Here is a 262,015-nt window from a genome sequence, read left to right as displayed (position 1 = left end):
GTAAAAAGTACATAAAAGTGCTTTTTGGGAATTTCGTTTTTAAAAGCTTTTAAGGGTGCAACTGACGTTTTTAAAAAGTGCTTTTTTTCCCGAATAATTTTTTTTTTTACCTTCAGTGATATCTGGTGGATCCCATGCATTTCACGAAAAATGGGGTGTTTACTTCGTAATCATTCACGCGGACTTCATGTCGTACCCACGTTATGACTTGCGCATGCACGCACACTTGAAACCGAAACCCGAGTGCTCCAATTCGGATGGAGAATATCAGATCCTTATGAAATGTTTTTCTTTTTAATTTTATTATTGTTTATTTTATTTTACTTCTAACACTTTTTTGACGTAGGGGGTTCGGGTACTTTTGTTCTGAGTTCCAGGGTCAAGTTGAATTCACTCGATGATTTGGGAAAGTAATGATTGTTTCGATTTACGTCTGTTTCTTTTTGGGTTTTTTTTAAAGCTAAAACTGTTTATAAAAAGTTTCTGTTTTTCAATGATATCACTGATTGAATATAAATTTTTTGAGTGCTTGAAAATTTTTGTAAAGTGCTTGAAAATTTTTTAAATGTGCTTATTTTTCATTCAAAGATTTGGCTACGCACCCTGTGTAAGCGACACGTGTGGGTGGAATTTGATTGGCTTCTGAATCGACTAAAACCACGATTTACTTACGATGGCGATACTTGTGGTTATCCAATCAAGTTCAGTGGTGATTCACAATAGATTTTGATAACTATTTTTTATTTTTCCTTAAATTTCTTTTGAGATCACTTAAGTATTTTATTTGTATTACTCATTTTCGGCAAGAATTCTAGTAATCCTGGAAAACAGAAATAATTTTTTTTATTGATTGTTGCGAAATAAAATAATGCTAAATATTTAATTTTTTTCCATGATATTATCTTTGATGATTCATGATTTTTTTTAATCAATGATTTAGAGATATAAAACAAAATGCACAGAGAGTCAGATTGATATTTAAGAGGTCAAACTATCTGCCTCTTATCAATAAATTATTACAACAATAATGTACAAAATTGTATCACCCTCCTTCTCTATACGTGCGTTTTTGTATTTTATATCTGTGTTTAAATTTTCGACTATACTAGTTAATTAATAAACGTTTTGCGTCTGCATCTTAATTCTAGAGCATTAGATTGGGTAGGGTGTTTCTTTTTGATGTTGTAAAATCTTGACTAAATATCAGTGTTACCTTTATATAAAATGTTCCAGTTTAAATAAAAGAAGTAAAAACATGAAATTGATTTGTTTTAACACGTTGATTGCCACGGCACCCATATTCGGGTGACAGCAAAGTTCCGCGTCATCAGTATTGAGGTGACGCTTATTTGACCACTTGCTAAGGATATTCGTAAGTATTTAAAAAGATGTTTCACAGGATTGTTGTAGTTAATTTACGTCGCACTGGAGCGGCACAATGGGCTATTGGCGACGGTCTGAGAAACATCCCTGAGGATGATCCGAAGACATGCCATCACAATTTTGATCCTCTGCAGAGGAGATGGCACCCCCGCTTCGGTAGCATGACGACCTGCACGCGAAGTCGAGCACTTTACGGTAGAACAGTTTAACGAGAACCAATACCGCACACCCTCAGTCCCTACGCAGACTAATCCAAGTGGTCACCCACCCGCACACAGACCGCAACCAGTGATGCTTGACTTCGGTGATCTGCTAGGAACCGTGTCTTAACGATCAATCCACTGCTGGGCATGTTTCACAGGAAGTAACAAAACTATTGAATTGTTATAAAAATATACAAAAATGATTTATTAAGAAAATTATTGTGAGCCTCGTAAAAGCTTTCTTGTTCACTGTTATTTGATTCAGTAAGAAATAAGTTTTCTTCCATTTTTCTTTTCTTAATTCAACGAATTAGGGTAAAGAGTTTTAGTTACACTTATCTTTACTCGTCAAAGATTCAAACTGACCGTGTAAAGGGGCGAGGTGAGAAGCAACGGACACAGATAAACAGACATGATACCACGGAAACAAAACGGAGCGAAAAATTATTCTTGTGGCCACCCTAAAGACTCGCATTATTAAAATATCGGTCGGAGTACTTAGACGACCGGCCTGTGTAGGGCGCAGGGAACTGTCCTTGCATCAGAAAGGTTCTGGGTTCGAATCCCGGGCAAGGCATGGATGTTCTTTCCTTCTCTGTACTATCTGTCCTCACTGTGGAAGCGACATATTGGCTCACCTAATATGGTGCCCCTGAAAGAGAGGCCAACAAAATCGCCCTGTATATGCCTGAATTGACGGATGTTAACACAGGTCGGCATTGGAAATTTTAAAAAAAGAAAGAAAAGAAAACCTTAGCAGAATACGCTTCGTACAGCGGTACTCGTGGCCTGAAAGAGATTTTGTAAACGCGTGCGGCAGTTAGCGTATTAAAACTGTTATTAATTGCATGTAACCTATTATACTCGGATGTACCATTCTGAATTTAAGTTTACCAAGCAAAAATTTAATCACTTCTACCGATAGTATTCAATGCCAGGTTCTAGCTGGAAGTCGATCAGTGTTTGTTTTGAGGTATTTTTTGTATTATCAATTGAGAGTGCTTACTAAAATGATCACTAATATGAACCTGAATACTTCAGCACTCGGAATAATTAGGTTTTGATTTTCAACCTAAGTTTGAGTATGCTGCAAGTACTACAATTTTTCAAGATGACAGTAGCCAAGTTTACCGAGATGGAAGAATATGTGACTAGCTTTATGAATATTTACACATATCTGGAATAACCTGCAAAATCACCTAACTTGAATCGCGTAGAAAATCTGTGGACCTTATTTGAACACCAGGTTAAACACCGAAATCTGAATTCCTGCATGTGCTGGGTTAGCGCAATCGAATTCTCAGAAAGTGGCTGGATGCGATACACCGGTAGATCTTGTCGGCGTTTACTTCCTGAAAAATTAAGTCCTAATCCGGAGTTGCAGGTATGTATTAAATTACGGTTTTCGTAATTTCTCTAGAGATGAATGATTTTTTTTCCCGGGGCGGAGGGCGTTAAGCTAAATCAGAAATATTCTATGATCATTAGCTATTGAAAAATAAATTGTCCCGCAGTGGACTGGTTGTAAAGACACGATTCCCAGTAGGACACCGAAGTCAAGCATCACTGGCTGCGGTCAATGTGCGGGTGGCTGACCGCTTCGATCAGCCTGCGTAGGGACCGAGGGTGTACGGTATCGGTCCTCGTTAAACTGTTCTTTAGTGCTTACATTTCTTTCAATAGTGTTTCGAACTCCATGTGCAGAAGCTATAAAAAAGTCAAATTTTCATCAATTCTTAAGTTATGTGTGAGCAAATAGTAAACTCCCTGAATAACTTTTGATCTAATGATAGGATTTTCACATAATAAGACTCAATCTTAATGGTCAGAGAGACTTACTATATAATAAGCTAATTAAGTGGTGGAGACAATATTTTAAGTTAAGAAATCAGACACAAAAGGTTATTCACTCTGAATCACCCTGTCTTTTTTTCCGACTGATTTTGATTTATGACACTCAAAATAGGGAATGGGGGGCGAAATCTGGAATGTATGGTCCTGATAATTTATGCAGGAAAGCCATCGAAACTTTGGTTTCCTTGATGTTAATTTCACTTTAAGATAATTCCATATAAAAATAATTTTTCGTAGCAATTTATTATTTTTGAGATTGAGTCTTAGTACTTAGTCATTAGATCAAAAATTATTCAATGTTTGTTTGTTTTCGCGCACAGTTCTATATATGTTTTTTTTTTTAATTATTGTGATACTTTGCGTTTCAAGTTTGTATTATTTTGGTGGAAATTAATAAAATAATTTTTATTTTGTGCTTGAAATTGCGACAAATGTCTCTACAAAACAAAATCGTTATCTTTAACTCAAAAATCGCTTTATTAGTACTTAAGTTAAAACTCATAACTTTTTTAATCTATTTTTGTAAAAGTTATTTTATTTAATTGCATAATTCGAAATTTCGTCAATAATTTTTCGTCAGAGTGCTAGTTAATGCAAGTTTCAGATTGTCGCATTGAATAAAATGTATAGCGTTCTTCCAAGTTTTTTGATTTCTAATATTTTCAATAAATCATAAAATATTTAAAAATAATTAGAATATTTTTATGTACATTTCAAATATATATGCAATTACTAGAATGTATACGGATTTTCCTTTTATTTATTCATTTATCTTATTTATTTTTTGAAATGATACGTTTTTATAAACTGGGTTAAAGTAAAGGACTAAATTTTTTTAAAAAAAATATTTTTATTTTTCACTTTCCATGTTCTTATAAAGAATTTTATCTATTCAGTTTTACTACTGTATTTGAAATAATGAAATTCTTATAATCTAAATTATGTAAAACTGAAATATACAGCATATAAGCAGTTAGAAATTGTGAATTACTTGCATTTATTCATCATATATCTTTGGCTCTCATTCATAGCGATGATGTAAACAAAATAATTTAAAGCACCAATACTTGTTTCTTTAATAATGACTAACAAAGCGGCTACCTTTATAATGGTTTGGTGCATGCACAATTTCAGACGCATAAGATAAAGATGGAGCTCCGTGTCTAATTTCTGTGGCATAGGCATGTCCTTTGAGTGATGGGGCAGCGGCTGCAAAAACTCTAGGAGCTGCTACTACTGGAGCTGCGTGATGAACTTCGGAGGAATACGCATAGCCTTTGACAGCAGGGGCTGCTACTGCAACTGCTGGGGCTCCGTGATGAATTTCAGATGAATATGCATAACCTTTAGCTGCTGGAGCTGCTACTGCAAGAGCTGGTACTGCAACTGCGGGGGCTCCGTGATGAATTTCAGATGAATACGCATAGCCTTTGACAGCAGGGGCTGCTACTGCAACTGCTGGGGCTCCGTGATGAATTTCAGATGAATATGCATAACCTTTAGCTGCTGGAGCTGCCACTGTAAGAGCTGGTGCTGGTACTGCAACTGCGGGGGCCCCGTGATGAATTTCAGAAGAATAAGCATATCCTTTAACAGCCGGGGCAGCTACAGCAACAGCTGGAGATGCATAGTAATTATGGACTGGTGCTGGAATAGCTACAGCTGCGGGTGCTGTGGCGATAGCGGCTACTGGTGCTGAATGGTGAACATCAGATGAATAAGCAAATCCTTTTACTGGTGCAGCTGGTACAGCAGCATATGCTGGGGCTGAGTGATGAACCTCGGAAGAATAGGCGTAACCTTTCACAGAAGGAATTGGTGCGGCAACTGCAACTGCTGGTTGAGCTGCGTGATGAACTTCGGAAGAATAAGCATATCCTTTAATTGCAGGAGCTGGTACTGCAACAGCGGCTGGTATTGGAGCAGCATGGTGAACTTCAGAGGAGTAAGCATAGCCCTTGGAAGGAGCTGGTACCGCAATTGGAGCTGGAGCAGCTGCTACTGCAAATGTCGGGGCTGAATGATGTACCTCAGAAGAATAGGCATAACCTTTCAGTGGTGCGGGGACTACTGGAGCAGCGCGATGAACTTCTGAAGAATAAGCATAGCCCTTAACTGCGGGTGCTGCTACAGCGATTGGAGCAGGAGCTACTGGGAATGCTGGGGCTGAATGGTGGACTTCAGATGAATAAGCATAACGTCTCAATTCAGGAGCTGGGGCTACTGCAGCATGTGAAACTTGAGAGCCGTATGAATATCCTTTAATATTAGGCGAATCATCAGATTGAGTATCAGCAGCAATTTCTTGCTGAGTAATTTCTTTTTCATCAGATGCGTATGATACGGCCGATGAAGGAGCTGCTGGTTCATTTCTGTTTGGTTCTTCAGGGGCAGCAGGAGCTTCTTCATTTAGATCGGTAGAATATGTGTCAAGTTTGGAGTCATCAATACTCTGCTGAGCGTCTTGAGGGGCATATTCTTTGACAGATGGATTTTCATTTGGTGCTTCTGCAGAATAAGCGGATGCTTCGGCATTTGGTGCAGGACCAGATTCATCTGAATATTCAGCACCCTTTGCTGGGGTTGCAAATGCTACTGGTGCTACAGGATAAGCATATTTAAGAGGTGCGGTGCGTATTCCAAATACAGCAGTGTCTCCCATCGGTGTTGCCACTGCAATTGCTGCAAAGAGTAGTGCGGCTACCTACAAAATAATAGTAGATTCCATTGTTAGTATTTTTTTAGCAAATGGAATACAAATAAATTTATAATAAGTTGATACTGTTGAAATAAATAATTTGAAAAAGAGTACGGTTTACTCGTAGGAGGAAACACGCGTAATATTGGATACAAATAGTAATAACTATTTGAATGATAAGAAATATAATTGTAATAATTATCCGAATATAAAAGCCTAATAGTCAAATAATAATAACTATCTGAATCTAATAGTAGTAATTTTCTGAATCTAATAGCAATAATTATCTGAATATGAATGTCTAATAGTAATACATAATTATCTGAATGTTTAGAAATCTGACAGTAAAAACTAGTAATAATTATTGCATAATCATTTTCATCCAACTTTTTAAACAAATAAGTTTTCACACTCTAATTTTGTTATTCTAATTAATATTTTTTTAAATTCTAATTAATAATCTAAATAAAAAAATGATGATTTCCTAAATTTTCAAATTACTTTGCTGTGCATGAAACTAATTCTTACTGATTTTTATCATAAATGAACTGAGGAATACTGTGCATTTTATCATTTTTGTACTTTTTATCATTTTTAGATAATTTTATGGCCATGAATTTGTTAAAGAGAGAGGGGAAAGGATTATCCTAATCGTTTTCTGCTGTGGTGCTAGAAAGGTGAAAAATTCTAAACGTGAGCAGTGATAGCAGCGAGGAGATAGATTTTAGATAGATTAACCACTGAAAATTTTTAAAAAAATGAAAAAAATTTTATTATTATTATTTTGGTAATTATTTCACTTATTGCCAGCAAATTAAAGCTTAAATCTCCCTAACACCCCTAAATACTAAAAATATTTTTCCACAATTCTGACCAAAAGCAGATGAGTAGGAGAGGTCCTAAAACTTTAACAAGAAATTGTACAAGGGCTTTCTGACTCTCCCACTCACCACCAGAAAAATGGAAGAAACGATCACTTATCTATTTCTTTTTTCACAATTTGAGGCCCAAATCCCCATAGAATATTCCTCGTTCCTATAGCTATTTATATTTTAAAACTTTTCCTCTCTCTATGCCATCAGAAAAAGTTTAACGATTAAAATAATCTTCCCTTCAAATCAAACTTATGGCTATAAAACTATCGAATAGCTAGAAAACTCCCATAAGAAATCCTTAAAAAATAAAATAAGAAAACAATAAGTTCTGAGGAGAAAGATGATCATATTCAGATTCAGGAGGTCATTTCACCCCGAAATCAGCTGAAAAGTTGCTAGTTTTCACAAATAAATTTTCGTTAGTCGAGTGGTGTTACTAATGTTTCTAGTCTGTAAATATAAAAGGTAAAGTCCTTATTCATTCATTTTTAATACTTCCACTTCTCATTAAGTTAAGTTAGAAAGCTAAAATTTGGAACATGTGTTCTTTATGAAATAGAAAAACTAAATTAGTTTAATTTTCACATTTTGTAATTATCCAGGTAATTATCCTAATTGTCTGTCATTGTAATTGACATCTTTCACCAGAACAAGTCTAAAATTTGACCATATATTTCTAATCAGATATTAAGAAAAACAAAAAAAGTTTCATTATTAAAAGTTCATTGGTTTCATTATTATATTTTGTAATTATCGGGATCATTAGCTTAATTAACACTAATACTAAATAACTTATTTTTATCGCATCAAATTAGAAGTCAAAGAAGAATTTTTTTACACGTTAAAGGTTAAGATTAAGCTTTTTGAGGTATTATGTAGTTATTTAAATCCCTTTTTCGTTTATTATTTATCATTCATATTTGAAATATTTTTCAAAATTATTAAAACTTCATTTAATTTATTGTATTTAAAAGTTTCAGTTTACTAATTTCAATTCATAGTATATTTACACCAATCTCTTTATAAGGAAATTAAATAGCGTGAGAATGCTAAATAATAAAACTATTTAAGATAACAGAAGCTACGAAAAAAATTCACAAACTGAATTTTAATTAAAGCGACATTTGAGTCTAGTTGCAATTTATAAACTATTATTATTATATTTATCACAATTTACTTGATTTAAATGTATTAGCAAAGAAATAATAATATTTCTCATTTATGCATACTTTCAGATTATAATTCATCACATTTTTTCAATGATTTCAAAAAATACTTTATGTTAATATTATCTTCAATCAAATTTACAATTTTCAATTTCTCAATGTTTTGCTGCTTATATTAATTTTTTTAAATTAAACCAACGAAGTAAGTTTTGAATTTTTAATAGCATAATAATTTTTAAAATTAAAATAATTTTTTAAATTAAAATAATTTTTAAAATTAAAATAATTTTTGAAATTAATGAAATTGTAAAAGTTTTTGAAATTATTAAAGTTATAATATTTTTTTAATTTATTAATATTATTATAGTTTATAAAAATTAGAATTAAATATAATTAATTTTTATATTAAATTCAAATTTTATGAAATTCAAAATTAATTAAATGAGAAAATTTAAATAATTTTGTGAAGGTGCTTACAAGTCAAATTATGTTTGTTTATTGCAAACAAATCCGAATCAACGATTAGAATGCAGACTTTTTTTTTCTTTTGTTTTAAACATATTTAAGGTACGGATAACATCAAGTTCGAAAATATTTTATTAGTGAATATAGTATTAATTAGGTAAAATACAAATATCATTTTAAAATTTTTTTAAATATTATAATTTTCAAAATTAAAAATATATATAAGTTAAACCAACGAAGTAAGTTTTGATTTTTTAATAACATAATTTTTAAAATTAAAATAATTTTCAAAATTAATAAAATCGTAAAAGTTTTTGAAAGTATCAAATTTATAAAATTTTTTAAATTTATTAAAATTGTTATAATTTATAAAAATTAAAATTAAATATAATTAATTTTTATATTAAATTCAAATTTCATAAAATTTAAATAATTTTGTGAAGGTACTTGCGAGTCAAATTAGGTTTGTTTATTGCAAACAAATCAAATCAAACAATCCGAATCAACGATTAGAATGCAGACTTTTTTTTCTTCATTTTTTTAAACATATTTATGGTACGGATAATATCAAGTTCGAAAATATTTTATTAGTGAAGATAGTATTAATTAGGTAAAATACAAATATCATTTTTAATTTTTTTTTAAATATTATAATTTTCAAAATTAAAAATACATAATTTTCAAAATTAATAAATTTACAATAATTTAAAAAATTTATAATTTTAATAATAGTTTTTAAATTGGGCTAACTTTAAAAATTAAAACTGCAACATTTTTACACATCTTATTTTAAATAATGACGATACAATGTTAAACGATATAAAAAGTACTTACGAATCCAATCATGATTGTTGTTCGCATTCGAATCCAGACAAACGAATTGAATACAGACATTTTTTTCTCGCTCTTTAAATACCCACAATCAATCCCATGGTACGGTTGACACCACGTTCGAAAATATTTTATTGGCGAAGATATTATAAATTAGGTCAAGTACAAATAACATTTTTTTATCACATCGAAAATCCCATCCTCGCTAGCCTCCTGAAAGTCCATCAAGAAGATTCTTCCTCACCCTGCCCTAAGGCTATTGAAAAACCGCGCCCACCATTGCCAGATTCACTTATGACCATCAAAACTCCTGTTTCAAAGCAAATCCTCAATGTTTCCCCTCCCATCACAATCATTTACAATGTTTGTATTGTTACTTCTTTCTATTAATTTTTTATTTACACGTGAAGACAGTAGGCAGATTTTGATAAGAACAAAAAGAACCACCAGAAAGTCCTCTAACTACGTGGTTGGAATTCAGCCAGGTTGGCTATTTTATTCCAAGATAGGTGTGAATTAGAAGATTGTAGTTCTGGTGCGTAATTATTCGTCATTAATAAGTAATTTTTGGTGTGATTAATAGTATTGTACCAGTGAAAAGGTTGTGTGGTGTAGTGATTTTTTAAGTTTGATAATAACTTAATTAGCTAATTATACTATGCCAGGTGCTGAACGCGATAATTGAAACGCAATTAACTGAAACTATGTAAGGAAGCTTTCATTTTCGACTAAAATATCGATTTATTTGATAAATCATCGTAGCGTGGATTAATCGTGATAAACTTTAGGAATAAATGTTGTGTGTTTTGTATTGTTTAATCACTGGTTGTTTTTAAATACTGTTTAAAAATGCGAAACAGTTTTAAAATACAGTGCATAAAGCATTTTTTGCCTATTTTCGACCAACTATAGAAATTTTAGAAAATGTGATAGTATTTTCATTGAAATATGCTTAAATTAGATTCATCCAGACACACAAGTAGTTTCGTGTATAAAAAATAATATTTTATATCAGAAAAAAAAGGTGTGTATATGCACCATTGGCCAAATCAATGGACAAACTGTTATTCAAACACTAGAACACTTATATGAAATTTGCTTCATTTTTATTTAATTTACAGAGCTTTCAACTTTAATCCATCATAAAAACGTATGATTAATCTCAAAGGAATAATTATGCGCTTTCAAAAAGTCAAATTCGTCAATAACCGTTTCAAGTTAAGAAACTAAAATAGTTTAAAAATTTCTCAACAGATTACTATCATTTTATAGATATCTTCAGAACATTGACAATAGCAGAAAAATAAAATTAGTGAAAAATATAAGTCGCAGTGTAAATACTAAATATTTATTGAAATTGTACATTTACGCACCTTTGGTTCAAAATGGGTTAACACTTGTAAATAAAAAGCAGTTTAGTGTTTAAAAGAGCAGGTTTTAAATTTAATTTACTTAGACATTTACCTAACATTTTATTTTATATTATATCCCACGTCGAACAATCAACCCAATTCTGAGTTTACAACTACCAATGTTCAACTCTATAGCCTTGTAATTTTGAACCTAATCCAGAAGACAAGAGAAGTTTGCCAAGTATTGGGAGAAACTGGGTTTCGTGGAAGGTTTTTCAATAGAACTAATCAGCATTTGCGTTAGAGAGAAAAACCACGAAAACCTCCATAGTTAGCCTGACTCCAAGGGGACTCATGATCCGTCTGAGGATATTTTACGTCAGCGCTGTGGTCGATGCGAGCCTGGGACAGAATTTGTATCCATCAGCCACCGCTGCGATTCGAACCTGGGTCACCTCATTCTGAGCCTTCTCTATCTCTTTAAGCCAGTGGTTCTTAACCTTTTTAAGCCGCGACCCAAATTTGAGCAATATGTTCATGTCGCGACCCCAAAAAAAGTCAAAATTAGGCTGAGTAAACCACAATGATTTCTTCTAGGAGGTGTTGGTATTACTTATTATTTGGTGTATTAACTAACTTTTTTGGTTCGACTCAGCGCGACCCAAGAAATATGCTTCGCGACCCAATTTTGGGTCGCGACCCATAGGTTAAGAACCGCTGCTTTAAGCCACCTCTGCTCCCGTAACTTTTATTGATCATTTCTCATAAATGTGATTTCGAGACAAACAACTGTTTTTCACACAAATGTTATATTGATGGTGCACGTGAAAGGAATATCGCGATATCGATTAATCGTGATATCGATAAATTGATTCGTGGTATCGATATCAATTATGCCTTGCAACCATTCTTCGCACACATAAGTTTCGAGTAAAAAAAATGTCTTGAAAGCATTATTTAAATCTGTTTATTTAAAAAAATTTTAAATAAAAAATTTAACATTTATATTTTTTTATAAAAAGAATTATGTTAAAATTACGGCTTTTAACATTTTGTAAAACATCTATTCGAAAACATCTTAGTATTAAAAAGCGTCTTAATGTATTTATTGTATCGTACTCAAAATATTTCAAAGAAAGAAAAATGACACAAATTTAAACAAACGAATCTAAATTTAAATGACGCTTGTTTTAGAAAAAGTTTGAATAGCAGCTCTAATTTGAATTTCTAAATCTCAGGGGTGTTTGATTCTGGCATATGTGCCTTGACAAGTTGCAGTGTTTTTTTTTTTTTTTTTTTTTTTTTTTTTAAGTGAGGTCTTTTTTTGAAGAAAAAAGGAAATGTTTGTATTTGAAATATTTAAAAAGGAAAAAATCTAACTTTTTAATACGAAATTTAGGAATTAAAAACTCTTGCATCTTAAAATTCGTGGATATATTTTCTCTTTACCTAAGTAATAATAATTGGAAAAATACTAACGAACTAATTGTACATTTTGCCAAATACGAAATTTGAATTAAAATCTATTCCAAATATTCTGATATCACTGTGCCAAATTTTATGTTTTATTCATGGATTAGCAGGAAATTAACAACATGTTGAGTTCGTTGGTGTGAAACAAGAATGATTCATTAAAATTGCGAAACTGTAAGAAAAATAATAATAAAATAATAATAATAACAATTAATTAAATAAATTTTTAAAAAAAATCATTGATTTTGAAAGAAATTATCATTGCACATAGATGAAATGCACATAGTATTATTAGTGAAATCGAAGATAAATACTTATAAAAGATAAAATGCGCAAACAATTGAAATTGAAATCTACGGTAAACGGTTGGGAGGGAATGGGAAAAAAAGGCAATACTCCCGGAGGCATAGATAGGGAAGCATGTGCCCCTCAAACAATATTTCAAAAACTAAAAAATAATTCGAAATCATTTCAGTTTTCAGACTTTAAAAAAGTTAAATTTTGTGCATCAATTTTTTCTAGATATAAGTTCTTGACTATCAATAAAAAAAGTAATAAATCGAAAACTTTCGTCGAACTAAAAAAATTTTTATAGAAAGAAATACAATGTGAAAATTTTAGTTGTTATGTAAATGATTTTACAGAGAAAAATTAATTTTTTTTACCATTTTACCATTTTGAAATCTTTTACCTTTAAAATACAATAATTTAATGAAACGGAAATTAAGTGTTATTACTAGTTTAAAAGTGTAGTTAGTAGCTGTTTAATGTAGTTTATAGTTCGATATTTTTAAAGCAAAAATATTTTTTCTCAACAAAATGTAATTACTTTCATATGCATTTTTTCCTTCCTAACACAAGTTTTTTATTGTGTCTCTGTGTTTAAATCGGTAGTATCCAGACTGTGGCTCACAAACCACTGCTTGTCCACAAAAGAATTGCTTACGTTCACGAAAAAGCTGTTAACGAACGAGGACTTTTGGTTTGCGCTGCAAAAAATTCCGGAACAGATCACGGTAAAAGTTCCGTCACTTAGGATGCCGGTACTTTTTACCGTAAAATCCTTCGGAACAAAAAATCTGATATCCAGTAATTTTTACAATTATAATTAACGTAAAATCATTGAATCACTCTACTTAAATGAATATTGCTGTAAAAATTATGTTAAAATATTTTACGATGTAAATGAATTTAACGGAAAAATGTATTTTACAGATAAGACATCCAAAGTGCCGATATTATACCGTAATTTGATATGGACTTTTTTTACTGTGTGGTAACGCCTGTTAAATTTTTCGTCTTCCCACTCATGTGAGGTCGTTAAGTCATAGTTATTGAATACTTACTTTCATTATAAACATTATCAAAAAAAAACTTTAATTATTCCATGTCATCACTCGAATTTTCTTTGTTCCCGTAGCTTTGCAAAGGTGATTATCAGTTTGTCTTTGCAGTGAAGGTGGCTGACCACATTGTGGCCATTATACCGTTGGTCTCGAAATTGTGGAGTCATAACCTCCATGACCCCTTCGCGAAAAACTGCTTTTACTCTTACTTTTTGAATGCTTAATTTTGTGTGTCTCTTATAGTATTTATATTTCATACAATCTGGTACTTATCGCATAAAATATATGGTATGTTGTCTAACTTGAAACGAAAATATTTTCAAAAAATAAAAAGTAACTCCTCACAAAATGTTTTTTATACAACAGAACGCCTAAAAACTACAGTGTCAGGGATTCGATGCCTACTTAATTGGTTTTATGAACATATATATTAGAAGCTAGTTTAAAGATTTACTTTCTTAGACGTCTTAATTCGAGAGACGAAAGCTCAAGGGCTCAAGAAACGCGTTGCGTGAAACTTAGAAGGAAAAAATTACTTTTCCTTGTTTTTTGTTTCAATCGTGATCAGAATGATAACACAAGGAATCAGTTTCAATTATTTGCATTTTTTTACGAGTCATCTATTTAGCAGTTACAATAGGCATTCATTTAATTCAAATTCTGACGTAAGTATTATAATTATAAAGGCACCGTCGCAGATAATTTTTATTGCATTATTTATTTCTTTGCAAATGTTTGATTTTTTGCATTTTGTCTGGTGCCACATAAATATTTAAGCTATATATAGATAATTAGACTGTTAATAAAATGAGGAAGAACTCTAAAGCCTTTTTTTTTCTTATCAAACATTTTAGTATTAAAAAAATAAGAAAATGTAAAAAATTCCGGATTAAATTACATCCTACCCTGTAAAAAATTCCGGATTAAATTACGGTATAAAATACCGGTACTTTTGGAGCATCATCCGTAAAAATCATTTCACCATAAATCACATTTTAACCGCAAAATATTAAAATGTAATTTATACCTTAATAATTACATAATTACAGTGATTCAGTGATTTTATGGTAAATATTTATTTAAAAATTATGGCAGATCAAATTTTTTCGATCCGTAACATATTCCGGTAAAAATTTTGACACCCTAAGTGCCGGTACTTTTTACCATATCTTGATCTCGATCTTTCTGGCAGCGTAATTCACATAATTAAAAAATTTAAGTTGAAATGAGAGAATCACATTTTTAATTGTACTAAATTTAGTTGCATCAAGTTAACTATAAAAAGTTTATTAAGAGTCGTGGTGGCTCAGGGGATAGAGCGTTCGACTGGTCGAGACGAATTTAACACACGACTCACACCGACCACAATGCTGACATAAAATATCCTCAGTGGTAGACGGATCATGGGTTAGAGTCCCCTTGCCGTCAGGTTAACCGTGGATTGTTTTCGTGGTTTTCCTTTCCATGTAACGCAAATGCGGGTTAGTTATATCACAAATCACTCCATGAAGGCAAATTTCTTCCAATACTCAATCCAGAAGTTCCGTTATCTTCTAAATTGGGTTTTAAATTATCAGGCTACGGAGTTGAACCTTAGTAGCAAACCCAAAAATTTGGGTCGGCTGTTCAACGGCGGTTATAAAATGAAAAAATTTTTATTTCGTGTTGTTAAAATATATTAAGAACGGAGGTAAAACTGAATTAAAAATGTTGAAGTTCAACCTTTAACAGTTTTTGATTCAGTGAAAGGATTTTTATTGACTTTTTAGAAAAGAGTTTTACTGTTCAACAATTTTTTTCTTTTTACTTCTTATCATTTATTTTAATCGTCAATTTTTTTCACACTTTCTCGAAACTCTTGGATGTTTTCAACTTCAATTAAATAATGCATGTAAAATGTTTGCTGTTTTCATGGGTGCTTTTATAATGTTTGCTGTTTTCAAGGGTGCTTTTATTTAATTTTAAAGTCAAGAACAGTCTGCATTCACATTTAAGAGGACGCCATACTACAGGAGAAACTATTCGTTACAAATTTTCTCTTTCACCTCCAGATCTAATTAAAAATTCGAAATATAGAAAAAATGAGTTCAGTCAAACCTGGAGTAAGCCATGAAGTTTCAAATACTGAAAATAAATTTTAAAAATATTAAAATGAAAATAGATTATGAAAATATAACTTAGGATTACGCAATGGAGAAGTTCTCTTTCAATAATTTATTTGCATTTTGATATTGTGAAATTTTTATTTCAGCAATTAAAACTTCAAGGCTTACTCTAGGCTTGCCTGAACTCACTTCTTCTATACTTCGAATTTTAAATTTGTTTTGGAGGTCATGAAAGAGAATTTGCGATAAAAAGTTTCTCTCATGGCATGGCGTCTTCTTAATAAGAATATGCTCAGTTATCTAACTTTAAAAGAATGAAATGCTAATTTGATGTTTGAAATAAGCTTTCAAATTCTGTACCATTTTTGAATAATTCTAGTAGCGTATTTCAGTTTCTGTTTTTTTTTCTTTTTTCGTTATTTGGAAAGCAATGCAACTTCGTTTTAATTTTGAAATTTCTACTTTTCTTCGTAATAACGTATAATATATTTTTATATCTTTGAGTTATAAATTGTTGTACAACAATTTATAAATCAATAATAGATTAAAAAAATATCAGAATAAAAAAATCACCTGATTTGAATATCGATTTAGCTTATATTAGAAATCAATTGATATAAAACAAAATGGATGCGATGAGGTTCACAAGCGTCTAAGTTCGCAAATGTTTAATTTATGGAAGATTAAGAATATTCCTTTAACAAATACTATACACATTTTCAGATCAAAAACATTTTGTAAGCTCTCAATTAATTAATCCATTTGCTTTAAATTGATCAATAAGGAGCCGTGAAGCGGTGAGAGAGTGAGGGAGAACTGGTAAACCAACAATTCAGAGCGATGCCATTGGTAACAATATTATTTCTTATTCGCATTCTAGTTTATGTAAACTAAAACAACTTCTCGTTGAAACCTGAAAGATTTTTAATTTTCACAATTTTCTGTGTCTCGGTGTTAATGATTGAGCTTGCTAATAGCATTAAAACAATCGTACATCTTTCAATCATTTTAGACTTATTGCGTTACTTTCTCCATTTGTTGATAGTAGACAACTTATGTCAAACTGCTGGAGCACTCATACGTTAACAGTTTCCTTTTCATTAGAAATTCTAAACTCAATTATGAGTTATACTGAAACCAGATGTAATGATATTGGTTAAACATTAACTTAATTGCATCTACTTTCTTTATATTACTTTCTTTTTTTTTAAAAAAATTCTCAGAAGTTAACTTTATTTTGGGATCAAGTATCCAATGCTTTGTTGACTGAAGTGTACACAATTGCAAAGTCTTCTTTTTTAAGATTAAAGTTTCTGCAGTAATATTTTTATGTATTTAATTCATTTCAACAGCTTCGCTCCAGTTTGAAATATAAAAAAGCTGTACTTTTATTTCCCTGCTAAAAGCTGTACTTTTATAGGTAAAAACATACAGTGAGTTATAAAGATATAAACACAGAATCCAACCATAGAACTAAGAAAAAGAAGATCGAAGTCATTGCCTAATAAGTGATCTTCTCCCCCAGCCCTCGACTCCTCTCCAGAACCACGAAGTATCCCTTAACGGAGTGGATAGTCCCTGTTCATTATCCATCGAGCTGTGTCTCAAGGTTTGGAACAGCCTTTTAATTTTAATTAAAAAAACGAAATTAACAATTTAATTAATAAGTAATTTAGTTAGTAAGCAAAACATAAATAAGGCTTATCCTTTAAGTTAAAACTTAATTATAGGATGAGCCTCACTTTTTCTAACTGTAACATTTTCACATCAAACTGTTTCCAAGAATTCTTTCCAGATATGTATGTAACCACTTTCTGGAATATCCACTAAGTAAAAACTTAAAACACAGAAACGTCTTAGTGCCTGGGAAGATTTCCGTATCATAATCTGCAGCAGAATAAATCGCCAAGTCTCAGTAACTTCAGGTTAGCAGTTTACAAGAAACTACAAAATAAATAAATAAATAAATAAAGGAAGAAGAAAGCACCGCAGAACCACATCTTTTCCTTTTTTTTAATGGCGGGATTTTAGGGGTTGTCCCATTTGCCACAGGAATGCCAGAACTGCTACTCTCTTCTCGTTACCCAGTGGGCACCTGTGGCGAAGCCACGGCAGTGGAGCAGCGTCGCTCATGTCACACAACCACAAACCCGTTTATAGGGCGGGTCACATTCACACACACAAAGGAGAAAGAACATAGAACGCAGAGAGAAAGAAACATTCATGCCCTGAGCAGGATTCGAACCCGCGACCAGCTGCTCCGCGGTCAGGCACGCTGACCACTCGGCCACCAGGTCGGCGCAGAGCCATATCTAAAAATATAATTTCTGCATGCTTTTTTTAAAAAATAATAATTGCAAGTCTTAAAATCTATTTGGCGCCTTGGCAATTGTAGTTGGCGCAACGGACCACGATACGGAAATATCTTCCAGTGTCTACACGGTGATTTTTATGAAAAACGCTCTGAACGTGGCTTATTATTAGTTAGTTAACTTATCAATGAAGTTTCAGAACAACAGGTGTTTTCCCTAACCAGATAAGAAAAAAAAATATTGTTGATGAATTGGTCAGAAATATGTCACCTCAAATTCTTAAAACATTTTCAGTGTTACAGTTTCATAATTCTGATGCAACTCATCACTGTTTTTTTTTTTCTTTCTTTTTTGTCTCGATAGACAAGAAACCAACAGTTTTACTATCGAAAAAAAAAAGAAAAAGAAATTGGTATTGGAACAAAGAGAAAATTCCATTCAGCCTAGAAGATTTTGTGGGTAATTCCCGTTATTCATGTTGTAAATCAAAGCCCCACCTATCGGCGGCGTCAATGAACAAGAAATGAAATAATTCCAAAAGAAAAAACAGACGCGAATGCCATCTCATCTGGTGCGTCCTTCAAGGTCGAAAAAGTTCGAATCTAATTACGAGCAACCGAAAGTGAGATCAAAATCAACAAAATTACTAAGTTTGCGTAAGTTTTTGTCCTTTTTGTTTGTCAGTTCATAGACAAGAAAAAGAAAACCAGGAAGAAAAGGGAAGAAAAGATTTGATACCTGGAGGCGTTGTAAGTTTTGTAAGTTGAAATTCTCCAAAACAAAGCTTTTGGCTTTCAGACAAACAAGGAAAAACATTATCCCATTTTTTCCTTTCAAATAAAGTTTTTTTATTATACCTTGCAATACCTAGTTGTTATAACTATTTGGAAAAATTTTATTTTGCGATCACAAAGAATAAAATTCTAGTAAAATTACTACACTGAATAATTTAGAAATTTCTAATAAATAAATAAATAAAAAAAAAGAGAGAAACACAATACGGGTCATTTGTTAATTTTTTCATTCATATAGTAACTGGTAGCGATTTATCGAAAATTCTGGTTTTTAAAATTATAGTTTTTATCATCGCACATATAATAAAATACAAAACTTAAAAGTAAATTTTACCGAATGATGAAATATCATGATTAAATTACCTAATTTTACCACACTTACCAAATTTTATCAGGCATTATAAGAACCACATTTTATCTTTAATTTTATCAAAATTATTACCAAAGTGATCCGATGAAAATTACAGATCTTTTTGGAATTCCCATAGAGCCAGAAACGCGGTAAATTTTATCATATTCTGATAGTTTTGATCTTACTTTTTTCTCAGTAATTAATCCGATTCATATGTAAAATGCTGTACCGGTATGCTCTAGCTCACCATTCTTATATTTACCAAAGGTAAGGATTGGTAATTCTTATATTTACCAAAATAAATTCCAATTTTATAGAATCAAAATATATTCATATTTAAATAATAGTAGCATTAAACTGTTTAATCTTTTATATTAATTCCTTATTTATATTATTTCATGATCCCCAAATTAAGCGATATGGTGTAATGAAATTTCTAGGTATTTTATAATAATTCATAAATTGAATGGTTTTATAGTTGATATTTTCATGCGAAATTTTTTTTATTTCTTCTATAAAATTTTAAATTTCATCAATTTGTTTTGTGTTAACAGCTTCATATTATTTAAAAAAAAAAATAAAAAGCTGAAAAAATTGCACAAAAATATAAAACTTTCTTAACTACAAACGGAACGAACCTTTCATTCCTTGAAACGATTAAAATGGTTCATTTTTCATAGAAAACATTCCTTTTTACTGCCATTTTTACAATTTAGAAACAAATTGTAGGGTACAACTGTATGCGTACGGTTATATGAACTCCGGAAGAAAACATTTACCTCGAAAAGTTCTGTGGTGTAAATTATTTTAATAATTTTTTTGTCATGACATCCTTTGTGCCATTACATATCAGGCCGAATTTCCTTAGAAAACACTTTTTTCTACTGTCAATTTAAGTAATATTTACAAATCAAAATTAAAGTGTAATGTACTGTAGTAAAAATGAACATAAATTGAGCATATTTAACTCATAAAGATCAAAGTTGAGAATTGTTTTAATAAATTTTTTAAATGTTGATCGAATCATTAGATATTATGCCACCTTTTAACGGAAATAAAAATTTCTTTTGGAATAAAAATAAAAATAAAATTTCTTGTACTACAAAAGATAATTTATTTATCCTTTTAATTTATTTTTCAGAAGTTTTTTTTAACAAAAATTTATAAAAAGCAAACTAAACATTTGCCCTATTTTAACACTGTTGGTGCACATCAAGAAAGATAAATATCTTTAAAATTGTATTATATTAATTTTAATGAGTATTGTTTACATCTATTGTTGTTAGTAATAGCATGTTAATAGGGAGGAAAAATCAATCAAATTCTATCAATAAATTAGAGATTGCTTGTGAAACGCTTTTTATCCTTTGATGTTTTCACCTGCCACTTTTGTTTGTTTTTCTTTCACTATGGTAAGCACTTCTTTTTGACTGCTAATTTTAGAAACATTTGTCACTCAGAAGCTAACAAGGGAAACTAGGGAAGTGTGACTTACCAATTTTAAAATAAACTAGTGGGATGTATGCCTTATGAGAAATAATTTTAAGGGGCAACATTCGTTTCGGCCCATAGAAGGTCCTCTGAGAGATAAAAAATAATTCAATATATGGAAAAATCGATATTTTATTACTTCAATGCAGACTATTAGTTATTGTAATTGTCTCATACTCCAATTAATTTGTAATTAATTGGTTAATTAATTAATTTTCTGATTAATAAATCAATTAGTAAATTAATTAATTATTAATCAAGGCGTCGACGTGAAAATTTCTTTCTGCCTGCCATTTTTAAAAATTTACAATTCAGAAGCAAAGTGCAATGTACTTTTTCAGAGATGGACACGATTAAAAAACATTTATTCCAAAAAATCACAAACACGAATTTTGGTTCTGAATGTTTAAATAAATGTTTTAATTCTTCATCCAATCATTAACTATCAAAGCACTTTTTTAGCAAAAAGGATATTTCGTTTGAAAGTTATTTTGAAAGATTTACCATTCGAAAGTAAAGTGTAAAATACATATTAAAAATTGAAAAATTAAATATGCTTGTTTATAAAAATTGTCTACTACATCATCACACTTTTTCATCGAAGTTACTTCCTTTTGATAGACAATTTCAAACATTATGGAGCAAAGGCAAAGTTTAATATGACATTTTAAAGATAGATAAAAAATAAAAAAATATTTTTTTCAAAGAAAATTAAAAGTTACACAGTGCAAATTTTTTAATCAATTATTTATATCTTTATTACAACATTACATATCAGTGCATTGTTTTACCGATGTAAACAATTCATTTTGACAAACGCTTTCAAAAATTTTCGATCCAGAGGCAAAATATAATGGACCATTTTAAATAAAAGCACAAGCAAAAATTATACATCTGAAAAATTAAAAGTTTTACTTTACAAATTTTTTGAATCAATTGCATAAATGTCTAATTTATCATTACATATCAGTGCACTTTTTCACCGAAGTAAAAACTTCATTTTGACAGACATTTTCAAAATTTACTGTCAAGAGGCAAAGTGAAGCTCTGTGGTGCTGCCATCTAAGCTTGAATGAGTGTTTCTTATTTCATTAATTCAGGGTGCTGGAATTTGGAAACTCCTCGCATGTTGAAGGAATGGAGGAAATATTGTGATGCCAACGCTTGGATTCAAATCCCCGTTCAGACGGTCACTAGATTTACAGTTTAGCCAGCATTACTAAAGTATGTATCCAGCTGTAGAGAACTAGGTTTCTTCATAAGGGTTCACCACACACTTATTACTATAATAGCATTAGCCATCCGATGAAGGAAAAAAAAATGAGTTCGCAATCTTTATCATGTTGGTTAGCAACCAGCTTGTAAAAAAATGTGGTCTAGATTCTCGTTGGCTGTAGCCTAGTAGGCGCGGGAAAAATCCTGTTTGCTTGACTGTATTAGATAAAAAACAATAAATGAACGATTTTTTTCTCACTTAATAGTTTGAATATCATATTTTTTTATGGTTATTTGACTGTTGAATATGGTAAAATACCAATTAAAAATATTTTGTTTTCATTTTTTTCTAGAAGTACATAACAGTGAAGTATTTTTGAATCTCAATACATTGTTCGAATATAAAAAGTGCTATTTCTAGTTTTGTCTAAAAGTAAATAAAATATATTCTTTTCTAATTGGTGAATAAAATGTATTTGCGAAATTTATGGATATTGAAACAATTGCATTTCTTCTATTTGAAAATTAGAGGTTTGCAAAATAAATAAAAAAAATTCGAAATAAAATTACAACGATCTTGAAGCAAAACTATGATATTCATGCCTAAATTATTGCCACGATTCTTAAAAACGTTACATTTTCTTGATGTTCTCTGTTTTTAATCTAAAATCAAAAAGTATTATTATTACTATTATCACATCAATAACATTTATTTAACAATTGTTATTGTTTTGTAGAATAATAGCTTTTGAAACAGAATCACTTTGAAAGGCTAATTTAAGCACCTAATGTATAATTTTATTAAGTATGAAATATTTAATTCAATTCTCATTGTATGTAAACAACTGCATAACAAAAAGATTAAAAAATTGTTGGGAGGATTCTATTTACATTTATAGATGATCTCTTTGATTCTTAATAATTTGCTCTTGACCCACATTTTCGAACTGATGTCTGTCTTTTCCGATCAGTTTGAAAGGCGTGGTTTCATTTTGCTACAGTCAGAAATGGTCCAAGTCTTGCTAAACGATGCAACTCGGAGCCTCTAATAATGAAGCAATTTTTCAAGTTTTTAGATCTCTTAATAAAGAATGTCTTTCATAATCTAAGTTTTAATTTTATTTTTACTGAGTAAATATGGTTGGCAATGAATGGGTGAAAGATGTACTTAATGAGTTTCATGAACTTTTGTCTTTTAAGTGAATATTCACTCAACTGTGATTTCGAAACATTCTTATTGTTAAGAACTTCTGTAAATATGATTAAGAGCACTTAAGGAGAAATGCGTGTGCGTGCGTTTTATTATTTTTTTTTCAGATAAAATTTTTGTCATTGGTTTATAGAAGCACACAGTTATATAAAGAGTCTGTTACTACATTGTAAAAAGCTTCGAATCAAATTACGGTATAAAGTACCGGCACTTTGAGTGCATATCATTCGTAAAATCCATTTTACTGTAAAATCAATCTCGAGCGTAAAATATAATGCAGTAATTTTTACAGTAATATTTATTTAATTAGAGTGATTCAGCGTTTTTACGGTAATTATTACTGTAAAAATTATGGTTTATCAGATTTTTTTTGTTCCGTAACATGTTCCGGTAAAAATGGATTTTACCGTCAAAAATGCCGACACCGGTACTTTTAACCGTAATTTTGCAGCGTATGCATTAATTTTTAGTTTAGTATAAAATCTTTGTACTGTAAATATTGAAAGAAAATTTAAGCATGCTTTTTAACAAATTGGAAAGTTACAAATTGAAAGTTCACAAATAATTTATATATCGATTCAAATTTTCCTTTCAGAGGAGATTAAAAAGAAAAAAAACTTAGCTTTTTAGTCAGAAATCAGCAGGAAAATTGTCTATTGCCTAGAACCTTCTATTAACTATATTTTCTATTAACTATGAATAAATAAACCTTTCTGAGCAATCACAGAACATTATTTATTTATTTATTTATTTATATTTTTTTATTGTCTGAACATAGTTGCTTAGCAACGAAGTAAAATTAGCCATTCCTCTTTTGAATTAGCCTATGGATTACCTTAAAATATTCATTTGCGACTTTGCTTGGATCTTTTGTAGGACTATCGCTAAATATATATACCTTATTAGCCCACCTATTTATGATCCAATCTTTTTGAAATTTTGATGGTCAGGAACACAAATATGGAAAAAAAGTTATATTTTTATTTAAGAAAAGTACGTTTTTGTGTCAGATTTCATAACTTAATTTATAGTTAGCATTAATTAATTAGCATGTTTGAAGTTATCCCCAGAAACTATTAAGATTGACTCCTAGTACGTGAAAATTCAATCATTATAACGAACGTTATTCTGGGTTAAATCCTTTTTTTTCCCGTGCACTATACATGACAATAGCTATAGAAAATTTTCACTTTTAAGTCCCTTCGACATTACGAGCAACTATAAATAAGGAAATGTTTATAAAAGACTAATTTGTAATAAATATTTTAGTTTTATACATTTATGTACGTAAATAAATATATAATTATTTGCTGTAACATAATTATTTTTCATAGACCTTTTTTTTAAAAGAAAAATAAGAGAGACTGAAGCAAAAAGAAATGTTTTTATAAGGAATAAACTTGTATCCGAATCGTAATGTATTTTGTTCTGTATTGTTTTAATGTATTTCGGTTTGCTGAAAATTATGTGATTCGAAATTTGAATTTTTGGAAATGGTTTTTAAATGTCATAGATGTAACATACCTGCAATTTTATCATTTCTCTTCCAATTAAAGAAATATATACATATTTAAAGCTTTACACGAAGAGACGTTTTTTAAGCTTTGTACGATATTGTAAATAAATATTTAAAAAATTATCATCTTGAAATTATTTAAAAGCGTACATAATACTAAAAGACATATAAAATACATCGAAAAATTTTAAAAATAAATGATATCAAGAAAAATGTTTCGAAAAATGTATTTAAAATTAAAAGACTTAAAAATAATGCATAGAAATGTCTCCAGTAAGATAAATAAGCCTTTTTTTTTTTTTTTTTTTTTTTTTTTTTTTTTTTTAACAATTTTGCATTGTATTATTTATTTCAATTAAATGAGCAATTTCTTCCTTTAATGCAAAACTATATTTTTATTACATATTAATGTTACTTCACAAGCAAATTCTTATTTTTGAGAAAAATTAATATTGAATTAAATAAATATTAGTTTGTTTTATGAAGAAAAAAAAGAGTTTTTTAAATACAGATTAGTATTTTTTTTTCATTATAAATTAATTCTTTACTTTTTTGCTGTTTTTATTTACTTTTAGTAAAAAATACGAAGCAAATAAGCCTATATATATTTAAAAGAGTAAATACGGTATTTTACATCGGCTATGTTGATTTTAAATTTTGATTTTATTGCTCTGGTCTGATGATTTTAAACTAACTCGGTGGTCTATCACCAATTATTATCATGTTTTATCACGATTAATAATAGTAATAGTAAAAGTATGACTTTCTACTGTTGATGTAACAAAAAATCTCCAATTTCTAATATTTAATTTTATGCAACAACATTTAAAGACTTAGGACATATATCTAAATTCTATATAATTATGCGACGTTTTAGCCAATAATATTATCCCAAATGAAAGTTTGATACGATGAAACTGTGACTAGAAGAATTATTTGTATAAATTAAATGAAAAAATAATTTAAAAACATAGTAGACAATGTAATAAATTGCGAAAAATATTTCGTGCTGCCATCTATTAGTAAATTAGTTTAATATTAGACTTAATAATTTAAGAATCTAATTCAAATTGAAATTATTAAACTTTCTATTTAGTCAAAAATTTCTTTAAAAATCTTTTTAATGATATTTTTAAAAAATAAAAAGTTATTTTGTTGATCAAACAATGTTGAAAACGACAAATAAGAACAATATAATTTTTAGTCAATCTTCTTTATCTTCCATTAAACAATCTCATATTAAAAATTTAATTTTGGATAATTTTTGCTACATATAATGTAAATAGATAGTCATTATTGTCAAGAATAATAAAATTTTTCGATGTTCATAAAAATAAATAAATAAACGTCTTATATTAAAAACTTTTGTGTTATATACTACATGCTACTACTTGTTATATAGCACATACGGCATAAGGATTACATAGTTTTGTTCTGTTTCTCAATCTAAATTCAATACAAAATTATCGGAAATTGTCTTTTTCCTTTCATTTATAATCAATCATATCAAACATGGCAGAAAGAAATGCTAAAATATGCATTTTGTACTCACTCTTAATCAAATTTAAAATAATGATAATAATAAAATAATAATTTGGTGAAAACTTAAGAAAAATTTAGAATCATAAAATGTAACTTTCAATTATTTTAAATTTTAAGGGTTTTTCGACATTAGCATTAAAAGAACTTAACTTAAACATCAAAAAATAACATACATAAAAAAGAGAATAAAATAATGAAGTTCTGAAAATAAAAATGTCTTACAAAATTGTGCTTGTAGCTGAATACTTGTCAAGCGGATTTTTCTTAGGAGAATAATATAATTTTTCAAAAATTATTTGAAATAAAACCTTTATGAAATTCGAATTAAATCGAAGAAATAAATTTCAAAGTAAAAAAAGAGCAATTTGAAAATTGTAAAAACCTACGTCACCCTAGATAATTAAATCACTTTATTTTTCACAGGTTTACTTTTTATCTGCTTTTAGTCAACTCGCAATTATTTATCTTCCGATAGTGAAACTAACGTTTGTCCAGTTGGACAGCGTATAGTCTTAGTCTTTAATCTTAATTAAATCCACTTTCCCGTGAGGCAGCAGTTTCTTCGACTAACTTTCTTTTTTTACGTCTGTAAAAGTGCTTTCTTTGCAGAAAGAGCATCATTGCGGAAAAGTCAACTTTTCTCGTAACTTCTTGTCAATGCAAGATTTGTTGAGCAATCGATAAGTGCAAAATAAATGTTTCGTTTAAGTTTAACAATCCAATGTGGGTATTTAGTTTCTTGAAGAAGTAATTCTGAAACAATAGATTATGCATTGCATTCAAAATTAAAATTAAATAAACTTGTGCGAAAAACTATTAATTATTGTTATTCCATCATCACGATATTTTTGTTTTTTGAAACTTGTTTACTTTATGTGAAAAAGAATCAGCTCAACTTTCTTAGAATATGCGTTAGAATCGGAGAAGTATCATCTGCTACAGTGCTTTCGATTGCCTAACAAGACCTTTCTTTACTTAGAAACTTGTCAGTATGATTTGATTTATTGTTTTTAGAAATTTTTTCAACGTTAATTTAAAATAAAATCTAACTATTCTCATTATTAAATTAAACTATTCTCTTTTAAAACTTTACATACCGTCAGTAATTGTATTTCCTTTGTGCCCTTCAATAATTTAATAAATTTATATGGCGATTATTCAAATATAAAGGGAAAAAAATCTTGGTTTCACATAAGCAAATTATATAAATAAAATAAAAAATAGGAGCGGTAAATTAATGAAGTATATCACAGAGCAGATGATGAATCACTCAGCTTGCGACAGCTATATTTTAAGTTTAGGGACAAATGTTATCAATATGAAATACATGCTGCCATAAATATGAAACACCTTTTGAAACAACTTGAATTGATGTTGACATCTCAATAAATATTAGTGTAGAGCTTCTGTAACACTCAATGCTAATAGGCAATAGCATCAACGCCCATTCATTGATTTTTAATAAATGCATGACAACGAACTAAGCTATTCTCTCAGTTTCGATTCGGAAACTGTGACACACCTGATTGATCACAAGATTTGTGTTAAGTGGGAGTATTGCGAATTTCTTTTCTTTTTTATCGTCTGCATAATTTACACGTGAAATATCGTCGTCTTTTGTTCGAATGCTGATTTCTTGAAAGCGATTAAGGTTCTAATAATTCTTTCTTGCATGTAGGAAGAAAAGTAAGGGTTATTTTATTGTTTGAACTAAAAAAATCAAACATATTTTCTGAATTTTAAAGAGTTCTTTTCTCATCATTTTGTAGATTTTTTATTTAATATCACAAGCCAATTCGCCAATCGAAATGAATTTTAGTATATAAGTTCTTTCAAGCAAATAATCTTTGCATGGAAAAGGTATATGTTCTAATTATGTTCTAGATATGGTAACATTAGAGATAAAGAACATTTAAATACAACTAATTGGCAGTAATTATTTGTCATTTGAACCTGGTTATAATGTGAGTATGTAATGATCTGGAATAAATTGTCTCTGGTATTGATCAAATAAATTTAAAGTAAGTACTTACCAATCAGAAGTAAAATTTACTTGAATGTCATGATAAAGAAGTCAAAAATCTTTTTAGTAAAAATAGAAGTAAGTTTTTAAGAGTTAAATTAAATGTTGGAATGTTATATTCATGTGATATCTTAATTTCAAGCCCAAATTTGAACTCAATATAAAATATAAACTTAAATTCAATTGTGAAAATTTCTTTCTTAAGAAATAAGATAACCTGTACGCGTGCAATTGGTGTGTACGGAACATGACACGCAACGAGTCGCAAGGAATTGTGTTTTACGTGTGGCATAAAGCCATATTTTAAATTTCAACGAAGCACAACAAAAGAAAAAAGAAAGAATCAAATAACGGAATGATTTTTTTTTATTTGTGCTGAAAATGGAACACTCCGAGCCAAATCGGATAACAAAAACTAACAAACAGTGTTATTTTCAACAGTTCCAAGCTCTGAATTCCAAGTTACCATCTGAACATTTTTCTCCTTATGCCTTCTTGTGGGCCAAGAGGGTGGAGTGGTGAATGGAATGGTGGGCTACTACTGGTGCGTGGAGCAGAGGGGCGGCGTGGACAAGTGGTGCAGCATGGTGTACTACTGGGGCTGCGTGTACAATGGGTGCGTGCAATAATGGGGCAGCATGAACAACTGGAGCATGTACAAGTGGAGCAGCATGATGGACAACGCTCTTGTGAGCATAGGATACAACTGGTGCGTGGTGCACTGCGGGGACCACGTAGCTGACTGGTTTATGTTCCCATTCGACTTTGGTTATTTTGGCTGCAGAGTGTGGAGCCACGTAGTGGAGAGCTGGATGAAGAATAGCTGTTGCTGAGCAGACAGCCAAGATAGTTGCGAAGATTGCCTGGAAAAAAGGAAACGAACTGTAAGTAAAGATTTAATCGAAAAGATTGATACATTTTTTTTAAGAAGACAATTTCAATGGCGGACTGTAACTTTACGAACAAAACTCAGTGACCTAAAGATGCAGAAAGTGGTGACGCACAAAAAGTGGTAATCCGTCATAAAAGTTTAAAACTAGCAAAATATTCTTTTTTTTATTATTATTATTAAAGGGGAATGCTCAAATTATTTTAGATTAAAGTACATATTCATGATATTTTTAGTATATGGTAGAAGTAAGGAATGATTAGTTAACTTGATAAATTCGCTAATAAGGAGCACAATTTCTATCTTTTTTTTTTTTTTTGTAACTTTTCTTGGTGCACTCTCCATTATTTAAGAAAATATTTCTTGACACTCAATACGAGACAAATAAATTAATCTAATAATTTCCAACAAGCATTTGAAATGTTCCTACAAATGTTTTTCGAACTGTAGACCGTGCTAAAGATAGTTGTAAAAAATATTGTTTAAATAGTTTCAAGCAAACAGTAGCTATATTAAACTGAACAATTAGAATTTTATTTTTTTTACTAATATTTTCTTCTTCATGAACACTTTTTTTTTTCGAATTTACCACGAACAATTTTATTTTATATTTACTGTCGCCATTTATTCCATATTTTTAACTATGTAATATGATCATTCTTAAATTATGAAATGATTTATATAAAGTGATATATTAAATAAAAGCTTAATATTAAATATGAATGGTTTGAATTAATAATTTTGTTAATAACTTCTTCAAAATTTCGTATATTCTTAACAAGTTGTAAATAACTGGAAAAAAGCGACAAAAAGAAAAATAACGCAATTTAATTTTCTGCTTTTTTTCTGAATTCAAGTTGCATGCTTTGAAATTTAATGTATATCTTAAATTAATTTTTATAGGTTGATCATAACTTTTTAATACAAAAATAATACCCCTTATAATTTTGTATACTAAAGTTATGCTCTGAAAATAGCAATTTTTCTAAAATTTAATCAAAAAATGAAATAATTTATAAAAGAATGCATAAAATATTCTTTAGAAACGCAAGACACTTTCATAACACATACACATTTTCTGACCTATTTTTAATGGTTTAAACTCAGTAAATTAATAAAAAAGGTAATTTTTGAATAGGTTATTTCAATTAATGTATTAATATCTATTGATTTCTGGCATGTAATATCATTAAAATTTTTTCGAAGTACCATTTAAAATTTAAAAAAAAAAAAAAAAAAAAAAAAAGAATTGCTGTCTTGCATAATAAAAATTTCCATTTATTTTCAGTCGAATGGAAAATATATCCAACTACGAGCAAATATTCGATGGCATATTAAGCAAATATATTTTGCGTAATTCTGAAAAACTAGGCTGATTTGTATAATTTCTGAACTTAACCAGTTTATGTATTGGTCACTTTTTCCTCTTAGAGATTAATTTTTTTATACGTATAATAAAGAGATATAAAAGCACTTTCAGGAGGACATGTTATTATAGAGTAGGAAATTGTAAGTCATTTAAAATTGCGTGATAGTTTTATTTCCCAGCGAAAATATAAATATTGGGTTTGCATTTTAATATTAATGAACCAAAGTTTTTCTAATATTTTTAGTATTCATCTCGATCTTTTTAATTTGAAAAAGAGATAAGCAAGGAATGGTCATAAAAATGCTTTTAAATAAAAGTGTTTTTAACTGTAACCCCGGCAAGATTTATAAATTAAAAAAATGAATTTTAAAAATTGAGAATATGAACTTAATTCAAATGAGAAATGTATACGTTTTATACAGAATATTTACATTTTATGCAGAAGAAAATATTAAATTTAAAATATAAAGTATTCTAACCATCAATTTGGGATAAGACACAATATTTTTTCTGCGAGTATTATGTAATACTCCGCATTTACTTGTAGTTTAGTCATGGTGAAATTTTAAAGGAAAAATAGACAAGCATCAGCTTAATTTTTGCACATAAAAATAAAAATTGGTCTAATTTGATTAATTTATATTCCCTTTACAAAAAATTAACTTTGAGTTTAAAATGCAAAACGAGATAAATATACAAATAAAAACGAATATAAGTAAGCCTTAGTCTTAAATATATGAGTACACACTTCACTAAATGATTCTAAATTTTCGGTAGCATAATTGGAAAAAAATTATAAATTTTGACACATTTTTTGTAACATTTCAGATTCAATTGAAAAATGCGGCCATATTATTAAAAAAAAAAATTGAATAAACTTATTGGATTGATTTTTTTATCGTCAAATTTTTATTCATTTGAAAATTCATGATATATTTTTTTTAATTTTTATCACAAAAATTCTATGATATTTCAGTTTTAAAAGAAAATCAAATCATATATTTAATACATTTAAACAGTTCGCAATTTTAACTTTATTCCTACCAGTTGAACTGAACTTTTTACATTACATGTTAAAATACATTGTATTTAAGCACAGTTATTAAAAGAAGTAATGAAGTAATGTTCTCACCAATTTGTACATGTTGAGGTTTGTAAGACAAGTCTTAGGACTGGACAATGATAAAGATTGAGAAGCTGGAGTGAGCTGTGTCTGTGATCGTGGTTTGATCCCCTTATATAGTCGAATCCCGCAGATGAAGATACAGCCCTGGGGCTGACCAATGTATAATCCGTCCCATCTACACGAAGGTCAAATTTGCAGGGCGTTGAATTTGTTGGAGATGTGAGACATTAAAATTAGACGAAAAGATGTAATGCAAGGACGCTAAGAAGAATGAGGTCAAGTACACGATTAAGGTGGGGAAGTGGAAAAATGCTTGTGTTTAGAAAACCCCCTTACCTTTCACTCTCGCTATTGGTCATTATTATTTGTTCTTTTTTACTCTCACTTATCTTCCAGATTGAACGGGTTTTTCCCAGCTTTTTCCAATCAAACAGTTTCAACATTTCACTCTTGTTTTCAGTTTTTTTTTCTGTTCGTAGTGCATCATTTTTTTTTAGTAGTAAAAAATTGCCTTTTATTCATTTTGCCTTTATACAGATCGTGGTACGTATCGAAATTGTACACTGTTAGAAATTTTTCTGAGTAAAGAACCATAATATCGTTCTAATTACTTTCAACCTTAATATGTCACTATATTGGACCATGTTATCGTATTCATTAACTTGAACGGCAACATTGTTCTATATGACACCTTAATAAGGTTCTTGAAACCTTAATTTACCACTTTCGCTGATTTTGCTACAGCTTTAACCTATCACTCGCTTTTGCTGCGGATTTAATCTTTGCTGCAGCTTTAACCTATAATTAAATTTCTTTAACTTCAACACAGATGCTAAAGGTGCAACTTAACACTCAAGATTAAGGTTGAGGTTCAACTTAAAACGAAAGCATTGTTCAAATTAACACCTTATTAAGGTTGATGAAACCTTAATTTGCCACATTAGCCAATTTTGCTGCAAACGATTATAGCAACAAACAACTTGCGACATGTTTTAAAATCAAAATATTCTGATTTGTTTCAAGCATAAATATTTAGGAACGATTTGAGAGACTATCTATGTTTTATATTCTGATTATTAACTTATTTCGTACGTAATGTCGTTTTCCTTTATCAATTAATTTTATATGTAAAGTACAATCTTTTGGTATCAAAAATTCGGTTCCAACTTAAAAAAAAAAAAAAAAAATAGATCGCACCAAATGCATAGAAATACTAAAAAATGGCAGACATATTTAAAGTATCTTGCATGTTACGCCTATGGCTGGCAAAGTGGAACTCTAATTTTATGTTTTTTTATTTTTTTAATACGTGTTACTAACTACCTACTACGTAATTCAATTTAAGCGAAAACATGGTTCAAATCTGTATGTACCTTATTAAGATGGCTAAAACCTTATTTTACCACTTTCGCTGAATTTCCGACAGCCTTAACCTTTAATAGAACCAAATTATCAAATTAAGCTTTAATACATATGGAGAAAAAAATTCTGGTGAAATTACCGTACTGTATGGGAATGACATTTCTGATCGGAAAAACAAACAATCAACCTATTTTCGTCAATAAAGGCAAAATATAGGGTATCTAAATCATTCATTTGCTAATTTTTCTGTTCAAATTTTGGTTTTCGAAATTATAGTTCTTATTACCACATATTTAGTAAAAAATACGAAATTGAAAAGTAAATTTAGCCGAATAAATTATTTCTATTCCAAGCTCTAAGGCAGTGGTTTCCAATTTCTATCGGCTATGGTGAATTCTTACCCCGACTTCATAAATAAAATTTATCGGCAGCTAAAAATAAACTGACCAAAAAGATACTACTAATTACTTTGGAAATATTTAATGTGAAGAAAGAAATATTGTCATCCTTTTATCAATAATAGTCTTATATTATAATTTGGTTTTACATTAGGTAGTTAAATTCATAGGTCTAGAGCGGTATTTGAATTTGTTTTTGTTGTATGTATAATACAAAAATGGTAGAAGTAAACTGAATTAACAAACGTTGAGAATGGTTATCAGAGAAAAAAAATTTTTATTCTTAAATTTGGTTAATTTTAAGTTAAATATTTCGATGAGAAATACTGACTAAATTGTTTATAAAGGCAAACCCTATTTATAATTTATTCTGTATAATGTTATTAAATTGTTTTTTTTTTTAATTTTGCTATTTCTTATTTCATTTGAATTGTAAATTATTTCTTAAAATTTAAAGAAGTATTAAATTATGAACTATTTATTGGATATAAATATAATAACAGGTTGAAAAAATCATTGCCGTTTAACAAATATATAATTTTCGGTATCCCTGTGATTCTTTCCTGGAACCCTAAAGTTCCATGGAATACCTTTTGGGATCCACTGCTTTATGGTATTTTGGGTAAATTATTACCACAATTATTATTACCAAATTTTACCACATTTTACAAATTTTATTACACATTATAAAAACCATATTTTATTGTTGATTTTACCAAAGTTTTTACCAAAACACTTCGGTAAAAATTTCGAGCTTTTTTGTATTCCCATCGAGCTAGAAACACGGTAAATTTTACCATATTCTGGTAGTTTTGTGCATACTTTTTTCTCTGTGTTCTAGTTTAATTCCAAGAAGATACTTATTTACAAAGTTTATTATTCTCAGCATTGCCATTTCGTTCATCGTTCTTCGTTGTATATATTTTTTTATTTTCTTTCTTGCAATCATATTTTATGAATCAGACAAAACAACATTATACTTTTATTGCAATTCTTTGAATTATTCAGTGTATTATGAATCTCATAAAAGAAATTTAAGAAACCTTTGAAACATATCCCAAAATTATTAATAAAAAAGAACTTCTGAACACTAATAATTAAAGAAAAACCAGAAAAACATTCATAAATATTTGGTATCATTGCAAAAACTTAAATTCTAAACTAACTACTGTCCTGTTAAAATTGCTTTAATCTCTTTGCGATATCCGTAGTTTCTAAGTATCAATTTTATGACAATTTTCTTTTTGATAACAGAAATGCAATCTACTTAAACATCTATATTTTTCTCGAATACAGGGAAAAACTTTTTCTTCTAACTTGATCACTTTTGGCAGGCATTTTTTGCATACAAAACACGAAGTACTTTAGTAAATGGAATACTTAATACCATCTAATTAAGATCCAATGGCTACTTAGAAATAAATCTTCGCTGAAACAAACTGTGAGAGGGAAAAAAAAGACACTTTTTTGGGGAAAAGATTAATTTTCCCCATTTGTTTCTGTGCTTATAATAGATTTTTAAAGTCTGTAAAAAATTTCTAAAAGAAAAAAAATGCGAATTTGACATTGGCTAAAACCACAATTTAAAGAACATTTTAATATTAATATATTTTTTATTTAGATTTATTTATTGATTAATATTTTCGAAAAGAGAGAACTTTTTTTCTCGAGTTGATAAGTTTTTTCATTTAATGATCCATGAACAGTTTTTGAATTAATCTTTTTCTTTCAAATGCAAAGTGAGCAAAATAAAAAGCGGACCGCCCTAAATAACTTTTAATCTAATGATCGGATCTTCACGTTCTAGAACTCAATCTTAATGGCTCGAAGGAGTGACCTCAAATATGCTAACTAATTTATGTAGACGATATTTTAAGTTAAGAAATCAGACACAAAAACGTTCTTTCTCTGAATAAACATGCATTTTATTCAACGGATTCCGATTTCTGACCCCCAAAATGCAGGGGGTAGCAGTACTCGGGGTCTTTGGTCCTAATAGTTTGGTCAAGAAAGCGGTTCAAAGTTTGAACCTCTTAATGTTAATTTTATTTTTTGCGTATTTCACCATGTCCTAAGAACTTTTTTGGGAATCGAAAAAATTTTTCCACGAAATTATTATGATCCGTTTATTTCTTTATAATGGTCCATTTTTTTTAAATGTTTTTAAATTTTTTTTTTTGCACTCTGTACACTAATTTCCTGAGTTTTTGCACCGCTGTGATACAGTCAAGAAAAAAGACTAAATATGGAATTGTTGATTTTTATATATTGCTTTTTTAATGATAACTTGACTTGAAACTTATACAGAGTGTTTTTTTACGACCACCTTTAAGTCATATTGTCCCAAGTCAATCGTACGACCAACAGGATATGAAACCTGCCTTTTGGATGGCGCCAACAGTTGCTGCTGAAGCCAGGAAACCAACGATCTTCCGGGGTACTCCAGGACAAGATCCGACAAAATGGCTGAAGGAATACCAGAGAGTGTCATCGTACAATCATTGGGATGACACTATGCAATTAGCTAATGCCTACTTCTTCCTGGACGGCACCGCAAGACAATGGTACGAAAACAATGAGGACTCACTGACGTCTTGGACTTTATTCGAAAATGGTTTGAAAGTGACCTTTGGAGACACACAATCCTACCTCAGACGAGCGAAAGACCACCTCAAGTCTCGCGCACAAAAATCCGGCGAAAGCATCCAGTCTTACATTCAAGACGTTCTCGGACTTTGCATTCAGGTTGACCCGACCATGTCCGAAGGAGATAAGGTTTCCCACCTCATGAAGGGCGTCGCAGAAGATGTGTTCCAAGCCCTTCTTACGAGAGAAATCCTAACAACAGCCGATTTTACAAAATGGTGCCTGTACATAGAAGAAATGAGACAAAAGAGAGTGGGACGGTACAAGTTTGCCCGATTACCTAATGTTGTCCCTATGGCCGCAGTGGACGAAGCACCTGACTTGGCTGTGCTAATTCGTCAGATTGTCAGAGACGAAATTCAACATGTAAACGCGCAGCCCTTCGAAGTCCATCCCCGTGAACTGCAAACTACTGAGGCTTCTATTCGAAACGAGATGGACCGATCCATAGCAGCCCTTACAACCAACCGACCTCCCTTTATCACGACAGGACGCCCGATTGCAAGACCTCCTAGACGTTTGACCACATACGCCGCAAAGCCACAAAATAATGTTCCTTGGAGTGAACCCCAACGAAAGACCGACCTGTGGCGTACCACGGATAACCGTCCAGTGTGCTTTCATTGCGGACGACCGGGACATGTCGTTCGCTATTGTCGGGAACGCCGAACCATATTTAACGACTACCGATCCAACAACCCGAGAAGATATCCGTCAGCTGACTATGAAGACGATACTACTTACGACGCACCTCCCAGACGAAGGTCCCCTAGTCCTGCCCGGGGACGGTCACCGATACGTCGTATGAGATCTCCATCGCCGATGCTGCACCGCCGTTCCAGCCAGTCGCCAACCCGAGAGGAAAACTAAGCCTTGCGCCCTCAGTGGGAGGTGAGGCTGCAATTTTTCGAAATCCTCCATTGGCCGCTAAATTGCAGGGAAACCACATCGACATTCTCATGGACGACGAACCAGTAAGAGCCCTTGTGGACTCTGGAGCATCCTTTTCCGTTATCTCCGAATCATACAGACAAAAACGACGAAAAGTCATGTTCCAAGCCTCAAAGGACACTATCCTTAAGGTCGCCGACGGCCATTTTGTGAGACCACTGGGTACTTGTGTATTGCAACTGACCATAGATGATCGAACACAGCCCTACCAATTTACCGTGATGCCGAAGTGCAGCCATAGCGTTATTCTTGGTTTTGACTTTTTGAAAGCATCACAAGCCGTAATTGATTGTGGCCGAGCTGAACTTACCTTTGACGAACTTTTACAAGATCAACCAACGAAGCCTTGCACCTTTAACCTTCATGCTGTGTCTGACTTTGTAATCCCTGGCCGTTCCTTCAAACGCATTACAGTAAAAACCCCAGAAAAACAAGAAGACATTGATTTAATAGTCGAAGGAAATAAAATTCTGTGCATTAATCAAGGAACTGCTATCCCCTCCACTATAGCCTCCTTTATCAATGGCGAAACTTCAATATGGGTGGCTAATGGACATGCACAAGCACGTCACATCCCGAAAGGTATGTGCATTGGTTACGCTGAGCCTGCCAACTCCGACTACTTGAACACGTTGACGGAAGTACCTTCATACGCTGATATTGAAGACTCAAAGCGCACTGACCTAGTCGACTACTCTCAAATGATGGCCGCAACCCTGAGCACGGAGCAGCGAATGCAATTGCAAAACCTGCTGAGAAGCTTTCAAGACGCATTCTACTACGGACTATCGCGCCAAGAATACAAAATAAAAGTGAAACACAAAATAGACACCGGAAGCCACCCAGCAATCAGCCAAAGACCATATCGAGTATCTCCTACAGAGCGACGCATAATCAATGACGAAGTTGACAAAATGCTGAAGCGGGACATCATTCGACCATCAGAGAGTCCGTGGTCGTCTCCGGTTGTGCTAGTTTGTAAGAAAGATGGAAGCTGGCGATTTTGCGTTGATTATCGTCGCCTCAACAAGGTCACCAAAAAAGACGTTTATCCTTTGCCCAGAATAGACGATTCCAGGTAATGCCTTTCGGATTATGTAATGCTCCTGCAACGTTCGAGAGAACTATGGATAACTTATTACGTCACCTAAAATGGAAAATGTGCCTTTGTTATTTAGACGATATAGTTGTATTTTCGCACACATTTCCCGAACACCTTCGGCGGTTACGCTGCGTGCTATCCTGCATTCAAGAAGCCGGACTTACTTTAAATCCCAAAAAGTGCCAATTTGGCGCTAACGAAATCAAAATACTTGGGCATCTTGTATCCGGACGAGGAGTAAAACCTGATCCAGATAAAGTCACAGCTGTACAAAATTTCCCTACACCGAAGACTGTGCATGATGTCAGAAGTTTTCTGGGTCTGTGTTCTTACTACAGACGATTCATCCCAAAATTTTGTTTCCGCGCTAAACCCCTTCAAGAGCTTTTAAAGGGAGACTCAAGATTCTGCTGGGATCAGGCCCACATAGATTCATTTAATGACCTCAAATCGGCGCTGACTTCACGACCTGTTTTGGCATTATTCGATGAAAACGCACCCACCGAACTGCATACCGACGCCAGTGGATACGGTATAGGAGCCGTGTTGGTCCAGCAACAAGACGAAGAAGAAAGAGTCATCGCATATGCTTCGAGGACCCTATCTAAAGCCGAGAGAAATTATTCGACCACTGAACGCGAATGTCTGGCAGCTATATGGGCAATAGGGAAATTCCGCCCATACCTCTTTGGGAAGTTCTTCAAAATTATTACGGATCACCACTCTCTATGTTGGTTAGCCAATTTACGAGATCCATCTGGTCGACTAGCAAGATGGGCTTTGAGGCTTCAAGAATACGACGTCTCTATTATTTATAAAAGTGGAAGGAAGCATGCTGATGCAGATTGCCTATCACGAAATCCTGTCTCTGACGAAACCATTTCAGGAGTTGAGTCCCTTGCTGCGGTGACTGACTTGGCTTCGGAGCAACGTAACGACCCGCAGCTTGCCAAGCACATCAGAGTCTGCAAAAATTCAGCCGACTTGTCAAGCGCAGGGTTCTCCATGGTGAATGACATCCTTTGCAAGAAGAATTTTGACCCATCTGGAAAACAGTGGCTACCAGTCATTCCTAAGAAAATGCGGTTAGAAATTCTCCGCCATTTTCATGATGAACCTACTGCTGGACACCTGGGACTGACAAGAACATATGATCGTCTCCGAAAGAGATTCTTCTGACCGGGGATTTTCCGAAGCGTGCGCCACTACGTAACACATTGCAAAGAGTGCCAGCGTCGAAAAGCTGTCCCACTGAAGCCGCCCGGCTATCTGATCCCCATACCTCCAGCCGAAGTCCCATTTCAGCGTATTGGTATGGACTTGCTAGGACGTTTTCCAAAATCACAGGATGGAAATAAATGGGTAATCGTATGCACCGACTATCTTACACGATACGCTGTGACAAAAGCTATTCCCAATGCAGAAGCTCCAGAAGTAGCAAAATTCTTTGTTGAAGAGATTCTTCTAAAACACGGAGCTCCGAGAACCATCATCACGGATCGTGGTCAAGTTTTTCAGTCGAGACTTATTGCCGAGATCAACCATCAGTGCAGCGTAGTTCATAGGATGACGACCGCATACCACCCTCAGACGAATGGACTCACAGAGCGCTTCAACAAAACTTTGGCAGACATGCTATCCATGTACGTAGACGTTGAACACAAGACCTGGGATCTGATTTTGCCGTTCGTCACGTTTGCTTATAACACAGCTAAGCAAGATACCACTAAGCATACGCCATTCTTCTTGACGTTTGGACGAGAGGCTGAAACAACATTGGATACCATGTTCCAGTACCCCATCGAGGATTCGGAAACAGACTTCATTGCGAGGTTGAAGATCCGTGCAGAGGAATCTCGCCAGTTAGCTCGGATCCGCACTTTGGAAGCGCAAGAGAAAGACCGACGTCGCTATGATTCCAAGCATCGCGCAGTGTTCTATCAGCCTGGTGACTTGGTGTGGATTTTTATTCCTGTGCGCAAGGTAGGTCGCTCCGAAAAACTTCTCAAAAAGTATTTCGGTCCGTATCAAGTTTTGCGTCGCATTTCGGAGGTCACATATGAGGTTCAAGATTTTGACCCTACATCCAGGAGACGTAAACCAAAGGACATCGTTCATGTACTCAGGATGAAACCCTACTATGCACCTGAGGCACAAGAGGACTTGTTTCCAGGCACCCCGAGTACAGACCAAAACATGCGGGTCGCCAGAGTTCAGAATCAAAATGCAAGAACTGATGTCTCCAAGGCGACCACGGCCTATTCCGGACCAATAACAAGATCACGCAGGAACCTATAACAGCGAGACGCTGTACTTTTAAGACGGGAGTAATGTCGAGTCTCAGTAGCTCAGGGGTAGAGTTCGCTTCTATAAAGTCGAAGGTCCTCGGTTCGATCCGGGAAGCGGTCGCTAATTTTTCTATTTCGTTTATGAGCATTCCAGAAGCTTCTGGAATGTTCAGTCTTCGTCATTTCCTCTTTCGTTCTTCCTAGAAAGCTTCTAGAACATTCTGTGATACTATAAAAGCGATCCCGTGATTGTAAAGAGGAGTTCATCCAAAGTGCTTATTATTAAAAAGCCAAGAAGCCAAATTATTACAAATACACTAAACTTTTATGAAAACCAAATTCCAATTGTTAACCAAGCTACATATTTAGGTCTCACAATTAATAATAAATTAAACTGGGACGATCATATTAATAATATTCTTGGTAAAGCCCATGGCATTAATAATAAACTGAAATGTATCCTTGGACCCTTTTCAAAAATGTCCCTTAAAAACAAAAAATTCATATACACAACATATATTCGACCGATCTTAACTTATGCATCCCCAGCCTGGTGCAACTTGAATAAAAAGCAAACAAAGAAATTAAATACTTTCCAAAATAAAATTCTAAGAAAAATGAGTGGAATGCCATACTTCATAAGAAATAGTGCCATCCATAGAGATTTCCACATTAAAACCTTAACTGAAACAATTGTTGATCTAAATTCCAAATTTTTTAAAAATGCGATGAAATGTAATGCAGCAAATTTTTATAAAATTTTTGAGGCGGATATGTTAATAGAGGACTCTAAAATCAGACCTATTGCATACTTTCTAACTAGTGATGCAATACTTTCGAAAAATTTTAATTAATTTTAAAAAAAAATTTAATATTAAAAAAAGGCTTTTAAAAGGGCCAATTTAGTTGCAACATTTACCGCTAAACTTTATTGGCGCTGATTGCATTATCTCAATATTATTTACTTGATATTTCTCCGCTAGCCATAACTGGCGCTAATTTTCAACTTCAAATGTAGGCGTGGCTTTGGGCGCTGCAGTCGCGCACATCTAATATTAAACTAATATTACATTAGTTTCCTTCTTTTCTCTCTCTCTCCTTCTCTTTTATCTCAGATACAACCAAGTCAGATCTCACTAGTACCAGATGCAAGGGTAAAAGGCCCCTACGGGGCCTAAAGGCCCTGAGCAATCCCAAATGATGATGATGAAAGAGGAGTTCTTCTGGGCGCAGACTGGTTGCCGGTCTTTGTAAATTCCTGATGTTAATAAATTATCAAATTCTCATCTTGTAATCTTCACTGAATCTAAACACTTTAACGTGACAATATTTTTAGAATCCTAGTCAAATGGGAAGTTGAATTCATTAACTTCAAACGAACAGTAAATAAAATAAGAATAAAGCAAAAACGTTCTAAAGATCTGTCAAATTACTTGTGATAGTGGCGGAGAAACAAAACAAGCTTTGTTGCCTGATAAATAATCTGAAAACTTAAAACATATAAGGAGTCCTTATAATTGCTTTTCTGTAACTTTTCGCTTCATCCATTAGTCAAACAGATTTTGATAATTTCAGTTCCACCTTTCTCTATAGTGATTCGCCAGATTTCGATAAAATTTTGTTTTTCTTCTTTTTAAACATGTATTTGAAACCTTTTATGTGAATTTTTTTTTTATAAAATCACAAATATTTTGCACAGAAATTATGAATATGAAGCACATATAAATGTACAAAACGTACAATGCTAAATATACAATAATTGAAAAGTTTGTACTATAATTTTAAATCCATTTTTGAGCAATGGTTTTTAAGAATTTTTTATATTGTATTCATTTGTTACAACTTTTAAATGATATATTGTGTTCAAAATGCTTCAGATTTCCCTAATATTTATATTTTAATATTTAGACAATTAAAATGTTTATCCTTTTATGTTTTTTAAATGAATTATTCGCAAACAAAGAAAGATCTATTCTCAATTTCAAACAATGCATTTTTTTCACTTTAATTCTCAAAGGGAAAGGTGCTTATTGATGAAATGGAACTATTTAAAAAAAATTCAAACTTTCATTGCCAATTTTAGAATTATTTTTTAAAAGTGTTTAGACACATGCCATAATGAATTTTGTTTATAGTCTTATAAATAAGTTTGAAATGCTTCCATTCATTTAGTTTATAATGGAAAAAAACCCATTTTTAATAGACGATGTACAAAGAAAAAAAAAGCACGTATTCACACAATTGAAATCTTTTAAATCCCACATCAATTATATTAAGTTTGTATTGTTTTTATTAAATTATTTACGTATCTTATTAATAACATTAAAACAAATAACTGTTTATTTACCAAAAATATTTAAGTCTAATAAAATTTTAACAACCTGAATACATTATAAAAATCACTTATTAAAATAGTGAACAAAGTCTTCATCAACAAAATGAAACTTTATTTTCAATGTATTTTTTTCAAAAAATAATAGATTAGGAATAAATTAAAAAACAAGTTAATTTAATGTTATTTACAGATAAATATTTAAGAGACAAAATGATTTACATTTTAAGATTGTATTATTTCCTTTTTTTGGTCCCTTCTACAACTAGCAATAGTTCAGAAATAAAATATTTTATCCATGCATTTACTTCTTTTTTCTGGAAATTTTCTTTTGTTTTTCGTTTGATTCTTCAGAAAATTTCTATACTCGCAAAAACTACAACCGTGAATAGAACCTGTTCTGAAATTCAATGTAAGATGAGATTCATAAGAAATCGCGTAAAAAACCTTTTTCTTAGAATCTATAAGTATTCAAAGAAACTGAAAACCAATCTATCGGAAGGAAAGGAATATTTTAAGACTAAAATTCTTGAAGAAACGGGAAAAATTCCGATAGAAGAGATAATGGAATTGAACCATTTTTTAACTATTTATTTTTTCAGAAAATATGCATTTATCTTCCATATTAGAAGAATTTTTGAGTTACTTTCTCAATTTACAAAATACTAAAGATTACGAACTCTTAGCAATGTTTAAACCAGCAGAACTTCGTGTATGCTTATTGGCGAAATTCACAAACATACTTGGAAATGCCTGAAGTGAAATTATTTTATTAATGCTAATATTTATTTAAATATGGAAAATAGTATAATTAAATTTGCTAACATATGTTATCAGTTTAAAAATATGTATTTATAATTGAAAAAAAAGAAAAGAGATTTTTTTTTTAGAATATTCAGAAAATTTTTTTTATTTTTTTTATTGAAACATAAATTGTTTATAGTGATTTCGAAGCTATGTATAAACAGAAATTATATCGCTAAAACAAAACTAATTTGAGGAAAAGAGATGAATAGATTTAGAAACTTCAATAATTGAAAACTCTACGGAAAAAAAAATTATGGTGAAATTTTTCCGTTTTTTTACGATCTATTTTTTACAATAATACTTCAAATTGCGACATCATTTGTCACATTTCAGCACAGAATCGCAAAAGAGTTTTCTTTAAAAAAAAGTATTTTTAGTATTATACACGGAGAAAATAATTCTGATAAAATTGCCGTACTTCGTGGTGACATTTCTGCTAAGAACAAAAACTTAAAGCAAAATACACTGTACTTAAACGATTCATTTGGCAGTTTTTCCGTTAAAAATTACAGTACGTTTTGGTGTTCTCATAGAGCCAGAAGCATGGTAACTTTTATAATATTCCAGTAGTTTTGACCATACTTTTTTTCAATGCAGGATTGATATATGGACCATACGATTAATTAGATTGGAAACCATGAAAAGAATTTCATCACCATATAATAAAAATATAAATTAGTTTAGCGCAGAAAAATTCTCTAAAACCCAACTTTTCTGATATCTTATTTAGAATTTAATTAGTTTTCTGCGCCTGGTTCAAATATACAAATCTAACCAGACAATTGTTATGATTTCACATTGATTAAATAGATATGCCAATGTTCGATGACAAAATAACGATATTAAATATAGTTCGAGTAGAATTCGATTCAAACAAAAAACAAAATTTATTTTTTGTAATCTGAAATCTAAATTTATATTTTATTTTTTAGCAAAACATCAACTATTTTCTGCTTCTTGTTGCAATTTTGAATCCAAAAGAAAGAAAGGAAAACTTTTGAGCAAATTGTAAAGACAAATTTTATTTCACACAATCAGGTGTTTTATAGAAACAAGTTGTATGGAGAATAAGTTACATTGAGATAAAAGTTTTTACCATAATTTATTAACTACAGCTAATTATTGTGACTAACACTATTTAAATGTATCCCATTTAGGGCATGGAAAAGTATTAAAAATGACTACCGGTAGAAATATAAATTTAGAAATGAAACAGTTAGGATTATTTGATTATATGTAAAAATCATTAAACCAATTAAATCACCATCAAGCAATTATTAAGTTTACATTATTATTTGCAATATATAAGTATTATTAATGTTTGTAATAACACGACTTAGTATTTGTGCGAAATCTCAATTATTACATCGATGCCATCTGCTCTTTGGTTCATAACTAAATATTGAAGAAGTATTATAAAATCCTCAAAAAACTAATTAAATAAAATTATTCTTACTTCTATTTTAAAGTAAATTAGTTGGTTAAAAACGTTGTGGCGTGCCTGTGATTTGAGAAAACCTCTGTAAAACAAAGTATTATCCACCCTTTTAAATTTCTAGATGAAATAGAAAAAATTTTGGCGTATAGTTTCCACGACCATTTTTTATATTGTGGTAAACTAAATGCATTTTTAAATACAGAACTGTAGTTATAATACAGAAACCTACATAAAACTGACATAATAATTGCTTGAAAAAATTAGAGCGAATATTTATCAAAAAGTGCTTGTTTCTTAAACGAAATACTTTTGTAATTAAGCCATTAAATTGATTCTAATGCGCATGGAAATATGTGTTGTGCATCAGCAAACGAAAATTGAATGAATACATAAATGAAACTATAACAATGAAAAGCAAATAAAAAAATTTACACTGTGAAAATGCACTGTAAAAATTTTTAGTTTATCTCAACACCAAAAATGGGGCAAGTATACACCAAAAGTTTTACAGAGTATGAAGCAGACTAAAATTTGGAAACAGAAGGTTACACGTATTACTCTTAAAATTGTAATATTACAAATTTAAAAATATATAACATTTGAAAAAATATAACGACAAAAATTATAAATTATATTGCAATAATTCAAAAATTGCAAAACATTTCAATTTCCCCAATCTAAAACTTTAATCAACTTAAATGAACTATTAAATTTAACTAATTTTTTGTGGTTCTAAAATTTAGAGGCCTTGGGGGATCTCCTAGTTTACCACTCCTTGAGCACATGCCTTAAATAGTAAACCAAAATAACCCTTTTCTTCTTAATATCGAAGAAAAATAATATAATATTTTTAATCGAGAAAACTAGTTTGAGCTCCAATTTAAAAAAAATTCTGCATTGTGAACTAAACAACTATACTTCTATGAATTAAAAATTAGGAATGTTTAAGTAATTTGTGTCAAATCATCAAATCAACCGTGGGCATTATTAGGTTAAACCACAATTCAAAAGAAAGTATTTATTTTTTTCTAAAAAATCAGAAATGATAACGAAAATAATTAGCAATATAATTAAATTATCCTAATCTTCCAAGTAAGCTCATTGTAAGAATTAGAGAAAGTTTTTATTACTCATTTAGAGCATCATAACTTGCATCACAGCACAACGTATCACTAACTTAGTAACGGAAAATAATTTAATTGTTTTCTTAAAATAATATTTTCTCGAAATGTAGGAAACTGAAATAATTAATTTAGCGAATTCAATTTCTGTTTCTCAAACACTTCTAGCAAATCAGTTGAAAAGTAAAAAATAAAATAATAATAACAAATATATAATGCATATCATAAATTATTTCGAGCTTTTAAATTTCAGTTAGATTCGAATACCGTCTTTAATTACCATAATAAATTAAAAGCTTTCATAAAAAGTTTTTTTACTGCTTGGAAAGTTTAGTATTTCGTTTCATAACTTAGCTTATTTCATTTCAATTAATTTCACTAAATTTGAGTTTTTTTATTCCAACCGTAATTATAATTTGCAAGGAAATTAATTTGTACTTTAATAGGAAATAAGTTCAATTAAATATTATGGAAGATGGATGGAGTAAAGTTCGAGTAGAACTTATTGAAGAAAACTCAGAAGCTAATCGCCTACCAATGAAATTGCTTAATCGGAAATTAAATTTTCAAGTGTCTGAAAATTTTTAAATTAGTTTGATTATATTGCAATAAACTTTTTTCACAAGCGATACTTTAGAAATTTAGATTTTATTTTCCATTTTCAATTAGATTTGCAGGACTCCTTTTTTTCGTACTCAAAAAATGGAGGAATAAAAATAATTAAGGAGAAAAACACGAAATTATAAAGTGAAATTAGTTAAAGCGAAAGAACTTTGCTTCCCGAAATTATTCTTATCCATTTTTGCCGAAAAATATAATCCAGTAATTTTTACAGTATTACATGTTTATTTAGAGTGATTTTACAGTAATTATGATTGCAAAATTTACGATACACCAGATTCTTTGTTTCCTAACATGTTCCGGTAAAAAGTACCGACACTGTGAGTGCAGGTAGTTTTGATCGTATAGTTTGATCTGGAATTTTATACAGTGTATAACGTGTCTGTTAATTTAAAAAAATAATATTTTGCTTGGAAGATGTTTTTTTAAACATTTTAGAAAATATTTTTGATATTTCATAAAGATTCAAAAACAGTTTCGGAAGCGACATAGATAGTTGTTTTAAGAAGAAAAATAAAACTGTTTCTGTAACATATTTTAAGCGTTTTTTACGTTTTAAAACGCAACGAAAATAAATTTTTGTTACTCTTTTGCAACCATTTGCAACCCAAACTAAAATTTTGTGTCGTCTAACAATTGAGATTAAAACTCTTTTTAACATTCCCGCCCAGAAATTAAATAAAAAGTTAAATAAATGCATCAAATTCAACTTTTTCCCGATATAGATACATAAAGAGAGTCAATGTTACAGCAAACGAGAAACCATTTTGTTCGCATATGCAAAACAGTTGTTTTAACCTTGGTTGTTAACGATGTAAAATTTACTACGACAGCTCTCAAATGGCGGCGGGTTAAAAATACCTGTGAAACGCTCTTTAAATAAAAGTTATCAATCAGGTTAACGTTTATTGGATAGATCCGACGGCCTTTATCCGCTTTCTTTTAGAATATGACCTTTAGAATGTAGACAATACATGTATCGCATTGAAGGATGATAGAAAAAGGGCGGTTGCAGCTACATACCTAATAAGAAATTAGTTTAAATATTACAATTATACAAAGAAGAATAATTACTGGTTTTTATTATCGAATAGATTTATAGCCTTTGTCTGACAAGTTTTTTGGTTATTTTGATAACGGTAAATAATTATCGCGTGAAAATGATCAACTTTCTAAATTATCGTTTGTCTATCAAACATATAATCAACTTGTTTACCGTTAAGCGTAGTTGGAAAGATTATATATAATTGAATTTATTAATGATGTTGCTCTAATTATTAATCCATTATGATGCATATTCGAAATTATTGCTCGAAATGGCGACACTTTTTTGCGAAATAATGGCGGCATGGGGACGAAATTATTTCTCTTAAATGAAGTACGACAAATTTTATGATGACAAATTTTAATTATACATTCAAGTACTAGCTTAAGAAATTACATTTAAGTTCAATTATTTTATTCCTATATTAAAATGTGATAAAAAAAATTTTACTGATTTTGCTAAAACAAACTAAGATACTTTCGAATTTTCTTTAAAATAGTTTGATTAAATTAATTTGTTCTTTATTAAATTTGAAGTGAATCCAGAATCAAATATTTTTCTAAAATTCGTGACGTTTCTGATATGAGGTCAGTTTCCTGACCATTACGTAGAACGGTCGGTTCATTTTGAAATGTATAATAGAAATTTAAAAAGTAATAAACCAAGAAGAGAAATTAGTTAGAATCTTTACTACAAATTACACGGAAATATTGTACGAAAACCCGTGTATCCTAAAAAAGTAATCTGAATTTATTGAAAATAAGTAAGCGTGACTATACTAAGCGTCAGCCATTCATCCAACTATAACTAACTTTATAAAATATAGCTAACATCCAAACATAACAAACTACTCAAATATAAAAAATATCATATTTAAAGTTTTTGAATTCTGTTGATTACATGGAATATTATTATGAGTGACGTTATTATTATGAGTGATAATAAAGTTTATTATATAGGAGAAAGTTTCATTAATTTTCCTATTGTTGCCATTAGTGAAGGGCATTTTTTTAAGAAAATTATCTAACAGACAAGCTTCAAAATTAAAAAGTTTAGTTTTTTCGTTTTTATGGCCATAATTGTAGAGCTTTGTGGAAGAAGATATTAAGGAACACTTTAGTGAATTTAGGAAATATAGCAACTTTTAAAAAATATATCAATATCAGGAAGTTATTTACAAGAGGTGTTTTCTCACTAAAAACCTTCTAATTTAAAAACCTTGCAGAAAAATTTGAGTTCTACACACGGCTGACCGCAGCATGTTAAACCTAAAATGTCAAGTTTTTACAGAATGTTTGTTGTGCTCGCCAAAAAAATCTGGTAAAATTACCGTACTTTTATAATAATAACATTTCTGCTAAAAAACCATAATTCTGCTAATAAAATCGAAATAAACGGTGTTTAAGCATTTATTTTATAACTTTTCCATTGGTATATGGCAGTGCTTCCTAAAGGGTGGTACGCGTACCCCTAGGGGTACGGGAACAGTTTAGCGGGGGTACGCATTCGTATGTGAAAGAAATATCTTACAGCAAACGATGATTTTAAAAAATTTTATTTAAAAATAAAGCTGGCCATGAAAATTTACGATTATGAATTTTTCTGTTGGGTATTTTTTTTCCAGAGTTAACAGTTAATAATTAGTGGTGTCAACAGCCAGTTATGATTTTTAACTTTTGTGCAATTTTTTTATAGTAAAAAATACATTCATTTTTTAATTAGTGGTACACGGTGTTACGAAAAATATAGAAAGGGAACATGAAAGTCATAAGTTTGGGAAGCACTGGTGTATGGTAACGGTTTACCGGAAATTCTGGTTTTCAAAATTATAATTCTTATTGCCAAATTTAGCTAAAAATACTAATTGAAATGAAAATTTAACCAAATAAATAGTTTATATATCATACTCTAAAGCATCATGATAAAATTGCCAAATTTTACCACGTTATCCAAATATTGACACAGATTGTAAAATATTACGTTGCTGTTAATTTTACCTAAATCATTACCAAAGCGCTTCCAATTACCAAGCTTTTTGTTGTCCCTATGGAAGACATATTACCAGAAAAACGGTAAATTGGCAAATTTTGATCTTTTTTCCCCCCTTAGTCCAGTTACAGTAAACAATTAATCAAAACCTTTTTCAAAATACTATTGCGCACAGTTACACAGTTTAAAATTTTTGTTTGTACTTGATTATTTTGGATTTTTTAGTTAGTAATTTAAAAAGAAAGAGATAAACTATTTTAACTTTATTTAGAGATAATTAGTTTTCTAATTTTTTTTTATAATAGATTTGGCAACAGTAACAGGATTTTTTAACAGTAACTGTTAAAAAATTTATTGAAACGTTATTAATTATTACTTTATTTTAGAAAGCATCAAGGAATATTTTTTCAAACAGTTTTTTTCTCTTACATATTTTCTGATGCTTCAATAGTATATATTCGCATAAGTATGCACAGTTTATATTGAACACGAGTAAAAAAATGGAATCAATCGAATTTAAGAAAAAATTTAAGTATTCACATTATCGAAATGAAGTTAAATTTCTCTTAACCTAAACGGAGAATTAGAGTAAAATAAATATTGTAAAAATGCAGTTTTGATTTAGTTTAGTTAGTGACCAGCAGAAATATTCTTTAAACATGTCAGTAATGTTTAAGTATATACTTTATTGTAAGAATTTTTCAGTTTATCGTTTTCTTTTATTTTTTGAACAAACTTTTCGAACTTTCAAAAACTAATACTTGCTTGAAAATCGAAGTTTTTTATTTTCCTGAAAGAAACATTTTTCACCATTTGAGTTTCATTGACTATTGGATAAGTTATATATAAAAAAGCAAACTACTTAGTTTTTTCGTGACAAGGTCCAAAATATTCTCAAAAATAAATCATTCTCCATTGACGTCATCTTAGATTCTTCTGACACGCTCCTTTTTAAGACAACAACCTAAAAGTTTACTGACCGAGTAAAAATGTTGTCTTAAAAAATTTCATATCCAACCTGTTCTTTTTCTCCCCCGAAGATTATAAAAGATAGCAAGTTTTTTTTTAGCGAAGATCAGAAGGTAAACAAAAACTGAACTCAGCAAGGATAGAACATATAAAAAATAATAATCATTATGTTTTCATGAAGGACACATGAGCAGTTATTACTTCACAATCATTAATGAAACATTCCACTTTATAATTCTACAACGCCATTTTTTTTAACCCTAGTTCCCCTTCAAAGTCAACAGAAGTGCAAAATCTTTTATGAAATATAAAATTTTTTTAAGGCTTTTTTCAACTGTGGCGTAAAACGATTTTTGAGGGAGTCGGAAAGTTCAATGAAAAGTGTTTGCTTTTTGCAAGAGTGGCTACTTGTGAAGAGTGATTTGACAGAAGGGAAAGTGGTTGGCTACCATGGCGCAATATTGATTTGTTCTCATTTTTGTGAGGAAGCAGTTTAGTAGGTGAATCAACTCATCTTTTTGAGTGGTGTTTCTGGATTTCCGGAGAAAAACCAGATGATATTAAAGTGTCATTTAAAAAATAATTCAATAAATTCTTTATAAATGTTCGAAACCAGTTGGAGTAAGTTTAAGACATATATAGAGTACATAAGATATACTCTATATATATGCCTTAAACTTATATTTATGTCTTAAACTTATTACTTATGTGTCTTAAACTTATATTTAAGACATATATATACAAACTAAACAAAAAAAAATTCTTCTTTTTTTTTTTTTTAATTTGCAAACAAAGTACTCGACAACAATTTATTTTTCTTTAAAATGGAAGATTTTTATTATGATTTCAATTATTTTTTAAGTCATTTGCACAAAAAGGGTTAATAACGCTGAAAAAAAAAATTTTTTTTTTTTGAAGCATGAGATTTTTTTTACGGATCTTGGATATTTTCAAGTCACCGATTTCAAATCTGTTATCAATTTTTTTCCCCAAGTTACAATGTTTTTAAGATGTCATTTTTATTTTATTTTTTTAATCAAAATCTGCAAGTTTAAAAACGCTATAGATAACAGGGGGCCGCGTAAATGTTGAGACAAAAATTATGGGAGAGTTAGGGCACTTTATCAGGATCGAAATTGCATAGGTACTCGTAAGCGAAAATGTTTCCTTTGGGCGTTTCGTTATTATGACCTGTTCAGAAGCATGCGAAGAAACAGTTCATAATAATGAAAGCGCCCTTAGAGGCGTATGGCGACATTTCCAAACATGAGTTTCTATGCAATTTTAATCTTGATAATGTGTCCTGACTCTTCAAAAATTTTGTCACAACCTTTACGCTACTCTCTGTTATATATAACGTTTTTAAACTTGTACATTTCGACGAAAAATAGACGAAAAATATAATTTAAGAAAAATCTGCAGCTTTAGCAGCAAAACCTCATAGGCGAATTTGGCAAGTTGAATCATTTGTATAAATATTTAAAAAAATTGTTTCCCAGTGTAATTATTCTATTTGAACGTCCTCTGATATTTTTAAATTTTCAATCGTTAAATTAATGAAATAAAATAGCTTAATTAGAATTTTTAACAAATTATATGTTAAAAGTATTGAGTTTCTAGGTTTTTGAATAGTATTTTTTTATTTGCGTTATTCACAATGAAAGAAATTTTAAAAAATATTTAAATCGCTTTCTGTTTGCAATCTAAGCATTTAAAATTTTGAAATTATGTTTTTACCATGATGAAAAATCTTCGAAAATTCTGCAGGCACCGTTTCAAATATTTGCAACAATTCGAAAATGGTGTAATAAATATTAATTAATTTTGCCACAGTTAGTAATAGCACATTTTTATTAAATATTCTTTTTTATACAACAGCGTTTATCATATCGTTCCTATTGCAACACAAGAATAGGAAATTTATCTATATTAAATCTTATCAGTAAAAACAAAGGAATGCAACACTTATCCTGATTTGAAAAATGCCTAGTTTAAAACAATTTCTTTAACACGTGTGTTGTTTCGATTACAAGTAATGACAAACAAAGGCAAAATCTGTAGTTTTTAATATGTAATGATAAATAAATAAATTTTAGCAAAATCATTATTTTATCAAATAATGGGCACTTTTAAATTATCTTTAATACTTCTATTTTCAGATTAACATTCTAATCATCATTATTTATAAATATTTATAACTACTATGTTCTTCGTCCGAAATATGCATAAATTTTAAAATTTTGAAAAATATAAACACATGTTTTTATGAAAGAAAGCAGTTAATGACAAAAAAAGCTATATGTAATTTTAAATAAATAAACTAGTTCTTTAGCCAAACATTTTCTTGCCAAAAATACTCTTTTCTTTTTTGTTTATTTATTTTTGTTTTATTTCAAACCGTTCTTCGAAATTTTAATGGTTGAATAAACTTTATAAACTTAATCGAAAATAAGCACTTGAACAGGAGTACAAAATTAAAAGCCAAGTTCGTATGCTTGAAAAGTTTTAAATAACATATTCAGAAAAAAAAAATTTTTTTGAAATTATAGGAAACAGCTGTCAATTTTTAAGGAAATATAGATTTTAGTTATTTGAATAGTTTAGTTCATTGCATTTTTAAATTAAATTATTGTTGTTAGATTAAAAAAATTTAAAACCTTTTACAAAATGTAAAACTTTAGGATCATGACATGATCTTGACTTATGCTTCCCTTTTTTTTTCGAATGAAAAACTCTCGAAGATCGCAAAATAACTAATCTAATTTACATATACCTATAAGAGATAAATTAAAAAAATCTAAAATTTTAAATATGATAATTATAAAATAAAAGGTAAAGGAAATCGAAGTAAATAATTAAATAATAAAAATGAAAAGTAATTCTGAAAATATTAAAAAAAATTTAACATCTGTGTGAAACATTTTTCTTTTCTCCATAAATCACGAAAACGTTTTCTGACGTTTCATAGAGGTTACAGAAATGGATATAGACGTTCTAAGGAGTAAAAAAAAGTTTCTAGACCAAATTTTAAGCTTTTTGTCAAATCGTAGCTTAATAAATATTATTAATATAACCATTTATGAAATTATGTTTTAATATTGAATTTAATTTTTTAATTATTAGCTTTTGAACTAATTGTAAACTGATTAAATAAAAATTTTGTTTAACAAAAAGCGTTAAACTGCCAACTTCTTTCTCATGCTTAAAAACTTGAATGTATACTTTTAATTATAAATAGATGTTTTCGAAAATGTGAATTTTTTTACTGTTTGAAAAAAATACTGTTAAAATAATAATACTGCTTAAATAATAATACTGTTAAAAAAACTTATTTCAGAAAACATATTGGGCAGTACGTGGCCGATTCTGAAAATATTTTCCCAAAACTGAGGTAAAAATCAATAGTTGTACTAAGAAAATATTCTGCTATTGTATTATTTCCAAGTATTATTATTTAATTTAAATATCAACAAAGTTTAAGGAATTCATACTACAAGGCGGAAAGAAGGAGGGAGACTTATTTCCACTGATTTTCAAAAATATTAAAAGGACCGTCATTAGGTAGCAATGCTGACTAAGAAAAATTATAAAACTAATTCTTAAAAAAAATGTGATCTGAGTACAAAAACAAACATGCTCATATGACTGTGCTAATGGTCTGACATGTATCAGAAAACTTAGTTTTATAATTTTAAAGTCAACAGCGCCATCTGTTGAAGAATTATATTACTAAATTTGACAGTTGGTGAGAACTAGTTTCCTAAGCAGAACGCAGTAAGCCATAAACTTTTGTCTCTTTAATGTCTATTTTTGCCATCCCTTAATTGCATGTTGAAATCGTAGGTCATTTTTGCGAGATACGCTGCCTAATTCTTCGTTACCCACGCTCTATTTGACAAATAATTTTAATAAATGCCAATTTAATATATGTTCAATGATTTGGTCATCAACTACTTAGGTGTGACTAGTAGAAAGAAAGAAAATTGTCTGAGTGAGTTAATATCGATAATTTAAAGCATTATAGCTTTTGTTCTATATTATAAATTTCTAAAACTTGTTTGTACTTGGTGAGTTGATAATTTTTTTTTCGGGCTATTATTACAATTGTAAAGTGAATTGAAAGTTTGATGTTTGAACTATCATTAACATAGAAACTAAACATATACCTGAAATCATGGTTAAAAGTTTATAAAATAGCTTTCCTCTTGATTAAGCTTCAACAATTTGTTTTGCAATAACATTCATTATGTAGTAAATAAAGAAATGCTTTTCCTAAGAAAATTCCATTTTTAGCTTTAAGAAAAAGTATCTTTTACTTTAAAATAAATAAAATTAAAATAAATAATTCTAAAACAAGTTAAGCTAATAAAAAAATATTATTTTATAAAAAATACTGTAGATTTAATTGCAATATAAACGAAAAAAAAATTTTTTTGTTCGTTGGCTAAATAATAGCTTTGGTTGTTTTAAATTTCCACGTTTTAAAATGGTCTTATTTAATTAAATGTCTATTCCACAAAGAGAACTACTTTGGTTTTGCTGTTTTCTGAAAAAAACCTTTAAAAAGCAGGGTCCTAATTAAATTTTCTAATTTGTCGCCTAAACTGTCCAACTTTAAGAAGAAAAAAAAACGAACTAATTACTCTAAAATAAGAAATGGCAAAATAATGAATACTGTAAGCTGCTTCTGGTGTTTTTTCTTATGACACAAGACTTAAAGTATCTTTATCATTTATCTCCTTTTAAAATAAGGGGATTTTAAAAATCAATTAACTATTTTTTTTAAAAGAAAGTACAAAATAGTTCTTAGTTTCACCATTGGGATTGTTTGTATTATCAAGTATTTTCACATTTCGAAATAGTCTGAAACTGTGAAATGTAGGTAGAATTTAAGGTTGGTAAACAGTATGAACTATTTTTTTAATTGCTATTTTATGCTCAGTAACCAATTTATTTTAAAATTTGAGCAACATCATATAATTATCTAGTTTCATGCAACGGAAAATTATATTATATTTTAAGGAAACTCATGTGGAAATATTTACTAAGTATGTTGCAAATTTTGCAAAGTATAAGAATTTAAAATTGAATAGGATCTTGCTTTGTTTTTGAATGATATTATAATTGAAAAAAGCCGGCCAAGTGGCCGAGCGGTTAGCGCGCCTGACTGCGAAGCCAATGACCGCGGGTTTGGTTCACAGGTACCCACTGGGTAACGTGAAATGAGTAACAACTCTGGCATCTTCTAAGGTGAAACGAATAAAGTTCAGTGCCTGCCATTCGAAAAAAAAATAATAATTGAAAAAAGTAACACTAGTTGTGTACTGTGCGCAAGAAAAAAAGGCCAACTTCAATAACTTTTGATCTACTGATCGGATGTTCTAGGACTCAATCTTAATGGTTCCAGGGAGTGACCTAAAATGTGCTAATTAATTTAGTGCAGACTATATTTCAAAATTTGGAAGCAGACACAAACATGCCTTCTCTGAATAAACATGTCTTCTTTTGATCGTTGATGGATTTGGATTTCTAATGTCCAAAATATAGGGGATAGTCGCAATTTTCGAAAAAATGTTCTCAATTATTAGATCAAGAGAGCGGGCCAAAGTTTGTACTCCATAGTGTTAATTTTACTTTTTGCGTATTTCGCCATGTCTCGAGAACTTTTTAAGTGAATCAGAAATTTTTTTTTTTTGAATAAAATTAAAAAATTCGTTTATTTAAAGAGAAATCAATGTCAAAAAAATTTTTAATAATTTATTATGCTATTTAAAATTTTTTTATATCATTTTGAAGAATATAATTTTATATGGTGGCATACAAAAATTTTAACAAAATAGGTTGAATAGCTCCTGAAAAATCGAATTTTAAAAAGTAGTGTCGTAATTGTCACACTCTGAATGACAGTCGTTATTCAGGATAGTCCCTTTTTTTTTGCAAATTTCAGATATCTGTATCTGGTTTAAACCCAAGGCCGTATTACCCATTACGCCAGACTAGACCATGACCTGGGGCCCCCAATGATTAGGGTTCCCCTTTTAAAAAAATTAAGAAAAACAAAGATTTTTTTTTTAAAATTGATTTTTTTTTTAAAAAAAATCAATTTCAAACATATATTAATAAAATACGGTAATTTTTTTAGTTCTAATTTAACAAAATAAAGTAAAATTTAATTTATTATTATTTATTTTTAATTTAAATATGCTTTCTTAAATGAAAAATACTTTTTTTTTGAATAAATAAAAAGTATACGAGAAAAAAATTCAATTTAGGGGCCCCAGAAATTTGAATGGCCTAGGGCCCCGTCTACGCTTAATCCGACCCTGTTTAAACTGCAACTTTTAAAACAATAGCTTTCTTCTGATTATTTCTTTATTCAACAACTTAGAAACTGGCGTAATTCATAAAAATAGCGTCTTTATTCGGAGAGAATTCCTTTCTGTTTCGACTTAGGTGTGTTAGTTAATGCTTAAAATGTTTACAGAGATAAGTTTACAAAGAAAAAAAATCTTGTAAAAATTACCGTACTTTTAACAACAAGAACGCGTCTTAATTTGTTATTGAACATGTTTTTTTAAACAAAAATTACAAATGTTTAACTAATTTTTTACAATCCGTTCTAGTTAGCTGTTAGCTTTAACAAAAAATATTCAGTTGAATTATTATACTGATTTTCTTTAAGAAAAGCGCTTATTTAAGAGATTATTTCCTTATATATCTCTCTCTCCCACCAATAATTTATTTTTAAAAATTTGTATTGTTTTTAAACTCATTCTGCTACCATCTTAATATGTACAGATCGTTAACATATTTTATGCACTACGTTAAGTAAACCATCTTACACAAACAGCTTTGTGATTAATGTTCTTCCATTACACACGGAAAGATAAAATCGTTCGAATCAGAAACAAATGATAGATGATAGGAAAACGAAAACTTTTATGGATTATCTTTAATGACTCTTCTACAAAGTGTAGATAAAATCAGTAAATTTGTCAAGAAGAGCTGGATTAAATATCGACAACTTGTCAATAGTGATTTACCCAATTTCTTAGAATCTAAATTAGCTAATTCCTAATCGAGATTCAATTGAACAAAAGAGATCAAAGTCTTTATTCTGGTTCTGGATATAAAAGATTGCAGTTTTGTTTTTAGTAAAAAAACTAGAATTGTTCTTTATTCTTTTAGTTTAGGACTAATTTATTAGTTTACGAAGACAAATTTTTAAAAAATAAAATAATTAGCCATCGTAACTTAGGTTTTATTTTTTCGGGAAGAAATGGATTAACAATTGACAACTTGTCAAAAGCGATTTTCCAATTCTTTAGAATCTAAATCAACAAATTCCAAAACGAGATTCAATTGAACAAAAGAAGGCTTAATTTTTATCCATGTTATGCGAAATAAAAGGATGTAGTTTTGTTAAAAGTAAAAAATTACAATTATTCTTTAATACTTTAGTTTAAGACTAATTTATTTGCATAAAAAGTAAGACAAGTTTAAGAAAAAATCAGTTATCATAACTAGGATTTTATTTTTCGAGAAGAGCTGGATTAACAATCGACAAATTGTCAATCGAGATTCAATTGAGAGGAAGAGATCGAAATCTTTATTCTAGTTCTGCGTCTAAAAGAATGTAGTTTTACTTGACGTGAAAAAAAAAGATTTATTCTTTAAACTTTAAGTTAAGGAATAGTTTTTTGTATACAAATTAAGACAAGTTCTTAAGAAATAAAATAATCATTATAACTTGGATTTTATTTTTCGAGAACAGTTGGTTTAACTATCGACAACTTGTCAAAAGCGATTTCCCAATTCTTTAAAATGTAAATTGGCAAATTCCTAATCGATATTCAACTGAACAAAAGAGATCAAAACAATCGTTCTACTTTTGTGCAGATAAATGAAATTTTAAGTAAAATATTTCGAATTTTTCTTTAATCTTTTAGTGTAAGACCAATTTATTGGTACATATAGTAAGACAAGTTTTTAAAAAATGAAATAATCAGTCATCATAACTTAGGTTTTATTTTAAGAGGAGAGCTGGATTAATTATCGACAACCTGTCTAAAGCAATTTAATAATTCTTTAGAATTTAAATTCGGAAATTCCTAAAAGAGATTCAACAAAGCAAAAGAAATCGAGAACTTTATTCAAGTTTTCGATTTCAAACTTTATCAAGTCTAATTGAAATTAGTTTTATTTTTGAATGAAAGCTTAGAATTATTCATCGAATTATACAGCAATTATTTTATTTGTATAAGAAGTAAGTCAAATATTTGAACAATGAAAAAAAAAACAATTATCATGATTTAGATTTTTTTTTCTCGAGAAGTGCTTGATTTTATACGGCAAACGTATCAATAATGATTTACCAAACTTAAAAATCTGAAGCCTGAATCAGCAAATCTCCAACCATAATTTAATTAAACAAAAGAAATTAAAACTTTATTCTAGATCTATATAAAAAGAATATAGTTATTTTTAAGCTAAAATTAAAAATTATTCATTAACTAGAACCGCGATTAATTTATTTATAAACAAAGAAAGTCAAGCATTAAAAAAATAATCAGTTAATCATTATTTCTCTCTAATTACATGCTTATCATTCATAAGTTTGACAATTTTATTATTTTATTATAATTTATAAGCATTTGAATTTTCGACTGCTAGAGCATATAAAGAGACGACGCGTTTTTTTTTTTATCGATGCGTGCCAAAATGGCAACAATCTGTCCGAAACGGTTTTAGCTCATTGCTACGGCAAAACGCTTACTAGTTTTTAGATTGATAGTTTGGTGAGAATCGTTTTCTTTTATTGTTTTTAATTGGGTATAATATGAAAAAAACACAACTACTTCGATTTAGTAGGAACAACATATGACGCAATGCTAAACGAATGGAATTTAGTTGTTGTTTATTTAGTTATTGTTATTAGTAGTTGTTGTTATTTGTTTTAGTTGTTGTTGTTTATTTAGTTGTATTTAGTTTCAATAACTTTTCTTTATAATGCAATAAAATCTGGCGAGCAGCTATTTAAACGATCGAACACTTCGTTTGTTTATTTGTGACTTGAAGTTAGGCTCGCAGAAAATGCCGTTCATGGGTTAAATTTAGTAGGAACAACACAACCTGTGATGTAGGCTATATTATACCCAATTGAAATAAAAAAGTTCTTTTTAATCGTTTGGTTTTATCGTTTGGTCTCTACGAAATGCTTAGATGCTAGTTCTTTAAGAATGTCGTATTTTAATAAATACAAAAGTAGATTTCGTTAAGTAAGTTTCATATATTTTAATTCCACCATTTCTCTTGCTTTATGTTTATTTTTATGTTGAATAAAATGCATATTTATATGGATGCCATGCACCAATAATCTTTTTAAACCTGGAGAAGAATAAATAATAAAAGTGTTAATGTAGAATTTTTCGTTATTTAAAGTAGAATTTATCATATCACGAAATGAAATTAACAAAACAGCAAGAGTAAATAAAAATTTGACAGAAACAGTTTTTATCAATAATGGAACTAAAATCTAAATTAAAAGATGTATCGATAGAATTGATTAAAACATTTTATGCTTCTGTATAAATGCACAATGTGAACAAATTTCAAAAAACTAATAAAACTCCACAAAATCAAATCTTAATTCAATAATTTTTATTGAAATGAAACATAAAACTCAACTCTAAAACAATAAATTACAAAGAATAACTATTTATTTAATCATTCACAAACATAATCGTACATAAATAAATAGAAATATGACAAAAACGCTACATGGTAGTAGAGTGTCAACTTTTACTGAGTCAACTAACCGTTTCTGTAAAATGTTGCTAGAGGGCGCTGTAGACAGTTGACCCAGGTACTTTATTTACGTCACACTAGAGCTGAACAATGGGCTATTGGCGACGGTCTGGGAAACATCCCTGAGGATGATACGAAGACATGCAATCGCAATTTTTGATCTTCTGCAGAGGGGATAGCTCTCCTGCTTTGGAAGCCTTGCGCGCGAAGTCGAACGTTTTAAGGTAGAACAGTTTAACGAGCACCGATACTGTGCGCCCTCAGTCTCCACGCAGGTTGATCAAAGTGGTCACCCACCTGCTTACTGACTGCAGCAAGTGATGCTTGATTTCGGTGTTCTACTGGGAACCGTGACTTTGCGATCAGTCCACTGCGGAACAAGGAAAGTTAAGGAATCCATGTATTGGCTATTAATTGATTAAATTCAATGCCGAGACTCTTTTTCTTAGCCTTACGCATTCAAATGTGTTAGCGGGAAAGAAAGAGCGAGAAATAATAATGAATTTTATTGAATCCAAAACATTAGCAACCATATAACGGTTTTCGAATTCTATGCTAATATGTTAGGCAAATGTAGAGGGAATCTCTAAAAATAGATTTTATTCTGCATTCAATTCAATGTTCTGGTACTAAAAGATTACCAATCATGTTAATGATTTTTATTAACTGAAAAAATGATTAAATAAGATAATTATTTAGTTTTTAAATGTTAGGTAATATGTCGTGCATAATTTAGCATGACAGACATAATTAAGAAATGCCTCCTGACAGAAACTGTTTCCTTCTCGTTTAAGAGGCATATTACGTTTAGTTATTTTGCTCTAAAACTAAAAAAAAAAATTAATTTATAAAGACATTGTATTTTAACAGATTCAATTTAGCGAAATTGAGTGAATTCCAATTTTATTTTTATATTTTTCATTACTCTTTCCTTAATCTTGAATTTCTGAAAATTGTTTTAGCAATTCTTACGAAAGGTTTTTGTAACATAAATACTAAATGCTACTTTAAGTGCATTACTTGTAATTTTGCCAAATAGCACAAAAGAATACTTTCTTCTCCTATCTTGACTTTTACTTTTTGCACGTGAATTTATTTTTCTGTAATATAAAGGTTATAGTAATGATAAAAAAATTGGCAAGTATCTTACCTCTTTCGACTTAAAGAAACTATAAAATAAAAAACTCAGAAATAGCATGAATTATCTTCCTTGTGTAGAATCAGGTTCCTTTTTTTCTGAAAAAGAAAATACTGAAACGATAAAATTATAGAAAAGGCAAAATATTTTATAAAAGCAGTTATTCTTAGCCAAAAATTTTTCCGTACGCTTCTTGAATGCTTTTATATGCTTTTGTTTAAGTCAAAAATATTCTTTTCATAACTTTTTCATTTTCATGTTTCTTACAAAACACTATTTTCGATTCCTGTATTTCGTTACAATAGCTTTATAAAGAAACTTGAACAGCAGTGTATCTTTTGAAATCGTAAGTAGAAAATATGTAAATAAAGACTGAATTTCGATTTGAATTTCATGGACATTCAACTTACATAAAACGAGGGGGAAATTTTAAATGGAAATATGAAAAAGTAACCAACATTTATTTACTCTCAAATGGATAATTTATTTTCAAACTCGATCATATGAATTTTTTTTATGTATTTTGACTGAAAAGATTTTTCGCACGCCTTTTCAGAAATAATATTAGCAAAATTGAATGATGAAGGTAAAAATAGCGGAAAGAATTATACCGTTTGGATTGTTTCAAATTATTAGACTACTTATTTCAGATAATAAAATGAAAATTTAATAAAAATACATTTTCAAGAGGATTTTAAAAAGAAAATAATTTTATTTTTGTGACACCTAAAGCAGAAAACTAGGGTACATCATTATCGAAAGATAAAAGGATAATTTCGCGTGGTGATAGAAGTTTTTATCGAAATCGATCCACCTTACATATTTCGTTATTAGTGATTCTGCTTTTTCGTCTTCTTAAGAAACAGCGTTTTTCAAATTTTTATTTCTTTATTTTTTCTTATTTAACTTTGTCTGTTAGCTTGCTTATTTCAGAAAAATTGTTGAAATTTCGATCAGCTATAAATTTTACATGCAACATTTAAAAAACTATTATAATTTACAATGTTCTCTTGCTTTGAATTCTTGTTGAAATGTGAGCACGCTAGTTAATCAGAAAGTGTTTAAAGTTTCAATTGACAATAAATTTTATTCGAGGGCAAGTTCTACCTTTATTGGCCAAGAAAAAGTTGAAACTTGCATTTTCGCAGGAAGTGAGGCGAAATTGAGGATTGATCACACTATCTAGCCGGAATGTAAATGAAACTTCGGTCGGGGATAAACTCTACTTGGCAATAAAATGGTGATAAATTTTGCTTGTTGAGGTCAGGAAACGATAGAAGCTTGTTTTGTCAGGAAACACTGAATCCCGTTTGAGCACTAAAGATAGTTGAGATTTGCTCAAAGTTTACTAAAAATACATATTTATGACAAATAATAATCTGAAAATCTCGCTATTAATATTTTCTTTTTGTTATTTTGAATTTGACGAAAATTGCAAAACAATAGATCAAAGTAAGCCCTGGCTCATGATATTCATTTCTTTTAAATTTTTCAGACTCACAAGTTCGCTTTGGTTTAGTGTTGTTGTTGTTTTCTTGTCCATGGATTTTCAGATAACATCAAAAGTCTGAATTATTGCATCCGCAAACTTAGGCGCTTCTTGACTGTAGAGAACAGCTTTTAGATTGTCCGAAAATGTGTCTTGATGCCTGTTTAAGATTTTAAGTCATTAGCGTATGTATATTTGACCGAAGCGCCACCTTTAATTTTCATCAGATTTATTTGTTTTAATATTTCACTTTAGGTTGCGTGGCAACCAGAGATAGTTTTTGTTGTTGTTCTTTTCTGTTGTAATTTAGAATTATAATTTTCAGAATCCGTTTTTGATGCTAAATTATTTGTTATTAAAAGATTAAAGTTTTATAATTGTTGTCATTCATCTGTAGAACTTGTAGTTCATTTGATTGATTTTATTTAAAAGGCGTCCGCATTATTTATTTTCATATATTAGCGACATTTTGTGGCGTCCGCGACAGGACGGTTGATACGCTATTTCTGATTTGAAAAATGTTTTTAGCATCAAAAGGATTTAAAAAGGAAGATCTTATTATTGTTGCCCAAGAAATTGGCGAAGTATTACCTCAAAAAGCTACTGTAGCGGATCTGAAAACGATCATTTTGAAAAGTAAAGAATATTTAGCTGATCCAGATTTTGTAACAAGTGTATTGGTAGCTACTGTCAATGATCGACGACAAAAGGAGGAATATGAAGAAAAAGAGAGACAAAGAGAATATGAAGAAAAAGAGAGACAAAGAGAATATGAAGAAACAGAGAAACAAAGAGAATATGAAGAGAAACAAAGAGAATATGAAGAGAGAGAAAGTATAAGAAAACATGAACTGGAGTTGGCGAGAATTCAAGCTACATCGCAAAGAACCGGTGAGTCTCCGCCAAATATTATTAGTGCCAGTGCCAGAAAGCAGTTTAATTTGCCAAAATTAGAACTTAGGCAATTTAGTGGAGATTTAAAAGATTGGCTACCATTTTGGGGACAATTTGAACAAATTAATAATGATACAGATATTGCCCCTGAAAACAAATTTCAATACCTGATTCAGGCTACAACTGTTGGATCTAGAGCTAGAGAAGTTGTAGAAAGCTTTCCTCCAACAGCTGCAAACTATACCAAAGCAGTAGACAGCCTTAAAGCCCGATTTGGCAAGGATGACCTTTTGGTCGAAGTTTATGTTAGGGAATTGTTGAAGCTCATAGTTTCCGTTCAAAAGCATGAAAAGATATCTATGACGTCCCTTTATGACAAACTAGAGTCATATCTTAGAGCTTTAGAAACGTTAGGTGTTACGACCGAGAAATGCGCTTCAATACTATTCCCTATGGTAGAATCTTGTTTCCAAGAAGAGTTTCTAAAAGCCTGGAACCGAAGTTCTTCCCGCGTTGCTTCAGTTGACGCCAAAGAGCGATTAACGAACATCATGGCTTTTCTGAAGGCAGAAACGGAAGGTGAAGAAAGAATTAATTTGGCCATGTCAGGTTTTGGCTTGGGATCTGATGAAAAACGCCAACCCTTTAAAAAGAAAGCAAGAGATTTGCCAACAAAAAGATTTTCAACAGCGGCAAATCTATTGACTACAGATGTAAAAGATTTGAAGAAAGTGTGTGTGTTTTGTTCAGGGAAACATAAAAGTTCAGATTGCTTTTCCGCTCGAAATATGACTTTAGCTGAAAGAGAGAACATAGTAAGAGAAAGTCAATGTTGTTTTGCCTGTTTAATGCAAGGACATCCAGTTCGTAAGTGCAAAGCTTTTATAAAATGTGTCATATGCGGTAAAAGACATGTGGTACTAATGTGTGAATCTTTAGCTGCAAAAAATCGTGAACCCGATAAATCCGGGCAGAAAAGTGAAAGTTCTGAAATAAACATGTCCAACATCACGTACGGTCCGAAAGTGTTCCTTCAAACTATGAAACTAAAGCTGATATCTGATAGAAAAGAAATTGTGGTGAGAGCAGTTTTAGATTCTGGATCACAAAGAACATATATTTTAAAAAATTTGGCTGAAACGATGAAATATGTTCCCTTGAGAAAAGAAACTCTCATACACTCTTTGTTTGGTGGTCATAAATCAGATAAATTTGAACACACGTGTTATAGAATTAGATTAAGGAATCCAGAGAATAACTTGACTTGTAACATGGAAGCTTTAGATCAAGCATCTATTTGTGATACTATAACACCTGTTAGCTTTGGACCCTGGTTAAAAGAGCTTGAAGAAATTAATATAAAGTTGTCAGACGTCGGAAATGAGTCACAACCAGTTCAAATTCTGCTTGGAGCTGACGTAATAGGAAAACTTATGACAGGAAAACGAAGAGTTTTGGCAAGTGGATTAGTAGCAATAGAGACACTATTGGGATGGACTTTAACAGGGAAAGCACCTGAAAATGATTTACCGTCAAGCAATGCAATGTTGGTTACTTCACTTTTAGTAAAAGAAATGGATATTTCTGAGCTGTGGAGATTAGATTCTTTAGGAATAAAAGATCCTTCAGAACAAAAATCTAGAGAGGAACTGCAAGAAGCCTCAATGGAACATTTCTTAAATACAGTGAAAGTTGAAGGAGATGGCCGTTTTATAGTTAGTCTGCCATGGCTTGATGGGCATTTGCCTTTGCCAGATAATTATGATTTGGCGTTAAAGAGATTGCAAATGACAACACGCAAGTTGAAAACCGACAAATTGTATGATGCCTATGGAGAAGTGTTCAAGGACTGGGAGAAAGAGGAAATAATTGAAGAGGTTCCAAAAGAAGACATGGGGATACCTTGTCATTACTTACCTCATCGACCTGTGATAAAGGAGAGCAGCACAACTAAAATCAGGCCCGTGTTCAATGCTTCTTCTAAGAGAAAAGGAGTTCCTAGTTTAAATGATTGTGTAGAAAAAGGGTTAAATTTGATAGAAGTAATTCCCTCAATGATAAATAAATTTCGGAGATATCAATTTGGCGTAACAGCTGATATACGTAAGGCTTTTTTGCAAATAAGTCTTTATGAAAATGATAGAAATTTCTTGCGATTCTTATGGTATGGAGAAGATGGACAGCTGAAACATTTTCGTCATCGAAGAGTTGTGTTTGGTGTTTCTTGTAGTCCGTTTTTGCTAGGAGCCACTATTCAATACCATTTGAATAATAAACTAGAGGAAGCAATGGGAGGGAATGAAAAATACCCTAAAGAGATTATACAGGAACTAATATGTAGTTTTTATGTAGATAATTGCCTCACAAGCGTGAAAACTGAAGTAGAGCTGAAACAATTCATAGAAGTTGCTACTAATATTATGGCTGAAAGACAATTTGATTTACGAGGGTGGGAGTCTACTAACCCATCAGAACTTAATTCTAGTGAGACCAATATTCTAGGAATGAAGTGGAATAGACAAAGTGATACTCTGTTAATTAATATTCCTGATATGAAAGACACAAAACATGAAAAAATCACCAAAAGAAGCATTCTAGCTGCCTCACACAGAGTTTTTGATCCTATGGGGATAACTAGCCCGGTATCGCTACGACCAAAATTATGGTTACAAAATTTGTGGAAAGCTAGAATTGGTTGGGACGATGAAGTTGACACAAAAACACGAGAAGATTTTACAAAGTGGCTAAGTCAGCTTGAATATCTGAAGCACATAGAAATCCCAAGGTGGTTACATTGTGACAAAGGTTACGAACGCATTTCATTACATTTCTTTTGTGATGCCAGTAAATTTGCGTATTCCACAGTAGTTTTCCTGAGAATAGAAGATGAAAGCAATGTTCAAGTTCACCTGATACAGAGTAAATCAAGAATTGCACCTAGCGGGAAAAAGGAAACAACGATTGCTCGACTTGAACTTCTTGGTGCCACAATTGCAGCTCGTCTGTCTATTGAAATAGTAAAACAGTTTCCGACGGACAAAGTTCATTTCTGGACAGACTCAACAACTGTATTAGCTTGGCTTAAAAGAGAAGACACATGGGGTGTATTTGTGGAAAATCGAGTTCAAGAAATCAGGAAATTGACTCCAGTAAAAGCATGGAGGCATTTGCCCGGATCTATGAATCCCGCAGACTTACCAAGTAGAGGTTGCTCTGCTCAACAACTTGGCAATTCGAAGTGGTGGGAGGGCCCCAGCTGGCTATATCTTTCCCACACGCAATGGCCTGCAGCAGCTGACGAAATTTCCGTTAATGAAGAGGAAATAAATTTGGAAAAAAGAAAACAAGTAGTTATTTCCATGGTAAATATTGAAGTAACGGAAATATGGTGTAATTACTTTTCAACATATAGCAGAAATGTAAGAGTAGTAGCTTGGATCCTACGTTTTGTCCACAACGTTTCACATCAGGATAAGTTGAAGGGAAATTTAATCTGTGAGGAGTTAACAAAGGCAGAAAGTGTGATTTTTAAGTCAATGCAAACAACGCATTTCCAAGATGATAAATTTCTCGCCAAAATACAAGCTTTTCGAGATAAAAGTGATATTCTGAGAGTAAAGACCAAACTTGTACATAGTGATGAGAATGAGAATTTCAGATGTCCAATCCTTTTACCTGCTAACAGTGTTGTGTTAGAATTAATCCGTGAAGAGCATATAAAAGCGATGCATGCAGGTCGTTCCATCTTACTCTCAAGACTCAGAGAGCGATACTGGATTCTTAAAGCTAAAAAGTTAGTAAATAAAGTTATTTCCAAGTGTGTGATTTGTAAGCGTCATCAAGCTAAACCAGTAGAAGTTCCGTTTGCGCCCCTTCCAAGAGAAAGAGTTACTCAGACAAAAGTTTTCCAAGTGTCTGGTGTGGACTATGCCGGTCCTCTGTATCTAAAATCGAATGAAAAAGCTTGGATCGTTTTGTTTACCTGTGCTGTGTACCGAGCAGTTCACTTTGAATTAGTACAGTCTCTCACTACAGATGCTTTTATTCAAGCATTCAGACGATTTATCGCAAGAAGAGGTAGAATATCGGTCATTTACTCGGATAATGGAAAGAATTTTGTAGGAGCAAACAATTATTTAAAGAATTTAGATTGGGACAAAATTGCTGTATACTCAACCGCTCAGAAAATAGTTTGGAAATTTATTCCACCCACAGCAGCATGGTGGGGTGGATGGTGGGAGCGGATAGTTGGAATGCTTAAGACTCTTCTGCGTCGTGTGTTAGGTAAATCTGTTGTGGATTATGAAGAACTAACTACAATTTTATGTGACTGTGAATCGGTTATAAATAGCAGACCATTGACCTACATTCACGATAATCCATCTGAATTAGTACCTTTAACTCCGGCAACATTTATATACGGGGAAGGTAGCAACAGCAACGAAACTCCCGATCTAGACCTTGTGAATCGAACCTCTATGTTGAAACGTGTGAAATTTTTGCAAAAATTACGTGAAGATCTCAAACAAAGATTTAGAAATGAATATCTTGCTCAGCTAGTGCACAAGGGAATAAGAAGGAATGATGTTATAAACATCGGTGATATTGTTTTAATAGGACAAGATAATGCTCGACGCATAGATTGGCCTCTTGGAATTGTCTTGGAGCTTTATCCTGGAAAGGACAGTATTCCTAGAGTAGCCAGATTAAGAACCTCTCAAGGCGAAAGGATCCGACCTTTCCAGAGACTTTATCCTTTAGAGCTATCAGCAAAGAACGATATGGATGTTCTGGAAAAGTCTTCAAAGAAACTTAACTTGGAAGTTGATAATATTCCCAAGTTCGTTGATGTACCTGATAATTTGGAAGTGAATTCTCTTATCAAAGGCAGATTGGGAAGAATCATAAAAATTCCGCAACGCTTAGATTTATGAACTTTTGTTATTTATATAATGACTAAATATTTTTTAATTAGTTTCATATAAAGGTGACCAATATACATGAGTTAGTTTGTATTTTAAAGAAATGCTAACTGTTTGTTCCAAAGTGCTATTTATAATATCACTTTGCAAGGTGGGAGTATGTTTAAGATTTTAAGTCATTAGCGTATGTATATTTGACCGAAGCGCCACCTTTAATTTTCATCAGATTTATTTGTTTTAATATTTCACTTTAGGTTGCGTGGCAACCAGAGATAGTTTTTGTTGTTGTTCTTTTCTGTTGTAATTTAGAATTATAATTTTCAGAATCCGTTTTTGATGCTAAATTATTTGTTATTAAAAGATTAAAGTTTTATAATTGTTGTCATTCATCTGTAGAACTTGTAGTTCATTTGATTGATTTTATTTAAAAGGCGTCCGCATTATTTATTTTCATATATTAGCGACAATGCCAACATGACATCCGGGCAGTTTCTGCAGGGAACGTATGTCCTGGTCTTGTTCGGGAGAATTTTCATCCCTCTGAAATGATTGTTTCTAAGTCTTGCTATAACCGATGTCAAGGTTCTAAGGCAGTTGAAGTCAGTGACAAGTGGCTTCTTAAAGGTGTGAGGTCGAAGTCTGTTTTTAATCGCTTGTGATGTTGCTGATTTTTAATTTTAAATCCAATTCGAAAATCTAATATATATAATTCTCTTACGTGGCTCCCAAATTTTGGCTGTATTTCTTTTCCACCGGTGGCAACGTTTTCTTTGTTTTGTTTACGTTACTATTTCTCTTACACGGCGAATCGACCGATGTTTGCCGCTAAAAATGTCACGTGCCAAATCTAACTGAGGTGGCTCAACATATAGCGCTTTCAAAAACGGAAATTGAAATAACCAGAGAGCATCAGCTGTGGGTTGGCGAGCGTTAACGAGCAAGGGGCGCAGCCCACTAGAATTTACATATTATGCTTAGAATAAAAATATTACTTTGTTAATTTTTTTTAAAATTTAATAATTAATCATTATAATACACTTGGTGGGAAGGAAACTTAAAATACTTCCGGACCGTTAAGGGTTAAAATAGAGAAAATTATTCTCCCATTATTTTTGCTTGTGAAGGAAGAAACTGCAATATTCAAAACCATCAGGCTATACATCTTTTAAAGTGAATTAACGTGTTAATTATTCCTCTCTGAATTCCGAAATTACGTTGTTAAATTACTCAAAGCTTAACATATGTTGCACAAAATAATATTATTCCCGACCGAAGGAGAAGCTCATGTTTTCTCTCAGTCTTCAAAAACAACTTAATTAATCTTCTCATTCAAGATTTCTCGCAAGCACTCGCGCGATCCAGTGCTCTCTTCCTATCCCAACCAATTCATTTTCCTAATTACTTTGTCGGGTAATACAAAACAGTAACAACTCAACTCGTCTTGAAAACAGAACTAACATGGCGCCAATTAAGTTGGAAAGTTAGAACAAAACTGAATTGCCCGTTAGTGAATGACGCTTTGAGAATACATTAAACAATTTTCTATGCGTTGTTGTCGAAACTTCAGCGCATGCTTTACTCAATGATAAAAGATTGGATAGAAAATGAGACAGCGAAAATAGAACTTGTCGGATACGTGGAATGACGGCTATTTAGTTCCTTTCATGGTAGTAAAGTAATTTTGTAGGTAACTAATAATTTAAAGAATTGATAAATAGATTTTTTTATTAAAGTGTAATGTACCTGAGTTGCGTCATTACCCCATTATTAATATTTTTAGAGTTCTTGTCAAAATTGTGAGTTTTAAATGGACATTCAATTGGACTATGAAATCGAAATCTGTGGAATTGAAACTTTCGAGCTTTCAAAACAAAGTTATTTTATAAAAATCTTTACCATAAACTTGGATTAAGTAGATAGTTGGTATTTAAAACACCACGGGACGTATTTTATTTTTATTTAATAACCGTCGTTGAACAGCCGACCCAATTTTTGAGTTTACGACTTCTAATTTAATATATATACAGCGGCCTAGGCCAATAGGCCCATACGCCAAATACAATGAATCATTTAAAAGGTCAACAGACCCTTATATAAATAAAATACAAAAATTATATGTATATATACAATACAAAACTTATTAACCCTCATATAAATAGAATACAAAAATTTTACGACTTCTAATGTTCAACTCCATAACCTTGTAATTTAGAACCCAATCCAGAAGACAAGGGAACTCCTGGATCAAGTATTGGGAGGAATTTGCCTTCGTGGAGGACTTTTTGAGGAAACTAACCCGCATTTACGTTACATGGTGATGAAGACCACGAGAACTTCCCACAGTTAGCCTGACGACAAAGGGACTCTAACCCGTGATCCGTCTACCACTGAGGATATTTCACATCAGCACTGTCGTCGGTGCAAGCCAAATGCGGATTCGTATTGACCAGCCATCGGTGGGATTCGAACCCGGTTCACCTCATTGGAAAGCGAACGCTCTATCCCCTGAGTCATCGCGGCTTCACTGAACGTATTTGTGATGAATTAACTCTATAATTGTGATGAATTAACTCGATTATTTATTTTCATTAGTAGAGAATTTGGTACTATATAAATGGATCATTACTAAGTGCCACTTACTTGATCCCAAAGATCTCGTTTAATAGTATCATTTTTAAATGTACTGATTTTTTTGTTTACTTCCTAAAATATTTACGAAACATATATTTCTCATTACAAGGTGTTCCGAGAAGACCACCCATAATATGTATTTTTAGAATTCTCAACAAAACAAAAACATACACATTGGGATCACATATTAATATTTAATCGTAGGCAAAAAAAAAAAAAAAAAAAAAAAACACTGTCAAAACATGTTATAAGAAGGTGGGAGTATTTAACAACAATGCAGGTTTGATGATAGTGGTAGGAAACAGAGTGGAGTTGAAAGGCGACTATTAGATACACCTTCAAGTTTCAACTACTGTAATTGGTCACAGATAGAAGGCGTTTTAGTTTATTCGTCAGAAAAATATTAATTTACGACCAAACTTTTTGTTTACAATTTTTGATAGGGATTCTAAAATTAAGGCTGTCCTTACGGAACTCACTGTATTTGGTAATATTTATTCTATGATAGTTACACGTTAAGTAAATCAGTTTTAAATTCAATTTTAAAAATGCTTTCATTTATACATTTCAATTCCTTTTCCTAAACAGTATATTTTGGTAAATAATGATCCGTTATTACCATCCTAAATGTTATTCAATGGGATAATGTGGTGCACAATGGCATAACATTATGAGATACTCTCAACACAATGGGGTACTCTCAACTCGAGAAGAAGACCACTGATACACACCCACCTGATCTATGATCTCAGCGCCAGCTAGTTGCTTATAAACAAGAAAGCGTGTTAATATTTTGGATGTTGCTGGCTAAGGTTGAGCAAAATTTCTTCCCATAATTAAAATGTTAATTAACGTTAAGTCAATTAAATGCAACGCTGTGTCAAATATCGAATTTTTTTTAAAAATAATTATTTTTTGTCTATTTTTTTAATTTAGATTTATTATTTTTTATGCATTTTATTGTTACCGGGACTACTTTTGCTTCATGTATCTGGTAATTAGTTTGTTTATGCTCTACTTGGCTTCATGCCTGTCTTAGTGTTAAGTAAGAAATAAACTAAATATTCCTTTACGGAAGAACATAGAATATGTCGCTTAAGAATATTTGAAGTTAATTCAACAGCTAATCAGGATCCATGCCCACGATGTCGTCATTTGTACGTATCCGATTGCCGAAACAAAATCTAATAGAGTTAAAAGCTAACGCGGCAATGATAATAAAGCACCTTTATCATTGAAGCTCGTGTGTTTCTCCCTCGCTATCTCTAGTGACAAGTAAAAGACATAACAATGAGTTTATAATGAGAATAAGATTAGATAGGCTTGCTAACCAATTGTTTTTGATTGATGTTATTTTAGACAATTAAGTGCCGGTATTGAAGGTAGTTATTTATATAAACTCATTTGTGCTAAAAACCGTCTGTTGTGTTAAACTGTCTTATTGTTTTAATCAACAAGAGGAAAGGTTTAACGGAACAATATATTTAGAATCTTTGTCAAAAATAAGGTTATAGCAAATCAATACTTTACGATGGAAAAAAAATTAAAACTTCATAGGCAGAGGATAAATCAAATAGGTATTCCAAATAAATCAAATAGAAAGTTATTTAGAACAATTTTAAATTTTTTCTGATCGTTAAACTTTTTCTTTTTCTTTTTATATTTCCTAATTCCGTATCTTTGATCGCATTATTGTAACAATTAAGCCGCTATGCCTAATTCCATTGATACTTAATAACAACACATGCGTAATATTCTGACTTAATACATCCACAAGTTTGTTTGTAAAATTTTTTAAACGTTATAGGATTACAAATTAATATATTATGGTTTGTAAAAGGAAACATTTGATTGGGAAAACATTTAATTGGGAAAAAATAAACCAAATAGGTATTCTAAATGATTCAACTCGAAAGTTAATAAGTTATTTAGAACAACTTTCAGTTGTTGCCGATATTAAACTAGTTTTTTTTCCTTAGTAATTACTGATTTTGGATCTTCGGTCTCATTATCGTAAGAATTGAAATTCCACTAAGCCTAATTCCATTGATACTTAAAAAGAACATGTTTTTAATATTTTGACTGCAAGTTTGGTTTTAAAATTTCATGCATGCTCAAATGGTCAATAATATTTAGTTACTGAAATCGAACACATTTTTTTACAGTTCTTTAACGCATTTCCTATTTTGAAAACTTACTAATTTTTCTACACTGAAACATTTTGTTTCTAAGAAAAAAGTTTATTCAAAATACATAGCCCGCCTGTTAATAAAATCACTGGTTAGATCAAATTTCCAAAAATGGCATCCCTTATGTTGGACAATGTTGAAATATCATTGGTTTTAAAATTCACGACTGCCGAATACTTGAATCAAAACTATTTCTTCACCAGTAACCATTTGCTAAAAAATTAAATAGAATATTTTGCATTTATCTTCTAATAATCGTTCATTCCAAAGTGTTGCATAGCATTCTTCCCCTTTCCTCCCCTAGATCGTTTTTTCCCCTTTTAAGGGTTATTGGGCATTGGTAATCAGTTAGAAAGCAATGTTAGTTGTGGGGGAAAAGAACATTTACTTGCAATGAAAAAGAACAAAAAAAAAGCTAACCTTCTTTGGATTTCAGTCTAAACTCGTGAATATTAAATATTTTTCACTCCATTTCATAGCATTTAGAAACGCGACCTTAATTTTTGTAACACACACACAAACCTCAATATTATTAAATTAAAATAGTTTCTTACTTACTTTAGAATTCTAATTAAAATTCTAACTTCATAAATTGACATAGATTTACTTTAATGAATCCTATTGTATATTTATGCTCTTAATGCCACAAAAAAAAGAGAAAGTATTGACTCATTTTTTATAAGAAGAAGATAGAAGTTGACGAGTCGTTTATTGAAAATAGTGGTCAAATCTGCTTATTAGAATCAAATCCTTCTGGAATTTGGTTAGTGGCTATCACAGCCGTTTATTGGAATCAAAACCTTGAGGTATTTGGTTAGTAATGGCCCTTTTTTTGGAATCAACGCTTTCGGGTATCAATAACATCAATTAATTAAAAGGTAATTAAAAGGTAATTGTAAAAGACAGATATAATTAGTGCAAAGATATTTGCTACCCATACTCAATTTTACTACTGTGAAAAGATGGTATTTTACTTTCTGATTTTATACAATTTTTCTTATTAATATTTTATATAAGTCCACTTAGTAAAGCTTCAAATAAAATGGAAACAGGACATTAAAAAATGACTTAAGCGTCATTTAGAAGAAAATACTTTAAAATCACGTTCGAAATGAATAACGTAAGTTGCTATTTTAAACTGAGCAATTTTCTTCTAAAAAAGTTCCAAAATGGAAAATTGGATTGAAATAACAGGCTTAGAAATTTTATAAAAGAAAAAAAAATTGAAATGGTGCATGAAATATATAGTTTGGCTGCTGCATCAAACAAATCTTGGCATTTCAAAAATTTCGCTGCCAAAAAAAACTTCTACATCTAAAGAAAAATAGAAAGAAAAAGAAAAAACCAAAAATAGCACAATCTTTTCTGAAGTATCTTTCTGTCTTATCAATAAATGATCTGGAAACTTGGCAAAAATAGATTCTTCAAATAAAGTGTTCTGATTCCTTTCCATCTTCACAGTTTTGTTCGAAATCTAATTCTCCCCTTCTAACCATGCAGCCATGGACCTTCAGCGACATCAATTTAAAAAAAAAAGAAAGTTATCCTAACTGAAAGATATGTATATAAAAGTCATTTCCTCCCCCTCCAGATGGAAATTAAAGAAGAGTGCGAAAATCATTACCATTCTACCAGAAAGACAGTTTTGGCAAGCAGGGGCATCAAACTTCCAGATACGAAAGCCACTTCAGAAGCCCCCTTTGCCGGGGCGGCGCTCCCTCCCCGTGACCGGAGGGGTGGCGCTCTTAGACGCCAGGAAATCCCCTTCTATCGATCGAACATGCGGGTTCTTTATTGTTGTGCTTTTTTGGAAAAGTCTAACTCTAGTTATGGCACGCGAATGCGAGAGAATCTATGCACTTTCTCTTTAGCTGGCACCCGGAAAAATGTGATTTTGGGAGACTTTCTTTCAAAGGATATGTTGCAGGTTTGAGAGGAAATGGCAAAAGTTGCTTCAACCTTAAAGGTAGATATTTTACTTTTTAATGTCATGCTTTAAATTTGTAATAAAAAAGAAGTGATTTTATCTACTCATATCTGAGTCATCACCGAGTCACGCGCGAATCGTTAGTCGCGCCGCTCCATGTTTTATTTATTTGGTTTTAATAATGTCTAAATTTTAAGTTAACAATATTTGTTATCTGAAACTCGTCCGGTGGTTCAGTGATGCTATGCGTAAACTGTTATGTGCTAGCGTGAGCATACTTTTAATACTTTTTGTTTCTAACATTTTTCACGCTACCATTGAAATCAATTTGAAGCTGTTGCCTTTATAAATTTGTATTTTTAAATAAATATTTTTGTAGGGACACATTAAAAATGTTTATGATTTGTCATGCAAACTACATAATAAAACGAGAAAATTTAAATAAGTAGTTTTTTAATTAAAAAAAATTCATGGAATTGGATATTGCTATGGAAAAATATTTAATTTTTTCATTTGATCGACATTAATCTTTTTTGTAATTTTATTTATAATAGAAAGATCTATGTTGATTTATAATAATAATAAATTTATTGTTCCATATAATTATAAGTTTGATTAAAATTGTTAAGAATAATTAATATTTAAGTTGCAACTGTTTATATGAGTTTCATTTGTTCTACGCAGCTTTTCCTGAAGAAATTTATTAATTCTCGTAAAAACATCAAATTTCATAATGGTACATACTAAATCTTAATTTATAACAAATATTACTTTATAACCTATAGCATATATCATAATATTATTAAGTAAGAAAAATATGCATAATTGAAGAAATCAGAGGAAAAATATTTTAAATTGACATCTTAGTGCATTAGAAAAATTCTGTATATGAACGTAAGGATGCTACTGCTAACAAAATAACTTCATCCAATGAAAACAGCCTCATTGGAAGAATAGAAAAAATTAATCAGAATTTTGTATTTCCAACTAATCGAAGCATTATTTATATCCAGTAATTTTAATTATTTTTAAAGTGGCACTTAACCTGTTTTAGTTTGTATTCATAAATAACTTTCATAAAAAATGCTGCACCTTATAAAATGCAACAAATAAAATAAATTATTGAAGATCAGAAATGTAATTGTTTCCAAAATGTACCTTAATATGTTTTAATTAGCAATCCAAGAGCTTAGAAACTTGCTTAAAAAAGACTGCACTCCTTGAAAAAATGGAAATAAAAATTATTAAAGATTGGCAATTTAATTGTTTTTATTGCAAAACACGTTTTAATTAGCATTCCCAAATGTGCTCTTTATTGTAACTTTCATACAAAAGGCTTCATTTTAAAAAAGTAATAAATAAAACAAATTATTGATGGTCAGAAATTTAGTTGTCTTCAAAATGATACTTGACATGTTTTAATTGGTATTCACAAATGCTTAGTAACTTGCAGAATAATGTATATATAATCTCATAAAAAACAATAAATAAATATAATTATTGAAGGTCAGAAATTTAATTGTTTCAAAATGTCACTTATCATGTTTTAAATAGTATACAAAAAATATTTAATGAATTACATAGGAGATAATGCATCCAGTAAAAAACGACAAGTAAAACAAAATTGTTCAAGTTCCGAACAAACATTGATTAAATCCAATTTCTGCAATCAACAAAATTTTATTTGTGAAAATGCCCAATTCTCACTCACCAAATTTTTTTTAACCCTTTACCCTAATTTAGCTTTTTAGATCATATAGCTAGTACCTAATACGTAAATAACTTTTTGTTCAGCACAATTTCGACACGTAAATCAGTTGGGAATGCTTTTTTCGCCATAGTAAACTTACTTTCGTCCATCTAATTTAATGGAAAATGAAATAGGAATTGAAATTTCTCCACAACATCAACGAGATTAAGATTTGCAAATTATTCTACGAAGCACAGACAAGGGTCTCTTTCATTCGAAGCTTGTTAAAGAAAATTAATTCACTTGCTGAACATGCTAAAACAAATGTTCCATAACAGTTATAAGTGTGAAAATCACCTGCGACTCTTAAAAGGAATTCGGAGGGCTTAGATTAACTAAATTAAACGAAAGTATATCTGAGTTTTTTATGAAAGAAAGTTTGAAACATGGCAATCAATCAATTTAATAGGCGATTCTTCGTGCCGTCAAAACATTTAATCTGGATCCATTTAAGAATAATTATATTCTCCTTGTTTCTGCTGATGAAACTTTTTTTCAAGATAACGAATTTTTGGAAAAGTATATTTTTCATTTATTCTTCTTCTCTCAAGGCACCACAGCCTATTACAAGCCATTGCTGCTCCAAGTATTCTTTGCCATCTGGTCCTATCCGAGGGAAAGCTTTTCCAGTTTCCCTTATTACTATATGATATCTCTGATCACCTTAAACATTAAAAAAAATCAATTCAAAATAAAAATAATTAATGTAAATACTTACTGAAAATTAAGATCAAATTATGATTTAAATACTATATTCTGAAAATGTAACTTGTTTTATTCTCTAGTTCAAACGATTCATTTTAAGAAATACGCTCAAAATTTATTTGTGTTCTCTTGCGTAAAAATATAAATGATCTATGCTGCTAATTATTATTTAATAGAGAAACCCAAATTTCATAAATAAATGATAAGTAAATTCAGTTATGGAGAGGATTTCTTGTTTTCAAATTGAACTTAATTTAGAAATAATTTCTTGTTATTATTACTTCCGCATTGTATCGATAATGGGCATAAGAAATGATTCATTTAATTTTTGTTGTATTTTAGCATACGATCAAGTATATTAAATTTTAATTACAAGACTTTTTTTTAATTGTATATGGAACACGATGTGAGGCTGGATCTCACCCAGAAAATTACGAAGTCAGATATTTCTTTCGAGACCCTACGGAGGATCGCTTTCAAGACCATCTACAACCCTTAGCGATAACTGTTTGCATATCTATACATGTGGCTCGCTTTTTAACTTTCCAAAGGGCGCTGGAGCTGGAATCTTCTGTAAACAGTTTCGTTTTCGGCTCCCGGTTCGAAATTTCGTGTCTCATTTGGACGGAGAATTACAGTCAATTCATGAAACAATCGAGCAACTTTACATAAGACGTGACTCTTATCAAAGAGCTGTTACCTTTACTGACTCAATTTCTGCACTACACGCTATTTCTTCTAATAAAGAGGCCAAGAGCTTCCGTATCCTGAGATGTAGGACTTAGGCTTGAGAATTTCCATAATAAAGTGTCTGTGGATTCCTACCCAGTGTGGCATTGCGGGAAATGAGAAAGCTGACAACCTTGCTAAGAAGGGATCTATGGTTCCCCAGATACCTTCTGGGAACTTGGAATTCCATTGAACTAAATCGGATATTGCTAAGATTTCCAAATGCTTTCTCGATGAAACGGTTTCGCATCTTTCGAGGATTTAGAATGTACTCTTCTCTAAACCACAGCTTGTTCCTGACTTTTTCGTTCAAACATTGTTGTCTCTTCGACGTGTTGTCTTTCTATACTAGTCAGGAATTGACTACATTCATAGATATAAGGACAGCCTAAATTAGTCCCTGACAATATTAGTCTATATTGACGTACTTAATATACATAAAGGGTCGATTAGTCCTGACTGATTGACGTTTATGCGAGTGCTCTCAGTGATCGGAAGTAGCTCTCTACAAGTGTTGTTGTTGTTTCTAATCCCCAAGAGGTCCATCCCAATTAGACCAATTCCATAAGTCCAAAAATGTCCAGGAAGTCTAAAAACAGATGAGGTTTTGAAAAAACCTCGTCGATCTTAAAATCGATACAGTTTAGAATATGCTCGGGCGAAGCCTGAGCAGTCCTACATTTAGTGCAAAGTCCAAAAGTCTTTTGCCCCTGAACATACGAGAGACACCTCAAGTGACCACTTGCAAAGCGAGATAAACAAGTCTGCAGCTCTCTACAAGTTTCAACTGTAGTCGCTACTTTTTTTCGTAGTTTGCTGTGTAGTGTGCTACATTTTTTTAAAGTGAGTAGTGCGATACAAAAAAAAAAAGCAGTAGTTTGACGCGATTTCTGTCATCTACTTTTAACGTTAGTTTAGAAAAGAAACATAGTTCTATCGCAGCTAATTTTTCAAATTTGATGGGTGCAAATCTTCACGGGTACGTCAGTGGATGCAATGAAAATAATCCTGTGACCTCAGCAGAGCTTTAACAGAAATTACGTATTTATTATCACTTATAACTAATATTTAAACTAGCCATTACGAAAAGTAGATAATTAATCACTTCGGTCGCACTTCCACATGCTAAGGCACACTTGTTAAACATTGACGTTATTTCAAAGGAAGGGAGCGTATTTATGATGTATTTAATTTCTTAGAGGAAATAAAAGAGCATTAAACAATTAAAAAACAGCAAGTATTTGATAATTTCGCCTTTCTTAAATTAAATATTCTCTGTCGAAAAAGATATAAAAAGTTGAAGGGTTAATAAACAAATTCGAAAAAAAAAATTTCTAATAGCGAACTGGATCATGTAAACATGAATAAATACTTCTTGATTATTCCCTTATTTTTCATTTAAGACAATTTCTTATTCAAAACCATTTTGAACATAGGTGTAAATTAAGTTCTATAGAAAAGTTTATCTCCTTAAAGTAGTGAAGTGGTTTCAAATTTCCAAAGTAGTTTGTAGTCACTATATTTAAAAAAAGTAGTAGTAGTTGTAGTTAACTATATTTGTAACGAAGTAGTTGTATTTGTAGTAAACAGCAATAATAATGTAGTTTTTCCGACCGCTGAGTGCTCCGCTCTATCTTTTTTCTCTAGTCAAGTGGAAAGTATTGAAAAGCCCGAGGCCTAATGGACTAGCGGCATTTGATAATAATAAAAACTTCCTTTAACTGTAGTTTGAAAATAATTAAAAATACTAATAATATTAACTTTATAAATTATATAAGCAAATTGGTATCATCAGACTGAACACTATAACCGCTAATAAATTATTTACGAGCTGTAGAATAGAATTAAAAGAATCTACTTAAACAACTCAAGTACTTTTTCATAAGAATGTCCCAAATAATTAGTATAAATGATGCCTTACAGCCAAATATTTAGTTAAAACTAAAAACAAAAATATTTATGCTCATATTTTGTAAAGGAAAATAAGTGATACATTTCAGCAAGCAAAAGAACATTAAACGAACCATAAAATTCAAAACGTTTTGCTCGTAAAAAACTCGGCAACTGAATGGTTTATGACATTTTTAGAAACTGTTAAACTTCACCTGGTATGATATATGTTTTCTGTAGAAAATGTCCGCTTTTTTATTGAATGCAATTCATCGAATAATATTTATTGTGTCATATTTTGTCTCTTTCACGCTAGAAGTATGTTATCAAAAATATCTAAACATCAGAAAGGATTTCGTTTGAGCATCTATTCAAACTAAGCATACGGATTTCTGTTTTTTATTGGTAATCTAAGAAAAATATGCAATGCTTTATTCGTTTTATGAATGAAAAAGCTGCTTCTAAAATATAAATAGTTTAAAATTGAAGAATGTTTAATTTGTAATCAGACAATGATGCAGCATAAATGTTTTTGTTAAGTTTAGATATTTATTTAAATTGCAATTATATCGTAACCACATACGCATGCAAGGAAAAATTGAGTGCTGTGTCAACGAAGTTAAGTCATTTGTATAAAAAATGGTCTCCCAAAATTTCGATTAAGTGTTCGTACGACTCAGAAAAACGCTGAGGCAATTTACCCGATATATTATTCTGTAGATAACCCTATACTATATATACTTTATGAATCAATAAAGGAAGTAACAATTTTTAATAAAAAACAGTGTTTTTTTGTCAAAATTACTTTTGAAAATTACGTATAAACCAGCAAAATCTCGGAAACATTTTGCTCGGTATGGTATTTAATACATAACCCTGTACTATATATTTTATAAATTAATAAATGAAGTAATAATTTTAAATAAAAACCTGGGTTTTCTATCAAAATTACTTTTGAAAATCATGCATAGATACACGGTGGTAGTTTTCCTCATGTGGAATTCTGTACATAATCGTGAACTATTACTTTATAAATCAATAAAGAAAGTAGCAATTTTTAAGGAAAACCTGTGTATTTTAGTCAAAATTACTTTTTAAAATTACGTATAAACGAGCAAAATCTTTGAGGCAATTTGCTCGGTATGGTATTCAATGCATAACCCTATTCTATGTACTTTATAAATCAATAAGTAAAGGAAGTAACAATTGCCTGTGTTTTTTTGTCACAAAATTACTTTTAAAAATTAAGTATAAGCCAGCAAAACCTCAGAGGCAATTTGCCCGGTATGGTATTCAATGTATAACCCTATACTATGATTTTAAAAAACAATAAATGAAGTAACAATTTTTTATAAAAACCAGTGTTTTTTTTTTTTTTTTTTTTTTTTTTTTTTTTTTGTCGAAATTACTTCTGTAAATTACATATGAACCAGCAAAACCACGGAAGCTCGATATGCTATTCTACATATAACCCTATACTATATACTTTCTGAATCATTACAAGAAAGTTACAGTTTTTAATAAAAATTTGAGTTATCTATTATAATTATTTTTTGTGTAAATTTCAGGGTATCCAATAAAACCTATCCTGTAATTTTATTTTTTTATGATTTATGCAATTAAACGATTACAAATCACATATTACAAAGAGAGTACTTTAAAACAATAATAGAATTCAAGTAAATAGTGACAAAAATTCTGAACCAAAAAGAATTCTTATTTTTTTCTGTTCGTGATCTTGCTAAAGAAAACTGAATCACACATAAAGCAATTTTTGATTGACATTGCGTGATTTAAGACAGTAAAGTAAAATACTTTGCACGCTCTTAACAGGAAAAAAAAGACAGGAATACTTAATACTTAAGATGGACATTAATTATTCCCTTGAAAACTAAAACATACAGGTAAAATACATTCGCTTTACTTAAATAAACTATACGAGAAGATTTTAATTTTACTGTCATTTAACAGGGAAATTGGTACTTATTTAACATTTATAACGTTGAAGATAAAATTACCTCTTAACTAAATGTTAGGTAATTTGCAGAATTTTATATGTATAATGAAGCATTTTTCGAGACAAAATCTATCGCAATTTCTTCAAGAAAATGTTGTAATAAAGATATAGTTTAAATTACTAAGAATAAAATTGCAATTATCTTTTAAGAGTCTTGTAAGTACATGAGTAGCTATTACTTCAACTTTGTTTTCATTATGTAAATTGTTATGTATTTTTAAAATTAAAAAGTTCAAATATATTTTTTCGAAATGACAGCAATTTGAACATGATTCGTCATACTCTTGTACTGAAATATTTTTTTACTGGCTTTGCTAATTCAAGAAGTATCATACACTGTTAAGAAATCTTAAAATGGTCATTTTAATTACACTTAAGAACAATTTTTTTCTCGATTACATCAGATTAACATGTCTTAGATACTTTCGTATCCCTTATTTCAAAAATACAATCGGTTTCTTTCTCCAAGCTACAAATTAATGTTTAAAAAATTTCCTTCTAGTCTATTTTTTATCGAAATTTATAAGTTTAAAAACGATATGTATAACAGGGGGTTGTGTAAATGTTACCATAAACTTCCAGACGCATATCATCCGGATTAAAATTGCATATGATCCTGTGCCTAGAAAAGTCGTCATACGCAGCTAAGGGCGCTTTCCCTAATATGAACTGTTTCGTTGTGTGCTTCTCAATAGGGAAGCACCCTTATCCGCGCACGACGACATTTCTTGGCATGAGTTTCTATGCAATTTTAATCCTGATGATGTGCCGTAACTCCTTAGAAGTTTGTTGCACCGCTATGTTATATATAACATTTTTAAACGTGTACATTTCCACTAAAATTGCAGATTTAGGAGAAAAACTTATATCAGATTTAAAATCCCCACCCCCGAATTAGGCAAGTTCCAGTATTTCTATAAATGCAACAAAAAATTACTTCCCCAGCGTTTTATCTTTTACCAATAAAAATATAAAAGAAACAAGTCGCAGAAATAAGCTATTATTTTAAACTTTAGTTAATTTGTTAATGTTTTTTTATATCAATAATAGTTTTAATTATTTAAATGGAGATTTGTATATCTAAATATACAGTATTTGTTGTATTTCAATGAAATTGAAAGATGGAATGTAGACTCTTAATCACTTTTTATGATGGTAAACATAAAAAAATCTGAGAAATCATGGAAGGAAAACAAAGAGTTTAAAAATTTTCTGAATGTTAAAATATTTTTATGTCTAACAAACATAGAAAAAACTTAAGCAGAGTTTAAAAAATTGTTGTTAATAACACTAGAACACAGTTTAAAAAAAAAAAATTTTTTTTCATTTTCTGTTGCATGAGATCTTGTAACAGATCTTAGATACTTTTGTACCGCTGAAATCTGAAATCGGTTTCTCTTTCCAAGCTACAGATTTTTTGACGACATTTTTAGTCTATTTTTTGTCAAAATGTACCAGTTTAAAAAACGTTATAAGTTGCATAAATATTGCGACAACCTACTAGGGAAGTTAGATTAAAATCATCATCAGAATTAAAATTGCATAGGAACCTATGCTCGAAAATGTAGTCATACGTCACTTAATGGGCTTTGCTATTATGAACTGCTTCTTTGAATGCTTCTGAACTGTTGATGTGCTTTAACTCCTCCAGAAATTTATCGTAACATTTACTCTGCCCTTTGTTATATATAGCGTTATAAACTTGTACATTTCGAGAAAAAAAAATTACTAAAAATGTCATTTTGAAAAAAAAATGTAGCTTTCATTTGAATCACCATATCCGAATTAGGCAAAATCAAGTATTTGTATAAATACAACAAACAATTCTAACCAGTCTAAATAAGTATCAGTAATACAGTTTATTTTTCATTACAATAAAATTCTCTGTTATTTGATACAAATTTAGAAAAAAATAGACAAATTTAGAAAAGACAATTTAGAAAAAAATGCATTAACTCTATTGTTTTAGTTAAAATTCTCATTGCAATTTAAATACAATAGCTTTTAGCTCATATATATACAACATATACAATACATATATAATACAATACATATACAATACAATGCATATACAATACAATACATATACAATACAATACAATACATATACAATACAATACAATACATATACATATACAATACAATACATATACAATACAATACATATACAATACAATACATATACAATAAAATACATATACAATACAATACATATACAATACAATACATATACAATACAATACATATACAATATCTTTTTACGTATACAATAGTTTTTAGTTAAACCATTTAAATATAATACATAAAAGTCCTTATATTAAAATGGTTTAAATTTAATTTTGAGAAAAATACATTTATTTAATCAGTGCGTCAAATACTAAAAGAATTTAAGTTTAAAAGCTATTTGGTCTGCTAATTATGTAGTTCCGCTTTGAGGTGAAAAATTCGTAATAATTCAGTGCAATAAATGATTTCGTTGGAACAATTGCTTTCTCCGAATCGTATTATGTCATGATGTGATTTATAGCAGATGAGGTTTTGTATTCGTGTGACAATTTGATTTGAATATGTTATATTTTCTTTATGTCATTTCAGTTGAAAATTATTCCTCATGACATAAGCCAATTGCAGTTTCATTTCGCAGTGAATTACATTTAAACTGAAACTTTTCTAAAACTGATTTAGAATTCATGGAATTAATTATTCATGGTAAGGGACGATTTTTATCTTTTAAAATTTAAATTCACTGATATAGAAACTCATTATGCTTCTTTTTAAATAAAAATCTCAGGTTTTTTTTAACATTAAAGAAATTAGTTATCGCCTCGGATAGTTTTTATATTTTACAAATTTTAAAAAAAGGCTTAGAACATTATTAATGTACTAATTTTGTATTGTAGATCAGTGGTTTCCAAATGGATTTTCACGCTTCTGGTGTTCCGTGGAGTAATTAAGGGAGTTTCGCGAATTGGAACTTTTTTTTAATCCGTAATGATTTTGGAAACCTGTTTTCATATTTCGATGCAATCAATCATCTAATATTTAATTAATATTTCTGATGCCTTTACGAAATTATTTAAAGTAAAATGCCAATAAAAAAGAATGGCAATTTCTTTTTACACGGCGAAAAAAAAATTCTGGTGAAATTACCGTACTATGTATTAGATTTTTCTAGTACTAAGAAAAACCATGTTTCTAGTAATAAAACCAAAAATTGTGGTATTCCAACCAATTACTTGATAATTTTTCCGTTCATATGAAAACGGTTTACCGAAAATTGGAATTTTTAAAATTACAGTTCTTATTACCACACTTTTAGTAAAAAAAAAAAAAATAAATAAAAACTGAAAAATAAATTTAACCGAACAAATAGTTTTTACACCATAAGGTATCATGATAAAATTTTCAAATTTTACCATATTCAAACTTTAACACATATTACAAAACAATATTTTATTGATAATTTTACCAAAATCATTATCAAATCGCTTTGGTAAAAATTACCGTGCTTTTTGGTCTTCTCGTGTAAGCATATTCTCATGGTTTTGACCATACTTTTTTTCCAATGCAGTTTTCATTTCGAAGAAAACTATAGTTCCACTTATTTTATTCATTTTTTGCTTATGTACAAAACAAAAACAAATTAATTACTAATCTTGATGCAGCTCCACAACTGCGAGTTTAGCTCGGACATAAAACTTAGTTTAAGATAATTATTGATAAAATTTCCCTCTATGCTTATTAAATATTTTCAAAATAAAGTTATCTCTTATAGGTTGCTCAAAATTGTCTTTACATACTTTATTTATAAAGTCGGGTTTTCACCAAAAGAAAGTTGATCATTTAGGGTTCCATAGATATGTCTAAGTCGACGTCACTTCACTTACTAGTCCACTGGAAATCTATCAACGATCAATCAGTTACAGGTGCAACCAATAGGAATACGTTTCTATTAGGATAAAGGTAGGGATTATCCAATAGGAATAGTGCAAATGGTAATTGATTGAATGATGGTGAAACACTGATCTAGTTCTGATTTGGACATCACTGTAACAAAAAAAATGGGGGGACCACTAACCGAATTCGCGATCGCAACGAACTATAGGGGGCGTTGTTGTATGAGACGCATACCTGCGATTTCTATATGAACCGTCATTCAGTTACTCTGGAGACGTCGTTAATGTAGCGTGTAGCATTGCAACGTTCCTTCTTTAATGTGGCTTATTAAATTTAAAAAAAGAAAAATGCTTGATATTCTTTCTTGTACAACTGAAAACAAAATGGTATCTCTTTTTATTAGAGAAGGAATATCCAAAACACATCGGAAAAATATTTGTACATTAACAGAAAAAAATATGTATATTCTTATAAGAGTTAAAACCTAATGCCCGAGAAATAGTATTACTAAATTTAATGATATAACATGAAAGGCCCATTTAAACTTTACATTCTATAGTTTTAAGAATCATATTACTTCAAAAATTAAAATGAACAAAAAGTATACAAAAGCCTCATAATTTTATGAAATTTAATTTTGTAAACAAAGTTTTTTGACAACAATTTTTATCAAAAAATTTCAAGTTTCAATAAAAATCATTATTTAGAAACTAAGAAACGTAAAATAAAGAATGCTGACGAAACAAAAACAAAAAAACGATTCTTTTTTGTCGCCATTTTTAGTGCTACGAAAATTCGTCTTTGGGATTTGCCAAAAATAAAACAAGATGCAATTTTATTTTTTCAGGAGGGAAATATTTTACCGAAAAACGAAAATGTACCAATTCCCACAACATGAAACTTTATCTTGGTAAATGTACGTTTTGGAAATGTTATTTCATTTGGAATCTTATTTATCAGAGTTCATATGGAGATATGATTGTTTTGAATCTATGCTAAACTCTATATCGGCTCATTTTCCACCGAAATCCGATTGACTATTTTGATTTTAAATAAAGTCTTTTATTTTATGAATTATCGCAAAAATTTTAAGTGTAGATTGGCGGCACTTAAAAACCGCCAAATCTGTAGCGGCGGTGGCGTTAATACGTAAGTACCGAATTTTTATTCCATACTTTTCTGAATCATATTACTTCAAACATTGGAATATACAAGAAGTATACATAAACACATAATGTTATACCATTTAATTTTTCAAAAAAGTATTTTGAGAGCAATTTTTATCAAAAAATTATAAACTAAAAAACGGAAAATAAAGAATTCTTAGGATAAAAAAAACGATTTTAAGAATTCTTTACATTGAAATAAAAACTTTCATATTGTTTCTTTTTTTATTATTCTTATAGTTCTTAATCAGACGTAAAAAACGATCCTGTAGAGAACCATCATCAAATGAAAAAAAAATATTTACAAGCAAATTTTTTATTGTAAAAATCATTGCACTTACCTGATTTATAATTCCCGGAGAATTCCAAAATGATAAGTTCCTTGTTTGAAAACTTTACTCTCAAATAATAGATACATAGTTTATCCCTTCATTACTTTTAGATAACATACTACACAGCAAAATTTTATAATTGATATGAATTTGAATATGTAGCTAAAAACAGAATAGCTGAATTCTAGTTGAACTTACTCTTTCAAAACTAAAAAAAACTTACCAAGAAAACGATTAAAATTAATTAAGAATCAGCACAAATGGCACTATTTCAAGTAACTTGGATAATTTTTTATTGTTGTTTTCCGAATTATATGGATACAGAAATATATACTATTCTATAACGAAGAAGAATATGCTATAACTATTACAATTCTGTATGTTCTGAATTCATAGTTATTCACTGGAATGACGAAAGCAATGTTGACTTCACTTTAATTCGTAATGAATTGAAGACAGAAGAAATGCATTTTACCTTAATACACACATCTGTAACAGTATCCGAAATCGGAAGTCATCAGTTGCAAGTTTGTTGATAATAGAAATTAAAAATTATTGAGGAATTTTTCTTCAAATGTTTGGCGTGTTCTGTTCCTGAAAGATTTACTAATATTCTGGAGATTTTTTTCAAGTTCTTCGGCCTTTTCCTTAGGGAAATTTTGTGTCTTATTTGCTGCTAAAAAATGGCGTCTGATTCTGTCAATGACTTTGATGGAACTAAATGAAAACGTGATAAATTAATGTCTGATATTTACAGGCTCCCGCTAGACGGCGTACTCGAGCGTTGCGATCGCGAATTGAAATCTCAAAATAAATCTAATTTAATTTAAAATATTCAAAATTATTTTTTTGTTTCAGTTTAAAAACATTAGTTAAGATCTATTATTAAGTTCATTTAGTATTCCAGATAAAAATGAATTTTCTGTAATTAAAAATATCATATTACAAAAGATATTATTAAAGTAACTTTAGAAGTCCATTTACGGTTATCTTTCTTTTTCATCTTAAAGTCAATACGAAATATCATGTTTACAAAGTGGACAAGTTTCGGAAACGTAAAGCTAGATATTTTTATTTCTAACTATCTACTGTCCAATTCAGTTTTATCTATCATTATGAACTATGACAAATAAAGTAATGTCGTGGTGATCAAAAGCGAAATCCTTTTATGGTTACCATGACAACCACGATATTCTTCCTGAGATTTTTCCGAAATCTCATTTTCCGCTTCCTCAAGTCTATGCAATAACAAAACAAAATTTGTTGAAAGGAAATCTGCTTGTATACAAAAACTTTTTTTCAAAAAGTTTTTTCAACAAAGCTTGAATAAACATATCTCGAAATACTTTCAAAATTATTATTATTAAAAAACAACAACTTTTGTTTATCACTAGCTCTTTTGCTTTCCAAGTTTCAAAATAATTCATTAGAGATGCCAGAGGCTAAACTATATTACTGAGTAGAATAAATCAAAAATATCTAATAAATCATAAATCCATAATTTTGTGGTTGTGAATGACAATTAGTTGTTTGCGCTATTCCTATTGGACGATTCGTATCCCCAATCGGTTCATCTGTAACTGATTGATGAATGATGGTTTGCCACTGGAAGTGAAATGAAATGACGTTTCGAAATGAAGTGACGTCAGCTTGAACAGTTATATTATAAGATCCACGTCATCTTAACCGGGATTGAAAATTAAATAGCGTTTCTACCACGTTAACTTCTTTTTTTCTTTCTTCAAAGCACAGCGTAAATGTTTTTTTTTTTTCATTTTTTGTCGCATTGTCAACTTTACGTTGAAGTGGGGTGGAACTTTACAGAGACGGGTACCAGGTCAGGCGCTGTCCACGTCGTCTTACCGGGATTAAAAATTAAATAGCGTTTCAACCTCGTTAATTAAAAGATGAAGTCCTGAAAAAAAGAAACAAGATGCTTTGTCACTGTTGGTTGGTGTGCATTATACTCATATTTTATTAAATGCAATTGGATACCTGCAAGTTAAGGCTCCTATACTATCAGAGCTGACCTATCAAGCAATATTGGAGCAAAAAAGTTCACAAGTTAACGTTATGTTAGTATTGTGCTTATGTTAGCTCTTTGGAGCAAAAATAGATGATGAGTCGGGACTAATTCAGGGGCTCTACTGCAAGTGATGCCTGCAAGTGACGTCATCGTAAGTAAATCTTGGTATTGTCGATTCAAAAGTCAATCAGGTTCGAGACATATGTGCGACGTCACTTACAGGCATCCTTTTAAATCATATTTAAATCACGTGGTTGGGCCTAATCACTTCACTTCTCCTTCTTTTAGAATAAAAGATTTTTTTTTTTTTTGGCATTATACATGTAAGTTTTAAAGACTATTCATTTTTTTAAATAAACATTCTAAGACAGCATTTTATTTATTAAAATAAAATGCAGTCTTATGGTTTTAAATAAATGGCATAAATGGTTTTAAAATGTATATAATTCGAAAGAAAAATTAGTATTGCGCATTGATGGGTGAAAAAATCTCTATGAAATCAGGCAATTTTTAATATTTATATAAATATTCCTGCGTATTGATCTGGCTTACAAATAAGCAAAAAAAAAGTTTTTTTATTTATCCATTTGCTTAAAATGAATCGCATAAAACATATATCTTTCAAAATTACTCTCAACATCCAAATTTCACTGCAATTGAATTTTTTGAAATTTTATTTCATTCGTCAAATCAGGAATAAGAATTCATTTCGAAGAAAATGAACGGGAGTAAATTATCCTCATATATATTTATTATTATCTTTTTAAATGCACGATAATTAAAATATACGGAGCTACATGTATCTGAAACAACATGTTTTCGGTCTTCAGGTAGTAAAATAACATGTAAAAGAAATGAACAGTTAGATAATTGTGTTAAGATAAAAATCAATAAAAATGGGGAAAAAATGGTTGATTTCATTGAGGAAGAAATATACACTTTTGTACAGATATCGTTTTTCACAAAAGTTTTAACTATAAACAAAAAATACTTTTAAGCGGCTTATAAAAAAAGTCAAAAATCTCTATTTATAAGGCAATATTACTGTGGTTTTACATTTTCCTGATATGAAAAACGTGCGTGACTTATGCTTGCACGCATGTTTGTAAGGCAAATATGCAACTCAAAAACTTAAATGGTTTTGTATCGGCTAAATTCATGCAGCCTTACAGTCAAAACAAGATTTTTAAAACGTTTGAAATTTTGAAAAATACTTTTTTTTTACTGAATTATCTGATTTCGATGCCTTTTTTCCTCTTAATTAAAAATTAAAAAGAAATAGTTAGCTGTAATTATCAATAATATTGCAAGAATTATAAATGCATATGTTGTTGCATTTTCTGTGGACAGTAAGCTAAGAAAAGAAAAGAAAAGCGGAAATTTGAGCGATTTACCTTAAATATACCAACTAATTCGCTCAAACGGCATTTTAAGCTAAGTCAGACACAAAGTACTTTCCCAGAAAAACATCATTTTCAACAGATTAGGGCATTTCAAGCTCAAAATATGAAAGGCCACAATCTCGAAAATATGATTCCAGTAGGAGATGGGGACCATATTAGGAGTCGAGACCAGTATGGTCAGAAGAGCTCTCGAGATGCTTTTAAATCCTTTAAACCTTTAGCTCAGAATTTTTATTAAACATATTTTTCATATTTTTTCAAATATTTTGTATTAATTTAAGTCAAATAAGTAAAATATTTACCATTTTAATAACTTAAGTTATGAAATACCGGTGTATTTTCTGCATTAAGGTTAAGTTTTCCAATAAGGCTCCTTCCCAAACAATACTTTTTAGAATTTGCACTTATTTGTTGTCAATTAGATCTAAGAGAATTCAGCTATGCATCATTGAAGGTTTTTAATTTACAAAATTAATTATTGATAAATTTTTGAAAATGATTGGAAAAAAAATTTGAAAACTGCTTATTTTTGACTATATATTTTTGTACAAATGGTGTCCCATCTTCATCAATGGGTCAACGTTAACTTCACTTTTTGCGCCTTTCGCCATCTGAAAAAAGTCGTACTTTTAAAGTTTTATTTCTAATGAACTGTTCGACATATTCTTTTAATATTGTGGATTTTGTTACTTAAAATTACATAGATTAGTTGATTTAGAAATTTGTTTACCTTTAAATTCAAAAATGTTTCGACAGTTAATAAGTTAAAAAATTTAAAATAATAAGTATTTATAAAAGAAATAATTTTTCTTATCTAATTATCTTAAAATAAACAGGTTCAATAATTATACAAGTTTTATAATTATATAAAACTTTGTCAGTTTGCTTCGTTAAGTTTAAAATATACGCAAAAAAAGAAACTTAACATTAAAAAATCTACAATATATGTATTTATAATTTTTGTAAATGAAACCAAAAAATCAAAATATGTGATCGTCTTCTTCTCGAGTTGCAAGTACCCGATTAAAATTCGGTAAAAAAAAAGCTTGTTTACTTCGAAAACGTTAGTTTTTTGTATCTGATTTCATAACCTAAATTATCGTTTGGTCAAATTAATTAGCTTATCTAAGGTTAGCCCATCGAATTATTAAGATTGCATCTTGTGCGTGAAAATCCAATCAATATATCAAAAGTTATAATGTTTTCTTTTTTTTTCTTTTCTGCACTGCATATATCAAAATATTCTAAATATTAAACTAAGACATTGTATTAAAGACAAACATTTTAAAATTTTCATCTAGGAATTTCAGATTGAAATTTCATCATTACAGATGAAATGATTCTAAAATTCGAAATAAGAGTTATTTCTGGAATTCAGAAGCTCTAAATAGATAAAGATAAAGCACAAAGTAACATAATTAAGGGATTTGTTGTGTGAGTGAATTTAATAATTTGTTTGCTATTTAAGTTAAGTTTATGACTATGTTTAGGGAAGAAATACAATATTGATTTTTTCATCTTCTCTTTTTTTCAGATTTCGAAGATACTTGTGGATTATTTCAAGGAAAACGAAATTCAGAAAATATTTTAAGCAAAATGTGTATCAAAAGAATTATTGATATCTAAAAAATATATTCAAAATATACAATTCGTGTTATTGCCATTGAAATTTCCCTAATCCTCACTATTTTGGACAATTCTAAATCTTCCCGTTTTAAATATTTTTTGAGAATTATGGTAACGTAATTTTCTCAAACATTTTGACCGTTTTGAAAAATAGACATTTTCATGTGCGAGAAAAAAGAAAAGAATATTTCACCACACTTGAAATATATTCTCTATGAATTTGTAACATGATTTTGAATTAATGTTTCACCACACTTGGAATTTATATTCTATGAATTTGTGACATGAACTGGAAACAATGTTTCACCGCGCTTGGAATTCATGCTCTATGAATTCGTGACTTGATTTAGAAATAATGTTTCAGCACACTTAGAATATATACTTTATAAATTTGTGACATGATTTAGAAATAATATACAGTGAGTTATAACAATTTTCCCAATATCGAAGCCGAAAAGAACTTCTTGACAATGTGTTTGAAAACATAGAATAGAAGCTATGCCTCTCAGAAATTCTCACAGTCAAATTGAAGAACAAATAGACACCTTCATCCAGAACTTTAAAAGGAATAGTGCCGTGTTTGTAAGTAATTTCAATCTTGAGAATTATGGGGCGACACTGAGGCATACATTCAGTGCTGGACAACTTAGTCCTTCAAACCATAACAGAAGCAAGAGGTCGTCTTTTGTGTCCAACTGCTCATCTTCATCGAGGAGAACATCGACGGATGCATCGAATTTTTCTTTTTCTGACGGAGAATCATTTTACCATGGAGACGCAGACGATAGCGACAGCAGTAGTGGTTAGTAAAAAAAAAATATTAATGCTTCTTTTTTTCTTTTTAAATAAATAAATAACAAACGAATGATTTAATTTTTCTGGATTGAAAGCGTGTTTAAAAAAAAGCACCAGAGCGCATTGTACATTGCGCAAAAGCGAAACATAAATGCGAATGTTTTAAGCATTTTTTGATCCAATGATCGGTCTTAATGGTTAAAGGGCCAAACCTCAAATGTGCTAATTATATAATGCAGACCATACAATACGTTTAACAATAAAAACGTAATTTCTCTGCATACATATACCTTTTCTTTTTCGAACGATTTAGATTCTTGACACTCAAAATATGGGGAGTCGCGATGACGCAGGGGATAATGCTTTCGCCCTCCAATGAGGTGACCCGGGTTCGAATCCCCGCAATGACTGGTCGAAACGAATTCCGCACCAAACTCGCACCGACCACAATGCTGACGAAAAGTTAACGTCAATGGTAGGCGCATCATGGGTTTATAGTTCCATTGCCCCCAGGTTAACCATGGGAGATTTTCGTGGTTTTCCTCTCCATGTAATGCAAATGCGGGTTAGTTCCATCAAAAAGCCCTCCATGAAGGTAAATTTCTCTCAATACTCGATCCAGAAGTTCCCTTGTCTCCTGAATTGGGTTCAAAATTACAAGGCTATGGAACTGAGTATTGGCAGTTGCAAACTTAAAATTGGGTCGGCTATTTAACGACCGTTATAATATTAGGGTACCTTCAATACGAATTCCGCACCGACCACAGTACTGCCGTGAATATCCTCAGTGGTGGACGGATCATGCTATCAGGCTAATCGTGGGAGGTTTTCGTGGTCTTCCTCTCCATGTAACGCAAATGCGGGTTAGTTCCATCAAAAAGTCCTCCTCGAAGGCAAATTTTAATACTTAATCCAGGAGTTCCCTTGTCTTCTGGTATGGATTCAAAATTACAAGGCTACATAGTTGAACATTAGTAGTCGTAAACCAGAAAAATTGGATCTGTTGTTCAGCGAAAGTTACAAAATATAAGAATTATAAAATAAAATGTGGGAGAAAAGGAAAACAGCAAACTGAAAAATAGGGTTCCAGTAGTTTAGAAAAACGGTCGACATTTTTTGGGGGGCTTCTTAGTTTTAATTTTATTTCTTTTTTATTTCACCATTTCAAAGAAGTCGTATGTTTAAGTTTTTATTTCTCTTTTTTAATAAACTATTCATAAAACCCTTCAAATTTCTGTTGATTAAAATCATTAACGTATACTTAATGGGTAGTTATAAAAAATTTCCTTTAAATCCTAATTTTGATGTTAACTACTTTTTCATCCATTTCATAATAAGATAAAGGATATAATTTTTGAAGCTTGGTGGTTAAAAGGAAATTTCTAAATTATTAAAATTAAAAATTCTACCATTACATTGATTGCAATAAAATGCAATTATTTCGTCCTCCTCCCCCCCCCCCCAATTAAAACAGATATTTTGTAAGGAATAAGATTTGGGGAAAAGTTAAACGGCGCTAACACACAAACAGTACAAATATATCAGTCAAGCACTGTTATGAAGTAGATATTATGTAAAGTTAAAACGATAATTAAACATCAAATGAAACATCCGAAACAAAGGAAAAGAAAAAAGACCTTTCTTTTGAGTTGATTCAAAATTATGCGTTTATGAAATTCAATATTAAGCTAAGAGCTGCATCAATATTGCTCAATGTGGATAAATAAAAAAAGTATTTATACCTGGTGTATGTTGCTTATTTAGATATTGTGCAGTAAACAGCGAGCAAAAATATTAAATAAACTAATAAATATAAATAAAATTAAATAGTGTGATGTGCCTTATGATAGTACTACTTTATGATTAGATTTTCAAGACCTAAATTAGGAAAAAAATTAATTAGTTCGTAGTAGGAATTAGTTCGAAAGGTCTACATTAAATATACTTGCCGAGCAATAAATATAAAAATCGCAACTAGAACGACAGAAAATTCAAAATTAAGAATTTTTTATATCTGGAATTTTTTTATGATAAGCTACGTATTGCGAGAAAAATGTTCCAAAAATAAATTTTGTGTCGTCAGTTTTTGGAAATTTTATTTTGGCGTTTATAGCATTAACAATGGAAAGAGGGTTGGGATAGCCCGAATGGTTGGGCGCTGAGACGAAGTCCAAGAGGTCGTGAGTTCGATCTTCAAAAACCAAAGATGCTACCCGTTTTATAAATAGTGACTGGTGCACGTTACAACTGTGTAACGTGCACCACTGTGTAACGTGGTCCACTACTTTTAAAAACGGGCTGTGACGTGTGTGTGGCTGATAGAAATAAATGTCGCCACTCTAAAAATAAGAAACGCAATCTCTGTCTTAAATTCGCTTGCTTTCACCAAGCAGGCTTGCTGGTTAATAGGCAAGTTGCATTAGAAACAACAACAACAATAGAAAGAAAATACGTGTCAAGCCTCTTTTCTCTCTATATATATTGTGAAGCACTTACGTTGTTTTCACAAACTGTACTGCCCGAAGTGAAATTCACAGTAATATCACTAGTCCGAACAGTTTTTATTGTTTACCTTTTCATTTACTTATTTATAAATTTATTATTAATTTATTTAATTTATTTAATTTTCTTATTTAATTATTAATTTTTGATGTTTTCTGAGTTTTGACTTATGAAATATGAATCCTATTAACCGCAGTCTTGAAAACTATTTCCCAAATAGTTGAGGCAGGAAGCATGAAAATCGATCGAAGTTTCGGGTAGTTTGTTATTTTGACTTTTACACTTTTCACCATATCATTAGAATCAATTACGAGCTTCAAAATATTTTTAAACTTAAAACTCAACATTTCTTAACTTACTCATAAGATCATTTTTAAACAAAAATTTTTTAAAAATGAATTATTATTATCTTATTAAATAGTGATTTATAGATTTCTTGTTGTTTTTAAATAAGGAAATTTTAAATAACAATTAATTAAACAATTATCGTAAATTCAGTTAAAAAATTTCTGTAAAATTAAATTTAAGAATACACACTTCTTCTATGAGAGCAATTTTTCAATGTCTTTATAATTTTAAAAAGGAATAATATTTCAGATTTTTATGAATAAGTTGGTCTTAAATCAAATTTATGACTCATTTATTTTATTTTTACATTTAATAAACTTTTGGCTCAAAAGAACAAAACGTAAACCTTCTCTTTTACTTTAGTGCTGCCATCTATAATGTACTTTAAAAACTAAATACTCTTACCGCTCAAAATTCTTTCGTAATTTTTTCAGATACATAAACCACAAACACTTTCATTTACTGGAAAACATGTAACTAAAGTCGAAAATTCAAGCTGTCCGAGCCCAGTTATTTAAAATTCTTATACCGTATATAATACAATCTTGAAAATTAATTGTAATGAAATTTGCTAACATTTGCATTGCTAATTGATAAGCAATGTTCTATTAATTTTCTAATACGTGGACAATTATTATTAAGTTAAATTATATGCTATTTCTTATAAGCATTCTAATAACGGTGGAAGATAATAACAACATAACATAATAACAACTTAACCTAATAACAACATAACATAATAACAATGTATATACAGCTGCTGCCCACCATTATTGTATTATTTCTTTTTAATTATTAATAGTGTACAGTTTGGTCAATGATAAATTTTATTCCTAAAATTCTTTTAATCAAATTGTGGATAATTTTTACTAAAGTGTTTTTTGAGTTATAAAGTTTTTTTTAACTCAAAACTAAATAGATTATTTAATTTATTCGAAATTTTTAGCTTTTACTCGTAGATTTTTATTTTCATGAAAACATGTACCACATTTAGTTTGAATGACTGTAATTTACAGTTATACTTGTGTTGCCATATAAAAGAGAAAAAAAAAAGCTCTATTAACAGATTTGGCAGATGTTCTTTAATAAATCAAGCAGCATTGATTCAAAATTTATTTAATTCATTTTAAATTTTTAAAAGAAGTAAAATATGAATGAAGAATTAACTGTACCCTTTGAAGAGAAATTTTCATACAATACTATTGGAAATTCTCTTTTCCTTTAATTTTTTTAAGTAAATCTTAAACTCGAATTTTTCGTTTTTTTTTTCCTTCTCTCGTTCGCTTTTTCATTTAAGATCCAACTCTGTTGTTCAATTAATCGCTAGTCGTGTAATTTCCTCATCTGGGAATTAGAATAGCTGCTCAGATCATGCGATTTAACACCGTAGGACATATTTTTTTCTCATTTATTTATTAATTATAGGGTTCAGACCAGTGTTTCCCAATGTGGGTCCCACGCCCCACGAGGGGGCCATTTGAGTGTTAAGGGGGGGGGGCAATTTGAAAATGGACTCGACACAAGTTTAACCCTTTTGCTCCGGGCCATTTAAATGCAATGTTAGATTTCGGTGCAAAAATTGAAAGAAAAAAGCAAATTCTTAAAAAATTGCGGCCAATAAATATTATAAATTCGTTTGACGAGTCTAAAATATCAACTGGGGTTTTGGCGTCATCAAGTTAACTTCCCTGCGGCAGGCTTGGCGTGGACTCCCTAACGCTTTAAAATCTCACTAAGCAGACAGGAATATTTAAAATTTGGGTTCATACCTGCTGTCCACGATGAGAGGTTTCCGTTTTGTCTTTTATGCCAGCAATGCTTGACCAACGAATCAATGAATCATCTTGAGGCGCATTTGAAGGCGAAACATAATGCTCATATTAATTCAGATTTGAATTACTTATAAAAAAAATTTCGAAAAGAGGACAACAGTAAAGTCTCTATTTACTGCTCGCACATCAACTCATAATCGTATTCCTGAAGCTAGTTATCAAATTTCTTTACTCTTCACTAAATCTGGAAAAATCATAACTATAGGAGAGAATTTAACAAAACCGTAAATATCAGCATTTCTTAAAACGGTTCTTGAAAAAGATGACGAAGATGTAAGAGCTGTGCCACTCAGTAACAATACTGTTAGCAGAAGAACAGACGACATGAGTGAAGATATTGAAAAAAACTTGTTGAAAAGCTGAGAACAATAAAATTCTCAGAGCAAATGAATAAATAAACTTTGATAGACAGTGTGGTAGAATTGATAATTTTCGTAAGATATATTGAAAAAGGACATTTTTCTGAAGAAATGTTGTCTTGTAAAAGATAAGAAAGCACCACTACCTCCAAAAATATAATAAGCTAAAAAAACTACTTAGATGTCAATAATATACCAATGAAAAATATAACATCTTGTGCTGCAGATGATGCTCCTAATATGAAGGGCAAGAAAAATGGTTGCTTAAAATTGATAAAAGATGAGAATCCAGAAATAATTATTGTGCATTGTGTTATTAATAGGGAAAACTTGGTAGCCTAAAAACTTTACACTGAAGTAAGATGGCTCTCTAAAGGGAACTCCTTGAAAAGATTTATGGAACTGTTTGATACTCGTAGTGATTTTTTAAGCAGCAAACCTGAAATGTAGTATCTGTTAACAGTGGATGGTAAAGCATTTGTGAGTTATTTAGCCGATATCGTTGAAAAACTAAATATATTAACTAAGCAACTTCAAGGAACAAATAAAACTCTTGTTGATGCAAAAGCGAAGATATTTGATTTCATTGCCCTTATTGAGTTACGTCCGAAATATATTAACAACAAAAACTTTGAACAGTATCATTGGCTCCAAAAATGTGAAGTAAATGATACCGCTTTACTTGTTATTGTCGATCATCTGAAAATTCTATCGGCTGATTTGAAAGAAAGATTTTCTGATTTAAAATAAACTGATTTTCCAACATGGATGATGCAGCCGATGCTGGTGGATTTGTCTGATATATCAAATATGCATTATCAAGAAGAACTCGCAGAAATGCAAAATGATGAGTCAGTTAAAACTTTATTTAATATTAAAGGAGTGATGGCATGGCTTTGTGAGGAAACAAAAATCAACTACCCAAATTCAACCAAATGGGCGAGAAAACTATTATTACCGTTTCCATCTTCATATTTAGCTGAACGTAGATTTAGTACTGCAAATTATTTACTGGTAAAAAAAAAAGAAATCGTCTGTATATATAACACGATGGAGAGACTTGAGACTGAAGCTGACCAAATTGGAACCTAACATAAAATCTCTGTGCCTCAAGCATCAAGCGCAAGGATCTCACTAAATTAAATTATTATCGAAAAATCTTTATTAAAATTAGTTCGAATTTGAATTTTAGTTTTTCATTATATGCTTTGAAAATTTACTTACTGTGTTTCGTTAAAAATTTCCAAGTGATTTCTTCCTAAAACCTATCATTTAAATTTCTTAAGTGAACAATTCAATTTCTTAGTATTAAAAATTATGTATATGCTACATAGGGGGGGCATAAGAATTTTAGAAAGGCTTAGGTTAGGCATGGCACAAAAAAGGTTGGGAAACACTGGTTTAGACCAACGAGCTCGTAAGTAGCCAGATCTTGAAAAAAAGATATTTTGTGCTGTATAAGTTAAATTCAAATGTAGGCAAAATAATCATTGAAAATTACGACAAAAGAGAGTGTTACAATCCAGAAATACCACATAGACCATATACACAATTTGTTATTCCATTAATTGCCCAATTTTGTAAACTTTCTAAGTCTCTAAAAATTCGCAAATTTTAATTAAAAACCTGTGTTTTCTATCAACATTATTGCTTTCGTGGATTTCGGATCACCCTGTGCATAACAAGTACTCTATAACTTTCGAATTTACACAACTTATACGGTGTCTTTGACCCCTGCGACAACTGGCCTTAGTCTATCCTACTTTTTAATGGTACACATTAATCTCATGAATTTTTAGAATAATCAGTTTGTAGAAGAAAAGTTTAAAAAAACTCGACAGTTGTAATTATTGTAGTAATTGATTCAGCAAAATATCGTTCCAAAACGAAAAAAGAAATTTGCTTAATATAAACACAAAATATTTTTTGTTTATCGTTTTGAATAAAACTAGTAATACATCATCATATTCGCGGAACAATGAAATCACAGGAAAGAAAAAAAATACTATGCTTTTTATTATTAAGTTGTTCGCTGAGTAATATTAGAATATCAATATTATTCTACGTACTTAAGTTTCCTTTTATGTTTCTTTAATACTTAAACAAGTATAAAAATACTGTGAAAGCATTCGAATGTGTCGAAAAACAACTTATTGTCAACCTATAGCTCGTCAAAAAAATTACAACAAATTGTTATGTTGTTTTGTTGTAGTTTACTGAAGGGAGAACAAAAAAGAAAGGGTCATTTAGCCATAACTTTTCCATTAAATAGGGGCCGTATGACAGGTGGATATAAAAATACTTTTCTTGTAAATAAATTCGTAGATTCATCGTGACAATAATATCTCGTCGCAATTGAAATACGAGGCGGTGCAACAGCTATAAGAGTGAAGTTTTTACCGACGCGTTTTCACAATCAAGCATTAGTTTCTAAAAAAAACTACCACTGAAAGAATGTTCTCAAAAAACTTTTTCGCACGTTTGCTTCATTCTAATAAAAAAATTTTAAAATGTCTGCTCTCGAGAATTTTAAATTAAACAAAGACCATATTATAGATTTTTTGCTGATAAATTCTAAGAGTAAACCTGCGTTACAAAGTAAAAAAAAAAAGTCTATTATGCTTTCATAATTTTAATACACTTATTTAAACGCTTTTAAGTCTTTTTTTAGCACCAGTCATAAAAACTTAAGATTTATATTTTGCCAAACGATTTCAGTTAAATAGTTGATTTAAACTGCCAGATCATTCGCGATCGCAACGCTCGAGTACGCCGTCTAGCGGGATCCTGTAAATATCGGACATTAATTTATCACGTTTTCATTTAGTTCCATCAAAGTCATTGACTGAATCAGACGCCATTTTTTAGCAGCAAATAAGAAACAAAATTTCCCTAAGGAAAAGGCCGAAGAACTTGAAAAAAATCTCCAGAATATTAGTAAATCTTTCAGGAACAGAACACGCCAAACATTTGAAGAAAAATTCCTCAATAATTTTTAATTTCTATTATCAACAAACTTGCAACTGATGACTTCCGATTTCGGATACTGTTACAGATGTGTGTATTAAGGTAAAATGCATTTCTTCTGTCTTCAATTCATTACGAATTAAAGTGAAGTCAACATTGCTTTCGTCATTCCAGTGAATAAATATGAATTCAGAACATACAGAATTGTAATAGTTATAGCATATTCTTCTTCGTTATAGAATAGTATATATTTCTGTATCCATATAATTCGGAAAACAACAATAAAAAATTATCCAAGTTACTTGAAATAGTGCCATTTGTGCTGATTCTTAATTAATTTAAATCGTTTTCTTGGTAAGTTTTTTTTTTAATTTTGAAAGAATAAGTTCAACTAGAATTCAGCTATTCTGTTTTTAGCTACATATTCAAATTCATATCAATTATAAAATTTTGCTGTGTAGTATGTTATCTAAAAGTAATGAAGGTATAAACTATGTATCTATTCAGGGCCGGATTAACCTATAGGCACACTAGGCACGTGCCTAGGGCCTACGAAATTCAGGGGCCTACGAAAAACTTGGGAGAAAAAAATTTGTTGACAAAAATAATTTAGCTTCAAAAACAACAAGTGTATTTTGCACAAAATTATGAAGATACAAATAAAAATATAATATTTTTCGGTAATAAATTATTTTGCAGAATCTTATGATCTAATATATTACTTTTTTGGATTCAACGAAATCTTGTATTATGCTGTCGAATTCCAAAACTACGCAAAATGTCGTATTCAATAGACATAAGTGCGAGCGATGCCAAACGATCATTGTTGAACGCAAATAATTTTTTATCAATTTTAATCTGGAGAAAGATCTTTCTCCTTCTGCATTTGATCCAAGAATCGACAAATATATTCTTAATGCAATGTGAACGCTAGGAAAAGTATTCACAAGTTTATCTTTAATTTGAGCCTTCAACATTTCTTGTGCAGATTCATGTTCATATAAATTTGAAAATAGTAAAAATTCATCTACAAAGTTTTTCTCTGAATCGGATGAGTAAATTTTCACCAAATTTTGCGCTTTTAGTTTAATCTCAGATTCTGACAAATTTTTGTGTAATTTCCTTGTAATTCGGGTTCGATAAAACATCGATTAATGACACTTTTTGTTCGATCCAGAAAACTGGGAAATTCAGACATCCGGGATAGCGATGGTCCCGAGCATCCCAGATAATTGGTTCTCTACTGTATAAATATTTCTTGTAATTAATCTCACTATCAATTTCACTGTTTTCTTTGCTGGTTTGTTGTTGTATTGTTGACGTGAAGTGTTTACATAGTTATCGATCGAACTAATCATAATGGTATTATCGATATCAACTGCAATATGGGCAGTATGTCGGTATTGCAGATAAAGTTCAATAAACAAATTCGTAAATTAAAATCCATATTAATAAAAATGTAAAAAAAAAAATATGCAAGAAAATTTTAGCATATATTTTGAAAATAGGGGAGGAAAAGGGAAAGAAGGGGAGGGCCCCAAAACGGCTATGCCTAGGGCCTACGAAAGGTATAATCCGGCTCTGTGCCTAGGGCCTACGAAAGGTATAATCCGGCTCTGTATCTATTATTTGAGAATAAAGTTTTCAAACAAGGAACTTATCATTTTGGAATTCTCCGGGAATCATAAATCAGGTAAGTGCAATGATTTTTACAATAAAAAATTTGCTTGTAAATATTTTTTTTTTCATTTGATGATGGTTCTCTACAGAATGGTTTTTTACGTCTGATTAAGAACTATAAGAATAATAAAAAAAGAAACAATATGAAAGTTTTTATTTCAATGTTAAGAATTCTTAAAATCGTTTTTTTTTATCCTAAGAATTCTTTATTTTCCGTTTTTTAGTTTATAATTTTTTGATAAAAATTGTTCTCAAAATACTTTTGAAAAATTAAATGGTATAACATTATGCGTTTATGTATACTTCTTGTATATTCCAATGTTTGAAATAATATGATTCAGAAAAGTATGGAATAAAAATTCGGTACTTACGAATTAACGCCACCGCCGCTACAGATTTGGCGGTTTTTAAGTGCCGCCAATCTACACTTAAAGTTTTTGCGACAATTCATAAAATAAAACACTTTATTTAAAATCAAAATAGCTAATCGGATTTCGGTGGAAAATGAGCCGATATAGAGTTTAGCATAGATTCAAAACAATCATATCGCCATATGAACTCTGATGAATAAGATTCCAAATGAAATAACATTTCCAAAACGTACCTTTACCAAGATAAAGTTTTATGTTGTGGGAATTGGTACATTTTCGTTTTTTCGGTAAAATATTTCCCTCCTGAAAAAATAAAATTGCATCTTGTTTTGTTTTTAGCAAATCCCAAAGACGAATATTCGTAGCACTAAAAATGGCGACAAAAAAGAATTGTTTTTTTTTTTTTTTTTTTGTTTCGTCAGCATTCTTTATTTTACGTTTCTTAGTTTCTAAATAATGATTTTTATTGAAACTCGAAATTTTTTGATAAAAATTGTTGTCAAAAAACGTTGTTTACAAAATTAAATTTCATAAAATTATGAGGCTTATGTATACTTTTTGTTCATTTTAATTTTTGAACTAATATGATTCTTAAAACTATAGAATGAAAAGTTTAAATGGACCTTTCATGTTATATCATTAAATTTAGTAATACTATTTCTCGGGCATTAGGTTTTAACTCTTATAAGAATATACATATTTTTTTCTGTTAATGTACAAATATTTTTCCGATGTGTTTTGGATGTTCCTTCTCTAATAAAAAGAGATACCATTTTGTTTTCGGTTGTACAAGAAAGAAGATCAAGCATTTTTCTTTTTTAAATTTAATAAGCCACATTAAAGAAGGAACGTTGCAATGCTACACGCTACATTAACGACGTCTCCAGAGTAACTGAATGACGGTTCATATAGAAATCGCAGGTATGCGTCTCATACAACAACGCCCCCTATAGTTCGTTGCGATCGCGAATTTAAGAATTTTTAAATTTCGTTTTTTCTTTTCTTCTAAGATGCAAAATCGTGTTATAAATTGCTTTAAATGAAGATATTTCACTAGAAATACATGTCTGAGGAAGATAATAAAAATATGCCCCTTTTATTTATTTATTTATTTTGAAAATACCTAATGACATTGAATTCCACCCCGCCTGAGATTCTCCTCTAGAAGAGCTGCACAGCCGCCATTTTATTTTTTATCATTTTAGAAAAATTAATTTCTATTATTTACTAATTTTAAACATTAATATAGGACTTATTTCAGAATTTTGATTTATTCTATACTCTGGTCTGTACATTGGATTAAGTCAATCCATACAAGAATTAAGAAATATCCAATGAACAAGGTAATTTGACTTATATGAGATGACAATCCTTCATAAAAAAAAGTAGTAAAACTATGATTTCCCAAAAAAATCCATCAAACTCAGATTTTTTTAAAAAAAAAAAAAAGTTTTTTATTTATTTGTTTCAATTTTATGAGTTCAAAGTCTAACCTAAATAAATTCAAAATTTTAGTGTAATACAGTTATACTGTTATGTTTTGCAATAAGTGCGACAATTAACAATAACAGATAAAGTAATTATAGCGAAAATTAATGATCAGAGAAAGAATTTTTCACGGTAAACAAATGCACGCATTTAATGTTAAAATAACAATAAAGGTGCAAAAGTTTTTGATGTCGTTGATTTCTTTTAATGTGGATTTAAATCGAAAGTTATCAAGAAGGGAAAGAAAGGGCAATGGTAAATGTGCAGTCGACAAAGGGCACATTTTTTTTTAATGTACCGCAGGATTCTCAAAAATTGCATGTTTTTTTTTTTTTTTTTTGTAAGGCGGAAAAAACTGATCGACGGTTGCCCATACAAGTTCGTTTTCCAACTTTCTATGTTGATACCAGAAATAAATTTAACTTACATTTCACTTTTTTTGTAAAATATTGCTCTCTTAAATAGTGGGAAAATGCACTTCCCTAAAATAAGTAGGAAAAAAATTGCCGCAACAGAGAAAGTCAAGTAATTTTTTCAAACTAAAACTTCGGTATCGAATCCCAGTCGGTACGAATTCCGCATCCGGCTTGCACCGACCATAGTGCTGACGTGAAATATCCTCAGTGGTAGACGGATCATGGGTTAGAGCCCCTTGCCGTCAGGACCGAGGGAGGTCCTCGTGGTCTTCCTCTCCGTATAGTGCAAATGAGGGTTAGCTGAGGGGAGCAAATTTCTCCCAATACTCGATCCAGGAGTTCCCTTGTCTTCTGGATTGGGTTCAAAATTACAAGGCTACGGAGTTGAACATTAGTAGTCGTAAGCCCATAGAATTGGGTCGGCTGTTCAGCGACGGTTATAAAAAAAAAACTAACATGCAATTTTGATATCCTTAATATTAGTATTCCAACTATGATTTAGAAATTTGCCGTAGTAATGGACTTTTCGTTACATGCTGTTCTCATTGATATCCTCCTTTTGTTGTTTTCTGAACTTATTGAAAATGTTTAGTTACTTGCTTTCATGAAATATTTTTCTAAATTTTTATTACGAACTAAAAAGGAACGAAGCAAAATTATTTATGTTTAGTTTCATAGAAAGAAACCAATCTAATCATTTCATTGCTTTCTTAAATCTAGAAGGAAGATTTCGGAAATCTAACCGAACTCAAAACAAAAAAAGTATTGAAATTATTGTCTACTGAGGCAGAAAACTGCTACATATTTTATTTTTTTATTATTTTATTTATTTACTGTTTTAGTTATTTGCTCAGTATATGCAGTCATTAAAATGAAGCAGATAAAACAAATAAAACAACCTGAATATTTTGGAAATGATTATTCTGCTCAATATTTTTTTTAATATAATTTAACCAATGAAAAGTAAATATTTGAGATATTCGGATAGCGAGTATGAATATTTGTTGTGCATTAGTATTCGTCGCTGTATTTTTCTTGGATGTTGTACGTTACTCAGTTATGTAAAAAGGAAAAGCACTTCTCTTTTACTCGGTAACTTATGTCAGTAAATTAATAATATGGAAAAGGATTTGCTTTCCCATTCATAAGATTTCAAAATCAAAAATTAGTAAAAATAAAATTTTAAAAAATATTTTAAGATAACCTATAGACTAATTCAACAGAAGAATTCTTTATTTTACTCGGTTGTTAAGCAACCAAGCTCTGGCTGTAAAAAAAATTGAAATAATATTCTGTGATTGTTCGGAGAGGTTTAATTAATAATTAATAGAAAATATCTCGAAGTTTCTAGGTAATAGGTACAAATACCTGATACGATACTCCTTTTTTTTTTTAAACAGAGCTCGTAAGATACTGAAATGGGGGCACAAAAATTTAAAAGATAAAATATTCAATTTCATTAACTCAAAATATCTGGTCTCACAATTTTAATTTTAAAGTTAAGGATAACTTTTACAATATTGATGCTACGGTTCTCTTACGTTTTTAAAGAACATATAAATCCTGTTAAAATATCAAAATGCATATGTTTACTTTAACGAGCGTAAAATCCTTATCAAAATAATGATCAAGACCCAAATGTAAAACAGTATAATTGATGATAAAAACTCAACTGTCTTCAAAAAATATGAAGAGGGAAGTAAAAGTCTACATGTTTCGAGCCTTTAAATATAAGCGCCCATTCTCAAAACTTTGTCATGCGTGAAGAACTTGTGACTTTAATTATTAGACGCTCAAAACATGTCTTTTTTTATTATCAGATAATATTTTTTAAATCAAAGAAGTTTTTATATTTTCGATTCAGTTTCTTGGGATTATCCATTTAGTAACACAGCATATTAAATTATTTCACTCGATATTAAAATAAGTTTTTCGTAAGATGTAGGCATAGGTTCTTAGATTGAAAAAATAATAACTCACTAATTTCTAAGAAAATCAATGCATTGCAATGTTGTTGTTTTTTTGTTGCTGCAAGCATTAATATTTTTTAAGGACATAAAAAAATTTAGTTTACAATTGAAATTTCTGAAGTCGAATGTGAAAATGGAATGTCCCCTAGCACCAGGAATCGAAATTAAATAGTTACAAGGACAGCTATTTCTAACAAGTTAGCGTTTTCGTTCTACTCGCTTCGTACTACTACGTTGTTTAAAAATGTATTTTTTATCCATTGATTCCAAAGTTTACTCTACATATATTTTAGGGTATATTCTTTAGAAGTATTTTGATAGAGATTATTTTTACACCCTTATTTGCTTAAAATAAATTATTCAAGCTATATGATTTAATGCATTTATAGTATAATAGTAAACAGGGCTTTCATCGCATATCCTTAACCTTGATACCGCTATCATTAAATAAATGGAATAAGCTTAGATAAATAAAAAAGTTAATTTTTTTCTCGTTTAAATTTTGAAGGAATAATGTGTTTCGATCAAACAGATTTTATTCCGGAAGTAACGAAATTATTGAGTAGGTTCCTTGGAGTAATGGGAAATTCATATCCTCTTATGACGAAATATAGGAAAAATTGGTTTACACAATTTCTGTAAAAAGTGTGTTAACCTTCTAGCTACGCATTTTTTCTTTCATTATCAAAATGTCTTTCATTCAATAAAATGTTTTATTCAAATTTCTGTACTAAATTGCAGATAAATTACTAGACGTCTAAAAAAGAAAAATCGTATTTTATAGTTAAAAAAAATAAAAATAAAAAGGTTTGCAATTTGCGATCGCAACGAACTATAGGGGGCGTTGTTGTATGAGACGCTTACCTGCGATTTCCATATGAACCGTCATTCAGTTACTCTGGAGACGTCGTTAATGTAGCGTGTAGCATTGCAACGTTCCTTCTTTAATGTGGCTTATTAAATTTAAAAAAGAAAAATGCTTGATCTTCTTTCTTGTACAACCGAAAACAAAATGGTATCTCTTTTTATTAGAGAAGGAATATCCAAAACACATCGGAAAAATATTTGTACATTAACAGAAAAAAATATGTATATTCTTATAAGAGTTAAAACCTAATGCCCGAAAAATAGTATTACTAAATTTAATGATATAACATGAAAGGCCCATTTAAACTTTACATTCTATAGTTTTAAGAATCATATTAGTTCAAAAATTAAAATGAACAAAAAGTATACATAAGCCTCATAATTTTATGAAATTTAATTTTGTAAACAACGTTTTTTGACAACAATTTTTATCAAAAAATTTCAAGTTTCAATAAAAATCATTATTTAGAAACTAAGAAACGTAAAATAAAGAATGCTGACGAAACAAAAACAAAAAAACAATTCTTTTTTGTCGCCATTTTTAGTGCTACGAATATTCGTCTTTGGGATTTGCCAAAAACAAAACAAGATGCAATTTTATTTTTTCAGGAGGGAAATATTTTACCGAAAAAACGAAAATGTACCAATTCCCACAACATAAAACTTTATCTTGGCAAACGTACGTTTTGGAAATGTTATTTCATTTGGAATCTTATTCATCAGAGTTCATATGGCGATATGATTGTTTTGAATCTATGCTAATCGGCTCATTTTCCACCGAAATCCAATTAACTATTTTGATTTTAAATAAAGTGTTTTATTTTATGAACTGTCGCAAAAATTTTAAGTGTAGATTGGCGGCACTTAAAAACCGCCAAATCTGTAGCGGCGGTGGCGTTAATACGTCGTAAGTACCGAATTTTTATTCCATACTTTTCTGAATCATATTATTTCAAACATTGGAATATACAAGAAGTATACATAAACACATAATGTTATACCATTTAATTTTTCAAAAGTATTTTGAGAACAATTTTTATCAAAAAATTATAAACTAAAAAACGGAAAATAAAGAATTCTTAGGATAAAAAAAACGATTTTAAGAATTATTAACATTGAAATAAAAACTTTCATATTGTTTCTTTTTTTATTATTCTTATAGTTCTTAATCAGACGTAAAAAACCATTCTGTAGAGAACCATCATCAAATGAAAAAAAAATATTTACAAGCAAATTTTTTATTGTAAAAATCATTGCACTTACCTGATTTATGATTCCCGGAGAATTCCAAAATGATAAGTTCCTTGTTTGAAAACTTTATTCTCAAATAATAGATACATAGTTTATACCTTCATTACTTTTAGATAACATACTACACAGCAAAATTTTATAATTGATATGAATTTGAATATGTAGCTAAAAACAGAATAGCTGAATTCTAGTTGAACTTATTCTTTCAAAATTAAAAAAAACTTACCAAGAAAACGATTTAAATTAATTACGAATCAGCACAAATGGCACTATTTCAAGTAACTTGGATAATTTTTTATTGTTGTTTTCCGAATTATATAGATACAGAAATATATACTATTCTATAACGAAGAAGAATATGCTATAACTATTACAATTCTGTATGTTCTGAATTCATATTTATTCACTGGAATGACGAAAGCAATGTTGACTTCACTTTAATTCGTAATGAATTGAAGACAGAAGAAATGCATTTTACCTTAATACACACATCTGTAACAGTATCCGAAATCGGAAGTCATCAGTTGCAAGTTTGTTGATAATAGAAATTAAAAATTATTGAGGAATTTTTCTTCAAATGTTTGGCGTGTTCTGTTCCTGAAAGATTTACTAATATTCTGGAGATTTTTTTCAAGTTCTTCGGCCTTTTCCTTAGGGAAATTTTGTTTCTTATTTGCTGCTAAAAAATGGCGTCTGATTCAGTCAATGACTTTGATGGAACTAAATGAAAACGTGATAAATTAATGTCCGATATTTACAGGCTCCCGCTAGACGGCGTACTCGAGCGTTGCGATCGCGAATCGGTTATTAGCGAAAAAAATATGACTGAAATTTTACTCTACGCTCGCGAAGTCAAGTTCATCGTAAATTAATGACATTTTAATATTAATCGCTCCATTTAAATATTTCTTCATAGTCGCCAAATTATTTTTTAAAAGTAATTAATTTTAATTTTTCTCAGCTTCTACTAAATAAAAACAGTTGAGACTTTAAGTTTTTCAATTGAAAAATATGTAGATTAATATGGCATAAAAAAATTCATACTTTATAATTCAAAATTTTTTCATCCTCAATTTAATTAAATAATAAAATATAATAAATGAATATTGAAAGTTATTTTTTGCATGAAATTATCTTTGGGTAAATGAGTTTTATGAGTGGGTGCAATTATTTTTTGAATTGCTTCATTAGTTTTTAAAATATGACTGAAAACGTAAAAAGTAAAATTAACATTAAGGGGTCCAAATTTTAAATCACTCTCCTGACCAAACTATGGGGGCCACATTTCCCAGATTGCGGCTACTCCCTATATTTTGAAGATTAAGAATCCAAATATGTATATAAATATATATGTTTATTCAGAGAAAATACATTTTTGTGCTCGATTTCGTAACTTAATTAGTAGTTAGTACTAAACAATTAATATATTTGTGATCACCCCCAGAAGCCATTAAGATTGGCATTTAGTACGTGAAAATACGATCATTAGAACGAAAGTTATTCATAGTGATATCTTTTTTTTGCTGGCTGTACATTATTTACTGAACATCTTGTAAGCTCTTATGTAAATTCCTTTCCCCATTTTGTAGGGTTAAATTTAATATTTCATTTAAATGTTAAATATCTGATTACTTCCTTTCAACGCAAATTATTTCTGTTTAGAGTTGTTTTTTAAAGACGATTAAAAGTGTTAACTCTTAAAATGCACTTCTTATTTGATTCACTATTCAATATTTGTTTTGCTTAACTTGATAAAACTGGGCAGTTTTGATCAAGGTCGTAACCCCCCCCCAAAAAAAAATATCCTAGGTTTGATAATTTGCATAAAATAGGGCTCGCAGGTCTGCCATTTGATGGGTATATTCCATCATCGTCCTCGGACACTAAAGTTGGTATACTCTGATCTACATAGTAGTTCATCATATAAAAATTGACATAGAAAAAGATGAAAAGTATAATTTATACTGAAAAGTACTATCGCCCCTTTTCACCAAAATAGTTTTAAATAAACATTAAATAAAGCAACCTGAAAAAAAAAATTACATTAATTTCGATTATAGTCTATAATTGATATAAAATAATTAAATAAAAAAATAGTTGATATATCGCTGGTTCAAAACTAAAACGACACTTCTGCACTCACTTCTCATGTTATTTGAATGAGAAGTGAGTGCAGAAGTGTCGTTTTAGTTTTGAACCAGAGATATATTTAAACTATTTAAATAAAATATAAATTGGCATTCTTTTAGCTTCTCAGTTTCTTAAAAAAGAGATACACTTCCGATCTTAAATGAATGCTTTACTGATTTTTAAAGAATGTGAATTCAAAATATATAATGAGAATTTGTGATTCTATAGTAAACCCCACACTGGAATGATGAGTATAACTATTTTGATTTCTGTTATAAATCTACAATAATAAAAAGATGAGGGTGTTGTTTGTGATCCAGAAATTTGAACAGTGGGAGCAGAAGGAATTTTTGATCGTAAATATCGTTCAAAAATTAGCCAGTTCAATAGAAGTAAATAAAAAAAAAACTAATTTTACTCAAAGGATTAACATAAAAAATTGGTAAAGAATCTCCCCTTACTTTATAAATTTTTTTAAACAACATCGGTGGAATTTAGCTAGCGTGTAACTCTAAATGCTTATAAACGAAATTCACTGGCAGTTAATCTCACAGTCTTTAAAAATTATTGCTCACTCCTTGATTATGTCAGGCAAAAGTAAAAAAAGGTCACCAAATTAGCACCTTTGAAAGTTGTTTTTATGTGTATTTATTTACTTATCTAAATAATTTTTTTGAATTTATTTTATATTCGGGGTTGTAAAGTCAACCCAATTCTGAGTTAAAGACTATCAATTTTAACATCATAGCCTTGCAATTTTGAACCTAACCCTGTAGACAAGGGTTCAAGGGTTGAGACAAACTAGCCTTAGAAACGGACTTTTTGATGGAACCAACCAGCATTTGCGTAACATGTGAAGGAAAACTTCCCACTCTTAGCCCGTCAAGTGAATTCTAACGAATGATCTGTCAACCACTGTGTTATTTGAGACGAATGACTGTTTGCAGAACAACAGAATCACAGTTGCACTGGAGATTTCCTCAGTGTAGCATGGTAACGTTCCTTCTTTATTGTGGCTTATTAAATTTAAAAAAGAAAAATGTTTCATATTATTTCTTATACAAGTGAATACAAAGTGGAATCCCTTTTTTTTAGAAAAGGAACATACAAAATACGGCAGAAAATTATTTGTAAATAAACAGAAAAAAAATATGTATCTTAGCTGCTTCTTATTAGAGTTAAAACCTAATGCCTGCGAAATCGCTATATTAATTTTAATAATCTTATATGAAACGTCTATTTAAACTTAATATTCCATATTTTTCTGAATCATATTACTTCAAACATTAAAATAAGCAAAAAGTATACAGAAACACATAATGTTATATCGTTTAATTTTGCAAAAAAAATTTTTTGACAACAATATTTATCAAAAAACTTTGAAAGTTTCAATAAAAAAAATCATTATTTATAAACAAAAAAAAAGAAACGTTAAATAAAGAATGCTTACGATAAAAAAAAGTGATTCTAAAAATTCCTCACATTGAAATAAAACATTTACATATTGTTTGTTTTTTTAAGTCCTAAAGTTCTTAAGCAGACGTAGAAAATCATTTTGTAGAGAACTATCATCAAATTAGAAAAAAAGATTTTACAAGGAAATCTTTTATAATAAAAATTATAACACTTACCTGCTTTACAAATCCGGAGAATTCTAAAATGAAATGTTCTTTGTTTGAAAAGTTTGTACTCAAATAATATATCCATAGATTATTCCTTCATTACTCTATGAGGCAATACCACTCAATGAAATTCTATAATTTCAAGACCTCGATATGAATTTCAATATGTATTTGAGTACGTATATGAATTTTATGTATTAATATAAATTCCAACTTAAAAACACAATCATTTAAAATTAAAAAATACGTAACAATAAAACTATTAAAATTTATTAATAATCAACACAAATGATACTATTTCAAGCAGTTCGGATGATTTTTTATTGTTGTTTTCCGAATTATATAGATTCAGAAATATATACTATTCTATAAAGAAGAAGAATATTCTATAACTATTATAGTTCTGCTCATTCTGAAATCACATTTATTCATTGGTTGAAGAAAGCAATGTGGACTTAAATAACTAATTCACTTTAATTCATAATGAATTGGAGAAAAAAAAAGAAAAAAAAGCATTTTACCGTAATATACACAACTGTAACAGTATGCGATCACGAAATCGGAAGTTATTGGTTGCAAGTTTGTTGATAACAGAAAGGAAAAAAAAATTATTGAGAAACTGTTCTTCAAATGTTTCAGAATGATTCACCAATGTTCTGGGTCGTCTTTTCAAGTTCTTCTGCCTTTTCGTTTGGGAAATTTTGCTTCTTATTTGCTGCTGGAAAAAAAAGCATCCTACTTTACCAATGATTCTGATCATTGGAGAGATCTAAATGAAAACTTAATAAATAGTAGCCTGAAAATATTCACCCCTCTAGAGGGCGTATTCGAGCGTTGCGATCGTTACCAAACTCCATTGCTTCGCAGTTATTGTTGTATCCCGTTATGAAACAGAATTTAGATTGAAAAGCAAAATGTATTCCATTTTGTATGTTTTATTTTACTGTTACCCATGCCGCAATAACGTTCACTTCCTTATTTTTGTAATTTTGAATAATTCAACACAAAAAACATCGCCTGACAAAGAATCGTCTTTGAGTAGTACTTCTTGAGTGAAATTAACAAGTTTAGGAAACATAGAGGTAAGACAGAAGAAAACTTAAGATCATCTAACAATGACGGTACTATAACCTTTAATTCAAATATCACGACAAATTATTTTTTCTAGCTTCGGTGGTTTCTTCAGGCAAATTTAAAGTAAATACTCGTAGAATTTATAAAGAATTCGTTCACTTCCTGCTCCTTCCACCTCAATTATTTGAGTTGGGATTTGAATGATAATAACTATTAAAAAACATTTTTCTAGTATATTTAGCGAAATTATTTGAAAAATAGCAATTATGGTGAACTTCGACGATATTATGGCTCTCCATTATTATTTATTTTCATTTGGCTTCAACTTCAAAAAAGTCAAGCTTACGAAATAAAAATATCGATAGGGAAATAATTTCTTTTTATATCTTTACAACAAAGGACATATAATCGTAGTTTAATGTAAAAAAAATGGGAAAAAATACGCAGAAAAAAAAATTTTGAAAGTACAATAGCTTTTGAACTAAGTGGAAAAGCTTGAGATCAAAATCATCCAAAAATATGGCTGTTTTAACGCGCTTTGAGCCAATTCTGAATTTGCATTTTTCTGTGCTGCAGATCGGTTCTCGAGGTATTTTTTTAATGTGAGTTTAACAGTTACTAATTTTGAAACAATTTATCAAATGTTGATGTTTTTTATCTTTATCTTTTTTTTCATCGTAATTCTTGCAAATTTTGTCTGTACACCATCTTGTAGATTTTACTGTAAAGTTTAACTTATACGCAGGTAAACAAAATATAAAGTAAAATTACGCAGTTGAAATATCGGCAATTTTTTATGGTATTTTTACATAGAGAGAAATGTGGAAAGAAGAAATTTTCTGATGGTCAATCAGCTTTACAAACGATGATTCCTAAATCCTAATTACTTTTTTTTAACGTTTAAGTCAATTTACAGCAATTTATTGGGAGTACAAATTAGTTCGGTCCGTTTTCAAAAGATGGCTCTGGCTGTTATGAATGTTTCATAGTGACAGCTGGTTTCGGTGGTTTCAGAGAGGTTAAACATCTGTCAATAATATTCAGTTTATATCGCTTTGAGTTTCATACAAAAACCCTGTCTTTTACTTTGTTGAATATATCAAATTTTGTGGTAACTAAGCAGCATTTGCGGGAGGTTTTAAGTTTCTGCTTTAGTTGGAAGAAAAGTGCAGCTGAAGCGCATCCAATGCTTGTAGAAGTTTATGGTGACAATGCTCCAACTAATAAATCATGTAGGGAATGGTTTCGACGTATCAAGAAAGGTGAATGGTGTCACTATGTGAATGGTATACTATGAGCTGTTACAACCTAGCGATTCCATTACGGGTGGTCGGTATAGGCTACAATTGATTCGTTTGAGCTGTGCATTACGAGAAAAACGGCCGGAATGCGAGCAAAGGCATGACAAAGTTATTCTTCTGCATGATAACGGTCGGCCTTATGTCGCAAAAGTCGTAAAAAATTGTTTGGAAACGCTCAAGTGGGATATTTTACCGCACCCACCGTATTCGCCGGACATTGCTCCTTCTAATTACTGGTTGTTTCGGCGGATGCAGCACGATTTGGCAGGTCACCGGATCACTTCTTTCGCAGAAATCGAAAATTGGCTTCTAACTTGAATTGCCTCAAAAGACGAGACATTTTTTCTACATGGAATTCGAAAATTGCCTGAGAGGTGGGAAAAAGTAGTAGCCAGGGATGGACAATACTTTAATTTATCTGTTCATTCATTTCATTCTGAAATAAATTAATTTTTGTCCGCAAAAAAACTGACCGAACTAATTTGTACTCCCAATATGTTGAATATATATTGATATCAGCATAATTTACGAACTATAAAAAGGGTGAACTAAATTTTCTTAAGTACAAACTCCTAAACATGTAATGAAAGTAGAATATTTCTCCTGTTTTAAAATTTTGTTTGTAATAAATAGAAATGTTTTGATACATTTGCTTATAACACTTATACAGCCCCAGAAAAATTATTACTTTTTTTTCTTCAATTTTTAATTTTAATTTAGTTTATTTTCTTTCTTAAATTTGAATATCTTCTTTTTACAATCGAGTAGTACAAAACTCAAATGGAACTTATTATTAGATCATATCTTATTGAGTTGTTCCGTTTTTAATTTTACTCTCTATACATAAAATGAAGTCCAATATTTAAATTGTCATTGAAAAGAAGAAAAGATTTAGAAAATGAAAATACAATTATTTCAGTAATTGAAAAGTTGAAAAAAATTATTTCTGATATGATATCAATGTGGAACACTTAATTTCAATCCAATTCAATTGATCCTTTTGTGTTTCTTTTTTTTTCTTTCTTAAAAAAAGGAGAGGGGAAAAATTCAAATTAAAATAGCTACCAATTTCATTTTTTTTTCTTTTTTCCAATTTCATATTTTTTTGAATTTCGTTTACTTTTAGACTTTCGCTTGATTTAGTATAGTTTACAATACGACCACACACACATTTTAAAAAAAAGGAAAAAGGAAAAAAACATGAGCTGTTTCTAATAACGATTTTAGGATCGTATTTTAGAAGTCCGAGAGGGGGGATTCAGTGCTTGCTGATCAAAAAAAATGGCCCTCCCTTACCTTTTTTTCGAAAATATAAAATGAGAATATACTGTTTTTCTTCCCAAACGTATAATTTAAAATCATTTTATCATTTTAACATGTTTATTTTTCAGAATGTTTTTGAAATGATAAAATCTTTTGTTACTCGTAGAGTTGAAATAAAAATAATAGTTTTTGCCATTTTTTCTTTCTTTTTAGGTATTTGAACTCTAACTTTCTTTATCTTTCTTTTTTTTAATAGTATTAAATTTCAAACACTAATACCATACTTGAAAAAACTTGGAAAAAAGCAGTTTTTCATACGAATGAATAGAAAATAATAGTAACCGTGAAATAGTAATTTCATCTCAATTTACATACGCATAAGAAATAAAAATAAGAGAATAAAAAAGGTAGGGCAACTTTATCAAATTTTTTTTTATTTAAGGAGGTAATATAAAATGAATGGAACTTGTGTAAGGTCAAGAAAAAGTCATGAATTAGACTAAAAAATATTATATTTTCGAGGTATATATATCCCTCACCAAAAAAAAAAAAAAAAAAAAAAAAAAAAAAAATATGTTTTTTTATTAAGTTAAGAAAACCATTCCCGAAAAATACACGGTGAGGCAAATTAATTCAAAATTATTATTTCTTCTTTCTTCTTGGGTCAATTTCAAAATCGCTGCTGCTTTGAGGCAATTAGAATGATTTCGATGTTTTTAGTCTCACTCTTCACTGTTAAAACTAAATACTAATCCGTAGTCTCCGTATGTCCTGTAGAAATATGCTTAAGTTTTGACAGGCAATTAGAAATATTTAGGTGTTTTTAATTTCACTCTTCACTGTTGAAACTAAATAATCCGTAGTCTCCGTATGTTCCGTAGAAATATGCTTAAGTTTTGACAGGCAATTAGAAATATTTAGATGTTTTTAATTTCACTCTTCACTGTTGAAACTAAATAATCCGCACTCTGTATGTTCTGTAGAAATATGCTTAAGTTTTGACAGGCAATTAGAAATATTTAGATGTTTTTAATTTCACTCTTCACTGTTGAAACTAAATAATCCGCACTCTGTATGTTCTGTAGAAATATGCTTAAGTTTTGACAGGCAATTAGAAATATTTAGATGTTTTTAATTTCACTCTTCACTGTTGAAACTAAATAATCCGCACTCTGCATGTTCTGTAGAAATATGCTTAAGTTTTGACAGGCAATTAGAAATATTTAGGTGTTTTTAATTTCAATCTTCACTGTTAAAACTAATTAATCCGCACTCTGTATGTTCTGTAGAAATATGCTTAAGTTTTGACAGACAATTAGAAATATTTAGATGTTTTTAATTTCACTCTTCACTGTTAAAACTAATTAATCCGCACTCTGTATGTTCTGTAGAAATATGCTTAAGTTTTGACAGGCAATTAGAAATATTTAGATGTTTTTAATTTCACTCTTCACTGTTAAAACTAATTAATCCGTACTCTGTATGTTCTGTAGAAATATGCTTAAGTTTTGACAGGCAATTAGAAATATTTAGATGTTTTTTAGATGTTTAGATTTGAATTTCACTCTTCACTGTTAATACTTAATCCGCAGTCTCCGTATGTTCCGTAGAAATATGCATAAATTTTGACAAGCAATTAGAATGATTTCGATGTTTTTAATCTCTTTTTTTCACAGTTTATACTAAATGCTCCGTAGTCTCCGTATGTTCTGTAGAAATACATTTAAGTTTTGATATGTAATTAGAATGATTTCGATGTTTTTAATTTCACTTTTGACAGTTTATATTACATGTGACGTAGTCTCCGTAAGTTCAATCGAAATATTTGCTTCAATTTTGAGAAGAAATTAGAATGATTTCGATGTCTTTAATCTCATTTTGTTTTTAATGATCCGCTTAACTTCATAAAACTTCAAAAATCTTATTTTTGTTCATTTTTAATTTATTTATTTTATAATTACAGTCATCTGTTTGGTGTGCTTGGTTTCGAAGAAGCTCTAAACATTTTCTGCAATGAAACATATAAATAAAGGATCAGAAAGCTTAATACTTTTGAAGAAAGGAAAACACTATTTTTCTTTTATTTTTATCAATTAAAATGTATTTAATATTTTCGATTAAGATATTCGTATATATTTATTTATTTAAATTTTTTTTTTTAAAAATCTGCTTTGTACCTTTTTGGGGAAAACAAGTTTAAAAAAAAGTCATTTAATTATTTTTTCTAATTAACAAAATTTATAATTTTTTTTTTCCTTTAAGAAGGATTCGTATCTCCACCAAAAGATACCCTCACTTAAATTTTCTTTTATTTTGAACAAATAAAGCTTTTTTTTAATTTTTTTTATCTGGAAGTTGTTTTTTTCACTTTCTTCAAATTGTTCAGTTGATAGATTATTTTTTAGAAAATTTCAGATGTTTTGTAATGGAAATAAATTTATTCATGAAAAAACTACTACGATAAATATTTGAATATTATTTATTTTAAAATATTTATATTTTACTAGCTCGTTATCATTAAAGAATAACAGGAAAGAGAAAAACTGATTTATAAGATTTAAAAATGAAAATGAGTGATCGACAGGATACCCTTAATTAACATTTTATAGTATACATCATATTTGTAGAGCTTTTCTTTCATTTTATTGGAAATGATTTCTTTAAACAAAAATAATTTGTTATTTCTCCATTTTAAATTAATTGAATTTCATGGAATATCGAAATTGTTTGTTTCTCTTTTGAAAAAGTGTATCTCTCATTAAAGTTAAACACAAAATATTATTCTAAATTACCCAAATCGATTGCAATCGATACTCGTTTTCAGTAATCTACCTAGAATAAAACAAGAGATACTTCAAGACATTATCTTTTTTTTTTTTTTATTCTTCGCAACGAAGCAGAGATGCCCAATGCACTCAGAGCTAATAACGATTTCTTGGCGAAACCCTTGGCATTATTTTAAGAGACACAGAGAAGTAGAGCTACATGGTACTTTGCTACTGTAGTTATAAACCATGGAATAGGAAAACTGTAACCCGGACATTGGCGATCGTTGGCGCTTCTCCGCTGTCATCTGTTGTGCCAGTGTTAAATTTTGGAAAGGAAATAATCGTCCTCTGTACATCGTAGTGGTTAGTGTTATCTGTTTATGGATTTTACTACTCGAAGATCGAATAATATAGAAATAATCAAATGAATTCATACAAGTGAATCATGTGCAATGTGTAATTTATGTCTGTAAATGTGTTATTTTGTTGAATTGCTCTAAAGTATCATGTTTACATTGTGACCCTTCTTCGTCGCTATGATAAGCCGTGCGGGTTATTTTTGGTGTCCATTTAACAGGTACTTATTTCGTTAATTGTTCTATTTATCAATGTATAATTCTTAAGTACTTAATTTAGATGTAATTATGATGTATAAATTGTGAAGAAAGCTATGAAATACTTGTAATTTATGTATAAGCACCGGTTTTCTGTTAGTCGTTTTTTCAACAGCAGGTATTGTATTTGTACATGCTTTCTCCTTGTAAATTGATTAAAAATTTATATTTTTGGTTGTTAAAAAACTTAATTGGTTTGCTAATGGATGTGCTGGCATTGTTTAATTTGATAATATTTTAGATTAAATGGAAACAGTATTATAATGATGTTTAAAATTTAGAAAAGTGTGCTATTAATAATATTATTTAAAAATTAAATCTTTTTAAAAATAAAGCTATAGTGCGGCTAAAAAAATGAGTTTAGTTCGTTTTTGAACCTTGCACTTTGTGCCTATCTTATTGTTTGTTTACGTTTTAAAAAATTTAAATCCTACTGACAACATAAATATTTATTTATGTGTAGATTTGTTTAGTTGTATTTATTATTATATTTTTAAATATAGTACTAAATGATTATTACTCTTGTTGCAGCAGTTAATTTTTTGACTGTTTGATATTAATTTATTTTAACTGTGAATTACATTGATTAGTATTAAACTTTGTTTTATTTTAATTTTGTCATTAATTTTATACACGAAAATTCATGAGGAATAAGTTTACAGTTTTCAATGAACAATCTCATTTAAACTTGAGATTTTTTTTGTTTATTTATATTGAATATTTATTTTGTTGATATTTTTTTATCTTAGTGGATGATGACTCGACATGTTCAGAATTAATTTTGATATTGTATGTTGTTTTTGTTTAAAGTAAAGATTTTAGGTTAATTTTTTTTTCCTTCCAAATTAGACTATTGTTGAAATAATTACAGTTAGAAACAAATAAGTTGTCCAGTGTATATCTGAAAATTTTTTAGAAAATATTAAGTAAGAGTATGATATATTTTCCCTTGTAAATTTCATTTATTTTTAAAGTTAATAGTTTCATTTGCGTGTCATGGTCACTCTAAAACTAGACTACTGGGCAACCAGCAACATTCTAGGATTGACCCTCAATCAATAATGATTCAAAGATTATTTCAATACATGCAAACTATACCATAATTTAGATTGGAGGGCATATGGTGGTAGTAATCACCCAGCCTAAGCACCATTCTTTCTAATCGTGGTTGGTACGCAGGTCATCGGGCTACCAAAGCAGGGAAGCCATCCCCTCTGCAGAGGATCAAAATTCCGATAGCATGTTTTCGCATCATCCTCAGGGATAGCCCATTGTGAAGCTCTAGTTATGACGTAAATTAAATGCCTACCTACCTATCTAACTGTGGTTGAATTTTTATGCCTCTGAATTCTAAAACTGCTGGAAGCTTTAAATTTTTTAGATTTGAAGCCACTAATGCAACCGGACAAAGTGGAGTCCGATCATAGACATGGTCGTTAGCTTGAATGATTGAATTTCTACCCAGATAGAGACGAATATGATAGGTAGATGAAGACTCTACTCGATTAACCAATGGAGATAAGAAATGCAATATTTCTTTTAAATATAATTCTTACCTTAGGAACCTTGTTCTTACCTTGTTGAAAATTTTGTTTATTATATCCAATTCTCTTTGTTATAAAGATAACTACACTTAGTAAAACTTAATTTAAATATTGAAATATAAACTAGTCGCACTGGTTGTCACAAGAAACAAAGAAATAAAACAAAAAAATGGGGGATAGAGGATAATTTTATTTTTTATTAATCCCTGTTATTACAAGATAACACTTTATAACATTCAATACTAATTAAGACTAACTATACAATATAGAAACTATTAAGTCTTCATCATGGACTATGGCTATTTTTTTTAAATTTTAATATGGGTTATTTTTGCTGGAAATAATGATGCTGAAGCTTTCATCTTAGTTTCACTATAACATTGTTTTTATAATTTATGCGTTAGATATACCAATGAAGCGAAATCTGTCTTAAACACACAGGTTACAGTCATTTACTCCATTCAAAAGTATACCCTTGATAATATGACACCTGTTATTCTTGTTTAGGAAAATTTAAACTTGTGTGCTGTATTTAGAGGGGTAAGAGTAAGGCCTTAGACTGATGTCTAATTTGGGGCTCTATTCATACTAAATTAACCGAAATTTAATCATATTCCAAAATATTGAAACTTTTTATGAAATTCAATTCCAGTCAAAAATTCCAGTTTTGCAAAAAAAAAAAAAAAAAAAGCTTTTTTTTTTTTTAAGTAATTATACTAAACCATAAAATACAGATAAATATCAATGTCAGTAAAAACATTTTGTATGAAATTATGAATGTTAAGTAGAAGTAAGAACAATCAAACATTCAATTTTTTAAAAGAAAAAAAAAAAGAATTTTTAAATTTTCCTAAAGTTGTTATATGGGAAAGATTAAATCTTTCATAGCTGGTTATGGAAAACAAGTTATAAAGTTATAGAAATCAAGGAGAAGAGATATTGAAGGCCAAATATCATTTCCCCCTCTTATTTTCTGAAATTCACACTAAAATGTACATAATACATTTTTAATGATTTTAAAAACAAATTGTGAAATTTTATGTTTGAAAATGTTTAAAAAATATTTTCCAAAATTACACAAATCAATGTTATCTTAATCTTAAGTTGCTTGTAGGGCCCTAAAAATTTGGGCACCTGGAGTTACAACTCCAATAGCCTCCTCGCTAAATCTATCCTTTAGTAAGAGTAATACTAATTACCATGGAACACTAAAGTACTATAGTAGGAGTGATATAAAAAACCTGTGGTACATTCTAGTACTAAAATTGATTGTAAACTAGTTTTAGTATTGCAAATCATTGCTGGTTTGCAATTGGTAATAATGATCGTAAACTAGAAAACTATTACATCATGTTTGATCAAATTTATATTGTAGCTATCATAGGTGATCAAAATTTGTTATGCAAAAAAATGTTTTAATGTTCAAACAAATAATTATTCAATCCGTAATTTAGTAGTTTTGAAAAAACATCTGAGTCAAGCATAGATAATTATACTTCCATATACGAGTCTCTTCTGTATATGGCTGTTAAGGTATGGTAAATACTCCTAACTACAAATGTACAATAATCTTTCCTAAGAACTTGTTTGAATTCAATTTACATAAAAAAAAGTCACATAAATTAGCTCCCGGACACCATAAGGATTAGGAGTCTTCTTGCCTTATAGACTGTTGACCATTTAGTGACCAGTGCAGCGTTACATGCACCTTATTATCGTTATACATATAAAGCAGGGGTATTTCAAGAAAACCTGGGGAAAAAAAGATTAAAAATTTTAGCAACAAAATATAATTTCTTATCAATTGTACTTAAATGATATTATATAATTTTCCTTTTAATATGTTAAACCTCCATTCTATATATTTATTTCAAATTTTTATTGATCGTTAATAATGATATTATTATTGAGAGGACAGGGGTTCTGTAAAATTACCCGAAGTGTATGAGGAATCCTAATTTTCAAATAAATAAACGATGACAATGATGCGTATTAACAGTAACAAACGAGGTCTGTTTGATTGTTCTAAGTGGTTCATGTAATAAAATTTATTTTTGATTCAAATAACTTATGAATTATCTATACATGTAATAATTGTGTAGATAAAGTACCTAATTTATCTAGCAATAGCAATTGTCTGGAATTCGATTGAGTATAAAAAAATGTTACTCTTGACACTTTAGAATTCTCGTTTAGAATTCGATCGATTTTTATGATAAAACTTATTTCTGTAGAAGAGTTCGAAAAGAACATATTTTTAATGGTGCTCGTAAGCAACTTGTTTGACATCAACAACAATAAAAAAAATCATCAATTATGATATTATTATGATTTAGTAAATTTTTTGTATTATTATATTGGTTGTTATTACATGTTAATTTATGGTTAGTTGTATAATCAGGTACTTAAACCCTTCTGTTTCTCATTAGCTTTTGATTTCTATTTTCGATACTGACTAAAAGTTCTGTCTTTAGTTTACGAAATATTTGTGTGATATAAATCTCATCGTCCATGCTCTTCTATTAAGGCTTTTTCTAGTATAAAATGTATAAAGTTACAAAGATGTGATTTTTCTCTCTTTTTTTTTTCTTCATATTTTTATTAGTATATATATAATTCACTCCGAAAGTGTAATAAATTTATTATTATTATTTTTTTTTTTTTTTTGCGCGTCTGTGTTACAATATGCACAAATTCGTATTCTCCAGTTAAAAAAAATTATGTTCGTAAAAGAATTATTAAATTAAAATTCTCTCTTCAAAATAAATGAAAACTATTTAAAGATGAACTTAATATATATATATATATATATATTTTTAAATTGAGTGCAATTTGAACCGCCGTGTTGTTCATACGATTTGATTGGAGCGTACAAAAAATTGTTTCATTGGATTGGTGTGTTTAAATGAAATTCGAAGCCCCGTTTGTTGTGAATGAGAGGTGTTTACCTTCCTAAAGATATCGTTTGCAAGGCAACCTGCTTATCAAGAATAAAATCGATATTTGCAACAAACATTTCGTTCTACGAACAGGAAGTCTGAGGAAAAGATAAAATGCAAATTTCCTTAAATTGTGAGGAAATTTTATATATTTGTTCGGAAGAATGACATTCTTGTTTTATTAATCTCTGTTTGAATAATATTTAAATACGAATGTTTGACTGGGAAAATGACCTTCCTTTGCAGGTGTATGTTTTTTTTACGATTTCGATTTCCTTGACCTTTTATGACCAGGTAAAGCCCACGATGCTCCATCATTTTCCGTAACAAATAACAGTGTTTTTGAAAATGAAACATAAGTATTTATAAGATTCATAGATCATAGTTAAACAAAAATTCTTGGCTGTTTTTGGCTAAGGATATACGAAGGATATCCTTAGGATATTCCCTAGTATATATTTTATCTAGAGGGTATTGATTGTGAAACGATCTGCAGTGTTGTACAAAAATAGTATATAGTAATTAAACTTGTATCAAGTGTGGGGCCGTTCAAATATTATGTAAGTATACCTAAGGGGGAGGTTTGTGATTTGCGTATTTTTGCTGACAAGGGAGAAAAAGGGGTATATGCAACGTTTGCATAAAACTTTAAAGTTACGCTTGACTTCTCCTTATTTTCAAAAAAAAAAAAAAAAGAAAAACGAATGAAGATGCAAGAAGAAAAACACTGCTAAAAATGTTGAAAAAGATATCATACTTGGAAAATTATCAAATTTGAAATAAAAATTTAAAAAAAAAATTGTTGGAGGGGGGGAGTTGGAAAAAGATTTCTCTAAAGAGTTTTAAAGGTCTAGAGCAGTGGTCGACAAAGTGCGACTCCAGAGCCGCATGTGGCTCTTTGGCTCCTTAAGTGCGGCTTTGGCACAAATATCCACGGAAGGCGCAATAATATTTCCATTAAAAAAAATTTGTAAGAAAAAAATTACATCTTATTTTGATAAATTAAAATTCTTCTATAAATCTAGAACATGTATAATTTTTTGTTTAAGTTAAAAGATAGATAGGTAATTAGAATTTTATATTGTTGTAAAAATACGTAACGAACATCGAGTTTAATTTTACTAGTTTTTGTAAACGTAAACACAAACCATGTACAAGCTACCAGCTGAAATTGTTCGTATGTTTTCGGGGCACTCCGGTGTGATACAAAGGTACCACAAGCATGCTCGCATACTTTTTCTAAAGTAGTGGGGGTACAAATTGGATTAAAAGTAAAAACAACAACATACAAACCTGACTTACTCAAACTTTCCAAGGAGATGCAAGCACATTGTTCGCATTAATAAATATTTATTAAGTATGAAATTTAGTTTTATTTAATGTAATAAAAGTTTACTAAGCAAGCAGATTTGGCTCCCAATTTTTTTAAAAATTGTTGTAATGTTCATATTTGGCTCTTTGGCTAATAAGTTTGCCGACCACTGGTCTAGAGCATTGACCAAAAAAAAAAAAAAAAAAAAACATAAAGGATTCCTAAAGAATACTTTACTTAAAATTTTATTATATGAATTAAAGCGTATACTTTTATGCAGAGATACATATTTTATTTGAATTGATTCCTTAAAATTAGATTTCTGCAGTTAAAGTCAAAGTAAAACGCAACATCGTGTGCTTTTACTTTCTTATGTAAGCATTGGAGGAGGTTCGTGAATTGCTTATTTTCTTTGACAAGGTGGCGAGGGGATCTAAAATTACGAGAAACATGCTTACATAATTTTTGAAAGGCCTCTGCAATGAGATTTTTTTTTTTTCCTTTTCAAATTGTTAAAACATATTTGCATGCGTGCCACTCAGAAATATGATTTTTGAGGAGGATGAAATTTAACTAAGCCATTAAAATAGTTCTCAAAACTTCATACTTGAAGAAAAGAGTGATAAAAAACTTTTGGAATAAGTTTTACTTTTTGGTATTGCATTTTTATACATGATAAAATGTTGAGGAAAATCATCATTTTTATTAACCAATTATATTGGCCATAAAAAATTAAAATCAGCAAAATTTTAGTTTAGATTTTTCATTTGTCACAGCTCTACTATATGTCAAGTAAAATTGTGTTTCATTACTTACTTCTGATATTTTTTATTTCAAAATTTTCTTTCGGTAAATCTGATTAAAAAAAATTGAAGAAAAAAATAAATTATGTTAAATCGTGTAATGTATAATACTTTATAACACTTTTCCAATCATTCAATTCTTTCGTTCAAACCGGTATTTCGTTAAATGCGAGATCGTTGTAATTGTCTTTCTTCTATATAAATTTAATTCTTGAAATTTGTTTCTCAGATTCTGTAATATAAATGTTAGTGCGGTAATTAATAATATGTGGTAATTTATGTTCCATATTTGGATCTTTCTGTTTATAGAACATTCTATGTCTCTTAAACAATCACGATGATAATCAAGTATAAGTTATATTCAAATAAGATTTATCACTTCCTAAATCATTACTGTTGAATTTATGTAATATATTGTTTGTAAAACATTTTCCTTAACTGCAGGACGTTTTTAATCAATCTTGAATCTCGTTAAATGCGAGATCGTTGTAGTTGTTTTATTTCTATATAAATTTAATTCTGGAAATTTGTTTCTCAGATTCTGTAATATAAATGTTAGTCGTGATTTGCCTTCCATTTTTGGATCTTTCTGTTTATAGAACAATTTATGACTCTTTATCAAAAGTTACAATGATAAACAAGTATAAGTTATATTTAAAATATTCTATAAGATTAATCAGTTCCTAAATCATTACCGTTGAGTTATTTGTAACATATTGTCTGTAAAACATTTTCCGCCATACTTTTTTATTTCCTTTTTAGAATCTTATTTCTCGCTTCATCAAGTCCAAATGATTATTAACTGGATGAGTTACTTATTCTTTTGTATTCCATGAATATATTCCAAGTTCTTGACCTTAAATACTCTCACTAAAAGTGTTCGGAATATCTGATCATTATGGTTCTTTTCAAGCGTCGGCCATGCGTTGTTTCTGCCGCATAAAACAAAGGTCGAAGATAGTCATACTTCGCATTGTTGTATGCTTTTTTCTTTTAATAAATCGCGAGTGATCAGCCTTGCATGTTAAGATGCTCAACGAGTTGTGGAGATAGGTCAATTGATAGAGTTATATTCACTTTCTGTTGCTGGAAGGAGAGAAAAAAATTGATAATTTACGTAATAATTACGGGTTCAACCATGCTCGCTTTTGTATTGTTGAGCTGGACGGATGGCCAAACTATTAGTTGCTTGTTAACATTGTATTAGAAACGTGGCGTATTTTTTTTTATTGCCTTTATTAAACAACATACCCGACTTTTTGTGCAAATTTTACTCATGTTTTTGTGAAAATAGAGTCCTGATCTTATGAAAAATATTTAAAAAAAATTCTGAAATTATATAAAAATTCTGTTCAGACTTTTTATGAAAGATCCGTTTCAGTTGGGTTGCGAGAAATTAATTCATTTTCATAATTTTGTGAATATGGAAAAGTAAGACCCACAAAAACCATGTATTTCAAAGAAATTTAGTTTTAAAATTATTAATTGAATTATGATTTTTTTTAAAATTATGAAATTGAATTGGTTGAAGACGTTATGGGCTTCTTTTTTCGAAAGAGTCCGTTATAGCATTTAGTTTTGAGAAGAGCCCGTTAGCGTTATCAAATTTCGCCTGAAAAAATCACTTTTTATTAGAAACGCAGCGTATTTTCATTTTTTTATTGCCTTTATTAAATAACATACCCGACTATTTGTGCAAATTTTACTCATGTTTTTGTGAAAATAGGGTCGTATGAAAAAGATTTAAAAAAAAAAAATTCAGAAATTTCATAAAAAGTCTGTTCAGACATTTTATGAAAGATCCGTTTCTGGTTGGGATGCGAAGAATTAACACATTTTCATAATTTTGTGAATATGGAAAAGTAAGACCCACAAAAACCACGTGTTTGAAAGAAATTTAGTTTTAAAATTATTAATTGAATAATGATTTTTTTTTTAAATTATGAAATTGAATTAGGAGTTGAAGACGTTAATGGCTTCGTTTTTCGAAAGAGTCCGTTATAGCATTTAGTTTTGAGAAGAGCCCGTTAGCGTTATCAAATTTCGCCTGAAAAAATCACTTTTTATTAGAAACGCGGCGTATTTTCATTTTTTTATAGCCTTTATTAAATAACATACCCGACTATTTGTGCAAATTTTACTCATGTTTTTGTGAAAATAGGGTCTTATGAAAAAGGTTTAAAAAAAAAATCAGAAATTTCATAAGTCTGTTCAGACATTTTATGAAAGACCCGTTTCTGTGTGGATGCGAAGAACTAACTCATTTTCATAATTTTGTGAATATGGAAAAGTAAGACCCACAAAAACCATGTATTTCAAAGAAATTTAGTTTTAAAATTATTAATTGAATTATGATTTTTTTTTAAATTATGAAATTGAATTATGGGTTGAAGACGTTATGGTCTTCGTTTTTCGAAAGAGTCCGTTATAACATTTAGTTTTGAGAAGAGCCCGTTAGCGTTATCAAATTTCGTCTGGAAAAAATCACTTGTGTTCGTCTAAGATTTTGTGTTCAATGGATTTTGGATAGTTATCTCCTGATTGGTAATATAAATAATTTGAAGGTAATTATTAATTATTTACTAGATCACTAATCAGTAATTATGTTAGTAATAATTATAATTAAATATTAAAAGCAATCAATAGAGTTGCTATTGAAGTTATTTAACTACATGACAAAAACCATCAATCAGAAAAAAAGGCAAAAAAACTTAAACAACTTTCGATCTTATGATCTTATTTTTATATCCTATATAGCACTCTTCATGTTTGAGCAATAGGAAACGAAAATATATTTTCTGTGAATGTTATGAAAATAATAATAGGTTTGAGAAATAGGAAACGAAAATATATTTTCTGCGTGTTATGAAAATAATAATAGGTTTGAGAAATAGGAAACGAAAATATATTTTCTGTGAATGTTATGAAAATAATAATAGGTTTTAGAAATAGGACACGAAAATATATTTTCTGTGAATGTTATGAAAATAATAATAGGTTTGAGAAATAGAAAACGAAAATATATTTTCTGTGAATGTTATGAAAATAATTCAGCATGCGTGAATTCAGAATTTAAAATCGGTTGAGTAGTAAAATAAGTATATAAAAATAAGCTTATAAAAATTAAATATAAAAAGTGCTATGACTATACAAGTATAGTATAGTAAATATGTACGTTGACTAGGCTTATCCCGGACTCTTACTTACGGTGCAATTTAATTGCCGGATAGATTTTATTGAATTATTACTGAAATTCAATACACTAATAACTTTGACAACCTCGCGGACATCTCTTGAAAATGCTTAAAATTGAAATAAAATTACTCACACGTGGTCAATAGCTAGACAGTGAAAAAATTTGGTTCATATATTGTTTAAAACTAATTAAGGTGATAGGATTGAAAGATGAGTTGAAGATTTAGAATATTAAAATACAGTTGCGTTGTGCATCCAGCTTGGTTACCAGTAAATTTACATGTTGTACAAGATAGTTTTTAAGGTAACAAAAGCGGGTCGCCAAAGGTGGCTAGTTTTGAGAAAATTCTTAAATTTTCAATCACGAATTTTTTAATAACTATTCTAGCAATCCTCTGTTGTTCTTGTAAAAACATTGTTAATGTTCAAAAACGAAATGAAAAAATTTATTGTATGAAATAAAAAATAAAAATAAATGAATTGCTTTTTTGAAAAATGTACGAATTGACATTTATTTCAGCTTCTCATTGTAATTCTATGATAATCATCTTCATATAAAAATTAAATCCTTGAAAGTAAACTTGTCTCAAAATTTAATTATCGAAATAACTTCCTTCGTTCTTTTTCGTTAGATCATGAATAATAATAGAAGTACGATTCATGCATAGATTTCATCTTTATAATGCATATAAAAGAATAAACGTGTTTTATATTTTTGTTTCAAATTTTTATTGATACAATTATCTATTCATTGTCGTCAAACCTGGAAGTTAAAAACATCAGAACTGAATTTTATTCATACCATGAAAATGCAAATAATATCCCCATTGTAGTTTATTTTATTTTGCACGCTGACCTTTTTTAGGTACAAATCTGTGGTAAATCCGATCTCCATTCAGTTTTTAAAAAGGTGATTACTATTTCCTGCTAAATAGTATATAATATTCTTTTGTGTTAGAGATTATAATTTTTGACCGATTTCCATTATTGGAAAATTATTTAAAATTAGGTCAATCAATCTTTAACTTCTGAAAACAGCAGATTTATGTTGAGTAAAATCAGGTTTTTTATACAGTTTACGCCTGATAGAACGACTTCTTTCGTTCAAATGAAAATGGCGATAAAGGTGTGGTAAATATCACAAGTGCAAATATACCTTAAATATTTATTCGCAACTGAAAAGTATTACACTCACAAATGTCAACCAGAAAATGCTAGCTGTTCATAAAATTTAAATTGGTAGCGAAATAACAATGAATTAATCTTAATTTGTTGAATTTTGACAGCACTTAGAAAACTTCTGATTTTCAGGTCTTGTATATTTGTTTCGTAAAGTTTTGGTCAAAATCCTAGTAAAGCAACCTAATTCGATCAAAAATAAAATTATAAATCGCTAACTTTATTATCACTTAAAAGATTTTAAAAAAATAAAATTTCCGTTTCAGTAGAAGTTAGCATATATGTACGTACACTTGACAATCCAGGCTCTAAACCTAGGCCTATTGACAACCTAGATCTCCCTTCATCCGAAATGAAAATCTAGATATTTCACATTTAATGTGCGTCATCTTAAATAATGAGTTAAATAATTTCTTGGAAACTTTTTCTAAATCAAATGATATGACTCATTGTCAGTGAAAATATGTATTTGAAAATACAAAAGTGTTAGAAACTTTTTTTCGAAATGATATTTATGAGAAGAATGGCACTAAATTTCGTTTTTTTTTATTCATTCATTAATTTTTTTTTTATTAGAATTATCACTTTGACGCAAACGTTACACCGATGTCGCCTTTTGTATATTTTTTTCCTGAAGCTCTAATTAAAAGTAAAAGGTATTTTTAAATTATAAAAAATAGTCTATTTACTCTATTAGCTACTTAAAAAAAATCTGATTATAAGAATTATATTTGTTCGAAAATATAAATACAAAAAAAAAAAATTATCAATGTGTCATTTTGTAAATTAATGAAATTTTAATGATGAATAACTGTTTCACTTAGATCTAAATAACAGCTAATAAGTGCAATTTTTAAAAATTATTGTTTGTAAGTGAGCAGTGTTTGGAAGATTAAAGAGGCATCATTATTTCATGCGGTATTTCATAATCATAAATTAATAAAATGCTGAATATATTTTTTACTTATTTTGACCTAAATTAATACAAATAATGAGAGAAAAATTTTTTAATATAAAGTTCTGCGTTAAAGGGTTAACGGTTCAACGCTGACAAGACAAAATATACTTGTAAAATAGCGTTTATATATTAGATGATGACTATATATGATGTGCTCCAACTTCCAACTACAGTTGGTTTTTTATCCTTTATTTTATGTCTTTGTAAAAAAAAAAAAAGAATTTTAAATAATGTAATAGTCAAGGAGCGCATAATTATCTTAAATAAAATAAAAAATATTTGTTTTTGTAAAGAAAAATTATTTCAATAGAAATTATATTTATGAATTGATTTGCTGTACAATTCAGCTTGTCATAAGCATCATAGGGTTTTGCTTCTTCAATGCCAAAAGCTCTAAAAAAATGTGCTAACTCCATTAAGAATTATTTTTATTTTGTAACATAATAAAGAATAAGCTGTCAAGGATCTTAATTTTATTTAGTGCCTTTTTTTTTAAAACTTATAATCGTTTCTTAATAGCATCACAAGTTCCATATGAAACTCGATTTTATTATACTTAATATAGGATCAAGGTCCTAATTAAAATGAAAATAGTCGTGGACCTATGACTAAGCGTTACTTGACAGATGAACATAGTGGCATTTTCGACATCTGAGAGTTGATTTAAAATTTACTAATGTTTTGTTTGTGTCTTACTTGTTGTCTGATAGCAAGGTCATTACTAAATATGAAGTTCTGTGTGAAATTTATGCAATTATGTTTGAAATAGAAGCATTTTGTATTCGAATGTTTAAAGTTATGACTAATATGAAAGTTCAAATCGTTTATTTCGTCACCGAACAATGATTTTAATCTTTAATTTCAGATTTTTTTTTATCTGAAACTAAAATATTGCTTGTTATTCTTAGCACAATTTTTTTTTAAATAGTAGTAAAGCGGTTAATTAATTTTGTAAACGGGTTAAATAATTTTGCGAATAAAGATGCCAAACTTAAAGATTATTAAAACTGTCCGCTCAACTGTAACGGGCTTTTACATGTTAAACAAAGCGTGTCTTTGTTGATGAGCTACTTTAAACAGGAGTGCTCTTGTTAATAGTAATTTCCTCATAAAAAACTGTTAATTAGCCTTTTAAACAGGCTTTCTTCTGTTCGAGATATCAGATGAATTGTATGAAATTCAAAACAATGAATCTAATCCACTCCACTTCATTCCTATTTTTCTTTATCCTCGGAATAATTTTGCTGTTATAAAGATTTTGTTGTGTAAAGTTTATATTATTTAAATGCAAAAATAAAAAAAATATCTGTATTTCATTTGTAAAAGATAATTCATTTGTTACTTAAGGCTACAGTGGACGTTCAAAAAAATTTTTTTTAGCTTTTATGCTACACTAAAACTTTTTTTATAACTTATGTATTCTATCAAGATATGCCCTTGCAAAAATTTTTGTAAAAAATATTTGGACCATTTTTGAGAAATTTAAAATTTTTTAAAAAAAATTTCATCAATTTTAAAATGCTCCCAACGGCTTAAATTAAAATTTTTATTTATTTTTTTTTAATATTCTTTTTTTAGAGATAAATGTTAAAAGCTTTATGCATTATATAGGAATTTTCCTAAATTTATTTTAAATTTATGACCAAAAAACAAATTTTATGTAGATTTTTGTTTCAAAATAAAGGTCGTTAGGTACATGAAACCCGATAACTCTTTTATTTCTTGTTATAAAACAGAAAAAAATGCATAAACTTAATCTAATATACATATAAATAACTAGAAAAAAATTTCATCTCAATAGGATGAAAACAAAGTCGACTGGAACATTTTGAATACGTGAAACATAACAAAATTTCAATTTTGAGAAAAACAGCTTTTTGTGTAAGAAAAGGGGCGTGGCTTCATAATGTGAAAACGAAACTACCCTATAACTTCTCAAAAAATGACGAAATTTAAAAAAAAAAAAATTCAGTTGAAAAAGCAATGAAACAAGTGTCTAAATATGTCCAAAAAAAAAAAACGAAATTTTTATCAATTTTTGGCAATATAAAGGTCCACTGTAGCCTTAAGAAACAGCTATAGTTTATCAACTTTAAATTTTGAAAGTACTAACTGTTTCAACTGGTAAATGTTTCAACAAGGGAGGAGGCGTTACCAACTACAACCATTTCGTTTAGTTAGCATATTTCTTTCTTTCTTTAGCTACTTTGTTGTACTATACTGTACAGCAAGCGTATCAAACATTTGGGTTTTGAACGTTTATATAAAGATAAGTTTATTTGAATTTATCTCGTACTTATTTCGCATTTCTAATTTTTTTTATTCAATGAAATTGCAAAATCGTATTATATATTAAATTTTGTTTTAATTTAAATAAAGTTTTAAAATTCTGTATTGAATTAAATTGAGATGAGTATTATAACTACGCATTATGTGTTAGAAACCCGAAGAATGTTAATAAATAAAATATGTATGGAACTCTACTGAGGGGAGATACTACGGGAGATACTGAGGGGGATACGGGAGGAGAGAGGAGATACATATAAATAAAAATTGTATGTTGTAAGTAATTTATTTTTTTCTATGTGAGACGGAATTTTTCTAATGGGGAAAAAAATCCTTTTTTAAAAATATGTTTTGAAAAAGGATTTAAAAAAAAAAAAAATGATTCAAAACCCTTTTTTTTTTTACTCCCATGAGCGTCGCAGGGGACTCATTTTTGAAGGAGAAAAAATTAAAATACAGTCCCAATAGTTCTCTAAGTTTTAGCATAAGGAGTAAAAAATTATTAAATCTGCTAAATATATACAAAATGGTAATTTTTTTTTTTTTTATCTCTTTCTTGTTTTTAATACTTTTGTGAGTTTAAATAGTTGATAATTCGTGAAAATTTTCTTTATTTGTCTGAAATATTAAGGGGGACTTTTAAAGATTTCTAATTATTTAGTGGGACATTTACTGCTGTGTAACTTTCAGTTCTAGAATTAATATTTTACAATAGCTTGCGCGTTTCATCTGAACTTTGTTTCAATAAATGATATATTATCCCCCGTCTTATATTTTATTATTTAATAAAATAAAAAAAACTAGTTGAAAAACAAGATCGGTGTCTCATTCGTCCTTGGCATTGGGCAGTGCGCCATCCCACTCATTGTATTCTATCCTCTTAGCACGACTTATTCATAACTTTTTTTTCTGTTATTTTAGTAATCGGACTCATCTCTCGCGTTTACAAGTATCGGAGCACAATAGTGAATTGAATTATGACAGGTATTTTAATGATCCGTATTTCATGTCGCACTGCGCGCCATGTGTAAGACGGTGATAAACCAGCCTCCCATAATCCCGAGTAGCAGTTGTGTTTGAATGCACATGCCGAAGAAGAAAAAGGTTTTTTTTTATTGTTGGAGAAAAATTTCAACGCCAGTTCTCTCATGTTGAGAAAGAAGACTCGTGCTTTCCGCAATCAGCTGCTAATCTGGAATGGTAAGGGTGCTTGACACTCTTAATCTGTTTTAAAAATTGTGTGATTGTGTCTTGACTGATTCTATGGAATTAAAATAGTCGCTTAAAGATGCTAAGTGTGTGCTGTTTCGCACCGCTGAGGAAGTTTTGGAGGGATGGGCTATGGTCCAGGGAACACATCCGTGCACTGGTAAAGCGTGCAAATCGAATGGGTAAGTGTGCTGGGTAATTATGCTCATAAATATAAAATCCTGATGGCAGTGATTTACTGCTTTTCAGTGACCATCGTGTGTGCATCCAGGTGGTCAGGCTTCATTATCACACACATCGTTTGAAAACAAAAAAGGGTTGAAATTTCTACTAAAAAATTTGTTTTCTTCCTTTCTCTTTTGATCTCTGTTTTATTTATTTTTATTTATAAGTGCAAAACTGAGAAACGTTTATGCTTTAACAGGGTGCGTAGCGTTTTTAAAAAGTGCTTAAAGGTGCTTATTTTCGTTTTTTAAAAGCCCTTAAAGGTGCTTTTTTCCATGGGTGTTTTTAAGAAGTGCTTAATTTTCCTTTTTCCGAAATGTGATATTTTTCTTTACCATGTTGATTTTCGCTACAAATTATGCAAAAAGACATTGTCCTATTCAACGTTTTCACAATTAATTCAACCCCAGTCGATTTCGGCTTACCGCCGGTCTGTAGTGTATGAAAACACCATTTGTTTTACATGTTTGATGAAATACTTGCGGGTCTCCACTTCAATGGTAAGGATTTTTGACTCTCATGTGCTTATATTCTTTGGTGCTACCCTGCTGCATTTTGCAAAAGATTCTCAATTTGAGACTTCATTTTCCGCACTCTGTAATAGAATCGAAAAATCTCATTTTCCGCCCTCTGTAATAGAATCGAAAAATCTCTCGAATTTTTGAAGATTACGTGGACCAAAGTAAACATTGTCAATTTTTTCTCTCTCTTAGTGATAGAAAATTCCATTTCTCTTTTTAATTTCATCGTTTGTGACGCGCCATCGTCTTCGTCACTGTAAATAAAACCGGATAAAGCCATCAATTGTCAAAAACTTGCCAACCCTGTCTAATTATGATATTTTTCAAAATGCTTTAAAATATTTTTTGAGTGCTTGAAATGTGCTTAAAAGGTGCTTATTTTTTGTTGAGAAATTTGGCTACGCGCCCTGTTTAAGTTATTTTAGTTTTCCACTAAAATTATTTCAATGTATAAATACATCAGCTTCTAAGGAACCTTTATAAGACAAAAAAATTGCTTAAAAATACACAGAAATAAATTTGTAATCAAAGTTTATTTTTTAATTATTTATTCGTTTCTCCTCCTTAACTCATATCTTGTAATTTATAATTCTTGTTTGAATCTTTTCTTATTTTCTTCAATTTATGAAAAATGTTTTGAACTGAGGCTTTATTGTCTGTCTAGATATATTGATAAGATAAAAATGTTGATGCACAGTGCACAAAATAATACTTAATAAAAAGTAACATATTTAATAGTTTTTGACTTTTTGGATTTTTTTCGCTTACTAAAAGACAATCAAAATAGTTCTTGGGGTTGACCTTAAATATTCTAATTAATTTGTACTAATTCTCTCAATAAACATACCCTGCTTTTGTGGACTTGGACCTTCAAACTATGGGAGATGGTAAAATGTGACCCTCAAAATATGGGAGAATCGCAATATAGAAAACTTGGCCATCAACTTTTAGGGTATCTTTGTATGCCAAGATAGAAAATATGATCCCAATAATTTAATTAGTAGAACTTTTGAAAATTTCATATTCTAAATGTTAATTTTACTCATTCCTCGTTTCCCCCTATCTCTTGAACTATTTAAGCGAATCAAATAATTTTTGCTGACTTTTATAAAACTAATTTCTCAAATGATATATCTACGGAAAAAATTATTTTTAATAAATGAGTATTGTTTTTCATTATTTAATAAATTTTATTTGATAACCGGTTTTGCAGCTGTCACCCAATTTTGAATTTACGGCGATCATTGTTCAACTCCCTAACCTTGTAATTTTGAACCCAACCCAGAAGACTAGGGAATTACTGGTTTAAGTATTGGAACAAACTATCCTTCGTGGAGGATTTTTTGAGGCAACTAACTCGCAATACATAGAGAGGAAAGCCTCCCATGGTTAGCCTGACGGCTAGGGGTTCCACTGAGGCCAATGTGGTCGATGCAAGCCATGAGCAACCAACCGCCGCTGATATTCGAACCTCATTGGGAGGTGAACGCTCTATCCCCTTAGCCACCGCGGCTCTATTATTCAATGATTAATGTTTATAACATCAGATAAATCGAACGAAGAAGTAAAGTTTAAATATCTATCATCCTCAGAGAGAAATTAATAAGACTTATTTCAGATAGTGTCCCATTTTTTGTAATAATTGTGTATTATCAGGGGTCTGTTTAGAAGAAATTTGTGTCCGTTAACGGACCCTTCACAAAATATCTTTTCATAAAAACGGACCCTTCACAAAATATTCTAACTTAAAAACGGACCCTTCACAAAATGATTTTTCTTTTAATCGGACCCTTCACAAATTTGTTTATCTTCATTATTGTTTTGTTAATCGAATAAACCCTCCCCAGGGCAAAAAACAGGAAAGATGGATGTAAACGAATTAAGTTTTGTCTTCGGCAGACGATTCTTCCATTATTCGTCCGAAATGAGTATTCTGCGTTCAGCAGTATAGGCTAAGTACCAAATATTTGTATGTTGCATCTCTAATTTAGAAGCAGCAATTGCTGTTTATTTTTGAAAATTTAATTTTTTTAATTATAATTTTACAGTGCCGAGCGTAATCTTGTATCTATTTACAATTTAAAAACTCATTGAAAAAGTTTTTTGCAATAACCGGAACCTATTTTCACAAATTCATAAAAGCGGACCCTGGTTGAAAGAATGTGAGTAATTTTTCACAATTTCACGAAAACCGGATCTTTCACAAAATGTCTGGACAGACCCCTGATTGTTGTTTTTATGTGCAAATAAAATTGCTTTATAAGTACAAATACAATATTTCGAACAAAATTTTAAAAAATGTTCTAATCTAATTCATGATCAATTATATAAATTTTATTATTATCCCTTTAAAAAAAAAAGGAATAAAACAATCACTACAATTTATGTTACTAAGCTAAATAAATGTTTGCAATTTCTTCCTATTAGAGTAAAATGAAGGGCAAATTTTCCGCTTGCGTGTTCTGCATATGATTAGAATATGACCGATTTAGTTTTTCACCAAAAATGACTTTTCGTGCTTCTCTCATCATATAAACTTGATGACACAAATGACTGATTTCGTCTGACAGACTTTTCCTGATTTTTTTTTTCCTTTTATCCTTTTGTTTGTTTTTCTTTTTTACAGTTTTTAAAAGAAACCGGCAGCTTTTTATGGAAACTTTATTCTATTCTTTCAAAGTAAATATTTATTGTTTTACAACTTCAATTTTTTTTAATATCACGTTGTAAATTCATATTTAATCGTTGATACGATATGAACCGATAAAAATGAATTTTATTTATAAAATTGTATGATTCACCCCAAAAAGCAAGTACATTAATATGCAATGTCGTTATCACCATCCTTAACATAACATTTTTAGAATCCTTGTAAAAATTCAAAATATTACATTATGGTGTTGTAAATTAATATTTATATTTAAATTGGGAAAAACATACTCGAGGTGTTTAAATTGGTCTCCTTTAACCTTCTCGACAATTAAACAAATTTTATTATTTTTAATCTTGCCTTCCTCGTGAATGATCCCTCTGAATTCTATAAAGTTTTTCTTTTTTTCTTCGCTTCTAATTTGTTTACTACCCCTTTTGCTTATATGTTTTTATTTTGAAAATATGCATTTTAGATGGTGTTTTCGGAATACCTTATATTATAGTGTTTAAAAATATTAATTTAGAATGTCTTTTATAAGAATTGAAAATTTAAATAAGTAGTTGGGACTTATCTTAGCGATCTTAGTTAACCCTTTATAGGACCATTTTTTACAGTAATGTTATGTAAAAATACTTTTGGTATTTAGATTGATTTGTAAAAAGTATTTCCTTATTACCCAAAATTAATTTGATTTTTAAAACCTATTTTTTGTGGGAAGGTAGGTAGTAATTTTTTCAAAATATTACTTCTATAAAGAATTGGACATTAGTTTCTTCTCTTATAAATAGCTGTATTTATAAATCTTACGTTCATAACGGCAAATTAACTTGATGATAAATTATCCATTTTTAACGTGAGAAGAGCAATGAGTAATGAGCACAAGAGAAAATAGATTCTTAATGTAGTCCTTTCTTTTGACGCGGTGCTAACCTTTTGATTTAGACAAAAGTCTTCGTTTTTTTTTTTTAATTGACATTTTAAAATTAATGAAGTTGATTATAAGTTTACTTCCTATGACTAAAGAAAGGGTTAATTTAAAATTTCAATCCATAAAAAATTATTTTTACGGGTGCTTAGAGTTATAGTATCCCGAAGTGTCTCAATAATCTTCTCTCTTATTTTTCGTTTTTTCTTTTATCGGGCTTAGAATACAGCTCTATTTAATCAGAGTACGTAATGCAATTTACTTTTGGCACAGTATAGCCGATTGCAGCTCTCGCGCCATTAACTCAACATTTTTCCATCCACCATACCAATCAAAGGTTTCAAAGATGTTTTCTAATATCTAAAGTCAATCCTTAGTCAGTCATTTCATAATACTTAAATCACTTTTACCTATATATTATTGCACTTAAATTTAGTAACCACTTCACATAGTATTTTTTTTTTAATGTATTATGAACATTTTAAATTATATCATAAAGCAAGCTGCAACTGTTGAAAATTATTAACCATTTTAGAGGCATTGAAATGTTCGAAGTATATTTATTACACAAAGAAATTAGCTATTGTGTGCATTAGGATTATTATAAAATTTTCCTAATTTACTGTTTGTATATAAACTTCCAAGACCAAATCACGTTGATTTTTATCAGTAAAGTTATGTCGTTTATTTTTTAACGTAAACTTTCATTGAGAGATGCGTCAATACTCTTGAATTCTAAACTTCAACATTTTAATGACTTAAATACATTGCTGATCCTTGTAAACTTTCTACAACTTTAAAACTAAGCTATCTTCTAAGGGTTATGTCTTCATTCATATACTAAATTCACGATTTTGTTTATAAAAATATTTAATTAAATATACGTTTAATTTAAATATACGTTTGCATTATTTATAAGTATTTATGTTATTTATATTATTTATAATTATTTAAAATTATTTATATTATTTAAAATTATTTATATTATTTAGAATTATTCATATTATTTATAAATATTTGTAATTGTATTATTTTTATAATTGTTACATTGTATTAAATATAACTGTATTTTTGGGGGTTGTCTAAACTACTTATTTTAATATTAGTTTCATGCAAGTTTATAGATCATCCGTACAAAATATTTACTTTTTATTGGAATGTCTATCTTTAAAAACTAGACGATGATTTTTTTAAAGATAAGTGTATTTCATTCTGAATTTTAGCGTCGTAATAAAGCACGTTTACTGTAGCTATGTTTACGATTTCCCCAGACTTGTGAATTTCAATCCAACTATTGACTTAGCATGCCGTGCTTAGAAGTCATTAAAGCCAGCGTTCCAAAAATAAATCATTAAATCCTGTTCAATCGATATACATAAAAAAATTATTGACTTTAAGTTGAAATTTCTGTGATTTTGCATCAGAATCATTTCGTAGTTTGATAAGAATTCCAATTTCCTCAAATGAGTTCACTTTTTAAGTTGAACTCTAATTTGTGTAAATGTTAACAACTCGAAATATGCATGGAAATATAATTTAAATTAGATACTTATCTTGCTTTGATTGAAACGCATTTTAACGAATCCTCGTTGTTAACTAAATATGCTCTTATATTAAATATTGTCGTTAATTAAATGTACTCGTTGTCAATTAAATATAATCGTTTTTAATTAAATATTCTCGCATATTTGATTAAATACGAGTATGTTTCTCCATGTATCTGTCCATCTGAATCCTACACGGCTTTAAATATTTTCAGAACTAAAATTTTTCATTCAATATAATAATTTTAAGTCCGAGAATGTTTTTTTTTTTTTTAAATTCTCTTAGCATTTTATAAATGTTTCCAATATGTCAGTCATGTGTAATATATGATATGAATGTATTGATGATTATTCAAATACATATTTTATGCTGCTTAACCATTTCGAATTTGCGAGTATCAATGTTTTCCGTTGCCTTGTGATTTTAAATTCAACCTATAAGACATGGGAGATATTTACACTGAGAAGAAAGCCTCCATCAGTTCGCCTGACTGTAAAGAGATTCTAATCGTTTATCCGTCAGCACTGTGATCGTTGCGAGCTGGAGAAAGTAGCGAATGAATCAGCATCGTCGGAACTCAAACCTGGATCCGCCTGATAAAGAAAGGAACGCTCTATACGAGCCATGGCAGCTATATCTTCTTACACGTTGTATTGACCTCTCTCTACTAAAATACTATTATAATTGATTTTTTTTTTCTTTCTTTAAACGACATCATTATAGAGAAACTATGCCTGAATTTATAAGAAGGAAAATATCTATAATAAGGAATAGCATTATAATCTGAAATTGGATTTTATAGATTAAAATGGAAAAAATTATTATTTTTATTTTCTGTTGCATGAGATTTTTCTTCTTCTTCGTATCTAGGATAATTTACATCGCTGATTTCAAATCTGTAATAGGTTTCTTTCTCCAAGCTTAAGTTTTTTTTTTAAGTGGCATTTTGAATTTAATTTTTGTCGAAATGTACAAGTTTTTAAACGTTATATAATAAAGGGATTCGCATAAATGTTGCAAAAAACTTCTAGGATAATTAGTGCATATCAGCATGATTAAAATTTCGTATGAATCCATGTCCGGAAATGTCGTCATACGCTGCTAGGGTCGCTTATTTATAATAAACGGTTTTTTCCTGTACTGATGAACAAGCCATAATAAGGAAACGCCCTTAGCCGCATACGATGACATTTCCGGGCATGTGTTTTTATACAATTTTAATCCCGATGATGTGCTCTCACTATCCTAGAAGTCTGTCGCAACATTTGCGTGACCACCTGTTGTATATAACGTTTTTAAACGTATATACATTTCGACAAAAATGGACTAAAAATGACATTTTAAAAAAATCTGCTGCTTTAATTGCAAAACTAATTTCAGATTTGAATTCCTTACATCAAAAAATAGGCAAGATCAAGTATTTGTATAAATGTAACACAGTATTTGCCCCCCCCCCCACAGTGTTATTTCTAATCATAGAATTTAAATATTTTATTCTACTGAAATCGTTACAAGATATAAAGAACATGTACCTACAGAAATATAAGTACGTCGTTCAATTTTTCTCTCAAACATTCCCGGAACATATGAAACAGGTTGACGTCAGTGAATTTGTCACGTGAAGAGAAAATAAATTAAAGCTCTCATCGTTGGCTAAATTCCAGGTAACTTCCTGAATGAAGCTGAATATGCCACTTTTTTTTTTAGTGTCGTTAATTATTCGTAACTATTGTTCATTAATTTAACACCTGAAACGAGATACAATTTCAATTATTTATTTAAAAAGAATGAGTCGATAATATTTATTCATCTCTCTCTGCTATTGAATGGTAGTTATCACTTACATAAAAAGCTATTGTTTTCAAATAGATTTAAGAAAAAAGTAGATGATGACAATAAGGTTAAAGAAAATATCATTTGTTTAATCATTAACCATTTGACACAGATGGGTCATCGGTGTTTCTTTTATTTATTTTTATATATGTATATTTTCCGACCCTCTAATTAAAAGTAAAATATATATTTTGGATATTTTTTTATTATAAAGAGTCTAATAGTTACTAAAACATCTGTTGGATTATTGGAATTATATTTGTACTAAAATATAAAATCTAAAAAAAGTAATTGGAATTTTTTTATTCAAATTCAAAAATTTATCAATTGATTTTGTAAATTAAAGAAATTTTAATGATGAATAACTGTTTCACTTCGATCTAAATAATTGCAAATTTGAAAAATTATTGTTTTGAAGTGTGCAGAGTTCAGAAGATTTTACTTTTAACGCAAAAAAAAAAAAAGATACTGGTGTTGTATGTTGTCTTTCATAACCACAAATTATTAAAATGCTGAATGTAATATTTTACACTTATTTTGACTTAAATTAATACAAAATAGTGAAAAAAGTATGAAGAATATGTTTAATTATAATTCTGGGTCAAAGGGTTAAGATATTGGCAGACAAGCTGGAAATTTACGGAATATCAAGTTTTTTGAGATTCTGACCGATTTTATGCGAGAAACTCAAGTTAAGAATAAAATAAGAAATAGTTGAATAAAGTAAAATAAATATAAAAAAAAAATGAATTGAAAACTAAATGTTTAGTTTTGAGGCTACGCTTGTGCTAACTTTTGGATCTATTAACTCTGCTCTTGTGAGCTCGCACAATTCACCTGTCCAATCCCTAGTGGGACGGAGTACCAATAAAGTGACAACGAAATCAGGTTATTGAACGGAATTAATATTTTTCTTTAAAAAAAATGCAAAATTACAATTTTTATTACTTTTTTATACTATGTTCTTCCTAATCTTAGCAGTTCTAAAATTTCCACGAACCAATTTAGCACTATTTTCTGACAGCTTCAGTAAAATTATTTTCAAGAAGTTAGAAAAATTCTTCGTTAAATTATGCTCGTTGTGGAAATATAGTTTTGTGTAGGTTTTTTAACGTTAAGCCTACTATTTTTCAAACATTTTTCCTTAACAACAATGTTCAACTCCGTAGCCTTGTAATTTGGAACCCAACCCAGAATACAAGAGAACTCCTGGATCAAGCCTAGAGACAAACTAGCCTTCGTGGTAAACTTTACGATTGAACTAACCCACATATGCGTTATATGGAGATAGGAAAACTACGAAAACCTCCCACAGCTTGCCCGACTGATAGGGGATTCTAACCTATGATTCGTATGCCACGGAGGATATTTTACGTCAGCATTGGGTTCGGTGCGTTCCGAGAGCAAAATTCGTATCAATCATCTTACGCTGGGACTCGAACCTGAGGTTACCCAGACTCGAATCTCGGGTCGCGCCGACCCCAGTACTTACCTGAAATATCCTCAGTGGTAGACAGATAGTGGGTTAGAATCCCTTCGTCATCAGACTAACTGTGGGAAGTTTTTGTGGTTTTCCTTTCCATATAACTCAAATGCTTGTTATTTCCATGAAAGATCTCTATGAAGTCTAGTTTGTCTCAAAGCTTGATCCAGGAGTTCCTTTGTCTTCTGAATTCAAAATTACAAGGCATTGTTGCATTATATGTTGAACATTGATAGTCGTAAACTTATAATTGGATCGGCTGTTCAATGCCGATTAAAAAATAAAATAAAATCAGGACTCTCAACAAATCACTTCGACTATAGCTGTAAGAAAATTTGTAATTTAGTTTATTTTTAGTTCTTTAAACAATGTTTACCGTTATTGTTAAACATTAAAAAGAGTATTTAATTTGCTTTAAAGGACCGCAAAAAACTACAGCAATTTAAATAGCTTCATTATTACAGTCGAACCCCGCTATAGTGAACCGTCTGCGGACTCAGTAATGTGTCCACTATAACCGATGGTTCACTATATCCAAATTTTTTGAAGAATATTTTTTGCATAAGACAGTTGAATGATTGAAAATCGGCTTTGCAATTTTGCATAAGTTATTTAAAAAATTATTAACTAATTAACAGATAATAAAGCAAAAATTGCTGGAAAAAGTAATTACTTCGCTAAATATTAGTTTTATTTTCACTTTTTATGAAAAAAAATTGTGATTTTTGACTGAACACAATTTGATTTTAAATTGAGTTCATCAATTTTCTTATCTACAATGTGCAAAGAATGCAAGATTTTTACATTCTGAACAAGATTTCGAACCATCTTAATAAAGCATCTTCTACGTTTTCTCATTCAGCTCCACGCAGTTTTTTCGATGAAACCATGATTTTGTCGTATGCAGCAAGAATTGCACTTCGATTTTTCTAAATGTTTGAAACTGTAGATTTTGACAAGGAAAATTCCTTACACAGTGTCGATTGATTGGTTCCATCATCAATACGCTTTACAATTTTAACTTTGTCGTCTATCGAAAACGCTTTTCTCTTTAGAGAATTTGCCATTTTCACTGCTTTTGAAATAAAAATCTTGTCTCAAATAGATAATGAAAGAATATGAAGAGAGCAGCTGTAGAATGAGTTAAATTGTTCCCCTTTTTGATTGTCAAGGGGTGATTTGTAAAGAATATGGTTTGAACAGATAAAAAAATTCCAAAAATTCAGCAGGTGGCCAAGTTAACTAGTTGTAGAGCAAGCTTGGGGAAAAGAGAGAAAGCGAGGCTTCTCAGGGAGGGGGGAGTATAAGATAAATTATCTGTTTGACATTTATTACAGTATAGTTAAAAGTGATAAGCATAAAGGTGAGTAATATGACACATTTTATAGGAATGCATTCATTTTCAGTCCCAACACCTACAAGTTTAAAGATGGAGGACTGAAAAAGATATTTAAAGAAATCAAATTTGAGTCCACTATAACCGAGTTTCCAAGTTCTAAGCTGTTCACTATAAGCGTTAAAAATAACATTATTTAAATAGGAATACGGACGGGACCGCTAAAAAAGTTCACTACATCCGAGTGTTCACTATATCCCAGGTTCACTATAGCGGGGTTCGACTGTATTAACTTTGAAGGTGCAAATCTAGTAGTAAAATATTCCTACTCTCTATTTTTCTTCCGTTCTTTTTATATATTTATTTATTTATCGAGCAATTTTAAAATATTTTTCTTTTTTTTTCATTCCTGGGGAAACTTATCTGTATAATGTTATTAGCTTGTTTCCTATTTTGTGATAGAAATGTGAATTGTTATGACAAAACATTTCTCCTTTTTAATAAGAAATGTCCGATTGTCGTGGATGTCAAGGAACTGTCGCATCTTCTCCTAAAAATAATTCTATTCCCCCTCATCAACAGTAGAGGAGCGAGACGCTCTAGAGACATTATGGCCTTGGCGCCTTCATTCCGAAAATTGTCGGTATGTTTGTGAGTATTAAAAAAAATAGCTCTTGGTGTGTGTAAAAAAATAATCATAATAATGTGGATAAATTAGAGATAACTGCATAGAGAATTGAGCCTTTAAATGCCGTTCCTTCATCCCCTAATTGTTTTGATTTAATTACTCTCCTTGAAATTGTTTTATTAATTTTTTACTACTAATTTTTTTGTCTCCAAAATGTATGAAAACGATCAAATTTCTCTGGAAGTACGCATCGGAACGAAAATCTAAAAATAGACATTCGAAATAGTTGCAAAAGATGCATTTAATGATGCCCATCTCACCACCTGGTGTTAGGGGTGCTTATTTTAGGAGAGAGGGTAGGGTTTGGTGTTATTAGATTTTCCAAAATGTCCAGCTAGTGTATTTTCTTTTTTTTATCTGATCGTTACCTATGAGCAAAAATACAATAACCTGTATGTCAAATTGGCATACTTTTATATTGCAGATTTGGATTTTCCAATTGCAGATTTGAATTTTCCAGAAGAAAAAAAAAGTAACCCGACATGATATGTTGAATTTTGGTTCACAGGTGACGCTGTATTTGCAAAATAAAGATGGAGTGAAAGTAATTCAAAATAGAGATGCCACGAAAAATACTTATCTGATGGAAAAAATTAAAATAGACTTGTTTGATTTTTTGATTAACCTAATATGACACCAGACTCAACCCCCTTACCCAAACTTGACCACAGCCCTCGGGAGGCGTCCTAGCATTACAGTCTGAGATTGAAGGGGTCGAGTTTATAACGTTGAATGTTATCTTTTGAAAATCTTTCATTTGTGTGTTTTTAGATTTTTTGATCCATTCTGTTATTGCGAGTGATATTTGCCATTTCCACACGCTTTGGATTCTTATTACTAATTTTATGTTTATTTAAGGAATGGTCTTGTTTATTACCTTTGTCGTCAATCAGATTATGGAGGCCTTTTATTACTTTCCTTTTGAGTAACGCCCATTTTTTAAAATTTCATTTTAACCAACTCATTTCACCAAAAATCACGTTTTAAAATTTTTTTTTTTTTTTTTGAAAGATAGACTGTTTTTAAATTAACGCTTTTTTATGTTAGTAAAAGCAAATTATTGTTTTTTCCCCATCATTTAATATTTATATTAATATCATCAATTAAGATAATATTTATATTAATAGCATTTATATTAATTAAAATACAATCAAATATTGCTATTTATATTTTATTTGCTATACCAAACCACGAAAATATCTTTCCTAGGAGAAAAGAAAATCGGGTACTAGGAATGAGTTTACTGGGAATATTTTATTGTTTATAAAGTTTAACTTTCCTTGGTGTTATTCCAATTTAGCTTGAATCCTTTTTTTTTCTAATCACAATTAGCGTCGAAGGTTGGAAGTGTTACAAAATGTTTAAATTAAAAATATCTTTAGTTAAATAGGCAAAGTTGTAATAAAAATAACAGATTCGCACTTCACATTCGAGTTAGTACCTTTAATATTAGTCACGCTGCAACTTTCGAGTCTGTACCTGCAATTCATGTTCCCTTTTCCTTTTGTAAGTACTGCATTTGTAAGCAATCGATAGAATCTAAACCTGCAAATAACGTTACAATTGTTGAATCGAAACCTGATCATCATGTTCAATTAGTGTGTATTGTGCGATGAGTACAACTCAAATGAACCATATTAAAAATTAAGATAATATTAAGAAATATCTTTTCAGTTTTCTATTTAGTGTATGTAATAAATGTAAAATCAATAATATGATCGTTTAATGTCTGTTTTCAGCTTTTCCAAATTGTAATTGTTGATTTGAAGTATAAATTTTCATAAATTTTATATTAGTCACGTTGCAACTTTTGAGTCTGTACTTGCAATTCATGTTCCCTTTGTAAGTACTGCATTTGTAAACAATCAATAGAATCTAAACCTGCAAATGTCGTTACAATTATTGAATCGAAACCTGAACTTCATGTTCAATTAGTGTGCATTATGCAATGAGTACAACTCAAATGAACCTTATTAAAAATTAAGATAATATTATGAAATATCTTTTCAGTTTTCCATTTAGTGTACGTAATAAATGTAAAATCAATAATATGATTGTTTAATGTCTGCTTTCAGCTTTTCCAAATTGTAATTGTTGATTTGAAGTATAAATTTTCATCAATTTTCAGAAGCTTTTTCTCTTGACTCATAAATAACAAACTTACTCACATCATAAATAGTTTTTTTTTCTCAGTGCAATAAAAAAAGAATTGTGTAGTTTTCGCTCTGTATCCCATGAAAAGGCGGATTTTTCTCTCACTGTTAAGTGTGAATGAAATATTTTGAGTTGTTTCCATTTTTGAGTCACGAAAAATCACTAACGTTTTTATTTGACGTGACATTAATGTCTTTTTTACGTTACGTTTATTTTTCTGAAGGCTTAAAGCTCACACGTATTTTAACGGAAATTGTGTTAGTTTGTTATAAAGGGATTCGCTCTAGATGTCGCGAGTGACTAACTCGTAGAATTACTGAAAATTATTTTTATACTTTGTTTGTCATTAGGTCAATGTTACTTTCAGGCGACGAACTAAGGATTTATATGTCACTCTTTCTTCTTTTTTTTATAATAAATTTAAAATAATATTTTGGAGAAAAAAAATTATTTTAGGTAACTGAGTTGAGGTGTTCGGGTTCTGAAGGCTTTAACCTGCCATGAACGATGATAAGAAGTATCTATTAATATTCGTCATAAGAAGGCTCTTTTATTTGTATTTTGCAGAGATTATCGTCTTTAAAAATGGGTGCCATGCTCTCACGAAATCTGCGGTACCCTAATATTATAACGGTCGTTGAATAGCCGACCCAATTTTAAGTTTACGACTACCAATATTCAATTCCATAGCCTTGTAATTTTAAACCCAATTCAGAAGACAATGGAACTCCTGGATCGAGTATTGAGAGAAATTTGCCTTCATGGAGGACTTATTGATAGAACTAACCAGCATTTGCATTACATGGAGAGGAACACCATGAAAACCTCCCACGGTTAACCTGGCGGCAAGAGAACTCTAAGCCCATGATACGTCACCATTGACGTTAATTTTTCGTCAGTACTAATTTGACGTCATTTTTCGTCAGCGTGGACGGTGCAAGTAGGGTGCAGAATTCGTTTCGACCAGTCATCTCGGGGATTCGAACCCGTGTCACCTCATTGGGAAGCAAACTCTATATCCCCTAAAGTCACCACGAGTCACGGTGCCCTAATAGCGATGTTTCGTTTTCGATTGTTTCTTGGTTCTTGTACTTACTTATGCAGCAACACAGCCCGCTGTGAGCCTTCGCTTGTCGAACAATATCGTTCCAGACTTTCCGATGTTTGTCTTTCAACTATCTTTGGTGATATCGTCCAACCCTCTCTTTTTTCGGTATTCCTCTTGGTATCGGGTTCAATGATTCTTAATTTATAAGTTTTTTGAGGTTTCTATTATCATTTAATTTTTCAATGTGCCTCTGCCGTTATTAAGTCGAATTATGTTTTTTTTTTTCCATCTGATTCATTGGGCAGTTGACTATCGTTTTTTATTCTCCTGTGTATTATTTATTTTAATTAGTCAGAAAATTCATCTATAAATTTTCCACTCAAAGATTAGTAGGTTAGATTCGTCTTTATTTGATAGAGTCTCAAGTTTTAATGTCATACGTAACTATAAGTCTGATTACTGTTTTATAGTTCTTCAACTTGGTTTCCTTAGTACGATGTTTGTTCTTGAATAAATATTGGTATCTCGGTCCTTATATCTTTTGTTTTTATGTCATAGTTTGTAGCAGCTTTTTATTTTGTTACGTTAAATATATTATCATTATTTGCGTTGTGAAACTACATCCCTTGTTATTTAAGCGCTTTAATCATATTTTATGGAACTTAATAGAGGAACATGTTAGCAATGTTTTAATGAATTTCGGAAAATCCGCCTTATAGGTTTTGACCACTTCTTTTAAAAACTACCTGGAACAAATTTGAGTTCGTGCTTACCACGTAGAACAACCACAACATGATCATAAGTTTAAAAAATTGTTTCTTGATATGTTCTGCCACAACCAGTTTGTCTGCCGCAGTTTTTTATTTGTCTGTTTGTATTCAGGTGAAGCCGCTGTAATTTGTTTGCCTACCCCCGGCACAAAAAAGTTTACAACTTTTAAGTTTCCCTAGGTTACTTAGAAATGTTATAAAATGTATACATATAGAGCCGTAGTGACTCAGGGGATAGAACGTTTGCCTCCCATTGAGATGAACCAGGCTCGAATCCCAGCGATCGATACAAATTCCGCACGCAGCTCGCACCGATCACAGTGCTGACGTAAAATATTCTCAGCAGAAGACGGGTCATGGGTTAGACCACCTAGATTACCACCTAGAGTAGTATCTTTTAATAGCTGTTTTTAGAGTTCCCTTGCCGTCAGACTAACCATGGGGAGGTTTTCATGCTTTTCCTCTCCATGTAACGCAATTCAATCAAAAGGTCCTCCTCGAAGGCAAAATTTCTAACAATACTTGATCCATGAGTTCCCTTTTCTTCTGGGTTGGGTTAAAAATTACAAGGCCTACGAAGTTGAACATTATTATTTGTAAACCCGAAATTGGGTCGGCTGTTCAAACGGCGTTTATAAAATGTATACATATGTAGAATATAAATTGAAAGGTGTACAAAGTTATTTTTTTATGTTACGGGTACTAAGGGTTATTATTATTGTTGGGATTATCAGTTTCACTTGCAATAACAGTGAATATTGAAAGGCTTCTATAAACAATATATCAAATTAATCAATGAGGTTTAAGATTGAAAATATTGATATAGCACCGGCTGCAACTATGTATGAATAATTTTTCTTTCTTATAATAAAAAAAAAATTCAATAAAAAAATAAATTGAAAACGTTTAGTTTAACTTCGTAGGATCTTTTTTCCTTTTTTTTTCAGTTAGGAATTACATTACATATTACGCACTGGAACTATATTACGTACTTAAAAGTACTGGAAGCCTTGTAACACAAGATTAGTAAAAATATATCATTGGTCTAGAATATTATGAATGATTAGTTCTAGTATATCAGCACTCAAAACTAGGATGTTGATGATTTGAAAAATGCAAGTCGTACCTCTAAAAGAAATTACATAATGTCCTTAATTTAAATGATAACATTTTAAGAAAAATTGCCGAAATCAGATTCTTAAGTCTTGAAAAATTTTGTTTAACATCCACATTTATATTAAAGAATATTTTAAATAGTTAAATTGAAGGCAAAATTTACACTAATTAATAATGAAATATTTAATCTACTAGCGAAATGCTTCGAAAATGGAAAATATCATTCAATATAAAAAAGGATTAGAGATGGAAAAAATCTGATAAGTGAAAAAATTACTTAAAAAACCATAAAAAATGTCCAATGAAAGAAAAAACGTAAAATGCAACAGCAAAAAGAAAGAAAAAAATGCATTTATCATCCACATCCTAGCTTTGTCATCCTCTTACCTTTCTAGTTAATAAACTTATTAGAGCTTTTCTTTATATACTATGAACGCAAACTTCATCCGTTTTCATAGAAATTTTTTTTTTGAATTTTTAATTTAGTAGTAAATTTGATGCTTTACCTTTTTATTTCGAATTAAATAAATTCGATTTAAAACGATTTTCACTACCATGAAAACGATGTAAACAAATCATGTAGTTAAGATTTTAAAGTGCTGGTAAAATTAAACAATTTCTGCTTACCTTAATTGTTATTTCTCTATTTAAAAATTGTGAGGAGGTAGAATTTCCGGGATTTTTGATGTACCTTATTTTCTTAATGAAACATATAAAAAAAGAAATATAACATCTGCTTCGGCGGGATGAAATGGAAGAAGAAACAATTTTTTTTAGTATGTATAAATAAATGAATTTAGAACTTTTTGTTACATTTGTGTGGGTAAATAAAAAAAAATACACCTTAACTCTTTTATTTTTTTTCGCTTATGTGTAGTAGGAAATTTTCACTTAAAATACATAATAATAATCTGTAATAATGTGAAATTTAATACTATTTTCCATATACGTTTGGCGAGCATTGTTTCGTGCTTTGAGCGTGCCAAATGAATAAAACATAGCTATTTATCGTTCTCCTTTTTTGAAAAGAAGGAAGAACAAATTAGATCTTTATCAGGTAAGTGTAAGACGAAAAAAAAAAAAAAGAGAGAGACTTTTGTATATTTTCTGTTTCTTTCTTAAATCTTGGCACTCTGATATTCTTAATTACTCAAGGTCAATGATAATAAGCTCTACCGACTATCTGTGAAAGTTTCTTATCGAAATTATGCACATATTATTATCGACTTTTTTTTTCTCTCTCTTTTTTAAGTTTTAGCTGATTATCGAATTTTGTTGTAAGCTAATGAGTTTTATTCAGGGATGATTCGTGGGTAAAATTTTTATATGCTGTATTTTTGATATAGATATTCAGTCAATGTCATCCTCCATGATAGATGCCCCTGAAAAGAGAATAATTTTTTTTTTCAATGCCCACTTGGAGTATGAACTTCGTCATACAGGCATCCGAAGGACATATTTGTTAGTCACTCTTTCAGGGGCACCATATTAGATGGGCCAACCTTGCTCCCACAGTAAAGGCAGATAGTACAGAGAAGGAAAGAACGTCCATGCCTTGCCCGGGATTCGAACCCAGAACCTTTGGGGTGCAAGGCCAGTTCTCTGATCCCTACACAGACCGGTCGGCAGGATTGTAATCATTGTATGGGGAAAAAGCAAATTTAATTTCCAAAAAATAAAAAAAAAGTATAGGAAACAAAAATTTAAATCTATTATTTTAAATTTCTTTTTATGTCAGGCTTTTTATGCAAATTATTAAGGTAAAAAAGGAGAAAAAAAATCTTAGAAAATAATCTTAATTTTTTTTCTTTTTAAATGCAAAGAATATTTAAATTATAAATGATCTTAAACTTTATTATTATATTTATCCTATATAAAAATCATACACTTTTGTTCTTCATAAAAAAATTTGTTCGAGCTAAACTTTTACCTGTGAAGAAATTTTAATTTCATGTTAAAAATTGTAATACATTTAAATTTTTAATAGTCGAAAGGATACCCTTTTGGCTAGGTGCCTAGGATCATAATCCCTTTCTTCCCTCTCTGCATGCCACTGCAGTGTATGCATATTTTGTATAAACACTTAATGTAGTTAAAGCACTCCCAAAACAAACTGTTGTTGGTCAAAGGGGGTCATAGAGGTCAAGGATCCCCAATTTTGAAACCAAATACGTAATGTTGGCAATGTCGTGCATTGCACACCTGCATTTATTTCTCGGACAAGTTGGTACCTTTTGATCACACTCTGCGAAGGAACCCTGGTTCTACACAAGGATATATACGAACATTATTTTTATGTTTATAGATTATGCATTTTAGTTGAAGTGTTTCATGTATTTTAATATTTTTTTTTTAGTGGAAATGTAATTAAGCACATCCGAAAAACTGAAACTTTTTTTTATCTCACATATATTTTTTTTGAAACATATTCATTATTCACAAAATAGTTGTCATAATTATAATTTCATTTGCATATAGGCTCACTCATTGCCTTGTGTCAACATCTGAACAAAAAGTGTTAAGTTCAATTTTCGGGCAGTGAAAAGGAATAATTTTTTTTTTTTTTTTTTTGAAGAGAAAGAAAAAATCGTAGCCTAATAAAGAATTAACACAATTAAATTAGTCGCTTTAATTCTCTATTCTATCGTTGTAATTCTTCTATTCTGTAAGAGGCCCAATTATGGTTCATAAATTCAATGTACCATAAGTGGGCCCCCAGGATTCATCAAGATGCAATTAAAATATTACTGGATTTCAAATTACTATAAACTTCTATCATAAGAGTTCCATCGAAGCATCCTAAAGGTCTTTTTGTGTCCGATTTAGTTTATAACATTGTTCTATTCCTTTGCTATAATTTCTGCATGATACTTAAGCGAAATGTTCAGAATTTTTTAAGATTTAAATTTCTGTTTTAGATGAAACAATGGAAGAAAACGATTGTTCTTTATGTGTGCAAGATGTTGCTTATTTATTACAAAACAGATATGCCATCATAACAGGTAAACATTTTAAACGAAATATAAGATTCAATTGTTTTCATGAATAAATTTTCAGATCATTTTAGCTGACTGAAATAATTTTCTTTTAGGAGGAAAATCTTTGGAAGGTTTTCCAATTATTACTTTTCCTGATTCATCTGTGGAATTTTTAAATCTCTCTGATGATGAATACAAGAAATTGATGCTATTTTTAACTGGTGTGCCATGGTGAGTTGATTTTAGTTGTCTTTTTTTGCAATTTTTTATTTTTCAGAAACTTTGTATTAAAAGTTAAATTAACTCATAAATTACTCAGAAAAAGCGTATTACTAAAACAATGCATTTTTTTAAAAAATAATTCTTTGTACTGTTTGGTATTACTGTGAATCTGATTGTTATGATTATTTTGCTAATTAGCAGAATTTCGAAAATTTGATTCAACGGAAATTCGTCTTTATGGTAATTCCGCGTTAACGCCTCTTGATTTGTTAGCCGCTATTTAACTGGGTAATCACAAAACAGGGAAAAGTTGGAGAATTCAACTTACCCCTCAAGTCTGGGGTAATGAATTATATAATTTGAATTTGTTAATTTGAAGCACCATTATGTCCAATATTTTTTTTTTTTTAAAATGTCTTGTAGTTTTTTTTTTAATGTTTATTTTTTAACTGTAATTGCAATTATAAATGTTTTTTTTTTCAAATATTTTATGTATAAAAATAAAGCATAACTGTAAAATTAATAATAAATTTATTCCACTGATTACGAATTTTGGGGAAATTCAGTTTAGTCAATGTAGGAAAGACTGAGAATTTTTTTTTTTCTTTGTGTTTGTGTCCATACTGATTTAAAGAATCACATTTCGCAATTTTTGCAGACAATATTTTGGCGCCAAAGTAGATTCAGGATATTTAGTCACCTATTGTCGGGATTCTTCTTAACGCGATTCACCCTTTGCAATTTTTATATACACGAACCAAACATAGATATTCGTTTTATCGCGAGTTTAAAAAAATTGCATCATAATTTGTATTGAGGCAATTTTTATATCACATATCACGATTTAATTACAAATCACGCATTGTGATTAGTCTCTGGCCAATTAACGATTCTTATTCACTGGATCAAATTACGAATCATCGCTGGATTTGTGAATCGCACATCGCCATTCTCATTTAATACACCATTTGCAAATCACGCCTTACAGTTCCTCATTTTGCTATTCTCATTTCACAATTTGCGTAGCAATTTCAAAATTGGGCATTTTACAGACTTCTTGCTCATTAATCTAAAATTTTAAATTATTAAAATGTCTTTAAAAGTTCCATATCTGCTTGTATATAACAGGGGTCTGTCTAGGTTTTTCTGAGAGGTACCTATTTTGTGAAAATTTAGACATAATTTGTGAAAAATTAAAAATTGTATTTAAAAATCCAACACAAAAATATGGCAAGAATATGGACACATCATTTCTTAAGGAATACAAAAATAAAATTTTAAGAAAAAGTATTTTTTTTTTCCTAAAATTAAATTTGTGAAACTACCGTTTTTCCTAAAGTTGAATTTGTGAAGGTACCGCTAAATGGTAGTAAATTCGGTCTGGACAGAAGCCCTGTATAAGCAATCCCAATATGCATACTGCAGTCATGTTTTGTAACTTAATAATTAATTTTAGTAACTCAAGTTAATATTGAATACTTTCAGCATGCAAGATGCAGATAGAGGGTTTGTTCTTATTATCGATAGAAGAAATGATAAATGGAGCTCTGTAAAAGCAGTTTTACTTAGAATTGCTGTAAGTAATCTTTAGAAAGTATTTTGCTCAATCCATTATATTTTTACTAATGTATTTTTCACCTAATGGAATTTAAAGATATTTTTAATTTGATCTAATTCTCATATTGCCCTATTTGACTTGTGATGTGCTAGAACCTTTACAATAAGTTCATTCTCTTAAAATCAGTAAATGTAAAAAAGTTACTGTTAAAAATTCACTGTAATTATATAAATGTATGATTTTTTTTTACTTTGCAAAAATAATTAGCACAATAATTTTATCAATATGTAATGATTTTAATTAATTTTATTTTTAAATTTTAAATATTTTACAATAATTTTATTTTATGATTTTCCCTATTTTTTCATATTTTTTGTTAGCTACATTAACAAACATTTTTATTATTTTATTTTCAAATAAAGAATTATAAAATTATATTAATTTTATTTTATGTAATAGTAAAGTTGATAATGTTTAAAAAAGAATTTATCATTGATATCAGACACTTCAACTTATAAAATATGTATTATTATTAAACACTTAATAAAGATTAATTTTTTATTATTTATGCTTTTGGCATTTTAAGTTAGTGAAAAGCAAGTAATTTTCATTCATTTATTATTGTAATCAAATTGAATTTACAAGTTATTTATTTATTATCATGTGTACAAATCTAAACTAAAATGAACTACAGTATTTTCATTTTCAAAAGTACCTGACCATTTGATTTGATATCTGACATTATTTCTTGTCCATACAGCTATTTGTCCTACATCATGCAAAGGTCTTTTAATAGTACTAAAATATATAATGTGAGTCGTGATGGCTCAGAGAATAGAGCGTTCGCCTTCCAATGAGATGAACCAGATTGGAAACCCAGTGATGGCTGGTAGATACGAATTCCGCATCCGATTTGCACCGACCACAGTGTTGACGTAAAATATCCTTAGTGGAAGAGTAATGGGTTAAGAGTCCCCTTGCAGCCAGGCTAACCATGGGAGGTTTTCATGTTTCCCTCTCCATGTAACGCAAATGCGAGTTAGTTCCATCAAAAAGTCCTCCGCAAAGGCAAATTTCTCCTGATACTTGATCCAGGGATCAGGTTCAAAATTACAAAGCTACGGCATTGAACATTATTAGTCATAAACCCAAAAATTGGGCCGGCTGTTCAATAACAGTTATAAAATAATGTATATATCAAAATAATGTATGTATATATAATGTATACCCCTTATAACTCCTGTGCAATTAGAGCTGCAGATCTTTGACATTCGACATTGTTATACTTATTATAGTGTTCTCTCATTCTATTATTTTTGATGGTCTGACACTTTAATATTTCAAACCATATCAAGCTCAATAATTAGCAGTCAGATCAGATTTTTCAATTGATAAAAAAAAAAAAAAATTTGAAATGCAGATCTGTTTTCTTTTAATAATTTTATTACTTTTTCATTAATTTCAAACATACTTACAATAATAGTTTTCTTAATTCAAATTTTTTTACAACAGAAATATGTAAGGTTCATGACCGCATCGCAACAATTATCACCAAATCTGAAGTAAAAGAACAATAGGATATTTTTGGATATGAAAATATTTAGATTTGTTCTATGTTTGCAAATGTTTGTGCTTACAATATTAATTAAATAATGTGATATTATTTTGATTTACAATAATTACAATAAATATAATGAAAATTCTTTGTTTTACACTCATTAAAACAGTCAAAAGCTGAAAACAGTTCGTTTAAACATACTGGCCATAAACTTTAAGACACCCTGTAATAAAGTGAATTGAATAGGTATTTTCTATCTAAATACTTTTCAAGCTTCAGTACTTAATTCCACACCTTTAAGAATTGTAATTTGTTCCACACCATTAAGGTGTGAAATGATAAACTTGAATTTTATCTAAATATAGTTAATTTACATTGTCATGTATTTTATAATTATTAAAATATTATGTCTGAAGAATATAAAAAGTACTCAATCTTAATGGCTCAAGGGGGTGACTCCAAATAAACTAATTAACAAGGACAGGCAATAGTTTAAGTTACGAAAAAAGTTAGATACTTAAAATTCGATTTCTCAGGAACTATTCGACAGATTTTGTTCAATTTTGTATTTTGCTTATATTATTACTATATTTGTGTTTTTTAAATTATATTCTTTAAAATGAAGCAAAAATTGTATACCTTACAATTCAAAAATTTTTCAACCATTATTAAAAAAATAATAAGTATTTTCTAAAAATTATTTTTTGCGAGGAATTATCTTTGGGTAAATTAATTTTATAATTGTGTGCTAAAATTTTTCAATTTGCTTAAAAAGTTTTTAAACTATAGCGAAATGTGCAAAAAGTAAAATTATCATGAAGGGGTCCAACATTTCGATCGCTTTCCAGGTCAAACTACTGGGACCATATTTCCCAGATTGCAGCTACTTTATTTTGGGGGTCAGAAATCCAAATCCGTTTCAAAAAAGTTATGTTTATTCAGAGAAAATACGTTTTTGTGTCTGATTTCATAACTTAAAATATCGTCTGCACTTATTAAAGAGCATATTTGAGGTCACTCACTTGAACCATTAAGATTGAACGTGAAAATCCAATCATTAGATCAAAAATTATTCAGAGTAGGTAATTTTTTTTTTGGTTCTTTTTTTCTGCTCTATACATGAAAATGAAGCTTATTTCACTTTTTTTAGGAGTGGAACTGCCTCACTTATCAAACTTATTTCTGTTATTCTATGTTTTTCTGTGTAATGATAATTCAAAAATTAAACATATGAGTTTAATAATTTGGGAATATTTTTCTTATAGGGTTTTTTTCCAGCTTTGATACAATTAGTTTTTGTTTTAAGGCCTGTGGGTTTCTTGCAAAAAGCAATATCTGGTGTCAGTAATAAATTTTTTAAAGAAGAGTTTAAATTCAAGGTATATTTTTACAACCTTTTCTTCTAACTGTTACTGCAAATCTAAAAAAAAAAGGAAAGAGATTACTGTTCTTTTATACTTTTTAGGTTATTGTTTGTACAACAGTTGAAGAACTTCACTCTTACATTGATATTAGTCAGCTAACCGATGATCTGGGAGGAAGCATTGCATATGATCATGATAGTTGGATTCAACAAAGAACGGTATTTTTTTAATAATTTATAAAACTGGCATAACTAATTATAGATATTTAACTTAGATATTATGGCATTACAAATTATAGATATTTTAATTTGATATTATGGCATAATTAATTATAGATTATTCTTGTCAGTTGAATGTAATTTTGCAGCTGGTATAGGAAAAGAATTGTGTCTTATTTCCATTTTTACAGTCAGTTCTCTGTAATTACAATAGTTGATAACCTGCAAACTTACTTGTAACCTTCAAAATTCAGAATTTATGTTTTTATGGTAGTTTCTTGGCCAAAGTGCGTTTTTTGACACGTTCCTTTTTGAAAGTAGCATGTTGTAGAAAAGGTGCTTATGATAAACATATATTTTTTAAAAAAAAAAAGCAATTGCTATATTTAATGTAAATAATGAAGAAAAGTTAAAATTGAATGTGACAAAAAATTAAAATATTTTTTATTATTGTATGCAGTTTCAATGACTGTTTCATTACTGGTGAATTTGGATCAGGACATACCTTTATTGTTCTTCTTAAGTTTAATAATTGTTGAGAAAAAGGTTAAAGAACTTGATGTTCATTTTTCAGACACTAGTACTGTAGGAAATGAGGGGAGAATTTAAAATGCTAAAAACTTAGCCGGAGACAAATTTTTAGGTACCATGGGGACCAAATATCTTAGCTTTATCTACCCTTAGTTGAACGATTTTTCTGTTGATACGAAATGACTTTCAGTGCTTTTTTTTTTATAAACTTAATTAATGCATTTCGATCTGACTATTTTCAGCTTAAATATTGGAGCAATTACTATTTATTGATCTGAAAATTTTTCTTCATTTTGTTTTTACATGCGTTGATTTGATTGCTAAACTTCCACTAGAGCTATACTAATAGGCTATTGGGGTTGGTTAGTAATTCATTCTTAATGTTCTTAAGACAATACTTGCACATAGTGTACTACATCGTTACAATTTAGATCAAAGAGCACATGGTTATAGTATTCACTCAGTCTCTGCACCACACTCCCCAACTTCCCAATCTCTTAAGTTTCTGATTCTGAACCACATAACTTGAATTAATTAGAATATTAGATGTTATTTTGCTTATTATTTGCTACCTTTCTTCCCCTTTGACCACATACTAGTAGGACAACCTCTAATTTTTTTTATTTCAATAGTTAATTAATCTATGTATGTTTGATGTGCAGTAAAACTAAGAAAACAATAGTTTTTTTTTTTCGATTCATGAAAGTCAACAGAAATCTTATTTGTCATTCAATAGATTTTTCTTAAAATAAAATACCCCTTCCTAAAAAACTGTATTATTCAATGTTTGATTATTTTGCTTTTTCATTATATTTATTTTTGTCGGTAACTGTAATAACTATATAATTGAACTTATGTATCATAACTCATGAGCGTTCTTATTTATATGCTACAAAAACCATTGTTAGGATATCTGTAAAACGTTAAATTGTGTATTCCTATGTTCCTATCTATATGCTACAAAAACCATTGTTAGGATATCTGGAAAACGTTAAATTGTGTAATCCTATCTTTTCTTTTACAGCTGTAGTAAACTGAAAAAATTTAGATTTCTTATTTTGTTAATTTACATGCTTAGATAACTTTATATAAACCTCCTTATATAAATACCTAAATTTAAATAAACCTCCAAATAGTTTATTTTGTGCAATTCATTTTTGCAATTATTAGGAAATGCATAAAAAAGGAACAATGATCAATAAAAATTTTCCCACTTAGGCTGTTGAAAGATTCTCAGCTAATACAAAAGAAATATCAATTACTCTACAAGATGCAATTATTCAGTGGCAGTCGAGTACTCTGCCAAATGATGTTGAAACAACAACAATCCTGCTAGAAGAACATTCAAAAGAACAGCAAGAATTGAAAGATGATATTCAAAGTGCAATCCGACATGGAGAAACGCTATTAAGCTGTATTCGACGTCCCTCAGAAGAAGATGCATCTCTTGATCTCTGTCCTGATAAGTTGATCAATGTGGCTACTGTAGAAAGGTATATTTTAAAATATTTATAATTTGTTTGTTGGAAATATTTTAAGCATGCAAAGCTACTATTTTGCAATAAAAAAATTTCTGTATTATTTTATAAATGTTTGTAACTATTTTAATTTTATTGACACATTGTTATGCTGAGCACAAATGTTGCATATTGCATCAGATCTCAAATAGAAAAAAAAAAAAAAAGATTTAAATTGACAACTTTATATTAATAGTTTCTTATAATTATAATGTAATTTTATAATTTTTTAGTAATATTTTTTATCTTTATACACCCAATAGATATCAAAATTTTTAACTGTGTTTTAAGATCAAATTTTCTGCCTTTAAATTTAATTATTAAGGTCTATTATATATTATTACGTTTTAGAGGGAATTTTTACTTTTCATTATTACTGTAAGATGTGGTTATAAATACAGCTTCATTTAGATTGAATAATTGATTGATTTTAACAAGTTTAAAGAAATAAGTTCCTGTTAGTTTCAGGCAGTTAAACTATATAAATAAATTCATACTAAACTAGGCTCCAACATCTTATGAAATGATAAAATGTTGTGTAAAAAACCTTGTTGTGTAAAAAAATTATTTATATTGAAATAATACATAAACTTAGTAAAAGTTATAATACTTTAACTTAGTCTTGTTAAAAAATCTGATCAATAATTGGTATAATTAAAAAATCTTTTGGTTGTTGATCCATTACTTTTGATTTTTCAAATTCTCTGTTGCCACGCTTTTTATAAATTTGATTATATGCACTGTTTTTTTCAAAAATTACTATAGTTTTTTTTTATAAATTATATGGAAATACTCATCCATTTTTTTATTGCAGATTATTAATACAATTAGATGAGACAGCAAAGAATTTCGATTCTTTCTGGGAAGATCATAAAGAAAAACTTCAAAAGTGTTTAGAACTGCGGCATTTTGAACAGGATTTCAAAGAGGTGATAATAATTTATGTCATAATTATTTGTAAGTTTAATTAATTTTCTTTTTTGTTAATGAAGTATTTTCAAATGGAAGAAACTTACTTTTTTCATACAGGAAGTATGTATGTTTGTCAATAATTGCGTATATCTTGGTACATATTTCTTTTTATCACTGAATTTTATTATTTGTTTACAAAATGCTATTTATTTTTCTTTTAAAATAATGTTAAAAAAATTAGTTTTAAAATTTGACAAGGGTCTAGATAATACTGCTTTTCTAATGAGGCCATTTTTTAATTCGTCTCTGAACTGTACTTAATTTTCACAGCATAAAAGTTAGGAAAAGCTCATTTTTATTTCTTAACGCTTTTCCTTTATTATATATCATACAGAAAAACATCTATCAAAGAAATTTAATGCATTTTATTTTGTATATCAAATTTTTTGCTTAAGTTTTTATAAATGTTTGAGATATTTACTGAAAAATATGAAAAAATATATATTTATGTTCCCTTGTCATGTTTTTTGTTTTTTCATTTACATTTAAAACCAATGTTTATTAAAATACAATTATTTTATTTTATAACCGTCGTTGAACAGCCGACCCAATTTTATGGTTTTACAACTACTAATGTTCAACTCCTGTAGCCTTGTAATTTTGAACCCAATCCAGAAGACAAGGGAACTCCTGGATCGAGTATTGGAAGAGATTTGCCTTCGTGGAGGACTTTTTGATGGAGCTAACCCGTATTTGCGTTACATGGAGAGGAAGACCAAGAGAGCCTACCACGGTTACCCTGACGGCAAGGGCTTTAACCCATGATCTGTCTACCACTTAGGATATTTCACATCAGCACTGTGGTTTGGTGCAAATCAGATGCGGAATTCGTATCGACTGGGATTCGAACCCGGTTCTCCTCGTTGGAAGGTGAACGCTCTATCCCCTGAGCTATCGCGGCTCTTTTGCCACCTATGAAAGTAACACAAGAAATACCTTTTTGGTATGATGTGCAGGTAGTCCATGGCAATCTGCATTACAGTGATCTTTGAAGTGATTGTGCCATTCCTTCATCTGTATCAGGGGTTTCCAACTTACATGAGACCGGGGGCCACAATTAAAAACACAAATCAAATGGCGGGCCGCAACTTAATCAAAATTTTAAATAGGACTCTTTTATGTTTGAAGGAACATTAAATATCACTGTCAGATTTTTACCAAATTGTACAAAACAAAAGTATTGAATAACAAATTAAAATAAGAAGTAGATTTTTAAAAATATTTAATTGTTATTAATAATATTTTAAAAAATATTAAATAAAAAATAAAAATTCGGGCTATAATAACTTTAATGCGCACCTATGTATTAAACAATTAATGTGCAACAGATATCTAATTGTTAAGATATAAAACTTTAAAAAGGTTGGTATTAAAACTTGCATAGTAACTCACAAAATGTTCAATCAGAAAATTGAGGTTTGTCTGCAGCAACCAAAAGTGAATAGATATTTTCATTTAAAATTTACAAATGTGTGTGTAAATATTTTCGTCCAAAATGAGTGGTTTCAAAAAGTTAAATCGGAGAATTTCTACGAGAAAATTTCTGATACGCACATACTAAATTATATTCACCAAATACAAAAATAAAATGAAATGAAAAAAAGATTTAGATTTGATAAAAAGAGATCACGATTGTTTTTGTATTTTAATAAATATTTTCTTGGATGCAAAACCTGAGAAATAACTTTTTTTGCACCGTTGGTATGTTAAATTTCACAGAAACGAAGAAATTAGGTTTTTATTAGCGAGAAAAGTATTTTAAATGCATATAGATTTTTTACGAAAATTGTCCACAAAATAATGACAGTTCGCGGGCCCCAAAAAAAGGCTTCGCGGGCCGGATGCGGCCCCCGGGCCGCCAGTTGGAAATCCCGAATCTATATGCTATTCATTGATTCCTCTTGAAGCACATGTTTTCTTTTACAGATTGTTTCCAACTGAGAATCCTTAAACTTAGACAAAATTTGTGGCAGTAATGTTGATAAACTTTTTCTTCTATTTTGTTTCAAAATAAGATCAGATGATTCTTTCTAATTCTTTAACATTGTGGTACTGCCTGAGTGGTGCTACGGTCTTAAAAAAATCGAGCAAGCACTTCAGGTCAGGGTTTCTTGTACTCTTTGGTGTGGGGTAGGAACCTCATGCTATTTACGAAAATTTTATGGGACCCCATAAAATAACTATTTGTAAATCAGATATCTTGAGTATAACTGTCAGTTACTTTACTTGTATTGTAATATACTAGTTTTAAACTCTTTAATTTTAAAACATAGAACAATGTGAAAATTTTTAAGTAAGCAAAAAAGCTTGAAAAAAAATATAATACAATGATAAAAATGAATCGATAAAAAAAATGAAATAATAAAAATAATTGAAATGTTTAAAAATAAATCGAAATGTTTTAATATAAATGAATTGAAATGTAAAAATGAAAATCGAAATGAAATCCTTTTTTCTTTGTCTTCATTGTCTTATCTTTATTTTTTTTCCCATACATTGTACAAAAATATTTGGTAATTGTTAAATTATTATAAGTTAAAGAAATATCGAAATTGTTCAAATGTCTGATGACCCATGCAATAGGTCCTGCAACCAAATCGAGGTTGGGACCCACAGTTTAAGAAACTCTGCTCTAGGGTAATACTTAAAAAAATCACTAAACCCTACACTGCAAGCTTTGTTTTTGTTGGTTTAACAAACTATAGTCCAGGTGCTTATGGAAAAGACCTTGTTTATATTGTCTTTATTTGATTGCATATCTATTAATTTTAAGGTATTTGAGTTTGAAAATTTATGTAAAGTGTTAAAATATTTTAAAACAGGTTTTGCCATATATATACTAAAGCCACTGCAGATTTGCTCTGATGAAATAATCGGAATTTTTTATTTAATTTTTCATGACATTTTTTTTAAAATCTAAATGTCTTACTATCACTTATTACCTCAAAAAATTAATGCTGAATACTGAAGCCAAGTAGTATAAATGGTGTAGGATGCAAGAATTGACTATTTTCTTTTTTATAAATTAACTTAGTGGTACACCTTTTTGCTCTGCTTTTGAAAAGGCTTTAACTCGGAAGATCTTTTCCTTTTTAGATCCAAAGTGTCTTATCATCTTGCATTGATAAATTAGCTGACATGCCGATTTCTGCTGACTCAGCTTCACAAGTTCAAGAAGTTTTAAGAAATGTTGAAGAATTTGATCAAAGTGCTCAGGTATACTTTTTTCCCCCCTTGATCCTTTAACTTTTATTCTTTTTGTAATACTTATCTGAAAAAATAATAATGAATAATAATTTTTTCATGAAACCATGTGAAATTTACTTAAAATATAATTTTCTTTTTAAAAATTTATAAAAATAGAAAACTTTAAAATATTTTGAGCTTTTTTTTCTCCATTGTATGCTGTTTGATTTCAAATTTTTAAACCTCACATGTTTAAATGTGTTCTTATTATATTTTAAGTTCAGAAAACTGTTATAGTTACTTGAGCTCATTTAAGTGTTTAGTTGTTTAAGCAGCACAGCATTACCAATTAACCCTTCTGGTCATCTGATCAAGTACAAAAGTGTGTTAACTAGACTCTAGTCTTAAACCAGACTGAAATTGTCATGAATAGACTTGGTTTGGTCGTCAAGCTTGTTAGGATGGGGAAAATTCTTTTATAAATGGTAGCAAAAAAAGTAAGAAAAATATAGGTTTTTTAGTTCATTAGTATATACCAAAACTTAACGGAAATGTATATAAGTGCAAAAAGTTTAAGGAATGTAATGCTCAAGTAGGAGCAAAATGTAAAAATTTTTTAGTAACCTCGAAAAACCTTAGCTGCCACTTTTTGATTTTTCCCAAGTCAAACTCCATAGAGGAAGAGGGTGTTCCAAAATAAAAACTTTCGATTCTTTATGAAAGCCTACAAAAGTTTAAAGTGCTGCCTCAGTTAATAATTGAAGGACTTAGTGCAATAACAATTAAAGTCTTACATGAATAAATTATTTTAAAAACAAAAATACAAAGAGCAGGGTTTGTAGCGTTTTTGAAAAGTGCTTAAAGATGCTTATTTTTGATATACGTTTTTTAAAAGCCCTTAAAGGTGCTTTTTTTTATTCAGGGTTTGTAAAAAGTGCTTATTTTTTATCTTTTAAAAAGAGATTTTTTCTTTGCTGTATCGATTGTCATTCTAAATTACAAAAAATGCATGATTTTTAAAATTTTCTCTGCCATATTTCTCAAAAACTGATTATTTTATCATAATTATGCAAAAGTTTTGCAAAAATTTTTTTTTTTTAATTTTATTGATTTTGTGTTTATAAATTAAGAACTTTAAACGATAGATAATTTTTTTTTTTATAAAATGGCACAGATCCTAATTGTGATGTTTTTTTGAAAAGTGATTGAAAATATTTTTTGAGTGCTTATAAAATGCTTATTTTTTGTTTAAAAATCTAGCTATGCACCCTGAAGAGATTCAAATTGCCGGTTTTAATGATTTGAATTCTATCATCAACTGTTTAATATAAAAATAAAAATTTCTTCATATTGCTTATTTTTATGCAGTTCTCTTTTTTTAATTTTATTGTTTTATATACATTTCTGTATGTTTTAGGTTGAGTTAAATAAAGCGATAGAGTTGAAAGAGATGGGTGAGAAGCTCATTGGTGATAATCACTATGGTGTTGATTCCATTGCTCCGAAGTGTGTAGAACTTGAGAAGATGGTAGGTGACTTCAAACAGCAGCTTCATCATAAGCTTGACATGCTTAGGAAATATTGTGATCTGCATGAAAAAATAGAAAAGGTATTTTGATTTTACTATCTAACCATTTTTCTTTGCCGAAGGGAAAAGAAGAATTTTAAAGTTTGCATGGATGAGCGTGTGGTATATCTTTTGTCAAGCTGCTGTGTGTGTTCTTTATATGTGTTCTCAATTAAATGCTGCATGTTATACTATTTTTAATTTCTAATGCATCAATAAATATTCATTTAGACGTATTCATTGGATTTGAATGATGTCTTGTTCTGTTTGTGCCAAGTATATTTTTTGGGCACTTTTTCGACTTTTTACTGTATTAACATAATTGTGTATTTGAATTGCATGTTTATTTAAATAAAACAAAATATTTCTTTTTATATATTCTCCAGTTTAAGTGGAAATTTAGTGTAAAGGTGCTCCAACTTTTCTTTTTCTTTTCTTTAAAAAATTATTAAACATATTGAAGGGTTGCATTGAATTTAATTTTTATGTCATTTAACAATTAGTTATTTTATAGCTTAATAACAATACCCATTTGTCCTAATTAAAAGGCAAAGTACATCGAATTGCATTTATTTACTAAGAATATGTATAGCAGTTCCAAAGTAGAAAAGGTATGAAGGTTTGGACCCCTTAAAGTTATTTTTTGCGTATTTCACTATATCTTGAGAACTTTTCGAGCAAATTGAAAAGATTTTGCATGCAATTATAAAATTAATTTGTCCTAACATAATTTCATACAAAAAGTAATTTTTAATAGTTGTTTATTGTTTATTATTATATTTAAGAGTTGAAAATTTTTGAATTATAAGGTATAAAAATTTTTACATCATTTTAGAGAATGTAATATTATATGGCGAAATGCAAAATGGGTCAAATAGCTCCTGAGAAATCGTATTTTAAAAATACGACTTTTTTAAAATTAGAATTCATTTGATAGATTTTGATTTTTTAATAGATTTATATTGATAGATTGAATATTTGATAGATTTAATTCAAATTTTCTATTTTAAGCTTTCAGGAAAGCAGTCCTAACTTAAGGCTGCTTTTCTAACTAAACTGTTGGAACAATATTTTCCTGATTTTGTCTACCGCCTTCCATATTTTGATGATATAGAATTGCATGATTTTGTAACTAATAATACACGAATAAAAATACACGAATTAAAAAAATTTTTAGGTCACCCTAGAACTAGTGAAGAACAAAATTAATCTGAGTGATCCTTTTCTTTTAAGCACTGTACATTAACATAAAAGTACATTACTATATTTTTGTACTTTAAATTTAATTGGATTTTATATTTTACTTAACTTATAATGCATGAACTGTATTTCCATTTTATATTTATTTATTTTTTTAGTTATACGCTATTGTTATGGGTGTTTTTTCATCAATCCATTCTTATTCTAAAAGCTTATTATTTTGAAACAGCTGTATTATGTGAATGCTATTTTATATTTTACTTTTGAATAATTTCACTTCTATTAATCTATCATCATATTTATTGAAAATCATTTTGATAAAGAGCTTTTATGTGGAATGCTAAATTGTAGTTCATTTGATGTAAGAGAAAACGCTTTTTAGCAGCAATTTTTATAACTGTAATGTGTTTGTTATCGTTATTCATGACTGTTAGATTAGGTTTCATTCATCTTAGTGAGCACCTTCCATGTTTATTGTAAAAGTTAAATCAATTCCACTTATTTAGAATTTGTCTTATAGCATATTTGAAACAATTATATAATTTCAAGTTTCTTAAGTAAAATGACGTTCAAAAATAGATTTTAAAAAAACACTTGATTTTAATATTATGGCAAAAATAATGTTTTACTTACAATCTCTTTAATTTCTGTTATGAAATTTGCATTTTTTAAAAAATTCACATTTATACTAGTGAGTATAGGTCAGTTATAAAGTTAGATATATAATTTTAAAGTCCTAAATGTATGCACAGTTCTCCTCACGATTAGAATCTAAAAGACATGAGAAAAGAATTTTAAATGCTGTTGTTTGTTATAATGCTTGTGTGTTATAATGAAGCAAAGACACTAAAAATCAGAGGGTACACAAAAAGTTATTACGTATCCCAGAGAACGCATAGTTTTTCATCGCGAAAAAAAGTTAAGTTCATGCAAAAATTATATATAATAAAAGAGAGTAGAGAACTCATATTCAAAATAAGTTCTAAATCGTAAGGCTTAATGCAGTAATCTTATAAATTATTTTTTTAAGCTTTATTATATTTGTTATAATGCGAGTTATAATATACATAATGTTACAATTGTGTTTGTTATAACTATCTTACTTTAAGCTGAATGTAATAAATTTTCATTGCATAATAATTAAAACAATCAAAAGTTCTAAAATATTCAGTTTATCAAAACAATTATCTCATTAAGTCTCTCCAAATTTTAAATATATTATTTATTAATATTATCCTTATTATTTATTTGAATTTTTATTTTATTTTCAAAGGCAAACAAATGGTGTACGGAAGGTGTTGAATTCTTAGCCTCTCATCAGATTGAAAAGTGCACTTGCCATGAGTTTGCTGCAAGAGCCTTAAAAAATGTAGAAGAGTTTTTGCAGAAAGGTTCTGATCTTCAAATCAGTGAAGAATTAGAAAACCATCCTATTCTTAAAGGTGCTATTTCGCCAGAAACAAGAGTACTTGTGCAACAGGTAATATATTAAATATATGTACTATTTTTATTGGGCTTTTTTTTTAATACAGAGCATTTTATTTTGTTCTTTATATATATTATTTTGTTCTATATATATATATATATATGTATATATATATGTATCTATCTATATATATATATATATATATATATTTATATATATATATTTATATATATATATATATATATATATATATATATATATATATATATATATATATATATATATATATATATATATATATATATATATATATATATATATATATATATATATATATATATATATATATATATATATATATATATATATATATATATATATAATATATATATATATATATATATATATATATATATATATATATATATATATATATATATATATATATAAATATATATATATAAATATATATATATATATTTGTGTGTGTGCGTGCGTGCGAGTGAGTGAGTGAGAGAGAGAGGGAGAGATAAAAAGATTACACTGAAAATATTTATTTAAATTTTTACAATTTTTAATCAAATGAGTATAATTAAAAGAATCATAGTAATGTTAATTTATCAAAAAAAAAAAAAAAGAAATAGATGAACTCTTCCAAAATTGATAATAAAAAAACAATGGATATCCAACTAATGTAATTAAATTCTATTTAAAATCATTGAGTTAATTGTTGTATATTATAATTATTAAATAATTTATTAACTAAATTTGTATTTTAACCATGTACAAATCCAATTCAGGCTAATCCGTAGCAAAATTTTTATTTTATTTTATTTATTTATTATTTAAATATTTGTTAGTTTTATGTAATTTCAAAATAGAAATTTTGTATTGCTATTTCTAAATGATTTTATTTGTGTTTAAAATTGTTTTCAGCGTATTTTGGTACCTATTAATTTTTGAGTTATAGATATGTAAAAGTTAAGAAAAAAGTTAAGACTAGTTAAAGTTATGTTAAGAGTAAAAGACTTTTTTTTTATTTAAATTTCTGTTTTAGTTTTTTATCATTATGAATCTGTAATTATAAATTAGTTAAAAAAAATTTAAATAATTATTTTCCATACTGCTTAGCTATTATTATGAGATTTATTTCAATTAAATATAATATTTGTGTTATGAATGTGATCAAATTACTAATTTATTCAATTATGAAAATTATTATTTAGGTCCTAAAACGTTTAGAAGATATGAAAACAGTGTGTGAAAAGCGCAAAGCTAGTTTAGAAAAGTTAGCTGCTAAACCAGTACGACCTGTCCAAGCTGTTGTTCCTGAGCCTAAAGTGCCTTCTCATGTTCAATTGCGTAGGCCCTCACCAGATGGTGATCGAAAACTTCATAAGAAAGGCTCAAAGGTTTATTTATTTATATTTTATTTTTCACTTGTTCATTAATTCGTAACTATCTTTATTACATTTGATGCATTTAAAATTCATCTATTGTTGTATGGCATTTGCAAATAGTTGATGTAATGAACTGTTTTTGCGAAGAATCATTTGATATGCATTGTTTCGAAACAGCATTATTAATACATTTTATTGAGTGTTATTTTACATTTTTATAACTTTTTAGACTACTATTGAGATTTGTTTTGAAGAGAATGAGGCTGAAGAAGCTCCATACTTTTATCCTATTCGAAGTGATTCTAATCCTCCTTCTCAACGTAATAGTGCTGATGTATTAAAGTTGAAACAATGGTAAGATATAAATTTATTGCTCTGAAACTATTCAAAATTTTGTGACAAAAAGCCAACCATATTGCACACATATTAATCTAAGTGATTTTTCTTCCTCATTTAAGAACTACAAATGTTCTTATACTTGATTTTTTTCCAACCAGTATATCTCGCCTTCAACCTCATCTAATTCTCAGAATTCAATCAAAATCAAATAATTAAAAAGGAGACATATTTTTCATGTTGATTCCAAAAACAGCTGTTAAATGGGATAATAAATAACTTTTTAATTTGGTTTCATCCTAATCTTCCTTTGTTTAAAAATTATGGAATGCTATATATTTTTAAAATATTTTTCAAATAAATGCCCTGAAACCATAACTAAAAATTTATGTTTGTTGTTTCATTCCTTATTTATCAACACTAAAAACATCTATAATCTGCAGATATTATTAAACAAAACTGTAATGAAGTTCTATTTGTTAACACTCATTTTTTAAACATTACTTTAAATTTATTCAATATTTAACTGATTCGACATTTCTTACTGTGAAATATTATTGTTAGTACCAGATTGTATAAACTTAATTATTAGCATTTGTTTCACGTATTTTTTTTTTATTTTAAGTATTCTATCCTCAATAGTTTTACAATCAATTTTGCTAATATTATTGCATCTGAAAATCTGTTTAAAAGTACTCTGGTGCTTCCCTTAAAAAATGAAAAGAAAAAAAAAAACATAGTTTTTCTTCTACACTCTAGAATCTGTTATGTCCACCACATAATTGAATTTTATATCGTTCAAGAATCAAAGTACTTTTTATAATGTGCAGGAATTGTATAAAATATTATATAGCCTAAGACATCAAGCATCATGATTCTAAGAGTTACACGGAAAAAACTCTCGTGACATTAAGTTGGTGTTATTTTATTGTATTTTATGCACTCAAGTCTTTTTAGAAATAATTGAATTTTACAGGCACGTCATGACTGAACTCATCGAAACTGAAAAAACTTATGTCACTGAATTGAACAGCATATTAACTGTAAGTGTTGAATTTTTTAAATATACTCTTTTATTAGTGATGCTTCCCTTAAGTAATATTACATTTTTAAAGTGGGAAATTCAATAAGGGGATTTGAATTATTTAAGAACCAGTACTTAATATACTTAAAAATTATTAATCCTGTATGTTTTTAATTTATTTGGTCAAAATAGGTAGAATCATCTCCTTTAGGAATAAAAGAATATTTGTTTTGTGTTTTGAAAGACAAAAAATATAATATGCTGTTATGAAAAACTTCTGTATTTCAATAAATTTACACTGTGCAAAATTAAAAAGAAAACACTTTTTAATTTATTTATTTAATAATAGGATATTCACTCGCTAAGGTGTAATTTATCTGATTTAAGGGACTCTCCATAAATATGTTAATTTGTGAAGGTGATATTCTATATTACAAAATGAAATACATCTTTCTCTGATAAACATGCCTTTTTATACAACAAATTAAGATTCTTGACCTGAGAATAAAAGGGGTAGCCACAATCTGGAGAATATGGTCCAGATAGTTTTGGCAGTAGGAGTAGTTTGAGTCCCTTAATGTTAATTTTTCTTTTTAAGTTTTTTCTCACTTCTCTCGAGCTAATTTAGATAATTAAATAGTATTTGCCCATAATTATTGAACGCTTTTGTCCAAAAATAACTCTATGGGGAGGATTTCATAATGGTTAAGAATAATTTTTAACAACACAACAACCAAGTAAACAAGTTTGAGGTCAAGGGAACAAGTTTTTATGTTCTTTTTAACTGTGTAATTTTAAATGACAAAAACCAACATGGAATGTTGGACATGTTTATTGAAAGGAATTCTGTTTTTGTGTCAAGTTTGATAACTTAAAATATTGCCGTTTAGCATGTTGAAGAATAAGCTCTTCGAATCTTTAAGACTGTGTCTTAGTCCATGAAAATCCAATCATGAGATAGTTATTAAAAAGTTCTTTTTTCATTTTGTACTCTGTAAAATTCCACCATCACAAATTAATTAGCATGCTTAAGATTAGTTCCTAATTTATTAAGATTGTATTTTATCTCGTGAAAATCTAATGATGATATCAAAAGTCATTAAGGGGTTCTATTTTTATTTTGTGCATTGTCCTTATTATTTAACACATTGTATTATATATTTTAAAATAACAAATCATTAACATATTTTAAATACCTAATTGAATTCTTGACAAAATATGTTACTTCTGATGACAAATATGTTACTACTTTTTTAGACAATATTAAATTATATCTCTTTCATTTCCTAAGCATAAGTTATCCTTGCCATTGCATAAAACAAAAGTATGCTACTTTTCATTTTATTATATGGCTTCTAAGAATTGGTTCTTTCCCTTTTCATTTCGTTAAACAAAAAGAGTCTGTGCTACTTTTCTATAATATGGCACCTATGGTTCTGGCTCCTGTCATTTCGTAAAGCTAAGGGAGTCTTTGTGATTTCATAGAGCACAAAGAGTCTAAACTTCTTTTCATTCTATAATATGGCTCCTGGAAATTTTAAACTTTTGCGAATCCTTGAATATGTATTATAGTTTTTGACCCCAAAAAATAAATTGCTTGGTCTAGTTGATTTCCAGGCATGTCTTTTTCCAACCATCTACAATTCGTGAGATATAGATTTCGTAAAGCTAAGGGAGTCTTTGTGATTTCATAGAGCACAAAGAGTCTAAACTTCTTTTCATTCTATAATATGGCTCCTGGAAATTTTAAACTTTTGCCAATCCATGAATATGTATTATAGTTTTTAACCCCAAAAAATAAATTGCTTGGTCTAGTTGATTTACAGGCATGTCTTTTTCCAACCATCTACAATTCGTGAGATATAGAGCATCAAGTTTTTCAATAATTTCAGTTGATAAAAATTTACAATTATTTCAGATAAATTTTGCTTTAAATTATGTTAACACTAATGAATAAAAATCAAGTATCGTTACAAATATAAAATTGGAAACGTAAAGTAGAATTTAACCAAAGATGTGCTAAAGCACTGATTAATTAGTTTATTGGAATTATATTCCATTGTGTTTAGCAAATAGTTTTTTTAATTATTTATATTTTATTATTAGAAAGGCATGTACTGAAAATTAATTATTTTGCAATAACTAAGTTATTTATTAGAATATTTTGTGTGTGTTTGTGTTTTGCTAGTGATGTTTTTCTTAAGTAGTTAAATTTTATTTTTAAAGGGGTATATGAAGCAAATTGATAATCCTGCCACGAGTGACCTAGTTCCTCCTGTGCTTTTTGATAAAAAAGATGTCCTATTTGGAAATATGTCAGATATTTATTTATTTCATTACAAGTAAGAATTATTTTTATGTGTCAATTTTCACCCAAACTTATATTTATATGAATCAATTATTATTTTATACTGTTAGTTAAAACAATAATTTCTTTTACAAAAAATGTTGTTGTTTTATACTTTTTTTTATTTCATGACTTCAAAGTTAATTTTTTATGTACTTTTTAGTCATTTATATTCTAGTTTAATTGATTCTTACAATTGTCTACTTTTTTTGACATTTTTATCATTGTGCTGTATATAAAAAATATATACATATATATATAATGCATAAATGCATGGTAATATATAATACATGTAATATATAAAAATATATATACTATTAAAATATTTTTAATGTTTTTTGCCTTTTATTGTTTTTTACATAATCAAGACATTTTTCCAACTTTTAAAACATTAATATTATCAATTTATATATTTTCAGCACTTTTTTAATTGACCTTGAGGGTTGTAGCAGCACTCCTGAACAAGTTGGAAAATGTTTTGTGCGTAGAGTAAGTTTTTGAGTACTGAAAGTTAAAATTTGTGAGATATACAATGCATTTATCTTATATTTTAGTTCACTAAAAAAAAGTCTAAGCTATTTAATTGCTATTTAAAATTAACCATTGAGTTAACTTTATAACCCATGAATGTATTTTAAAACCGATTCCTGAACGATTTATTATTCTAAATATAATTTCAAAAATAAATAATTAACTCATATTGATCTATGACACACATAAGGTGGGCACTTATTCTCAAAAAGAAGCCATAGTTTTGTTTGCAGATGCTTTGTTTGGGATCATTTAATCTTAACCAAAAGTTTGTTGATACGTTACATATTTAAGTAGTTCCGAAACATTCCAGTTATATGAAATTCATTAGAAAATTATTTGAATTCTATGTTATTTATCTAAATTAATAACATGCTTACACCATTTATTTTTATGTTAATTACTATTTAATGTTTATTATAAAAAGCCTGCAACTTTAATAGTTAATAGGGAAATAATTTAATAGTTAAATGCTACATTAATAGTTAAATTAAGACATAATATAAAAGTATTCATTATGTTTCAAAACTTCTAATTCAGTCAGCAAAAAAAAAAAAAAAAAAATGAATAGCAATTGATTGACTTACTCTAGAATTTTGTTCAAAAATATTTTTAAAAAAATCATAAGTAATTTGATTTTTATTTTGTTGTATTTTTTAACTTTTTTGTATGATTTCCCTGAAATATTTAGGTAAAAATTGTTTCTAAAGGTAAAAAAGGTTTTTTTTTTTTTTTTTTTTTTTTTTTTTTTTTTAAGAAACTAAAATTGAGGTCCCCTTCCTACTGCATTTACTATTAATTAATTATACCTGAGAAGAGACTTGAATGCACTTTTTTAGCAGGAAAATCTATTTCATTGCTGATTAAAGAGCAAATTTTTTTTCCAGAACACTTATTTTGGACTTTTTGTATGATTTAATGAGTTCGTAAAATTTTGAAATTCAGTGCTTCTAATTTAAGTCTTGTTTCTATGCTCTTACTTTGGCATTTCCAAAAGCTAAAGTGCCTTTTAAATCATTCACTTGAATTTAAAAGATAGCAAGGATTAGGGAAGTGGGAAAAGACCTTAAAAGGAAATTAGAAATGGTCAAGAAAATTCGAAATTTAATGGCAATTAAAAAGTGAGGATTAATTAAGCTCTTAAGCAATGTTTGATAAAGTGAGAAAAATATATCAATTTTCTTAGATTAAGTTTACATATGTTATCCTTAACTGTGGAATTACTCTTTTTTTAAATTTATTCTGTTTGAGATATCATGTGTAATATGAATTTCATATATTTTAAATGTTTTCTGCTTCATTTGACTTTGAACTATCCAAGTTTAACTTTACCAATTATCAATTATAAAATTCTAAGCAATTTAGTTTTAAAATCTTATACAGATAAGTTTTATTTTATAAAAATTCCTGTTTTCTGTAAAGGTTCTAAATTGTAATCCCCCTCCCCGAAAAAAAAAGACAAGGCAGATACAATTTAATGAATTTGGCACTATCAGTGAGGGAAAAATTTGCTTTTTGCTAGCTACAAAATATTACTTTTTATTTAGAGGACATATAATCATGTTACGTATTGCTTTCTTCTATTCAATCTGCTTTCTTTTAACATTTGTGTTTAAATGATACTTGAATAATTTTCCATTTTTAATTATTCTTATCTTTTAAACACCAATGTATACTTAGTAGGCTCCTGCTTATCTGATTTGTGACTATTTGTCTTTTGTACTATCTGGCCTGGTAAAAAAGTTAGTTATAAAATAACCAGCTGTTCTTAAAATTCATTCTGTTAGGTATAAAAGGCAAAAATGAAGAAGGCCAAAGCAGTCACCTATACTTATTTACTCTTTCTATTCATAATTTTTCTCATTTGTGTACTTCATTATTAAATTTGAGTGTTTTTTCATTATTTAATTTTTTGCCTGAAGCATTTACTTTAAAATTTTAATCAAATATTTTTAATTATATGTGAGAGTAGTAAGGAGTGGACTTTATTCTTAACTGGCTATTTTTCTTGTCTATCCTACCACCACATTAGACCAGATAGTTGGGAATGTATATATATATATATATATATATGAACCTTTTCTAAAAAGTTATTGAGTTTTGAAATACTTTATGATATTCATTTAGGGTTTAAAATACTAGTAAAAAAACTATCATATATATTTGTTTGTAGTTTAATATTTTATGTATAGCTTTCAGTATAAGTACAAATCCAACAAAAAATTGACTCAATTCACAATAAATTTTTTAATGTAGTTTTTTTTTCGTTTTAGAGTGATTCCTTCCATAAACTATATAGTTTTTATTGCCTGAATAAGCCTAAATCTGAATCCCTCCGTCGACAATGTGGTGACGACAATCCTTTTTTTAAAGTAAGTAATTTTTTTTTTTGAAAAAATTTTTAATACCTGTGAATATAAACTATGTTATATGCATACATAAAAATGTTGCTTTAAAAAAGTAATGAGTAAAAGTGCAAATACTTTAAGTAAAAATAACAAGTGAAAAGTTTTAATTTAAAATTGTTAGTGCAAATACTTTTCGAGGAAATCAAAAATTCTAAGTAACCTTAAATTTCATTCAAAAAATATAATATAACTTTAATTCAAAGGAATTTTTAATTAAAATATATAAAACTTTAAAATGCGTGAAAATGTTGGGAAATTCCTTGAAATATGAATTTTGGAATTATCCAGAAACAAAACCAGAAATCAAAATTTGGTGTGTGCATATAAAATAGGAGTTTTATTAATTTTAAATCTAAATCTTAAGAAATTTTCTTTTTACTTTTGGAATTTGTAGTAATAAATTAATTTGTTGACCAAATTTTAAAAATATTATATTTTTTGTTTAAAGAAATTAAAAAATGTATTCTTATGCAAGTAACAGATATTTCGTATTGAATCCACTCAACAAAAATTCAGTACAAAAGCTTTATTTTTAAATTTGTTTACATGATGAACAAAATGTTTATATGGTAAAGAACAGAAGGTTCTATCAGAACATTTTGTTTTCAATAGAAACAAAATTAATCAACGTAGTGGGGTGGTTCTTAGTTTCTAGAAATTTGTAGGTGGTTGTGTTTGACCTTCAACCTCATTGTGGTCACATGTAAGAAAAGGAAGAAAAAAAACTGTTTTTTCTTTAGAGAGAAGGAATATATAATGCATTAAACTTATAAATTTAAAAAAAAAAAAAAAAAATTGAGGAAAAGGTTTTAAAAAATTCAGAAAAAAGGAAAGATTTTTTTTCTTTTTTAAACAAAACAAGTTAAAGTAAGAATTTTAAAAAGTAACTAAGTAGAAGAAAAGTACATACTTTTTACTTTCATTACAAGTAAGGAAAGTAAAAGTATTGCCATGTATGGTTATATTTATGATTTAGCATTTATGTTTATTTAAGTAAACATAACTTTTAGACATTTTATTCAAATATTTTTAGTATGATTTTAGAATTTATTTTATTTGTATTTTGATAATACTACAAACATGAAAATTAAATATCTAAATTAGAAGTCATAAATTTTTTTCCATGACTTTCTCAATAAAAATATTTAGTCTTCAATTTAAAACAAATGTCAACCTGTAACAAATTAATGTATATTTTGTTATGCTATTAAATCCAGCATGTGCATAAATTCCTAATGCTTCATCATTAGCGCATTCATTTTAAGTGGTTCAGAGAAATTAATTACTCATTTGACATAGTACTAACTTGTGCATACACCTAACAATATTTATTAACGGATTTTATTTTTTTCTTTCTTTAAGTTCTAGACACTGATAAAAATGTCTTTAAGAGAATTTTAATAAATGAATAATCAAAATACAAATGACTATAACAAGCCAAAATTCTTCTCATCAAAGAATTAAAAATTATAGTTATTTATGATTGTAAGAATGTAATAAGCTTACGAAAATAAGCTGCTGCATGACTGAGGAAAAATACAAATTGATGCCCTTTAAAATTATTAAAAAATTACCATTAGTGGATTGGTATTTTAGTGAATTAAATTTGTTTTATTATTTTTTAATGTATTTTTAATCTTTTGAACAATAAATTCATTGATAACTCTGAATAGAGTCCATCTCTTTACATCCATTACAGGGGCCCTATTCCGCAAGGTACCTGTGTTTGGGGTTTTTACTGTGTATATAATTATTATTACATCTTTTTATCAATATATGGTTAATCAATATTCATTGGCTTCACTAGCTTTATACAATAAATATTTTTGTTTTATAAGAAGTTTAATATTTTTCATTTACCTGTTTTAGGAATGCCAGAGAAATCTTGGTCATAAATTACCACTCGGTGCCTATTTGCTAAAACCTGTCCAAAGAATTACAAAATACCAGTTGTTACTGCAGGTAATTATAATCTGAATTTAGATTTAAACAGAAATTTGTTGAAGCAATTTACGTATTGAAGTTCAAGTGCACAAATTTCTAATAAATAAAAAAATATTTTTCAAGATCAAGCTTTATTTTTTTGTTTTGACTAGATGGGTTATTCCAAACATTTTCAAATTAGTTTATTTATTTTACCATTCAAATATAAACAAGCTTCCATTTAAATAGGAAATTATTCTGCTTTGCCTGTTGATATTTTTTAAAATTTTATTTATTGAGCTGTATATTTATTTCAATTGTAAATAATCAAATTTCAGAATCACCAATTACCTGACTCATAGCTGGTTATTATTCTTTTAGGATCTTTTAAAATTTTGTGAAGAAAATATAGTTGAACTTAAAGAAGCTTTAGACACAATGTTAGCTGTGCTAAAATATGTGAATGATAGCATGCACCAAGTAGCCATCACAGGGTTCCATGTAAGATTTCTATTTTAAATTTTATTTTTGTTTATTACATCAACTTGAATTGCTTAAAATCATACCATAAATAAGCTTAGATTGCAAAGAAAAGTTTGATGGAATATTTATTCTTATCCATTTTAATAAATTGTTACTTCAGAACACAATTGCTTCTCTAGTAGAATATTTAAATTATTCAATTGAATAAAAGAGTAGCATCTATCTTATATTTATGGACTCTAATAAAAAAACTAATAAATAAATTAATTTATTTATAAATATTTTTTTTACTCGATAACTTAATTAGTTTATTTTATTGTGAAAAGTATATATTTATATTTGTTTCTTTAAAATATAACGCAAGGACTTTTATACAGTTGCTTTAAATCAAAGGAAAAATTACACATTTGGCCTTGCTTAGTTTTTTGATAATTTAAGATTCTAAAATTATTGCTATAAAAATCTATTATCCTTACTAATAATCTATAAACCACATGAATGTATTATGTTGTTTTTTAACATTTGTGTAATATTAAACTTATTCATTTTAAAAAATATTTGCTTTGAAAATTAAAATCATAAGAATAAATATTATTTAAAATTAATTAGCTTACTTAAAATTGAAGATTTTCAGATTTGCTGCATAAAATTCTATTAAACTTACCTGTTTTATTACTTGTATTTTCATCCACAAAATTAAAGTTGCGCAAAAATTTTATTCAATTTTAAATGATAGTATGAAAAGAGCAAAAGAATCCTGAAACAAAATTATTGTAGTTAATCATTTTAGTATACATCGCTACATTATGACTCATTTTATTACCTTAATTCTGATTGAGTACAAATTGACATACATTTGTTAAAATAAAACTTGTTTTTGTTCTTTTAGGTGTTGCAAGTTACCATCCAGTAAAATTTGCTTTCATATACATTTTCTTTATCAATATAATTTTATTGGAATTCAAGTTAATTTTAAGCTTCTATATGTTCATCTATAGTATAAGTCATGACCCATCAATTGACATGATATAAAAGATTTCAATGCTATTTTAACAACTTAGCTTTAGCCTCCATTATAAAGCTTCAGTTTGCATTCAAAATTCTTATTTATGTCTTTACTTTATGGTTTCATAAATTATTAGTATCCTAAAACTTGAAAATTCAAAATTGTTTTTTTCCTTTTTATTTTCTTTACTTAGCATGTGTCATTTTCAGTTTAATATCTACACATTATTTCTGAAAATTATAGTTTAATAAAATTTATTTTAAAAAACTACGAATGATGTTATAATTTTGTGACCCTGCATTTATAATTTTTTACAATTTGATTGATTCTAGCTGTGGACATTGGTTTAAATACAAAATAGCTGACAGTAGAAAATGAAAACTATTGCAAACTCAAAAGTGAAAACTATTGCAATTTATCCATAATTATTAGGATTTCATTGCTGAGATTACGGTTTTATAGTTTAGAATAAAAATTATGCATTTTGAGAATTTCTGCTATAATCTGTTTAAAGTAATAAATATGATTTGTTGTTTGCAACTGATCTACAATAGCCCCATATAAACTCAAAAGTGAAAACTATTACAATTTATCCATAATTATTAGGATTTCATTGCTGAGATTACAGCTTTATAGTTTAGTAATAAAAATTATGCATTTTGAGAATTTCTGCTATAATCTGTTTAAAGTAATAAATATAATTTGTTGTTTGCAACTGATCTACAATAGCCCCATATAAGCTCAAAAGTGAAAACTATTACAATTTATGCATAATTATTAGGATTTCATTGCTGAGATTACGGTTTTATAGTTTAGTAATAAAAATTATTCATTTTAAGAATTTCTGCTATAATCTGTTTAAAGTAATAAATATAATTTGTTGTTTGCAACTGATCTACAATAGTCCCATTTAAACTCAAAAGTGAACACTATTGCAATTTATCCATAATTATTAGGATTTCATTGTTGAGATTACGGTTTTATAGTTAAGTAATAAAAATTATGCATTTTGAGAATTTCTGCTATAATCTGTTTAAAGTAATAAATATAATTTGTTGTTTGCAACCGATCTACAATAATTTTTTCTACACTTTAAACAATTCTAAAAACAATAAATTTAAAAAAAGTTTCATTGAAACAAGAAAAAAAAAAGCAAAGAAATCTCATCTTACTCCTGAGCTATTCTGAAACTTATCTTCTTTCCTTATCAAAAAACCAAAGACCATAAATACAAACCTGCAGTGCTGTTAGCAAAACATTTTAGTGTTTCAAATGCAAAATAATAAAAAAGTAATAAGGGCTAGTTATAATTTTACTAAAAACTAGAGCATTGATTGGAAGTAATCAATTTAATTTTATAATGAAGTGTAAAATTTGTGTATTGTATAATATTTAATGTAGTATCTTTATGTAAGTGTTACTTATATATAATAGTAACTTCATGAATAAATTGATTAATATTATATACCTATGTAGAATAATAGAGTATATACACCTTTAACTTTGAGTTTCATAATCACCAACGTTACGTATTTCTGTGTCATTGTATTTCTGATTACTGATAGCTGGCTTAGAAAGTTGGTATGTCTGTAAATTTAATATATTATTACTTAAACGTTTCTTTAATTTTAATTGCTTAAATTTTCACAGTAAATAAATTTAACAAAAATTATTTTCAATAGAGTGTGTGTAATAGTAGTTTCATTATTCAGAGCAATTAGGCTTTAATTGCTTGCTAGATCATTCTTTTTTCATAATTGTTATATCTATCTCTGCTAACTATTGTAACTTATAATTATATTTTGCTTATTTATTAAAGCTGCTTCAAGGAAATTTTTTTATTTGATATTTACCTGACTTTTTCATTTTATATGTTGTTATTTTTATTGTTGTATTAATCAATATTCAGTTTTGTGACAAAGTTTTATTTTTATTTTAGGGTTGCCTAACAGATTATGGGCAATTACTTTTACAAGGACCTTTTAATGTTTGGGTTGAAAATAAAAAGGATCGAATCCGAGATTTGAGATTTAAAGCTCATCAGAGATACATATTTCTCTATGAAGGATTAGTATTATTTACCAAAAAATTTGGACGTGAAGAAAGTCCCAGTTATGCCTTCAAAAACTCATTAAAAGTAATTACCTTTTTTCTTTCTTTCAAATTTCCAAAATTTCTGAGAAAATTTCTTGTTAATTATAATTATATGTTAATTATACATAAGAAGATTCTTGTTAATTATTAAGATTAATTCTTGTTAATTATAATTAATATAAATTCTGGTTAATAACTTAAAAATAAATCGATGGAAAGTTTAACTGGTGAACTGAATATGAAGGTGTAGTCCATCAAAAGCTGTTTCAGTTGTGAACATGCTAAAATGTCACATGTTTCAAAATTCACGTATGATAAATATTTTAAAGAAACTTTTAAACAAATGTGTGTTGTTTAATAAGTCTAAGACTGTATAATAACAAAATATTTAAACTTGAAAGCTAAGTTTCTCATTTCATTTCATCATTTTCATTTCTTCATCATATCATTTTCTTCATATCATTTTCTTCCTTTTTATATAATAATAAAGATTAAACTTTCATTTGCCTAGTTTAAAATATGAACTAAGATAAAAGTTTTTTTTTTAATTGATATAAATTTATAACATACAGTAAGACACCAATTATTTGGAGTGATTGAAACGTTGGACCTACTTTAGAGACTTTTTTTTTAAAATGTCAGTTGCTTTAATACTCTGAGACAGCATACCAAACATTGTACCTATACCTATAAAATATTGTTAATGCTTGAAGCCAAGCTAAGAATCTTTTTCGTCTTCGTTGTATAATAACCAAGATTTAAATTAAATTCGCTATGCATAAAATCTAAACTAACATGCTGTTTTTTTTATCTAAAAAAAAAAAAGAAAAAAAATACAAATTTATATGGTTGATTTGACAAATTTGGTCTAATTTGATTGGGTTCTGGACATAATGGTCTAATTTGACTGGGATAATTCCGGACTTAACGATCTAATTTGACTGGGCTATATCACATAACTCAGAAAATAAAAATTTTTGCCAATAAGGTATAAAGATATTTTATTTAAAATTTCACTTTCACTATTTCCCCAAACAGTGGTGTTCTTTTACTCCTTTTTTTGCATAAACCTTTTGTGTAGTTCTGAAGCATTAGCGAATTTATTATTTTAATACAATGTTTGACAAAGTCAAATCTTTTCAATTTAAGTTTATTTTGAATATATAGTAGGTGAAAAATTGTTTTGTAAAATGTTTTTATGCATTTTAGACGTCACAAATAGGATTAACTGAAAATATGCATGGCAGTAAAGCTGAAGGTCGGAAGTTTGAACTTTGGTTGCATGGTCGAAAACAAATTTATATTCTACAGGTTAGTTTTGTTATTCATATAAATGTAGTTTAGTAAAAATTGTGTGTTTTTAATATCTTCTCATGTTCAAGAATTTATATTTCAGGCTCCTACACCTGAAACTAAACTTAAATGGGTTGCTCAAATTAAAAAAGTACTTTTTCAGCAGTTTGAGCATCTGAAAGGTATTTTCTTAATCATCATAATTTCATATTGCTCTTTTTTGTATGTTATTTTTCATTGTTTTTATTTTATTCATTTATTTTTTACTAGATGAAAACAAAAAACTATATTCTGAAAAAATTAAAAGTTTGAATGGTTTAATATCCCAGTCTCCTGTTTCTAAAAGGTATTTATTTTTCCTTTCCTCATTTTATTGTAAATTTCATGATGTTATGAGGCAGTGCATAGTTTCTGATAAATTGTGATTATGAATTGAAGTATATTTAAAAACATTTTGACAAGAATATTCTTCTTAATACACTTTGTGAAACAAAACTGATTGCTGGAGCACATGTCTACAGCCCCTAAAAAAATGTACCATGCATTTTTAATAAAATATTGCACAAAAGTTAAAGATCACAACTGTCTGTTGACACTACTAATTATTAACTGTTGATTCTGCAAAAATAGCTAAAAGAAAAATACGTAATCGTAAATTCATGACTAGCTTTGTTTTTAAATAAAATTTTTTGAAATTTTTGTTTGTTGCAATTATTGCGCATAAGAACGCGTAACCCTGGGGGTATGTGTACCACACTGTGGGAAATACTGCTTTAGAGACTAGAATAATTGGACAAATAAATAATAATTTCCTGCAATGATTCTTCTACATATTTCTTCAGACACTGTTTCCCAGGTTTAAAGAAATAATCCATTTAAATCTACACCTCTAGTGATATTTTGTTTTATTATTTTAGAGGTCATGTTGTATCTAGTCAAAGCTGGGATAATACACCTCCTGTAAATAACAATATAATGGACAAAGCACCTGAAAAGACCAGAAGATCTACCATCACATCGGACGATAGCTTTCAAAAAGAGGACCTTGACAATCATGATGATGGTTGGTCCACTGATGAGCTATCACAAACTGAAGATGAAGACGAAGATGGAGACATCTTTCTTCAAACAGCTGAAGTAAGAATGTGTATAACTTCTACTTGAATTTTTTTACATGAACAACTGATATTTTGAAGTACAAAACAAACAAACAAAATAAATTAATTGTATTACTTCAATATAAACACTCACTGCTTTATTTCTAGATTTTATCATTACTATAATAATTTAATTCAATTGTGAGTCTCATGTTCTTATTCAGCAGTTGTTAAAATGGCCAAATATGATGATTTTCTGAGAAACTACAAATTTGATTTTCCAAAGATTTTTCTAATTTTTTTTAAAAAATTTTCACCTTATCTAAAATACCAAAAATCTGTTTTAATTTCTAAATTTAAAATCAGCTAAATGTTTTATCAAAGAATAAACCTTAAACTTAAATGTGATATGATTAATCAGTTGCATAGCTAGAGAAGGTAATCTTGATTTCTGTGTCCCCAGGCACAGAAATAGAGAGACATTTTAGTAAATCTATAATAAATCTAATATAAAAGACACATGTAACAAACATTTTTTTTAAAATTATAATAAATTAACCAATGATATTTCCATCAAATCTCTGTTTTTGTTTTTATTAAAGCTTTCTGATCACTAATGAACCTTTGAATTTTTCTGAAAAATATTTTACTAGGAGTGCTTTATTTACATTGCACTGGAGCTGCTCAATGGGCTATTGGCATCGGTCTGGTAAACATCCCTGAGGATGATCCAAAGGCATGCCATCACAACTTTTATCCTCTGCAGAAGGGATGGCTTCCCCACTCTGATAACCTGCACGCAAAGTCGAGCACTTTATGGCTGAACAGTTTAACGAGGACCAATACCATATATTCTCAATCCCTATGCAGGCTGATCAAAGTGGTCAATTGATGGTATACATCAATGACAGCAACCAGTGGTACTTGACTTTGGTGTTCTACTGAGAGCCAAGTCTTTACGATCAGTCTACTGCTGTTTTAAAAAACCCTAATAGTTATTACGGCATAGGTTACACCGAGATTGGTGGAAATAAAAACTCAAGAAAAAGTGTTAGTTAAAGTAGGGTCGTACATCATTTTTCACTTGGTGAAATTTAAGCTTGGCTTTCATAACTTATAAAAATAGTATGAAACAAAAATCTCCTTTTATATGGAAAGCTTATTTTACGAACTAAGTTTACAATTTCGTAGAGTGATTTATTTATTTGTTTGTTTTACTATTAAAAAAATTATACAGTATATTTGGTACTTATCTGTTAAAGGGAGATGTAAAAAAAGCCGAACTATTATTAGTGATTTTAAATTAATTGTGGTAATAGGTACCTAATATACTTATATTGTATACTGTGTACATGCTTGTACTGTGGTATAATTTTTATGGCTCTTTTTAATGAATGATTATTGCTTATTTTTTATTCATTTTAACTCTTTGCTTTTATTTTTTTCAGTAATTTGCATATAGCTTTTAAATATTATTGTTTTACCAGTTTACTTGTTTTATTTTCTTACTAACTCAAAAGTATGTCTGAAAATCCAGTTTTTACATAACCTAAAATCGGAACCAAAGAATACAAAATATTGGTTTGACAGTCTGCACTGTAGACTACGCTGTTGTGACTAATATAGATATTTGAAAATTGAATTAGTTTTTCAGAATATCTTTAACTTCCTCAAAGTTGCCTTAGATAGAACATATGCTTTGTTTTAAATTGTATTGTTTTATGGTTATTTTTAGTAAGAATTCATTATAGCTATGAACAGAAATTCAAAAAATCAGATCTAATTTATTCAAAAAAATTTGCAAAAGGTTACTAATCTTAATTTGTATGCTTTAGGTTAAAGGTAGATATGTTGTTCTTGGTGACTATGCAGCTGTAGATGTTGGTGAAGTTTCTCTACATGAGGGTCAAGTCGTTGAGGTAGAAAAAATAGGATGTGCCGGTTGGTGGTACGTAAGAGGATTAGATGCAGGGTGCCAAGGGTGGGTTCCAGCTACTTATTTAGGCCCCATCAGTCAGAATAACAAACGAGGTTCTAGATCATCACCATCTATCAGTAGTCAAGGTAATTGTAATCTAAATACTTTTTATATAAAGTTGAATTTTTTTTAATTGTTTGGTTATTATTGATATTTTCGGGATTTTTTAAATAATACCGATATTATTACGTCACGTGAAGTTCGAATCGGAGATTCAAGAAATCACTCATTGAGCGGCTTGGTTCGCAACGATATCCTCGTAAATCCATGCGGTGCTTCAATCGTTCTTTCAACAGTTATTGCTAAGAATTTTCACATTTTTTTGTTAAAAAATATATATTACTTTTAATGTAACAATTTCATAATTTTTTTTGACATCGTTTGTTTGACTTTTTATTGCAAGTGCTGCTGATTTCCATGAGGTTTTTTTAAATTCTGGTTATTTCTCAGTTGATATAATTTCTACACATAAAATTTGAATCGCACATTTAACTAATCACTTTTTAACACGCTCAATCCTAAATCTATGTAGTGTTTCTAGTGTATTATCGGCAGTTATTGATATCGATTATCATGTGATTTTTAAATATCCTGATATATTTCTGACAATATGTAAAATTTTAATTATGCATTTGAATATTTAATTCTTAATGTAATGACTCAGTCTTTTTTTGTTGTTGTTGCAGTTATTGCTATTGATTTCCACATAGTTTTTAAAATCCGATATTTTTAATACAATATTATTTATTACAACAACCGAATCTCGAAATGAAACGCGCATTTAGCGACCCCTTTTTTGTAGTCTGATTCTCATTATTTTTTTAGATAGTTATCTGCTACGGATTTCATGATTTTTAATTATTATTTTTTTAAGTGTGATGATGATTTACAAAAAAGTTGAAAACTAAATAATAAATGCGTATTTCCACCTAACAGATGCGAGAATATCATCCATGTATTAGAATTAAAAAAAATAATACATATTCAATTTAAAAAATTGTATACAATTTTATTTGATTAAAATAGCTTTTTTTTATAAACGCAAAGTTTCTGTTACTTAAAATTAGTCACATGCATAGCTGTTATTATAAAAAGTATCTTGTAGAAAGATATTAGTGCTAGAGTGGTTTGTCGCAGAAATTCCAAAAAAAAAAATCTGGTTGGAATCTGCCAATTAATTCCAACCAGCATGACACCTATGTATAAACTTAATACGACTGCAAAGGGTAATAAATAGAGAATCTGTAACCATATAAATCTTCCATCTGTTCAGGTATGAGATTTTTCCGCTTTTTAGCGGATTTCCGCTTTTTCACTTTTATCTCTTTTATTTCAGCTTTTTTTTTATCAAAAATTCAGATTTTCTAAAAATTTCACTTTTTTTTATAAGTATTCCGCGTTTTTAGAAAATTTACCGATTTTCAAAGAGAAGCAGAAAATTCAAACTACACAGCTACCAATCCTTTCTCATTTTTACTTATTTTAGCTATTTTCTCCCCTTTTACACGCAGCAGATAAGATTTTCCGAATTTTTGCCCTCCAGATAGATCTGATTTTCGTAGTTGAACGACACTGCTTCTGACAAGCCTTTTAGAGGTCCCAAGCCTGGAATCTGCTAATATCTCGATTCTTATTCACACGATTTTAATATCAAAATGCTTCTCATATTTGCGTGTTGCGATTCTTATTCACGCGATTTGAGTATTGTATGTTGTGATTCTTATTTACGAGATTTAAAAATCCGATATTGTGATTCGTATTTACGCCTTTTTAAAAACCTACGTAGCGATTCGTATTCACCCAAGTTTAAAATTCAATGTCTTGATTTGCTCATGCGGTTTATAATATCAAACATTGATTTTCGTATTTATACGTGATTTTAAAATAAGGCATTGGGATTCGCATTCACGCATTCTAAAAATTATGCATTATAATTCTTATTTATGCAATCTGAAAATTACGCATCATGATTCGTATTTACGCGATCTAAAAATTTTGAATCATGATTTGTATTTACCCGTTTTAAAAATTCTATATCCCAGTTTGTATTTTCTCATTTTCAAAATCGTATATCTAGTTTCATATTCATGTGATTTCCAAATCCATAATTGTTACTCATATTCACGCAATTTTAAGATCAACTATCGCGATTCTTGTAAGAAGTAAATTTTTTTTTAAAAATTAGTTACTATAAAGGTGACTGTTTTACTAACGACGATTATTAGTATATGTAAGTGTTACAACATCAGGGAAACTGGAAGGGAATATATTCAAAACTTACATTCTGTGCTTGCAAAGAAGAAAAAATAGGATTTGTCACAAGATGATTAAAGATGAACTAACGACTAAATATAGCAAACATGTAATTTTTCAAACTGAAATAGCAATTTTTGTATGTTAAAGAGTTACTGTATATTTCTACTTCACTGTTATTGATATGTTTCAGAGGGCTCTAGTTAGATTAGACTATAATATGAACATAATGATTCGGTCCATTGTTAAAGTTTTTTTTTCAATATAATTTAAAAAGTAATATTACGGATATATTTGCTATAAATCACATAACAGTATTTATTAAAAGAAATGAAATATTAATGTATATTCTCAGTAGTTTTAATTTGCTAAACCAGGTAGTTTTTCAAGTAATAATTGTCTCTTATGTGAACTGAGGAAAAATGTAATTTCCAGCTTTATTTTTTCAATTAGTAATTTTTATTTTCCCTATATGTTAAGTATCAATGTAATCATTTATGTAATTATAGATTAGTACACAATTGTATGTCAACACATTATTTATTACCTTAAACTGTCTGGAACTTATTATTAAAGGGTTGCGCTTGCGTAAAATTTACTATCGTAAAAATTCAGCTTTTTTGCCTTTTGGCTAATCTCATCCCTGATCTGTTACATGGGACATAGAAGTAGAATCTGACTCCAAAGCACCTTTAACTGTATTGGTTCTTGAGTGACTCATATTTAAAATCAATTAATATTAGGTTTTCAATTATATACTTCCCTTAATAAATAGTATAAATTAATGTAAAATTTTTTTTTGTAGACTCAGGAAGTGGTAGCCTTCAACGTGCAGCTAGTAAAACAAGTGTTGCTAGTAACATGAGCAATACAAGTCAAGAGGCAGCTAATTCCTGATAATTGAGTATTTAATTAACTATAATAAAATCTTATTTATAGAATTTCTACTTATCCACAATTAACTTCCGTCACACAAATATATTTATCTTACAGTTGTTTGTTGTATATTTGTTGTATTTTCTCACTGATAATCAGATTTTTATATGTTATCAATTTAATTTTCTAATTTTATAACGGAACATTTTTACAATGATGGCTCTTTAGCATCTTATTGTTATAACTCAATTTCCAAGTTTTTTTTTGTTAGCATTTCAGCTAATCATAATTTAAACAGCTAAAATTAAATTATTTTACTAAAGCAAATCCTAATCTATATATTTTATAAATGTGTTTTTTCAGTTGTCTCTTTGAATTTTTAATTGAAAATAGTGATCAAATTCTGGTACAAAACTGTATATACATTTTTAGTCATTGTATAGATGTCAGATTTAGGTCATTAAAAACATCATTGGAGTAAATCATATTATTTATAAGGTTGTGTATTAATAAAATTGTTTCTTTTGTTGTTTAAGATATAATGTTTTGTACATATTTGTAAAAAAATGCATTTTCTTGTAAATATGTTGTTGTTTTGTGAGATGTCATTTATTTATTTCACCTGTATACCTTAGTTTGCATTTAAATTGGATGAAAATAGACATACAAATTAATTAGAATTGTATAGTTTTTAATCATTGACTGAATGCAGTAAATTTCAGAAATGTAATAGAAAATCAATAGAATAGAAAAATGATTTTAATTACATTTTTTAATAATAGCATTGATTTTAAAACTGTGCACAGGCAGAATTTTAAAGAGGCGAACTATTTCCTCTTACACTTTATTTAAAATAATTTCATAACTATACAATATATAGTGATGCATGCACGCTTTACATCAATTATTATTTATTTAAAATACATAGTTGGCACTTTGGTGCATGGACAAATTTTGTGAGAATATTTCTTCCTGATAGTTTCCCTATCTATTGATGTAAGGAAAATAACTTTGCTAAGCAGGGAAGCATGCAGTTCAAATTGTGACTTCTAAATGCAAGACTTTATAAAATAACATTGAATTTATTATTAAATAATAATTCATTTTTGTTAGATATTTTCTGTTAAGTTTTCAAAATTTTATCCTAAATTTTTTATTACCTACTTTCAGAACTTTATTTCAGATAATGTAGGGTAATAGATTGGCTATAATACCTATTATTGATGTTTATATGATTGGTTATTTTTTGTAAAATATCAAAAATGATCAGATGTTTATTTACTGTACTTTTTATATGAGAAAGAAAATATGTGTGTTCTAGAATAAGGCTTGAAAATTATTTATCACCAGTAAAACTGTATGTAAGACTTTTAAAAAAATAACCTTAAATTTTGAGAAAAAAATTCATTTTGAAATTGAATGAAAATGTACTTGGTTAATAAAAATGTATAAATTATTCATAGGTAACTTTTAAATTTAAATAAATTTATTGAAAGTCGTTCAATTAATTCCAAATCTCATGGACATTGAAATCATAGTTATCAATATCAAAATAGTGTGCAATTTTTATAAGCTTTGCTGTTTTTACTACAGGATTGAAAAGCTGTAAATTTTTACTCTTGAATAAAGGTTTCTGTTTGAATTGAAATTTTTTTTTTTTAGTTTCATTTAGTGTTGATTTATTTTATTTTTTCAAAATAAATATTGATTTACCACAAATTTTTTCACTGTACTTATGAATCTAATCCTGATATCTAATGAAATAAATTTCTTTTTCATGAACTTATTTTTAAAATACTCATACACTTGAAAAGTTGAACAAATAACTACAGTATTCTCTAATTTTATCTGTTTTAGTTTACATGTGACAATTATAATAATTATAAAATTAAGGCTACATAAAAAGTTTTATTGTTTATTATGTTATATTGTTATTGTAAACATATTGTTTTGATACAATCATCAGCCTCCTTTTAAAATTAAAAATCAAATAAAAATTGTTAAAGCTTTTTAGTAAAAAAAAAAATTTAAAAAATCAAGATTCTTGGAAAAAAGAATGACACAAAACTTCAAGGTCGAGCACCAGAAACCCGGATTGGCAAAATTTATGATTTTTAAAAAAATGGATTTATTGATTTAATATTATTTAAAAACAATAATATAGCTAAAATAATTTATATTTCTAACTAAAATGTTTAAAAAAATTGCAAGTTTTATTTTAATTACTGGATAAATAAAATCACAGTAATTATTGTTCAAGCTAAACATCCTAAAACCTTAAAGACAGGGAGACAATTTACATATCCAATCAAGAGTCAATTAGTTTAGATCAAAATGCATTAATAAAAAATATTGTTAGTTTCTTTGAGCAGAAGAATATAGAATAAGATAGAATAGCAATGAGAACTTTTTCTTCAATATTGTTTAACACTTAAAGTATTTAAATAAACTCAAAACTAAATGGATATAATTGAAGTATGTTTATTACTAGCAATAAACATATTTCAATTATATCCATTCTGTTTTAAGTTTTGTTTTTTATTTTGCTCTAAAGAAGCCAAGGTCAACCCTGGGTTATTGTGCCACTAATGATGATGAATATTACCAGCAATTATTTTAGATAAAGCAAATAAAAAATTATAATTTAACTAAACTCTTATCCACTTTCTCTAATTTTATTCATTTATTAGTCTAGTTTGAATAATAATTTACCCTTTCATTATTACTTTGGATAAAACATCTATTATATCAATGAAATCAGATTTCAAAAAGAATTACATACTAAAAAATATGTTTGTAAAAATATTTTCAATTTAATGATTTATTAAAAAAATTATATAAATTGGTTTAAATTGATAAATTTCTTTAAAAAAAATCAAAATTAATTTAAATCACGCCAACCCTGATTGAAACATGCTGCTTTTTTTTCTTTCTTTTTTTTAAAGCAATGAAGTAAATAAAAAAAATTAAGAATATTTTTTGCTTTAGCTTATTTGATTTCAAAACATCTGATGAATTCAGAAAAAGATACAGTTAGAAATTAAGAATACAAAACTTTAAGATACATACATTGCTTCAATTTGATTAAGTAAAAGTAAAATACATTTTCAACAAACATATTTAATATCATACATTTTCAAATATACAGCTAAATTTAATATATTTATAAAGTTTATTTACATAGCTAAAATTAAATCATCAACTTTTGCAGACAATTAATGTTTAGTAAATTAAATGTTTTCTTCCGAAAAAATGTACTTTCTTTTCAAATGCTGGAGATTTTATTGGAGTATTGTGCTCATAAAAGGGATTCATCGAATGCTGAAAATAAGAAATAGAAATTATTAAAGGAATTATATGCAAAGATTTTCCTAATGCTACAACTAAATACTAAAATTTTCCTTCTTATGCTGCAAATGAGTAGTAATTCATGAGTAGGGTAGATACATACAATTATAAATTTCCAACTGCTACAACTCAACAAAATATTTTCTTCTATTTTAATGCTACAGGTGAATAGAACATAATTAGCAAGGATATCATACGTGTAAATTAATTATTCATTTGTTATAGTTGAGTAAGGTAGATACTGATTATAAGATCCCTAGTAATATTATGCTACAGCTTGCACACAAATAATAATTATTAGTAATTCATAACATAGTTTCCAACTAAGGAGAATCAAAAACAGAGATATATTGGATATAGCACAATTTATCAGTATAAATGACAAACTTTGCAGTTACGGCTTATAAGGGAAATTTTGCCTTAGCTAAGGACGTTTTCTATTTATTGTGGATTAACCAAAAATGGCAATACAAAGTTCACTGAGCAAAATTAGAACACATAGCAATCTATTTTTATTTGAAAATGTTTTTATTAAAATATATCATATAATAAGGATATATTTTATTGCTTTCATCTGTAGAAGCTAAAAAAAAGGCTGATTTTGAAGACTATATACAAGCAAATTATGCCACTCACTAGACATAAGTCCAATCAAAGAATGAAACTAATTTAAGCAAATTAAGAAAATAACATTTAAAATAATAAGTCAAAATAGAAAAGCAGCTAAGACTAAATTTGTCTTATTTAATCAAGTTAGAAAGTCAGAAACACAAATCAAGCAAAAAAAGAATTTCTAAAAATATGTATGTAAGCAAAAAACAGCCTTTTTTTAACAATATATAATACAAGTGTTTTTATTTGAATTCTAATATTATTACATCTATTAAGGAATTGAAATATAATTTTATTATTTGTGTTATTAACAAAGCATCGAATAATTTTTGCTTTACTAGGAAAAAAAATTTAGGCATGTAATGAGTAAAGAATAGGATAACAGTAGTACTTTGGTCAAAATTAATCATGGTGCATAGCGTTTTTAAAAAGTGCTTAAAGGTGCTTATTTTCCGACTTTCGTTTTTTTAAAGCCCTTAAAGGTGCTTTTTTCATAGGGTATTTTTAAAAAGTGCTTAGATTTTTTTTCTTTACCATGTCGATTTTCGCCACGTATTAAACAAGAGCATGCTTTTCACATTGTTCTATTCAGCATTTTCACAAGTCATTCAATCGAAATCTATTTCGGCGTACCGTCGGTCCATAGCGTATGAAAGCGCCAATCATTTTACGTGTTTGATGAAATCCTATGCGTCTACTGAGCTGGGGGGTTTGGTGAGATTCTAGCACTCTCATGTGCAACTCTGCTGCATTTTGCAAGATATTCTCAATCTCAGGCTTCATTTTCCACCGTCTAGGATCGAGCCGAAAAACCTCATTTTTTTATAATGGCTAATATAATCAAGAAAAGAGTTCTTAGTCAGAAACTGGTTAGTTTATCACGATCATGTAAAGTCTTGGAAAATTATTTTGCATTTTGTCAATGTATATAGTGCATAATATTTTTGAGAGCTTGAAAAGTACTTAAAAGGTGCTTATTTTTTGTTGAAAGATTTGGCTATGCACCCTGCTAATAATTCTAAAAAGAAATTGACAATTGAATTGGCTTTTTCCAAGAAAATAGGTTTAAAAATCAAGAGCATTAATTATCCCTATTAATTTCCAACAATTAAATTCCACAAAAAACTGGTTAAATTTAGATTTGTTACATGCAGTACTGGATGTTATAATTCTGTTTTTGGAAAAAGATTTTTTAAATATTTAAACATCATTTTAAACAAAATTATTTCTAATGATAAACATTTCTTACATTTTGACATTACGATTTTTAAAATTTATTTACGAGTATACCACTCAATAATTGAAGGAATATTTGTTTAAAAATTTTTGATAAATATTTGAGTAATGAAAACATTATTAGGGAAGATTGGATTATTTATATAATGTAAACATTTCTGAAAATTATCTATTTAATGGTATTTGATTTTACAGACAAATTCAAAGTTCAAATTCAATGGGAAATTGTTATTCAAGTGCATTTGCTAATATTTCCTTACATTTTTATGAACATAAATTTTTAGAATATAATTTATTAACAGGGTTTATACTTATTGATGATTTAATTATTTTTGATTGTAATGATTTTGATTTAATAAAGATATTTATCCTAAAGAACTTAATTTAATAAACACTAATTCAGATGATAAAGGGGCTAATTTTTTAGATCTTGATATTAAATTTCATAACAAAAAATTTTAATTGGATTATGCGATAAAAGAAGAGATTTTAAGTTCAATGTTATTAGTTTAATATTTTAAAATTTTTAAGAATATTTTGTCTGGTCAAATTATTAGGTTTAAATTTATTTGTAAAAATAAAAAAAAATTCTTTCAGCAATTGGGAATCTCAAAATTATTTTAGAAAATAATACTTTTCTTTTTAATTACTGTTAATTATAATTTTTTAAAACAATGTATTTTAAAGGCCTTCAACTAATTTGGCCGTTATTGTTATTGAAGCCGGCATAAATAGGCCTATAATTTGTGCTTCTAACTTTCTAAATTGTTTAGACATAAGTCATAATATTGTATTAGTTGTTGTACCAGATATTTGAATAGATGAACCCTACCGATTTTTTCCCTTTCTTTTTAAATAAGATTAGGCAAAAGTTTTAAAAGAAAAGAAATGTTAAATGTTTAAAATGATTGGTCATTCAGAAAAAAAATTGAAATTTTTTTGGGAGTGTAGGAAGTTTCCTCACAATTCGGAAGTCTTTCGATTTTTTTTTTTTTTTGAGAGAGAGAGAGTTGGCAGATTTGTCATATATTATTGTTGAGTAGAGCAGCACTTTACTTTAGAGAAAACCAAACAAAAAAAGGCTGCTTGCCTTTATCGATTTTCATTTTCTAAAAATTAAAATTCTGTTTTAAAATTCTACAAAAATTAAAATTTTTCCAGGCAAATTAGGTTATTATAAAAATTATAATTTTTACAAAACAAGATTAAGATTCTATGTATAAAATAGCAAAATATTTAAGTTGAAGTTTGAGAAGTATAATGAAGCATATAATTTTAGAGATTTTGCTATTTTTATTCAGTTTAAACTAAGCAGGTTTAAATAGCTAAAATTAATTTTTAATTATGACTTTATCTTGGATGAACTATAAATATCCGCACACATAAATTAAACACAAACACACACATCTATATATATACAGCGGAACCCTGATTTTACGTTTTTCCTCGAACTAGCGTTAGAAAATATAAGAACATTTTTCAAAAATTGTCACTTACGAGATGATCTACTAGAAATTATGTGTAATATTTATATTCTTTTTGTTTTTAGATACAGTTTTAAAAATATCAATGCTCACCGTTGCTTGCAAATTCAGTCAATGACTTACATTTGTAAATGTTTCAGAGTTTTTATGCTTTCAAACTCTTAATTAGTTGCGAGTATATCCTCCCATATTTCCGATTTGCTCATTTTTATCACTGTCATCTAGTGAGATCTCACATACAAAAAGGTATAATATAGAATAAAAAGACTGTCAAAAAAGCTAACAAACAGATAATAATATAGAATAAGAGGACTGTCAGAAAAGCTAATAACCAAGTCTTTTTATAAAAAAATAAAAAAAACAAAAAAAGAGTTTGTGAGCTTTGTAGAATAAAATGTAAGAATAAAAAGAAAATGTAAGAATAAAAAGGAAGTGTTTTTAAGGGATGGTGCTTATACTTTTACAAGAAGGGTGCATTTATTGGGATCAAATGGCAAGCAGGGGGGACCACCCTTTAAAAAACGTTAAGGATGAACACTGAGTATTGTTATAAGCAATTTTCACAAATCAGCAGAAAATGACATAGAAAGTGTGATAACGTATGAAATGGACAATGTAAAACCGGGGTTTAACTGTATATATATATATATTGCTATTTTTTTTTCTTTTCCTATTTTTATTTTCTTTCATTTGCATAAAACTCTCATATGATTAGTTTACATTTTTATTGACATTAGTAACATATATTATAGTAAACTACATCTTACTATAATATATATTACCACCATAAGAAAGAAAAAAGAAATTCGAATGTATCAAAAAAAAATTTACACACTTTTATATAGATCTCATAAAAACTTCACGAAAAAAACTCTTGATTGAATGAATCCAACAGAAAATGGCGTGGGAAGCAGGATAATGTTCGAAACGGACAATGTAAAACCGGGGTTTCACTGAATATATATACATTGCAATTTTTTTCTTTTCCTATTTTAAATTTTTTTTTTAATTTGCATAAAACTATCATATGATGTGTTTACATTTTTATTAACATTGGTAATATATTATAGTAAGATACACCTTACTATGATATATATTACTGTCATAAGAATGAAAAAAGAAATTTGAATCTATAAAATAAAAAAATTTACATACTTTTATATAGATCTCATAAACTTCATGAAAAAAATTCTTGATTCCATCTTCGTTCTTCTGGTCATGAAGCATAATAAATCGCATTTCTGGAGAAAATTAAGTTAAATTTCTTAAAATAAAAAATTATAGCTTAACAATAAATTCAATTAAAAAAGAATTGAGAAGACAAATTTTGCAAAAATGCAATATCAATTGTAAAGTGATACAGTTTGTTAAACTATATTTTTTCATAGCTACAGTTTAATATCCATTCTCAATTTAAATTAAAGTTATTTAAGGGATTTAATTACCTACTAAAATAAACAAATATAATATTAATATAAAACATAAGATGATAATATCGGGTTCTTCGGAAAGTAATTTCGTTTTTCCAACAGAGGATTTAATTGTATTTTTTTGAACCCAACTTCACACTTAAGCCGCATTATCATTATATGTTTTGAGAACTGTTACAGCAAGGCTTGTGTGTGAAAAAGTTCCAATTATTCTACGCAGTAGTTTTTGGTTGGTGCCCTTTTAAATATGAAGAGCATTAAGCACATTTTTATCATATTTTACTTTTTTACTATAGAAAAGGTAAAAATGATGTTCACGCCAGAAAGAAATTAACCGATGTGTATGGAGAAGATGTGTCGACTGTACGCCAGTGCCAGAACTGGTTTGCCAAATTTCAATCCGGCAATTTTGATGTCGAAGATGCACCACGTTCTGGAAGGCCGGTTGAAGCTGATAAAGGCATTAATTGATGCAAATCGGCGAATAACAACACATGAGATCAGTGAGCGGTTAAATTTATCAAATTCAACTATTTATGACCACTTGAAAGGCCTAGGTTTAACCTCGAAGCTCGATATTCGGGTTCCCCATGTTCTCACGGAGAGAAATTTGTGTCGCTGCGTTGACGTCTGTGATTCGCTTCCCAAACGTCACGAAAATTATCCATTTTTGAAGAGGATCATTACTGGGGTTGAAAAATGGGTTGTCTATAACAATATCAAACGCAAGAGATCATGGAGCAAAAAAGATGAACCGGCTCAAAGCATTTCGAAAGCCAATATCCATCAAAAAAAGGTGATGCTGTCCGTTTGGTATAATTTTAAAGGAATTTTTTTAATTTTTTTTGTTTTTGAGCTTTTACCGGATAACACCACAATTAATTCAGAAGTCTACTGTCGTCAGCTGGATAAACTGAATGATGCACTTCAACAGAAAAGGTCTGAATTAATTAATAGATAATGCGAGACCTCATACAAGTTTGGTCACTCGCCAAAAGCTGTTACAGCTTGAATGGGATACACTGCCACACCGACCATATTCTCCAGATCTGGTGCCTTCGGATTATTATTTGTTCCGGTCATTGCAAAACTTTTTGGACTGTAAAATCTTTTCTTCAAATGAAGACGTCAAAAATTACCTGGATCAGTTTCTTGCCAGCAAAGACCAAAACTTTTATGAGCAAGGAATCATACTACTACCAGAAAAATAGCAAAAGGTGTTGGACCAAAATGGCCAATATATAATTAAATAAAATATTTATTCATTATATGAAAACTGTCTTTCATTTCCCCCCATAAGAAACGAAATTACTTTCCGAACAACCCAATAATAACAAGCACTAATACAAAATTTATTTGCAATAACGTTAGTTTTATAATAACAATTTATATTATTCAGTTATAACAAATAATAGTGTTTTATTTCGTGATCATAAAGGAAAAAGAATCTTCAAGATAGTAAATTAATTTTTATATCTTCAGAGATAGCACACAAAAATTTCATTACTTAATTTTACATTTATTTAAAGTTAGAAGAAATTAAAGGGATTATTATAAGCTCAATTACAGAATAAGATTAGTAGGCTACTACATATTTTTTAAGCATTTGTTAGTATACGTGTACATTGTAAGATGAGCGTGGGTAGGGGGGAAAGAGAAATCTCTGGACTATGTTAAAGCAACTAAAATACTACCAAAAAAAAAAAAGACTGCAATATCTTAAAAATAAAAATTATGATCAGACAATATAAATTTGCTACAATACATAACACAAAACGTTAGATTATGTACAAGATTTATTAATAATGTGGAAAAACTGGCAAAAGGAGTAAGAAGAAAATGGTTGAATGTGTGTACAAACATATCATTGCAATTTTATGCAAATTTTATTAATTAATAATTCTCTCATTTTCAGCAATTTAAAATAAATAAATAGTTATAAACTAAACTCAGTGGCGCGACAGCCCATAGAGGGCCATGGCCTACTGTGCCCATCTCAGTTTTCTTGACCTTGGGCTCTGAGGTGCAGGAGCAGATGTTCCGGTCAGGTGGTCAGCCGGACGCGGAACCCCCAGTGTTTAGTTCCCAAACATGCTTGGTACTCATTTATCGACCCGCTAAAGGGATGAAATGCTGAGCCAACCTTGCCCGGCCCGAGGATCGAACCAGGGACCTGTGGCACGACAGCGTGAAGAGCTATCGCTCACCCACCGGGCGTCAAACGAATAGTTATAGCAACAATAAATAAATACCAATCAGGGTCCTCAGTCAATTTCTGAAAGAAAATTTGCCAGACTTCCTAGATTTTTCAAGAGAATGGCAACAATTTTCTGAGGGACTATATTTTTGCTTAACAGCAATTTTTTTTTCATTTACATAGTTAGAAACTAACTGTATTTCACTCTATAAGTAAATATTTTACTAATTAATTTTTATTTTTTGTCTGTTTACTTAATCTGATTAAATGTAAAATAAATGTAACCACATTAGAATGAAATTATTGCAAGAAAAAATTGTAGCAGATTTCAGAAATATTTATTTTAAACCTTAATTAGTATATCAATTATACTATATATTATTTTTTTATTTTGGCCACTAAAACTAAGTCTCCTGATGATTTCAATTTCATCTTTAATTGTTAGATACTAACACTACTTCCATTTTTAAGAAAATACATGGAAATTGAAATATGTATTTTTCACTAGAATCACAATTGATGTAATCAAAAATTATAATAAATGCAACATACAGGGTGCATAGCCAAATCTTTGAATAAAAAATAAGCACTTTTTAAAAACTTTTCAAGCACTTTACAAAACTTTTCAAGCACTCAAAAAATTCATATTCAATCAATGATATTATTGAAAAACAAAAACTTTTTATAAACAGTTTTAGCATTAAAAAAAAAATCAAAAAGCAACGGGCGTAAATTGAAACAAACAGTACTTTCCCACATCACCGAGTGAATTCAACTTGACCCTGAACTCTGAACAAAAGTACCCTTACCCCCTACGTCAAAAAAAGCGTTAGAAGTAAAATAAAATAAACAAGAATAAAATTAAAATAAATTAAAAAGAAAAACATTTCGTAAGGATCTGATCTCTATCCAAATTGGAGCACTCGGGTTTCGGTTTCAGGTGTGCGCGCATGCGCAAATCATAACGTGGGTACGACACGAAGTCCGCATGAATGATTACGTAGCAAACTCCCCATTTTTCGTGAAATGCATGGGATCCACCAGATATCACTGAAGGGAGAAAAAAAATTTATTTGGAAAAAAAAGCACTTTTTAAAAATGCCAGCTGAAAAAAGCACTTTTAAAAACGAAATCCCCAAAAAAGCACCTTTAAGTACTTTTTACAAACGCTACGCACCCTGAACATAGCAAACATTAAATGTACTGAAAAAAAGAAAAAACAATTTTGATGTTATAAGACAAATTACTACAGACTACTTACTACTTGCAGTTACAAAAGCTGACACATTCCACTCATTAAACTTATCAACTGATTTCAGGTACATATTAGGTGTTGACATCATTTGTTCATCAATTAAATCCAAAGAAGCATGGGCAATAAATTGGCTTAGATGGCGATGATCTTCTTTCTAAGGAAGAAAAAAAAAAATATATATATATATATATATATATATATCAATGAAAAATACGCACTGATGCAAGTTTTTTTTAATATTCAGTGATGCCAAATTATTATATCTTAAACCATGAACCATCCCAAAGGTCAAAAAATGTCAGGTGCCTTATTTGAAGTATCATAATTGATGCCCAATATTTTAGTAATTTTAAACCTCTTCTTCTTAATACAACATTTAACCACGAAGTTCTGAATACAAATCTTTATGATTAATTCAAATAACATCACACTCGATACAGCCTTTTAGTTTTTAAAAAATTTTATGTACAGTAAATTTCTTTCAGGCTACGATTAGTCTTAATTTCCAAATGGCACCATCTATGACCCAGAATTGAACTTCTGTCACACCAATATGTTACACACCCACTTATAGGGTGGACCCATCCATACATCCACAGATATTAATTTTGACATGAGCCAGAGAACAGTCAATCTCCAATCCAGTACCCCTGGATGTATTGATTTGTTATGGGATTATGGAGGACTTTGGAACCAGACATAAATAAAGTGCACCAGTCACCACTTACTATAGGGGGAGTCTTCGGCTGGCTGGATTCGAATTCCCGTCCTCACAGTTGTTAGTCCAGCTCCCTGCCAACCGGGCTATCCCGGCCAAATGTTAGATATGTACCAAATGTGGATTTTAGTCTAATATTAAACCATACGAGACAAAATAAATGACCAAGCTAGAGCCTTGCATCTAACACAGGTTTTGACAAGCAGCTTTGTTTTATGCATATTTGACACAAAGAAACCCTGAAAGAAAACTTTGCAAGAATCAACTATACTGCTACAAAACTTGAACAAGGTTACATACTCCAGATAAGGACACCAACGTTGTAGAAATAATCGTTAAGATACTTCTAGTTTGTGGGACCATTATTTGTTGTATGAAGATACGATCATCTTCTTCCTCCCAAGAGGATTTTTAACTATAGACATGCATCCATAAATTTTTAAAAAATATTTCAATTGAGGCTCTTTAGTTTCAAACAACTGCAATTCAGTTTTAACTAGCACCAATTCTTGACATGCAGTATTAGTAACAAAAAAAAGAAGAGTGAGAAAATTATACAATTATTCAAAAATACGAAAATTGGTGTAATTAAGTCAGGGCCTGACCCATCCTGGAAATATTTGATTTCATCAATTTTATAGTTTAGTAGTTAAAAGTATTGTAAACGATCAATCAATCAGACCCTGATTGGTTACATAAAAAAAATTTCCAGTCAACTATATGGGAAAATTACACTTTAACTCCGGGGAGGAGACTGTCAGACAAAGTGTAACAGATACAGCATGAAAATATAATAAATTCTTTTTATAAAATAAACAAGTTTTTAAAAAAATCATGACAATTTAATAAAACATTTTTAGCTACATCCTAAGCTATATTTTAAAATAACTAAAATTTTCCAATTTTTATAGAAAAAATTTTTTACATTTCAACCTACTGATTATTAATCTGACGAAAAAAGGAAAAGATGGGATAAAAATTGACATAAATATTAGATGGCAATACCTACTTTAAAAGGTTTTCATACAATAGTCAATCAAGAAGACAACATAAATTTGAAAAAAATAATATAAATATAAAAGTTAGTTCCAGCAAAGTGCAGGTCAATATGATTTGCAATATAATTGCAGGTCAATATAATTATCTTTTTTAATATTTAAAGCACTCTTCCTATTTATTTGTTCTTATATCTTTAATAAATTTTATATTTATTTTGCTTATGTTTTAGATAAAATTTATTTTGCGTTTGATGGTTAGTATATTGTTTACGATTTATTATATTGCATAACTGCCAGCAAGATTTGATTAATTCTTAAACTATACCCCTATTACATGTTTAGAGCAATAAATGAACAGGAAGTCCCCTATTTAGGGGTCTGTCTAGGTTTTTCTGAAAGGTACCTATTTTGTGAAAATTTAGACATAATTTGTGAAAAATTAAAAAATTATATTCAAAAATCAATACAAAAACATGGTAAAAACATAGATTTATCGTTTCTTAAGGGATACAAAAATAAAATTTTAAAAAAAAGTATTTTATGAAATTTCCTAAAGTTGAATTTGTGAAACTACCGTTTTACCTAAAATTGAATTTGTGAAGGTACCTCTAAACAGTAGTAAATTCGGCCTGGGCAGACCCCTAGTATTAAAATGACCACTTATTGCATTCTTAAATTCATTCTTACTGTTGAAAATAAAATTTTTTTAAATAAATATTTTTTTAAAATTTAGTACCTTTTCTTTAAGCAGTTAAGTGAGGACTAGAAACAACAAATGACAGTTTAGACGAGGAAATTTAACATTAGTTTAATTAAATTTCATTGGCACAAGCAGGTTATTCGATATGCAATTCACAGTGGAGACGACTGTATATACACTAATAGAATGGGGATATTTCCGTATCTTGATTTGTTAAAATCACCAAATGGATTTTGGGGAGATTTCCATATCATCACTAAGTCTTGGAAACTTCCAGGCAGCGGCGAGGGAGAAACTAAAAATAAGACATCAAAGAAAGGGACCAACTCGAAAGGTTTAACTCAGAACCACCCCTAGGCAAACATCCTTTCTTCAACAAAAAAAAAAAAAAATTGGCAAGTTTATAATCTATTTGGCGATTGTATTTGGGAGGATATTTCCATATCCTTATCTGTTGCGCCAACTTCAATCGCCAAGAAGCCAAATAGATTTTAAATAAGCAAATTCTTTTTTTAAAAAAAATATGTAGATGTTTGCCCTGGGGTGGCTACGAGTTATACATTTCGAGTTAGTCCCTTTCTGTGATGTTTTTTTAAAAATTTTAGCTAGGAAGTTGCCAAGACTTGGCGATTATTCTGCCACAGATCAGGAGTAGTTGGCACGGCAAATCACGATACGGAATTATCCCCTGGATTTTAAACTTGTAAATTAAAAAAAAAAAAAACAGTTTGAGGTTTGCCCAAGGATGTTATATTGGATCTCTTCAGTAATAATTAATTTTTTTCCTTGGTTTCTCGCGGACCGCTGACCGGAAGTTGCTAAGGATCGGCAATTATTCAGCCGCAGTTCACGATATGGAAATCCTCCCAATATAAATACTAAATTATTTTTAAATGAAGGGATAAGGAGTGAAATGAGAGGCTTAGCATACTTTAGCATCAGTTCTTGAAGCAGGTGAAAACTCCATTTCAAATATTGGATTATCATAATAACCAACAATGACAAAATAATAATTTCCACCACCTGCAGACATTATCTCAAGAGTTCTACAATCAGAAGAAACTAAGTTTTGTAGTCAAATAAAATTTGATAAATGTATATTTAGCAGTAAAAATCTTTAGTCTCAGAGTGCAGGACTCCTCTTGGTATGGATATTTCAGAAGCAGTAAAGTAAATTATAAACAAAAAGGCAGAGTACTTTTAAATTTAGTATTGAGAATATTATAATATTTTTCTTTTATTTGTTGTTTACTAATGACTCTAAGTAAAGCGTTTTCCTCTGCTTAGTTCTGTTATATTGAAAAAATACAGCTGATGGGTTTTTTCGTTTGGAAATTGAGCAGTGAAAACTGAGCATTAGAAATTTATAATTGCGTATTTCTTTTTTAAAGATGGCAATATTTTGTAAATTGCTTAAGTTTAGTGAAAACTAGATGTTAGATGTAATTTGTAAATCCTATAAATGATATTTTTTTTTAATTTTTCTATTATTTTTTAGCTTTTTTATTTCCGAATTTCATCTACTCCAATCTGCTCAAGAATTTAAACCTTCCTTTCATCAAAATTCATTTGAAGTTGTTCTAGAGCTGAGATAAATATTTCATTATGTCCCAACAGCGGGATGTTATCGAACAGAAGCAAGGACATAATAAGATTCTCCGGATAAGAGGTGACAGCGAAACAAATTTGGATGATCTTTTCAACGCTGTTATGCATCCGAAAGGAAATCAAGCCCATCAAAGTAAACCGATGCGATCTCGTAATTTGCCCAAATCATTTTTTCAACAACCCGAGCGCGGATCGAAATCGGCGTCTCATAGTCGAGAATCTAGTACCGATAATACTTTTTCCAGTCCTCCACCCCAACAAGTACCACAAAGTAACAATAATAACAACAATAGAAGTGCAGCTAGTCCTGGTATTTCAAATAGCAATAATGCAGTCAGTCCTCCGCCAGCTCATCCAAATGGATTAGTTATAAATCATCCACGAGCACATTCATCACCAGCTTCGCTTCAACAAACTTATAATGCAGCTCAACATCAACATTTGCGTCAACAGAGTTATGATATCACCGACATTATACCAATGCCAGCTGGTTGGGAAATGGCCAGAACAGAAAATGGACAAAGATATTTCTTAAAGTAAGTTTGTTTAACATGTCAATTCATTACTTGAGTACTATTCTGCTATTTATGTATTAAAATGCAAAAAAATCTCTTATAATTTGTGACAACCGTTTATTTCCTGGCTTGTGATTTTTGTCAACAACACTTTTAGACACTAGAGAAGGAGCTTGTGTTATTTTTTTAATTTTCCTCTGCAGACTCTGTTTGTTATCTGCTCTTTAATTACCAGGGCTGCAAACAACCCGGGTTTTTTTCTAGAAAAACCCTACCCGGGTGAGTTTTATTGGGTTTTTCTTGTTTTAATGGAGTTTTTTTCAAAAAAGAAGGCAGGGATAAGTACCTTATTTTAAAAAAGCCTATTTTAATATTAATAATTAAGTTTAATTTTATAAATTGGCTTAACATATAGGTATTAATAATTAATGCAAATAAATTGACACGATTCTTCTGACATCACATTACAAAATGTTATATGTACTCACAAACATCACACATTAATTATTATTACATTAGACATTAACTTATTTTAACACAGAATTACTTTTTATTTATATTTTAATCTTAAAATATATCTGAGAAAAAAATTTTCTTTGCATAGAAAGCGAATCAAAGGCAATGCCTAATCAATAGCCATACAGTGAAGTCTAGCCAGTAAGGTCACTCTCCAGTCTCCAACATAGTTAGTTTTTTCACCATAGGTTAATTTTTTTTTTTAGGATAGACTATGTATATATTTCAATAGAATAGCTCTTTAATATGACATCGGATAAATAAGAAATCAATCTTAGAAAAACCCACGTCAATTTTTCAGTTAATTACTTAATAAATTATACAAATCTGTTAATTACTCAATAAAAATATAAATTTTGTTATTTTAAAATTGCGGATTTTAATAATAGCATTTATTGCCCACTCATTTAATTTATCATAATCATATTTTAAAGCCTTAACTCCTGCCTGTAACGAATATCCTATAATGAATATTAGACATAAAAAATAACAGTATTTTATAATTAGCCATCTCCTCTTCCTGAACTTTAATTTTTGGGGGGTATTTAAATCCTGATAGTTCCCATTTCAATAAATTCTCACTGATTCTTGATTTTGCAATAAATTAAAGTTATAGTGGCTCTAAATTTGTCCTATTTGTTGTTTAATTTCTCTCAGATCACTGCCTAGCTGTTGCAAGAACTAGGCCACTATTTTGATGCAGGATGCCATATTAATATTTGTCTAATACTCAGCTAGTTCAATGTTCTGAAAAAAAAAGCTGTTAAAATAAGAGGGGAAAAAAACTTAGTGGAAGTGTATAAGACCAATGAAGGACTTAACTATGTAACTATCACTAGCATTTTATGTTATTTGTGTTCTATATATAAAATAACTGCAAGTTAGAAGTTTTCTCATTCAGAGTGTTTCCTAATTTATTTTGGATTATGCTAAATTAGTCCTAATGTTTCTTCTATTGATGAAGAACTGTAGTTTATTTGATGTATTGTGTATTCAACAAATTTTATATATTTACCTGTAACTTGAAATAAAATTTTCTTAATTACTTTTAATTTCAAGAAATTATTCTTATTGAAATTGTTGAGAACTATTTTTAACAAGCACTTTTTGACTGATTTTGCATCTTATTTACTTCCGTCTTTTTTCCCCGAAATATGTTAACTTTTGTACATTAATAGTGTGCCCATTGTTGTCATTTTATTACTATTCTGTTTTGGGGGCTTTAGAAAAATTGCTCAATTGTTGATGCTAGTGACAACAAATTAATTTCTGTAATATGTGTACAGTAGGTATTGTGGTTTTAGGTTTTTACATCTCTTCCACTATAATAATTATTCACAGTATTAATATAATAATAAGCAGGCTATTTATCTTCTTTCCAGTTCATTACATTAAATAAAATAATAAAAAAACTATGAGTAAGAAATCTCGTTTAAAAAAAATTCTGCACACAGTGATTAACTATTATAACTAGTTTTGATCCTTTCATCACCACCTTATTTTGATGAAATTTGTTTAAAAATCAAGGGATGATTTTCTTAGAAAGCCAATAAAGCTAAAAGTAGGATAATATTGCCATGTGCATAAACACTTCTAAAATAATTGAAAAAAATACCTGATATTTAAGCGAGAAAAAAGTTTGTAGGAAGCAATTATCTGCAGAAACTTATCTATATTGTAATAAGAATAGTGACCAGATTTTATCTATTTGTTTAAATTGTGTGAATATGAATATCAATGCATGATTTTTCAATCCTGTGATTACAAACCTTTAGATTTAAAATCATGTATACATACTAATCTCGGTGTTTGATTTTAAAATCTCGTTAGTATGAATCTCAATGTATAGTTTTAAAATTTTATGAGTACAAATCTTGATATTTGATTTTAAAATTCAATGAATATTGATATTTGATTTTAACACCATGTGGAAACGAATTCTGGTGCATAATTTTAAAGTCACGTGAATATATAATAATGAAATTGGCCCTTGATCATGTGAATACAAAACGCAATGTTTAATATAAAATTTTGAAGATAGGAATCGCAATCCGAGATTTTACATCAAGTGAATATAATTTTAAATCGTGTTTTCATTGGTAAGAAAAATCGTAAAAATGAATATTTTTTTTCTCATTAATTTGAAAAAGATAAACTTACTTTGAAAAGGGAGATATTTCTTTCCTTTTAAGTAAAAGTTAAAAAAATTTCCACAATGGGAAAAAATGTTCCATGAACGGCGTTCACACATCCGTGTATATTACTCAGATCTGCTTAACTTAGTACTATGTCTAGTAATTCTTTTAAGCCAATCAATATTAGGTTGTTATAGTAGCCCTTTATAATGTATTATTATTAAAGTAACAAGAAACAATATTTTCCATGTTGTTCAATAATGTAATCTAACTTTTGCTTACAATATTTTTGCTATGTAATCTGTTTTAAATGAACATTTATACTATTGCCCCAAGACTTGAAAATATTTAACAAGCCTTGGGTCCATTGTTTAATTAAGATAATATCTCTACCATATTGTGTTACAAGCTTATGCTGTATATTATCTTTCAAAATGAGATTTTTATTTTTACAGCCATTTAACTAAAACTACTACATGGGAAGATCCTCGTAAAAACTTGAGCACTGGTTCTCTCTCAAGTTCATCAGGTGTCACCTCTTTAAGTCCAAGTACAAGTCCAGCTTCATCTCTTATCAATTTGCAGTTAGTAAATAATTTAGCTCAAGGTCCTTTGCCTGATGGTTGGGAACAAGCTACCACTCCGGATAATGAGATATACTATATCAATCACAGAACCCAAACCACCAGCTGGTACGATCCTAGATTGCGTAAGTGTATTTTTTTTCTTCATTGTTTTCAATACTATTTTAAATCTTATAAAAAAAAAGTTCTGCTTATTTCTTATAATGGATCACTTGACTTTTCTTATTAGTTTTCATATGGTTATTAATAAAATTTTCTAATATATATATTTTTTATATTCTGAACTTTATAAAAGAAAAGTATTAATTTGATTGTACAACAAGCCGCTGGTTGCTATTCGCATTACTGCTCCAAACAGTGTATTCATTACAGAAAAAAAATGAGAGAGATTTTCTCACCCTTTCTCAAAAACAGGGTGAGATTTCAAGAAGTTAAGTGAGATTTCTAAAAATTTAAAAAACGCGAATAGACTTGGAAAAAAAATTATTTCTTTAATTTTCATTTTTCGCATCTTCTAATTGAATATTTTTGCTCCATCATCATCTGAAAAATGTTCAATATCTACTTTTTCATCGGCTATTATATTTATTTGGCTGAAAAATATCCGTATTTGTTTCGTTTTGACCGTTTCTGTCGACATTTGTTTCATTTTCATTTGTCAGTTACAGAGTAGAAGATGTCCCCTTAACAAGGTATTTGTCCATCTTACATTCATGCACAAAAAATGTAAACGTCTTACATGAAGAAACCTTACCTACGGTGAACACGTGGTTGCAGAGAAAGGGATTCTGTTATTTGGGGGTGGTGTTCTGCTGTTCACACCGGTTTTTGAGCAATACTGATAAATAGGGAAGTTAGATAATGAATGAATAGGGAAGCTAGATAATGAATTAATGAAAGATCAAGGAAGGAAAGTGAAACGGATTTTATTCAAAATGGCAAAAGACGAAATTTTTTCCAAAATTCGTGCATTTGAAATTGATTAATAGAGTGCGCGAACTTCTCGCATTAATAATTTTTTATTGCGAGAAAAGAAGCAAATATGTGAAATTCTTGCGTTCTCGCTTTGTTGTAAAAACACTGTCCAAAGTTATTCACAATTTTGGGTGTTGATAGAAGGTCATAGATATGAGAATTATACTTTAAATGTGTATAATGTTTGTAAATTCTCCAATTTATACACTAAATGTTTTTTAAAACTTACCATTATGGGATATTTGTAAAAAAATTTTAAAAATTTATATGTTTACAAGAAACTTGAGAAAAATTCATAGAGATTGTAATATAACAAAATTTTACTGATTTGGGAAAATATTCTTTTATTTTCCAGCAACCTGAAATTAAGAGCTTGTACTTAGCATGTTAAAGTGAACTATTTTTAAGATTTTAAATTTTAAAAAAATGTAGAGCGATTAATTTTAATTAATATTCTAATCAACAATTTAGTGTGTATCAAACCTTTTGCTCAATATAGGTTTTAAAATAGAATTTAATTTTGGGAAGCATTAATCTCCTTCTATATTAACTGGAAGTAAAATGTATGCTTAAATCTTTTCAGCTCCCCAGTTGCAGAATACACCTGTTGTGCCAATCTTAGGTTATGGAGCTCATAGTCAAAGTGTCTTAGGGCTATCATCTCAACAATCTCAGGTAATTGCAGTTCAAACATTTTAATGTTACATTGATGTATTTTTAAGCATGTAGATTAGGGGTGCACAACCTTTTTCAGTGAAGGGCCACATGCACAGCAGATTGACCAATGAAGGGCCGCATGCCAAAGTGTTTAGACCGACATATTGAAAGCAATTGTTGGTGTTGATTGTTATATAAACATCATTGTTTATATAACACTAAATTCTTCTTGTCGGTTAACCTTGTAATCTCTTTGCAGAAAATACAATACTTTAAAACGTTTAAAATTAGAAAATGCAAAACTGATTACTTAAGAAGGAAAACAGAATTCGAAAATCAGAATCAATTTATCGGAAAAAAATTAGATAAATTGAAATAATTAAAAAACTATGGAAAAATTGAAATTTTTTTATCACATTACAAAATACAAAAGTCCATTTAAATATAAATTTTAACTTTAATTTTTTTCTTCATAGAATTAAATTTCAAATAAATAAATATTCTAGTCATTAATATAAATTCAAGTTAAATACTTTGATTTAAAGAAAGTTTATAGGGTTAAAAATGATTGAAACTAAAACTAAACCCCTTAAGTGTAAAATAAGACTTAGCATTTATTAGGGAATGTACTTTATCTTACAGACATTTTTATTTTAAATTAATAATAAGAGGCTAAGAGAGGGAAGAAAAAGAAAGAAGAAAACACATTACTAAATTTTAAGGAACTATATTCCTTAATAATAAAAAACTATTAAGATACTTGTTTACAACTTTTAATGACGAATATATTTTTAACATGACACTTACTATTTACAATTAATACACAATCAATTAACAATCAATAAAATTTACATTACTTTTCGAAACTTATCTTGATTAAATTTTTTATACAGTTAAAATTTAATGATATCAGGGATGTGATTCTTCTGCGGATCCGCTGATTTCCGCTTTTTTCAGATTTTTCCAAATCTTCCGCTCTTTTTTCAAAAATTTCCGCGCGGAAAAAATTTTTATGCAGTAAATGATATTTTGTTGAAAATTTTTTTCTTCTTTTGTTGAAAATCAATTCCCATTCACGCAATTTAAAAATTCAATATCGCGATTTGTATTTAAGCGTTTTTAAAACCCAATATCGCGATTTGTATTTAAACGTTTTTAAAACCCACTATCGCGATTCATATTCCGGCTAGTTTAAAATCCGATGTCGCGATTCGTATTCATATATATTTTTAAATTTCAATATTGCGATTCGTTATCACGCGGTTGTAGTATCTGACAGCCGAGATTCTCGCAGAATATCATATTTGTCATGTCAACAATAAAAGAGAAACGAAGTTTCTGAATAAATGAGTTTATTTAAAAACATTAGTAATAAAGAATGTCACACACAGAGTGACGAAAAGAAAGAATACAAAATGATCTGCTTCAACAGAAGCTTAAATACAGATAGCAGGTGACGTCATGATCCACGCAAGAACGACCAACAGCAAATGAAAATAAACTGGCCGATCCCCGCAGACCATGGCGTCACCGACGCAAGTTGAATGCATGAGATCGACGACGGAAAATCGAACCTCATACCTTTTAACTCCTATTATTTGTCTAACATGCGGCCCCCTCTCATGCCTTCAACTTTTACAAAAAAACACACATATACAGTTTATCAAAATCCTCAATAAACTAAAGAAATATTTAATTTCCTTAAACTAATACTTAAGCTGTTTCAGTCCTGAAACCATCCAAAAGATTAAACTTTCACAAATACTTTTGAACAGAAATTTTCCACTTCTAACTTGGTTAAAGGTTTTGTAAAAATGTCCGCTAAGTTAAATTTACTCCTAACGTGCTTAACAGCAAAAAATTTATCATAAATTAAATTTCTTAAAAAATGATACCTTACGTCGATGTGTTTCGTTCGACTATTTTCAATAGGTGAATGAGAAAAATCAATTGCCGATTGATTGTCACTAAATATAATACAATCACTTAAATGTATGTCCTCTAAATTTAATTCTCTACACTCATCTATTATTCGCTTAATCCATATTACCTCTTTGGCAGCGTCAGTTAAAGTCACATATTCTGATTCCATTGTAGATAGACTCACACATTTTTGTTTGAAAGTTTTCCAGAATATCGGAGTTTTATCTAAAAACAATATTATACCACCTACTGATATTCTGTCATCCCTGTTAGCAGCGAAATCTGAGTCACAGTAACAATTAACATTTAATTCTTCAATATTTGACAATTTTAAGAAATAATCTTGAGTATTTTGAACATAACCTAATAATCTTAATAAAGTATTCCAGTGTTTTAAACCTGGGTTTTCTTGAAATTGTGATAATATATTTACCGCATAGGATATATCCGGTCTTGTGCGATTAGCTATATAAGCCAAACAACCCAAAAGGCTTCGAAACGGCAATTTCGCCATTTCATCCAACTCGTTTTTAGAAGATGGACAGTCAGCTTTTGATAATAAGTTACCCTTAGTAATCGGCAACGATGACAAAGGAAATTTAAAGCTAGAAAACATTTTACAAACTTTTTGGATGTAACTCTTTTGATGTATTAACATCTCACCATCTTTTTGAACAAATTCAACACCTAACAACTTACGAGTATTACCCAAAATTTTTAAATCAAAATTATCACCTAAAAGTTTAATAACACTGTCTACTTCATTTTCTGTTTTAGCAAAAATAATTATGTCATCTACATAAATTATAAGAATTACATTTTTATATACATATGTACAATTACACCACTTCAATCTTACAAACTTTAAATTTTCAAGTGTATTATCAAGTTCAAAAAACCACTCTCGACCACTTTGCTTGAGTCCATAAATAGCTTTCTTTAAATGACAGACGTGGTCTTGCTTATTTAAATGAACAAAACCTTGAGGTTGATACATAAAAACATCCTCATTCAAATTTGCGTAAAGGTAGGCACACTTTATATCTAATTGGGAATGATACCATCCTAGCATACAAACTAATATTGTGAAAAACATTCTTACAAGAACAAAATTAACCACAGGACTAAATACTTCATCATAACTTTCACCTCTTATTTGTTTAAATCCCTGTGCAACTAAACGTGCTTTGTATCTTACAATTTCCCCCTTTTCATTTACTTTAGTTGTATAAACCCAACGACTTCCCAAAATTCTTTTATTTTTAGGAGGTGGTACCAAATCCCAAACTTTTCTTTCTTTCATAGTAGTGATCTCGTCAGACATAGCTAATTCCCAATTTTTAACTTGAGGAGATTTTAAACAGTCTTTATAATTTTTAGGAATTTTTATTTCAATATGATTTGCTTCATGTTTTATATTATGATTAACCTGAAAATTTGAAACTTTACCCGAAAAAGCATTTTTCCCACTGAAATTAAATAAATCCTTATCATACTTAATATTATTGCTGTTGCAATAATTTTCTACATCATTATAGGATCTTAATCTCATATTTACTCCTTCAATGTTATAATAAATATCAGTTCGACTATTATCTGGACGGGGTACAGCTTTTCTAATCCATGAAATGTTTTTACACGGAATTAAATCGGGTTTTAAGCTTGAATTACCTATGTCTTCATCTGAAGAACTTCCGCCCAAATCGGGACGTTCCGGTATAAAACTAGCAAAATTGCGTTTAATGAATTTGGTGCCCAGTACAGCTTCCACACCAATTACACTTTCGTCAAAACGAACATTTATTGTTTCTACAAGTTTCCTTTCGTTTTTAATCCAAATTCTATAACCCTTCGTATGCATTGCATATCCTAACATAATCCCTTCTTTAGCTCTCATTTGAAGTTTATTACGCAACTGTTTTGGTTGACCCACAAATGCTAAACAACCAAATGTTTTCAAATGAGTGACTGATGGTTTTCTTCCACTATACAATTCAAAGGGAGTTTTAATTTGGTTTTTATGACAAATTCTATTAAAAGTGTAAGTAAAACATAGTAAAGCTTCAGCCCAAAAAGCATCTCCTAATTTACTAGATTTTAACATTGCTTTTACATTATCTAAGGCGGTTAAATTATAGCGTTCACTAACACCGTTTTGCTCTGGCGTATAAGCGTTAGTACGCTCAGCTCTTATACCTTCATTTTCAAGAAAATCACTAAATTCTTTATGGCAAAATTCCATACCATTATCAGTTCTAACATTTACAATTTTACAGTTTAAAAATCTTTCTGTTCGCTTTTGAAATCTTATGAAACAATCAAAAACATCAGATTTCCTTTTAATGGGAAAAGTAGTAACTTTTCTCGAAAAATCGTCAGTGATAGAAAGAAAGTACCGACTTCCACCATGTGAAATGACAGGCATTGGACCACATACGTCCATATGTAAAAGTTCCAAAGGTTTCTTAGACCTTATACTTAAAATTGGTTTAAACGAAATTCTTTTAGATTTAGCTAGTTTACATTCTATACAATTATTATCTGAAAAATTGAGATTAGATAATCCTTTCACACTAGAATTTTTACTTGTTTGAATTATATAATCACAATTTATGTGGCAGTACCTTAAATGCCAGATGTCTAAATCATTTGTCTGAACAGATACGTTAAACAATTGCTCATTCGAGTCACTAACACTTCTGTCAATAACTAAATCTTTATCAGGCTTAGTATAGGCATTTGGTTTAAAATAATACAAGCCATTAAATCTTTTACAATAGAAAATCTTCTCATTTACCCGATTATACACAGAAATACAATTTTTAACACCCACAAAATAACCTCCAGCTTTCTCTATTACAGAACCAGAAATAAGATTTCTTCTAAGTTTAGGAGAATACATGACATTTTGTAAAGTTACTCTGTGCATTTTACCATTTAACTTATTAAAAAATTGCACCTTTCCAATACCTAAAATTGGGCTCTCAATGTCACCTATGGCTAAAGACATAGAAGCATTTTCTACAGTTTCATATTCAAAGAATAAATCCAAATTATTACAAAAATGTGTTGAAGCGGCAGTGTCAAAAAGCCAACTTTCTTTCTCAATTTCATGACTCACATTGCCAACATTTGCTTCAACAATATAAAGACTATTATCTAAAACATTTGTAGTTACATTACAATAAGAATTATCACTTGCATTTTGTTTAAATTTACTCTTTATATTCTTTGAATTACACCTTAATTTTTGCTTACAATCTGATATTAAATGACCATATTTGTTACAACGATAACAAGGTCCTATCTTAGATTTATCACAACTAGTTTTGGATTTAGACTTAATATTAGCAGATTCTAAATTTCCCTTACTATTAGAAGAACCAGATTTAAACTTATTAGTTATGCTTAACTTTTCATTAAAACTTGAATTAACATTATAAGCAATATCACTAACATTATTTAAATCAAAATTAAGTTGCTTAAGTCTACTCTCCTCCAAAAGTAATTCGTCTAAAATGTTCTTAAATTTAAATTTAGTGTCCTCCCATCTATAAATAATCTGAACTATACCTTGAAAGTCCTTGGGTAAGTATCTAATAAGTTGGAATCCTTGGTATAGGTCGTCAACAGGATGTCCTGCTTCTTTCAATTGAGAAACCAGGTTCTTTAATCTTGCAGCGAATATTCCAACCTCTTCTCCTGGGGTGTATTTCAGGTCGAAGAACTGGTCTAGGAGTTGAATAACTCTCGCTCTCGTAGTCGGCTCAAAATGTTGTTTTAAAATTTCCCAAGCTTCAGCACCATCCATTGTCGCCGAGATCAGACTTCGGTATTCAGGTTCCACACTAAGAAATATTGACGTGTACGCTTTGTCCCGTCTCCAGAGGTATTCTTGACTTTCTTTTCGACTTGCTTCTGAAGGTAGGGCAGGCTCAGTTTTGGAGATAAAACTCCACACTCCTCGGTCCATAAGGATTACTTTCATATTTTCTTTCCACGTACTCCAATTTGACGAATTTAGGAAATCTATATGCAGGTTCGAAGATTCCATGATGAAACAATTATAACTCAAAAGGTTCTTTAAAAGCAAAAGGGTGTATCACTGCTCGTACTATACTAGATACCAAACTTCGTAATCTGTAGCAGTAGCCATCAAATTTGGATGTGCCGACTTCAAATTCCGGTCTAAAATTCTTTAAATAAATTCTTACTGTTAGTTTTGTCAACTGGAGAAAAATTCTTTAGAAGCATCATATTTTCTTAAATGTGGTATTATTTTTCAAATCCACAGCACCTTGAAGTACTCCACAGCAAACTTGTGATTTAAGCTGACGATTCACTTCGCAAATTTGGCGGGCGGGAACGGCCCCCATCTTTAAGATTCTCCATTTGAAGTTGAGAAAGACTCGGCTAAATCCAGGCTAATGCAAAACTAGATATTCAGGACGATAGAACATGAATCCCGGTTATGCCATAAACTCGGCCCATAACCTTGACAGCCGAGATTCTCGCAGAATATCATATTTGTCATGTCAACAATAAAAGAGAAACGAAGTTTCTGAATAAATGAGTTTATTTAAAAACATTAGTAATAAAGAATGTCACACACAGAGTGACGAAAAGAAAGAATACAAAATGATCTGCTTCAACAGAAGCTTAAATACAGATAGCAGGTGACGTCATGATCCACGCAAGAACGACCAACAGCAAATGAAAATAAACTGGCCGATCCCCGCAGACCATGACGTCACCGACGCAAGTTGAATGCATGAGATCGACGACGGAAAATCGAACCTCATACCTTTTAACTCCTATTATTTGTCTAACAGTATCAAACATTGATATTGGAATTTATACGCGGTTTAAACATTACTCGTTGCGGTAAGTATTCACGGACTCTAAAAATTATGCATCGTGATTCTTATTTACGCGATTTAAAAATTCAATACCGCGATTTGTATTTTCGTGCTTTTAAAATCCAATATCGTGATTCTTATTCACGTGATTTTAAAATTCAATATCGTGATTCTTGTTCACGCTATTTTAAAATTGAACATCGCGATTCTTATTCACGCGATTTTAAAACCAAACATCGCGATTCTTATTCAAGCGATTTTAAAATCAAACATCGCGATTCTTATTCAAGCGATTTTAAAATCGAACATCGCGATTCTTATTCACCCTATTTTAAAATCGAACATCGCAATTCTTATTCACGCACTCTTAAAATCCAACATCGCGATTCTTATTCACCCTATTTTAAAATCGAACATCGCGATTCTTATTCACGCACTCTTAAAATCCAACATCGCGATTCTTATTCACCCTATTTTAAAATCGAACATCGCGATTCTTATTCACGCACTCTTAAAATCCAACATCACGATTCTTATTCACCCAATTTTAAAATCGAACATCGCGATTTTAAAATCCGATATCGCCTTATTCACGCAATTTTAAAATCCGGCATCGCGATTCTTATTCAAGCGATTTTAAAATCCAACATCGCGATTCTTATTCAAGCGATTTTAAAATCCAACATCGCGATTCTTATTCACCCTATTTTAAAATCCAACATCGCGATTCTTATTCACGCACTTTTAAAATCCAACATCGCGATTCTTATTCACCCTATTTTAAAATCGAACATCGCGATTCTTATTCACGCAATATTAAAATCCAACATCGCGATTTTAAAATCCGATATCGCCTTATTCACGCGATTTTAAAATCAGGCATCGCGATTTTTTTTCACGCGATTTTAAAATCCAACATCGCGATTCTTAATCTAAGGCCTCTAAAAATTGTGTGAGAAATGAACTTTCTTGTCCTATCAACACTGATGATCAAAAGTCTGCAAAACGCAGTCTACAGATCAGTCATGTTAATAAAAGACCATCGGAAAAACAAAGAACTGATAAGAAAGTCCGTAAAGGTCCTTTGACCATTAAAGAAATGTTTTTTAAAATGATGTGATACATAAAATCGTGCTTATGCATAATTACTCAAAGTTTTCTAAATTATTAAAAAAAAATTATTTTAATCAAGATTTTATTTAAGAACATAATTACCATTTATTTATATTTATTTGAATAGATAATAATGTAATCATTATCATATTGGCTATTGAATTCATATCATTTTTTCTTTTGCGCGTTTAATGCTACAGTTATAAACTTCCTCTTTTTTGTGTTTTTGTCAATCACATCCCTGTGATATACAAATCATTTCCCAGCATATAATCATAAATGATATAAAATGCTCCAAGAAGATAGAAAATGGTTTAAAAAATTTCTTAATGGTTACACTGTTATTTGCAAAATTTTTGAATATTGTGATAATTTTATATACTTGATCATGTGATATTTTTTGAGCCATTAAATGAAAATGTAATGATTGTATTTAAAGACTACTCTGTAATTTTGAACAGGCCAAATTCATTCTGGAAAACAGTCTTTCGACAAAAGCTGTTGTTGTGGGTAGTACTAAACTTAGAGCAAATAACATAATCAGTTTTGGAATTTGTCCTAGATGGTGTTCTTCCTTTCTGGGTTTTTAAATCGCGGAAATACAAATAGCGATGTGTTATTTTTTAATTGCTTGAATACGAATTGCCATGTGTGATTTTTAAATTGCGTAAATAATAAACTCGATGCTTGTTTTTCAAATCGCGTGAATACGAATCGTGTGGCTTTTAAATTGCGAAAGGACCACTCAGAACACTTGATTTTTAAAATGCATGAATATGAATCGCGATATATGGTTTTTAAAACGCGTGCGAGAAAAGTAGCAACGGATATTTTAAACGCCAGAACACGAATCGCGATATGTGATTTTAAATCCCGTAAATACGAAACGCGATGGATTATTTTTAAATCTCGTTAATGTTAATACGAAATGCGAGGCGCAATTTTCAGATAGCGTAAATACAAATTACGATGTATGACTTTTAAATTACATGTGACAACAAAAAGAATAGGTTCGATGTGTGTTGTTAAACTTGCACGTGTTCATGGGACTAAAGAATTATGCCGTTTTTTTGAATTATTATTATTATTATTTTGCAAAACGGACCGCGTTTAATGTAAACACATCTCGGTTTTTTTTCCTGGGAAGGTGTTGATTTGGCTAAGATACGTAATTACTTTTTAAGTTACGAAAAAAAATTAAAGCTGAATCGAATTTCACGAGTTGTAATATTGTGTGAAAATATCAGGTATATTCTAAATCACAAATAAAAATGCAGCAATAACGGGAAAGAAGAAAAAACACTTTCGAAAAACCTCTTAAAAAATTCGTGTTAAAATCGGTACAACGCAAATGATAAAATCGGCACAAACAGAGCACGTAAAAAATAATTATTTTAATGCGCGATTCAAAACTCGCTTGCTGTCAAAGTACTAAAAATATCATAATCTTTTTAAATCACGGGGAAAACGTAATAACTACTAAAACAATAACCAAAGTACTTTAATATTTTAGATGAAATTGGAGTAAATAAAGTCCATCAAAATTTTATGTAATTTAAATGCGAGATTTGAAATTAAAATGTCGCAATAGCGTATAAAAAATATCGGTACTTTCAAAACCTTGTAGAAATGTGTAGCAATAATTTCTAAAATAACGATTGAAAAATAATTTGATTTGCGATAAAATCGTTACAAATAAGCCATGTCAAAAAATGGTTATCTAAATGAGCGATTCTTTATTCGCGATTCGTAATAATATCGTGCTAAAATATCGAAGTTTTAAAAACCGGGCGGAAATGTGCAGCAATAACTGTTGAAGAAAGGATCTAAAGTCATTTAGATTTTCCATGAGGTTTGCACAAATAAAGCGTTTCATAACTTTCAAAAATCGCTATTTCAGAAACTACTTGAAAATGGGTAGCAATAACTACCTAAAAGTCATTGGAATCGGCACATACGAAAAGCGTCAAAAGTGGTAATTAAAATTCGTAAATCGTAATAATGATGTATTAAAAATATTGGGATTTTTAAAACTATGCTGAAATCCGTAGCGTTAACCATCGAAAAACTACATTGATTGAGATTGGGTGCGTCAAAAACTTATAAGTGTAAATTTAAATTACCTAATTTTTTTTATTATTTTTCAAAAACAAATATTTAATTTTTTTTTCTCATTTTGTTCAGATTGCGGCCGCGGGCCGCACATCGAGGGTTGGCGGGCCGCAGGTTGAGCACCCCTAATGTAGATCTTCTCCAAGAATTGTCAAGTGACATTGTGTGAACATCATTAAAATTTATAATATTGGAGATGATCTCTGCTATTTCCAAAATACTAATGCATCTTAAAATTAGTAGGATGACTTGGGGTAATTCCTGATCAAAAAATTCAAACATCTATTTTGTGAAAAAACTATTCAAGATAGAATTTTAATATTTACTGGAAATTTGAGGCTATATGAGATGAGTCCTATGCTCACTTCTTTTGTTTGAAAATCTAATTAGAATTTAAAAGATTTAAAATTTTTAGTGATCATGAATTACCTCTTCTCTTGATCATTTCTGGGGTAATTACTGATCACCAGTTTTTATAGTAAATGGGCTGTTTAAAAAATAATTATACGATGGTAATAAACAAATAAGACATTAAGATCAAACATATAAACCAAAAACATATTTTTAAGCAGCTAATAAAATGTTTTATTTAAAAGCTGTAATAAAGATTAACACTTCAGCTCTGGCAGCAGCTCTCACACTGAAATTTTCATTTTCAATCATTAAAAGAAATTTGCTATTTTTGCTTTCTAGAAGCTTAGTATCCTTTTTAGGCTTATAATTTCTCACCATATTTATATTAGATTAATTTATCAACTTAAAAATTATTCTAACAATGTACACACATAAAATTAAGATACAAGAAAGGTAAAACAAGCTAGAAATGGTGCATATCAGAACAAATTTTGTGATTATAGTTAAAATATATTTTATAGTTGTTTCACTTAATAAATATAAACTGTTATAAAAGAAACGGCAATTAACTATTTATTAGCTATTTTTTATACTATAAGAAGAAATGAAAATGATCAGGAATTACCCAAGTAATCAATAATTACCCCTTCTGTAGGGGGCAACATTTGATATAGTTTCCTATAATCAATTATAATGTTTACAGTAGATGTGAAACAATTAAACAAAAGCTTACACTATTTTTGTATCAAAGAAAAAGAAAGTAACTCAAAATATTTATTATTAAGAGAAGGAGGGGGATCTTTGCAGAAATGTGCACATTTTGAAACCCATCTTTGAAATGGAAAATGCAGAAAACATTTTAAAAGATACTTATTTTGTTAGATTAAACAAAAACTATTATTAAGTAAATGTAGTTATACTTAAGCTACTGTAGTTATACAAGCTTTCTTATCCATGTCTCAAATTTAAAAACTTAGATGATCATTATTTACCCCAGAAACAGAGTGATCGTGAATTACCCTCCCTGGGTCACCCTATTTGATATATTTTCTTATTCTAGTCTCTATTTGCTTCTTAAGTACTAAATCAAAAATACAGTTGAACACATTTATTAAAGGCCCTGATTTAACAAGGTCTTTAATTGGTTGGTATAATGTGAAAGAACTTGGATAAAACCTTATAATTACAGCATGTCATGGTCATAGCTGCCAACTTTACTGGATTTTACGGTAGACTACTGGATTTTGCCAGTTTCTCTTGGTCTACTAGTTTAATCGAAATACTCGTGGTTTTTGTACATTTTGAAAATTTCCCTAAAACTGAGTAAGTTCCCTTAAAAAAATCCCTATTGAAATAGAATTGTGCAAATTATTGCTTTCTTGGTTATTTAAATAAGTGCCACTAATACATAAAGAGGCAAGCTTCATTTATAAAATTCATTTAACTACATTTTAAGCATTAAATGCCTATTACTATTCAAAATTATGAATAAATATAATACATTGCATTTCAAGATCATTTAATGTGAAATTATAACTGAAAAATATTGCAGTTTTTCTATTTTGATGACTATAAAAATCCTTAAAATTCTCCATCTGTAAAATATTTAGTTCATTGTGCAGCAATTATAAAATTTATATTATTTTGTAAAATCTGCTGGATTTTTTGCTGTCCGTGTTTGCAGCTTATGCATGGTTTTAAGAAATAATTTTTCTTTAAAAGGATTAAAGAAAACAAGGAAAGGATTTAAAAACAATGTAATACTCGTGTCTTGTTATGACTCGGGCAAAAGCAATAACTGACAATGGATGTTGTTATGCAAATCATTGAGTTTATATACCAATGTTACTCTTGTATCTGCTCTTCTAGCTTCTAGCATAATACTCATCAAATATTTGTAAAATGTTGAATTTGGTAGTGAAGGAGAAACAAACCAATGCTTACTGCATCCATAGATACGAGTTTCTGGGAAATTATAGACTTTTGTGCAGTCGATAAGTGTTAGTGATAATGTATTTAACACCATTTCATATTGTACATCAAGTAATTACTGAGTTTCAATCACAATAAAGAGAAAATTCAAATGTTATTCAAATCAGTATAAATAAGAATCTATAAATAGTAAACCATTCAAAAACATTTTTTAGCTTATTTTTATATATTATATTCTGAGTATTTGGCAGGCACAGGTTTAACCAGCGAATTGACTCGCTCCCTGTGTTTTTATTATTGACAAGTTTCATATATTTCTGTGCAAAATATTTGAATTTTTAATAAAATGACAATGAAAACTTGACTAGGTGGAGGGTTTTTCTTTAACAAAATTATGTCTTTACTTTCAGGCTTCTGCTGCATCTGTGACAACTTCTTTGACTGCTGCCAGTAATCAAACTTTGCAGCAACAACAGCAGCAATTACGACTTCAAAGGCTACAAATGGAGCGTGAACGACTGCGTTTAAGACAACAAGAAATATTGAGAGTAATGAAGTCTTTGATTTGCTGATCTTCTTTCAGACTTGTATTTTGCAATTCTTAAATCCATTTTTGTTGTATCAAACTGCATTTAATTTGAACAAATTAAAGCAGGGGTGATTGTATTTTGGGTTTACTCCGGGATTCTGAGTTTTTTGCATCACCTTTCTGGGTCTAAAAATTAGGAGCCGGTTGGTTTCCAAAAAACTTTTCACAGAATTCTGCAATTTAAATTTGAAACTTTTGGTGCATCTTGTTAGTGAAACTTTCACTGGCAGATTCAGTGGAGTAATTATTCTCGATATGGTACTTTAATAAGTTCCAATAAAATTTAAAAAATTCCCTATGAAGTAAATTTTTTAAATAGTTTACTATATTTGTTTATATATCATTTATTTCAGCTTGTTATTTATACTTAATTATACTTTATTACTTATTTATACTTTACTAGGAATTATTTTAATTCAAGTTTTCTCTTATCTCTTTTTAGAACTCAAATTTAGGAAATTCAAGTCCAACACTCAATGTAAGTTTCTTTTGTAATGTGTGTTTTGTTTTTTCATTAGTAATCATCAAATGATGAAAAAAATGCAATATTAATGTAACGTTCCAGTTAATGTCATTTACGGTAACACTTGTAGGTCTCAAATTTTGGCGAAACATTGTAATTTTTTTGTGTGCACTATGCATTGATACATTATTTATAGATACATTATACATTGAAAAATTAACTATACAAGTTTTTTCATACTTTAAGTGTAAACTCAAATTTCTTAGCAATAAAAAAAAGAGGGAATGTTTTATTTCTTCATTCTATCCTCTGGCATATTTCTTCATTTCATCCATATTCATGAAAATTTCTAATTGATTTCTGGATTTTTGCAGTTTATTTATTTTTAAATATATGTTAGGTTTGCATTCAAATTGAGAAATTTAGGACAGGACAAAGAAATAAGAATTATACGCTGGAAACAAAGAGAAAAATCAGATAATCATTTATATCTTATTGTATTCAATTCGCAATATCGTTTATAATTTTGAATGCAGTATATTATAAATCAGACTAATATTTCGGAGTACATTTTTTTCTTTCTTAGGTAAAGTAAAATTCTGCCTGTTTTTAATTCATAACTATGTAATGCCTAGCCTACCTTGATTTGCTAAATTCGTTACAGATGTCATTAAAATAACAAAGAGCTATTCACTGATTTCTAATTTTTTTCGAGTGAAATTTTTTTTTTTTTTAATTTATTAGTCTTAAAAGTATTACTTTCTTACACAGATGTTTAAATCACTTTTTCTTTAATATCTCCAATCATTTTGAAACAATGTTACAGGAATATCTTATGAGAAAAACATTGCAAGAAGAAGGTGTTGCTAATTCATCCTCATCAAATAGACACACTGATGCATCTCAATCTAATTCAACTAATCTAGACCCCTTTATAAGTGCTGATGCCGATTTTCATTCCCGCCAAGAGAGCGGTGATAGTGGTTTAGGATTGAGTTCTAATTACAGTTTACCCAACACTCCTGAAGATTATTTGATGGGCATGGATGAAGGAACAGAAGGTAAGAAATTGTATTATTCACTGATATTTTAAAATTGTTCAGTTATTTAAGTTTGCGCAATTCTAATTGGGTCGGAGAATTATATATTTTGTAAAATATTTGCTGTTTAAATGAGGAAAATGTCAACTACAGGGTATCAGCGCACCTGGAAAGTCATGAAAAATCATGGAAGGTCATGAATTTCTGTGTTGAACGAAATTTGTCATGAAATATTATGTTTTAACTATATTTTTGAAAAAATCATATGAAGTTATGGATTTAGGTTTGCAGAAAATTTTGATTTTTAAATTGGAATCCCCCCCCCCAATTTCATGGTGTTCTGAATTAGTAACAAAATCCTCACTCAGAGTGATATTTTTATTAAAATATAAATATAAAATGTTATTTTATCATGCTCTTTAAAAATTATAGTGTTCTTTCAAAAAATGAATGAAAAAACATCATTTCTAGAGCAAAGTATCTTCTGTAATTTCAGAATTTTTGTAATTAATTATTTTTTTAATTTTATCAATTTAAAATTCTAGCTGAAGCAAGCCAGTCATTGGCAATTTTTTTTTAAATTCTGAAATCAGAACAGAAAAACCAGGAGTATTTCCTTCCCTTCTGATGGACAAGAAAAGTGTCTTTAGAATATAATTCTGCAGAAAAAAAGAGGAAAAAAATATTTGCTCAGCTAGTATTTTTTCAGCTATTTTATTGCTTCAACTCTTTCTTTACTCTGTTTTTGAATTTTAAAATCAATAAATATGAAGATGCAGAGTATAACAGTTTTGGTTATACCTATCATTTAAATTTATTATTCTGTTTTTGTCGGAGAAAATAGTAACTTTTTTAAGTCATAAAAAGTTCTTGGAATTAGTCATGAAAAGTCATGAATTTGAAAATCTAAAATGTAGCAGATACCCTGCAAATACTGTAGCAAAATATATCAAATAATAACAAGAAAACCTGCAGTGATATCCTTGATACCAATTGTAGCTGCTCCCTATCTTTGGTCAAGTTGGACATAGTATACTTTATTTAGTGTTGGCATATGTTTCATATCCCACTCCTGTATAGTTAAGGCAGTAAACTTTTTTATGGTAGGAGAACTATCATTTTTGAAATGAAATTTTAAAATTCTATATGTAATTATCAGCAAGCTTTAATTGTTTTATTGCTAAAGTTGATGGACCAGAGCAAGGTTCCCAGCGGTCAGGAAATTTTATTTTAACTCCAAAAGTCAGGGAAAGCTGTAATTTTTTATTGCAAAATCCTAGAATATTCCTTAATCATATCTGAAAATAACAGTCTTAAAATTGTCAGTAACGGTAATCAGTTATTGAGATTCAAGTTAAATAATTCTAACATCTATTGCAATTGTTTTTTGTAAAAATTTTGCATTTTAGTCAAACTAAAATTTTCTCATCTCATTTAATGATATTGTATTACCCAAAAACTGTAATATTTCGCATTTCAAATAAAAGGATCAAAATTTTCGGATGAAAATGTGCTCTCGGTTTTCATTGAAATTTACCTGGGAAAGTCAGGGAATTTTCTTTTTGTAAAATTAAGTGGGAACCCTGCAGAGTCGAAAAGAAATCTGGAAAGACAAGTCACCATCAGAAATTAGTAACTTGTGCATTTAGTAAAATTTTTATGTCATTTAATTACTTTCTTTTTATTACATCCTAACATTTTAGTTCCCAAGAAGAGTCGCCTAAATTTTTTGATTTTTTAACAACTTTGTAATCAGATACACGACTTATGAAAAGAATGAGCTGCTTCTTGGTTAAAAATTCTGAAATATCAACTATTTGCTTCTATATTTTATTTATAAAAACTCTTAACTTACACATTCTAATTGTTTCGTTTCATATTCAATGGCTGTCAGAAAAAACTTAAAATATCTACCGCTTGCTCACTATGCAACATTCTATAATAAATCTTCAAATAGTCAGCACTAATCTTGGCTAAGCTGAAAATTAGTTGCAAAAGTTTTAAATAATTGTCTGAATGTCTCTTTTATGACTTTTCTTTAAAATTATGAGTCCATTAAAGAGTTAAAGAATCAAAATTTATCTTAAAATAACCCTTTATATAACCACTTGTCATGTTTATCAAGGGTCTTTTTTGATTTTATTTTTGTTTCACACAAGAATAAAATCAAGAGTGAAACCAGATTGTAATGAAGTTTAAAAAGCGATCAAAATGCATTGATTTCTTTAAACTGTTCTGGCAATTAAATCGTACAAACTCCACAATAAAATTAATTCAAAAGTATCTAGGAGATAGCTTGTGCAATTCAATTAAAAGTAGAAGTGGGGGGAAAGAATTAAATAAAGGCCTTATGCATTGGAGAGGCAGGTCACAAAATATTATCTTTAAATGGAGATAATCATCAGAGTGTCATTAAACTGAGACTTAACCTATAGCACAAGATTAGAATGGATTACTTCTATTGTAGTGAATAATAATGTGAAGAAGAAGAAAAACTTTTTCCTTCTGAAAATGTCTATTTTCCATGAATTTACATCTTATAGCTCATAATTATTTGAATATACTATACAATAAGAATAGAGCACACTATAATTATTTTTTTCAAATGAAGTATATATGCCAGATCTATATATATATATATTATTTCTTTTAAAGATGTACTACTTGATATTGCTGAGTTGAACTTAGAACCTATACCTGGTGGAGCTTTAGACATGGTTCCTGAAAACATGGATTCTGATGATTTGGAACCAAGCTTACATGTACGTTATGCATGCATTCACTAATGCTTAATGTATTTTAAATTTTTTTTAAGCAGGAAAAGCAAATTATTCTGAGATTAAGGGTTACAAATAAATACTTTAATGTTAAACCAAAAATTATAGTTACTAATTATTTGTGTGTTTTAACTTCAAAATTAGTGAGTTTTTATTACATAGCTGAGCGAGTCCAACATTTAGAAGAATTCAGTTTATCCTTATAAAAACTGAGAGAAGCATTTATTATTATTACACTTTAATAATTAATAAGTAAATAAGCATTAATTATTACACTTTAATAATTAATGCTTATTTACTTGGAAAGCAAGAATATCTTTTTGATTTTGTAATGCTTTGTGAAACTTTCTAAGAAGGAAAAAAAAAAAAATTTTTTTAAACTAATTTATTTTATCTTATAATTTTGATAGTCTTATTTTGAGGACAAGAGATATAAATTATAGAAAAAGTGAGATATAAATTATATGTATGAAACTCCATTTTTTTTATTATTATGATTTTACTTTTTTTTTATTACTTTCAGTTTTTGATTTTAGCATTTTGCTGCAGCTATGTCATCATTTAGATTCGACCACATTGCACTGAAATTTAAATGTTATAACTTTTTATCAAGACAATTAAAGTTTAACTTAAATAATCTCAAGGAATCATATTGTTATAAACAGAATCTTAAATTTATATATTATGTTATATTTTCTCTATTTTAGCAACATGCTATATGTGATGACTATATATGATAGGAATAAGATTGTGTTTTTATGTAAGCTATGTTTCAATAAGCTTATAATCAATGTTGAATGGTTTAAAAAGTAATCTCGATTTCATAGGCATGTATTCTTTTTTCTTGCTTTTAAAATTAAATGTAACTGCTCGAATTATCTATTCTACCACATATTTAGTGAAGTTATTATCCTTTAAAAATTATTACAGCTTTTACTATTACTTGCATTTTAGTCGTGTTATTTATGCTATTATATGATAATCTTGAAGCTGCCTGTCATGATTTTCTCAGTATGCTTGATAAAGGGGCTGTAGTATATGTAAGAATAAAATTAAGTGTAAAAATAGTTTTTTCATTTCATTTTAAAGATCATTCAAACTTACTAAAATATTTTATTTTGGGAAATTTAGTTTGAGAGTATTTTTATTATTGCAATTCTTTTTTTTTTCTTTCTAACTGACTGTTAGAAAGTAAAAAATCATTATATAATCTTAAAAAATTGTGAACCTACCTTATTGAAGAATTTATCTGAACTTATTACTGACATTTGGCACTCTGAAATTCTGCCAAAGGATTAGAATATTAGCAATTTGTGTCCAATTCACTAGAGAGGAGATCCTTTGACGTGTGCCAACTATCGTGTTATTAGTCTGTTTTGTATAACTTATAAAATTCTATCAAGGAATTTATTTCTCTGGCACTTGAGAGAGTTATTTGTGATTCAAACATCAATACCAGTGGTTACATTTTTACTAGATCAGTACAACTGCTTACATATACTGATGTAATTGCTCATTCTCTTCTTACCCTGAAAGAGGCATTTCTTGCCCTTGAAGTGGTTGCAAGACAAATGGGCTTAGTCATAAATGTAGGGATAACAAAATATATGTTATTCTCAAGAAACATCGTCCCAGACCCCTATCTTGGAATAGATTTGAAACAGTAAGGAGTTTTCTTTACGTAGGATCAATTATTACTATTGATAGCAGAATGTCTCCTGAAATAAAATAAAAAAACGACTATCTGGCAAATAGGGCTGAGAAGATTTATAAAATCTAGGTTTCTTTCTAGAAAAACTAAGTTCTTGTCAGGCCAGTCTATGCATATGCTTCTGCAGCTTGGACAGTGATAAAACTGGAAGAAAATTTTATCACAATATTTGAAAGAAAGATTTTGCGGAGTATATTAGGTGGTGTAAGTGAAAACAATAACTGGGGAAGGAGATTTAACTTTGAACTGTACAAGAGATTTATAAACATCCCGAATTATTAAATACATAAAAATAAATAGAATGAATTGGATGGCCAAACATGATTTGAATGAGTAATGACACTACAATAAAAAAAGATATTACTTTATAGACCCACTCGAACAAGAAAGCAGGGAAGGCAGCGGTTGAGATGAGCTGACTCGTTGGAGTCTGATTTTCGTGTAGTTAATAAGGAATCAGAGATAAATCAAGTTGTTATGGCGAAATCTTCAGAGGAAGGCTGTTTGGCCAGAATGATAATGATATTAAATTTGTTTCTCTAAATATACTTTAAAATATATTTGTAAAAGAAAAAAGAATTATAAAATTCACTTCAACCTTCAAGGAAAATATTGATTCAATCAATTAATCAAAAGCGACAAGATTCCATGCCAAAAATTTAGAGGATAAAACTCATTATATACTGCAAAAAACCTATTAGTTAATAAATTGTAAGTGTAAGTTTTAATGTAGAAGAATGAAAAAACTTTAAATATGTTAAATAAAAATATTTCATTGTGTGTACTAAGATAATTAATCTTATCATTAATAGAAGAAAGTATGATATATTGTTCTATATTTACTTTGGTTATAAAAAAAAAATTTAAAAAAAACATGCTAAGACTTGTGAAATTTTAGATTATTAACATAATTACTTATTTACATATCGGCTCTACAGTTCATGAAGAACCTTGGCCTCTTCTACCACACAACTCCATTTTTTCTAATCCTTGGCCTTTACCCTTCAATTGTGGATTTTTTTATTTTATTTATTTTTTCAGATCTCTTTCTACCTCCTCAAGCCATTTTTTTCCTAGGGTGTCTGACCTTTCTCTTTTGTTGCTCTTTCCTCACTCATTAACTCCATTGTATTCTTTCAGTTTTTATTACATTTCTTTATAGTTTACCAAACTCTATATTACTCCTAATTCTCCATCTTTGATTTGTCCACAGGGTGCATACCTTCTTCAAAAAGTGCTTAAAGGTGCTTATTCTCGATTTTCTCTTTTTCAAAATGAAATTTTTCCTTTACCATGTTGATTATGCAGAAAGACATAGTTCACATTGTTCTATTCAACTTTTTCACAATTAATTCAAGCCCAATCTATTTCGGCGTATTGTCAGTCCATAGCATATGAAAACGCCATTCGTTTTACATGATTCAATACTTCGTGATTTTTGACACAATTGTCAAAAACAATGCCAAAAGTTTTTTTTTTCTTTTGGGATGACGGTTAAAACAAGATAAAACCGCCAATTGTCAAAAGCTTTCCAACCCTGCCAAGTTATAATATTTTTTTAGAGTGCTTAAAAATATTTTTGAGTGCTTGAGAAGCGCTTATTTTTTGTTGAATAATTTGGCTTTGCACCCTGGTCCATATATTTTCCTGAAAATCTTTCTCTAAAAAGTAATAAGTATTTTTACTTTATTCTATGAGGTAGTCCAAGTTTCTGCTGCACATTTGACAATGAGTCTAATTATTGTTTATAATTGTAGTTTCAATTTTCTTGAAAGTGGAGATATTTAAGCATTGAAAAGTTTATTAACATACTAATAAGTTGAATTGCCTAAGATTTAAATCATTAAAAATTAGACAGAGTTGACTAAATGTCTTCATTTGTGTCTTTTTAATGTAATTTAGTAGTAAATAAAATTAAAGTTTTTGATGGGTTTTTTTTATATATATTTTAATGTTCTGTGTTTTCTTACGCTTCATGCTATTGTTACTTCTAACTCCCTTTTATGTTTTAATCAATATTACTTGTTTTAAAATTTACTGAATATCAATTTTATTATAGGAGGAATTGAATCCAGATATTTTGTCAGACGTTGAAGCACTTCTCAACAAGGAATCTGTTATGAAATGGTTGTAAACAAACAAGTTTTTCACAATAATGGAAATTCATTTTTAGAAAGAACTTGTTTCTTTTATACAAGACGCATTGAACAATTTTCTGATTTCTTTGTTTTAAAAATTGTGGACTGTTCTTATTATGTATTTCTTTTTATTATTAGTCTAAAGGTCCAGGTGTATTTAGAAATTAGTTATTTTTCTCTCAATTATAAATTTTAATTTTTCTATACAAAATGTTGAAAGTTAATAGTACTTTGAAATTTTGTGTTACTTGAAATTTTAATCTTTTATATTTTAAAACGTACTGTTGAAGTTTCTGTTTTAATGCTGTGAGTTATTTAAATGTGCACAGCTTAATAATATTATTAGCATGAGCAAAATTAAAAATGTTTTTAACACTTATATTTATTTATTAATGTTCAATTTAATATTTGAAATTTAATCAATATTCAAATAAAACTACCAGTGTTAAGTTTACTTTTGTTACATAGTTTGACATACTGAATCATAGTTCATAATCTTTCTAACAGCATTTTTAAAAAAAATAATAACTATTATAAATACCTTAGTGTAATATTTATTGAATTGATATTTATTTTTTGTTTGATTTGCTGAGTATTTAGAAATTATGATTTGTTTATAACAAAACATAATAATTCATAAATTAATTGTAACTGTTTACTTAAATCAATTACAATTATTTCAATCTTCTTTTTTTTTAATCAGCTAAATTTTTTTATGAAAAAAATTATTGATTTAAATCAACTGATTGAAGAAAAAAAACATTGATGTTTATGGAAGGCATTTTAATATAAGATTGTTTAATTTTGTTGATTTTCATAGTTTTAAGTTATATTCTAGGGCATTATAAATTTTCAACTACTAAAACTGCATTTGTATTTAGTGCATAATAAAAACCAGCACTTTTGAAATGACATTTTAAAAATCTTATAATAATGTCTTTAGATTTTATGCAGATTTATTTGTGTAATTGTAAAAAGTAGTTTTTGAATATTGAATTTTCTACAAAAAAAGCTGGATAGCTATGTATTCATACCTTTAAAGCATTAAAAGGAAATAATTCTAATTTGGCATAAATATGCAAAGACTAATTCAGATAGACTTTTTCTTATAGTAATATTTTTTTAAATTATAAATTGGTAAGTTATAAATTATTCTATTTAAAAATATATTTGAATCTACAATTAAAGTAAGTGCCTGCTCATATTTAAAAAAAAAAAAAACAATCTTGTCATTTCTGAAGTTAGAAAGAAAGGTACTCAACAAATATAAAGTAATTATATTAATTGTCTATTTTTCAGTAATTAAAAGAACAAATCCTGAATATTAGTAAAGCTTCTTTAGTAGAAGGGTATATCAAATATTTCATTAATAAAGAATATAAGTGCTTTAAACTCTTTGTTATTGTTGATATTACTTGGTGTCCTATGCCAGAAAGGTTAGTAGGGGAAAAAAACTGATTCTTCTTGAGTTAGTCTTCTATTGTGCCTTTTTATCAGTGCCTTAAAAGAAATGTTTTAAATTTTTTAATATGTTCATAAGTTTTACTATATTTAATTTATTAAATGTTTTATGCATATAATTTTCCACTATGAAAAAAACTTGGAACATTTATTTTTCATCTTGAGAAGCACTTCATTTGCGACAACTGTTTTAAGTGAAAGTGTTGTGCCATTTCATTATTTTGTGTATTGTTTGTTTTTGTGTATTTTAATAGAACTGTGTTTTTTGTCATTTATATATGAGATAAAAATTGATAATCATGATTTACACAGATTTAAAATTCATCCCAACTGATGTGTTTGTGAGAATGGTTATGGAGGATCAAAGCATAAATCATTCTTATGTAAGTTAAAAGTTGTCTTTTTCTTTACTGATCAGGTATTTTTGAATCGTTTGTAATATTAAAACAGCTGAATTAAGAATTTCTTTCATTTTTCTATGTTATGCAACTTTTAAAAAAATTATTAAGTGTTTCAATCAAGTGCCTTTATAAACATCTAAAGTATGACTTCATATTTTTATAGTATTTTGATTATTCCACTCTACAAGGAAAAAATTTTCACCGCTTTCTCTCCTTCTCTGTGTAAAATTATTGATGTGATTAAAATCTTATATTGCTTGCTGCAACTGCAAGTAATCCAAGATTAGATGACAAATCGTAAAACAGGCTGTTCAATCTTGTCACATGTTTCTCATTTGATGTAAAATGCCTGAAGTGCGAAAGATTCTTTAGTCTTTATTTTATGATCTGAAGGTATGAAATCTCACGTGAAGACAAGATTACTTGAACATGTTTTTGTTTTTCCCCTTCATTTAATGCTTATCATTTTGTATTATTTGCCATATTTTTCTCATTTTACCCTTTATAGATTTTTGAAACCCATGCCATATTTCATTTGTGTCAGTAGCTCGTGCCAAACAAACACTGCCCAGTGTTTGATTTTAGCTCGCATTTCATTTGGTCATAAATATTTATCGTGTATTAGGGATGCTTAAATATGATTTTAAATTATAAAATTTCAAGATATAATGGAGAAATTTGAATTAGCATTCTGCTTAGAAAATAAATGTCTGGTATATAACTAATGGAGAAATTAAATTTCTTTACGATATACATTTATCCAATCGTGAATGAAATTAAACATTTCCATGAGATACTTCCCTATGTAAATAATTCACCCTCCTAGAATAGTCATAATCAGATACTTATTTTAAAACGAAATCACGCAAATAAGCACTTGCCAAACCATAATTTCAATATTTAAAGTAAAAGATAATTTTTGGTAATAATTATTTTTTATGTATTAAAGAGAAATAAACTGATAGGCTCTAATTTAAGTATCCCTGCTACATTTCATTTGCATTATTCATTTATCATCATTACCCAATGCCATATAGTAATATGCATTTAATTGTTTATTGTACTTTGAATATTGAATCATTAATGTTAATCTTTTTCTGTTTGCTAAAATGTCACATCATTTGCTGTTGATCTTATATTTCCAAGCACAGCAATTTTTACTATGGATAAGAGAAAGCTAATCATCAAAATTGTCATCAATTACTCTTTTTGTATAAACTCAAATTTGTGGAATAATAAAATTTTATTCAGACAATTTGATATCTTTTCAATAAATACACATTTTTGTAGCAAAATAAAACAATAGTTTATTTATACATGACATCATTTACATAATATGAAACAACTCAAAAGTAACATTCAATACGGTATCTAATTTATTAAAGTGAGCAAATGAAAAGAATATGGAACTTTTAACAAAGCTAATGGTTACAAACAAAGACTTATACCCCCCTTTTTTTTAATCTTGCCTTACTCCAAGTTATTCTAGATAATTACAGCCTTGATAAAAGTAGGATAACTTGAACTAGACAAGTAGATAAACTGGAAGATGAGCTAAAAAATGTTTTTGTGGAAAAGCTTAGCATTAATGAAAAGTTGAAGTTCTAAAGTTAAATAGTTAAATTCACAGAAATTCAGCTCAATGAGCATTATAAAATTAAATAAATACAAACTAAAACAAAAGTTTGAGGTAAAGTATGTTTCATAAATATCTAAAAAATTGTTTATCAAACTTAAAAAGAAACTTAAGCAAGGACTAGATAGATGAAAAGCCTTGTACTACAAATAAGGGCATGTTTACATATATATAATATATCTGTATGTGATTATTATATACAGATAAAATTATCTTATATACAACTGCAATATAATCCCCATACAGCATAGCTCACCTCTCTCATACAGGTCATTCATTCATACTCCATTAAATACCATTTATAACTGAATATATATATATATATAAGATCATCTCCATATCTAATGTTTGCAAAACTTCCAAGATGTTCTGACATAGAAATCTGGACTTTTTAAGAGTACATTAGATCAAGTTCTTTTTCTTTTTTTACATGTCATAGAAAAGGATTGCTACAGTTGCTTTTGGGACCTACTTGGTATCCTAAATTGCTGGATGGAACCTGTAAAATTATGCAAATTATTAAAAAATGCCCATATATTTCGTTCATTATCAAATAAAAGAAATTAATTGCTTTTGAATACTCAATAGGGGAAAGAGAGGTAAGATCGGGTAATTAAGATTCAAGAACCTGTTAGAGTTTTAACTGTTCAACCTAGAAACTGCCTAATTTAATCAAAATATTCATTATTTAGTTGTGGGCAATATATCATGTCTAAAAAGTCTATTACTTTAGTCTAAATTTTTTTTTTCTAGAAAAAGTCAAATCACCTGATCTTCCCCACTAGTGGGGGAAATATAAATCAGGGATTTAAGTCTTTGATAAAAATGTTTTGTTATATTGGTTCTTCATACCCTTCTCTATTTTTCCTTTATTTTTAATCACTACAAAACAACTCTTTTTAATAGCGCATTCTTACGTGTCATTTTCCCCATTCCTTCTCTCAATCGGCTAGTTATCGATTTACCCCAAGAGCAGAGGTTATCTAAATAAAACATAAACATGCTATTACTAAACTAAATCCTTAATGTTTTTTAAAGTATGAGTCCTTATCATTTATAAACAAACACTTAGCTGACATAAAAAGATTTTTTATTACTATTAGTGCCATAAATAACTTTGAAAAAAAAAGAACACAGAGTTAACATAGTAAAACAAATTTATCAATGCAGATGTCATGAATTTAACATAAGAATATGCCAATCTGAAGCTCCTTTTTACCTAGCAGAATATAATTTAGAGTCTGTCCACTAGAAAACAGAACTAATTTCAGCTGAAGCAAGGTACCTGGTTTCACTCCATTATGCCTTATTCCACTCTCCTCTATTTAATTTTCTTTGCTACTCAATCAGATAGTGCAAGTTTTCTTTTTTCCCTAACAGTCACAACTAAGGTTTTCACTGGTCAGAAATTTTTTTATGAATTTATTTAGTCAAATTACAGTTAATAATCAAGTGTTAACTTAATTGTAACAATAATATTTATTGGCCAAGGATATCATTTATTGAAAAAAATTTATACTAAAGGTTTAATTCAAATCGAAATGCAAATTTGTTTTAAAAAAAGGGGGATGTTAACAATTTTATGTTTGAAATTGTCTCTTAGATATAAACATATTTGTAGCTAAGAAATATCTTTCTCTGTGTTTAAATTAATTTGTTTAAAATTTTAATTTGTTAACAGTTTTAAATTAATTTGTGTATTATGAAATCCATAAGTTACTACAGTACATATTGAGTGAATGATTGTGCGTGGATGAAAAAATTGCAAAAATTTTTTTCTTCATTTTATTATTATAATTGTGGAAAAATCAAAGAATTTTATATGTGAAATTGAATGGGAACCCTAATAACTAGGACAAATTATTAGCTAGGTATACAATAGTTTGCATTGCTAATTTTTAGTTTAGTTGTTTTCAATAGAACTTGTGATCATAAATGAGATAAATATTCAACCCCTCCACTTAAAAGCCAAATTAGATGTACAATACACAAAAAACAATTACCCACCCTGAAAAACTTTTGATCCAATGATGGGATTTTCATGTATTTATACTCATTCTTATAAGTTAGAGAGAGTGACCTCAAATATGCTAATTTGTTAGTGTAGACAATATTTTTAAGTTACAAAATCAGGCACATAAACTTACTTTCCCTAAATAAACATACTTTTTTCCTCGACAGGACAGATTCGTGACCCCCAAAATATAGAGTTATCCATTATAGGAAACATTTCTAATAGTTTGGTCAAGAGAGCTGTCAAAAGTTTAGATCCCAACATTAATTTTACTTTTTGCATATTTTGCCGTATCTTGAGAACATTTTTAGAGAATTGAACATAATAAAATTTTTTATCCGAAGATAATTTGAAGCAAAAGATTAAAAAAAAATATTACAGTGAAACCTCTTGAGAGAAAACACTTTCTATTCCACAGTAAAATGGTCATTAGTTTGACGTTCTTAGAGGTTGCCTCCATTGACTTCAAAATTGTTATCGAAGATACAAGATTTTGATTTTAGTCTGTGTTTTCTTGGTGCAAAAATGCCACTTCTGCTGATGTCATGAAAAAACGTTCCAATGAAGGAAATTAGCGTTGATAAAAATAATTCAAACTGATATAATTATAGATAAAAACAAATTTACCAATTATAAATGATAGAGAAATTTTAAATAAATAAATAATTTCTTTTCATTTGTTTGTCTTGCCTCCAAACATAGAGCAATTTGTTTACGACTGTTCACCAGATCAAAAGCACCACTAAAATTCGTAGGCAAGAATACCAACCAATTCTCATACTTAAGAATGTTTACAGGGACACTAAAACTTTTCCAGTAGGTCACTAAGTGGCCTTGAGGTCAGGTTGCTGACTGCTGATCTAAATTAACCTCTGTATATAATTTTAAATCAAATTCTGTTAGCACAACTTTCAAATATTTATAACTAATGTATATATACTTAAATTGTTCTGAGTCAATAGATATAATTTAACAGATAATTGAAGTAAATTTGTAAATTCAAACCTTTCTTAGTATGGAGCACAAAATTCGAAATTAAAGGGGAATTTTTTCCACCTTTCAATTAGAAAAATAATACTTATTATTTTAATAGTATCACAAAATGAATATTCACAACAAATATTAAGAGCAAACATAGAAAAAAAATCAAACTTACAGTAAATGGGTTGACAGGATTTTGAATCCAATCCGAGTGCTGTGCAGAATCCATTGATGATTTATTTTCACTAGTAAACAACCCACCACTTTGTCCAAGATGACTAGATGACCACATTGGCACATTCCACATTCCTGAAGAGGTGGTTGGAGAGACAATTCCACCATTCTGAAACAATAGCTGATTGGTACCATAGCCATTTGTAGGACTGGAAACTATCTGGTTTGGAAAAGCAGAGAAATTGGTATTGAATTGGTTGCGTACTCCATCATCACTGGGACTGTTGCCTACAATTGGTATTGGAAAAGGTGCATAAGCTTGACTGCTGGCTGTTTGTGTATAGGACAGTCCACTTTCTGAGCCTGTCTGGAATGGATTGGCTGACTGGTAAGTGTTGTGAATCGGAGCTTGTTGTGGCTGCTGACTCCATAAGTTACTTGATGAAAAGGGATTGGAAGGGGCTGAAAATTTTAGAACAAAAATTTTTTTTCAAAATAAATATTAATCATGAACTACAAGAAACAGTAAGTGAATTAAAATTAGACCTGGCTATAAATTGGATTAAAATAATATTTCCATATATTTTTTTCTGACCTAATTTAAGGTACGATACTTTTCATACAATATTTACTTTTTCTCATGTTATAAAAAAAAAATTTTAATCATGGGAAAAACTGCCAAGACACTCATATCTTTTCTCCCAACAGTTACTTAAATTAAATGACTTTGGAGTAGGACTGGGCTATAAATCGATGCATTGCGAAATATCAATTTAATGCATATAACCGCAGGCCGATATAATAACTTTTGTCTTAGGCGATGCATCAGAAATCTGATTTAAGCAGTCATGTAAGACAACGCTCGCGGTTTAACGATTTAATATGTGAGAATACTTGTCTACGCTAACGCTGTCACCACGGTGACGAAGACTATTTTGGATTCGTCTAACTGCGGAGCTGTTTATAGCGTCTAGCTACGAACACGATGTTAGTTTCATGACGTTGAATAACGAAAAGCTCCCGGTTTCGTGCAAGGATTGGCGTTGAAATAAAACGCTATGCATAGTTTCTTTGTGCGATATTTTTGTCTTCGGAAGTTTACTTTTCTTGAAGATTATTTTTAGCTGGATTTACGTTATTTTGTGATCACTGTGCACTTTACTACTAAGCGATCGTTTCATTCTGCATTATTTTGTCACTTTTTCTCTTTTTTTCGTCTGTTGGTTTTTAACGATTCCTGTAAATTATTTTTAGTAGAACTTGGCAATCGTTGCGCAATCGCTGTTATCTTAAATCTTCGTTCTGAGCTCAATCTATTAATGAAAAGAAAATATGAATAAAAAAAAATATTCTTTATTGTTTCTTTTTTTTAATTATTGTTTTTCATTTTTAGTTATACAATTTAATAGGGATATTTTGTATTTAACTTGGTTATAAAAAATTAGTTTTTTTTAAAAATCTATTTAATGCACGTAAGTATAATAATTTGATAGAATTTTATTATTTTTAAACAAATAAATCTTCAGTCGTTTTTAATTTTAAAAAAATTTGGCTATTAGTTAAAACACTTTTTTTTTAATTGAATAAAAAGTTAAGCACTGTTTTGACGCTTTTTAATAATTTAACAATAGTACTTAAAAGTTTGGGTTTTTTTTTTAATTTTTCTTAAAATTTTCTCAATACTTGTTTGTTTCATAATTTGTTAGACAGTCTGCATCATTTTTAAACAAATAAATCCATAGTCGATTTTATTTTCAAAAAAGAAAATAATAATAAATAAATAAAAAACTTATATTTATTTTTACATTCATTAAGTATAGAATTAGACCGCTAGTTAATACTACTTCGTTATTTTAAATAAACAAATTAAAAAAGCACAATGCTTCGATATTACGATGCTTCAAAAGCACAATTCTTTTTCAACAAATAATTTAAAAATGTTTTACTAAACAGAATATTTCTTTAGTTTGTTTTTTTACCTTCGTTCTTTTCCTTTTAATTTTCAATGTATGTATGTAAAATATTTTGTTAGTTTTATTATTATTTTTAAACCAATAAATCTTAAGTCATTTTTAATTTTAAAAAAAATTTAAATAAAGCTTGGGTTTATTTTTACTTAAGACATTTAGTTTTGCAATAGATTTATTCCTTTTATTTATTTTTGATTAATTTAAAGATTTCTGATAGATAATTTTTGAACATATGCTAAATCGCGATACATCGTTATATCGCGATGTCTAACAGACGATGTATCACAATATAAAATTTCTTACATTGCCCAGTCCTACTTTGGAGAATATAATAAAATTTCTGAGCAAAATATAAGATTTTGTGGAATGTGCAGAGCTATAACATCTTTTGAAATATCTCAGCTCAATGTGAAGAAATTTTCAACACTACTTGTCAAGAATTTAATTGCTTAACTAACATTTATATGTAAAAAACAAAGAGTTATTCGTAAAAAGAAAAAAAAAGTACAGTAATAAGTAATTGAGATTTAAAAAATGTGCAGATAATTGAGTGCAACAAAAAGATCAATAAATTGAACTTCTGTTCAGTTTTCAAAAGAATTCTTCAAGAATTCTGTAGTCAAAAATAAAATCTGTAAAATTTACAAGTCTGTAGCCCAATAAGTTTCTAATTATTAAAATATTTTTTATATATATACATTTGTGTGTGTGCTTTGCTATATAAAGTTTATTATAATCAATTTGATATTGCTTTTTTGGCTTTTAAAATGCCAACATATTCATTAAAGTTTAATATGCTTTAAATATGATGTTTTATAATGTCATCAAATTCATAATAAAGGTTTGAGCGGAATTAACAATCAATATAATATTCCTTAAATATGGATGTCTCAGCAGTATGAAATTTAAACAACCATTAATTATGCATAGCTGCTAATATTTATAGGTAAGAATCCAGTAAATTTTACAAAATAATTAATTTCACGATAATTGTTGCAAAATAAACTAAATCTTTTATACACAGGAAATTTTAAGGATTTTTGTAGTCATCAAAATAGAAAAATTTCAAAATTTTCCAGTTATGATTGACATTAAACATACTTGAAATTTATTATGTATTACAGGGGTGATTGTGAGCCCAAATCAAAATTCCGGAAAATTTCTTGAGTTGGAAAAAAAAAAAAAAAGAACAGTTTAAAGTGAAAAATTAAAAAAAAATTTAAACAAGGTATTTTTCCTTCTTCTCAATATTTCTTAGATTACTTAAAATATATTTAAAATTTTACACATACCTATGATGACCTGAAGAAATAATTAAAATTTGCAAATATGTCTTTTCTTTCTTGAGTTTATGATAATAACTATTTACTGATGAAAAATGAATATTAATCATGAATATAAGCTTAGAAAGTATCTCTCTGGCTCTCCCTTACAAACAAATAAAATAAACTGTGTTTTGAAGTTCCACCTTTGAAAATTTGATTTCCAGAAAATTCTGTGATCAATGATTTTTTTAAACGCCTGGAGCTTCGATCTCCGGAAACTTCCGGATCACTGTTAACGAAAATTCCGGAAATCCGGATTTTTTCCGGAGCACAATCAGCCCATGTTTACTCATAATTTTAAATATTAATAGGCATTTAATTCATCAAAGATAGTTAAACAATAGTTAAACCTCCAGGTTGATCTGTTTTTAATTAATAGTTGGCTAAAGAAACCAGAAAAAAAAAAGTAAAGTTTAAAATCAAACTTGACCATTATAAAACAAAGGAAAAAAATATTTGATAAAAAATTTCATGTCTTTCTAACCTTAAACTTAATAAAGTAAAAAGAATGAATAGACATTTATATTCTCATATTTTCATTTTTCTGGTCATGACCACTTTTAAAACTAAGCCTTAAAAGTTGAAACTACCATGTTTAATCTCAAACAGACTACACTATTAGGATTTAACAGTAACTGAACAATTAAAACTGCTTATTTATAATTTGACATAATATGAGAGAAACTTTTTATGACTAATTTTGTATCATGGCATATAAAAGTGAGTACTAGAGTAAACCATGAAGTTTCAAATGCGGAAAAAATACTTTCAAAATGCAAAGAAATAATTACTAGATAAACTCACCCACTGCATTATCCTGCCAAAATTTTTGCAAATTTTTATATTTTGAAAGAAGGAAAAAAGTTTCAGCATTTGAAAGGTTTAGGTTTACCTAAATACACTTTTTCTATACTTTAAATTTAAAATTAATTACTTGTGTGAGTGAAAGAAAATTTATTCTGCAAGATTTATTTTGCAGTTTATTTGTCTTCATAATAAAATATAACTAAACTAACCAGTACTGTAAAGACTACCACTCTTTTCACCAGTAGCAGGAACTTCAAACAGTGATCCAGAACTTGTAGTTTCAACAGTCCAACTTGGAGCTTTTGTAGATGCTGGCTGATGAAATAAACTATCTAAATCCTTCAGGGCAGCATATCTATCAGTATTACTCTGCTGGGTAGAAACAATGGATGCAGAGTTTGGATTAGGAGCAGGAGGAGAAGCAGGGCTGAAGGCATGAATAGAGTTCTGGAGATTGTTTGTCTGGCGTGTTTGCATAGGGTATGTATCTAGGCTGGCTGATGTTGACATACTCGAAGGAGGAGGAACGGTATTACTTCCAGCTGCAAAAGATGGCCACTGAGACTGAGAAGGTGTTGATGTATTCCCAGAGTTAATAAAGGGCTGTGATTTGAAAGGGTTTGTGGGAGCAAAAGTCGGAAGGCTCAAAGGCCGAGGCATAACCGTGGAAGAGTAAGAGGAAACCACACGAGAAAAAGAATCCTTGCCCAAAGTCAGAGTGCGAGAAACAGAAGAAGAAAGGGGATCAAGATCATCCTCAAAAGAAGTCCAACCTGCAGAAGGATTATTTTTCTTGATAGTTCTAGTAATTTGTTATTAAGAGATTTATAATAAATCACTTTAGAAAAATTAGTTTGAATCATGCTCTAATTGTTAATATTTTAATTTTTAAAAAAAGACAGTCTAAAAATTGAAGTTTTATCAACAAATTTTGTGCAATATTGTAGAACACATCTACTAGATTGCAATATATTAAAAAACTGCATGCAATTTAATACTACAACAAAAACATCTAGCATATATTTTAAACTTCATTCACTGCATGCATTAGTAGAATACGTGAAAGAAAATATTCAAACTAGGGATTGATTGGCTTCAGTCAAGTCTGAAAATCAAATGACCATAACTAGCAAAATTGACCACTAATGGACAGAAAAAACTAAACTGCGAAAGTAACTAAAGAATAAAAAAGGATAGACAGTAGCAAGGAATAAGGATAGGAAATCAGCAAAAAGGTAACTGTTAAAAAGCGAGAGACAAAAGAAATGTACAGCAAGAAACTTAGTAAGAACAAACAATAACATAAATATTCGTGCAATTTTTTTCGTTATAAAAGCAAGATCATGCAATGCACAAAAAATTATAATTTTACATTTATCCAAATAATTATAAATTAAATATTTTTCTTTAAATAATGCTATTAATAAAAAAACTGGTATACAATTGCTAAGTCATTTCTGTGAGCCTTAAATTTCTTTGAGCCTGCATTTATTATAGTAAATTTGTTTATAGTTAAGATAATAAATGCATTACAGAAATGAATTAGGAATTTTAACAGCTTATGAATTTATATAAATTAATATAGATACAAGAACACAAAATTTTTATACATTTGGTAATTGTTATGAATGTTTATTTTGTTTAATTTAATAATTAGTAGAATAAGGAAAAAGCAAGTTTGGACTTATAAGCATTAGTCAAATTTTAAATCAAATTCCTCATATGGAAGTTTAAGCAATTAAAAAAACATGAACTGAACTTTGACTCATGTACAGAAATCAAATTCAAGCAACATACCAATTAATAATAAAATGTTAAATTAATGCAACATGCATTGAGTAAGCAAAGTTGTGCTCAAAAATTAACAGGCAATAATATTATAGATTAATTAAGTAAAGCTTTAAAGTTTCCATCAACTTTAATGCACAGAAAATTACAGCAAAATGTTTAACTTTAGAAAATTGCAAAGAGAAAGAATTATAAAATAAAAAGCGTACAACCTTTTGCATGTTAGACACACAATATATACATAAAAAATATATATATTATATGTATAAATAATTGATGATTTAAGTTGTAAAAAGCGATAACCCAAGTCTTTCAAAATTTCGCCTATCAATAATAAATATGATCAGTAACATACAAAATTCAGAAAAAAAATTCATTAAGTTAATCAGATTAATTTTATCATACTTTTCTATTTAAAAAGAGATGTAATGGATGATACATACACTTAATATATTTTATTTTTATTTTGAGGCTATTATTTATGTTACCTCAAAGTAAGAATAGCTGGTAGCTTATTGTAAGAAACATCTTTTTTTGGTAAAAAACAAATGCCTAAGATAAGGTTCTTTTTTTCTTTTTTTTTTAAAAAATATTGATAACATTTTTGAGGAGGTATATTTTCTAATGTTAAAATCAACTTTTTACTTCCCAATACTTTTGAAAAATCATAAATTGATATTTTAATGTAAATAGAATATTAATGTATTCATTAGGAAGAAAAAAAACTTTTAATAAATGCATATTTATTAACAAAAATTGAACAATTAAATAGCATCACATAATTTCTTACAGAATTTATACCAATTACTCTGAAAAAATGATTGAACTTTTTTATGTCTAAAGCCCAAATTAAGCCTTTTCTCCTGAGTTTCAATCCTGACCTTAAGATTAATAAAATTTCTTGTTCTCCATAATTTGTAGTAATCTCTTGTATACCCAACAAGAGCATTCATTCTGTTGGAAAAAGGTTCAGCAATAAGCTTTCTAAATTAAAATAAGCTACAACTTTAATTTATAAAAATATTACTCTGTTCATCCTTAACTGTATAGAAAGTGGATTATTACTTATTGTGCCTGATGTCTTTAAAACTTTCCCTCCCCAAAAACAGTAATATAATGCGTTTTAAATTCTCTCTCAAACCTTGATACAACATAACACTACAGATAGATATAATTAGATAAGTTAACTAACAGAATTTTTTATTCTTGCGATTTTGAAAAGGCAAAAATCACAGCTGAACATAGCAAAACGGTAAAATTGAACATTTGCTTCAATGTTTTATAAATAGAAAACAAAAAACTATGTTAAAATATTTACAACTGAGATACATAGAACCAAACGAAATTAGATATCTTAAGTTATGTGATATTGTGTATCAAAGTTGCTAAGATAATTTGGAATATCTTTATATATTAGCCTTCAATGAAAAAATAAATAAATAAAAAAACCTCTCTAAAAGCAGCTAAACCTCCCTAAAAGCTGCTATAAATTATGGTATAATATACAAGATATGTAACAGTGTGGAACAGTGTTGAATAATTTACCTAAAAAAATTAAATGTACAAATTCATATTTTAAAACAAATTATTTTCTAACATTAAAGAATAACATACCAGTTTTTTCCACTGAATTAAAAGCAGTTTCGAAGTTAGCAAAATTTCCATTGGCTGTTGCATTTCCTGTTAATATATATATATTTAAGCATTTCAACAATTATTAGAAAGTCATAAAAACTAAAGAGGAAAATTTTTATATAAAATAAAACTAAAGATGCAATTGAATTTTATAAATCAACCTTTTTAGTATATTATTTTGACACACAAATTTTGCAGTTATTATACTTTAATATTTAATTATTTTTTTTGCTCAATTCGACCAATTTCATCTTAAATTATTATGGTTTTATAGCACAGGGGTGGTTGTGAGCCCAACTCAAAAATCCTGAAAATTTCTTGAGTACAGTGCCCGCCGTTTATTAAAATCACTTTCGTTTTATGCTCTTTTGATTTTATTAAGCGGCTGATTTTATTAAGAGGCGATTCAACATTTGAAAGAAAAAAAACAAATTTTTACGATATATTCTAAATGCACACACTTTAAAAGCTGAAATAATGACCACATTAATGCTTTATTTTAACTAATTTAATTATTTTAATAAAGTAAAACCCTACATAAGATTAAATTTACAAAAGTTTTGCAAAAAACCGATCAATGGTTGCTTGAGTTGCAGTATTTAAAGTTAACTTTTCAACATCATTTGAGAGTTTATCGAAGTTTTTATAGTTTTCCATATTCCTCCTCTTTGTTCTAAAGCTTGCAGCAATACATTAAGTGCTTTTCTGACTTCCATTGAAGATGGCACTGATGAGTTTATTTCATCTTCTGAGTCTGATTCCTCCATTTCTTGATGAGAAATAACTTTGCAATTTTTGATGTCTGTAACAATTTCAGAATCAGATTTTTCTCCTGATGTTTGCAGGTTATTGTCAATAGCTACATTACGTGAAAAATTCTCGTCCATTTCGATTTCATCCTTGTTGATCATTTCTTCGAAACAGTTATGAGCCCCATCTCCATTGAAGCTTCACGTTGACTACATTTAGGAAGCTTATCACAGTTTTGCAACACTTCGAATTTATCTTTAAGACTCAAATCTTTCCTTTTCGGAATGCTGATAAAATTTAACACCAAACGAACTTCAAAATGATATGTGCTCTAACTCTAATTTACTCAAACGGCTTAAATAATATGGAACATGAGCCCAGACAGTTTTTGGAAATCTATTCATGTTCTCTGTTAAGATAGATAACAAAAGAAACTTCTCTCCCTTCTATGGTTCATTCAGTAAAAAAGTAAGATAAGAATTCGACCCCCTGTTGAGTGAGATAGGTTTCTCCAAACTTCATTCAAGTCAAGGAATTAACATTGATAAATTGATTTCTATGAACTTGCCGTTTACCACCCACATTTTTCCGTAACTCTTATACTATGTATATCACAGGAAAGTGCTAACCACACCTGTTTCACAGGTTTGTGAGTAACTGTTGCTTCTTCTAAAAATATCTTTAAACTTCGAAAAAATAAAATTTTATAAATAAGAACAAAAAAAGCTGAAATATTGCACCTTTGATTTATTATGTAGTCAAAATTTTGACTTTAAAAAGCGGCGGCATTGATTTTATTAAAGGATGTTATTAACATGTATTAATATTGTAACGATTCGGTTTTTGCCGATTTGATTTTATAAAGCGGCTGATTTTATTATCCGGTGATTTTATTAGCGGCGGGCACTGTAATATCATTAAAACGTTCGCTGACACCGACACACTAGCGCGTCAGAGCGTCACCTCCTGGTATGCCGCCGACGCGCTATCGCGTCGATCGACTATGATAAGTTATATGCTTTGTGTTTAGTGTGGCTTTGGGAGTTGAACGGAGAAGTTGTTTCGGCAGGTTAGTGAAGCATTATTTTTTTATTTTAAAAATTTTTGTTTGAATTTTTTTATGTGCGTGACTACCAATATTTGTATATTGTGCTTATTATTTGTAAATATTTTCAGTATTGCTTCATAAATGGTACTACATATAGTTGAATGGTATTCCGTTTTATTCCTTTTAAGCTGCTATTTTATGCAACATGCTAGTAATTTCTGAGAATATTGATCAGACGCACTGGAGAGTCAGTGGCACTCACGAAAACAGGTTGAGTCTGCGTGCCACTCACGAAAACAGGTTGAGTCTGCGTGCCACTGACGCTCCAGAGCGTCGGGGAATAAAACGCTCTCTAAACAGGAAAATAATATGTCTCTTCGTTTTTCTGGTTTTCCCAGTAAAATATAAGGAATATTTAAACCATTAAAACCCCGTTTTGTAATCCGGCTTCTGAGGATGGAAATATCATTTTTAGTGGCAGCAAATATGTTAATGACGCATTTCAAAAAATTAATGTCTTTATAAATTTTAATCATTGATATTTTCACAGCATGAAATTCTAAACAAATTATATGCAGTATAATCTTAATTATTAATTATGTATAAGTTTACTTTTATCTCTAATCACATTTATTATTCTACCAGAAAAAATATTTACAAATGAAAGAGATGTCAAGTATAAATTTTAGTTCTAATATTTTTAAATAATATATACAAGAATTTTTTTACATAAATGTGATCGATGATTTCTTCTGAACCCCGGATTTCCAGATCGTGGTTAGCGAAAAATCCGGTAATCCGGATTTTTTTCTGGAGCACAATCATCTCTGGTAATGCTAAGAATAGTTATAACTATGAATTTCTAGATGGTTTTTAAAAAATTGATTTATAATAAGATATCATTACAAAATTCAACTCTTGAATCACAGTTGCACAATAACTTTTCACTCAATTTCAATGTAAATCCAGTTGCCATTGGCATAAAAGTTAACATGATGATGCTGTTAAGAGTAGCAATATGAAGCTTGATTGAACAATATTGACTTTTTAAACAATGTTAGTACAACATGTAAAAATTAGAGGAATAAATAAATTTTTTAAAATGCAAGAATCATTTCCCTTAAAATTTAAAGGGCTATTTCCTCCCGTTTTTAAACTTTAAAAACTTGCAGTCCTAGTTGTACAAATTTTTTATGAAATTAAGATAGATTAGATAAATAAATTAAGATAGATTAGATAAATTAAATTTAGTATAAGAAGACAGTTTAGAGTCACATACCTTGTTGAGAATTAACTGCAGCACTGTCTCCAGCAAGTTCAGAGAGTAAATCAATGGAACGACTACCTTGATTCTGAGTCATGGATTTTGTGCTTATAGTGGGAGCTGAAGCAGAAGACACTGGATGTGGCCAAGCTTCAGGTGGAGGTGGCTAAGAATTGATTTTAAAAAAATGCTTTTGTTATGTATCTTACCTAAAACATCACTGACTCTACTTACAGTGGTTAGATAAAATACTGCAAAATTGTGTCCAAATTTAAGAATTTCGAAAAATACTACATAGAGAATTTTTAAAGATGCTCCCCCTTTTTTTCTCCTAAAAGAGGATACAAAATTGCACTACGAAAGTATTTTTCAGCATTTTGTTAGTTTCAGGAATTTGTATAATTTTAAGTTTTTTCTTAGCAAAGTTTTAGTTATCAACTGGTTAAAAAAAAAAGAATTAAGAAGGTAAAAAGTTTAATAAGAAAAAATCAGAGAATGTAAATGTTCACTTGATTATTTAAAGGTTTCTTTTCCCTTTAAATATATTTTCTATTAATTTGTTAAATTTTTCTCTAAAATTTAATTTAATAATTTTTCTTAAAATTTTAACTATATTTTTTTCAGAGTATATTCTTCCTGTATTTATATAATTATTGAGCTATCTAAATAAATATTGAGGCAGTTTTTTCTTCCAAAGAGTGAAAATACTCGTTTTTTCAATAAATCCAGAGTTTCAGTACAATAAAAAATGTTTTAACAAAAACTCAGATTAATAATGTATTAGCAATAGATGTATTTCAATAATATATCGCTCATGGGCTACAATAGTGGCACAACTCAAAAACATGCGTTTTAGACAAAGAACAGGTGTAAATATGAAAATACACATTCTTTCAGCAGCAATACTAGCACAACTCATAATTCAACTTGAAGGTAATCCTCGTTTAAGCAAAGTAATGCATTTCTTATGCATTTTCCTTAGCAATGAAAACTTTAAACCCACTTATCTCAAAACATGATTTTTTGAGTTGTGCCGCTATTGCAGCCCATGAGCGATATATGCAACGTCAAAATATGCTTCACATATTCTACAATTTAAAAATTAAAGTATTTCATTTAATCCTTATATATATTTAATAAATATTATCAGAATTATCTTTCTCTCAGTGCTATTTATATCTTTCTCTCAGTGTTATTTATATCTTTCTCTCAGTGTTATTCATATTTATTTACAGAAGTGATTTTTGCTCTTGAGGAGCAAAAATCACTTCTATAAATAAATATGAAAATTAAACACATTTGCTGTAGTATTTTAGTTTTCTAAATAAGTCACTGACTGGGTGAAAGAAAACTGGAAATTTCAAATTTCATTTTTTACTACTATATCCGATAAAATCTTTTAAATTATTTTTAGAAATGAGGTTATGGTTGTTTTATAGCATGCTGATGGACAATCATTAGAATGAACATATTGAAACAGGGAAATAACTCCCAAAAAAAGAAAAATTTTTTGTTATGCTTTGATTATTTTAATCGTTTTTATTTGCAGCATTTATTTATACAAAATTATATGTTAAAAACAAACATAACTCATTCCAGAAATTAATTTTCAAATAATTAATTTATGAATAATTAAATTATTTTGTTATCAGAATTTTCTTACATTTTAAATACATTTTCTGGAAAACAATAATTTTCAAAAAATCTCTTTACGCTCACACAACACACACATTATAAAAAGGTGTTTTATAGAATTCATTAAAACTTTATATGTAGATTTTGTACAATGTTAGCTATGTTCTGAACTAAAAGCTGTAGTCAAAAGGTGAATTTGATATTGTTATTAAAAATAACACATTTATTTTTATCAAGCCTTAAATATTTTTATCAAGCGTGAATGATAAAAAATTTTCTTTTAAAAAATCAATATTAAGCAATAGATTTATTGATTCTACTGTTTTATATATCTATTTTCTTGATTTGAACTTCTTTTTAAGTTCAAAGCACAGGTTAATATTAAAAAATTGTAAATTGAAAAATTGTTAAGGTTTAAACTAAATTAGAACATATGTACATTCATTAAAAAAAATTTAAAAAATGAAATTTTTAAAATATAATAAGACAACAAACTAAATAAAAAAAACTAATACAAAATAAAAGCCACAAAAAGAAGTATTAGATAATTGAAAATATAACAATAAGAAATAACAATAGAAAAAAAATATTTACTTGGTTGTTTTGCACCACTAATTGTGTGGTGTTTTTACCCAAAAGTCTAGACAAAGGCTGAGTTTCTGGAAGAGCTTTAGAATTGAAATTTTGAGAATGAACAGCTTCTTGCTTATGGCGCATTGTGCCAGCACTTTGCATTTTCTTCACTGCAATTTCGGGATCAACATGCCATCTTTTCTTTTCATATTTTTGTATCATGAAATCTCTTTTTCTTTGATCATCTGAGACTTCACTTTCGATGCTGCTTGAATTTGTGTCAAAGGTGCCCAACCAAACATATCTACAATACTAGAAAAGGGGGGGGGAAGAAGAATTGATTTGAAAATAAATACTAGAACAATAATTGAACCTCATCTGTTAAAGAGTACAATGAGCAATTTAAAGAAATGTTTATAATCTAGTATCACTTTTAAAACAACTAATGAAATTGCCATCCAATATTCAAATGCTGGCTTTAGTCAACCTGCTTTTGAGATAACAAATGTTGAAAACTAGTTTAAACTGTCATAAATTGTTAACACCTAAAGTGAGGACTGAAAAAAAGAAATCGTGAAGAGATAAAATTTAGATGACATAAATTTAAAAATGCATAAAAATTAATTTTGATTAAGATATAAATTTTATTCAAAAATATATTAGAATGAGTTCTAAACTAATAAAGTTTAGTTATTTCAATAATTAAGAAAAAAAAGTGTTTTATAATAAATTTGAAACAGAAATAAGCATAAAAATTCCTCAAATATAGTGCAATTAACAAGGAAAAAATTTATGCATTATAAATAATGACATGAAAATACTTTATGTATTACAAAATATTGTATACTTACAATTACTAAGCCCTTTAGATAATTTAATATAATAACATAATAAAACAAAATAGAATTTCCATTTAGTTGTTTTTATAAAGATATACTTAACTTTAATGAAACTGTGAGAAAAAAAAAAGATGTTTTTAAGCAATCATACAAACCAAAACTTTTAAATGCATTAAGGACACTTCTAATTATTTTAAAAGAAGTAATAGTTTTTAAATCTTAAGGAAAAATTCAATAATTCATGCCTGGCACCTGATTTTAATGCTGCCGGCTGAGCAGAACGTCTCTGTGAGGTGAAAATAAGCAGGTTTTAGGCACCAGACTGTACGTAATTATTATTTATGTAGACATACTCATGAAGAGCTATTATACAAGTGACACAAAATCAAAGTGCTCCCCAATAAAAGTTAGGGAAAATCTTGCAAAATGAATCTTAAAATGTGTTTTACGGAATAAGGGAAATCAAAAAAATTTTAATTCAAATAGATTGAGGAGAAAATAATTCTTTCTCACTGTTCATAAAGGAAAAATCATAAAATGTTAATTCATGTATAACTTGAAACCAAAAATAGATTAAAAGACTGGATGTGAATACTAAAGAGTGAGAAAGAGATTTTTGTTTAGAATAATATATCAAGAAAAAGATTCAGAAAACGGAATAGAGATACAAGAGAGAGATACATAAACAATACTTACTTCATTACCTCTACTCTTCAAATATTCAATCTCTTCAGGAGTAAAAGTAGTCATCGAAATGGACTTAACCCGATGTGGTGGAGTAAGTCCTCGTCTAACAAAAATAAACTAAAATATAGTACTAACAATTGTAGAAAGACTATGAATAAAAACTATAATACTTAAAGTGGAAGAAAAAGCAAATTCCTGATATCATACTTAAAGAACATGTTAGAACATGTTAGAAACAAGAAAGACCGATGTAAACGAATTAAGTTTTGTCTTCTTCAGAAGCTTCTTCAATTATTCGCCCGAAATAAATATTCTGCGTTCAGCAGTATAGGCTAAATATCAAATATTTGCATGTTGCACCTCTAATTTAGAAGCAGCAATTGCTGTTTATTTTTGAAAATAAATTTTTTTTTAAATTATAATTTTACAGTGCTGAGCATAATCTTGTATGTACTTACAATTTAAAAACTCATTGAAAAAGTTTCTTGCAATCACTGGACCCTATTTGCACAAATTCATAAATGCAGGACCTTGGTTGAAAGAATGTGACTTAACATTTATTTTATATTCACAAACTACGAGTAATTTTTTCACAATTTTACAAAAACAGGACCTTTTACAAAATGTCTGGACCGCCCCCTGTATAAATTTTACCAATAAGTTTTTCATTCACATCTCCAAATTCACAGACAAATTTTTTGCATCTAGTGTGAATTGTCCCTTACACCTTAATGACTGACAAGAGCCGATAGAAAATTCTATGACTCATGACGAGAAACAAATTTTGGCAGATTAACCACAGTGACAATTTGCATGCTTTTTTACAAGTAATCCACGGATAATACACAAGAAATCACAATATGCAAAAGCCAACTTTAGTTCAAAATTTTTAGATGCCAAGTTTAAGTTTTTATGAATCAGTATTAAAAAAATTTTATATAAATTAGCAAAATCATATTTCACTATAAGAAAACACATTGAAACATAATAGGTATATATTTATTTTATGTAAATAAACAAGTCAGATGCATACTTGCTTCTGAGTGTTTTTAATTTGAAAATCAAAAAAAAAAAAGAAAAAAAAACAATTAAAACTTTTAACAAGAATCAACTATAATCTGGTAATTGTTGCTTAGTTTATAACTTTGAAATTCAACCATTGCAAGCTTAAATGTATATCATCAATAAACCAGCCCTGGAACTTAGTTTTGTTCTTTGCTGAATTCTTATTCATTATTAAAAGATTTTTTGTGATTGTCTCAGGTTATTCTGATCTCTATCAGATGCTTCCTTTATTTGTAAATGCATGGTTACTTTCAAACTAATTAATAACAGTGTATTTCTCTTCAGAATTATATATATATATATATATATATATATATATATATTAGTATAATTTATACAATCCTTGTTCTTACTTTTAAATAAACTTAAAAAACATTTAAGCATTGTTTTGCATTATAACATTGAACCTAAATTAAAATATTTAGATTTTTTATGCTGCCTTTTTCAGCAAACAAAAGAAATTATATTTTTTACCTTCAAATATCATATACGATGCAATTATTCTTAATTTTATTTTTTGCCGATATATGCATACCTTAAAACAAAAAGATACGTTTTAACTGAAGGAAAATTCAATTTCAGGCTTAATTTTTTTAAAAGAAATAATTAATCATAAATGCTTTGATCTGCTTATTAATATTTAAAAAAAAAAATACTTAAATTTCATATTTTACTGATGATACATTAAAATAGTTATTTATATAAGAATTAGCAAGAAAGTTTAAAATGCCTATTATATATTCAAATTGTTTCTGCCAATTCTGTTGAGAGAATTAAGATAATTATATTGATATCAATCCAAATACATAATTTTGTTAATAAAATAAACATAGACTTAAAAATATTCTATTTTAATAGCACAGATCATTATTTCTCCCTAAGAAAGTTTATCTCTCGATGTTTCCCCAAGAAAGTTAAACTCTCTATGCATAACTTTAGTTTGAATTGAAGCCCACAATGACAGTGGAAATGCAACATTTATTCGGTAAATGGAAATATGAAAAAGTATTGCCAAACTATAAGAACTTAATAATTTGCCACTGATCTTATTATTGCACAAGGCTGTATAATAATGTTATTTCAATATTTTGCATATAAAGCATGCCCCTACATTCTCTTGGTAAAGATAATTTTAAATTATTAATAATTTCTAAGATAATATTAATTATTAAAAATAATAATTTTAAATAAGCTTAAAAATTGCTGGGGTATATTTCCATAGTGTGATCTGTCGCGCCAACTATAATCACCGTAGGTGCCAAATAGATTTTAAACTTGCAAATTTTTTAAAAATGTAAATGTTGATGTTTGCTTGGGGGTGGCTAGGAGTTATACCTTTTGAGTTCCTCCCTTTCTGTGATGTTTTATTTAGTATGTCGAGGGCCACTGCCCGGAAGTTTCCAAGATTTAGCGATTATTTTGCCATAGAAATCTCCCCCAATTGTTGCAACCACAAATTTATGTAAAAATAATTTGGCATGAAGATCTTCAACTTTGTTCTGGCATTTAATCTTAAAAATGTCTAACTTAAAATCATCACTAGGACATAAGAAATTATTTTATTTGTATACAAATGAAATCAAGTATCAAAAAGAAACATAGTTATATGACAGCCATAAAGAAAGATACCAAATAAGATTATACTTATAAAGATTAAAACTAAAATGAATTTTATTACTTATTCTAAATGTTACACTGGTGAAATTGTTTGAATTTATAATAAAAGAAACTGTGACCATCTCCAAGGACATACTTGAAATTGCGATTTCATATAAAATTTATTATCTTATACACGTACTCAAAAGTTCAGGAATTCGAATTAATTTTATATGCACAGTAGAATGATAAATTCCTTTCACTTGAAATTCCAAAGATCTATTGCATTACATTTACATTTCACTGAATCAAAGTACTTCTTCGTATTAATACTCAATTGGTTTGGTAGATAATTTATCGATATCTATCGTTAAAGAAGATGTTCTAGAAAAGTCAAAAAAAAATAGGAGAATTTTTCTTATGAGATAAAGTAATTGTTTCGAAATATAAACGTTCTACAGAAAAGGGTTCCAAAACAATGACAGGATGAACTTACAAAATTCCACTACATGTTGTGCAGACAAAGGAACCAATTGTAACATTAATATAAGTTGGTCCACGTTGCAAACAATCAAAGCATTGTTTATTAGCAGGAATTGCAGCAAGTTCCCGCAAAAGTTTTGTATTTTTATCTTCAGCCGTCCTCCTCCTAGAGGCCATCTTTGTTAAATGGAAGAGTGAAGTTGAAGTTGCTTAATCATTGAGAGAGCAAGCTTCTTTCTTTTGTCCCACTAATGATCTGATTTATTTAAGAGCCATTTACACAGTATCTGCGTTAGTAGTATGCGTTAAATAGTATGCGTTAAGTTAGTAGTATGCGTTAAATTGTATATCAATTTAGCGCATGCAATATACTCAAGAGTCTTGTGAGTCTCACATCAATCAAATTCTAATTCGCATTCCCGTGGTAAGAGAATCGAACTCCAGTCTGATGGGGCCGGGATTCGATCCTCGACTCCGCAAAGACAGACCGAGTACATGCTCCGAAAACCTGTAGAAAGTTCTGTGGTCGGTCGCTGAGTAGTACCATGGGTACAGGGATCTGGTGAAAATTTCCTTCCCCTTCAGATCTATGTCTAAATTGAAGAAGTGGTCTCCCGATTGAGGGCCCCTCTGCAGAGGATTAAAATTGTGATGGTTTGCCTTTGGATCCTACTCAGCTTGAGTAGGATCCAAAGGTACCTCAGGTATGTTTCCCAGACCGTTACAAATAGCCCAATGTGTAGCTTTAATAGTACGACGTAAGTATATTACCTACCTACTTCCATTAATTTATCTCTACCAGTGCCTGATTTATCATAAGGCTTGAGAGATCTAGGTTTAGGTCCCTTATTTCTGGTGGGCCCATAAATTTTACAAGCATATTTTTATTTGTTTTAAGAATTGTTTATTAGAATTATGAGTTCGGGCTTTTATTTATGAATATATCGTAATTTAATTATGTTCCAAATAATTTAAAAACTCTTCATTATTAAACAGACAAGGCCCTTGAGGAGGATTAGGAGGGCCCTTGACAGTTCTGTGTCTATGGCTCCAATGCCTTTTTATATCAGGCCCTGAGCATTTTTCTGCTTATCACTTTTATCAAGTTATTTATGCAATTGCATGTCGATTTAATCGATATTTTTTTTATATGTATAAAAAGTTAGTTTTTTAGTAGTTAAATTATTTTTAGAAGAACAATTTGCAAGCAAATATATAATCGTATATATATATATATATATATAATCGCCTCAGAATGCGAACTGGGCAGTTTCGAGGGTTCCTGGTTTATAAGAGAATAAATCCACTTTTTAAAATAATTTTCGATAAAAATTAATTATTTATATTATATTAAAAAAAATCTTTTTTTGGGCGGGCGGGAATCATATTATTAATGATAAAATACTCATCATAATAGTAAAGATGCTATCCTTATTAAAGATATCATTTACTTTTTATTCAATTGTGTTTTAATTAATTTACACACATTTTAATTATTATTTAAATTTTTAATCAAATAACAATTGTTATTTCATTTATTTATGCTATTTTTTTATGTAATTTTAAATTTAAAAAAATACTAAGATTGTGTTTTTTGCAATGCATGCGAAAATTTTAAATAGCAAATGCTCAGGGGAAGAAGCGTAATGACGAGCGTAGCTATAGAAAAGATACATTCTTTGGCTATAGCTAGTTTTAGATCACGGAGAAATCTAAAAAGTCATAACGAGCTGGTGCCTTAGATGTTATGTCACTGGAAGAGACCGAAATTGATGATGTTATTAGCTGTAAACAATCTCATAGTTACTTTCGTAAACGTCCGAAATAAATAACTGATTGTATTAATCATACTGATTTACCAGATTAATTTGATTACACTTGCCCGATGCTAGGTATTCCTACACTAATGTTTTTTAAGGTAAAGTGCCACTGCCCGCTATTCTGAACACTAAATTTTCCTAATCCATCCCAATAAGATATTAAAATATCTAATAAATATTAAAATATCAATGAATAAATTAATATAAAATCGGACATGACAAATATTTTGGACATTCACTAAAGCGACAATGAGATTGTTGACATTGCCCGGTGCAAGTCAACATTCTTCAAATTTCGGTCATTCACAATAACAGATTTTGAAATAAAAATCCCATGTAAAGATTTATGAAGAGAAGTAGTTAATCACTACGAGTGTGTAAAAAAAAACTGCAGAAGCAAACAGTTAACGCAAATTTTTCAGTTCATTTCAGAAATAAATTGTTTCAAGTTTAGAAATATATGAATCATAGATTTGCTTTGTTAATATTAAAAAATCTTCTTAAACAGATGCTTTTTAATGAGCTTTTGTAATAGAAATTTTCGCCATTTCATCTTTATTTTTTTTGTTTGAAGTACATATTTATGTAAGTTCTTCATGCTAAATAATAATCGTTACTCATGAAAACTGTTATTTGTATGCAGATGTTAAAAATATTTTTTGCATCTCTCTATTCACAGAAAGAGAATTAATGTATATATTTCTCTTATAACCGTCTTGAACAGTCAACCCAATTTTGAGTGCACGATTACGAATGTTCAACGCTGTAACTTTAAATTTTTGAACACAATTAAGAAGACAAGGTAACTCCTGGAATAGATTGATTTCATACAAATATTTGCTTACCTCTAAAAAAATGAATTTGCTTGAAAATTTCTTAACAGTAGGTAGGGTGTAATGTTTAATTTAAAGAAAGATAAATTGATAAAATTAAAAAATGTTAATAGATAAATATTGTAAATAAATTGCAAAACAGAAGGATGCAAATAAATTGCATTCAATATTTTAAAATGTCATAGATGAAGGAACTAAAAAGGCTTGAGGCAATAGATAAGATGGAGGTAATTAAAAGAATCCAAGAACATTTTTCCAAAGTAAAATGAGACGGTTAGTTAAGAGTGCAAAAAAGTAAATTATGCATTAAATTAAAAGCATCAAAATCCAGGAGAAAAGCCATGCATTTGTTTTGTTTTTCGAGTGAAGGGTAACAGAAAGGTAGTGGTAATAATTTTCTTTTTGTTAAAGAATAACAAGACGATCGATTTAAAAAAAAAAGTAAAAAGAATGCTTAGTTTTTATTTTGCACCAGTAAAATCTTTAAATTTTTTTCTAAAATTAAAGAGTAAACAACAAAACATAAACAATACTAAAACGAGAAAAAAACAACATAAAATTACCATGTACAATTAGCTGTTTTACTCCCCAAATCCCTCTTACCTACATCTCTGTGGTACAGCATGTGTGGGACACTTTAGGAGTGCAATTGCATCATGCAACCTTCCTCCGAGAACCATTCAGTGTCTGAAATTAAGAGTTAAGGGACGAGTAGGACAAACTGTAACATAAATTCATAAACTGCCTTATTTCCAAGTAAACGAATAGAAACCAGTATTTCCCGGTTTTCTGTGAACCTGAAAATTTTCAGTAAATAGTTGATTCGTTGTTTCAGAAAAAAAACTGAAAGGAAAAGAAATCTGGGTCTTATTCCATCTTAGATGTTAAAAAGATTTGAATATGGTTAAAAAATTTATTCCCTTGGTCTTTATAATAATAGAAAAAAAATCATGAAAATAAAACATAGTAATGCTACTTTCTTAGCAACTTTTTAAATCACAATGTATTTATATTATTTGAAATGACATAAAGGGGCACAATGTTGATTACACCAGCGATTATGTCCTATTTAATATGATTTACAAGAGGAGTTTCAAAACATTATTAAAAGTAAAATGGTTTGGGGTTCTTAGAAATCAAAGAGAATTTTGTATTCATGTAACTGAGCATTCTTTCTAGGCAATCATGCATAATTTTTTTTTTTTTAAAAGAAAAAAACTTTTTAAATATTTCCTTTAAAAACAAATACAGGAAAAACAACAAAACAAAGTACAAAATTACAGCAGAAAAATTCATTAAATTCCCATTAAACTATATAAAATTACTTAACCCCATAACTTAATCTTTAGGCTATAAAAAATGTTTTGA

The 262,015-nt window shown here is 29.1% G+C and overlaps 8 protein-coding genes across 11 annotated transcripts; 4 read left to right on the top strand and 4 right to left on the bottom strand.

Annotated features, from left to right (window-relative positions):
• Positions 1 to 4,270: 4,270 nt before the first annotated feature.
• On the bottom strand, positions 4,271 to 9,727 carry LOC107454646 (uncharacterized). Its single transcript, XM_043038715.2, has 2 exons — positions 9,479 to 9,727; positions 4,271 to 6,144 (listed from the first exon to the last, which is right to left on the bottom strand). The coding sequence occupies exons 1-2, from the start codon at positions 9,536 to 9,538 to the stop codon at positions 4,516 to 4,518; spliced, it is 1,689 nt and encodes a 562-aa protein (XP_042894649.1). The 5' UTR covers positions 9,539 to 9,727; the 3' UTR covers positions 4,271 to 4,515.
• An 18,827-nt stretch (positions 9,728 to 28,554) lies between these two features.
• Positions 28,555 to 31,811, bottom strand: LOC107454669 (uncharacterized). Its single transcript, XM_016071944.3, has 2 exons — positions 31,597 to 31,811; positions 28,555 to 29,069 (listed from the first exon to the last, which is right to left on the bottom strand). Exons 1-2 carry the CDS (start codon positions 31,606 to 31,608, stop codon positions 28,692 to 28,694), a joined length of 390 nt encoding a protein of 129 aa, XP_015927430.1. The 5' UTR covers positions 31,609 to 31,811; the 3' UTR covers positions 28,555 to 28,691.
• A 3,909-nt stretch (positions 31,812 to 35,720) lies between these two features.
• LOC122268719 (uncharacterized) lies at positions 35,721 to 36,948 on the top strand. Its single transcript, XM_043038722.3, has one exon. The coding sequence runs from the start codon at positions 35,721 to 35,723 to the stop codon at positions 36,864 to 36,866; it is 1,146 nt and encodes a 381-aa protein (XP_042894656.3). The 3' UTR covers positions 36,867 to 36,948.
• A 26,663-nt stretch (positions 36,949 to 63,611) lies between these two features.
• Positions 63,612 to 68,921, top strand: LOC147815770 (uncharacterized). The gene is made up of 2 exons (XM_087156575.1): positions 63,612 to 63,729; positions 63,850 to 68,921. The coding sequence occupies exons 1-2, from the start codon at positions 63,612 to 63,614 to the stop codon at positions 68,919 to 68,921; spliced, it is 5,190 nt and encodes a 1,729-aa protein (XP_087012701.1).
• Positions 68,922 to 75,548: 6,627 nt separating this feature from the next.
• LOC107454627 (guanine nucleotide exchange factor DBS) lies at positions 75,549 to 193,531 on the top strand. Of its 3 annotated transcripts, XM_016071876.4 has the most exons (27): positions 75,549 to 75,695; positions 93,106 to 93,999; positions 155,456 to 155,539; positions 155,629 to 155,746; positions 157,223 to 157,313; positions 160,119 to 160,232; positions 160,319 to 160,435; positions 162,185 to 162,459; positions 163,298 to 163,412; positions 166,552 to 166,671; positions 168,059 to 168,250; positions 170,682 to 170,888; positions 172,061 to 172,246; positions 172,464 to 172,588; positions 173,547 to 173,613; positions 175,821 to 175,936; positions 176,361 to 176,430; positions 178,746 to 178,844; positions 180,750 to 180,842; positions 181,185 to 181,304; positions 184,232 to 184,429; positions 185,596 to 185,697; positions 185,783 to 185,861; positions 185,950 to 186,025; positions 186,597 to 186,816; positions 188,612 to 188,840; positions 191,813 to 193,531. In XM_016071876.4, the coding sequence occupies exons 2-27, from the start codon at positions 93,696 to 93,698 to the stop codon at positions 191,902 to 191,904; spliced, it is 3,609 nt and encodes a 1,202-aa protein (XP_015927362.1). In that variant the 5' UTR covers positions 75,549 to 75,695; positions 93,106 to 93,695; the 3' UTR covers positions 191,905 to 193,531. The 3 variants fall into 3 exon arrangements, with proteins under 3 accessions (XP_015927362.1, XP_015927374.1, XP_015927368.1); XM_016071888.3 differs by lacking the exons at positions 75,549 to 75,695; positions 93,106 to 93,999 and adding an exon at positions 120,496 to 120,778; XM_016071882.4 differs by lacking the exons at positions 75,549 to 75,695; positions 93,106 to 93,999 and adding an exon at positions 136,048 to 136,422.
• Positions 193,532 to 194,983: 1,452 nt separating this feature from the next.
• On the bottom strand, positions 194,984 to 207,151 carry Trs20 (trafficking protein particle complex subunit 2). Its single transcript, XM_016071933.3, has 4 exons — positions 206,793 to 207,151; positions 203,452 to 203,599; positions 199,719 to 199,804; positions 194,984 to 195,204 (listed from the first exon to the last, which is right to left on the bottom strand). The coding sequence occupies exons 1-4, from the start codon at positions 206,892 to 206,894 to the stop codon at positions 195,106 to 195,108; spliced, it is 435 nt and encodes a 144-aa protein (XP_015927419.1). The 5' UTR covers positions 206,895 to 207,151; the 3' UTR covers positions 194,984 to 195,105.
• Positions 207,152 to 207,257: 106 nt separating this feature from the next.
• LOC107437904 (transcriptional coactivator YAP1) lies at positions 207,258 to 235,086 on the top strand. The gene is made up of 8 exons (XM_021147804.3): positions 207,258 to 208,005; positions 211,091 to 211,344; positions 212,778 to 212,869; positions 225,555 to 225,692; positions 226,176 to 226,211; positions 227,023 to 227,257; positions 229,892 to 229,998; positions 233,784 to 235,086. The coding sequence occupies exons 1-8, from the start codon at positions 207,467 to 207,469 to the stop codon at positions 233,856 to 233,858; spliced, it is 1,476 nt and encodes a 491-aa protein (XP_021003463.1). The 5' UTR covers positions 207,258 to 207,466; the 3' UTR covers positions 233,859 to 235,086.
• A 1,919-nt stretch (positions 235,087 to 237,005) lies between these two features.
• Positions 237,006 to 258,246, bottom strand: LOC107437921 (uncharacterized). Of its 2 annotated transcripts, none has more exons than XM_016050067.3 (8): positions 258,008 to 258,246; positions 254,860 to 254,953; positions 253,346 to 253,636; positions 251,132 to 251,282; positions 248,034 to 248,099; positions 244,841 to 245,173; positions 240,531 to 240,991; positions 237,006 to 237,859 (listed from the first exon to the last, which is right to left on the bottom strand). In XM_016050067.3, exons 1-8 carry the CDS (start codon positions 258,169 to 258,171, stop codon positions 237,794 to 237,796), a joined length of 1,626 nt encoding a protein of 541 aa, XP_015905553.1. In that variant the 5' UTR covers positions 258,172 to 258,246; the 3' UTR covers positions 237,006 to 237,793. The 2 variants fall into 2 exon arrangements, with proteins under 2 accessions (XP_015905553.1, XP_071033658.1); XM_071177557.2 differs by having other exon boundaries at positions 244,841 to 245,404; positions 258,008 to 258,204.
• Positions 258,247 to 262,015: the final 3,769 nt, after the last annotated feature.

Source organism: Parasteatoda tepidariorum, chromosome 2, assembly GCF_982258835.1.
Source record: "Parasteatoda tepidariorum strain Cologne lab strain chromosome 2, Ptep-v5.0, whole genome shotgun sequence".
NCBI classification, from domain to species: domain Eukaryota; kingdom Metazoa; phylum Arthropoda; class Arachnida; order Araneae; family Theridiidae; genus Parasteatoda; species Parasteatoda tepidariorum.
Note: the sequence above shows the minus strand (reverse complement) of the source record. Positions and strands in the feature narration are given on the sequence as shown.

Excerpts from the sequence above, each read along its gene's own strand:
- LOC107454646 (XM_043038715.2), bottom strand. The coding sequence starts at position 9,538 with ATGTCTGTATTCAATTCGTTTGTCTGGATTCGAATGCGAACAACAATC. Across the intron at positions 6,145-9,478 it reads CAACAATCATGATTGGATTC|GTAGCCGCACTACTCTTTGC; the intron begins GTAAGTACTTTT and ends ATTATTTTGTAG.
- LOC122268719 (XM_043038722.3), top strand. The coding sequence starts at position 35,721 with ATGAAACCTGCCTTTTGGATGGCGCCAACAGTTGCTGCTGAAGCCAGG.
- LOC147815770 (XM_087156575.1), top strand. The coding sequence starts at position 63,612 with ATGTTTTTAGCATCAAAAGGATTTAAAAAGGAAGATCTTATTATTGTT. Across the intron at positions 63,730-63,849 it reads GAAAACGATCATTTTGAAAA|AGAGACAAAGAGAATATGAA; the intron begins GTAAAGAATATT and ends ATGAAGAAAAAG.
- LOC107454627 (XM_016071876.4), top strand. The coding sequence starts at position 93,696 with ATGCCTCTCAGAAATTCTCACAGTCAAATTGAAGAACAAATAGACACC. Across the intron at positions 94,000-155,455 it reads CGATAGCGACAGCAGTAGTG|ATGAAACAATGGAAGAAAAC; the intron begins GTTAGTAAAAAA and ends TTTCTGTTTTAG. Across the intron at positions 155,747-157,222 it reads TTTTTAACTGGTGTGCCATG|CATGCAAGATGCAGATAGAG; the intron begins GTGAGTTGATTT and ends GAATACTTTCAG.
- Trs20 (XM_016071933.3), bottom strand. The coding sequence starts at position 206,894 with ATGTCTGCAGGTGGTGGAAATTATTATTTTGTCATTGTTGGTTATTAT. Across the intron at positions 199,805-203,451 it reads AGCTTTTGTAACTGCAAGTA|AAATGCGATTTATTATGCTT; the intron begins GTAAGTAGTCTG and ends AATTTTCTCCAG. Across the intron at positions 195,205-199,718 it reads TTTATGAGATCTATATAAAA|CATTCGATGAATCCCTTTTA; the intron begins GTATGTAAATTT and ends TCTTATTTTCAG.
- LOC107437904 (XM_021147804.3), top strand. The coding sequence starts at position 207,467 with ATGTCCCAACAGCGGGATGTTATCGAACAGAAGCAAGGACATAATAAG. Across the intron at positions 211,345-212,777 it reads CTGGTACGATCCTAGATTGC|CTCCCCAGTTGCAGAATACA; the intron begins GTAAGTGTATTT and ends AAATCTTTTCAG. Across the intron at positions 227,258-229,891 it reads CATGGATGAAGGAACAGAAG|ATGTACTACTTGATATTGCT; the intron begins GTAAGAAATTGT and ends TTTCTTTTAAAG.
- LOC107437921 (XM_071177557.2), bottom strand. The coding sequence starts at position 258,171 with ATGGCCTCTAGGAGGAGGACGGCTGAAGATAAAAATACAAAACTTTTG. Across the intron at positions 248,100-251,131 it reads TGCAGTTAATTCTCAACAAG|GAAATGCAACAGCCAATGGA; the intron begins GTATGTGACTCT and ends ATATATTAACAG. Across the intron at positions 245,405-248,033 it reads TAATTCAGTGGAAAAAACTG|GTTGGACTTCTTTTGAGGAT; the intron begins GTATGTTATTCT and ends ATCCTTCTGCAG.